Genomic DNA, 288,358 nt, shown 5'->3' with positions numbered 1-288,358 from the left:
AAAGTAAACCTCCCTCAAGCTCAAGACCTCCAGTTCTCCAAGCCCAGCATCCTTCTAAAGATATCCCGTGTTTATACAAGTAGATGCTTGTGTACCTGTATATTCCTCCCTTTGGTAAGCAAATGGAAGCATACTATGGACATGAAACTGGACATTGCTTTTTCCAACTTGAATTTTTTCCGCCAACTTTCCACAACTTTAAATATAAACTCGATGCAAGATGACTCAGATGTTGAAACTATCAGACAGGAAATGTAAGTAACCATGGTTAATATGTGAAAGGCTCTAAAGGAAAAGATAGATAACATGAGTGAACAGATGGGGAATTTCAACAGAGATGAGAACTATAAGGAGTCAAATGGAAATCCTAGAAAAGAAAAGTCATGGTAACAGATCAAAATCATTTTGATGGGTTGATAGGTATACTTGATATGGCTGAAAGAAGAGTCAGTGAACTTGAAGATAGGGCAACAGAAGTTCCCTCAACTGAAATACAAAGAAAAAAAGGAGTGAAATAAACAAAAAACCAGAAGAGAGATTCAAGAGCACTGCAGCAGGATTAGTCTAAACTCAATGACATTCCCATCAAAATCCCAACATAGATTTTATCTTTTTCCAGTTTTTTTTTCATTAAAATATTACTGATACACACTCTTATGAAGGTTTCATATGAAAAAACAATGTGGTTACTACATTTGCCCATATTATGAAGTCCCCACCCATACCTCAATGCAGTCACTGTCCCATCAGTGGAGCAAGATGCCACAGGTCCACTATGTGCCTTCTCTGTGCTACACTGGTTTCCCCTTGATCCCCCACACCATGTGTACTAAACATAATACCGCTCAATCCCCTTCACCCTCCCACACCCCTCCCCCTTGTAAACGCCAGTCCCTTCTTGGAGTCTGTGAGTCCGCTGCTGGTTTGTTCCTTCAGTTTTCTTTGTTATACTCTGCAAATGAAGGAAATCATTTGGCTCTTGTCTTTCTCTGCCTGACTTATTTCCCTGAGCATAATATCCCCCAGCTCCATCCATGTTGTTGCATGTGGTAGGATTTCTTACTTTCTTCTGGCTGATTAGTATTCCATTGTGTCTATGTGCCACATCTTCTTAATTTATTCATGTACTGAGGGACACTTTGGTTGCTTCACTATCTTAGCTGTTGTAAATAGTGCTGTGATAAAACATAGGGGTGCATATGTCTTTTTGAATCTGAGAACTTGTATTCTTTCAGTAAATTCCTAGGAGTCGGATTCCTGGGTCAGATGGTATTTCTATTTTTAGTTTTTTGAGGAACCTCCATATTGCTCTCCACAATGGTTGTACTAGCTTACATTGCCACCAGCAGTGTAGGAGGGTTCCCCTTTCTCCACATCCTCACCAGCATTTGTTTTCAGTCTTTTCGATGCTGTCTATCCTAACTGGTGTGAGGTGATATCTCACTGTGGTTTTAATTTGCTTTCCCCTGATGAGTAGTGATGTGGAGCATCTATTCGTGTGTCTGTTGGCCACCTGAATTTCTTCTTTGGAGAACTGTCTCTTCATATCCTCTGCCCATTTTTTAATTGGGTTATTTGCTTTTTGGGTGTTGAGGCGTGTGGAGTTCTTTATATATTTTGGATGTTAACTTCTTTTTGGGTATGTTGCTTACAAATATATACTCCCATACTGTTGGATGCCTTTTTGTTCTGTTGATGGTGTCCTTTGCCATACAGAAGATTTTTAGTTTGATGTAGTCCTACTTAGTTTGATGTAGTGTTCATTTTAGCTTTTGTTTACATTGCTGGAGGAGATGCATTCAGGAAGAAGTTGCTCATGTTTATATGCAGGAGATTTTTGCCTATGTTGTCTTCTAAGAGTTTTATAGTTTCATGACTTACATTCAGATCTTTGATCCATATTGAGTTTACTTTTGTGTATGGGATTAAACAATAATCCAGGTTCACTCTCTTGCATGTAGCTGTCCAGATTTGCCAACACCTGTTGTTGAAGAGGCTGTCATTTCCCTATTGCATGTCCATAGCTCCTTAATCATATATTAATTGACCGTGTATGGTTGGGTTTATATCTGGGCTCTCTAATCTGTTCCATTGGTCTATTCTGTTCTTGTGCCAGTACCAAATTGTCTTGATTACTGTGGCTTTGTAGTAGAGCTTGAAGTTGGGGAGTGTAATGACCCCAGCTTTATTCTTCCTTCTCAGGATTGCTTTGACTATTCGGGTTCTTTTGTGGTTCCATATGAATTTTAAAACCATTTGCTCCAGTTCATGAAGAATGCTATTCTTATTTTCATAGGAATTGCATTGAATCTGTAAATTGCTTTAGGCAGGATGGCCATTTTAACAATATTAATTCTTCCTATCCATGAACATGGGATGAGTTTCCATTTATTGGTATCTTCTTTAATTTCTCTCATAAGTGTTTTGTAGTTTCAGAGTATAGGTCTTTCACTTCCTTGGATAGGTTTATTCCTAGATATTTTATTCTTTTTGATTCAGTTGTGAATGGTATTATTTTCCTGATTTCTCTTTATGCTCATTCATCATTAGTGTATAGGAATGCAACAGATTTCTGTGTTTTAATATTGTATCCTGCAACAACTGAATTCATATATTAGATCTAGTAGTTTTGGAGTGGATTCTTTAGGGTTTTTATGTACAATATCCTGTCATCTGCAAAAGGTGACAGTTTAACTTCTTCCTTACCAATTTGGATGCCCTTTTTTTCTTTGTGTTGTCTAATTACTGTGGTGAGGACCTCCAGAACTACGTGGAATGGAAGTGGAGAGAGTGGGCATCCATGTCTTGTTCCCGATCTTAGAGGAAAAGCTTGCAGCTTCCCCCTGTTAAATATGATTTTGGCTGTGGGTTTGTCATATATGGCCTTTATTATGTTGAGGTACTTGCCATCTATATCCATTTTGTTGAGAGTTTTTATCGTGAATGGATGTTGAATTTTATAACGTGTATTTTCGGCATTAATGGGGATGATCATGTGGTTTTTGTCCTTTTTGTTGATGTGGTGAATGATTTTAATAGGTTTTCTAATATTGTACCATCCTTGCATCCCTGGGATGAAACCCGCTTCATCATGGTGTATGATCCTATTGATGTGTTTTTGAATTTGGTTAGCTAATGTTTTGTTGAGTATTTTTGCCTCTATGTTCATCAGGGATATTGGTCTGTAGTTTTCTTTTTTTGGTCTGTTTGCCTGGTTTTGGTATTAGAATGATGCTGGCTTGATAGAATGAGTTTGCAAGGATTCCCTCCTCTTGTGTATTTTGGAAAACTAGAGAATGGTTATTATGTTTTCTCTTAATGTCTGATTAATTGACCTGCAGAAAGAAGCCTTGGTTTCTTCCAAGTTTGGGCAGTTATGAATGAAGCTGCTATAAACATATGTGGGAAGGTTTTTATGTGGCTATAAGTTTTCAACACCTGCAGGTAAATATGGAGCACAGTTGCTGGATCATATGGTAAGACTATGTTTAATTTTGTAAGAAACTGCTAAACTTTTTCCAAAGTGATTTTTGTATTTATGTTTTCATATGCATTTTGGAATCACCTTCTGCAATTCCTTGAAAAATATTGTTGATATTAAAATTGCAATTGCATTGATTTTATAGGTTATTTGAGAGAGAATGGATAACTTTGCTGTAATCTTCTCTTCTCAAAAATGAGTTCTCGCTCCAGTTAGGTCACTTTTTATTATCTCCTAGTTAAGTCTTATAGTTGTACTATTTCTTGCACATTTCTTATCAGTTATATTCCAAGTACATAATGTACTGATACCTTTCTTTTCCTACTATGTATTATAATTTGTTTGTGCTAGCACATAGGAGCTATTGATTTTTTTGTCACAAAAGTCTGACTTGTAGTCTTAGTTTTTTCTTTGTTCCTGGATTTGAGTTGTATTAAGGAATGTTTTCCACACTTTTTTTCAGTCCTGCTGGATATTCACCAATTTCTTTCCCAATACTTACGTGGTTTTGCTTTTTAGTTGTAGACCTTTGACCAGGTTGGAATTTATTCTTGGCTTTGGTCTGAGGAACCAATCGAGTTTTGCCTTCTTTTCTATGACTGTATACTGTGCCATCACCATTCTTTCCTTTCCCTTGCCAATTTGAGCTACTGCCTTAATGTTGGCTACATTTCCATATTTCTGGCTCTTCTGTCCCACTGGCCCGTCCAGCTAGGCAGGCGTAGTACTATGCTGTTTTATCAGAGGGGCTTTACAGTGTGTATCTGGTAGGGCTGGTGTATGTGTGTGAGTGATTTATTCATTTTAGTGCTAGTGGGTCCTTTCATTTTGCAGACACATATCTATCTACAGCTGTGGAAGATGTTTAATGTTTATTTTGCATGAGTTTTCTTATGTAGTTTCTAGTATCTTTCTATTCCTTGGTGCCCTGTTTTGAAAGTGTTTCTGGCTTCTGGTTCATTGTTTAGGTGTGTCTATTCTGCAACTCAGCCCTTTTATTGAGTCTTTTTACCATCAACAGCTCAATTTTTATTTAGATTGGTGTGTTTTCATAACCTTCTTCTTAATTTGCTATCCTCCTATTTTTCAAAGTATGTAAAATATTCTTAGGATAAAAAATCCTGTCCGAATTATTCTACTAACTCTTATTCCCTTTGAGTTAGGTTTCCTATTTGCTAAGTTTGTCTCTCCCCCATGGTCATGCTGTTGGGTTGCCCGTCACTGTACACTTACCTTTAGTTGTATGTCCCGTAGTGTCTGTCTGCTGTCTGCACAGGGCGTTTGTCGGAATGTGTGGGAACCACCACTGCTGGTTGTATCAGAAAGGGTATTGTGCGGGCTGTGCTGATGGGCAGGGGGGAGCCTGGTTCTCTTTCCACTAGAGTCCTTTTAGGATACCACCTTGCCTTTATTACCCAAGCATCACATGCACTGCTCCTCCCTGGAGGCAGACTCCTTCTTGCTGACTCTTGGCTCACTGAGGATGGAGGTGGGGAGGTGCAGGGTTACGTCTGTGTTCTTGTTACAGCCTCCCTGTTAGTCAGTCACCACTGACCCAAGCGTTCTGTGGCTCGGTTTTCTACCATGAGCCTGAAGCATCCTCTGTTTTGCCACTATTTCCTTTTTTGGGGGCACCTGCATTGTTTTATATCTGAGCCAATGGCATTCCTCTTCATTCTCTCAATTCTCCTTATCTCCTTCTCTCTCTCTCTTCCCGTCTAACTACCTCTCTCAATCTCTCCCTTTTTTGTCTTTCAGAGATTTCTCACAAGTGTATAGGAAACACTGATGTACCCTGTTATCTACTACTCTGGCCTGTCAAATGTCCATATCTTGCCACATATCCTTTAGATTGAAAAATAATAGGTAGGATGTTACAGATGCAGTTGAAGTCGTTTACATGGACTTCCTTTATCCTGTGCTCTTCACTACCACTCCTAAGGAAACCACTGATGGGGGGGTATTTTGGTTATCTTCATTATGTTTTTATGCAGTCATTCCATATGAAACTATCACCAGACAATGTATTATATTTTCCATGTTTTAAAAACTATATTAATGACATCATATAGTGCATATCAATGTGTAATTTACTTTTCAACTCAACTTTGTTTTATTAATTAATTAATTAATTAAGGTATCATTGGTATACAATCTTATGCTCAGATTTCACATGAGCAACATTGTGGTGTTATTTTTCAGGAATTTTTCTCATTTCAGTCTAACTGCGCCCTCTTTCTGGTGTTTCAGGGATTTTGGATTGAAGAGGGTTCTTCTGCCTTTTCATAGTCCTGGAGCGATGGGAGTCATCGTATGTGAGGGGCGTTGGTTCAGCTTGGAGCACAAAGTCTCTCTTGCTTCCTGGTCCTGTCACAGTGCCTGTCTCTGCTGTCTGTGCCAGTAAGCTGTGTGCAGGCGGCAGCCCCTGCGTTGATCCCCGAAGCTGCCATGGGCAGGGAGGCCCTTGGGTTGGCCTAAGATGATGGCGGGGTTGTCAGGTGAACAGCGCGGGAATCTGCCATGAGTTCATAGCCCTTTTACGTCTCCCGGTCACCATGCCTGTCTCTGCTGTCTATGCCATTTAGCCACGTGCAGGGAGTGGCCTCTAATTTGATCCCCTAAGCTGCCTTTGGCTGGTGGCCCTTGGGATGGCCTAGGGAGATGGCAAAGGTTGCTGGCAAGCTATGCGGTTGTTTTCAGGACAGGCAAAGCCCTTTGGTGCTTCTCACTCACCGTGCCTTTCTCCATTGTCTGGGCCAGTTAGTCACGCGCAGGGAGAAGCCTTTGTGTTAAACTGTGTAGTTGCTGTAGGTGGGGCTGCTCTCCAGCTTGTCTGCAGCAATGGCATGGACAGCGGTTTTTTGTGCAGGTATTGGCGGGGAGGAAAGAGTGGCAGACTGCTTATTGCAGTGAGGTACCTGGGGCTGCATTCCTAATCTGGGGGATGAAGCCCCGGAATCTCCTGAAAGTTCCCAACCTGCTGGGCTGAGTGTGCCAGGCTGATTTTGTCCACCTGTTCCTTCTGCTAAACCCTTGTCCCTTTAGCAGCCTTCTGACTGTTGAGAAGTCTTTCAAAGCACCTTCTTTTCTTTTGTCCCAGGGCAGCCTGTTGTGGGAATCTGTTTGCAGTCTTAGTGTCTGACTTTGGTTTTCAGCACCTCTAATCTCCAGAGCACCCTGCAATGTGGGGTGTGTGACCCCAGGGTAGATTTCTAGGGCTGGGTATTTAGCAGCCCTGTGCTTCCTCTCCCTCCCCGATCTGATTCTCTTCTTCTCACTGGTGAGCTGGGGTCAGGGGAGTGCTCGGGTCCCGCTGGGTGTTGGCTTTTTACTTAACCCTTTTCTGTGAGATGTTTTCTTCTCCCAGATGTAGACTGGCTGGTGTACTGTTACTTCTGGTCACTGTTTTAGGAATAGTTGTACTTGCTGTATTTCAAAATATATGTGATTTGGGGAGAAGATTTCCACCAAACTTCTCATGCCACCATCTTTTTTCCCCTCCTCAACCTTGTTTTTTTAATTGAAATGTAGTTGATATACAACATTATATTGGTTTCAGATGCACAACACAGTGACTCAATAATTATGTACATTACTAAATGCTCACCATGATAAGTGCATTTACCATCTGTCAAAACACACAAAGAAATTGCAATATTATGGACTGTAATCTCTATGCTGTCCTTCCATCCCCATGACTATTTTCTGATTGGAAATGTGTACCTCTTTATCCCCTTCATGTATTCCACCCCGTTCTCTCCCCCCTCCTCTGTGGCAACCACCAATGTGTTCTCTGTGTTTATTAGTCTATTTCTGTTTTGTTTGTTCATTCATGTGTTTTGTTTTTTAGATTCTACGTAAAAGTGAAATCATAGGTGGTAGTTGTCTGACTTATTTCACTCAGCATAATACCTCTCAGTCCATCCGTGTTGTCATGAATAGCAAGAGCTCATTCGTTATTATGGCTGAATAATATTCCTTTGAATATATGTGCCAGTTCTTTATTCATCTACTGATGGACCCTTATATTGCTTCCATATCTTGCTTTTATTGTAGCAGTATTTACAATAGTCAAGATATAGAATCCACTTTGTTTTTGAGATTTATCCATGTCAATACATGTAGCTGTAATTTGTTCACATGACATTCCATGCTGTGAATATACCATAATTTAATCTTTTGCTGATGGTCATTTAGGTTGTTTCAAGTTTGTCTTTATTATAAACGGTAGTGTTATGAGCATTCTTTAAATGTTTCTTTGTGCATATGCATTTGAGTCTCTCTAGGGTATATGCTTACAATTGTAGTGCTCTATTACAGGATATACACATCTTTCACTTAATTAGTTTTTACTAAATTGCTCTCCAAAGTGGTAGTACCAATTTGCACTTCCACTAGAAGTGTATGAGTCCCTGTTCCTACAGCACTCATCAACAGTGGGTATTATTGGACTTAATTACTCCCGCACTTAGGAGGGTGAAATTGTATTGCTGTGTAAACTTAAATAGCATTTCCTGATTATTAATGGAATTGAGTAACCTTTCAGTTTTTTATTGGCCATCAGGTTTCACTTCTATGATTTGCATGTTCATTCCTTTGCCCAGTTTTTATTGGATTGTGTTTTCTTGTTAAGAATTTCTTTAGTAGTAGTCTGGATATGAATACTTCATTATATGGCTATAAACATCTTGGCTGTGGCTTGTCTTTTCACTTTGCTTATGGTATATTTTGGTATATAGATGTTAAAAAATGTACTTTTAAGTAGGTACTATACTCACATGGTTAACAGTACTCTTAAGTATAAAGGAAATGATTTCCTCTCTTGTCCCCCATCTGTCAACCCTCCAGCACTTGTATTCATTTCTTGTGCATCCTTCCAGACTTTCTTTGTGTGCCTACTATAACCAAGCAAGTACAAATATATATCCCTCTGTAGTTAGATATATTTGTGTTTCCTTAATGGTTTGTATTTTTATTTACTTGTTTAAGTTTTCTTACTCTGAATTTTCAAGATGTTTTATGTTTTCCTCTTAAGGTTTTATACTTTTACTCTAACTTTGTCATGTTTTAATATGGAAAGTTAATTGTCTTAGAACCATTGACTGAGTTGCATGTATTTTCTCCCCGATTTGTTTTAAGGGCTTCCTCTTGTGGTATGTATCTGGCTCCCTTTGTATGTAGGTCTGTTTTAACTTCGTTGCTACTCTGTTTCATTGGTGTATTTATTCATCCGTGTAGAAATACAACTGTTTTAATTACTATAGCTTTGTAAGAAATCTTAAGATCAATCCTACCATTTCCAACTCCCCAGATTGTCTTGGCTGTTCTTGGTCTCATTAGCACTTGATTAGATTTGATTGGAATGGCATGAAATTTATAGATTGATTTGGGGAAGAAGTTTAATCTTATGGATATTGAGCCTTCCTAGTCATGAACATAACATATCTAATTATTTATATAAGTATTTTAAGTGTCTTTGGTAAGCATAATATTTTCTCTATAAAACAATTGCATACCTTTTCGTTAGATTTATTCTTTAATGCCTTGTGTTTTTTGTGCTATTACAAATTATGCATTGTTTACAGATTACATTTTCTAATTGTTTGTTGCTATTATATAAGATCACAAGTGACGTTTCTGTATTGGTCATCAAAATCTCCGATCTCTTTTATTCTTTTTTTTATTTGAAGTATTGTTGATATACAATGTTATACTGGTTTCAAGTATACAACACAGTGGTTTAACAGTTGCCCATATTGTTAAATCCTTACCTCAAGTAGTGCTGTTACTATCTGTCAACATAGGAAGATGTTAAAGCATCATTCTTAATAGTGTGTCTTTAGAGACTCTTGGATTTTCTACATATTTATATACACAATAAATAATGACATTTTTGTTTTTCCTTTTCAATCGTATGCTGTCTGCCACCCACCCACCCACCCATCCATCCATATTCACCAGTCAGTCACATCCCCGTACTTGCCTCCAGCACCCACTGAAAGGGGAGGTCACTGAACTGTCTTCATTTGTTGCTGACTGTAAAAGGAACAAGTTTAACATTTCCCCGTAAGTCTGATGTAGGTTTTAATTACTTCTATTAGTTAAGATAATATTAGCTGCTACAATAGGCATCAACATCTCAATGTCGGTCTCCAAAAATAAGTTTCTTGCTTGCGTAAGTGTCGAATCCTGTATTTCTGACGAGTGGTCGGTTCTTTAAACCATCGCAGAAGAGACCCAAGTTTTTTTCCATCTAGTAGCTTCCTCGCATACGAAAGAATGTGGAGGGTCACATATAGGATTTTTTATGAGTCAGGGCAGAAGCAGTGCACACCAGGTATGCCTTCTTTCCAGTAGCCAGGACTCAGTCATCTAACCACATGTAACTGTGAAGAAGGCTGGATTCTCTAGTTCGCCCTTGTTCCCAGAAGGAAGAAGAAAGGTTTGTGAACAGCAAGGCAATTTTTGCCACAGTCTGCCCTCATGTTAGCCAAATGTCTATTTTATCTTCCTCACCCGCATGTAGAGACACACACTAGGTCACATCTAGTCACTATCTTCAGATCAAATTCCAGATGTGGTGATGTGCAGGCTCTCCTTCAGGTCCTGATGGAGGTCCGTGTCATCTCTGATTTATGAAATCAGGAGACAAACCCAGACCACCACACCCCCAGCACATGGCCAGTGGGGAGGCAGGTGTAGGATGAAGCCCAAGAAGTTTTGTTCAGAACAGGGAAGAAGAGGAGACACAGCAGCCTGTGGTCAGCAGCAGTGAGTGAATGCAGCCGGGCAGGCACTGGGCAGACTCTCTACCTGCTCAGTTTCACATGCCAGTAATGGCACCCAAGGGGCATTACTGGAGATAATTCTCAAAACTGATTTATGTCCTAGGGGGTTTCCTTCCATTCTAATTTGTTAAGAGATTAAATAAATATCATCAATTGGGTACAAAAAATTTTATCAATTGCCTTTTCCATATCTGCTGAGGTGATCACAGATTTTTCTTTTTTAATGTGTTAATGTGGTGATTTACATGAATAGATTAGATTAGAATTTATTTACACTTGTGTTACCGGGATATGCTCTTGAGGTCATGAGATACTGCCTTCTAAAGTCTGATTTGCTAACATTTTAGTTAGAATTTTTTTCTCTATTTTCATAAATTAGATTGGCACATAATTTTCATTACTTCAACTGTTCCTGTCTGTCATTTAAGAGTTTACTGGTATCCTAAAATCAATTGAAGAGCTTTCCCTTCTTTTCTATTTCCTGAAACATTTTATCTAAGACAGAACTGCCTCTTAAACTGTCTGGGCCTGGTGTTTCGGTATTGTCTTTTGTGAGTAGAGTAACTATTGATTTGCTTTCTTTTATAGGCTTATTCAGCTTTTCCATTTCTTCTCGAGTTTGTTTTGGCAAACCATTTTTCTAGGAAATGTTCCATTTCATTTAACTTTTCATATGGATTGTATTCAGTTGCTCAGAGTAATCTGTTTTGCTTAAAAAACTCTTAAGTCTGTGATAGCAATTCTTTTTCATTCCTAATGTTGTTTATACCCTTTCCTGATCATTCTTACTGTGGGTTTGCTATTTTATTAGTTTTTGCAAAGAACAAGCTTTTAGTTTTATTAATCCTTTTTATTGATATTCAGTCTTATTTTAGTTTCATGTGTACAGCACAGTGAGTGGTTCAACAGTTAACCCATATTATTAAATACTTACACCCCCTAGCACAGATACTATCAACTTACGTTGGTAAGAAGGTGTTACAGAATCATTGGCTTTATTCTCTGTGACCAGCCTACATTATGCTTGGAAATTTTTGTGCCCCTTTGATGCCAGGGTTCTTATTTGTGGAGTTGAAGAATGAACTTCACAAACACTCAAGGTAGGAGAGCAAGTGAGAGGCTTTTATTTAGAGATAAAGTGAGAGTACAGAGCTACTGGCTCACACCAGGTGGGGACAAAAGAGCCCTGGGTTGGTGCATTGTCTAGGGATGTACACCTGCTGAGCGGTCCAAAAATATTTATCTTTGAAGAGACACTAAGTTTCTTATTGGTCTTCTGGGTTATTTAGAAGAAATTTATTGCTCTGATTTCCTCCAAGGATAGCCGTTTCCTGGTCTGGAAGCATGTCACTCAAGACTGCCTGCTTTGCTCCCAAGGTGGGCTGAATTATTGTCTGTTAAGCAGTATGTTAAGAACCTTACTTTTTAACGAATAGGGTTTTTATTTTTTTATTTTGGTATAATTAATCTACAGTTACATGAAGAACATTATGTTTACTAGGCTCCTCCCTTCACCAAGCCCCCCCCACCCACATACCCCTTCACAGTCACTGTCCGTCTGCATAGTAAGATGCTGTAAAATCACTACTTCTCTTCTCTGTGTTGCACAGCCCCCCTCACACCGTACATGCTAATCGTAATGCCGTCTTTCTTTTTCCCCACCCTTATCCCTCCCTTCCCACCCGTCCTCCCTAGTTCCTTTCCCTTTGGTAACTATTAGTCCATTCTTGAGTTCTGTGATTCTGCTGCTGTTTTGTTCCTTCACTTTTCCTTTGTTCTTCTACCCCGCTTAAGAGTGAAATCATTTGGTACTTGTCTTTCTCCACCTGGCTTAATTCACTGAGCATAATACCCTCTAGCCTCATCCATGTTGTTGTGAATGGTAAGATCTGTTTTTCTCTTATGGCTGAGTAATATCCCATTGTGTATATGTACCACATCTTCTATATCTATTCATCTACTGGTGGACATTTAGGTTAGGTTGCTTCCATATCTTGGCTATTGTAATTAGTGCAGCGATAAACATAGGGGTGCATCTGTCTTTTTCAAACTGGAGTGCTGCATTCTTGGGGTAAATTCCTAGAAGTGGAATTCCTGGGTCAAATGGTATTTCTATTTTGAGTATTTTGAGGAACCTCCATACTGCTTTCCACAATGGTTGAACTAACTTACGTTCCCACAAGCAGTGTAGGAGGGTTCCCCTTTCTCCACAACCTCGCCAACATTTGTTGTTGTTTGTCTTTTGGATGGTAGCTATCCTTAACTGGTGTGAGATGATATCTCATTGTGGTTTTAATTTGCATTTCTCTGATGACAAGCGGTGTGGAGCATCTTTTCATGTGTCTGTTGGCCATCTGAATGTCTTCTTCAGAGAACTGTCTATTCAGCTCCTCTGCCCATTTTTAAATTGGATTATTTCCTTTTTGTTTGTTGAGGCGTGTGAGCTCTTTATATATTTTGGATGTCACCATTAAGGAACCATTTTAAATAAATTTCCTCTCACTGTTGTTGAATTGAATATTCTCAGTTACATTAGGTTGATATTTAAATTTCCTATCACACAGGGTTTATGTGTGTTGGGGAGCTTATCAACTGACATCTATTGATGTGATATCTCCCATGTAAATTCTCAATTTAGAATATATTAAATTTTCATCCCAGTTAAACAAATACTTTACACTCTTTGTTTTCTGTTTTATTTTATTGCTCTTTGTTGTTGCATCGCAGGTTTTTCTCCTTTATATTAGTTGGTGTCCTCCACTGTAGTTTCTTTAAAAACCAACACTTTTGGATGACATTATAGTCCACACGTTGCTGATTTTCCTTCTTAACTCTACAGTCTATTTGGAATTCATTCTGACTTGAGGAAGGAATTAAATGTGAAGTTAAAATAATATCTATATAGATATTCTTTCCCCATTTTTGTTATTTTTATTTTATCCTATACTATGCCTCTCTTTTGAGCCATTTAAATCTTATTTTTATATTATACCTTCTTAGTTATTATTTTATAATATAATATTTAATAGAGCTAATCCTCCTCATCCCTTCCATCATTGGTTCTCTTTTTCAAACTGTTGGTTGATGTCCTCAGCCATGCTTTTTCTAAGTAAAATTTATAATTCTTTAAAAATTCCAGTTGTGATTCCGATCTGGATTCCTTCCAGTCTGCAGGGCCGTCGCTGTTGCCTTCATCCCTGAAGTGGGTCCCACTCTAGACCCTCCACCACAGATCTGCAGCGCCGGGATCCCAGCGGGCGTGAAGACGCAATCCAGGCTGAGGGCGAGGCTGGTGCCGCCGGCAGACGCGCACCTGGAGGAAGGCGCAGCCGAGCACTTCGCAGGCCCAGGACTTCCCGGGTCCATCAACATCTGGTTTCCGCCGGTTCCGCTGCGCAGACGGGACGGCAGTCAGGGCCGGCAGTCCGAAGCATGCAGGGTGCCGCGGGAGCGCCCTCTCCTGCCGGCACTCGCAACGGTACTAACTGTTGAATATGGCAGCTGCAGGGCCTGCAGCTACTACGTATCCCCCGGTTTCGCAATGAGTTAATTTTTAAAAAGAGAATATATAGTAAAGTGCAGAGGATGGAATTCTTTCAAAATCCTTAGATTATTTACAGTCTGCATCTAATTTTAAAAATATGTTCATTGTATAGAAGAGAATAGAGACGTGTATAGCAAACACTGATGTACCCTGTTATCTACTACTCTGGCCTGTCAAATGTCCATATCTTGCCACATTTCCTTTAGATTGAAAAATAATAGGTAGGATGTTACAGATGCAGTTGAAGTCGTTTACACGGACTTCCTTTATCCTGTGCTCTTCACTACCACTCCTAAGGAAACCACTGATGGGGGTATTTTGGTTATCTTCATCATGTTTATATGCAATCATTCCATATGAAAGTATCGACAGACAATGTATTATATTTTCCATGTTTTAAAAACTATATTAATGACATCATATAGTGCATATCAATGTGTAATTTACTTTTCAACTCAACTTTGTTTTATTAATTAATTAATTAATTAAGGTATCATTGGTATACAATCTTATGCTCAGATTTCACATGAGCAACATTGTGGTGTTATTTTTCAGGAATTTTTCTCATTTCAGTCTAACTGCGCCCTCTTTCTGGTGTTTCAGGGATTTTGGATTGAAGAGGGTTCTTCTGCCTTTTCATAGTCCTGGAGCGATGGGAGTCATCGTATGTGAGGGGCGTTGGTTCAGCTTGGAGCACAAAGTCTCTCCTGCTTCCTGGTCCGGTCACAGTGCCTGTCTCTGCTGTCTGTGCCGGTAAGCTGTGTGCAGGCGGCAGCCCCTGCGTTGATCCCCGAAGCTGCCATGGGCAGGGAGGCCCTTGGGTTGGCCTAAGATGATGGCGGGGTATCTTTTTGCTTTTGGAAATAGAACTCTATAGATATCTTTTAGGTCCATCTGTTCTAGTGTGTTGTTCAGTGCTTCTGTGTCCTTATTTATTTTCTGTCTGGTGGATCTGTCATTTGGAGTGAGTGGTGTGTTAAAGTCTCCCAAAATGAATGCATTGCATTCTATTTCCTCCTATAATTCTGTAAGTATTTGTTTCACATACATTGGTGCTCCTCTATTGGGTGCAAATATGTTTATAATGGTTGTATCCTCTTGTTGCACTTAACCCTTTATCATTATATAATGTCCTTCTTTATCTCTTGTTACTTTCTTCATTTTGAAGTCTATTTTGTCTGGTACTAGTATTGCAACACCTGCTTTTTTCTCTCTGTTGTTTCCGTGAAATATCTTTCTCCATCCCTTGACTTTTAATCTGTGCATGTCTTTGGGTTTGACCTGAGTCTCTTGTAAGCAGCATATAGATGAGTCTTGCTTTTTTTATCCATTCTATTACTCTGTGTCTTTTGATTGGTGCATTCAGTCCATTTACATTTAGAGTGATTATTGAAAGATATGTACTTATTGCCATTGAAGGCTTTAGATTCGTGGTTACCAAAGGTTCAAGGTTAGCTTGTTTTCTACCTTACTGTCTGACTTAACTCACTTATTGAGCTGTTATAAACACAATCTGATGATTATTTCTTTCCCTTCTTTTTCCTCCTCCTCCATTCTTCATATTTTGGGTGTTTTGTTCTGTGCTTTTTTTAGGATTGCTCCCTTCTAGAGCAGTCCCTCTAAGATACCCTGTAGAGGTGGTTTGTGGGAGGCAAATTCCCTCAACTTTTGCTTGTCTGGGAATTGTTCAATCCCTCCTTCATATTTAAATGATAATCATCCTGGATAAAGTATCCTTGGTTCAAGGCCCTTGTGTTTCATTACATTAAATATATCATGGCATTCTCTTCTGGCCTGTAAGGTTTCTGGTGAGAAGTCTGATGATAGCCTGATGGGTGTTCCTTTGTAGGTGACCTTTTTTCTCTCTGGCTGCCTTTAATACTCTGCCCTTTTCCTTGATCTTTGCCATTTTTATTATTATGTGTCTTGGTGTTGTCCTCTTTGGGTCCCGTGTCTTGGGAGTTCTGTGTGCCTCCGTAGTCTGAGCAACTATTTCCTCCCAGTTTGGAGAAGTTCTCAGCAATTACTTCTTGAAAGACACTTTCTATCCCTTTTTCTCTCTCTTCTTCCTCTGGTACCCCTATAATGCGGATATTGTTCCTTTTGGATTGGTCACACAGTTCTCTTAATATTGTTTCATTCCTGGAGATCCTTTTATCTCTCCCTGCTTCAGCTTCTATGCGTTCCTGTTCTCTGGTTTCTATTCCATCAATGGCATCTTGCATCTTATCCATTCTGCTTATAAATCCTTCCAGAGTTTCTTTCCCGTCTGTAATCTCCCTCGGGAGGTCTGTACTCTCTCTCCGGACTTCATCGCTCAGCTCTTGCATATTTCTCTGCAGTTCTGTCAGCATGTTTATGATTTTTATTTTGAATTCTTTTTCAGGGAGAGTGGTTAGGTCTGTCTCTGCAGATCCTTTCTCAGGTGTTGTTTGAACTATCTTGGACTGGCTGCCATGCGCTGCCACTCTCCCGATACTGGGCCAGTGTGTCGGGGTCCGCGCCAGTTGGAGGAACGACTGGCAGGCTCCTTAGTGCTGTGAGGGGCTTCAGAGCTGCACTTCCTCCTCGGGGTTCAGGGCGCCTAAGTTTCCCCGGGATTCCCAGCTGCTGGCTAAGTTTGCCGGGACAGCTTCGTCCAGCTATGAGGTCCCTGTCTCTTTAAGACTTGCAGAAAGCACTCGCTTTTCTTTTGTCTCAGGGGCACTGGTTGCGGGGACCTGCCCACAGGTTTTGCTTTTCTGTTTTTGTGATATTCAGCACCCCGTGCACCTTGTGTCTGTGTTCCAGGTGTGGATTTCTAGAGCTGGTTGTTGAGCAGTCCTGGGCTTTCACTCCCTCCCCCTTCTGACTGCTGTCTTCCCGCCGGGTTTTGTGGTGGGTGAGCATTTGTGTCCCGCCTGGCCATGGCTTGTATCTTACCCCCTTCATGTGATGTTGAGTTCTCACAGATGTAGATGTATCCTGCCTGTTGTACTCCATTCCCTGTTGTCTCTTTTCGGAATAGTTGTATTTATTGTATTTTCATAAATATATATGTTTTGGGGAGGAGATTTCCTCTGAACTACTCGTGCTGTCATCTTCCCGTGATCCCTCTCTTTTCTTGTTATTTGATGGTTTTCTGTAGTGCTGTGGTTAGATTTTTCTTTTTTAATTTTTTGTATCTATTATTATTATAGGCTTTAGGTTTGTGGTTACCAAAGGCTCAAGGATAGCTTCCTTAGTGTATAACAGACTATATTAAGTTGCTGATTGCTCTATATCAAACACAGCCTAAAATTGCTTTTTTTTCTTCTTCTTCCTTCACCCTTTGTGTATTAGATGTCCTAATCAAAACTATTTAGCCTTAGGAACATTTTCATCTACAGCAATCCCTTTAATATCCTGTAATGCTGGTTTTGTTGTTATAAATTCTTTGAACCTTCCTTTACCTGGAGATTATTTAACCCCTGCTTCAAATTAAATTATAATCTTGCTCGGTTGAGGATTCTTGGTCTAAGGTCTTTCTGTTTCAATATGTTAAATATTTCATGCCTCTCCATTCTGGCCTGTAAAGTTTCCTCTGAGAAGTGTGCTCATATCCTGATGGGGTTTCCCTTGTAAGTAATCTTTACAATGATCTTGGCAATTTGTTTCTGGATATGATACCAAAGCATAACACAGATATGTATGTAGGGAAGGTGGTGGATACATTTAAAGAAAGTGGGTATCATGGCTGCTAAGAGATGAAGGCCCTCAGTAGAGTCTGGACTACTTCACTTCCACTTTCCTAGGGCCTGAAAAAGTCTACATACTCGCAGGCGGATGTCTTACTGTCAAAGTGTTCTTTGGTCTACCATCTAAATGATTGTGCATTGATTCTTCTCCTCCTCTTCTTTCTTATTCTTGTTATTTAGCCATGCCAAGATGCGATGGAAACCCTGGCAGCTGAAGCCCTCACGGATGGCATTGTCCACGTGGTCCTGCAGGACCTCCAAGCTGGGGAAAACCCGGCAGCAGCCCAGGCACCTGAAGCCGCTGTCAAGGGCCACCAGCCACTCAGGCGCCTTGACCCTGGGGCACTCCTCCTGGGTTGGAGGCTCCACCTTACTGCCAGCATGCTGCATCTCCTCTGAGGATTCTCTATAGTTCCTGACATCTACGAGTTCCCGTGTAGACAAGCGGCTCCATATGTCTGAGTCCTCTTCACCCTTTTTTTAAGCCTCTTCAAAAACATATTCTCTTTTGGTTTTCTTTGAGGCGGGCTCCAAGACTTCCACCTCATCCCATGACACAGCCACACCTGTTTCATCTGTACTGGCCTGTAGTAAATCTTGTTGATGGGTGCTGTTCCCAGGTTTGGTGGAAAGGGGTCTTGGGTAGAGACGGAGGAAGCTTCCCTTTCCTCCAAGACCTTGGGGAGAGTCATCTCAGGAGGCTCAGTTTGAAGAATATCCTGATGCCACTGAGGGATTCCTCCTCCTCCTCTGCCTGGGAAAGGAAGTTTCAGACATGAGAAAACTAGAATAAGTGTGTGAAGTCTGTAGGAGTTGAGATGGTCATGAGAATATTCCTATGTGGGCACATGGCCTGGAAGTACGTACATATGTGAAATCACAGAATGCTGTGTGACATACATTTTATCTGAGGTATGTGTGTGGTGTGATTATGTGGGATTGAGGGTGTGGAGGTCTGTGTATGTTCTGGAACATACGTGGTGAGTATTTCTGACATTGGTAAGGGGGTGGTTAAGGACGGTGAACAAGGGTGGTACATGTTTTTATTGTGAAACAGCTAAAGACAGAGCATATTGGAGGAAGTGTGCTTGAGCTTCCCAGAAGTGCAGCTCTCTGAGGGGCTGAAGGCTTTGGGCTGAAGGTTTTGTGGATGAAATGGTATGTGGAATAGAAAGCCTCTATATGAAAGTGCATTCATTTCAGGGCCTATGAGTTTTTGAGTGCTTAGGCCAGCTCTTATGGGGGAGCTAGAACAAGTTACCTGTGTGAAAGGTTGTACATTATTTACGGGTTAGTGTGTAGACAGAGGAGTCTGAGAATAATTGTGTGAGGAGGGAAGGTGGAAGTGTGTATCTGTGTAACGCTCGTAGAGAATGGGAAGGACGCATCTGGAAGGGATGTGTGTATGAGAGAAAAAGTGATAGGACGGAATAGTGGAGCCATATCTGGTATGAAGGAATATCGAGTGTGTGTGTGCATAAGTTTGTGCTGATCTGAGGGAAGAGGTAATTGAATTCCCACTCTGTTAACAGCACAGCCCACTATCTCACAGCTGTCCCAGTATTCATATGGGGAACTGCCCTATTCTTGAAAGCACACCCCCAATTTGTCCCTCTGCAGAGGCTTCAGTCTTAGTTCCTCTGCCCTGAAGCCCTTTCCTGTTTTTGAAGGGAAAGTGAAGTAAGTAGGGATTGGGCTGAGCCATTGCAGCTATTAATCCTGTCCAGCCTTTGTGATCTCCCTTACCGTCCTCAGCAGCAGCAGGAAGCTTTCCTGGGGCAGATGCACGGGAGAAACACTCTGAGACAGAGGACTCTTCTCCTGGTGTCTGACTGCGGTCTGGGACCACACGTGACTCCAGCTGAGGAGAATCCCATTGAGTCTTCTCGAATTCTGAGGAACGAATGCAAAAAAACAGATGGAGATTTTCTGGGATCTGTATTCATTCAGAAAAGACATGTTGAGTGGACAATCATGTTAGGCATTGCATCCCATCCCCCATGAAATCAAGCATTTGAAACTTCACTTGCTCCAAAATACAAGGGAACAACAATTATGAAAATTGTATGTAGATGTCAGTGATACTGGGTATCTTGTATGTGACATTTCTAAAGATGTATACAGAATATCACAAACTAGTGAGTAAAATTGGGTACTAGCTGCTTTTTAAGGACATGGGGTACAAGTTTTAAAAGACTTCTGCATGTCTTCCTGCCTGCCTGCCTGTCTTGATTGGTATCTACATTGATGTATGGAAAGATAGGGATGTCAATATAAATATAGTGAGGGCTAGAGATACAGCATTTTCGCAGGGAATTCCTGGGCAGCAGCCATGGTGCTGGAGATGCTCTAATGAAGACTTTACACACTTGCCCCAGACTCCTCTTCTGGGAATGTATTTCTGTATTTCTCCAAGACTCTCAGACTCCCTATTCAGATCTTTTGAAAACCTCTTTCAAAGGAGGCAGACACACCCACATGATACATTTCTGCCTGGGGATTGGAAACTTACACCCCGGGCAGTTCTTGGGCTAGGGGTCATTTATGGCCCCTGCTAAGGGAAGGGTCTCAGTTCTGAGCCCAGGCCATCGCGTTGCCCCGTCTCCCCACCTGGCTCCTCCTCAGCCCCTTCTCGCTCTCAGCCCACACTACAGTGACTCAGACTGTGTCCAGCAGAGGTGGGGCAGTGGAGTGTGTGCCAGGCTGGGGAGCATGAGCTGCCAGTGACTGCAAGGAAGAAAAGCCTTTCTCCCAACCTGCCCTCTTCCTGGACTTGTCTTGGTTTCACTGGTTCCAGAGGGGACCGAGGCCCTGGGCCTGGAACGCCTTTCCTCTGGAGCTACAGTATTTCTGACCATGTGAGTAAGTTTTCTGCAGTGGGAAATGAGTGGCAAGGACACGTGCCCCAAACAGGCATAGGCATGAAGTCCTCCTCTGTGCCCTGCCATGTTCTTCCCTTTTCTAGCTAACTGGCATGTTGATAACCTGGGGTCTATTTGAAAGGTGAGTTTTAATGATAAAAAGTTACTATCAGCTGGGAGACTTGCCCTAATCCCTCACATACACTAATTATTACATAAGAAGTAGGTAAGTTCCTTCATGTATTAGTTACTCAGTCGTAATCTAGTCCAACTAATGAATCGAGTTTTGAGAAGCAAATAATTGGACCTGGTACATATTAAGCAAGCCATTATATTAGAAACTACTCTGTGTCTTCCCATGGCTTATTTATGCTGTATAAGCCAAGGGAAGGCACAGAGTCACCTCACAGTCACTACAACTATTTCAGTTTACCGTTTTTCCAGAAAGAGCCAAACTTTCTTAATTCAACTATGGTGCTTAAACGGTGTGTGTGTGTGTGTGTGTGTGTGTGTGTGTGTATCGTGCTCGTGTTTTTCTTTCATAAATGAGTCATATTTACATGTCTATATTCTGAGATAAAGAAAGATAGGTCTCAATGTCTAAGACAATCTAAGAAATCAATTCATACTCTATGACTTTATACTCTTATCCCTGCACCTCCAATTTTAGGCACTCAAACTTTTTTTGCCAATTTTTCATTTACCTCTTTGAGCCACACTTTCTTCATTAACTGGAAAAAGTACTATTGGAAAACTTGTAACATTGTAAAAAATGAAATAAAGGAAAATACATTATAGAAGAAAAATTCTACTACGCGATCATTGCATCTGTGATACAGTAGCCCAGAGCGGCATGATGTAGGGAACACAGGTCCTACACCACAGACACAGGGACCTAGAGGAACCTCCTCTCGACCCTCAGATTATCTGATCCCTTAGAAAGACCTGCGCACCCACACCTTTTCCTCCCTCCCACCTTCCTGCCTTCTCTCTCTCCCATAAGTAGGAATCCTCGCTCCCTTTCTTTAGAAGACGGTTTCTAGATCTGCAATGCTCAGAGAATATCACTGACACACACCTCCTGACATCCTGACAACTTTGGGGGAATGTGTGGTTTCAAAATATTTCCTTTTTCGTTTGTGCTTCATGGCTGAACACTTCAGAGATTGACTTAAAGTCAGGTGCCTTCCTCCCTGGAACTCTGTTGCCAGAAGTTCAAGTGATGACAGCCAAGAATCAAGTCAGTATCTAATATTCAAGAACAAGCGACTGAAGAGGCTCTCTCCTCACCCATTCACTCACTCAGTGGCCCGGCCCGTGCTTAAATACACCAGTAGAGCCATTATGATGCAAGTCAGACAGGGTTCCTTAGCATTCTGACACGTGCATCAGGGCAGACCACTGATGGGGGGGGGGGATCCCTTTTACCCAACACAAACTCTACCATCAACTTGAATTTTTATCTTGGACATCATATCAAAACTTGACAACCAATGATATGGATTATGCAAAAGACAGTCACTTTATGTATCTAGGGTAACCACATTACATCTCCCCAAGGGTGAGGATAAGGCATTACCTGAGAGAAAAAAGCTTAGACCCATGCCTGCCCCATAGAACATGCTTAAGTGCCCTATATTCACAGTACCATATAACTTATGCACACATATAAGGCTCCCCAGAACCTTCAGGGAAAGAGGATGCCCCTGAAGAATAGAATGTTCAGAATATCACCTTTTAGAGTAGTCCCAGATTGAAAGTAACCCAAATGCTCGTACAAGTATAATCAATAATGACCCTATTTATATGCCAAGAATGAACGAACTATAGTCACATGTAACATGGAAGATTACAAACACAAGTACAGAGAGTGAAAAGGAGGTGATGCAAAGCAGGTATTGTGCACTCTGGTTTACATGACATTAACACAGGGACAACTAATGCAGCACTTTTGTATGGTTGGAACAAAGAATAGAGAACTCGGATGCATGTGGAAGATGACAAGGAAGTTAAAGATGAGGATTGCGGGTGCAGATGGGTCTGTATAGGGTTGAACTTGAGAACATCGGCTATGAAAAGATACTGCTGTGCTGGGGTCTCAGACCACGTATGTCTATACTCAGATCAGGACCTGAGGATCCTACCGTGTTGGGCCTGTTTTAGGCTATTAGCGCTGTCACACCTTCCTGGTAGTATAACCTGTCCTTGCCCAGTTCATACCAACATGTTCTTCCATGTTTCTCCTTCACCATTTCTTCAAATAACTCACTGCCCTCTGCTTGTCTCCTTGGGCTCGCTCCAATCCTAAGTATTTTCCCTTGGAATTTACTACTTCCACTGGGGATTATATTAACGAAGATGGAGAAGCATTTTGAGTTTCTGTACTGGGCAGCCTTGTGCTGACTGATGAGCACAATCACTCGGCTCATCTCTGGGCTCTGCCTAGATCCCCACTGTCCTTTGCATCCCATTCAATAGTCCCTTCTACCAGCACCAGCAAGCCTGTCCTCACAAGGGATGCAGGGGAGCCACTCTGAAGCAGAAGCAGCTTCCATTGCTTTCTGGCCTTAGGTTGGGGCCCCTGTCCTGTGTCCATGCTGTAGAGCTGCTTTTGTGGAAAAATTAAATTAAAATGATAGATGTGTTCTGTGCTTGGTGTTTGTGTATTTATCCATCCATTAAATAAACAAGAGTCTGCTATGTAATGTCTTTAGTGATTCCAGATAGCCTCATTAACGTGGGTAGCATAGCATGGTTTTCCTTTGAAAATTTTAAATGTGTGGTAATACTGGTTGTGCCACTATAGATCATAAGTGACTGGATTTTCACAAGGTGTGTCTTTATAAATGGAATAGAGATTCGTAGCTAGCTCTAATGAGGAAGGTGAAACAAGTTGTCTGTGTGAAAGGGTGTACGTTATTTATGGGTTAGTGTGTAGACACCAGAGTTTGAGAATGATTGTGTGAGTAGGGAAGGTGGAAGTGTGTATCTGTAATGCTCGTAGAGAATGGGAAGGATGCATCTGGAATGAAGTCATGTGCATGTGAGAGGAAAAGTGAAAGGAAGGAATAGGGGGGCTACAGCTGGAATGAAGGAATCTAGGGTGTGTGTTGGGAGGGGGGGTTGTGCTGATCTGACGGAAGAGGTTGGAATTGAATTCCCACACTGTTATCAGCACAGCCCACTATCTCACTCACAACTGTCCCAGTGTTCACATGGGGAACTGTCCTGTCCTTGAAAGCACACCCCAATTTGTCCCTGTGCAGAGGCTTCAGTCTCAGTTCCTCTGCCCTGAAGCCCTTTCCTGTTTTTGAAAGGAAAGTGAAATAAATAGGGATTGGGCTGAGCCACCCCAGCTATTCATCCCGCCCAGCCTTTGTGATCTCCCTTACCATCCTCAGCAGCAGCAGGAAGCTGTCCTGGACGCGACACACAGGAGAAATACTCAGAGTCAGAGGACTCTTCTCCCGGTGCCTGATTATTGTCTCTGACCTCCACACATGCCTCAGGCTCAGGAGAATCCCCTTGAGTCTTCTGGAATTCTGAGGAATGAACACAAAAGAGCAGATGTGTCATTCTCTGGGACCTGTGTCCATTCAAAAAAGCCATGTTGAGTGGACAGTTGAGTTAGGCATTGAAACCCGCACCTCACCCCCACCCTTGAAATTAAGCATTTGAAACTTCACTTGCTCTAAAATACAAGGAAACGACAATTATGAAATTTTGTGTAGTAGATGTCAGTGATACTGGGTGTCTTGTATGTGATATTTCTCAAGATGTATACAAAATATCAAAAACTGGTGACCAAAATTGAATACTAGCTCCTCCTTCCTCATGAGAAATTCTATAATTAGAGGACATGGGGGTACAAGTTTTAAAAGAATTCTGCATGTCTGCCTGCCTGCCTGTGTATCTAGATTGGTATCTGTATTGGTGTAGATACATAGACAGATAGGGGTGTCAATATAATTATGGAGAGGTGTGCAGATACAGCATTTTCGCAGGGAATTCCTGGGCAGCAGCCATGTTACTGGACATGTTCAAATGACGACTTTACACACTCGCCCCAGACTCCTCTTGTGGGAATGTATTTCTCTATTTCTCCAAGACTCTTCACCTCCCTGTTCAGATCTTTTTAAAACCTCTTTCAAAGGAGGCAGACACACCCACACTATACATTTCTGCCCGTGGATTGGAAATGGACACCCTGGGCACATGCATGAGCAACTGTAAAGAAGAAAACCCTTTCTCCCAACCTGCCCTCTTCTGGACCGATCTTTGTTTCACCGGTTCCAGAAGGGGACTCAGCCCTGGGCCTGGAACACCCTTCCTCCGGGAGCGACAGTAGTTCTGACCATGTGAGTAAGTTTTCTGCAGTGGGAAATGAGTGGCAAGGACACATGCCCCGACCAGGCATAGGCATGAAGTCCTTGTCTGTGCCCTGCCGTGTTCTTCCCTTTTCTAGCTAACTGGCATGTTGATAACCTCGGGTCTATTTGAAAGCTGAGTGCTAATGATAAAAAGTTTCTCTCAGCAGGGAGACTTGCCCTGATCCTTCACATACACTGATTGTTACATAGGAGATAGGTTCCCTTGTGTATTAGTTACTCAGGCCTAATCTACTTCAACTAATGACTCTACTCCATTAGTGATATGACTTTTGAGAAGCAAGTAATTGGACCTGGTACATATTAAGAAGTCATTATATTAGAAACTACTCTGTGTCTCCCCTTGGCTTATTTATGCTGTATATATGTGTATGTGTGAATTGGTATGAATGTGTTTGACATGTCTCATAGTTTACACAAAAAATCTCTGAACAGGCACTGTTTGAATTGAAGCTGATTTGCAGACAGACTCACTTCCCAAGCCTCTCCCCAAGGCCCCACTGGGGTGATCTGAAGTCCAAATGTCAGATTCTCTTCATGAGCCCTCACTGGGGCCCTTGGATCTGGTCCTAATCTGTCCCCTCCCATTACTGAGCATTGACTCTTCCTCATAGGACTTGTTTACTTTTAAACCTCTCAGTCACCAGAAATTTCAGTTTCCCATTTTTTCAGAAAGAGCCTAACTTTCTCAATTCAACCATTGTGGTTAAATGGTATTGTGTGTACATGTGCGTGCATGCATGCATGTGTATCTTGCTCATTTTTTCCTTATATTTCATAAAGGAGCCTCACATTTACATCTCTATGCTCTGAGACAATGAATGAAAGGCCTTTATGTTGGAGACAATCTAAGAAATCAATCCATTTTCTGTGTGACTTCACACTCTCATCCCTGCACCTCCAATTTTAGGCACTCAAACTTTTTCCCTAATTTTTCACTTACCTCTTTGAGCCACACTTTCTTCATTAACTGGAAAAAATATTACTGGTAAACTTATAACCATATCTATTTACTTAACAAATGGCCTCGATGTTGTAAAAAAGAGAAATAAAGGGAAACACATTATATAAGAAAAATTATACTACTCAATCACTGCATCTGTGATATAGTACAACAGAACGGCATGATGTAGGGAACACAGGTCCTACGCCACAGATACAAGGACCTAGTCACTGGAACCTCCTCTCGACCCTCAGATTATCTGATCCCTTAGAAAGACCAGTGCACCCACACCTTTTCCTCCCTCCCGCCTTCCTGCCCTTTCTCTCCCATAAGTAGGGATCCTCGCTCCCTTTTCTTTAGAAGACGGTTTCTAGATCTGCAATGCTCAGAGAGTATCACTGACACACACCTCCTGACATCCTGACAACTTTGGGGGAACATGTGGTTTCAAAATAGTTCCTTTTTCGTTTGTGCTTCATGGCTGAACACTTCAGAGAGTGACTTAAAATCAGGTGCCTTCCTCCCCAGAACTCTCTTGCCAGAAGTTCAAGTGATGACAGCCAAGAATCAAGTCAGTATGTAATATTCAAGAACAATAAGCGACTGAAGAGGCTCTCTCCTCACCCACTCACTCACTCAGTGGCCTGGCCGGTGCTTAAGTACAGCAGTAGGGCCATTATGATGTAAGTGAGACAGGGTTCCATAGCATTCTGACACATGCATCAGAGCAGACTACTGACACGGTGGGATCCCTTTTACCCAACACAAACTCTACCATCAACTTGAATTTTTATCTTGCACTTCATATCAAAACTTGACAACCAATGATATGGATTAAACAAAAGACACTTACTTTATGTATCTAGGGTAACCACATTACTACATCTCCCCAAGGGTGAGGATAAGGCATTACCTGAGAGAAAAAGGCTTAGACCCATGCCTGCCCCATAGAACATGCTTAAGTGTCCTTTCTTAGCAGTACCATATAACTTACCTACACATGTAAGTTATATGTGAGGTGTATGTGTATAGTGGGTTTGGGAACACCTCGTGATTCCACAGAGCCCCAATATTTTTTGAATTTTCCCCACTGTAGGGAACAGGCTCATGTATTTCAGCAACCCATTGTCTCTGTTGCAACTCTTTTCCCCATCACTTCCCCAGAGCCTTCAGGGAAAGAGAAAGCTCCTGGCTTTACATCCCATGGCCCTCATCATGAATCCTGTGCTTGTCAAGCATGAAGGCTTCATTCCCCGGGTTCTGTTCTAGGCTCCAGTCTCCTGGAAAGAAAAGGGCTCTGTACAGGGTTTGAACTCTAGTTAGCTCCATTCTACTTCCACCTTCCCACTGACTGTCTCCTACCTGAGGGACAATATGTATTTGCTGCTCTAGAGCCAGGCCATGATCCAGCCAGCTTCAGCCTTCTTTACCTCCAGTAGGAACTGCCTCACGCTGTTCCCCCCACATGGGCTCAGCCTCTTGGCAGCCACTGAACGGTAGGCACATTCCCCAAGATAGTCTCAGCCTTGTCAGTTTTTGGAAAAACCTAAACCAAAAATTAGATCGTTTTACACATACCAAGTTGTTAAAAAATTAGATCAACCTATACAGATGATAGTAAGGATATGGGTAAAAAACAGAACCTTTATGATATAAAATGAAGTATTGACCTATGTAGCTGTTTTGGAGAACAATAAGCCAACATTTTAGGAAATTAAAGAGCATATCACCTACGAGCCATGATCGGGAGTGGTATAAGAGGGCAGATGGTCCCTATCAGCACCTCGTGCTCTTCAGTTTCTTTGATTATTCTCTTTCCCAGAATGAGGTTCATTTGCTTTAGATGCGCGGAAGCATAAATGGTCAAAGAGCATAGATTTGTAGTCAGATAGCTTTGGGTACGATCCTGTCCGCGCCCCTTAGGATGTGTAAATTGAGTAAATTACTTAATTTCACTGAACTCTCATTTCCCTTATTTGGCAGTACTCTTTCAGGGCTGACGTGGAATAATCTAGGCTGTGTTTAAGACATTTTTAAGTGTCAGCACGACGATGTCGCACAAGCCCACTCCTCGTGCAGGTTAACACAACTGCATAAGATCACAACCTCCTTATTTCTCTTCTAACAACCTTGGGATATCAAAACCACCTCTTTGCTTCCAGCTCTGACACAGGCTCAATCCTCATCTTTGATAAATTCTGGCCTTTTTATTTTTCTATCTTTTCTCCTTTAGTAGGCTAAGTTCTCACTTACTTAAGCTACTTTCCTTGGCATTTTGCATCCTTGTGCTTTCTCCCAGCATTTCTTTCTCCCTTCTCTCTACACCAGAGGCCAGCAAACTCTTTTTCTGTAAAAGGACAAATAGCAAATAGGTTAGGCATTGTAGGTTGTATGGTCTCTGTTGCAACTCTTCAACTCTGCCATTATTATGGGAAAGCAGCCATAAATAATATCTAAATGAATGAGTGTGGCTCTGTTTCAAAGTTTATGTATAAAATGTTATACACAAAAATAGGCAACAGGACAGATTAATCCTGTAGGCTCTAGTTTGCTGTCCCTTGATCTATGCTATTAAATCCCAGCCAGTTTTAGTTCCTGTGTAGATCCTTAAGAGCAGCATTATTACCTATGACAGCTGACCTCTTAGAATATGGATGATTCCAGCCCCTCTGTCTCTGTAGAGAGCAATCCTAGATGTTAGACAAGAACTTTCGTTCCTCAAATTGTTTACTAAACTTAATAAAAATACAACCAAGCAGGTAACCCACGAGGCCTGCTCCCTTCTCTCTTTTCAGGACAATGTGCTGAGTATCGGGAAAAAATGCAAAATGGGAAAGTCAGCTGCACTCGGGAGAGAGATCCTGTACATGATGCTGATGGCAAAACATACAACAATAAGGGCCTCGTGTAAACAGATACTGTAAGTACCTCTTTTAACTGGCAAGTCTAAAAGATAGCTGCATAGTACTCCTGAATGAATGGCTATTTCTCATCTGCTTGTGGCTCCCTCCATGAATAGTCTTCTTTTTGTTAATTTTAAAATATTGTTTCTTTCTCTTACATCCCCTAAGGAAAAATGAGCCCTAGCAAGGACAGTTAATAAGTGGTTGATTCCTACTCTATTGTCTATCATATTGCTGTGACCTATAAGTGCTAGGTAGTAGATAATTGCTCTTCATGCCTTGAACAAATCCTAGGGAGAGTTGGAGATGATCACTTGGAATAGTTGACCAGAATAGTTTTAGAGGGTTGCTTTTGTCAAACGTTTTGTCAAACGTATGGGACACATTTACTCTATAATCTGGGGTGTGTTCCTTCTATTCATTTTCCCTTGGTGAATGGTGTTCCATTGGAGTGCTTTGTGATCCAACTCAGCCACTCTTGATTTGTGTTACTGGGACAAATAACAACCACTGTTGGTTTCATCTGTATATAGAGGTAGTTTCCTAGGTGACCTTGATGAGTACTCACAGTTCTAAAATTTGATGCATATATCACAGTGCTATTAATGGTGGCATTTAATTCATGTGCATTTAATAAGCATTTAATGCTGCTCCGCAAACATGCACACACTCATCACCTCTCTCCTTGTAAAAAACTACAATCTAGTAGTAGTATAGCTCATGTGAGAAAATCTAACCAATCCAAGCACTGCATTTTACACATATGAAAAACTGAATTTTTTTTTCATTTCAAGGTCTCATGAAGGAGTGAACTTCTGAGCGAACCTAGAATCCAGTTATGAATGCTAGCCTGGTATTCATTCAACCACAATAAAAAATTCTTTAATAGAAGTAAGGTAGCAAAGTAGGGCAGTGCTAGGGTTTTAACATCAGATGGGTATGTCAGCTCCATGTTCTTGGACAGGTTTTTTCACTTCCCTAGACTTGACTTCACTCTTCTCATTTTTATAATGAGGGTAGGGGCAACAATAATCGTATTAGCCACATTTTGTTTCTTTTGAAACAGAGCACGGAGCTGGTAGCTTCAGAGGAGGGGCTGGGCCCACTGCCTCCTTCCAGTGTGGAGCACATCAGTATCCACTCAGGAACCCCTCCAGTTGAGCCCTTCCAAATGTGCCCCCCTCCAGCCAAGCCATGAGGGCCCTGACACCAAGACTCCCGACTCACACACACTAGCCTTCAGTTCTGTTTTATAGCATTTAGAATTGCTATTTCAGTTGCCAAAATGCTGTTTTTATCCATTATGATACGTTCCAGGCTTTGAAGGTATATTAGTAGCGTGGGATTTATACCAAGATAACGTGTTGATGAGTGGTTGATAAATGTTGCAAAAAGTCATTGTTATTAACTGTTTTATTGGTGAATAGGAAAAGAATACTAGCACTCAGAAGTTCAGTAGCTGTGACTGAAACATGTTTCCTTTCATGACAAACACTGGAGTGAGACAGAGAGAGAGTGCCCAGAAATAGGTGGTGAAGAAAGCACAAAATGTTGGCTTTTATTGTTTACTTTTCAGAGGTTCTGCCTGAGGGACCCATGTTATGAAGTTTACTGATTTACCAATTTGGTATTGATCTTTTCATCCGAGCTCCACCCAGCACCTCCTTTAGAATCTATTCTAAGCTAATTTTTCCAAATAATGAATTTCCTGTACAAAGATATAAACTTGTATGTGGTCTTTCATAGGAGTTACCTTGAGCCTCCTTGCCTCCTTATTTTGCCCCCCAAAATCATTACCAAAATATAAACTATAAAATATAAATTAGGATAATTATAAATCAAAATGTAAATATAAATTAGAAATAAGTAAATATATATATATAAAATATAGATTACTGAAGTATAAAATAGGATCATCAAACATGATTTCAGCCTGTCTACAATCCATTGATCTGTAGATAGGAAAGCTTTTCTCAGAAGATGCCTATGTACATCTCAGGAGAATTGGTGAGAAGCTACCTTAATCATCATGATTAACCTTAGGGATAAAAATGATGGCAAAGGCCTTTTACCCCCCAACATTACAGATGAGAAAAGTGAAACCCACAGACACTAGAAGAATTACTCAAGAACGCAGTTGTATCAGTGGATGTAACAAAGTAACACAAACTGAGTGGCTTAAACAACAGAAGTTCATTGACTCCCAGTGCTGGAGGCTGGAAGTCCAAACCCAAGGTGTTGGCAGGGCTCCAGGCCTCTCTTTTTGGCTTGTCAATGAACTCCCTGTTTCTATTCCCATCATTTCCCCTCTGTGTGTATGTGTGTCCAGATTTCCTCTTATAATGACACCAGTTATATCAGATAGGAACCAGCTTACAGACCTCATTTCACTTGATTGCATCTATAAAGGTTTATATCTGAAATGCAGTTACATTCCAAGGTACCTAGGAGTTAGGACTCTGACATGTGAACTGGGGGTGGGGAGGCACAATTCAACTTAAAAGCACCTGTCTGAAGACTGATGAAAACCTTGTTCTTCTGATGCCCTTGGGCTTTTTTTTTTCCTATTATACCATGTGCCTTTTAATATTCTTGCCCCTGTGGCCACAGAGAAGACCATTTCCTTTTTCATAGAGGTAGGATACCAGAGTCTGGTTAGAACCTCCAATTTTCTTAGACATTCCAAATGATTCAGTTTAGGAAATAAAAAGTCAAAGTGAATTTAGGGGAGTAAGGATTCTTATTAATATAGCCTGAGTATGTTCATCTTAGGGATAAAGATAAACAACACCGTTTTATTATTACATGGCTGATAATGTTGAACTTTAGAGCTAGAGATATTCTCCTAGGCTTATTCCATAAACTGAAGTTTGTAATATTACCTGATGATAAACAAGTTTGTCCAGTCATTTCCTATTGGATGTGGATCTCTCTGTCCCTGGGAAAAGCACTTCCTGTGAAGCAAGCTTTCCTTCTAGGGGTCCTATGGATGACGCTTTGGCAGAACCATTGCCAATCTTGGCATTTAATTCTCCTAAAATAATTTTATCATTGTAGGGATGCATGAAGCATATAACGGTTATGAAGCAGCCAAATTGATACCAGATATCTTAGGGAAACATTTGCACATTAGCACACAGGATAAGTTTGTTATGTTATACCAAGTGGTCTTTTAAAGAAGGTAGATCTAAACAGGACAAATGCAAGTTTTCAGTTCATGTACCATGTCAGCAGGGTCAGTATGGCTTGCTCACCCTTGCATTAATGAAAATTGGTTTGATTAAAGGTTAGAACAGAAGAAAAATCATAGGGTGTTGGACTGTTTGTTAATGACTGCATTCTTCCTATTCTCATATGGCCTCACGCAGCGCAGTTTGAAGGAGAGAAACCTGATGATCAGTGAAATAATATGATCAGCTCAAGAACACAAGAGCACTCCTAGACCAATGTGCTTTTCACTCCGGATGGCATTTGTGTTGTAGAACTCAGGCACTGTGGACTAATGGGCAATACTAACTGTCTAGTGCCCCTTACCACATCAATTGGGGCATGGCCTGCATAGCCAAGTCACAGAATATGCCTCCTGATATTTAAAAGAGGCAGTATTTCATAGGATTTGCCCCCTGTGCCTGCTGCCATAGTGTTTCCGAAAGCATATCTCTTATATTACCAGCCTTGCCATATACACCAAGGAAAAAAATTTCAGTGGTTAAACATATTTGGAAGATGCCACAGACCACTTCCTTCCCTCACATATTGGAATGCTGAAGGCTTTGCAATGTCTTGCAGTGAAGAAGCCATGTAACTTTCTGTACTCAGGTATTTCCAAAGTCATCTGATCATAGAACCATGTGTTCTTGTAAAACCTGTAAGTTGCAAGCCACACGTTTGGAGAACTCCTATCTAAAATTTGCATAAGTTGAAGAGATAAAGAATTTAGATCAAGTTCCTAGATGATAAAGCAAGAAATCTGCAGATACCCCAATAGATACTTGAGTGACAGTGCTTATAATCTCCCACAAAATATTTCTTATGGCTATTTGCAGGAATAAAATAGTAGGCTGCGCTGGGCTGACTGGCTTTTCACTCAGTAGGATCTTTCTCAATTGTGGGGCTGTGGATGACTGTGTATATGCATGTGGGCCTGGATAATCAGACAGGTTAAAAAAAGAGCAATGTGTTAAGGTGGCAATCTGAAGGTATGATACGTGATGTGGCATTTCAGTGGTTCCATTCCTCCACTCCCAAGGTGGGTTTGATTCCACAACCTCCCACTCCCACAAAGTGGGCTCTTAGTGCTTCTCTGTGTGCTTGAGACCTTAGCAAATTCTGTCTAAAGGTGAAGAGAAGGAAGAGGAGGAGGAGGCGATCAGGCTGATGACATAACGTCTAAGTGTTTGGGTCACTCTTGCGGAGTACAGTGCTGGGTATAGAGGGCTGCATCATTCCCAAGGGAGATGTGGGCGGACTGTCTGATATCCGCAGCACAGCTAATTGACCATCTGCCATGTTGGTAGTTAGATGCTTCGTTGACAAAGACCCTTAGATAATGAAAACTATCTTGAGCTGGCTTAAGAAAAAGGGAAAATATATTGAGAAGGTATTTTAGCGTATGATGGACTATAAACAGTTGAACAGCCAAATCTTAAGTTCAGAAGCATGACAGCTCAAGGGATCTGCATTTAACTCTGTGTCTGTGAGTCTCAGCTCTGATTTTGGGTCAAATGTGCACTCTAGTCTATCTAGTTAGGACACACCCATTTGTTTAGGAGACAACAATACCTTGATCTCAAGGAAAATAGGTCCTTTCTCTAGCCCTAGGGGTGAATTGTCAGAGTCTTGACCAGTCATAGTAATCTCATTTCCCTTCGACAGTAATTGGTGCAGGCTGGCCGTGTGACCCAGTACTAGTGTCAGAGGTGGAAATAGAAGATGTCTGGATGTGGATTCTGTGAAAACTTGTTTTTACAGTATAAAGGAACAACAGGTCATGTGGCATGGTTCTTTCTCCCTTTGGTTTACCCCTTTTTCTCAGGAGTACAGACAAGATGTGTGGTGGTGCAACAGCGATCTTGTGACTGTGATGTGACAAGCCCAGATGGAAGTGCATGCTAGGAATAGGGAGCACAGAGGAGAAAGAGCCAAGGTCCTTCTCTGATTGAGCCGCCCTCTGATACTCACCCAACACCTCCTGATTTGTTCTTACTTCAGAAAAATGGTAACCTGTTTGTTGAAATCATAGTACACTCTAATAGGTTGTTGTTAACTTGCAACCAAAGTCATTCCTAAGTGAAAAGCTTATGTAGTATAAATATAGATGTCAGGAGCCAGTCCCTATGGTCTGGAGAGTAATTCTCAGATCTTTAATGCGGGAGAGGACAGGGGATGGCTCATGAAATGGTGAGATATCCAAAAGCCACCCTGGAGCCTTGAATTCTCACTACTGCCTCAGAGCACAAAGAGGGAAACCTTTATGCCAGTACATACCTATCCTAGATAGAATTTATCAACTTGTTACCTAATTAATTAATTGTACTAATCCTTAATGATCCCTCATGACCTGGGTATTTTTCTAGGTGCTGGGGATAGATAGGAGAAGACAGAGAAGATGTTGGCTCTCGTTAAGTTAACATTCTAAAGGGAAAAGAGACAATAAGGAAAAATAAATGAACAGAATCAGTTCAGATGATGAGACTTCAATATGAAATATGAAATGGAGTGTTGCACTAGAATGTTGTGGGCAGGTGTGTGCATGGAAGGCTGAAGGAAGGGAGATTGGAGTGAAACTCGAGTTGCAGAAAGGAGGCAGCTGTGTGAGACCTGAGCTTCCCAGCTCTTGGGGAGTGCAGGGCCAGTGCAGAGGCCCTGGGTTGGAGGGAGCAGGCCTGCTGGGGACAGAGGGAGCCGTCACTGGGTGTCTGCTGCATGTGGTCTGGGAGGCCTCTGTGCTCATCAAGCTGTCCCCATCCCAGCCCTCAGCTCCCAGGCGCTGTGATGGATCCAAGGCTGCTGACAGGGCTACGTGTTCATGGGTGACTTTTCCTATTGTCAGCTTCGGGCCATCGGAGCCCAGGGGACAAGATGGCTGGGAAAGGATTTATTAATACACTGTGATCAGAGTGGCTGAACTTCCTTGTTCTTGTTGAGAATGGACCCGTCTCTCTCAGCCACAGTGCCTAGGCTCCCCAGGGGCTGGCTTCACTCAGAATGGGGTCATCCCTGTTCTGCAGGGACTGGCAGAACATTCAGCTGGTGCACAGCTGCTTCAGAACCACAGTGCAGTCGCTGCATCAGATTACAGCTGCCACATTTGACATGTCTCACTGTTCAAAGACCCAGGAAGGCCCACAGCTCTGGCTTCCAGCCTGCCATGGCTGGTCGTACCCGACATCGTTTTCAAGTGCGACTTCTCAGTGAAGCAGTCACATGAGATCACAGGGCTAGAAGTCCCCTCAAAGATCATCCTGTTTGCATTCCCCATGTGTGTGGTATTGCCAAGAACAAAGTGTTGGAATGCTACCATTTCCACTTCTGGCAGGTTGCCTGCTGAATCAGATATCCACCTGTTCCAGTAGAGAAACTCATTGTCTTTTTTCTAACCCTTGAACTTGGGGGCATTGAAAACCAATGAAATTTTATCGTTGGACTGTTAAATTTCTTCTGGGGTCCTGTATAATTGGTGGGACCCTAGAAGCTGTGGTTGTTCACCTTAGAAGGGAAAGGTGGCATGGAGGTCCCCATTTAGGAACTCTGAGTTCAGTTCTTCTCGATCTGGGATAAAACAAATCATAAGTATCAAAGCTGGAAGAGGCCTTGGTGATTAATACCCCTCCTCTTACAGATGGAAAAATGACCTGAAAAATGTATGGATAAAATGAAGGATTCTCACCTGGCCCTGGTTGGCTAGCTTACTGCACACGTGTGGGCAATATGTTGCTATCGACTCCATATAAAGAGCTCTGCCCAGTGGTCTGGGTGACACGGTGGCAGGGCTGCAAGGCTGCAGGAGAGCAGAGCAGAGGCTGGAGTGGCGGCAGCATCGAGGACAGAGGCACAGAGGATGGCTGTACGTGACAACTATGCAAGCAGAGATGCCCAGAGGACGGCTTTGTGGACAGAGAGGCCTAGAGGAGAGCTGTGTGGGCAGAGGGACCCAAAGGCAGAGACTGGCTTTCTACATGCAGACTCGCTCTGAGTGAATGGGATTTTAGTGGTTGACCTGCCACTGAGGAAATAAAGTTGGGTATAACCCTTTCACCCCAAGAATGTTTTACTGTCATTTTTCTTTGGTCACACTGAATCTATAGCAAACTTGCTGGGGGCTGAAACCCACTGACAAGACAGTTGGTGACAGTCGGCAGGGTTCATTGTTGACCAAGGAAAAAGACAGGGTGCCCTTAAGGGAGGGATGCTTCAGCAGGCTGCCCCTGTGGTTGGGGAGACAGTGGACTGTTCCCCACTGGGTATGTGGTCTGAGGTGGCTTGCCTCCTAGAGGACTGGTTCCCACCCCAGGACTGGAGGCAAGTGGCGGTGATACCTGAGGCAGTAGGGGTGGCCCTTGGTATAGTAAGTAGGTCTTTTGAGAGAACGAGTGCCTGTGATGCAGCGGGACTGTGGGTTGGCTCCTTCTCACAGTATTAAAAAGGTCTACAGGAGAGAAGGACACGCTCCTGAAAAAGACCCAAGAAATGGCAGCACGAGAACAAGAGCTGCAAACTTCTGTGGATTCACTGAAGAAGGAAATGGCATTGATACAAGAGGAGGCAGAGGCAGCATGAGAATGCTGGCAGCAAGGTGCCGTTGAAGAGGTAAAAGATTCCTTACAGAACAAGACAGCAGTGCTGCCAGGTGCTCTGAAGGAGAAAAAGGCCATGAAGGAAAAAGACAGACTCCTGAGGGAAGCACAGGCGGAGGTGGCGTGAGAACGTCAGCTGCGAAGCATTGAGGTGAAGGTAAGAGAGCTGCTGAAGACACGGAGCTAGTGCTGCTGCGAGGCACAGTAGAAAAGGTAAAGGTTGTAGCAGAGGAGGCACTAGTGGAGTGGAGAGAAAGGTGCCATCAGCCCCGGAAATGGAGGAGCTGGGGAAGGATGAAGCGGTCGTGCCGGAGGCACTGGCACCTCCTGTGTTGAAAGCACACTCTGTGTTTGTAAAGAAAGTAAAGACCCAGCAGCCAAGAGTTCCCCAAGGAGAGGCTCAGCCCCCTCCCCAGGTCGTGGAGCACTCCATGGTCCGCCCCTATACTCGGGCTGAGCTGGTGGATTTGGGCTCTCGGTTTAGGCAGAAGCCCCCGGAGTCAATATCAGCTTGGCTCCTGTCTGTGGGACTTAGGGGTGGATGGAATTGTTCTGTCAGGATCAGAGATGGGAAAGCTGGCTTCCCTGACAGTGGCACACACACAGTACATAATATCAGGCATCAAATTGGCCTCTAAAATCTGACTTTACAAACATCATCAGTAGACCTGCTGGTAAGACAGAATCGAATCTATTGCCAAGAGCCACAGATCCCAGATTAAACCAATTGGCCAAATATCATCCCCAATCTGAACAGACCATCTAATCAGATATGTTGTTATTAGCCAAATTATGCAATTGTATGTTTTCTTGGACTATGTCCTAGATATTTTTGAAAAAACTGAAGAGAACTGATATAAGTATAACATTCTTTTCCTAAAATAACACATTTCCTCTCCAAGAGCCACTCACATCCAAAGGAGCTATCCCTGGACACAACTACCGAGTTCTATGATACTCTCAGGAAAGAAGGTCTTGGTCTTCATGACATTATCTAAATATACTTCTATTTCATCAACCATACTATGCAGGATTCATCCTATTTTATGGGCTTCTTTTAAAGTATGAAATTAACAGGTCAAAGAAGAAAGAATAAATACCAGAATTACACCAGCATAGTTAAAACTTCAGTCCTTGAATCAGGAAATGGTTTTTTCCCACTTTCAACATTGGATTGATCCTTTGGACAGAAAATCAGTAAGGAATCATTATACTCAAATTATAGTTTAGCCCAAACAGACCTAAGAGACATCATATAGAACATGCCATCCAACAGCCCGTTAATATACATTCTTCCTAAGCACACACAGAACACGCCCCAGCATAAAACTATCATACATGGGTAACAAAAATGAGTCTTAGCAAATTTAAGAATATTGAAATAAAACTAAACATCTGTTCTGACCACAATGATATGAAACTACAAATGAATAACTTGAGGAAAATTGGAAAGTTTGCACATACATGGAAATTTAAAAGCATTCTCCAAACAACCAATGAGTTGAAGAAGAAATCAAAAGGATTTTTTAAATCTTGAAATGAATACCAATGGTCAAGAACTTGTGGGATGCAACAAAAGCAATTCTTAAGACATAAATTTATAGGCAAGTTATAGGAAGAGAGCAAGATTTCAAATAAACCACCTGACTTGATACCTCAAGGAACTAGAGAAAAAACAAACTAAGCCCAAAGTCAGCCTACTTAGAGGGAAACAACAAAATCAGAGCAGAAATAAATGAAATGGAGACCAGAAACCAAGGGATGATTTTTCTCAAAAGAAAAAACGAAACTGAAAAAAACTTCAGCTAGGCTAAGGAATAAAGAGGAACCATCACTCATTCTTGAATTAAAACATCAATAGTTCTCTTTTTCCTTGAGAACAAAATGGAAGTCCAACATGGACACTGGATGATGTCAGAGACAATCTTTAAGGCAGGGTTTATTTTAGCAAATAACAAGTTGCTCTCCAGTTTGAGGATAACAGCCAGTTGGATTTACCAATGACAGTCATTGGTGAGCAATTCAGTGATGACTTTTAGCCACAATAATGCTATGGGATTGTTAAATACTATATGTTGTGGTAACCACTCTTCAAGAATAGTTTGGTACAAGATAATGAGTTTTATAGTATGAAGGTCTTTAGTTAATCTTAACAAATGAAAATTAATGCATCTTATAAAATCTACATTGCCTGATCCCTAGAACACTTCCAAATTCTCTTTCAGTGAACATTTGATCACAAATACTTGCTCCAACACAAGTTACCTGGATTTTGTCTTGGTAGAAGCAAGAAAATCCTTTTCTTGAAACAACATACAGACATGGGCTACCTCAGAAACATATCTATTAACTGTGATATTCTAACCATTTTACGTCTACTCATAAGCACAGTAAGTTGTTCCACTTGGGAATAACTGGCTGCTTTTAAGCTCTCATGTTCTAGAAGTGAAGTGACAGCTAGTACAGTATATCCTACCTTATATTTTACAATTCCAGTCTCAAAATTTGGCCCACCTGCAAATAAGATTGAGTCTGGATGTTAAGAGTTTCTAAAACATCTATTTGTTGTCTAAGTATTTCAAGAACAGAGGTTGGACAGTGATGAGTTTCCCTTCTTCATATTATGAATGAATAGCAGTATTCAAAACATTACAATGATGAATTTAGAAATATGTGAGAAAGAAAGTGATGAGAATGTTGCTGAGAAATGTGTGTCAACAGGGATGACTTTCTATCATGTGGTTGGGCTTCTTGTCTTTATTTTTTATGTATCTATTAGGTATTTTGGTTTTGGTTCAGGCAGTTTATATATGACATCTTACATATATAGCAGGAATCTGCTAAATTGATAATTGCTTAAGTTTGAATGCATTCTAATGGCACTATTTTTTAATTCCTCCTCTTCCATGTTTTATGTATGTCTTCATTAGTACCCTATATTTAGTGATTCCCTTAACTAATTTAAAATTTATTTTATAACTTTTGTCATTTGACCTTCATACTAGCTTTCAAGTGATATGTCCACTACTTAGGCTATTTACAGTTAATTCCTTTTTAAATTTTGGTAGAATTCATCAGTAAAGTCATCTGGTACAGGAATTTTCATTGATGGAATATTTTTGATAATTCATGCAAACTATTACTATAGGTGTGTTGAGATTTTCTGTTCCTTCTTGAGTAAGGCTAATGTTTGCCTTTCAAGGAATTTCTCCATTTTTTTCCTACACTAACTATATTGTTGAATTGCATTTGTTCATTTTGTTCTCTGGTAACCTATTTTATATCAGACATAAAAAGAAGGAAATCTGCCATTTACAACAACATGGATGGACTTTGAGGACATTATGCTAAATAAGTCAGGCAGAGAAAAAATACTGTATATTATGTGAGCATATTATATGGTAACTAAATTTATTGTGGTAATCATATATATGTGCATAAACTTGGTATACCTCAAACTAGTACAATGTTATAAGTCAATTATATCTCATCCTGATATTTGTGTACTGGTATTGAGATTCTTTTGTTCACATTATAATAAAATGCTATTTATGCAAAATAAGTACCAGATTTACTATGGTAGTGTTTGAAAGAAAGATCTGAGAACATGCTGAGGAAATGAAATAATAAATAACAAAGAGATTTATTAATCAGGTAATGAACACATAAAAGACAAGGTGCCCTGAATCAAGATGACTGAGGATGCCAGACTTCATTGGGATGTGAGGATTCAGATATGAGATGTAAGGGAAACAGTGATTGTGAACGCATTAGAGAACTCTGGGTTGGCTATCTGTGGTGCGGCCTTGGGATCCATTAGTGTTCATTCTACATTTAGCTGCAAGTCTAGGAGGAACTGAAGGAAGAAGAGGGAGTGAGCCGTTACACGAGGTCTAGGACAGTAGCAGCCTGAATGACAGGTGCGAGGGGTGTTACTCAGGTTGGTAGCACTGGAATTTGTGATCAGTGTTCATTCCCTAGACATGGTTTGAGAAGACAGAGAAAACTACTACTTAAATATTTAATGTGGTTGAAAGAGAGTAAATGAGTCTAAAAGAAGGATAAACTGACCATAAAGCGAAAATATGTCAAATCAACACCAGAGGAGCCTAGATTTATAAATTAAATTATAAAATACATAAGTAATGATCAAAAGAGTCAATTAAATCCAAAGTAAATATGAAATAACAATACTTTCAAGCCAATTCCACCCACAGGAGGAAGTTCCGATTTCCTGAGCCACACGTGTACCCACAGACTCAGCAGTGCTCATTTCTACACAATGTTATCACAGAAAGGTGGAAGTAATGTGTTTATTAAATAGGCACTGGGGTAATCTGAGTGGGAAGGGAGATAGAATGTCAAGTAGCCTTGGAGGAATTTACAGCTGAATTCACATGAATTTATTCTGGAAGGGAAGAACCAAAGACCAAAACGGAACAAAAATACAAAGAAATTAAGAAAAATACAAAATAAAAGGAAGACAATAAATGACAGTAAACAAACAAGGACTGAAGGAGGAGGAAAGAACAAAAGAAGTAAATGTAAATTTAAGACATGTTGAAGAATCATTTCAGTACTGTTGTTTTGTGTTTAGTGATAACAAGCATACAACTTAGGTTCTGTTCTAACCCAAGACTTTTTTATATGAATGCTGTTATCCTCATCATTATATATTCTGAATTCTTAATAACTAGTGACCACATCATTTTGACCTTGATGCCTCTACTCTAAACCTAAAAAATATATAAGCATGACCAAACACTCCCTAAATTCAAGTTATGAGATTTATTCAACCTCATTTTAACTACAAATACTTTAAAAATGAAGCATAACACTTGGAATAAATAGCAAAATGTGCTATGTTGTGAGACCACCTTGAAAATGTGAGATCATGGTGCATTTGTAAACACTGATGGTGAGTGTAAACCATTCAGAATTTTCATCCTAGTAGAATATTGTGATATGAAATCAAAACTGGGAGGAAAACCACTTAATTGAAAATTTTCAGTACAGGAGTCACTACACTGTACTGACTACAATAGATCATCAGAAAACAACCATAAGTCAGATAGTAAAATGTGGAGCTGGTACTCTGTTAGGCAAAACATGACTGAATTTTATAGATTAATCAAAGGGGAAGAGAAGTTATCCCTTTTGAAATAATTATCAAAAAAATCACTCATTTCAATGTATTTTTACATATATAAATCAAAACAAAATTCTGGACACTTCCCCAGCTGTCACTCCGGCCAATGCCATCTGCATGTGCTGGTTTCTCAGGCTATAGATGACAGGATTCATGGTTGGGGAGAACACAGTGTAAAGCACAGATATCAGCACTTTAATGGAAGATGAAGATTTAAAGTTTTTAACTAAATATGTAATAATCCCAGAAAAGAGGAACAATGTCACCACAGTGAGGTGGGGCAGGCAGTTTGAAAAAGCTTTCACACTGCCCTTTGCAGATGAGATTCTTAAAACAATAGAAAAAATGTGAACATAAGACACAATCATTACGATAGAACATAAAACCAAAACCACAACTACCAATTATAATGGCATATTCTAGGGCCTTGATGGCTCTACTCTAAACCTAAAAAATATATAATAAGCATGACCAAACACTCCTTAAATTCAACTTATGAGATTTATTCAACCTCATTTTAACTACAGATCCTTTAAAAATGAAGCATAACACTTGGAATAAATAGCAAGTTCTCTCCAGAACAAGCAAGTGTGAGCAGTGAGGGAACACCACAGAAGAACTGATGCACAATGTTAGGCCCACAGAAGCAGACAGAGAAGGTTCCTGCATCGTGAGCAGCGTGAAGGGATCCATAGCCGCACCCACTGACCCATGATGCTGTCACCATCTGCACACAGGCCCCTCTGCTCGTGACAGCCTCGTGGTGCAGAGGGCAGCAGATGGCAGTATGGCAGTCATAGGACGTTACCAGGAGGAGGGCAAACTCTGTGCCAGCAAAATACATAACGAGGAAAACCTGTGAGGCACATCCCACAAAGGAAATGGAGTGGCTGCCAGTTGGAGAATTCAGGAGGGATTTGGGTTCAGTGACAGAGATATAGCAGATGTCAATCAAGGACAGATTCTTCAGGAAGAAGTACATGGGGGATCAGAGATGCTGGTCCATGGTGGTGAGGCTGATAATGGGGAGGTTCCCCATCAGGGATGCCAGGTAAATGAGGAAGAAGAGTGTGGCACCACAGGCTCTGGAGCCCCTGGTCATCACGGAATCCCATGAGCAAGAATTCTGTTATGTTGTTCCTGGTGGCCGATGTCTCAGCCATGCTGATTCTTACCTGTAGAATGAAAGGCAACACTGATAAGAAGTCCATCTGGATACTGTCATAATCATCTTCCCTTAACCCTTCACATGTCTAATTCTGATCAAGGAGTAGATCATCAGAATACAACCACAGAAATACATCACATAGCTTCCCCCCTAGTATGATATTTACAGAGAGGCCAGTGAAATATGATTGCTATTAAGGAAAAAATAGAAGAAGCAGAAAGTGCAGTCAAATGCCTCCTTCCGGCTATTCCAGAACAGGGAGAAGGTTTATCATCTTTCTTGCTCTAGGGGTCTAGCAGATCGGAGTCCCAAGAGCCTCTGGGACAAATTGGTCTGGTAAGTGGTTAACATGTGTCACATGTGCAGCTGAAAATAACAACAACAAAATACTGCTGACAGCTTCCAGAGACCATTAGCCAAACACTGCTCGTGGTCTTGAAAGTAAATAAAAATACAAGAAATGCTTACATAAGAAAGAAAGCGATTTGCTACTTCCAGTGTGGCAGCAGAGGAACATTCCATGAAACGTTACTAAACTCATGGCGATAGAGTATCACAAAAAGAAAATGACAATTCTCCAGCAACAGAACTCAAAAGATATGGAATATTGCAAGCTAACAGGTAAAGAATTCAAAATAGCCACAGAATGGCTGTTGATATGTAAGGACCTCTGACATGTTATCTTTCACCTTCTGCTTTATCTCCATTGTGTCTGAGCAAGAAAACTGAGAAAGGCAGTTCAATGAACTCAAATAAAAATGGATGAACAGAAGTACTTTGCCAAAGATACTGAAATTCTAAAAAAGTATATGGGAATTCTGGAGCTCAAGGACTCAATAGATTAGCTGAAGGATATTAGAAAGCACTGGACATAGAGCAGATTGGATAGAAGAGAGAATAAATAATTTGGAAGTCAGGGACTTAGAAATGATACAGGTAGAAGAGAGAACAGATTTTTAGAAGGTGAAGAAACCCTACAAGAGTTATCAGACTTAATTATAAAGTCAACATGAAAATAACGAATGTCCAAAAGGAGGAGAGAGGGAGAAGGGGAAAGTTTATTTAAAGAAGTAAGAGCTCAGTATTTTCCAAACCACAAAAGGAAGTAGATATACAAGACCACAAAGCTAATACACCTTATTATTTCAATGAAAAAAGACTTTCTTTCCTCCAGGACACGAAGAAACTGTCGAAAGTCAATGAAAAATAATTTTAAAGGCAGGCAGGGAAAAAAGAAAGTAACCTACAAAACTCTTAAGTGATAATTAAGAGTCAGAATTGGAGAACTGCAGCTATTTTAGAATGCTATTTTAAACAATTATACACCAAAGAGCATTAAAAGTAACTATGGCTTCTACATTTTGGTAATTATTTCACACCACAGAATAGATCATTTGTAACATCAAAATATAAAAGGGGGGTAGAACTTTTACAGGTAAATGAAGATCATTCCTATCAGCAGAAAAAGGACTGTTCTACCTATGAGACGTTTTATGTAACCCTCATGGTAAGCACAAAGCAGAAATCTAGAGACAAGACAATCTACTCTTATAAAGAGTAGATTGAACAACATTGAGAACCATCAACTTACAAGAGCAGAAGGAAGAGACACAGTGGAGATAAGGCAGAAGGTAAAATGTCAGAGGTCCTTACACACCAACAACCACGGTGAACGTGTGCTGGACTCACCAGGCAAAAGGTACAGAGTACCTACATGTATAATAAAGAAGACCCGACTGGACACTGCCTACAGGAGACTCACTTCAGCCCTGAAGACACACACATGACCAAGGTGAAGGGATGGAAGGTGACATTCTAAGCAAGAAGCCATAAAGAAAGCAGGTGTAGCCATACAGTTTTCAGATGAAATACACTTCAAGCCAGAAGTGGTCACAAGAGACAGAAAAGGTTATTATACTGATGAAGGGGTCACACACAGCAAGGACGTCCTAACTGCACATATGTACACCCCCAAACCCAGGCACTGAAATATATTAAGCAAATATGAGCTGATCTTAAGGGAGAAATAGGCAGCAATACAAGGATATTTGGGAACTCTAATATCCCACTATCATCAGTGGATGGATCATCCAGAGAGAAAATCAAGGAAACATTGGAATTGGACCAAACTTCAGAACAAATATACTGAACGGGCATAGAGAGAACACTCCATCCAATGGCAGCAGAAAACACATTCTTCTCAGATGCACACAGAACGTTCTGCAGGATACATCATCTGGTAAGCACAAAGCAGAAAAATTCTTAGCAAATTCAAGAAACCTGAAAGTATGCCAACTATCTTTTCTCACCACAATGGTATGAAACTAGAAATCAACAAAGAGGAAACTGAGAAGATCTACAAATACATGGAAACTAATTCCAGACAACCAATGGGTCAAAGAAAAAAGTCAAAAGGAGAATAAATTACCTTGAAAAAATTAAACTGGGACTACAACATATCAAGTCTTGTGATATGCAGCAGTTCCAAGAGGAAAGTTTATTGCAGTAGATACTAATAACTGGACCTCCCTGCAATGACTCACCTGAAGGATGCATAAAGCACAGGGTCCTCTCAGTGAGAGTAACAGATACGATCCTCATACTTACACTACTGTGTTTAAGAGAATTTCCTAAAGGCTCTTTCTTCTTGACATTGGAGCTGCCTATCAAGGAGCTCTTTCACTGAGTTAAAGATCCTATCATTAGGGTTGAATCTAGTGGTATTTGGACCAAGCGAAAGAAAGTTGTAACAGCCACTGTTTATTCAGTGAGTGTAAGTGTTTGCTGATCTCTCATGCTCACACTGATGTGTTCAAAACAACTTTAAACATATTTCTCAGAACCCGTACACAGTCCTATTCACAGCAGTGTTATTTCACTGAGTTAAAGTGCATAAACATAGAATAGCCCAACAGTGCAAAGTTTATGAACACATCTAAGTATCTGTTTGCTACAACTTACTAGAAAGAAGCACAACCTAACTTTGCACCTGAAGGAACTGGGGGAAAAAAGAACATATTAAGCCCAATGTTAGCAGAAGGAAGGAAATAATGGATGATTAGAGTGTAAAGAAATAAAACAGAGGCCAGAGAAATAGCAGAAATAATCAACAGAAGTAGAGCTGTTTTTTCTTAAGAGCTAAACAAAATTGACAAAACTTCAGCTGAACTAAGACTAAAATAAAATTTGAAATGAAAAATACATTAGTACTGATAATATAGAAATGCATAGGATCATAAAAGGTTATTAGGAACAATTAATTGCCAACTTCTACCTCAAGAAATGGATGCATTTCTAGAAACACAACCCATCAAGACTGAATCATGAATCAGGAAGGTACTGAAAATCTGAACAGACTAATAATGAGCACAGAGATGGAAATTAGTAAGCAAAAAGCTCCCAACACAGAAAACTTAGTAGTAGCATGGGTTTTCTAAGTTAAATCAAAGTAAAATGTATGTTTAGTACAGCACAAAGTCCAGGGGAGGAGTTATTGGAAGTAAATTAGTGCATATTTTTTAAGTTTATCTGAACTACCACAATATTACTTGAAATCAGACTATAGTTGTTAAATGTTTATCCTCCAAATGTTTTGGAGGATACAGCAGGCAATAAAATTTAATTTAAAAAACTTGTCAGAAATGAGGCCAAAATAATAGGAAAAAGAAAGCAAAAAACAGATGGACCAAACATAAAATAAACAGAAATGTAGTAGATTTAAATGCACACATATCATCTGTGCATTAAATATAAATGGCCTAAATGACTCAATTAAAAGACAAAGATCATTAAATCCGATAAAAATAAATATGGCCCGATTATATTCTGTGCATAACAGTCTTGTAGAATAGAGCCCTTAACCTGGGAATCTCGTGCTGTCTCCGGGCAGATAGTGTGAGAATTGAATTCTGGGACACCCTGCTGGTGTTAGTATATGTGGGAAGACCCCCTCTCACACACTCTCACACACTGTAATCATCAGTCTGGTTACCCAAATGGAGTTACACTATTATTACTGGGCATAATTTTGTTACTGTTATATGTATATGCAGGGAAGAATGCACCAGTGCATCTGGTGTTGAATGGGGAGGGAATCGCAATACCGTAAAACAAGAAAGAAATGCTTCCAACTAAACCAACAGTGACTTACTGTCACTACAAAGGTGGACATCGTACACTTTTGACACCTACCATTCTGGTGATTGTGTGAAAAGTCACTAAAATAAAAATAAACTGGGTATTTCTACAACAATTACACCACTTAGGGACCTCTGCTTTCAGAAAAGTAAAAATGTGCAAATACCTGTAAACCCACTCTTTATGAAATAGAACAACTCCAAACACTAATGAATAGCTTCTATTTTCCATGTATCTTGTTTTCCGCACTAGAGAGACTTGCTTTTCTCAAGAGAATCATGTCTGGCTTGTTCTTAAAATGATTCTATAAATTGACCTGTATTTTCCCCCTGACCTGCTTCCTTTACTCAGCAGGCGAGTCACCCACACTAGTGTGCAGTCTCACCGTACACACCCCAAAACTCACCAGTTCTTCAGCTAATGCACACTGGAATTCCTTCCTGTGCTCTGCCCCCAAATTCTCATGGTTTCCTTCTGGAACTCATGGAGCTTCTTGAGGGTACTGACCTCAATGTGGAACTGCTCAGTCTGGGTGATGACAGCCTTTCCCTTCTCATCGCTGAGAAGTGCTGCCTTGCTCTTCCACTCCCTCCCCCGAAGGTCCTGCCTGGACACGAGTTCTGTTCTTCCTTCCTCTATGGACTGGACTTCACATCTGTGCTCAGGGACCTTCAGGAGAAGAGAGAAGAGTGGCAGGAGACAGAAGTGCTTCTAGTCCACAAAACATGCCTCTGACCCACAGCCTGGGGAACCAAAGCCAGCCAGTGGTCAAGGATAGGAGCAAAGCTGTGAGGGGGGCTGTGCGGCAGGAGCCTGGGGACCAGTCTGGTTGATGTCACAAAATATTTTTATCACTATACTGGGGACCATGTAAATTAAAAAAGACAACAGTGTTTCACTGTGCAAAGGAAAGCCTTACTCAGTGCGAGAGAGAAGATACCTGGACAGAGCTTGCTCCTTGAAGCCTGGTGCCTCTTACTAGGCTTCCAAGGTCACTGCTTCATGGGTCAGGGTGTCACAGTACCAGTGACCTCCAGCCACTCCCCACTCTGCTGGCTGCATGAAGGCCTCCGTGCTGTCCACGCTGCTTGCTGCCACACTGTCTCCATCTCACCTCCAGGGGCTTTATTACCCCTTAGTAAAGAGCCTACCCCACCAGATCTTTTACTTCCAGACACTTGCTCTACTGTCTATGCAGTAGGGAAGGTTCTGAAAGCCCAAAGAGCTGATTTTTCTGGGGTTTTCATTTGAACACCCTGGAAAAGAGAATGATAAACAATGAAGGCACCCCAGGGACAATGGGGGAAGGGAGAGATTCTTATTTTGACCCTCAATCACTTCATGGATTTTGATCCAAGCCCCACTACTACTAAATCATCACTCAGCTTAAAAAGCCCACAATCAAGATTAAACCTCTAAGCAGGCATTTGAGGCCTGGAGCAACCCAGACCCAGTCTTCTTCCACCACCTTATCTCCAGGGGCTCCTCCATGGCCACACTGTGCTTCAGCTAAACTGCCTAGTGACTGTCTCATTGGCATGTTTCCCCTTGTCCTCACATGGTGTCACTTCATTTGTGGCTCATGCTATGGTTTTGTATCTATATTACATCTCATTTCCCGAGGGGACTGTGAGATCCTGACGGTGTGCTTACCATGCTGCATGCCTCACCCTGCCTGGCCCGAAGCAGGGAATCAGGCACATACCAGGCAGAGTCCATGTCTACTTATAAAGTGTGGAGTCACCAGATCTTGCCTATTAAACTAGAGCATCTTCAAATACAAAAGTCAAGTCAGATCTGTCCCCACTGATTCCTCAGTGCTGTGTCTGCTCTTTTTCTAGTTCTAGGTCGGCTCCTCCTCAATATTTGAGATAACTTGAAAAACAAAACAAAATAGAACAAGTGCAGTTAAATACCACACAGTACCAAAAAATATATATATAAGCACCACTTTCAAATAAAAAGAGCATGACTCTTTGGAGAAGTGGCTGACTGCAAGGCTGGGGCAAGGAAAATATCTGGAATATTTTACAGTGCCAGAAAAAGTGCTAACTAAAAAAAGATTGGAGCTTGTGGAACAAAGACACAATGTGAAGGAGTTTCTTCCAATGGCCTTAGAATAATTTAAGCAAACATACAAAAACATGAAACAAAGAAACAGTGGTGGATTACGGCCCATAAATATCCAGTATAAACTACTGAACAAAACTGAATAAAAATGTATATGAGGGAGACAGTTCTCAAGGTGGAATTCCAACCAAACGTAGCAGATGTCAGGGAAACACAAATCCACACCATGCTGCAGACATCACCCACTCACAGAGGCTGAAGCAGTGAACACACACTTGGGGAAAAACAGGCTTTTCTCAAGAAAAAGCCAATATGTGCAGCGTGGGACCCTAGAGCCCAGCCACCAATGAACTTCCCGTGTCTAGCTGGGCCGGTTGCTGTGCCAACATCGGCCCCTGGCTCTAATCACTGAACTACAGTCCTGCTGGGTGTCAGTACAACAGGAGCTGGAGGAGGGGGCAGAGAAACTACACTGCTTCTGCAACTTTTCTGTGCAAGTCTGAACTTTTTTTGTCTTTTTACATGTACTCATTTTTCCCTTTTAAGTTAGCAATTAAAAGAAGTAATTCTCAAGTGCTGGCAAAGGGCAGCGAGTGGTTGCCAGACAGACACAGGCTGGAATCCAAGCTCCAGTGCCCACCAGTGTGTGTCTGTCCAGGTTATTCCACCTCTGAGCCTCCACTTCCTTCACCTGGGAAACTGAGATGGCAAGGACCTTCCACGAAGAGATGTGTGCACAGTATCGGGTACAGCAGGCACAGGGTGGGTGAGAAATGGCAGGGTTTCTCCCGAGGAGCCACCTGCCACCGCACCGGGGAGCCAGCCTCCCTGCGCCCCTCCCGAGGGTGCTCAGGCTCAGCAAGGGAACTGGCCAGCGCACACACCAAGCTCACACAGCTCCTCGCATTACAGCGCTTGGCTGCCTGTGCTCTCTGGGGCTCAGCTTTGTGATTCTCTGGCACAAGTGGAACCATGAGAGAGGTCTGCCGCCTCTTCTTCTGGCTGCAAGTTTACTTGAGGGTTAGGGTCTCACCCAATTCACCACCCAGGAGTTTCACAGTGAGATGAACAAGCCAACAGAAAGGAAACACAGAGGGGCACCTGGCCACGCACCTGGACTCCTCTGGGGTGGAGCTGAGGCTGGTGGACTCCTGGCAGGAGGAGCCACGTCTGAGGCCCCCGGGGCTTCTTGGCTCCCTCTCCTTTGCATCTCCCTTAGTGGAACCAAGGTGCTTCCGGATGTTTGGGACTATTCTACTAAGGGAGGGCCTCCAAATACCAGTTTTCTTTGTCTCTCTCTCCTCTCAGGGCTTCAGCCTGGAGTTGGGAGGTTTGCTGACCTCCATCCTGTGCACTGGTGTTGCCTTTACTCTTCAAGGCCAAGAGAAAGCGTCGTGCTCCTGGGCCTTCAGCAGCCTTTGTAATAGAAATGCTGGTCATCGCTGCTCCTGCAACACTCATGCTGCCCTTGGGGTTCGGTGGTTTTGCCTTTACTTGTCGTCGTGCTCCTGGACCTTCAGTGGTCTTTATAATAGAACTGCTGGTCATCGCCGCTCCTGCAACACTCATGCTGCCCTTGGGGGCTGACCTTGCTGCCCCTGTGTCAGACCCTGCGGGTGCCTTGGTTAAGGGAGAGGGTGTGTTCCCAAGCACGCCTGTGTGCAAAGCGCATTGTTGGATTCCTTCCCCACCAGCATAAGCAAGAGAGGTGGCCCCAGATACCTCAGGGGACACAGGAAGGCTTCTGGCGCTGACCTGACCTTCCTTGGTCCCCTTCAGGACCGACAGGAGGGGGAAGGAGAGAAGACAGTGAGCAAGATGAGAAATGGCTGTCACCTGCCCTGGAGCTGAACCTCTGAGGTCATCCGCATCTCCCAGCAGATGCAGGAACCCCCTCTCTGGCACGCCTCCACACTCTCCCCAGTCCTGGCCGTGACAGGACTGCTGCCATCCACAGGGAGCAAGCACCCTCACACTTCTACCCTGTGCACTGGCCAGCTTTTCTGCAAAACAGATTCCTACAACTGAGACTACTGTGCAAGGGTCACACCCATGTTATGTTCTGGTACCTATGGATACAAGGTGCATCTGTGTGCAAAGCATGCTGCAGAAGCACATGTACACAGAACTCAGTGCGGCTCAGAGAAGGACTCCCTCCCGGGGACCAGCCTGCCAGAGCTGGTCACAGTGCCTGGGTGGTGGGAACAAGTGTCCCAGCATGGACAGGGCAGGCAGGGTGCTGCTGAGGGTGTAACAATGCTGGGGATGAGGCCAGAGGAGCTGACCCCTAAGAAACCCTGGTTATTCAGAAGTGCTTGGAACCTCTCCCACGTGGCAGGGCCTATATATGGTGGCTATTGTGGCCTGAGCTCCTCCAAATTCATGCGTTTTTTTAGAAAACAACCTGGGAGAGCTCTCAGTTGTGCTCTGAAAGCCCCCTGCTGTACCTGTAGACAGTGTGCAAAGGTTTACTGCTGGGCTCTTCTTATCCTCTGCCTGCAGCACAGGCACGTCCACAGTGCCAGCTGGGCCCGCTGGGGTGTCACTGAAGGCCTCTGCCTGCAGCTGCAGGAGGTACACCAGGTCTTCCCAGTACCTGAACAGTCTTTCTGCACGTGAGGTGGGGCACAGCTGAAGGTAAAAGGAGCGGCCACTGGCAAGCTTCAAGTACAGCTGCTTTTTCTCATGACTGTAGATGGATAACTTTACCAACTGCAAGGGAAGCAGCCTGCCAGGAGCAAAGGAGCAGGAGATTAAGTCCAGGTAAATGGGGAGGAAGAGGCAGTGACTCCCTCGGCCCCACCAGTCTGCTCCCTCTGTTTAGGGATTTACCAAATCCTGCCTTCCTGACCCCAGCACTCACACCTGCCTCCTCATCACAGCTGCAGCCCTAATTCCAAGTACATCACTTAGCTCATCATGCCTCAGTGCAGTGCCTTTAGGGCTCCCAACTACCTACCCAAACTGACAGGTGTTAACCCCTCACTCTGCCACGCAGGGCCCTCTCACTGTGTCTCCCCACATATATCAATGGCTGCTTTCCCCACAAAGCCTTGATGCACCCGGGGCTGTGTCTGATCGTTCCTAATCTGAACCCCCCCAGAGCTGCGGCTCATGCTGTGGGGCCCCTCTGCCTTGGCTTCTGTTATGCAAATGACGTGCTTCATGGTCTTGTCCCTGCTAGCGAGGGACTAAAGTTTTGGGCTCACCTGGTCAGCTCCAGGCTGTCCGCTGCCTCGGAGCCCACTCCCTGGCTACGTCTGGCACATTTCACAGCCGGGCACGCCAGCAGCATGACATCAGGTATTAGTAACCTTGGGGTGCTGTATGTGACGCCCACAGTCATCATGTGCACATCATTATGCACATCAATCAGTTCTCCTCTTTTGTTGATCTGCAGTTCAGAGAAAGAGAAAAGCAACATTGTCTCACATCCCCTTCTATGTTTCCTCCTCTGCTCCAGGCCTAGGTAAAGTGTCTACCAGTTCCTGGTGTGCAGCAAAAACTCAAAGAGATGCTAGTTTTCCCACACAGGCAGCTCCAGCCACAGCAAAGGCCCTGACTCGCATCTCCCCCTCCAGTCCAACCTCTCCTACAAGCCCAACTCCCCTTCCTCAGCATGCCTGTGATCAGGTACTTCCCTACCGAGAAGTGCGTGTGATCACCATTAAAATAACAAAGGCATGTACAGCCTGAGACCCAGAAAACTTATTCTACATACACACACACACACAGAAATGATGCACAGTGTTGTTTCAGTACAATGTTGAGTTCCGTAGTAAGAGACTGGACATGTTCCAGGGTAAGCAAGTTTTAGAATTTTTGCAAAATGGACATTTTATTAAAAATAAGAGCAGGTTTTACTTCTATAGCTTTTCTTCTTCCTTCCTAATTACAAACCTTAAATAGAATTCGTGCCTCATATCAAATTTACCGAGTATCATAATTCTTCCAAGTGGTAAAGATACCTCAAGACAAATGCTGAGCATAGAAGCCACAGGGCATAAATATGCAAAGAAGTAAAAAGCTAACCTTTTCAAACAATAAGGCTTCTCTCTCACTTACCAACTTTCCATTCCCCTGTATGGCCCCGGAAGATGACTGGTTAGCCAGAGACGGGTAAGATTCCTCAAGGGAGGAACAACCTAAGACAGGCACAGTCGCAGGGGGGCCATCAGGTGAGAAATTGAGGATCAACAGAGGTGAGGCTTAGAACCTCACCCCCCCTGTTCTGAGAGAAATCTGCATCCGTGGATGTTTTATTGCCCTTGTCTAGCTTGGATTAACACATAGTCTACAGGCACACACCTGATCATCTACATTTGCTCTCTTACAACACTAAACTATGTTTTCTACCTTTATCTTGCATCTACCTACCACTTCAGCATTTTATTAAAAATAATAATAATAAAGAGAGAAATGTGGTATCCACATATAAATCAAGTATAAAAATCAAACGAATATTCATATTTGAACTGATTGTTTATAGTTCATAATGCATGAGCAAAACCGAAAGTTTCTGTGATGACTGCCCTAGTACTGTTCACCATGTAACTTATTCACTATGTAAGAATTTGTTCTCCATGTAAGAACTTGTTCGTTATGCTTCAGAAGATTGGGGACTGATGAAAATCAGGCTTGGGGTGGATTAATGATTGTGCATTGAGCATTGACTCCCCCATACAGAATTTTATTGTTGTTAACAACCATTTGGTCAATAAATATGAGAGATGCCCTCTCAAAAAAAAAAATAAAGTACAGACTTCCAATTGTAAAATAAATAAGTAACCGGGATGTAATGTATAGCATAAGGAATATAGTCAAAATATTGTAAGAACATTGTATGGTGATAGCTGGTAGCTAGAATTATCATGTATATAAATGTGGAATCACTGTGTTGTACACCTGAAACTAATGTAATACTGTGTGTCAACTACCCTTCAATAAAAAATAATTATCTACCAAGAAAAAAAAAATAAGAGCAGGTTTTTTGCCTCAAAGTTCTCAATGCAAAAGGCAATGAAGTGCGAAGGAATCATTTCACACTGAAGAAGTAAGGAGGTGTGACAATTAAATGTAGTGAGTGATCCTACAGTGTGAAAAACAGCTACAAAGAACACTTTTGGGACAACTCATAAAATATCATGTACTATACATGCATGACAACATTCTATCAATGTCATATTTCCTGAAATTTTGCCCTGGATTACATAAACCAATGTCGCAGTTCTAGAAGGTACATAAAGCATTTAAACACCTGCTCCTTATACCTAAATCTCAAATGTTCTGTCTTGTCTGTGTGCATCCTGACCCTCAGTCCTGCCTACGATACCATAAACAGAAAACTCTGAACCCTCCTCGCGCCCAAAGTGCCCCTCACCGTCACAGCAGAAACCTGGGAGGTGGGGCCCAGCACCAGTGTCTTCTAAACTTTCCAGGCAATTCTGAGGACAGCAAGGTTGAGAATCAGTGTCAAGGTCATGGAGCTCCCCAGCTGATTCTCAAGCATCTACCCTCCCCTCCTGCCCCTCCCCTCTCTTCTCTCTCACAGTGTAGGGGGTTGCTCCACCTAAAGTCTGGTTCCTACTCCTATGATGTCACTCAGGTCATCACCCAGAGAGCGGGGCAAAGGAGAAACTCCGTGAGCGCTGAATCAGAAAGCCTGGGCCTCACCACTCTGTCCATAGTCTGGGAAAGTCACTTTATTCTCTGGAACTCAGTTTGCTCCTGAGCAGAATGGGGATATTTGTTATGCCTACATGATTAGGTTCTCATGAGGCTCGCATGCAATGAACACTAACGTGCTTTGGATACCGGAGAGAATCAGCAATGTAAGGGGTATCCAGGGCCTCAAGTTCCTACAAAAGACATCAAGTGAGAAAAGGCAAGCTGCAAAGGGCACACTCAGTGTATCATCCATACGTATAAAAATGAATACCTAGAACTCCAAGACTCAGAGAACATTTCACAGATACATTTTATACAAAAGGACAAAACCTGCATGGGAATAACAGGCAAATTCAGGACAGTCGTGACTTGGAAGAATGGGCAAGGCAATCAGAAAGCGGTGCCCAGGGGGATGAAACCACTTTTAATTTCTTTAAAAACTTTACATCTTAAGGAAAGACAGCAGAGTAGCCACTTGATAGAACTGAGTATATAAATCAGTAAATGGGGGAAAAAAGAACAGTTTTGTCTTTCCCCTATCGCCCCCTTGAGCTGTTCCTGAAGACATCTTTGAGCACTCGGCATATAGTAAATTTTCAATACATTTAGGTGAAAGAAAAAGAATGCAAGGGAGGAAAGAAAGAGGGATCGCAAGAAAGAATCAGGCAGAATGGGAGGCACGGGGTGCTCATTCACCTGCAAAAATTCGCTCTCGAACACGGGCATGTGCCTGAACAGAGGGAACTCCCCGCTGCGCAGCAACTGTTCCAACTTCCCCCTGTAGTTGATGAACATGAACCTCAGCCGTCGGCACTGCAAGCTGTAATACCATGACAAAGGGATGCTGTCCATGGCCATCTTCTCCTGAGAGGTGAGGAGGCAGCACGTTAGCTCTTGTCCCTGTTAAGGAGGAACTTCCCTCCAGCACCAACGCACAGCCCGCGGCAGAGCATCACCCACACGTGTCGCCACACCGGGATGCAGATCGAGATGGCTGGCGCACGTGGTCCCAGCTGACAGCTCCCCGTGGGAGTGTAAAAAAGGCCCCCTGTCCTCCAGGTGGCAGCGGGCCAGCTCCAGGGTGCCCGCACAGCTGGCGGGATGGGGCACAGCCGGCCACAGACCCTTCCCTTTCCTAGCCCTCGTGCACCGCCCTGTGGACGGGCCTGCCTGCTCCTGCCTGCTGACCTCAGGTTTTACTTTCCCACTCTGTCTGGGCCCAGGCCACTTTCTGTGTGGGTGCGCTGCCCGCAGCAAGGGGCCACCACTCCCCTAGGAACCTGCTCCTGGCCTGGGCTCTCCCCTTACTGGAGCCTTTCCACAGCTTGGGGTGCCCCGCCTGCGCCCCCCTCCCCAGGTCAGGCCCCCTGCATCCTGCCGCCACCGCCCTCGGGGCCCTTCCCATGCTGGCCCAGGCCCAGCTGGCTTCCACTCCCACAGCCGCAGTCAGGGGGCGTTCCGTGGGCCAGGCCCTTCAGAGGGCTGAGCATGCCCCCGCTGCAGGCCCCAGGGCCCAGAGGGTGCAGGCTTCCCAACTGCCACGGAGTTCTGGGGGCACGCTCTCACCTTCACGTCCCCTCTGGACCTTCCGCCTCAGCGAGACTTCGCCGCTGGCCCCCTTTTAAGCACTTCCTGGGCATTGTGACGTGCAGCCCTCACACAGCGTTGTGCCCTCACGTCCACACCCATGCCCGCGGGGAGGGGCGCCTTCCTCCCGCCAGCACAGCCACCCAACAGGGTAACGGACTGCAGGAGCTGCGCGTGCACAGTCGTCACCATCAACAGCAATGTTACCCTGAGCGACGTGACGAGAACTCAGGTGCAGAAACAGGGCTGGGGATGACATGAAGGGCAGGAACTCGTGCGCAGTGCGGAACAGCGCATGCGCAAACAGCAAGGCGTGGCCCTTTCTGCAGTTGAGGCAAGACCACAGGCATAGGTACCTGAGTGCACCTCTCAGGGCAGTGGGAGAGGGGCGAGAGCATTTCCGCCCCAGAGCCTAGACGCTGGGTATCCGTGCCATGCTAAGTGGCCCTCCTTCCGAGGCGACAGCGAGGCCTGGGTGTTCACCCTCTCCGGCTTCCCCCACGTGGAGCAAGTTAGTATGATGGGGGCAAGGTGCTTCTGGCCGTTTTCGCCTCCTGCCCCTTCCGTCTGGTCCTGGGCTCTCACGACTCCACAGAGAGCCTGGAGTCAGGACAGCAGACCCGTGGAGACCCTGAGCACAAATCCTCGTCCAGGTAGGTAAGGGACTGTAGAACATGTGTCCTGGATGCCCAGGGGCCCTGGCTTTTCCTCCCACCTGGGAATGTGAATGTGGAAGTAGGACTTGCCCAGGCGCAGGCTTAGGTGAGTTATGGAGTCAAGGCCCCCTCACCCACTCTTCACAGGCCATTTAGGGCTAGGCTTCTGTGGGTAAAATTGCAGTATTTCCAGAATCCCACCTGGCCTGAGTGCATCTCATATCAAAAGGTGTTTCCAAGGGATGGAGAGAAGTAGTCCATCTCCATATCACTAGGTGATTACAAGGGGTAGCAAGGGCATGTGTGGATGGAAGAGGTTGGGTGGGGTCCCTTTTTGCAGCCAGGTCAAGGGAGACCACAGGCAAGCAGAAGTGGATGACTGCTTGTAAGCAATAAACGGGTTTCTCTCACTTTATTTCTCCCTTTGACTGATTTTGGTTTCAAAGGTAACTTGCCCCAGGCTGGGAGCCAGACTTTTCCCCCCTGAGTTGCAGCTACCTATTGGCCAGGATTGAAGGGGTCCCTGTTAGAACAGGCAGGGAGACAGGAGCAGGAGAGGAGAAAGGGGGAAGCAGGCCACCCGGTCTCTGCCCAGACACCACCCTCTGTTGCTTAGACCAACCCCTTTTGCAGTTCAGCACCAACCGATGAGCAAAGAGGTAGTGGTAACTGTGACCTTTCCGATTTTAGAGTGTATGCACTTAAGGTGGACCTTTCACAAATAACCCTGAAGCGATCATATCATTATTATGTAATTTACATTACAGTTTTGGCCCCACTGTGAGTTTCTCTTAGGCGCTTATGGGAAACTTGCGCAGAGGCTGAAGGAAAGGCAGCAGGAGGATCCAAGAGGTACTGTGAGAATGACAGTGGGAGGGAGGAAGCCACATAACCCCATGAGAGACACCGTGTAGAACCCAGCGGGTGGCCACCCACCCTCAGGACCAGCCTGTTCCTCTGCCTTTGGAGCATACAATCCTCTTGCTTTGTTGAATAAAAAACCCTTTGTGGCTTTAAGCTATTGGGCCTGCGCACCGAATTCTGTCCTTCAAGAAGACAAGAACTGAGGAATTCCATAGTCGCACAGTCCACCGCCCAGTAACATCCCCAGTGTGTATCCCATTGGGTCAGCCCTGCAGGCACAGCTGGGGGAAAGGAGGACAGCGTGACCCAGGGGCTGGACCTCAGGGCATCCTGTTCATTTGGGTTTCCTTGGTTTGTCTCTCTGCTCCAATCCCTACTTTATTCATCTTGATTCTAATGTTTATTATTCCCTTATTTCTGTTTTGGGTTTAATTCGTTTTCCCCCCAACTTCCTTAAGATGTGGAGAAATTTGTTTATTTGAGATCTTAATTCTTTTTTTCATTTAAGCTTTTACAGCCATACTTTTTCTTCTTAACATCACTGTTAAGGTTTGGTATGTTGTAACTTTATTTTTTCATTTGCCTCAAGATATTTTCTCATTTCCTCTGTAGTTTCTTCTTTGACCTGTTGGTAGTTGGTAAGTGTGTTGTCTGATTTCCATACATATATGCATTCTCTAAGTTTTTTTCTGCTATTAAATTTCAGTTTTATTTTACCATGGTGGGAAAAAGATGTGTGATTTTCAGTCTTTTTAAAAGGTGTTTTCTGCTTTGTTAGATAGAGTGTTCTGTAGTCACCTGTTAGGTTCAGTGGGATTATATTGGTGTTAAGGCCACCCCTTCCTCAGTGATCTGAGTTGTGTAACCATAACTGGAGTCTTCACATCTGCCTCTATTTGTGGGGCTGCTTTTACCTCCATTCACTTCTGTCACTGTTTCCTTCATAAATTTTGTACCTTCATAAATTTTGTTTGGTGCACACATGGTTATGATCATTATTACCTTCTCCTTGAAATGAACAGTTATCAAGGTATAATTGTTTTTTTAGTCTTTTCTAACAGTTTTTGACTTTAAGCTAGTTTTGTCTGATATCATATAGCCAACCTAGCTTACTTTTGTTAATATTTACACAAAATCTTGTTTCATCCTTTCACTTTCAACCTATGTGTGTCCTTCAACGTCAGCCAAATACCTTCTAGATAGTGTAGAATTCCATCATTTTTTAAATTTTGGTATCACTAATCTACAATTACATGAGAAACATTATGTTTACTGGACTCCCCCCATCACCAAGTCCCCCCCACATACCCCATCGCAGTCACTGTCCATCAGCGTAGTAGGAAGGGAGACGGCGATCGCCCAGATGCGGGCCAAGTGGAGCGGCGGTGAGAGGAAGCCCCAGATGTACCAGGGAAAGCGACCTTCATTTCATACAAATTTTAGTACTTTTTTTCCTTTGGGCTTTCAATAGGGATTGTATTGACTCTATAGGTGGTAGTGGGTAGTATGAACAACTTAGCAATATTAATCCTGACTCATTGACACAAAACACCTTTCATTTGCTGTGTTTTCAGTTACTTTTATCAAGGTCTTGTAGTATTCAGTGTTCAAATCTTTCACTATTTGGTCATGTTTGTTTCTAAGTATTTTATCATTGTGGATCTATTGTGAGTACCACAGCTTTATTTCATTTTCAGATTTTTCATGTTTAGCATACAGAAGCAGACTTGATTCTGGTATATTAACTTTATAGCCTGCAAATTTACATATTTGTTTTTAGTTGCTAAAGTTTTTTTTTTTTATTCTTTAGGGTCTCCTATATATAAGGTCATATGATCTGTAAATAAGGACAATTTTAATTCTTCCATTCCAGTTTGATGCCTTTTATTTTTTTATCTGTCCTAGTTCTAGCTGGGATGTCTAGCACTGTGCTAAGGGTGGTGAAAGTGGGCACCCTTGTTATGTTCCTAGTCTCAGAGGGAAAACTTTCATGTTTTTATCTTTCAATAATATGTTAGCTGTGTGTCAGATACGGTGTTCATTATGTTGAAGTATGTTCCTCCTGTGCCCAATTTGTTGAAGCTTTTTATCATTAAAGGATATTGCATTGTGTTAAAGGTCTTTTCTTTATATATTGAGATGATCACATGATTTTAACATTTCATTCTACTACTGTGGTATATCACATTCATTGATTTGGGTGTGTTGAACCATCCTTGTGTCCTAGGGATGAATCCCACTTGGTCATGGTGCAATTCCATTTAACGTGTTGTTGAATTCTGTTTGCTAATATTTTGTTGAGAACTTTTGCATCTGTATTCAAAAGAAATACTGGTTCTTATTTTTACAATTGGTTCTTGTAGTGTCTTTATGGGGCTCTGATATCGGAGTACTACCCCAGGGGCATGTATGAATCTCCCCTTGGCAAGCACAGATGGCTGCAAAGCTTCTGCCACCCACAGGTGTCTGCCCAAGTCATCACCCTCTGGGTTTTTCCCAACCAGAGCCAGGGGGGCTTCGGGCAGGCTCACCACTCCCCATGTTTCTGAAGACCGAACCTCAGTCTGCCTGGCTGTACCTGGGGGCACAGCTGGTAAGACTGCTGGGGTGCTCGATGTCTGGTGCTGGGTCCATCAACTCCCACAGTCACTTTTGTTCATAGACAACTGTCTAATTGGTTGTTAAAAAAGGCACACGTAAGGAGTGACATCTCATGCTACCACGATGCTGACTTCCCATTAACAGAGGTCTAAAATTATTTTAATGTGTTTGAATTTTAAATCATATAATAAGTACAAAATATAGTTATGGACCAAAATTAATAACATTGGGTTATATGTTTCTCTTTACTGCAGATAAGTGTATTTTCATAGGATTTGGAGATATTTCCATCCCATCAGTCCACCCAGAAGGACTCCGTTTAGCATTTCATTGTGGAACACATTTAGTGGTGATGTGCTCTCTCGGTTTTGCTTACCAGGAATATCTTAATTTCTCTGTGTTTTTGAAAAACAATTCTGCCACATGTAGAATTCTTTGTTGACATTTTTTTCCTTCTTTTAGCACTTCAGATATATCATGCCCCAGCCTTCTTCCCTTAAATGTTTACACTGAAGAGTTGGCCGATAATCTTGAGACTATCCTTGTATTTAACAAGTCACTTCTCTGTGGCTCTGGATTCTCTTAGTCTTTGAATTTCAACATTTCACAGTGTGTCTGTGTGGGGCTTTTTAGTTTTATCCTGTTGCAGTTCATGGAGCTTCTTGGATTTGTAGATTCATATATTTTTATTGAGCTTGGGAAATTTGGGACCATTATACTTTTTAAAGAATATATTTTCCCCTTTTACTAACTCCTCTCCTTCTGGGACTGTACTTATGTATATGTGAGTCAGGTGGGTGGTACTGCATAAGTCTCTTAGGCTTTGTTCACTTTTCTTCATTATATTTTTTTATTGTGGTATCATTGATACACCCTCTTAAGAAGGTATCACAAGAAAAACAATGTGGTTGCTACACTCACCTATATTATCGAGTGCCCCCCATAGTGTATTGCAGTCACTGTCCATCGGTGTAGTAAGATGCCACAGAGTCACTACTTGTCTTCTCTGTGCTACGCTGTCTTCCCCATTACCCACACACACACCTTGTGAATTAATCATAGTACCCCTCAATCCCCTTCACCCTCCCACCCACCCACCCTCCCCTTTGGTAACTGCTAGTCCCTTCTTGGAGTCTGTGAGTCTTCTGCCATTTTGTTCCTTCAGTTTTGCTTCATTGTTATACTCCACAAAAGAGGGAATCATCTGGTGTTTGTCTTTCTCTGCCTGACTTATTTCACTAAGCATAATATCCTCTAGCTCCATCCATATCATTGCAAATGGTAGGATTTGTTTCTTTTTCTTATGGCTGAATAGTATTCCATTGTGTATATGTACCAACCACATCTTCTCCATCCATTCATCTACTGATGGACACTTAGATTGCTTCCATATCTTGGCTATTGTAAATAGGGCTGCAATAAACATAGGAGTGCATATGTCTTTTTGAATCTGAGAACTTATTTTCTTCAGGTAAATTCCTAGGAGTGGAATTCCCAGGTCAAATGGTATTTCTATTTTTAGACAATTTGGTACTGGCACAAGAACAGACCCAGGCCCCTAGACCAGTGGAACAGAATAGAGAGTCCAGATATTAACCCAAGCATATATGGTCAATTAATATATGATAAAGGAGCCATGGACGTATAATGGGGAAATGACAGCCTTCAACAGTTGGTATAGGCAAAACTGGACAGCTGCATGTAAGAGAATGAAACTGGATTACTGTGTAACTCCATACACAAAAGTAAACTCGAAATGGATCAAAGACCTGAATGTAAGTCATGAAACCATAAAACTCTTAGAAGAAAACAAAAGCAAAACTCTCTTGAATATAAACATGAGCAACTTCTTCATGAACATATCTCCATGGGCAAGGGAAACAAAAGCAAAATGAACAAGTGGGACTATATCAAACTAGAATTCTTCTGTACTGAAAAGAACACCATCAGTAGGACGAAAAGGCATCCTACAGTATGGGAGAATATATTAACAAACGACATATCCGAGACAGGGTTGACATCCAAAATACACATAGAGCTCACGCACATCAACAAACAAAAAGCAAATAATCCAATTAAAAAATGGGCAGAGGATCTGAACACTTCTCCAAAGAAAAAAATTCAGATGGCCAACAGGCACATGAAAAAGATGCTCCACACTGCTAATCATCAGAGAAATGCAAATTAAACCACAGTGAGATATCACCTCACCCCGGTTAGGATGGCCACCATCCAAAAGACAAACAAAAAGAAATGTTGGCAAGGATGTGGAGTTAGGCAAACCCTCCTACACTGCTGGTGGGAGGGTAAATTAGCTCAACCATTGTGGAAAGCAGTAGGGAGGTTCCTCAGAAAACTCAAAATAGAAATACCATTTGACCTAGGAATTCCACTCCTAGGAATTTACCCTAAGAATGCAGCAGCCCAGTTTGCAAAAGACATATGCACCCCTGTGTTTATCACAGCACTATTTACAATAGGCAAGAAATGAAAGCAAACTAAGTGTCCATCAGTAGATGAATGGATAAAGGAGCTGTGGTATACAATGGAATATTATTTAGCCATAAGAAGAAAACAAATTGTACCACTTGCAACAACAGGGATGGAGCTGGAGGGTATTATGCTCAGTGAAATGAGTCAGGTGGAGAAAGACAAGTATCAAATTATTTCACTCATCTGTGGAGTATAAGAACAAAGAAAAAAACTGAAGGAACAAAACAGCAGCAGACTCACAGAACCCAAGAATGAACTAACAGTTACCAAAGGGAAAGGGACTGGAGAGGGTGGGTGGGAAGGGAGAGATAAGGGGAAAAGGGGGCATTAAGATTAGCACACATAATGTAGGTGGGGAGGCATGGGGAAGGCAGTATAGCACCGAGAGGACAAGTAGTGACTCTTTAGCATCTTACTGCACTGATGGACAGTGACTGTAATGGAGTATGTCGTGGGGACTTGATGATGGGGTGAGTCTAGTAACCACAGTGTTGCTCATGTAAGTGTATATTAATGATACCAAAATAAAAAAAAAAGAAAAGTTGGAGCAACAGTTAAAGCAACTTCCAGAAAGACTTAAAGTAGCAGAAAATTTGAAAGTTGAAGAGATAAGATTAAACAATAACAATAATTAAGGAAGCCAAACTAATGATTCCAGAAAGAGACTATTAAATAAAAAGATGCAAAATTATCCACTAACATGAATGAATGAATTAAAAGAAAAAAAGCATTTTATTCTCAAACAAAATATCATTAAAAATTCCCATCTTGGACATTCTTGTGAAATTTGTGAGTGCTGCAAAGGCGGAGACTCCTTTAAGATCATTCAAAGAAAGATAAGATGAAAATACAAATATAAAAATAACAGTGACAGTGAATTTTAGCACCTGAGCCAGCAGTATAAGTAGCAAGGATGGTAAAAAGTAGAAACACCTTCCATTCCCAAGAAAAGTAATTTTCCCAGTTAGATTTCCTCACAATAATCAAAGCAGCAATCTCTGTGATGGTGAAATTCTTGCAGACACAGCAAATGTGTTGGATTGTTGTTTGTTTTGCTCTTGAACTTGAACCATGATTTCAGTGTTTGTAGTACTGTGGATTTAATTTTAATATCTCTCAGTGAGTAGACCTAAATCACAACAAAGCGTTTACCTAAGAATATATGATTATATTAGGATTATCAGCCACAAAATAGATTTGAGGTATTTTGAAATCTATAGCCATTTTTAGGCTTCACAGCAAAAATGCAATCAGCGACCGAACAACTGCCCCACATTATCTACCTGTTTTATCCATGTCCCAATAAACTCTCACCAGGGGAAGGTATGTGGCTTCCTGCCTTGCTCCAAATCGCGGAGGTGAATATAGCACTATTTTCACTTTGGAATAGAGGAGCTTGATAAATGTAATCCTTGGACAAAGGTCAAGCCATCAGAAACCAGCATTAGTAGCAAAATTACCAAGAATCCTCCACCCTCTTGTCTCATCAGTGATCAAGCTCAAACATGAGGGGATCATGCCACTCCTCACTGGAAACCATCCATGGTTTTCCCTCCACTCGCTGTAACAGTTAATGATTTCCCATGACCTGCGCCGTGCCCCGATTCTTCCAGCCACTTTCTCTTTCCCTCAGCTCTTCATCGCTTTTACCTGCTCCCCTGGAGCTGCACTGGACTCTCGCCTGTAACACCCCGACCTCGTGCTCCTCACAGACCCACTGCCAGCCACTCTCCCTGTGAGGGGGCTCTCCTCTGCTCCTCACACACCAGCACTTCTCTCCAAGGGGGTTTATTACTTGTGTTCCTTTCTCACTGTCTTTCAGAGAGTGATGCCTATAAACTGAACAAATGTTTGTTGAACAAATAAATTGAAACCATGGAAGAAATTGCAGACGCACACACAAAACCCTTGAATTCTAGTTAATATTGTACTAGACAAATATCTTTGAATTTTTATTAGACCATTTTTAGCATTTTACATTGCTCAAATCCACAGATAAAAGGAATTCTTCCCAATTGTATTAATCCACTGTTATGTCATCAAAACCCACATAACTGCACCATGCAAAAGTAACAGAGTAGAATCATATCCACAAATGATACCACACCACTCTCACGTGCAAAGATGAAGGCAAAACTCATATAAACAGTAACAATTGAAATCCAGCTCCAGATTTATAGATGCTGAAAATGAACAGTGAAAAATAAATAATTTTTAGAAAGACCTTGAATAAATCCACATTTCAGATTAACTTTTCTTCCCCTGTGTAATTCTCCCTCTATTCTTCAATCTTCTTTCCTCCCTTCCTCCCACCCTCCTTATTTCTTCTTTTATGTTTGTCAGATAACTATGTTTTCATCCAACTTCATTCATGTATAACTGACAATTTGTAAATACTTAAGGTGTATAACATGGTAATTTTACAAATATATACATTCTGAAGTATCACCACGATCTAGATAATTAACATATCTATCACCTCTAATACTTGCCATTTTCTCTTCTTTTTTCCTCCTTTTATATTGACAATACTTGAAGTATATAATCTTAGCAAATATCTCCAGAACTTATTCATCTTCTGTAAGTAGAACTTTGTACCCTTGACCATTATTTCCCCATTTCCCCCTCCCCAAGTCCCTGGTGGCCAACATTGAACTCTCTGTTTCAATGAGTTTGACGATTTTATTCCACATATAAGTGAGATCACACATATTTGTCTTTCTGCATCTGGTTTACTTCATTTAGTGTGATATACTCCAGTTCTTTCATCTGGCCTTAAATGACAGGATCTTCTTTTTCTTTAAGGCTGAAAAATATTAAATTGTGTATATAAACTACATTTTCTTTATTTGTCAGTTGACAGACATCCAGTTGGCTTCCATATTTGGCTATTGTGAGTAATGCTGCATTGAATGGGGAAGTAGATCTCTATGAGATACTGATTCCATTTCATTTGGCTCTGTTAGGGGCTGAGTTCATTCTCCTCAGTCCTTGTCCCTGCCACACCAAAGAATTGAAAGGCAGACATACAATAGCGAAGCAGAGGGAAAGTCTTATTTGAATACACTCCATGGGAGGAATGGGCCAGAATTAAGGTAGACAAAGGCCTCGATCTGTTAGGCAGGCTTATGTATTGCATAAGCCTGGTTAGGAGGCACCTCTTTGACTGACCAGGTGGGGTCATTTGATTGACAGGTCTTTCTATACAGTCATCCCTCTCAGTGCATGTCCTTCCCCATGCTGAGGTGTGATCTGAGCAGTTCTTAGTTCTGTCTGTTGGCATCTGGTTGGGGAGGGACTTCTCTTCCTGCAAAGTCTTTGTGGTCCCCGACCTGAGCAGAGTTTGGGCGGGTTTTTCTTTGAACCTTATCTTTCCTTTTTTGGCTGCTCCTGTCTATCTTTCTACCTCACTTTCCTACCAGATGAATACCCTGAAGAGGGGTTGTTGCATCATAAATTAGTTCTATTTTTAATTTTGATATTTTGAAGAGCCTCTATTCTTTTTCCATAATGGATGCACCAATTTACCTTCCCACTAACAGGTGCAAGAGTTCCCTTTTCTTAACATCTTCAACAGCATGCAGGGTTATCTCTTGTCTTTTTGATAATAACCTTTCTAACAAATGGGAGGTGAGATGTCACTGTGGTTTTGATTTGAAATTGAGCATCTTTTTATATACCAGTTAGCAATGTGTATATGTTTTTTGAGAAATGTCTACTCAAGTCCTTTCATTCTTTTTAAAAAATTGGGCTGTCTGGATCAAACTATTGGTAAATCAAAGATCAACGCATGCTTTAAATATCCTTAATGTTGATCACTTAAAGGGTGTCAGATGATCAGCTATGGAGGTACTCTTTTCTGATAATATTCCTTTCTCTTAATTAAAAAAAAAAAAAAGCAGTTACTGTGTGCTGACCTCCAATGAGTTCTTAACAGTGGTATAGAGGGCATGTCAAAGTGTGGGCAAAGGGTCTGTTTGTTTCTATGCAGAAGATCAAGGCCTACTTGGATACCCAGAAAATGAACTAAGATACGATGTGAGGAGGAGCTTCCGGCATCAGCACTCTCTGGAGGACTTGTGCGGGGGGATGATCATCAAAAAGCCTCCACAGGTATCCAGACAATGCTGCGGTTGTGGCTGCATCCAGCCCACTGTCTCCTGGACTTGCCATAGGAATGAGGAGGGAGATGTCTAGGCTGGCATGTGCATACAGTGAGACAACGAATTTGACCGGATCTGTACTGTTGGAACTCAACCAGGAGTTGGGAGGGGTGCAAGTTGTAGCACTCCAAAATCTCATGACTATAGACTATCTATGGTTAAAAGAACATATGGGATGTGAACAGATCCCAGAAATGGGCTGCTTTAATTTGTCTGATGGTTCAAGTACAGTTGGACAATATCCATCATATCATAGATAAATTTTCACAAATGCATAGGGTGCCTAAATGGTTTTCTTGGCTTCACTGGAGATGGATGGTAATTATAGATTTGCTTTGTTTATGTCACCGTATTCCTATTATGTTAATATGTGTGTGCAAATTAGTTAGTAGTTTAAAACCTATACATACTTAAGGTACTATACAAGAAGATATGTCAAAGAAATAATCAATCCTCCCATGTTTCCTTCATATGCTACATCTATAGCTTTTCTTCTTCCTTCCTAATTACAACCCTTAAATAGAATTCGTGCCTCATATCGAATTTACCGAGTATCATAATTCCTCCAGGTGGTAAAGATACCTCAAGACAAGTGCTGGGCATAGAAGCCACAGGGCATAAATCTGCAAAGAAGTAAAAAAGCTTTTTTTTTTACTTTGCAAAAAAACTTGCAAAAAAACCTTTGCAAACAATATGGCTTCTCTCTCACTTACCAACTTTACATTTCCCTGTATGGCCCCGGAAGATGACTGGTTAGCCAGAGATGGGTAAGATTCCTCAAGGGAGGAACAACCTAAGACAGGCACAGTCGCAGGGGGGCCATCAGGTGAGAATTTGAGGATCAACAGAGGTGAGGCTCAGAACCTCACCCCCCCTGCTTTGAGAGAAATCTTCTGCATCCGTGGATGTCTTGCTGCCCTTGTCTAGCCTGGATTAATACTTAGTCCATAGGCACACACCTGATCATCTGATCATCTACATTTGCCCTCTTACAGCACTAAACTATGTTTTCTACCTTTATCTTGCATCTACCTACCACTTCAGCATTTTATTAAAAATAAAAATAATAATAATAATAGGAGAAATGTGGGATCAACATATAAATCAAGTACAAAAATCAAACAAATATTCATATTTGACCTGATTGTTTATAGGTCATAATGCATGATCAAAACCGAAAGTTTCTGTGATGAATGCCCTTGTACTGTTCACCATGTAAGAACTTATTCACTATGTAAGAATTCATTCACCATGTAAGAACTTGTTCGTTATGCTTCAGAAGATTGGAGACTGACGAGAATTAGGCTTGAGATGGATTAATGATTGTACATTGAGCGTTGACCCCCCTATACTGAATTTTATTGTTGTTAACAACCATTTGATCAATAAATATGAGAGATGCCCTCTCAAAAAAAAAAAAATTGGGCTGTCTTATGTTTTTGGTGTCATCCAATGAATCATTGTCCAAACAAATATTAAGAAAAAGAAATCCCTGTTTCTTATAGCAGTTTTACAGTTGCTGGCCTTGGCATAAGCTTTTAATCCATTTTGAGTTAATATATGTTGGTGTGATATAGGGTGTAATTTTATTCTTTTGCAGCCTTATATCCAGTTTTACCAACAGAATTTATTGAAGAGATTATTGTTTCTTCATTGTGTGTTCTTAACACATTCATAGAATATCAGTTTAACAGATATGTAGATTTATTTCTGGGCCCTCTATTTTGTTCCTTTGGCCTATATATCTGTTTTGATGCCTGGACCTTACTGTTTTGATTGCTATATTTTTATAATGTATTATAAAACAGGAGGTATGATACCTCAATTTAATTCTTTTTCAGAATTTCTTTGGTTATTTGGGGACTTCTGAGGTTCCATTTGAATTTAATTAACAAAGTTAAGGCAAATGTCATTAAGATACTGATAAGGAATGCATTCAATTCACAGGCCACTTTGGTAACATAAAAATCTTAGCAATATTAATATTTCCTATCCATGAGCACAGTATATCTTATCATTTATCTGCACCTTTAATTTTCTCTCAATTGTCCATAATTATTCTTGTGTATGTCTTTCACTTCTTTTGGTAAGTATCTTCCACAGTATTTCATTTTTTTGTTGTTGCATCGTGAATAGGATTGTTTTTCTAATTTTTGATATTTTATTGTTTGTTACAGAAACATGCCACATTTTGTATATTGATTTTGTATTCAGCAACATTAGTGAATTTATTAGTACTCTTTTTTAAAGTGAGTCTCTTGGTGCTACATATTTATTTATGATACATCATCTGCAAAAACAGACAGTTTATTTCCTTCTTTTTCCTATTTGAATGTCTGTTATTTATTTTTCTTGTCTAACTGCTCTGTGTTGGACTTTCACTATTATTCGGAAAAGAAGTGGTGAGAGTTGGTAAAGTTGCACCAGGTCTTAGAGGGGAAACTTTCTGTTGTCCCTCTTAATCATGGTTTGAGCTTAAGGTTCTCATAGGTGGCCTTAATAGCACAGAGATAAGATCCTTCTAATTTTTTGAGAATTCTTATGATAAATATATGTTGTCCTTTGTCTAATGCTGTTACTGTGTCTATTGAGAAGGCCGTATGTTTTTATTCCAGCTTTATTGGTATATAATTCACAAATATTATATATATTTAAGGTGCACAATTTGATAATTTGATATCATTATATTCTGTGAAATGACTGCCACAATCAAGATAATTATCACACCCATCATCTTACACAGTTACCACTTTTTTGTGCATTCTCTTAGCAAATTTCAGTATGCACCATAGTATAGTTAACTAAAATCACAAAGCTGTACATTGGATGCCCAAATTTTTTCGCCTTATAAATGAATGTTTTCACTCTTTGTCTATCATCTCCCCATTTTCCTGATACCCTAGGCCCTGGCAGTCACCATTCTAACTCTGCTTCCATTAGCTAGACATTTTGAGATTCTTCTTCTCAGTAAAATCATACAGTATTTGTCATACTGTGTCTGGCTTAACAGCCATAATGTCCTCCAGATTCATACATGTTGTCCAAATGGCAAAATTTATTTTAGTCCCTGAATAGTCCCTGTGTGTGTGTGTGTGTGTGTGTGTGTGTGTGTGTGTGTGTGTGTGTACATCTATATCCCATTTCCTTTTTCTCCTTATAGATTGTTGGACAAGTAGGTTGTTTTCATGTCTTGGATATTGTGAATGATGCTACAATAAACATGGGAGAGTGGATATATTATTTTTAGATATATACATAGAAGAGGAGTTGATGTATCATATGGTAGTTTTTATTTTTTGAGGAACTTATAGTTTTCAATAAATGCTGTACCAATTTACATTTTCGACAGCATACAAGAAACCCTTAATCTCCACATCCTTGCCAACTCTTATCTTTTGTTGTTTTGTTAATAACCATCCTATTATTTCATTGCTGTTCGATTTTTATTTCTATGATAATTACTGATATTGACCAATTTTTCATATACCTACTGGCCTTTTGTATGTCTTCATTGAAGAAATTTCTACTCAGGTTTACTGCCCATTTTTAAATCAAGTTTTATGAGGTATTTTTGCTCCTGAGTTATAGGACTTACTTCTATATTCTAGATTTAATACCTTACCAGATATATGATTTATATATATAATCTTCCCTTCCTTAATTTTCTACTATAGTTTTTATTATTCATTCCTTTTATGTGCAGAGTATTTTTAGTTTGCTTTAGTCTCAATATTTATTTTTGCTTTTTTTCTTCAGTACATTTGCTGTCATATTCAAAAATCATTGCCCATGTCGGTATAAGTTTTCCCAATATTTTACTCTAAGTGTTCTGTATTTTCAGGTCTTGTATTTAAGTCTTTCATTCCTTTTTAGTTACTTCTTATGTAGGAATAGATCATGTCAAATTTCATTCTTTTGCATTTGACTATCCAGTTTTCTTTCTACAATTTATTGAAGATATTTTCTCTATTGTTTTCTCTTTGAGTCCTTGTCAAAGATTAGTTGTTAACATATGCAACTCTTTATTCTTTTCCATTTGTCCATAACTCTTAATTCCATGACCATACCGTTTTGATTACAGTAGATTTATAACTTATATATTGGATTCTTTGGGAGAGGTGGCTCTTTTTTCTTATGTCCAATTTTCAACCAAAATCACAAGTTATGCAAGGAATCAAAATTATGTATTATGATAGGAATAAGAGCTGAACCTACCCATGAAGGAACGCAGGCAGTAGATGTAAGACAATGATTTTTTAAATTGCCTTACATACGTTAAAAAGCTAAAGGAAAGACATGGAAAAGCAACTGAAGGAAAATAATATGGACAAAGAACATTAACAAAGAGATAGTAACTGTACAAAAGAGCTAAACAGAATTTCTAATATTAAAAATTAACTGTTTTGAAACAGAACCAGTAAAGGTTTCCAACAGCGTACATTAACAGGCAGGAAAAATAATTGAATGCATTTGCGATAAGACATTTGAACTTTTGAGGCTGAGGAAAAAAGACACAAGAATGAAAAAGGTGAACAGAGCCTAAGGAAAATTTTGGAGTGGAATAATGCATGCAGTGTGGGAATCCCAGAAATAAAAAGAGAGAAAGAAAGGGCCACAGAGATTATTTGAAGAAATAATAACTGAAACCTTCTCAGAATCGAGGAAATACTTAAATCTGCAAATCCAGGAATGTCAGCGAACTTCACATAGGCACCCACTGAGATGCTTTATAATCAAACTGTTGAAAGACAAAAGAGACGGTCTTGCAAGCAGCAGGAGAAGAGTGACATTTGAAAGGAGCACACACTGAAAAGACTATGAAGGAATCTGCTGGCAGAAAACCTATAGGACAGTAGGCAGCCAAATTACATATTTAAGGTGCCCAAAGGAAAAAGAAAATAAAACTGCCAACTGAGAGCTATATCTGAAAACTGTCCTTCAAACATGAAGGAGAAATTAAAAGAGCCCCAGAAAATCAACACTGAGAGACTCATTACTTCAAAACCTCCCCTAAAGCAATGTTAAACTGAGTTTTTTGTTGTGAAATGAAAAGACACTAGAGAGTAATTATATGCTTTACAATGTTATTAAGATCCAGGAAATGGAAATAAGTAGGCAGATGCAAAAATGAGTCTTATGAACTTTATGGCACCCACAAACCTAAAGCCTATAACAGATACACAAAAAATTGAAAAAGAGAAATCCAAACACAACACTAAAGAAAACCATCAAAAAACAAAGGAAGAGTATAAGAGAGGAAGAAAGGAACAGAGAACTACAAAAATAACCTGAAAAGAATGAATAAAATGGCAATAACTACATGTGTATCAATAATGATCTTTAATGGAAATGGACTGAATGCATAAATCAAAAAACATAGGTGACAAAATGGATAAAGAAACAAGACTCATTTATATGGTGCTTACAAGAGACTCATTTCAGACCTTAAGACATACACAGACTGAAAGTGACGGGGTGGAAAAACATATTTCATGCAAATAACAGGGAGAAAAAAGTAGGAGTAGCAGTACCTATATCAGACAAAATAGTCTTCATAATAAATAAACAACAAAGATGGACATTCCATAATAATAAGGGGATACACCCAAGAGGATATAACAAATATAAACTTCTATGCATCCAACATAGGAGCACCTAATTATGTAAAACAAATACTAACAAAACTAAAGGGGGCATAGACTGCAACCTATTCATATTAGGGGACTTCAACAAGCTACTTACATGAACAAATCAACCAGACACAAAATAAATAACAAAACAGGAATGAAACAATACATTAGATCGGATGGACTTAACATATATCTACAGTACAGCCCAGCCAAAAGCAGCAGGATACACATAATCCTCTTGGTAATTACTAATCTATCACTTTCTTTGGAAGAGTGAATTTGTAAGGAAAAGTACAGTGTCACATAAATATGACAGGAAGTCATTTTACTCTGCATCTACCTGTACTACCATAAATACAGGTAAGAGAAGTAGAAACTAGAGGCTTATTGAAAAGATAATTACCACCTGGCAATAACTGAGATGCGCTATATTTTATTTGTTGATGCTGTACCTCAGATTACCTTGTGCAAAAATTTATTTTGGCAAGTCTTAATCAATTACTTAGCCAATTAACCAGTTCAGTACTCAGTTAATTAAATGAGATATTTAACTTGTCAATTAACAATTGAACAGTTTAATAAAGTATGTCTCCTACTTTTAAGGATGTGTGATTGTTGGTAACAAAATGTGAAACCTGTCAGTAAGATCAATTATTTTTATGTTCCTTAGAGTTATGTTCATTTAAGAAATTATAAACTTCTTGCTATATATATATATTTAAATTCAACCTCACTTTGCAAGTATATATTACGTATAAATATTGACTGTTGAGATGTCTCTAAATTGATACTAGGTCTCTATAATCAGGAATCCAGTTCATGAGAACGTGAGGAGTATAGTGGTAAGTGCTCTGAGCAGTATATGTGGTAGCTAGAAGCCTGGTGTACTGAGAACATGCCCTGCATATAGCTGTGGGGAACACTTAGCCATTTTGCTTCCCTCACCAGGAAACTAAGCTTTTTGTCTGCCTTTAGTTTTGTATATTTTTTAATTAAAAAATTAATTCATCATGATATTGAAAGAAATCTTGAGACACTATATTAAGAAAAAATGTGAGAAACATGAAGAATTTTAATTATGAAACATTCCACATCAATATTAAATGCATGACTTTGAATATCTTTAGCACTAAAGTACCTAAGCATTGGAAAACAGTTACCTCCTAACACCATGAGTAAACATGTGGCATACTGACAAAATACACAAAAATAATAAAATGTAATTTGTATTATTATATATACATGTTATCAAATTAATATGGATCAAATAATATCAAAATTCATCAACCTATACACTAAGATTTGATCATTTTACTGTATGTACCTCAGTAAATTTAAAAAATACAGTGTATACATAAAGAAACAAAAAATGGGAAAAACACCAGAGGCGGATGGAATGCTAAGGCAACTGTCTTGTTGGGAAGTGAAAGATTACATTTGTAACTGCCCCTGCAAATCTCATTTTTTGGCTCTGTCATTTGACCAGTTTCTCAGGGAAAGACTCTGGCTTTTCAGCAGCTCTCATTTCCTGATCATCCATCTTCCAGGCACGACTGGGGCCATGGAAAAAACAAACGGCACCCCAGGGGTGAACTTCATTCTTCTAGGGCTCTTCAGCCACACGCCCTCCTCCTCTCCCTGGCGCTCACGATCTTCCTCAGCTCCCTGCTGGGCAACGGCCTCATGATCCTGCTCACCCTCCGGGACCCCGGGCTGCACACCCCCATGCGCTTCCCGCTGAGCCAGCTCCCCCTCATGGACCTGATGCTGGCGGCCACCACTGTGCCCGATGGCAGCCAGCCACCTGCTGGGCACCAGGTCCATCTCTCCCGCTGGCTGTGGAGCCCAGATCTTCCTGTGTCTCACTCTGGGAGGGGGCGAGTGCTCCCTCCTAGCAGCCATGGCCTATGACCGCTACGTGGCCATCTGTCACCCCCTGCTACATGGTCCTCATGAATCAGAGGCTCTGCTTGCACATGAGCGCAGGCTCCTGGCTTCTGGGAGCCGCGGATGGGCTGATGCAGGCCGCGGCCACCCTGAGCTTCCCTTACTGCCGCCCCCGGGAAATCAACCACTTCTGTGAGGCACCATCTCTCGTGCGCCTTGCCTGCGCTGACACCGTGGTTTTTGAGTTCTTCATGTATGTGTGCTGCGTCCTGATGCTCTTGATCCCTCTGTCTCTCATTCTGGCCTCCTACAGTCTCATCCTGGCTGCTGTGTTGCTCATGAAGTCAAACAGCCCGGAGAAAGGCCTCCGCCACCTGCTCCTCCCACCTGGCCGTTGTGGGGCTCTTCTTCGGCACCATCATGTTCACCTACATGCCGCCCAAATCCCACCATTCAGTGGCCCACGACAAGGTGGTATCTGCTTTTTACACCGTCTTCACGTCTTTGCTGAACCCTCTTATTTACAGTGTGAGGAATAAGGATGTTAAGGGTGCTCTGAGAAAGTGGATGGGGAAATATTTTGTGTGATATAATATTAAGCATGATTTGACAAAATGGTGTCACCCAATAGGATTTAGGTTACAAAATTCATGTTGTATCGATTTGATTACTTTTGCTCTCCTAGTTTGCATTTCATTTTTTAAAAAATTAAGTATAACTCCATATGGTAAATCTATTATAAATTTCATGTTTTCTGTTGTCATACCTTGGGGTGGAGTTTTTGTTCTGAATTTTGTAGCTCAGTAAGAAGAGTATTTGAGGCACTAATTAACATGATATGCTCCACATGTTACAAAATTCAGAACAAAAACTCTACCCCAAGAGATGACCCACATAATTTGTGTTTTTATACATATAATGGAAATCATTAGTGATGATGAATTATTCAAAGTCCATAATTTTGAAAAAAGATGATACAGATCCTAACTTCATATAATGATGATAATTAAATTTCAAATGAAACACATAAGCAACATGAATAACAAGCACACATCATATAGAAATATTCATCAAAGTATTTGCTAGGGCAAAATTTTCTGTAACTGTGTGATTGAACAAAAATCCTTAAATAAAAGGCATATTTGATTAAATATATTTTTAAGTATTAAAATATGTAACATTTTTGAAGAGAACTAATCAACCTGTTTAACAACCAACACAAATTAAAAGGTAACTCGTAAGTGATGAAATGTACCACATAAATTAACAAAGATAATGTGTTTATTCACAACAAAAATTAAGAAGAAAAAATGCAGGTAATTTTTTCAGTATTTAAATGAATAAATATCTACTTGCTGTTCACTGTTATCCAGATGAAAATAACCATCATTGATCACCAGGAGAGCAAAAGGCTACAGGTTTCATCCTTTAATTTTTTTGATTACTGAAGGGCTTGCTTGGATCTGTAGCCTTGGAGAATTCTAATACTTGTAAATATCTGCAACTGTGTTTTAGTTAAACAGAAAAAGACCTACACCCTACACATTTTGATTTGAAGATCTCAGTTTAGATATGAAGGAAACCAAATAAAGTATTCTCTTGCCAAAAATTGTTAAATTCCCAAATTTAATGATGTTGGAGAGAACTGTCACATCTCATTCATCCAACTATTCCACATTATCTCAAAACACCATCTTTGCATCTCTGAAAGAAGAAACATGTTTCTCCATAGCACAAACCATTATAAGATTTTGTTCTTATTGAACATCAGAGCTTTGAAGATGAAATACTAGAATAAAAGTTTGCATTATATCATCTTTTTCTCTATTAATTTAAATGGATTATATGGGAATAAAACTAAATGTTATGTAAACATATGAGTTCACACATCACTCTCTAACATAATTCATTATAAGTACATGCAACATAAATTTTGGTAGTATATTCCAGGCTTTGGGATTTATGTTTTATGCTTCTACCAATTGAAAAGGACTCATGAAAGAATACTTGATCAATAGGCAGGTTGACATTTGTGTTTCCATGTAGTAATCTATGCTTTTAAATTCTAATATATCTTAATACATAATATGTATATGAGATGTGCTTATATATATGATACTTAATTTTGGCAACAATAAAAACTCTAAGGTCCCCAGTCACCTGAGCCCCCACCAATAGCTAGAAGCACCTCTCTGCAGTGTGTGTGAGCCATCTTGGGGGTGGACACCACCTTTCAGTTGAGCTGCTCCAACCATGCAGAACAAAAATGAGCCACACAGAAAACTCTGCTGTTGTTGTTTTAAGCCACTATGCTTTGGAATGACTTGTCATGGAACAATAGTAACTAGAACCTATTTGGTACCTTGATGAAAGGTATACTAAGAACCAAAACCAAAATTATGGGCTATTGATTAGGTAGGTGGTGAAGAGAATATAGAAGGACCTTAAGGGCACTGTTAGCAGAAACTGAAGTTTCTTGAGGATCCTACTGATGAGGATTTAGAGGGAAGTTTGAAAAACGTCATGGGTGGGTGGAGGAAAGGGGACACCTTTTATGTAAACTGTGATAATATGTAAAAGAATAAAAGATTCTAAGGAACTCTGATTTAGTTAAGGATATGGAGTATGTCAGAAAATGAAAGGATTGAGACAAGGTAAAGAAAGATACATGTTAATATAGGAAGTGAGGATATGCTGGCTCTGAAAGTAAAGTACTGTTCCCTAGGGAATAAAAATCAACTGAGAATGTGGAGAAAAGGCAATCTTGTACTCTGTTGGGAGGTAAACTGGTACACCCACTGTGGATATCAGTATGGAGATTCTCAAAACCGAAAATAGAAATACTATAGGACACAGTAATTCCATTTCTAGGAATTTACCCAAAGAAAACAAAATCACTAATTCAGAAAGATATATGCATCCCTATGTCTATTGCAACATTATTAAATATGGCCAACATATGGAATCAACTAGGTGTCCATTGATAGATGAATGAATAAAGCATATGTGGTGTATATATACACAATGGAATATTGTGCAGTCAGAAAAAGAATGAAGTCTTGTCATTGTCTACACAATGGAGAGACCTAAACAGTATTAAACTAAGTGAAATAAGACAAAGACAAATGCCATATGATTTCACTTACATATGGAATCTAAAAAACAAAAACAAAAATGTGGACAAGAGAAACATAGACTTCTAAGCACAGAGAACAGATTCGTGATTGCCATAACAGAGGGAGATGGTGAATGGATGAAAGAGGTGAAGGGCTAAAGTACAATTTTCCAATTATAAATTAGCCATGGTAATGAAAGTGCAACATATATGAAAGAGTCAATAATATATCTTTGTATGCTTACAGAGGGCAATGACACTTTCTGTGGTGAGCATTTAATAATGTAGATAGCTGTCTGATTAGCATGTTGTACACCTGACACTAATGTAATATTGTATATCAGCTCTATTTCAATAAAAAAATAAGAAAGGGACTCAGGCCAAAAGTCAAATACAGAATAGAGCTGTAAAATCACCAGTAAGAACTTCAGAAAGATTTAAAACCTCATGAAACAGTTTAGGCAGACAAACAGTTATGGCAGATTTTATGGTCATGTCTTTTTAAATTCAGTAAAAAAATAGTACTTCCAAAGGCTTTAGGGCATTTAGTGCAGCAGCTTTGTAGATATCCCACTATGGGAAGGGCTTGTATGACAGAGATTTGTAGTTGTGGATTTGTGTTAAAGAGTGAATCCAAATAGGGTACATAGAAAACCCACAGCACTTGTAAGCAGAAGCACCTCCAGTAAGGACAGTGTGATGAGCACTTAGACAGAAACAATGTGTTCCTATGAGAGAGCAAGTGTGCTTCAGATCTAAGCAGCAAGAGCCGTGGAAACAATTGCCAGAGAGACACGGAGTACTTGTAACTCCAAGGGGAAAATAAGTTCCCAGCCAGGGGCAAATAATCTTTGAAGCTGAAATCAGTCAAAGGGAGAAAAAAAACATGGGAAAAACCAGCTAATTGCCTACAAACAGTTGTCCACCTCTGCTCGCCCTTGTCTCTTGCGACTCATCTGCAGAAGGATCCCCACCACACCTCAATGGTCCCAGTGTGCACTCACACCCACCCACCTTGTAACCACCTATTGACATGGAGATGGACTACTTCTCTCCACCCCATGGAGACACTGATTGACATGGAGATGAACTAAGGCCAGGCAAGAGATTCTGGAAATATTGCAATTTTACCCACAGCCCACCCCTCGAGAAATCTCACCTCACAATCTACAAGTTTCCCATCTTCCACAATGGCTCCTGGGTGAGAAAACTGGAGCACTGTAACCAGACTAATAACATACCAAGGACCCCTTCCCAGTTTCCAAGAATTAGGAGTGCAACTCTGGGAAGAGGAAATCCTGGGGCAAAATACCTAGCTGAAACTGAAATCAGTCAAAGGGAGAAATAAAGGTTAAAACCCATTTATTGCTTACAAACAGCAGTCTGGGGGCCATCTCTCTCATCTCCAGCAGAAGCAAGTGAACCTTTCCCCCAATCTCTCAGGTTCAGATAAGGCCTCAGTTGCCCAGGAAATTGCCCATTGATGTAGGGATAACTACTTCTCTCCACCCCTTAGGAACACCTGTTCATATGGATATGCACGAAAACCAGGCGAGAGATTCTGGATTATTACAATTTTACCCACAGGCCACCTCTCCAGAAATTTTGCCTTACAATCTATTCACTCCCCATCTTCTGCAATGTCCCCTGAGCAAGAAAACTGGAGCATTGTGACCAGATTAATGACATACAATAGCAACAACAATAAAATAATGATAATCCTCAAGCAGGAAGATTCAGCTAGGTTCAAGCCCTATGCAGAGTTAGTCCATAGCTTGCCCATTGCAGAGGCAGTGAGTAGCTGAATGGGTAGGGTGTTCAGAACAATAATCATATGGCAGCTGAGGCCAGGGGACAGGTCTAGGCCACAGGGAATATAGAAGAAAATAAACTTAAGGGTGATAAGACACGTTTTAATGACATGAGCAAGGCAACTCTTATCCATCAAGTAGGATGCATGCAAGAGAGTGTCCCTATGACAGTGGCAGGAATGGGATCTCATCCTGGTCTAGTATATCAGACTTGCACTCACCTCCCTGTGGGAGTTATAGATGGGTCAATGTATAGGGCTACGGGAGGTACATGCACTGGCCATAAAGATAAAACAAAACTTCCTTGTAAGATGCTCTTACCTCCTGGATGTTTTGGGTACCCTACCATCATGTACTTTGGGGGCCATTTTGCTGTTACTCTAGGAACAAACAGGAGGCCAGCTTCCAGACTTTTACTCCAAAGTTCCAGAAGGGCCAGTCATCACTGGTCCATGTGTCAAAATGTCCAGGACCACACCCACTCAACAGAGTCTCCAGGGTTTAACGCAGCAGGGGCTGGCAGAAGGATGTTGCTCTGCTGGCCATATCCTGGCTTTAATAACTCCTCTTTGGTTTGCACACACAGTTGTATAGGAGGGGTAGCAAGAGGACATGTGTGAGCATGTCCACAGGGCTCAAGGATCTTTTTTGGCGCTTCTCATTCAATCTCTGTAGCACTGTCCATAAGCAAACTGAACAGCCCATAGCCTATTGGTGTCTAACTTCAGGCCAGATTTCAACAAACCGTTGTAGCTCTCTGTCGTGCCTTTCCCAGGAGGGTTATATGGTACATGAAACTTTCACTTTATTCTTAATTGCTACAGCTGTTCTTGTAACAGATGTCCAGTAAAGTGGGTGCCTTGATCACTCTCAGTCACCTGTGGCTGGTTATAGGCTGTAAGAGATACACTATGGTCATTTGCTGATCTGCATGATGTATAGGAAAAGCAACCAACAGGCCAGTAGCTGTGCCCACACAAGTCATGGCATAAGGAAATCCTTCTGATATGGGCAGAGGCCCAATATATCTATCTGCCACCTGACAAGGGGTATCGGCCCCTTTACTATTGTCCCATGTTGCTGTAGGATTTGTATGAGCATAGAAGGCAATCCTTCTGGGCTCTTCTGACTTCTTTAAAGGTCAAAGGCAAGCCCCACTGATGGGCTGCAGCCCACATGGATTTTGTTCCTCATGCAACAAATGCTGATGTAACCATTGAGCTACATCAGAGGCAGGCAATCCTCCTATCCAATGCACCTGGGCCAATGTGTCTGCTTCATCATTCTCTGGGGTTGCCAAAGGCAAATGGCCAGTCACATGATATATAGTAACTGTCATAGTCTGACCGAGGCCTATAGGTCTTGCCACAACTCTTGTCCCCAAAGGGGCCAGTGACCAACCATCCAGGGGCATGGTACCAGGTTGGTAACCACAGGGTCAAGCCCTGATAGATTTGTCAGTACAGACAGCTATAGGGGAGGGCTCCTGCCCACAACTCAGTCCATTGACTGCTCTTCCCCTCTCCATCCTCTGTCCATATTGTCTCAGTCTTAGGATGGAAAGCCACAGTCTTCCACATCAAGGGCTGCCCATGTTGGGGGCAAGGTTAGTAGAGACCCAAAGAGAGATGAAGAAGTGGTATGGAGCACCAGATTTCTCATTCCTACAGTGAGCAACTCATCAGGCACAGATATTATAGATATTTTTCATGCTCAACTCCCATAACCCCTGCTGGAGCTCTTCATACAATTTCCAGTTAGTGGGCTAGTATAGTAAATCACCCTGATTAAGCCAAATTGCTCTGATGGCTCCTTTCAAGCAAAAAGGAGAGCCTGATTGCCTGAGGTGTGATGGGCACTTTGCATTCTCTGCTGGAGGGAAGGGTGTGTCATCAGGGAAGCCAGTTTACCCATTTCTGAACCTGACATATCAATGTTTTTCACCCCTATATTCTGGAGATGCAAAAGCCATGTAGGCAGAAGTTCGAACAGATTCTGCCAAAACTGGATGGTTATATCCACCAGCTCATTCTGGATATAGGGGCAGAGCATGGAGTGCTCCACACCCTGGGGAGGCAGCTGTTCCTCCCGCCCAGGAGCCTGTGGTGGTGGTTGCATTTTTATTTTCTTAACTACAGCCAGGTGGGCCTTTATTATAAGAGGGACTGGGTCCTCAGGCAGTGGCCTCCGCAACAGTTCTGCCCTGGACCCCACCCCTCGTCCTCTCCCAACAGGTCCTCTACAATCCCCCAGGTTGAAGTCACTGCTCTTTCCTCCCCCTCCCCCACAGGAGGATTCTCCTGCAACATGGATTTTCCTGCTGCCTCCTCCCTGGCTGCTTATGCACCTTCCAAGGGCACGATCTGTGTTCTCAATAACTGTCTCCTTCTTAAGGGCATCATCCCATAGGTCACTGCCCAGCTCCTCCAAGCAACACCAAAGCCTGTCTTTCTCCTCGATAACCCTTTCCACTATTTCTGAGAAACAAGTATCCCACAATCCCAGCTACCACATAGCCAGTCAGGGCTTCTAAGCAGTCTTCTATCTCACGGAGGGCTAATTCCACAGCTTCCCGTGTCGCCAACATTCCCCAACTCTTCAGGATGGCCCACCCATCTAGGAGGTGCTTTACCATAGACCAATTTCCCACTAGGGGTGTCCCAAGGGGGCCTGAATGATAGGGGGCTCCCAGGTGAAGCCCCACCCTCCACCACTGCAGCCACTGGGGCCTCCCTACCATCCACAGGGGGTGTTCCAGACATCTCCCCACCATCTCTAGGGGCAGCCCGCCCAAGAGTCACACCCATGAATACAGATTTTGGATTGAGAGGTCCTGCCAACTACTGCCAGGTGTAACTCAAGGGGAAAATATGTTTCCAGCTAGGGGCAAATAACTTTGAAGCCAAAATCAGTCAAAGGGAGAAATAAAGTTGGAGAAACCGATTTGTGGCTTATAAGCACTCATCTACTTCTGCTCACCCACCTCTCATGACCTGGCTGTAAAAGGACCCCACTACACCTCTCTGGAACCAGTGCAGGCTTGCTTTCCACACCCTTTGTAATCACCTATTGATATAGAGATGGACTATTTCTCTCAGCACCTTGGAAACACCTCTTGATAGGGAGATGCACTAAGGCCAGGTGAAAGATTCTGGAAATATTGCAATTTTACCCACAGTTCTTTTCATGGATTGGCACCAAGTATCCAACATGATTACAAAATTTTATGAGCCAGTGGCTATTTTCCTCCTCTTCCTGGCTACAAAAATAGCATTGCTCCATCTTGAGCAAAATAAAACAAAACTGAATTTAAATTTATTTGGATGTAATGAATATATAATGACATAGGCTTCACTGTCTAGATATGGGGTATATTAGCTACATGACCAATCCACAAGAATTAGCTGGATAAACAAGGCTCTTTTGGCAATATATAAATATTATATATATTTTTTTGCCAACCAAAATAAATTATATATATATAATCTGAGGTGAAAATGTGTGAATACAGGAACCCAGACAAATGATACTCACATGAATCTTTTCATTGCCAAGAACATAAGTCCTAGGACATAAACAAAGTGCTATCAATTTTCATGAGCTCTTGTGGCATAGAGAAAAGGACAAAAATGATGAGGGCCACCAACATTGAGGATCAGATAAAATATTGAACAAAGCAGGGGCTGGACAGAGTGGACCCTCAGCACTAGCCTTGGCTAGAATTAATCTCCTTTCACCAGGAGGTGCAGGACCACACTGAGAATATTGTCTCTCTCACTGCCAGTAAGTTGAGTGCCTGAGGGTTCACTTAATGATTGTAGGTCATGTGAACTGCCAGCTCTTCTCTACCAGAGAGAGAGGCCATGCGGGTCAGCACAGAGCATCCATGCATGTGAGTGAAGGTCTCTTGGACACACAGCCAAGCAGACATCGCAGACTCCAGCCAAGACTAAGAGCAATCTCAAGGGACACCCACCCCCAAAGAGAAAATCTCATTGAGCCAAGTGATCTCACAGTACTTGGGAGGTAACAATAATATAATTGGATTAAACTTTGGTGAGTTTATTTATACATACTACGCATTAATACATACAAACATTGAGTGAAATTATACAATATCATTTGTTGTTTGAGAAGACTTAATGGTGCAACAAATTAGTATGGATTTATAAATTACATATAAATGTATCTTAGTCACTAAAAAAATGGAAACATAATACATATTTTCTTTATGGGTGGAAGCAAAGCATAACATGAGGAGAATAATCCATCCACAAGAGACAGGAATGAAACAAAGGGGAACCTGGAAGGGTAAATAATCAGAAAACACTAAGTAAAATGGTAGAAATGAATCTAAATAGATCAGTCTTTGAGAAAATATAAACATACCTAATCATCTAAGTAAAAAAAAAAAAAAAGAATGAAAACTAGTGAAATACTATGTTTTAAGTAGGTATATATAAAATGAATGAATGAAATGTTAAAAAAAGGTATATCAGGCAAATATTAACTCAACCCTAATTTTATTTAGCTACATTATTATTAAAGAAACTAAATTTTAAGGTAAAAACATTAGATCTAAAAACATTCACAAATAGCATATAAGACAGGCATTATTCCCAGCGTGCAGGTCATTATCTGGTTTTGGAGAGTCTCATTCCCTGCCTTCCTCTGCCCTGTTCTGTAGCTGAGGGTGCTGTATTTCCTATGACCCTGGGAAAGATGGCTGGCTTTCTACAAAATTCTGTTCTCGGTGGCAATGAGAATTTGGAAGATCAACCTAATTTTCTCTTTCTCTCTCTCTTTTTATTAGGATCTCTGGTAGTAGCTGAGACTCCCCATAGTCCCAGTTCCCCAAAGAGAGACATTCACATGTTCTCATGTATAAATTTCTTTCTCACACAGAAGTCACATTTCAAGAATATATGGGTGAGAAAGATGGTTCAACAAGGAGAGTTTCCCCTATCTCTCACAGCAACCAGAATGTGGCCACAATCTCAGGTGAAAGATGCCTTTGTGAGAGGTTTTGGACACAGAGAGCAGGCTGTGAAACCCCAAAATGAGAAGGTTTCTTTGAGAAAGTTTGTTATGGCCGCTGTGGGAAGCTCTCTAAAGGTGGTCTGGGCTACAGGTCCAGAAAACCCCATTCCTCTCAGGTCTTAGCATCAGCTCTCTCTGGATTTGGGCCCACCCGCAGAGCCATCTGCACAGAGCCCTGGGAAGTGCCCTCACCCTCCAGCCCCCAGAGGCCGTCCTGCTGATCTGTTCCAACTGTGGAGCCTTAAGCATCCCTAGGAACCTTGAACAGCTCCTCTCAGCCATAGTCCTGGGGAAGTCCCACCTGACAAGGAAAGCGGGAGGAAGCCCCCCATCCCCCTGGACCAGGCCTGCCGTCCTCCATTCCAGATGTGGTGTCAGAAGCAGCACTGAGATGCGTCCCCACCTCGCTGAGCTGGCGTTCATTGCCAGGCTTGGCTGCTGATGGACCTGCCCAGGGACCCAGCAGCACTCGTCCTGGGCATCTGGTGGGAGCCATCCCTACCCATAAACCTGACAGCAAGTTCATCCACTACAAATTCACCTGTGGACTCTGAAGAGGACCGTTTTTCCAGTGGTGAGCCTATTGAACAACATCCTGAAGGCAGTCCGTTTCATGAGATACACACAAACATGAGTGACTGGGCTGAAGAAATATTAAAACTAGCTACAACTAAAATTATTTGATAATGGAGACACAATATAAGAAGATGTGAAGTGTGATGTCAATAGGATAAAATGTGGGGGTGAGAAAAAGTAAAAGTATAAATTTGAATGCTACTGAAGTTAAGTTGTAATCAGTTTAAAATAGACTTTAATAATTAAACTATTTTGTTATTAATAAAATAAATAGACTGTTAAGATATTTTGTAAGCCTCATGAAAACAATAAAGCAAAAGTTTATAGTAGATACACAAAAGACTAAGATAATGAAATCAAAGCTTTACCCCCCAAAATCAGCAAATCAAAAAAGGAAGACAGTAAAGAAGGAATGGAGGCATTACAAAACATAGAACAATTATCAAAATGTCAATAGTAAGTCTTTACCTATCAGTAATTACTTTGACACTAAATGCATTAAATTGTATAATTAAAATGTATTAAATTCTAAAAGATTGTTCATAGAATGTATGAATGATTTAAAAAAAGTGTATGCTACATACAGGAGATGACTTTAGGCTGCATATCAGCTAAACATGTATGGTTGGAAAAAGTTATTCCATTCAAACATTAGCCAGGAAAAGAACAGGAATGGCTATACTTGTAATTAGACAAAAAAGATTTAAAGAAAATCTGTTAGAAGAGAAAAATAAGATCATTACATACTGATATGAGTCAGCTAATTAAGAGGATTAAACAATTTAAAATATGTATGTACTCACCACTATAATGCTTAAATATATAAAGGAAATATTAACCACATTTAAGGGAGAAATGGGCACAATACAATAACAATTGGGGCAATAATCCCCCCCCTTGAAGCGAGGACTACAGAATAAGGGCACACCTAATGGGCTGTCCTTTGCAGAAATGTCTTAATCACTTTTAGAAAACTGAAGTCATGTCAGCTATCTTTCCCAAATGCAGTGGTAAGAAAATAAAAATCAGTCCTAACAGGAAAACTGGAAATTTACAAATCTGTGGAGATTAAGCAATACATTTCTAAATAACCAACAAGTCAAAAAAGAAAATAAAAGGGAAATCAAACTGCCTTAAGACAATAGAAAATGGAAAAGAAAACATACAAATATACATGGTGTACAGCAAAGACAGGTCTGAAAAGTAGGTTTCTAAAGATAAACTACATATGGTAATGGATATTTACTAGGTTCAACTTCAGATAATTTCACAATACATACAAATATCGAATTATTTTGTTGCTCATCTGAAAAAATAAAATGTCTTCTGTAAATTATGTCAGTAAAAAAGTAACTTCAGTATTCTTATCTAACACATTGCAGGGAAACTGACAATATGGAATTGCCATGTTGTGACAAGAGTTATGATTAGTGATAAATGTATTTTAGACACAAAAGTAACAGTAAAATACAAAGCAAAAGTTATTACAAATTGGAAGTAATGTGGATAAGCCATAAAATCAGGCAGTTTCAGAAGTAAATACTAAACAGCTAAAGATAACAATTGTAATGAAGAGTAATGGGTATACAAAAATTCTATACAATAGAAATCAAACATCTTCACTAAAATTTATGTTTTATTTTGGAAATGACAAGTATTCAACCACATAACAAAGACAAAGGCAGATGAACCAATATTTTTAAAGTATCTTAAGAATAAATGAAAGAAATTATTTAACTTGTATTAAAACATATAGCGAATCACTAAATATTTCAATAATTCCATGACAGGCTTTGAGAAACAGAATTTTCTTAGGAAAATTATTTGGAAAAAAAATATATACTTTAAAATCTTTTTATTATAGCATTTACAATGGTAGTTTGGGAATATACATCTAAATTCTTTTAATAAAGGAATTAAATGATGTCATGCTTCTCTTAAAGATCTGGGTATTTTTTATAAAATGAACAAATACAATAAAATAGGAATAAAAAGTATTGTACACATATGAATAAAATCTCCATTTTTGTTGTCATTCACTGCTAAGGTATATATGATTAACTATCAGAGAACAACCATGTCAAATTGTATCATTACATATGGTATTATATGTTTTCCCCTATCTACTATTTCTCAAATACATGGTGTCACCTGTTAAATGTACATGGATATGTCTATATACATACATGTTCATTCCATTTCAAAGCAAAAGCTTTCACTGTAGTGGATTCACATTGCGAACAACAGCACCGCACAGCCCTCATTTCCTGAGAAGCCTCCTGAGGGCTCTGGCGATGTCCTTGTTCTGCAGGCTGTAGATGAGGGGGTTGCGCGTGGGCGTGAGGATGGTGTAGAAGATGGAGAGCACTTCATCCCACTCAGGGGAGTGGTAGGACTTGGGCAGAAAGTACTTGATGAATGCAGCTCCATAGAACAGAGACACCACAGCCAAGTGAGAAGAGCAAGTACCCAAGGTTTTCCTGAGCTCCAGGCTCGATCGCATGCCCAGGACAGTGAACAGTATGTGTCCATAGGAGGCCAGAATGGCTGAGAATGGAGAAAGGAAAAAAATCAAACCACTAACAAAAATGCCCTTTTCATATTGGGAAGTGTCAGTACAGACCAACTTTAATAGGGCTGGGATCTCACAAAAGAAATGATGGATTTGCCTAGAGGCACAGTAAGGGAGAGTTAGAGTGTAGACCACGTGGTTGGAGGCATTGAGCAGTGCGCCCAGCCAGGACGTGAGCACCAGGAGTGTGCAGACCTTGGGGCGCATGCGGATGGGGCAGTGCAGTGGGTGGCAGATGGCCACATAGCGGTCGTAAGCCATGACGGCCAGCAGCAGGCACTCTGACCCCATCAGGGTCGTGAAGAGGAACATCTGAATGCTACACCCAAAGAAGGAGATGCAACGGTCCCCAGAGAGAAAGTCCAGGGCCATTTTGGGGACAAACGTAGAGATGTACAGGAGGTCCATGAGGGAGAGCTGGCCGAGCAGGAAGTACGTGGGACTGTGGAGATGAGGGTGAGCCCTAATGAGGGTGATCATTGTGGTGCTGCCCAGCAGGGCCGCCAGGAGCTCCAGCAGGGAGAGGGCAAAGAAGGTCCGGGGGGCGGAGGGGCCTTGATACAGATCCGAGAGGAGGAAGCCACGCCCTGAGGTCTGGTTGTTCTGCCATGACATTCTTTTGTTCCTAATTTGCAAATATGAAGATAATTTTAAAATAATTGTAATTATGAGCATTATGTTTATAATGTGGAGAAAATTTTCAAATGAATTCCTGCACCCCTTCCCAGTATCTCAAGTCTGTTCCTTTCCTGGCCTTCATCTTTTACTGTTCATGAATAAGTATATTTTCAGTTCAGCAGAATTTGCTAAGAAATCTTTAGAGATCATATAAGATACGTCACTTTCCATACTAGGGATTATGGCATATTTGTTGTTTATGGTTTAATATAGAGTTTAAATGTATATTTGTTACTAACTTTTGTACAAATTTTAGCTTTTATGCAATTACATTAATCTTCCACTTTGGGCAACAGCTCTGACCCCAGAGACATGAATTTCTAACTGAATGCACTAATATCTGTTGTCAGTTGTTTACCTCATTTATCAATAATTGTATGGAGTAAATATGGAAAGTATGAAGAAAAATTCAGTCAGGAAAAAGACAAACCTATCATCAACTATGGCTTTTACATACAGTCCAATTAGTTCTAGAATTCTTAGATGTTGCAAAAAGGAAAAATGTATTATCCAAGTAGCTATCTTAAAACCAGTGCAGTAGTTATGTAGATGATAGTCTTTGAAGATTCATATTTAAATTCTTGATTTAGATAACCAATGAAATAAGTAAACTCAATGGACAAAGAAGAACGTGGATGCTGTGTTTCTTACATGTCTATTTTTTATATACCTACAAACTGAATCTCTAAACATGAGGACCTTAACACGTGGTATTAGACATAAAGAAGTCAAAGACGGCAGGATTTATTTCCTTTTTATGGCTGGGAAACAAAATACTGTATATCAACTGTACTTCAAGATAAAAAATTAAAAAGCATAAAGGAGTGCATGGTAGAAAGCACATTACACAATGGAAATGTATTTCTAAGTCAAAGAAATTGAATAATTGTCCTAGCAATGGTAACTCAGCAGCTATGTCATTGCTGGAACAAACACAAGGCTACCCTTTCCTTTTCTTTACTTCTTGGTCTTGTTCCAAAGTGAACTTAGTGTAATTACCGAAACAGTATAAGACACTAGAAAGCACCTTTTCATAAGATTATTTTGATTGTCAATTATATGCTGAAGGTAAAGTGTTGGTATTTTTATCTTAACCTGCAAACTAACTTTACTGTTGAAAGCAGGAAATAATATAAATCATGCATTTTAAATAATACTGTTTCCAAAAATTACTGTGTTACATAGTATTAAAATATATGACCTGCATTTAATAAAGGAAATCGGTAAAGCAGCCATTATAAATTTAGATAGGTAAGTTAAAGACACTTCAGAACACATTGTCATGCACCTTTGCACTGAATTCACACACTCTAGGGCACATGGTGACAGGGATGGCATCTGCTGTCCTCAGCCCTCTCCACCCAGCACTCCCAGAGAGGAGAAATGAAGTCAGTAGGTACCTGTTGTGCAATGACATATTGAACACTAGAGAAGGATCAATGGATGCACACCGCTCAGTCCCCTGGCTGAACAGGCTGGTTCTCAGAATCATTATGCATGAAACAAAACATTGAGATTAGAAAACTTACGTAAAATTTCTAATATCAGACATGCCAGACAGTGAGGTGTCTTCTAGGCTCACTACTCCACTGCCCCAATTCACATTAAAAATTCACCATATCTCACTTGATATTTAACTCTCAGGCAAAGATTTCCGAATTTCACATAGTACCCAACTCTAAGGCACAGATAACAAGTACATTGTTTATTATAATAAAATAATCTGCAGAATGAAGAAAAAATTTCACAGTGTGTTAAAATTAGCCCTTATGGACAGAACATACCAGGCATTCATATACTAGTTTACAGAATGATTTAATAAATTTCTTGATTAGATTCACTGATCTACTTGACATTTATTAAACTACATTTATATAAGTACTTTTATATGCTATTGATTTATTGTCTCCTCTACCGTATCCAACCTGCTTTTAATACCCTCCATCGTGCTCTTCAATGATTGGATCTCTGACCTGAATTCATTCCTGAGTTCTTGGATGTCTTTCCATACCTCCATTAGCGTGTTGATGATTTTTATTTTGAACTCCCTTTCAGGAAGAGTCATAAGGTCCATGTCATTTAAATCTTTCTCCGGAGTTATATTAATTTTACTCTGGACAAGGTTCCTTTGTTGTTTCATATTTGTATATGGCGCCCTCTAGTGTCCAGAAGCTCTACTCTGGAGCTGCTCAGCCCCTGAAACAATGTCGGGGGTCGCAGGGTGGCGGTATTGGGGCCTTGGGGGAGGAAAGAGCTGTTTCCTGCTACACAGCTGCCATGCCTGTCTCCACTGGTATAAGCTTTTGTCACAGAGCAGCCGGATATTGATCCCTGCTTTCCACAAGCGGCTAGAATCTCAGTCTCTCCAGGAATTCTGCCTCTGTTAGCTTTCCAACCCTGTAATCACACGAGTATCATGCAAGCACCATGAAATGTAGGTTTGTGCTCCCAGCGCAGATCTCCGGAGCTAGGTATTCAGCAGTTCCAGGCCTTCCAGTCCCTCCCTGCTCCGTTTCTCTTCCTACCGCTGGTGAGCTGGGGTGGGCGAAGGGCTCGGGTCCCCTGTAGCCACAGCTCTGGTACGTTACCCTGTTCGGTGAGGTCTGCTCTTTTCTCCAGGTGTGTGCAGTCTGGCGCCGTCCTCTTTCCTGCTGCTCTCTTCGGATTACTTGCACCAACTGTATTTTCTAACTGTATCCAGTTTTAGGAGGAAGCCTCTGTCTCTCCTCTCATGCTGCCACCTTTAATCCTCTCTCCAAGACTTGATCTTACATGCTATTGATATTTTTATTCCAAAATTACTTACTAATAAGAATATAAGAAATACCAATAAAAAATAAGATATTTTATTAAATATTTCCTATACAATGAAAGCTAAGTGATGGCTTCTGTTCCTAAATGGTTCAACCTAGCTTCAATAAAACCTGACTTTTATATTTTTAAAACCTATTTAGTGATGATTGTTATAAACAATTTAGAAAATATGAAGAAATACAGTCACCTAAATTAACAACCAATAAGGAACCATCAATCTGGAGAAAACTTTCTTCAGTTAGAACCTGAAAAATGTATTTATTCTATCAGGAACATGAAGAACAATAAAACCAACCAATGGAATTTGTTTAGCATATATGCTGGGAAAAATACAGTTAATTATAGTTAAGGGACTGTTCATGTATCATTAAGATGACTTCTATGCAGGTATTTACCAATCCTGATTTCCTTCTGTTGTCAAAGTCTTTGAGAAATATTTGCACCACTGTGGGTATATTTAATAGTAAACATATCATTCTTAAGATAAGGAGCTGTTGAGTGTGGCCTTGGAGTTGAAACATTGTACCACATTAAAAATTAAATGAAACCAGATTTTCCATCTAGACATGAAAAAATTGTCTTGCTATACATATTGAATAAAATAAACCTTAGCTCTCATTGGACTAAACTGTCCATTGAGACTTAAAAAGCATGTATATAATATTGTATAGACAGGAGATACCTTAAAAGAGAGGATGACCATTACTTTTAATCATATATTGGCTAGAGTTTCGTGTATTAGTACCTCAAGAAATCACAATTTTTTCAACATATTTCCTGAGAAAAATACTACTATTTACTCAGATAAACAAAATTGATGCTGCTTATACAGTTTTGCAGAAACATTTCTCCTTCTTTAAAATTAGAAACAAAGACACCTGAAGAAAGAAGGTTAAATACCTTGAAATTATAACTTCAATAGGCCAAGGCTAATTTACTGTTCTGCATACAGTCCACAGAGGGAAAGCAGGTTTGCAGGTCTGTCCCTTAGGTAAACACCGCATCAATTATTTCTTTGTCCTTGATTCGTAGATGTGGTCACAGCCTCCTCACATGTGTATGCAGTAATTACCTCTGGCAATGTTGCTTATCAAATGATCTGTGATCAAAACGTTAGGTGAACTGTAATTTCTAAAACTTGAAAATATTAACAGCAAGTTGTTAAAAATGAACTATGAAATCAACATTGTTGAGTATATAAACCTCTGTTTTCAGCTCCCACTATAAAGATATTAAAAGTAATTAATCATGTCTTCCCTAGAGGAAAAATGCCATATCAAGATGAAATCATTGACTTTTCTATTAACTATCAAAGAAATGAAGTCATAGGAGATCCCCTGCCCCATATGTGCAGAGACTGACAAGTCATTAACCTCATAGGTGAGATCCTTTCCCTGGGGGAGAAGCTGCTTGAGCTATAAGCTAGGATTTTTCACATAAATAATAATAATGGCAAGTTGATCAAGGCTGAGGTTGGATTACTTGAGGATGAGATAGGACCAGCTTAAAATAGAAAAAGCATAGTAGCTACAGTTGTGTAGCAGAACAAATTTTCACATGGACTAGGACCTTGGTTACACTGTGTCCTCATAGTAAACAACTGTAATGGATACACTCCTGGCTCTGTTAGGGACAAATACCAGTGCAAAATAAACTCATACCAATCTCCATAGAAAAGGTGAACTACATGGGATGAGTCTTAACAGATCCTTAACACAGTTGCAGGGAGGGCTCACCTCCAAGCACACATCTAAACTGCAACTGCCTATGGTCTTCGTCTCGCAGCTAATGGGAAGGGAAATGCTAAGAAACACTTGTGAAACTCAAATCTCAAGGACACAGGCCCAAGGAAAGACAGATTTAATCAGAAGATTATAGGGTACTTCTCCACCCATATACTTTACCAACTGATCAACACAACTCAAGTATAATAGCAGTGGATTATAGCTCATAAGTGCCATATATGAATTATGACTTTGGAAGCATTCTTAGGGAATTTCAAAGACAAAAGGGGAGAGAAAAATATGAACACTAGAGGAATTTGAATTTTCTGTCACTTACAGCTACAGCTAATATCAAACATGTTCCAATTAGCTGGATTACCATGACTCCTCCCACTAAAGCCTTTTTCTCAGTTCCCATTACCCAATACATCATATAAGGCATTCAATAGAAAATTACAAGGTATGCTTAAAGGAAAGAAATCTCATGGTCTAAAGAGAAAAAGCAAGCATTAGTACCAGGCTGAGATATGATACGTATTCGGGATTGTCAAATGGGGAATTAAAACAATCATGATTAATATGTTAAGGGCTCTAATGGATACACTAGAAAACATATACAGAAAAGAGGCATAATGTAAGCAAAGAGACAGAGACTACAAGAAATAATAAAACTGAAATATAAAATGTGAAAAAATTTTCAAATAATAATTTATAACATAATTGGAGAAATTCTTTCATGGACACCTCTGTAGACGGAACATAGCTGAACAGAGAATCAGTGAGCTTGGAGATATATCAATATAAATCTTCCAAAAACAACATACCAAAATAAGTAATAGTAATTATAATAATAATAGAAAAAGAACAAGAAAAAACTGTGGGATGATTTCTAAGGGTAGAGAATATGCAAATATCATAAGAAGAAGAAAGAGAGAATGAAGCAGAAAAAATAGGCCAAACATTCTCCAAAATTAATGACAGACACTAAACCACAGCTCTGGAAATCTCAGAAAATCAAAAGAGGAAGAATAACAAAAAATTTCCATATAGTCATATCATATGCAAATGACAAATAACCAAACACAAAAGGAAACTCTTGAGATAATACAAATTAAAAACAACTTGTCCTTAGACAAACCGTGATTAAGAAGTTATAGCTCTTGTATTGACAGAAGTCATACAATCAAGAAAAGAGGGAAGTGAAATACTTAAAGTGCTTGAAAAAAACCCAGGCAATCTAAGACTTGATATGTAGTGGATTATTTATGAATATTAAGGAGAATAAAAGAACATGAAGTGCTATAGTATTTTTTAAAAATGGATTCCATTAGTTGCAGACTATTTAATTTGCAACTTAGTGAACATAGATTAGTAATAAACATTAAGGAATGAAAAGGAAAAAAATAAGTATGAGTCATATCTTAAGAGGAGAGATAAAAGATTTCACTTTTTTATAGTTAAGTGATATTTCATAATCAGCAATCAGAGCACCTAATATAAAGCAAATATTTATAGATCTGAAAGGAGAATAATACACAGTAACTGTAGGAAATTTAATACCTCACTTTCAACAATGGCTACCTAATACAGAGAGTAAATCAATAATGAAACTTTGGATTTACATTACACATTGGACTAGATAGACTTAATGTACATATACAGAACATTTGATCTCACAACAGTAGAATAAACATTTTCACCTGCATCCATTAAATATTATTTAGATATTCAACAACAATGGTATGAAAGCAAAAATCAGTGATGAGAAATAACAGAAAATTTTAAGTATGTAAACATTAAATATGTTGTTAAACAACCAGCAGGTCACAGGGTAATTCAAAAGAGGAAACAAAATGTTTTGCTACAAATGAAAATGGAAACAAAAAATTCCCAAACTTATGAGATGCAGCTGATGAAGTACTATGAGAGATTTTATACCCATAAATATCTACCTTAAGGAATCATATCTCAAGTAAATTATGTAACTTTACATCCCAAGAAACTGGAAATAACAAACTAACCCAAAGTTAGAAGGAGTTAAATAAGTATGACTAAGGTGAAGATAAGTGAAATAGAGACTATAAGGATAACAGAAAAATATCAGTGAGATTACAGTTTTTTAAAGATAAAAACATGTAGACCAACCTTTTCCTAGACATAGTGTGAAGAAAAGAGAAGACTCAAATATATGATCAGAAAGAGGAGATTTTAGAAACGATGGCAGAAACACAAAGAATCGCTGGGTACAACTATGAATAATTATATGCCAACAAATTGGATAACTTAGAAGAAATGGATGAATTCTTAGAAATGTATGATACATAACAACTAAATCATAAAGAAATAAAAAAATGTAAAGACCATTAACTAATAAGGAGTCACTATTAAGGACATTAAATCCATAATCAATAATCTATCAACAATGTAAACTCTAGAACCAGATGGTTTCACTGGTGATTTCTGTCAAGCATTTAAAGAACGATTAATAAAAATCCTTCCAAAATTCCTCCAAAATACTGAAGAGGAGGGACCATACCCGAAATTACCTTATGAGGCCAGTATTATCCTGATGCCAAAGGTTGAAAAGAGCAATTCATACAATAATACTACCAACCAATATCCATAATAAATATAGATACAAAATTATCTTTGATGAACAGAAATGCAAAAATTATCATCAAAATACTAGCAACCTGAATTCAACAGAACATTGAAAGGATAATAGTCTGTAATCAAATGTGATTTACCCCTGGAAATCAGGGATGTTTCAACATATGCAAACCAATATATGAGATGTATACAACAGAATGAAAGATAAAAATCACATCATGTCAGTATATAGAAGAAAATCATTTGATGAAATACAACATACTTACATGTTAAGAACAGTCAATAAATTGGGTAAAGAAACATGTGAATATAATTGAGGTCATATATGAAAATCCCAGTAAATAATAAGACTTTGAAATACTTTATTCTAAGAGTGAACAATAGAAATGTGTCCACTCTTAAAACTTCAACTCAAAACAGTACTGGAATTCCTAATAAGAGTGAGCAATAAGGCTGGAAAATTGAATAAAAGGCACTACAATCAGAATTGTGAAGCAAATATGTTATTGCAGATGATATGATTGTATACATATATATTATATATATATGAACACATTAAATAAAAGCACATATATATTATTCATATATATAAATTCATATATACATATATGAATTTGGGGGGTATCCTCTCTGTATACTGCAACAGCTAAATTATTAACATCATTCATAATTTAAAAATTTTTTGGTAGAATATAGTTGATGTGCAATATTACATTGTTTCCAAATTGTAAAACACAGCAATTTTACAATCATACACATCACAAATGTTAATTATGGTAAGTGTAGTTACCATCTGTCACCATACCAAGATGTTAAAATATTAGAGGCTCCATTTCTTATGCTCTCCTTCCATCCCTGTGATTAATTTCTTTTATAAGTTGACATTTTTGCCTCTTTATTCCCTTCACCTATTTACCCATCCCCACAACCCCTCGGTATGGTAGCCAACAGTCTGTTATCCATGTTTATTAGTCTATTTCTTTCTTTTTTGTTCATTTTATTGTTTTTTAGATTCAATATCAAAGTCAAATCAAATGGTATGTGTCTTTCTTTGTCACACATATTTCATTAAGCATAATATCCACACGGCCCATCTGGGGTATGCAAATGAAAGATTTCACTCTTTTTTATAGTTAAGTAATATTTCATTGTATATATGTACTACATGTTTATCCACTCAAATATTGATGGACACTTAGGTTGCTTCTGTATCCTGGCTATTGTAAATAATACTGCCATAAATTTATGCACACAGGGGTGCATAAATCTTTCTGAATCAGTGATTTAGTTTTCTTTGGGTAAATTCCTGTAAGTGAAATTGCTGAGTCACTTTTAATTTCTATTTTTAGTTTTTGATGAACCCCCATTCTGCTTTGCATAATGGCTGCACCAGATTACATTTCCATTAACAATGTAGGAGGATTCCTTTTTCTCCATATCTTCAATAACACTTGTTAACTCTTGTTTTTGTGACATTAGCCATTCTTACTGGTGTGAAGTGTTATCTCATTGTGGTTTTGATTTGCTTTCCTCTGATGATTAGCGCTGTTGAGCATCTTTCCATGTGTCCCTTGGCCACCTGTATGTCTTATTTGGAAAAATGCCTCTGTATCTGCCCAATTTTAATTGGATTATTATTTTTGGTATTGAGTTGTATGAGTTCATTATATATTTTTGTTAGTAGTCCCTTAGTAAATGTATGATTTGCAAAGATATTCTCTCGTACAGGAGGTTTTCTTTTCAGTTTGTTGATAGTTTCCTTTGCAGTGCAGAAGCTTTTTAGTTAGCTGTAACTCCGCTTATATATTTTTGCTTTTGTTTCCCTTGCTTGTGGAGACATCAGAAAAATATTATTAAGACTCATGTCCAAAAATTTACTGGCTATGTTTACTTCTAGGAGATTTAGAGTTTCAGAACTTATACTTAGGTCTTTAATCCACTTTAGGTTTCATTCTTTTGCATGGAGCTGTCTAGTTTTCTCGACATTTGTTGAAGAGACTGTCATTTCCCTGTAGCAGTCTTGCTTTCTTTGGCATAGATCAATTGACTACATAAGTCTGGGTATACTTCTGGGCTGTGCAAAAAGTTCCATTGATGTAGTGTCTTTTTTGTGTGTCAGTGCCTTCTGTTTTAATTGCTATATACTTATAGTATAGGTTGAAATCGGGTATCATGATACCCACAGCATTGTTCTTTCTCAAGATTGCTTTAGATATTTGGGGTCTTTTTGGTTTCATATGGTTTCATACCTATTTTAGGATGATTTTCCCTGGCTCTCTGAAAGATGTCACTGGTATCTTGATAGGGATTATACTGAATCTCTAGATTGCTTTGGGTTGTATGGCCATTTTAACAATATTAATTCTTCCTATCCACAAGAATGGAATACCTTTCCATCAGTTTCCCCTTCAATTTATTTCATCAGTATCCTATAGTTTTCAGAGTAGATGTCTTTCATCTCCTTGGTTAAATTTATTCCTAGGTATTTTTTTTCTGTTTTTGATGCAATTATTAATGGGATTTAGTTCTTATTTTTCTTCTGTTATTTGATTATCAATATATAAGAACACAACAAATCTGTGTACTGATTTTGCATCCTGTGACTTTAATGAATTAATATATTCATTTGATGATTTTATGGAGTCTTTAGTGTTTTCCATATACTGTATCATATCATCTGTAAATAAAAACAGTTTTACTTCTTCCTTACAAATTTCATTTTCTTTTCTGATTTCTGTGCATGGGACTTCTGGTACTGTACTGAATAGAAGTAGTTAGAGTGAGCTTCCTTGTCTTATACTTTGTCTTAGATTAGATGCTGTCAGTTTTTTACAATACTTTTTAATTCAATAAAGAAAGAACTTCATTTTTAACATCATGCATGCCTTGCTGTTTTTACCAATGATCAAAAATGCTAAAACGATATAATTTCCAGTCATGAAAACATGCCAGAAGCAGTGAGTGTACCAAAGGGTGATTTATTAATTTCCAGATGCCTGATGTCCTCATGGAAAAGACATTGGAGTTATTATTTTCTGTCCCATTTGCATCAGTACATTCTGAGAGAATATTAAATACATATAATCTTAAAGAAGGCAGCAAAAATATTTAAAACTATTCAACAAATTCAGGAAGGTATCCAAACACAACTGAATATAGAGAAATCAGTTGCATTTGTGTACACTAATAACAAAAATTTGTAAAATAAATTTTTAAAAATTACATTCACAGTGGCATCCAAGACATAAATTATTAGGTATAAATTTAACCAAGAAAGTAAATTATGTGTATAACAAAAACTATAAGACCTTGATGATAGACATTGAAGAAGATACAAAAAAAATGCATGGATAAACTCTTCTCATGAATCCAAAAAAATAAACATTTGAAAACTGGACAGTTACATGCAAGAGAATGAAACTGAATTACTATCTAACTCCATACACAAAAGTAAATTAGACATGGATTAAAGTACTAATTGTAAGACATGAAACCATAAAATTCTTAGGAGAAAAAATAGGCAAAAATCTCTTGAACATAATCATGAGCAATTTTTTTCTCATCTCCTTGGGCAAGGGAAGCAAAATGAAAAATGAACAAGTGGGACTACACCAAACTAAAAAGGTTGTGTCCAGCAGAGGACACCATTAGCAGAAAAAAAAGGCAGCCTGAAGTATGGCAGAATATATTCATAAATGATTGATTTGATAAGGGATTAACAGCCAAAATATATAAAACACTCATACCCCTCGACATCAAAAAACATATAACCTTATTAAAAAATGGGTAGATCTCCTGAACAGACATTTCTCCAAAGAAAAATACAGATGTCCAACAGGCACATGGAAAGATGCTCCATATCGCTAAACATCAAGGAAATGCAAATCAAAACCACATGAGATATCACCTCACACCAGTTAGGATGGCCACTACCCAAAAGACAAAAATAAGTGTTCGTGAGGGTGTGCAGAAAACAGACCCTCCTACACTGTTGATAAGAATGTCAATTGATGCAGTCACTGTGAAAAGCAGTATGGACGTTCCTCAAAAAAACTAAAAATAGAAATTCCATATGCCCCCCAGTAATTCCAATTCTAGGAATTTACCTGAAGAAAACAAAATCCCTAATTTTAAAATATATATGCAGCTCTGTGTTTATCATCTCCTTATTTGCAATAGACAAGATGTGGAAGCAACCAAAGTTTCCCTCAATAGATGAATGGATAAAGAAGTTATGAACACATACACCCAATTATTATTATGCATCCACAAAAAGAAATAAATCCTGTGTTTTTGTAGACAAGGAGAGACCTCGAGGGTATTACAAAATCATGCAAAGTAATTATGCACTTATATTTTAAACGCAAAATTGTAAGAAATGTGCCTAACATCACAGAGCTTCCAGTTTCAATAGACCTAGAAGTGAGCTCTCTCTGACCCACACATTAGGCCCCCTTTATTCTCTCTGCTTGACTTGTAAATGATTTGGAATTTTCTGATGGGGTACATCATGTGATTCAAACTGCAGATGACAGAAGTTCCTTGCTCCTTTGGTAAATGAACACTCAAATGTTATATGTTTTTTTCTTAATGACTTGACAGTTATCTACATTATTAAAATCTAACCCCAATTGGTGTAGATAGTGTCAATATTGAAATATGCTACAGAATTTTTTATAATAATCTCTACAATGGACTTTCATTGCTGTTCTATTCATTTTTTGACATTATATTTACTTATTTATTGTTATTTTTATTGAAGTATAGTTAATATACAATATTATATTGGTTTCAAGTATGCAACATAGTAATTTAGAAGTTACATGTATACTATTACATCCTCACCCCAAAAAGTGTAGATACTGTGAACATAGAAAGATGTTATAGAACAATTGACTACACTCTCTGTGCTGAACTTTCATCCCCATGAATAATCTATATCATGATTAAGATTTTGTGCCTATTTATCGGCTTAATCTATCTCACCTACCTACCCCAACCCATCCCCATGGTGACCACCAGTCATTTCTCATTATGTGAGTCTTGCTACTGTTTTGTTCATTTTGTTTTGTTTTTACATTCCATATATAAATGAAATCACATGGTATTTATCTTTCTCTGCCTGGATTATTTCTTTTAGCATAATACCGTCTAAGTTCACCCATATTGCGCATGGTAGTATTTCTTTCTTTTTATGGCTAAATAATATTCCATTGTGTGTATATACCACCTCTTCTTTATCCATTCACCTACTGATGGACACTTTGGTTGCTTCAGTATCTTGGCCTTTGGGAATAATGTTGCAATAAACATAAGGGTGCTTATATCTTTTTGAATCAGGGATTTGTTTTTTTGTGTGTAAGTTCCAGATGTTGAGTAACTTGCTCATATGGTATTTATATTTTTAGTATTTTGAGGAACCGTGATATTGTTTTTCATTGTGGCTGCACCAATTTATATTCCCACAGTGTAGGAAGGTTCTCTTCCCTCTGAATCCTCACCAACACTTGTTATTTCTTGTCTTTGGATAGTGGTAATTTTGATATGTAAGGTTATATCTCATTGTGGTTTTGATTTGCATTTCCCTGATAATCAGAGATGTGGAGAATCTTCATGTACCTATAGGCGATCATATGTCTTCTTTGGAAAAATTTCTATTCACATCCTTTGCCCATTCTTTAATTGGGTTATTTGTGGGGTTATTTGTTTTTTTGTTTTTGTTTTTTGATGTTGAATCACATGAGTTCTTTATATATCTGGATATGAGCCCTGTTGGTTATATCCTCTGATGTAGGTGGGATGCTAATATCCAATGGTTTTATTGTGTCACTGCCCTTTTCTCCCTTTATGTCTCTCAGTATTTGGTTTATATATTGAAGTTCTCTTATATTGGTTTCATAGATGTTATGAATGATATATCCTCTTTTTGGACTGATATTTATCATTATATAATGTCATTCTCTGTCAGTTGTTACTTTGTTTTGAAGTTTGTTTTGTCTGTTGTAAGTATTGCAACTCCAGCTTTATTTTCTTCACTATTTGTGTGGCATCTCTTTTGCCATCCCCTCACTTTTAGTTTGTGGGTGACTTTAAGTCAGGGGTGAGTCTGTTGTAGTCAGCAAATAGGTGGGTCTTGTCTTTTATCCATTCAGTTACCCTATATCTTTATGATTGGAATATTTAGGCAATTTTCATTTAAAGTTACTATCAATATGTATATAATTATTGCCATTAAAAATAATGTTTCCTGGTTATTTTTGTCTTTCTTTTTTGATCTTTTCTTCCTCTCTTCTTCTTTCTACATATGTTTTATGACTTTCCTTAGTATTATTGTAGTATTCCCTTCTCTTTACTTTTTCTGTCTATTGTGTTTTTGGCTTTTGGTTAATGTGAGGTTCGTATATGACATGTTATGTTTATAAAAATCTATTAAGTTGATGGTCAATTGCATTTGAATGAATTCTAACAGCACTGCATTTCTTATTCCCCCTATGTTTTATGTATATAACATCTTTTTTTACACAATTTTGTGATTCCTTTAACTAATTTAGATATAATTGCTTTTGCCGCTTTTATCTTTTTTACCTTCATACTAGCTTTTAAGTATTTGATCTATTACTTTTATTATATGTTTTCTTTTCCAGTGGAAATTTTTCCATTCATTTCATTTCTTACTTTTATGTAGGGGCTCTTCTTTTCCTTTTAAAGAAGTCCCTTTAACTTTTCTTGTAAGCCTGGTTTAGTAGTAGTGAACTCTTTTAACTTATGTTTATCTGTGAGGATTTCATCTCTCCTTCAGTTCTGAATGATAACCTTACCTGGCAGAGTAGTCTTGATTGGAATTTGCTTATATACTTACTGTCAGCTGATTTCAGGCCTGTGTGTGCAGACACATTCCCCTGTGGCACCTGTGTGCTCTGGGGAATTCCCACATCAGTGCCTGCCTGGTCCTGCTGGTGACCAGGGGTCAGCCCCGCACATGCCTTCCCCTGATGTGCTCTGGAGAATTGCCCTGGTAGCACCAGCCTGCAGATATTTGCACCCTCCTTGTGAGCTGGGGAACTTTCTGGTCCTGCTGATTGGGGCTGGGCCGGCAGATTATGGCAGAGAGCAAGGTGGGATTCTTGGATCTGCTCAGCATGGGTTCCGGCAGCTGCCTAGACCAAGTCTGAGATTGGTGTGTGTTCCCAGATCCTGCTGCTGGTTGCACTAAGATGTGTGGAAGGAGTGCAAACAAGGCCACTGGCCAGCTCCTCAGATCCCAGCTAACTCTAATGGTTTCCTTTACAAATGGTGGATGTTAAGTTCTGAAACTTAGGTTCTTTCTTTTAAGGAGTAGTCGCAGTTTAAACCACAAGGATTCCTCCTGCACCTCAGGACAGGCAATGCATTCCTGCTCTCTCAGGATACCCCTTCCTCACCCTTCCCTCTACCAGTGGCTGTGGGGGTTATGGGGTTTCCATGGCTGCAGTGTCACTGTCTCTCTGGCTATTTCTTAAATGTGATCTTTCTGTCCCTCACTGTATAGAAGGTGCTCAGTTTGGTCTTCATTATTCAGGGTGAAATGCTCTGTGTCTAGGTATAGATTCAGTGTGTAAGTGGGAGAAGGGGGATTCAGGTTGGCTCCACTCTGCCATCTTCCCAGAATCATTTTTTTAAACATATTTAAAACATTTTTATTGAACTCATTTTAAGAACCCTGTTTTAGCTGGTGGCAGCTGCCCCAGCCAAAACAGAGCCATTATGTATGCTATTCAACAACTTCAAACCAATCAGTATGTTTTTGTACTTGGAATACAGTTAAACATTTTACAACACATAATCAAACAAATAGGGCATGCTGTATTACTCAAGAACACTCTATGTGTTTCATTAAAAATATCACTTTGCAAGTGGCTTCAACTTTATCAATAATCTCATTGACACAGTCCATGCTTCATGCTTTCAAGTACTCCAAAATTCACTTTTTCTTTAAACATATCATAGATTGGTGAGGCTCTCAGTGGGGCAAGTGCCATCAACTGCAAAACGATGTGCAGCATGATCAAAACCAGTTGTTGAAGCTAAGCCCTGAGACATTAAGTCACTATAGCACAGATCATTATAATGTATTTTTCACACACTAAAAAATAGTTTAATGCTTGCTTTCTCCTGATATGTTATTAACTTTACCTTAGTAAGACCTGTATCACTATGATGAGAAAGCCCAGGAATTTAACTAATACTGCAATGTGAATAATTGCAGTGTTCGTGGGGAATTAGATTCATGTATATTGTAAGTAATCATTCTAAAACTATTAACTAGTACTTTTTCAAAGGGAAACAGATACTGACATACTATTTTTAAACATAATGAACTGGGTTATGATAGAAAATAACACAGCACAATAGAAGAATATCTACATGCCTTTCTCATATGTTTTTGTTTTACTTAAAAGTACAGAGAAAATGAAAGGAATCTGAAAAATGGTATTTTTTCTTAAGTGCTTTGTCATGAGACCTTATTTTATTTTACTATTTTTTGGTATTAAAAATATTCCTTGAAAGATAAACAAATTTTATCGATCCAGATTTTTTTATTCAAGTCCAGTTAATATACAATATTACATTGGTGAAACAGACACTATGGCTGTAAATAAGCTGAGATCTTAATGTGTCTTATCTCTGCATGTCATAAATAAAATCCCCATGGGAGGGGCAGAAAATGATCAACTAATACAGCAAACTTCCTAATATTGTATGTGTACTTCAGCTTCCTTCAGAGTCACTACATGATTCCTCTCCTCTCCGATGTTGGCGTGTAAATTATTTTTCTCTCACAAAACTACATGTTTATCTTGTTATGAATACAGGGTTGACGAGTGGTTACCATGGAGAGGAGTTGGTGTGCATGGGAGTTGAGGGGGAGGGGGACGCAGGGCGCACAGATTCTCAGTCGTTAACATAGGTTGGTCACAGGGATGGTAGTACCGCAAGGGGAATATAGCCAACGGTTCTGTATCTTCCTATGTTGACAGTTGTAACAGTACCAGAGGGGGTGAGGATGTACTAATATGGGTAACTATTGAACCACTATGTTTTATATTTGAAACCAACATAAGATTGTATGTCAATAGTACTTCAGTAACAAAAGAATATATGGTTGAGTGAGACAGCAGAATAGGATGTTCCCGATTATATGACCCACAGCAACAGTAGTGCGGCACCCATCCAAGAACTAAAGTGTCCTTGTAAGAGCTTCACGATGCAGGTAAGAGATCTTAAAACCACAGCGGAGCACAAGGCTAAGAGAGGTGTTTCTCAGCACCCGCACGGAAAGGTCTCTGAAGCGGTTCTGGTTACAGAAGAGCCCCGTCATCCTGCGGACTCAGCTGCAGCCTGTCTTTGAGTCCTGCCATGCATGGTCCATAATTAGCCCTGGAAGCCACACCAGCTCATGTCCCGTAGGCATGTCCAATGGCCTTGTCCTGGCTCGTATCCTGAAACCGCCCTAAAACCCCGTGATGACCCCACTCAGCTATGCTCTGGTGACACGCCTGCATCATGAGGAATCTGGCAGGAGGCCTGCCAATCAATGTGCTCTGAGGTAGCCTGCAGACTTTGGTTGAATATGTGTATCCTGAAGTAGCCCTGCGACTTAGCTTCTGGCCTGCTCATCCATGGCACGGGGCATAACTGACCTGACATCTGTGCACGCACAGTGCAACTCTGAAGTCAATCTTTAACCCATAGATAGCCCCCTGAGCATGGTCCCAAAGGCAGTCTCATTTACCCAGGGATATGAGGGTGTCTACATGTGCCCAAGACCTTGGTAGCAGGACTGACATAAAGGTATCAAAAATAACTTAAGGAACAATAATTTGACAATGTATACACAATATAAGAAGTTGTAAATTATGTCATCCATACACTAAACACAGGTGTAGAACTTTTGTATGCTCCTAAAGTTAGTTATCAGTTTGAATGAAACTGCCTGTTTTATGGAAGCCTCATGGTAACAACAAAGTAAAATCTTGTAGTAGATACAGAAACGATAAAGATAAAAATATCAAAGTATAGCAGTACAAAATTTTTTTAAATCACAAAAGCAGACAGTAAAGAAGAAAGGAACAAAACCACTACAAAACAGTTAGAAAATAATTAGCAAAATGACAATTATAAGTTCTTATCAATCAATAATTACTTTAATTCTTAACATATTTAATTCTGCAATCAAGAGTTAGTGAGTGGACAAAAATCAAAATCCAACTATATGCTGCATCTTAGAGATACACTTTACCTTTAAGGACACACATATCCTAAAAGAGAAAAGATGAAATAATTACTTCTTGCAAATGTTAGCCAAAAGAAATCCAGAGTGGCTCTACTTAGATCACTCCAAATTGATTATAAAACAAAACTAAGTCCAAGAGGCAAATAAGTCCACTACATTTTGATGAAGCAGTCAATTAATCAAAAGTACAAACCAATTGTAAATATTCATACACCCATTGTTAGTACACTATTAAATACATGAATTATTAAGATAATTAAAGGTAGAAAGAAACACAATAATAGTGGAGGACTGCAATATCCCCACTTACAGCAATGGATAGATCACCCATTCAGAATCACAGTAAGGGGTTAGTTGACTTAAACTAGTCTTTAGACCAAATGGACCCAAAAGACATACACAGAATGTTCCAACCAATTGCAACTGAATAAAAATCATTCTTCTCAATTAAACATGGAACATTCTCCAGGATAGATTGTATTTAAAGTCTTAACCATTTTTAGAAGATTCATATCATATAAAGTTTCTGTTCTATTAACAATGGTACAAAACTATGCATAATAGAAAGATAACTGGAAAATTTACATGAATGTGGAAATTAAACACTGTACTGATGAACAACCAGAGAGTCAAAGAAGGAAACAAAAAAATACATCGAAAAGCATATTGAGAAAAATGAAAATGGAAAAATAAATACATCAATATATATGAGATGCAGCAAAAGCTTCTAAGAATCCAATTGGAAGCTCTAAAACCTACATTCCAAAGGCAAAAGATGTTAAATGAACTGTACACTTCAAGGGTCTAGGAAAAGAACAGTAAATACAAGTTACCAGAAGGAACATGCAAAAATTTTGCAACAGAAATAAAATAAAGAATAGGAAAGTGATAGAACTATCAATGAAGCTTGGTTTTTTTAAAAAATATAAACTTGACAAACCTTTAGGTAGACATCCATGAAAAAGAGGACTCAAATAAACAAGATTGTGAATAGAAGAGGAGACATTATAGTTTATTACACAAAAAAGGATCATTATAAAAATATGAAAAATCATTTGAAAACTTGATAACCTAGAAGAAAAGGATAAATTCATAGAAACATCCACTATTCCAGGACTAAATCATGAAGAAATAGAAAAGATCAAAAGCCAAAAACAAGTGAGGGAACTGAAGTAGTAATCAAAACTTCCCAGCAAATAAAACCAGGGATGAGATGTTCTTATTGGTGAATTCTACCAAAAGTTGAAAAAATTAATGCCAACTTTTCTCAAAATCATCCAAAGAATAGTATGGAGGGAACAGTATCAAACTTAATGTTCTAACCAATATCAGGTAATAACACTATAAGAATATAAAATTACAGATCAGTATCTTGAGGAAAATAGATATAAAAATTGTCAAAAAACACTAGAAAACTGAATTCAACAGCATATTAACATGATTATACATCATAATAAAATGAGATTTACCATTGGGATTCAAGAATGTGCAACATAAATTAGTGAATGTGATAAGCCATGTTATTAAAGTGGAAGATAAAAGTGAGATGAACATCTCAAAAGATGCAAAAGAGGCATTTGATGAAATCAACATCCCTCCCTGATAAATATTCTCAAGAAATGAGTGTAGGGTGGATGTACCTCCATGTAATAAAGGTCTCCTATGATGAGATCACAGCTACAGGGCATTCAACAAAGAGGAGCTGATAGCTCTTCCGCTAAGATCAGGAACAAGTCAGCAGAGTTCACATCATTTACATTAAATATACTATCAGAACTATTGACCACGGACTTAGCAATAAAGAAATGGAAAGTATCCAAATGAGAAAGAAGGAATTTAAATAATTTCAGTTTGCAGATGGCAATACCTTACATATAAAAAACTCTGATTCCACACAAAAGCTGTTAGAACTAATAAATTCAGCCATGTTGTAGAATACAAAAATAATATGTGAGATTCAGTTGCATTTCTCTTACCAGCATCAAACAATGTGGAAAAAGTCTAAAAAATGATTCCATTTACAACACTATAATAGAGAGTAAAGTCATCAGGAACAAACTGAACCACTGAGTAAAAGAACTGAGCACTGAAAATTAGGATGTATTGGTGAAAGGACTTGTTGAAGACAGAAATAAATGGAGGTATCCCAAGCTTATAGGCTGGAAGAATAAATTGTTATAGTGACTTAATTTAAAGACCTAATTTAGGAATGAATTTTTTAAATGCCCGTATGACCTAAAGTGATACACAAATTCAATGCAGTTTCTATGAAAATACCAATGACATTTTTATAGGAATTTTTTAAAAATCCTGAAATTAGTATACAACCTCAAAAGTCTGGGGACAGCTAAAGCAATTTACACAAGAATAACAAAGCTGAAGGCACTGTATTGCTGAATTCAAATAAATGGTGAGCTTAAATGAAAGTATGTGCCATGGGCTACTTCTGTGATCACTAGTCTGTTCCATTGTTTGTGTCTGTTTTTAAACTAGATTCAAGTGTTTTGATTTCAGTATAGTTTTGTAATACAATTTGAGTTCACTAACCAAGATACAGAAAGAACCTAAGTGTCTAACAATGGATAGCAGGATAAAGAAATTATACATACATACACACACACACGCACACACACACAGGAAATTTCATCTATAAAAAAGAAGGAAATTTTGATAGTTGCAAAACATTGGTTAACCTGGCGGATGTCAAGCTATGTGAAATAAGCCAGACACAGAAGTATAAATACTACATGATGTTGGTTACATGCAGAACCTAAGAATGTCTAACTTACAGAACCAGAGAACAGAATGGCATTTTCCAAGGGTGGGGGTTGGGTAGGGGACATGTTGGTCAAAGGGTAAAAAGTTTAAATATCAAGATGAGTAATTTCTGGGGCTAATATAGAGCAGGGGGACTATAATGAGTAATACTGCATGACATACTTGATATTTTTGATAGAGTGTCTCAGTGGTTTTCATCATAAAAACACAAAATAATCATAACTATGTAAGATGATGGAAGTGTTCCACTAGCTTGAATTTGATAATCATTTTATAATATATATGTAAATCAGTCGACATTGTGCACCATGAAAATGTACAATATTTTGTCAATTTTATCTCAATAAAAGCTGGGGAAAACAAAAAAATGCATATGGGCAGTAGATGATACTAGGGTAGAAGACCAACAAATTTAGACATCAAGAAATTAATTATATAGGATTGCACAGCAGGAGACTCTCAGACGCTGAGAAGTGACTGGTGGTGACCATGTGGGAAAGGTTCGGGTGTGTGGGTGAAACAGGTGAAGGGGATAAAGAGGTACAAAATCTCAATAATATAAATTAGTCAAGGGGATTAAAATACAGCATAGAGAACACAGTCAATAGTTATATAAAATCTTTCTATGTTGACAGTAACTACACTAGTTGGGGTGAGGATTTACTAATGTGTGTAACTGTTGAATGCCCATATTATATATTTGAACAAATATAATATTGTATGTCAACTATACTTCAATAAAAAAGAAGGAAATTAAATGAAATTAATCCTTAAATATATATTATCAGTCATTTTCCTTCTAGTGTTTGGACTACAAAAATAATTAGCATTTGCATCATGATCACCTGCAGGGACTAATAAGTGATAAGTGCATGAAAACAATCTGTAAATGGATTAAATAAATTTTTCATTAGCTGTCTCCTGAGTGTAAGCTATGGTGAAGTGTTAGCTGCAATATATCCAGATATGAACCATGTTCTGGAAATTATATTTACAGGTATGGAGTAGAAGAAAATCTGTCACTTGGATACAGAAATCAGGACATTCTGAGAAAATAACTCAAGTAATTAGATCTAATGCAATGCAGAGGAAACGATAATAAGGAATTGACACATTGTGATAATAGCTATAGTTGGTGATAAGTGTATTTTTGACAAAATAGTAAAGTACAAGCAAATTTTTATAAAATGGGTGAAATGAGGAAGCAATAATATATTGGATATTTCAAAAGCAAATATTAGACACAAGAAGAGATAGCAGTTCCAATGCAGTAAAATTAATGTTTATGTTGAAAAGCATTCATAGTGTGTAGAAACATCTTCACTAATAATATGTTTTATAATTAAAATGTAAAAGATAATATCAAAATAGATGAAGCAATTATTTTAAAATATGTTAAGCAAAAATCTTTCAGTCAATTTATATTTAAAACATATTAAGGATATCAACTCATTTTGATTAAATCATTCATTTCAGAAAATGAGAGCGAGGTCATCTTATGAAATTATTTTAATTTTGGAAAAACTGTATACATGAAAATATTCATTATTACATAATTTAAAATGGGGTTTTACAATACAATTAAATTCTTAATGAAAATTAATTAGGGACATCATGATTCCTCTCTTCGAATATCTTTATTTTGAAAAATCGAACAAATATAATTAATAAGAATAAAAATCCATTCTATGTAGTCCATGAATAAACATGATCACTATTACGTTATATTTGAGTACAAACAGATAAATGATGAAGAGGAGAAAAAAAAAAGACTATTATATTTTATCTTCAGGTAGAAAATATGATTTTTTCTGCTCTAGGTTTGAAAATATGCTTTACCTGTTGTGGATTTACACTGGAAACTTGATCACTTCATGTTCCACCTTTCCCCAGCACCCTCCGGAGGGCTCGGTGACATCGCTGTTCCGCAGGCTGTAGATGAGGGGGTTGAGCGTGGACGTGCTCCCCTCCCTCTTCAAAATCTACAAATGGACTCTGTCCCAGCCAACAGTTGCCTGTTCTGCACCCCATCTGCCCTTGACTTACAATGGCCGCAGATATATTCTACCTATATATCAAATGCCAACTCACCAAACTTACCTTCCATACAGATGAATTATTTATGGAAAGAAACACTGGTTCTTGACACTCCCCTGCTTAAAATCCTGGCATGGCTTTCCATGGCTTTCAGAATGAGACCTCACCAGCCCCAGAGAGCCCATGTCGCTGAACCACACCCTGCTGGCTGGCTCTCTCAGCCTTGGCCCGTGGATGCGGATGGCTCCCTAAAGGCACTGAGCTCTTTTCATCGCCAGGGCTTACCCACACCCAAGGCCGTTCACGTCTCAAGTCCCCTTCAACATGGCTTTCTCTGAGAAGTCTTCCCCACCTCCTATGCAATCCAAATTCACTCTTTTTCAAGAGGCAATCAAGCTTAGTGGTTAGCAGCAGGGGCTTGAGAGTCAGACTACTTGATTCAAATCCCCTGTCTGCTGCTTAGCTCTGTAACTGTGGGCAAGTTACTGATCCTCTCTGTGCCTCCATTCCCTCACCTGTGAAATTGAGCTGCTTCATAGACTCGTTAGGAGGAGAAAAGGACATAATCCACTCACAGTGTTCTGAACCATGTGGAGCACATAGTATAGTAAATAATCAATGCCCGCCGTTAGTATATCACCGTCATCTCCAAATCTCCCATCCCCTCTTCACTTTACTTCACGGCCCTTCTCACAGTTGGTAACTGCACATCTACTTGGTGGTTACTTGCTGACTGCTGAGATGCCTGCTCCATTACTGAGAGCAACTGCAATGCCTGGCATGCTGCCTGGCACGCAGAGGCACTCAATAATTAACACTTGTTGATTAAAACATAATAATCACTGGTTCTTTCAGCCTTCAGGTGGCAGGGGGCTGCAGAGGAGGGAGGTGGTCAGGATAGATGTGAAGTGATTAGCTGAGGCCCCTAGTGGGGCACAGGTGGACAGGGCAGTCTGGGGTCCCACCAGGGAGCAGCTGGTGAAGAGCCAGAGCTCGGGGTCAGGCTGTCCAGGCTCGAGGCCTAGCTTCCCCTCTGGCCTCCTTGTGGCCTGGACAGGCTCTTTAACTTTCCAAGGCTCTGTTTTCGCATCTGTAAAACTCCAGAGCGAAACCTGCAGGAAGCAGTTAAGGCAACATCCCCAGCAGGAAGAGCACAGCAAGCCCCAGCTCCCCTGTCCCGCTGGCCAGGTGCGGGGCCCCCGACTGGAACCGCATCTGCACTGCCATCTGCAGAGAGCGTGAGTCCAGACAGTTCATATTCTCTGCCGTCCTGCCACAACAATTCTTCCTCACGAGTGTGCTGGGTTTCAGGGAATGCAGGTGCTAGTGGCATGCTTACATTTCATTATGTCTAAAAGCTTAACTATCGTGACAAATCCTAGATCAGTAAGTAGCCCCAGCAAACAACTACTTTAAATACTACTGCTTACATAGTCTCACTGGTGGTGGAAGAGGTTGCTTTCAAGAGGAGCCTGTTCAAGAGAAGGGTTCAGTCAAGTTAAGCAGGTCTAATTTCTGTATCTCCCATGAGAGACAGCACATTGTTCCACCCAAGCAATTACATCTCAGCCAAAGCCATCCATTTCCCAGGCCTCTGTAAACCTGGGAATAGAAGACGGTGCCAGTTAAGGCCTCATTGGGCCATCTGGGGTGATACCAATCCCCACACCCACCAGGGCCCTATCTGGGCTCTGAGCCCGATGCCTAGCTAACAGACTGGGTAATATTCATTTGCTGTTGGAAGCCTCATGTACAGCCTTGAGGACAAAGAAAAACAGCCAGGTTCAGAGACATCAAAGCCAGACTCTGGCTGGAGGCCCTGGGACCACCTTCCAAAAACAGCACATGAGGCATGCCAACAAGGTAGCCACAGGTACCAGGCTCTCTCTGGGCCTTAACCAGCTCTCAGACCTCCGAGTGGTACATGCTTTGTAAATCCTAGGTGTTGCGCTTTTGAGAGGTGTTTATTATTACATTTTTGCAACATCAGTGAAAGCTCAATTTTCCAGTGAATGATCAATGCAGATGGAAGGGAGGTTCCAGAAATCACCTCCTCTAAACTGTCATGCCACCGGACTCCTTCCCCAGGCCCTCTAACATTTCAGCTCATTTCAGTGACTGGAGTTGGGCCATTAACGTATCTCTCTGATGTGCTGTTCAATGCTCATGGGAGGCCCTTCTCATACAGGGTCTTCTCTGCTCTGACAACTTGGCCACAGAGCGATGCAAGGGCCTCCAAGCAAGGGACTAGGCTGCCCCACGACTCTGCTTTCCTATCACCTCTACCCACTCTATGCTCCACCTCCTAGAGACCCCGCTTACCCTGCACAAGTGCTCGGGGCCTGCCCAGGGTCTTCAGCACAGCACACTGATGCCCAGTCTGAGGAATGAGCCAGCCCTCAGCTTCAGGTCTGGGAGGCAGGGTGAAGCCCTGCTCCAGTGAGGTTCCCTTTCCAAGAAACCAGCATCCAGGGTCCCCAAGGTTTTGACCTTCCGGCCATTGTCCATATCTGACCATGTAAGATGCCCAGAAGTGAAGTCACCCACCATCCACCAAATCTCCTCCCCAAGAGGATCCGGGCTCTGCTTGAGCCCCAGAGAGCAGTACGTGAGCCCAACCTGGGCAGGGGACAAATTGCTCAAAGGCACCTAGAGTGTGCAGGCTCCCACAGCATTTTCTGTCTCCCTGGAAAGTGAGGGAAAGCACAGCAGGCCACAGCACCTGTGGGATCCAGCCCAAGCTTCACGTGCTGGCAATTCTACCTCTGCATCAGAAACTGTCCCAAGGCCCCTGTGCACAGCTTAGGAATCAATCTTGACTCATCTGGGAAGCTCACACCCCTTGTCACTAATATCCTTCTTCCAGGTATCCCAGGAAGAGGCTGAGAGTCCTGGATACTTCACAGAAAGTGACAGTTCCCCATCATGCAAGGTGATTAAGTGACAGCCTCCTGCTGAAGGTCACATATGGACAGGGAGGGGTGCAACCAGAGAAAATGGAAGGTCTCACCTCTTCGCCACCACGGTGACCCTGTAAGAGCTCAGGAGGCCAGGAACCAGTCCTGCCAGCTAGATTCCCTCTGCAGCTCTTCAGCCAGAAACAGGGAGGTTAATAAAACACAGGACAAGGGTCCCCCGAGGGACAGCTCTTGGCTGGCTCTGAAGTTTACAAAAGCAGAGCTTCTGATGCCTCAAAGGCTGCCTGCCACTGCTCCCTGTGAATTTATTACACTGCAGGTTTTCAGGACATTCTGTCCGCAGTGCCTTGGGAATTAGAGTAATTGTATTTTATCTGTTTGCCAAGAGTTTTCAGTAAACCCCCTTAAAGTACTTTAAAACTCACAGCCCCAAATAGCAGTGCATGCCTTCTAGCTTATGCACCCGGCACTGAATAAACACAGGGTGATATATGGGGCTGGAGAGGACACTATTCATATATTTACAACCTTTACCAAAACACACCTTCATCTTAATGACGTTACTCACCACACAGCCCAACAAAAGGAGCCCTCTGAAGGTCACCGTCACAGCCTTCCTCCGAGATGGACCCCACAGCTCACAGAAGGTACCTAATGTAGCCTGTACCCCAGTGGCTCCCCAACACAGGCAGTCACGTCTCCTCGCCTTACCTCCAGGGGCCAAAAACCTAGGGCCGGAAGATCATCAGGCCCCTCCTTGTCCTGCGCAAGAGGGCCCAGGCAGTTTGTGGGCACTGAATGACACTCCCACACAGATGCCAGCAACGGGTTTCCCCCACAGCAGCGTTGGCAGGGGAAGAGACAGCGGAGGCTGATGCAGGAAGAAGGGCAAGCTGGCTGGAGTTGGAGGGTGCTGTGGTAGGGTGAGGGCTACAGGACAAAGGGCAAGGCGGAGCACACCTGACCTTCAAGCCACACATCCCAACCCTTCAAAGTGAGGGCCCACTGACGCCAGGGACAAACCATAGAGGAACAGCCCTGGGCAGCGCTGTCCAGGCGCCCAGCTGTGGGGACTCTTGACAAGGGTGTCCCTTCATGCCTCCTCAGTGTCCCTTTCTAGAACAGAGGACGTTGGACCAAGTGACCCCAACACCCTCCCAACTCTATCAGGGCCCCAGCCCCACCCATCTTTTTCACCAGCCTCCCGCTGGCCCCTTGCTTCCACCCCTGTCTTCCGGCAGCCCAGTGTCAACACAGACACCGAAGCTGTCCTATTAAAGAGTACATTGGGTCACGTCACCCCTCTGCTTAGACCTTCCGCTGGCCTTCCGCTCCACTAGAGCGGAGGCCCACATCTCCAACAGGACCCACACTGCCCTGCCTGACCCAACAGCTCATACCCTGCCACCCTCCCCTCAGTCCCGCCTCCCTGGCCACTCTGCCTCATCACGGTACCTGGAGCCCACCAAAGTCCTCAAGGTCTTTGCATCTGCTGATGCCCACCTGGGATGCTCCTCCCCAGATAGCTCAAGGCCGCCTCCTTCTCTTCCTGAAGCTTCAAGCCTTCCTCCAAAGTCCCCTCCCCAGTGGGGCCTCCACTGCCCCCCACGCATCATCTCCCCCTTCCTGCCTTACCTACCTCCCCTGGCACTTAGGACCGTCTATGGCACCACACTCTGAGCTCGTTGATCCTCTTGGTAGCTTCTTCCCATCGACCTCCTGAGAAGGCAGCTCCCTGAGAGCAGGGGGTGCGTCTGCCTTGTTGGCTACTGCACACCAGCACCTAGGAGCCATGCGTGTGGCACACGGATAAACATTTTGCAAATATTGAATGAATAAGTGCTCATCTAACCCATCCAGTAGCCTTCCTGGATTAAGAAAAAAAAAGCTACACAACGAAATTCTAATTTTACCTCCAAACATCAAACAGGAATCCCACACCAGTTAACTAGGATCTGATTCTTATGACAAGGGCATGGGTAGACTCTGCCCACCAGCCTGCCTCATTCTCCCTTCTGTGTAAGACAGTTTCCCTTGCCTGGGGGCAGCTTCTCCCTGAAAGCCACCTGGGCTCCAGCATTTTGCAAGAAAGCTTTATGTCACCTTGCGCACTACACAGAGAAACTGTGAAGCCTGGCTCCCTAATGCAAGACACCCCTCTTTCTTTTGGGTATAAGGAGATCCTGCAGAAACCCATGCTGGCCCCCAAATTATCCCCCTTCAACAAATGTACCCAGAATGAGGTCAACAGGCCAGGTGATGGTTGGTATGTTGGCTTCCCCGGTCTGTCTGGCTGCTTTGGGGGAAAATTCCAGACATGAGAGAAGGCAGATGGCAGATACAGGAGAATGTGGACACTGGAAAGAGGCAATTGTGGACAGCAACCTGAGAAACCCTGGACATTAGGCACGACGGATCACAGACAAGGACCCCGAACGTGGGAATCACAGGTGCCTGGGGTACCACAGCCATCAAAGATGGGAAAGCATAGCCACTGGCTAAGGGTTTGGGAAGGAGGTGCGGGCCCTTCCCAGGGAACCAGGACCCTCCTGACAGGTTTGTCTGGAAAGCAGCCTTCGTCTTCTCTCACCCACCGCTGTTGCCTGGCCCTGGAAGTTGGTGTTTCCGGCACCTGGTTCTGGTCTCCTCAGTGAGACCCAGAGCTCCCAGGGGCTGAGCCAGTGAGGCAGTACCGGGGAGCAGCTTCCACCTGCTGCCGGGAGCTCAGCGGATGTCACCAAGCACCTTTCACACTGCCTGGCACACGAAGGCCCTCATGAATGGGAACTGCTGTGACTATGCGCACACTGCATGGTGCTTGCTGACTGACTCCTTGACGATGTTCCCCATCTCTCTGCCTCCCTGAATTGATCAGGATTTTACAGAAACCAGGAATCCTTAGAAATCCTGAGTCCCATCCCACCCAAACACCAAAGCTCCCTCCCAGGCTTCCCCATTTCAGAAAATAACATCACCATCTGTCCAGCTGCTTAGGCCAACAGCCCAAATATCATATTTGACTCCTTCCTTCCTCTCTCTTGTGTACCACGTCCAGGCTGCCACAGATTCTGTCCATTCTGCCCGCAAATCACAGGCAGAATCTGGTCACTTTGCCCTGCCACCATCCTATAACTCTGGGCCAAGCTACACCCTCTCCTGGAATATTGTGTTGACCTCCTCCTGGTCTCCTGGCTACCACCCTTTGTCCCCCACGTGCCTCCATCTGTCTGTTCCTGTGGTAGGCAAACTGATGCCACCTCCAAAGATGCCCATGTGCTAATCCCTCAACCTGAGAATATGCTGCCTCACTTCTGTGACTAAGGTTAAGGATGGGGAGCTCACACTGGACTATCTGGGTGGGCCCAATCCAGTCACATCGGTCTTTAAAATCAAGAACCTTCCCAGCTCTGCTCAGAGAAAGACATGGGAATGGAAGGTCACCTCTGAGTGAGTGAGAGAGGAATTCAACAACGTTGCTCTCCCTGAGATGTAGACAGCTCCCTGCAGGATGGGCGAGTGGCCTGGAGGAGCCCAGTGCGGCCCCAGCTGAGCATCAACAGGAAAACAGGACCTCAGGCCTACCACTGCATGGACCCCATTCCACCAATGCTTACGTGAGAAAACTGAGCCTCCCCAAGGCTACAGATGGGCACTCAGCAATGTCAGCACCTTGACTGTAGCCCGGTGAGACCACATCCTACTTCTGACCAACAGAACTGGAAGACAATACGCTTGTGTTGCTTAAGCCACCAAATCTGTGTACAACAGTAACAGGAAATGAACCTAATTCCCCATCCAACAGTCTGGTAAAATGTAAATCATATTATGTCACTTCTCTGCTCAAAACCCTGCAGCGGCCTTTCATATGACCCAGGGTAAAAACCAACATCCTTACAAAGGCCTATCAGGCTCTTTTCTCTAACCTCAGCTCCTCCAACTCTTCTCCACACTCACCCAGCTCCACTCACTCCCCCCGCTGATCCTCAAACACACCAGGTGCACTTTTACCCCAGGACCTTTGCATGTACTCCTCCCTCTGCCTGGAATATTCTCACATCTCTGACGTCCCTCCCTTCCTTCAGGTCTCTGCCCATTATTAACATTGCAGAGAGACCTTCTCAGATTCCTCCAGATACAGATGTGAACATCTGTTCCCAGCACTCCCAGTCTCTTGTCCTACTTTATTTTACTTAACATTTGCTAAGGACTGAATGTCTGTCCCCCACCCCCAAATTCACATTCAATACCAAACCTAATGCCCAAGGCAATGGTATTGGGAGCTGGGGCCTTTGGGATGTAATTAGGTCATGAGCGCAGAGCCCTCATGAGTGGGACTGGTGTCCCCTGAAGAGGCCCCAGAGAGCTCCCTCGACCCTTCTGCCACGTGAGGTTAGCCTGAGAAGCTGGCCAACCTCCTGTGGGGGAAACGGGTCCTCGCCTGACACTGAATCATCTAGTGCCTTGATCTGGGACTTCCAGCCTCCAGAATTACAAGAAACAAATTTCTGTCATTTATTAAACCACTCAGTCTGTGGCATTTGTTACAGCAGCCCAAACAGACTAGGACAATGTTCATCACCACTGAAAAATAATTATTTGTTTATTGCCAACTTTCTGCATTCCCACTCCAACTAAAAACTAAGCTCCATGAAAGCAGGGAGTTCCGCCTATTTTTTGTTTTATTGCTCTATTTATTCATTTCCAGTTCCTAAAGCAGGGCCTCACACGCACTCGGTCCTTTGAAATACTTGCTGAAGAGTGAATGGCCTTGCGCCCTGCCTCACAGAGAAGTGTATTGGGGCACCAATGGGGAAGGCAAGAGAGGACACGGAGGCTGGCTGTTCACAGGGCCCACCCCCCAGGGAAGTTTCCCTCACCTCTTTCCAGCCTTTGTGATGAACCACTGTGAGTCCCAGCCCCTGGCTCCCTGACCACCCCCACTCTGAGCAATGGCCATCTGGGGAGGGAACAGCATAGGCCAAGGCCTGAGGACTCCGGCCCCATCATCCCCAGCTGCCCTGGGCCTCCGGGGAAAAGGCAACTCTGAATGATCAATCATCCGCTCATCCAGGTCCAGAGATTGTTCCCCTCCCTGCTGCTGGTCCTCCCAGACACCCTCCTACAACAGGCTCTCAACCTACACTGTCCAGTGTGTAGCCACTAGCTGCACGTGGCTACTGAGCACTTTAAATGTGACTCCTCCAAATGGATTTGTAAATACAAAATACATTCCAGATTTCAAAGGCTTTGTACAGAAAAGAAATGTGAATAATCCCCTTAACAGTTTTGTATATTAATTACATATAAAATGATAATATTGCAGATAGATTGGGTTAAATAAAATGTATTATTCATATTAATGTAACCTGTTCCACTTGATTAATGTGGCTACTAGAAATTTTAAATTACCTATGTGGCTCACATTAGATTTTTTACAGGACAATGCTGATCCAGAGGAAAAAGGCATCTGAGAAAGCAGTTCTGATCACATGTAGCAGGGCCTTTCCCCTACAACCCCCAAGCTCCTTCCTTTTTCCTGCACTTCAGAGCAAACAGCAGAGCTGGGTCCTCCACTGGAGCCAGGAAGGACTGGCATCTGTGGGTGCTAATGGAGCTCAGGTCCCTTGCAGCCTGGGCCTCAGACACTGACCAGGGGCTCAGCCTTGCTAGGTGTGACCTCCATGTGCAGAGGACCCCAAAGATCACCATTCCCTTGAGTGGGCCTCATGTGACATGTACCCGAGCTGGCAGCAGAAGTGGCTGAGATAAGAGCCCTGACTCTTCAGACTAGAAAACCTGTTCAAGTTGGAATAATGAAGACTTAGACCCTAACTAACATGGGCGTCCCACAGGAGGATTTCTGTGTCCCCAGCACTCTGCAGACTCCAGGGTGTGGCTGTTTGAGGATGTGGCCTGAGGTGTGGGCTGGAGCATCTGGAGATGTGGCACTTTAAGAAAAAAATAAGATGACACCTGCATTTCTAGCACTAATGACTCTCAGATCTCATCACCCTTAAAAATATCCCAAAAGAACATAAAAAAACCCTAAAGACTCCACTCCAAAACTACTAGAACTAATATCGGACTTCAGCAAAGTTGCAGGATACAAAATTAACACACAGAAATCTGTGGCTTTCCTATACACTAACAATAAACTAATAGAAAGAGAAATCAGGAAGACAATTCCATTCACAATAGCATCAAAAAGAATAAAATACCTAGGAATAAACCTAACCAAGGAAGTGAAAGGCCTATACCCTGAAAACTATAAGACACTCTTAAGAGAAATTAAAGAGGTCACTAACAAACAGAAACTCATCCCATCCTCCTGGCTAGGAAGAATTAACATTATCAAAATGGCCATCCTGCCCAAAACAATATACAGATTTGATGCAATCCCTATCAAATTACCAACAGCATTCTTCAATGAACTGGAACAAATAGTTCAAAAATTCATATGGAAACACCAAAGACCCCGAATAGCTAAAGCAATCCTGAGAAGGAAGAATAAAGTGGGGGGGGATCTCACTCCCCAACTTCAGGCTCTACTACAAAGCCACAGTAATCAAGACAATTTGGTACTGGCACAAGAACAGAGCCACAGACCAGTGGAACAGAATAGAGACTCCAAACATTAACCCAAACATATATGGTCAACTAATATTCAATAAAGGGGCCATGGACATACAATGGGGAAATGACAGTCTCTTCAACAGATGGTGCTGTCAAAACTGGACAGCTACATGTAAGAGAATGAAACTGCATCACTGTCTAACCCCATACACAAAAGTAAACTCCAAAAGGATCAAAGACTTGAATGTAAGTCATGAAACCATAAAACTCTTAGAAAAAAACAAAGGCAAAAATCTCTTAGACATAAATGTGAGTGACCTCTTCTTGAACATATCTCCCCGGGCAATGGAAACAAAAGCAAAGATGAACAAGAGCAACTATATCAAGCTGAAAAGCTTCTGTACAGCAAAGGACACCATCAATAGAACAAAAAGATATCCTACAGTATGGGAGAATATATTCATAAATGACAGATCTGATAAAGGGTTGACATCCAAAATATATAAAGAGCTCACACGCCTCAACAAACAAAAAGCAGATAATCCAATTAAAAAATGGGCAGAGGAGCTGAACAGACAGTTCTCTGAAGAAGACATTCAGATGGCCAACAGACACATGAAAAGATGCTCCACATCGCTTGTCATCAGAGAAATGCAAATTAAAACCACAATGAGATATCATCTCACACCAGTAAGGATGGCTACCATCCAAAAGACAGACAACAACAAATGTTGGTGAGGTTGTGGAGAAAGGGGAACCCTCCTACACTGCTGGTGGGAATGTAAATTAGTTCAACCATTGTGGAAAGCAGTATGGAGGTTCCTCAAAATACTCAAAATAGAAATACCATTTGACTCAGGAACTCCACTTCTAGAAATTTACCCTAAGAATGCAGCACTCCAGTTTGAAAAAGACAGATGCACCCCTATGTTTATCACTGCACTATTTACAATAGCTAAGATATGGAAGCAACCTAAATGTCCATCGGTAGGTGAATGGATAAAGATGTGGTACATATACACAATGGAATATTACTCAGCTATAAGAACAAAACAGATCCTACCATTTGCAACAACATGGATGGAGCTAGAGGGTATTATGCTCAGTGAAATGAGCCAGACAGAGAAAGACAAGTACCAAATCATTTCACTCATATGTGGAGTATAAGAACAAAGGAAAACTGAAGGAACAAAACAGCAACAGAATCTCAGAACTCAAGAATGGACTAACAGTTACCAAAGGGAAAGGGACTGGGGAGGATGGGTGGGAAGGGAGAGATAAGGGTGGGGAAAAAGAAAGAGGGCATTACAATTAGCATGTATAGTGCGTGGGGGGTAAGGGGTGGGCTGGGCAACACAGAGAAGACAAGTAGTGGTTTTACAGCATCTTACTACATTGATGGACAGTGACTGTGAAGGGGTATGTGGGGGGGGGTCTTGGTGAAGCGGGGAGCCTAGTAAACATAATGTCCTTCATGTAATTGTAGATTAATGATACCAAAATAAAAAAGAATGAATAAAAAAATATCCCAAAAGATGACTGGTGTCACTGCATTTTTAGCACATTCTGACTATTTCTAAGCTGCAAACATTCTGGGGTCCTGAAGGGGTAGAGGCTGCAGATGTGTGAGCCTGTGCAGGGAGCAGCAGATGCAGAGGTGGGACAGGTCCCCTCTGGGACAGGCAGGCTCAAGGGCTGCATTGCAGCAGCTGCTAGGGAGAGACAGGTAGCTAGGCAGGGTGCCCGGGTCAGAGATTTCTTCGGTGATCTTCCCTGGGTTGTTCAGGGACTGGCATCAGCCTTCCCCACACCTATTCTCACACAGATTAGAGGTCTCTTATGGACACACAGAAGCAGGTTCTCAGTGCACCTGAGAATCCAGATCCCTGAGTTTCCCAACCAGGATGAACAGTTTAATGAAGCCCAAAAACCAAAGTCCACATCTATCATGTTTTTGTTCTTTGGGAGATTCAGAAATGTAAATTGGAATAATGAAAACTTAGATACTGACATGGACACCCCAGATTAAATCACAGGAATTCCTTTTCATTCTCTATGACGTTTTAAACTTTCCAGAGTTTTCCCAAAGTTTCAGAGCTGTCACAGGCAGCTTCTCGCCAAGTGTAAACTATCTGAGAACATTTAACGTGCATTCTGGTTTCTGTGTCCCTCTGGCCCTGATCAGTGCCCAGCGATTCAGAGAACAAAAACTTACATGGGTGTTTACCAGCTGCACCAAATAGCAGTGGAGATCCTGGGCATATCCCAAAGCCACCCTTCAATGTCTGGAACGGCAGGGGACTGTCAGCCATTATTTTGGATGACCTTTGGCAAGAGTCCTAGGCTGCGGCCCAGTAGGCTGAACCAGAGGAGGCAGGCTTGCAGAGGAGCCAGGAGAGCTACAACTCCGCCCCCACCCACTGCGACAATCTGAAGACCAGGCTGGAGGGGAGCTGAACCCCCTCTGGCCTTTGGGAAACCTCTTTGGTCTCTGAGGATGGCAGGGACTAGGGTTCAAGTACCAATGGAATATGTGAGGCTGGCAGGGGAGCAGCCCTGAGGTGGTAGTATTGCTGAGCCAGCCGCCACTCTGGACTACTGGCCTGTGACTCTCTATTGGCCTCCAGAACTAGCATAGAGAGCTTTTTGCTTTTGCAGCACACCCAGGCACACCCAGGGCTGGACTGGAAATGCTGGCTGAGCTTGCTATACGCTGCCCAGAGGGTGGGCACACATGCCTGGTGCAAGACTGTGTCTCATGTGGTGGAGGCTGCTACTTTGCCCATATCTTCTTTGGGGTCCACTCACATAAGTGCTCCTTCTAGAACACATCTGGAGGGTGATCCACCCCCACTAGCCTCTATAGTGAGCTGGCCAGGTCAGGCTCCTAAGACTGGGCAAGGGGAGCCACCCCGAGTCCTTGGTCTTCAGAGTCATAGCACAGAGCCACCAGGGTTGGTGATGTATTTCCAAGCCGCTCACCCCTTTCCCATGTTGCTTGGTTTATGGAGTTTAAGGGCCACCCCCATGGCCAGTGAAAATGGTGATAAATACATTTCGCTAAGTTAGAAATTCCAGTCCAGAGAAGGTCAGGTAAGAACTTGGGCCCATGGCTTCTGTTAATAGAGCACATTTCAGCAAAGACCTCTTCAATTGTAACGGCTCCAGGGTAAAAGCTGTAGCAGTAATGGATGCACTCACCCTAAGGGCTAGACGGAGCTGGAAATCAAAGTGAGGAGTGAACGCGTGGTGCTTGGTGCTTGGGAAAGAGGGCCCTCCTGCCCTGGCTCCTGTGCCAGCTGCTAGACCAGCTCAGGCCAGGCCGGCAGACTGGCTGCTTTCAGGCCCAGATGTCTCATTTGGGAAGGAAAAATTGGGTGACAGTGAAAGCAGTACTGATTCCCACCCAGAGGACTGAGGGAGCACTGCCTGTGAGTCAGGCTACCTGCCACCAGCTCACTCTGGGCTGTCAGGCAGGTGTCTTTGCCATGCTGGGTCAGTTTCTTCATCTTCCCAGTGATTCATCTAAACTGGATGGTCAGTAAGGGTGAGATTTGGGGCCCTCTCTCTTATGTTCTTAAAGTCAGGGACGTGAGACATTATATCATGAGGCTCTGCCTCCAACAGTGGAAATCAGGTGCCTTGTTCCAGAGGAACCCAATTTTTGAGGGAATTCCCAGTCATGATGAGAGCAGAGGGTCTGGAGATCTGGCTCACTCAGGACTTTTGAACAAAGAACAATCTGAGCTGCTTTCAGGCTCCCTAAGGGCAGAGACAGCGGATCGGACAGACAGGAAGGGACTTGGAGCTTGAGGCTGGTATGAAGAGATGGGTAAGACTGCCACAGCATTAATCCCACTGTGATCCTAATTACTTTGTATCCATTGAACAGGACCAGGGACACCACCTGTTAAGCCTCTAGTTGCAAGAAAACAACACTTCTCTAAATATCCTTAAAGACTCTAATCCTTTTCCTCTTCTCTTCTCTTGCCTCCCTTCCTTTCTCTGGCCCTCTTCCTCTCCCCCTGCTTTTCTCCCCTGTTCACTCTCTCTCTACTGGCAGTGACAGAGTATTCCATCTCTGTATCAGTTCTAACATGAACTGCAGATGAGCTGAACTCCCTGCTAAAAGAAAAACTGCCACTCACATCCCACCATTCCCAATGGGCAGCCTCGACTGGGACTGACATGCCCCCAAACTGGTTCCCATGGTGAAGGAGGGAATCACTGCCCACAAACACCCACAGCAGGTTCGGCTCAGCCACAATACAACGGCACACACAGGGATATCCCTGGAGGACCTCATTCTGGTGACCAGGAAACAATACACTTCTGGACCCCAAAGGACACCTTCTACATGGGTCACTTTTCAGGAGACATGGCTGACCTGCCTGATACACAGAAACAAACACAGAGAGTCAGACAAAACGAGGAGCCAGAGGAATATGTTCCAAATGAGAAAACAAGACAAAACCTCAGAAAAAAGAACTAAATGAAACAGAAATAAGCAGTCAACCTGATTAAGATTCAAACTGGTCATCATAAAAATGCTCACTGAACTCAGAAGAATGGATGAGCACAGTGAGAACTTCAACAAAGAGACAGAAGATAGATAAAAGAATCAATCAGAGCTGAAAAATACAATAAATGAAATGACAAATACTAGAGGGAATCAAAAGTAGATTATATGATACAAAAGAACAGATCTTCAATTTGAAAGACAAGGCAGTGGAAATCACCCATGCTGAACAGCAAAAATAAAAAAGAATTTTAAAAAATGAAGACAGTTTAAGGGGCCTTTTGGACAGCATCAAGCATACTAATGTTCCTATTATAAGGGTCCCAGAAGAAGAGAGAAATCCTGAGTCCAGGAGTACAGAGAGTTCCAAACAAGATGAACCCAAAGAAGTCCACACCAAGACACATAAAAATCAAAATGTGAATATTAAAGAAAAAGAGAGGATCTTAAAAGCAGCAAGAGAAAAGCAACTAGTTATGTGCAAAGGAAACCCCCTAAGACTGTCAGCTGATTTTTCAGCAGAAACTTTGCAGTCCAGATAGGAGTGGCACAATATATTCAAAGTACTGAAATGAAAAGCCTACAACCAACAATGCTCTACCTGGCAATGCTATCATTCAGAAGTGAAGGAGAAATAAAGAGTTTCCAAGACAAACAAAAGTTGGAGTTCATCACCACTAAATCAGCCTTACAAGAAATATTAAATGGACTTTTTTTTTAATGGAAAGAAAAAAGCCATACTAGAAGTAAGAAAATTATGAAAGAAAAAAATCTCACTGGTAAAAGCAAACATACAGTAAACATACATACAACCTTGTAAAGCTAGTATGAAAGCTGAAACACAAAATAAGTAAAATCAATTATATCTGCATTAATTACTTAAGGGATACACAAAATAAAAAGATGTAAAATATGATGTCAAATTTTTTGGGGTGCGGATAAAAATGTAGTACTTTTAGAATGTGTTCAAATTTAAGTGATCACCGATTTAAAACAGAATGCTGTATATACAGGGTGTTATATATGAGCTTCATGATAATCACAAACCAAAAACCTACAATATATACACAAATAATAAAGAGAAAGGAATCCAAACATGGCACTAAATAAGTCATCAAATCATAAGAAAAGAGAGCAAGAAAAGAAGAAAGGAACAGAAGAACTACAAAAACTAGAAAACAATTTTTTTAGTGGCATTGAGTACATACCTGTCAGTAATTACTTTAAAGATAAATGGACTAAATGCTCCAATCAAAAGACACAGGGTGGCTGAATGGATTAAAAAAAAAAAGACCCATTTCGTTGTTACCTATAAAAGACTCACTTCAAACCTAAGGACACATACAGACTAAAAGTGAAGGGATGGAAGAAGATATTCCATGCAAATGCAAATGAAAAGAAAGCTGAGGAGCAGTACTTGTATCAGACAAAATGAACTTTAAAACAAAGACTGTAACAAGACAAAGAAGGGCATTACAGTCCAGATAAAGGGATCAATCCAACAAGAGGATTTAGCAATTGTAAGTATCTATGCACCCAACATGGAGCACATAAATCTATAGAGCAAATATTAACAGACTTAAAAGAAGAAATTGACAGTTTGATTAGATCCCCAAAAGCCCTGGTAGGAAGCAAACAGCCACAGTCAGTGTGCTCACGACCTGCAGAGGCTGGACTCAGCCCCGTGCCTGCTCTGGCTATCTCCCTTCTGCACCCAAGCTCCCAGACGCCAGCTGTCAGGACTGGAGGTGTACTAGGGCAGCCCAGGTGCCGTCTGCCACCAGACATACCCCACACAGGTGGAGAAGCCCCTAATCCATCCCATTCCCTCCCACATACACAGAGGTGCACAGTGCTTGGGCCCAGCCCCCACATGGCCAGGTCTGAGGGGTCCTGGGAGATGGCAGGCAGGCTCCTTGGCTCGGTCCACAGCAGGAACACATTCACAGCCTGCACAATGCATCCACTCTCTTGTTCAACCATTGCTTTCCCCAAACCATTTCTGTACCCAGGTCCTGACCACACGGAGCCCACAGCCTGCAGGAGTCGAGCAGGCCCAGGAAGACCCACTGGCACGGGATCATGCAGGGGCTGTGTGGCGGGCATGACTGGAAAAGCTTTGGGGCTGAAGTGATGAGGAAGTGAGCGCGAAGGCCTGAGTGAGGACCAGTTGCGGGGAGAGAGCCTGCTGAAGACAGGAACAGGAAGAGCAAAGGGCTGACCCGAGGGTGAGCAGCGGGAGTGAGGCCAGGGCAGGCAACCAGCCAGAGGAGGGGAGGCGACTGTGCCCAGCGAGGCCCGGGCAAAGACATGGAGCTATGTTTTGGAGATAGAGAGTGGCCTTTGGACTCTGGGGAGCCTCTTCCCAGCCAGGCCCTGGGGCCTCAGTGTGTCAAGGTTGAGCAGAAGAAGGAGAGAGATGCTGCCAAGAACAGCGACTTGGCATCCAGCACCTGGATTCCTCACAGCTTGGGCACCCAGCCACCCCGTAGCCTGGGATCACTGTGCTCAGGGAGAGGCTGCCTTCAGGGAGGCAGGAAGGGCTGTCAGAGAAGAGATAGAGAAAGTAGAAGCCCCCTGGGGGAGGCAGGCAGAGGCTGACAGATGGCCATGGCGTGGGTCCCTTCCTGTAGCACAGAGCCCTGGGACTCTGAGGACCAGAGAAGAGCTTCCGTGGTGGGGTCGGGGAAGCAGGAGCCAAAGAGGAGAGGGGTGTGCAAACAAGCTGCACAGGGGCATGGGACACACCCAGCCAAGGACGGAGACAGGGCGCCGAGACTCAGGGGGGTGTCCATACAGGAGCCACGGACCTGAGAGAAGGGCTACAGCCCAGAAGGTAAGAGAAGACTAAGACAGGCCTCTGACCTCAACACCCCAACATACAGGGGCCAGGTGGGCCACGGGAGGACTGGCAGGTGAAGAGCAGACAGTCCCAGAGCCACATCAGCCCTCTCAGCCAGAGATGGCTATGCCTGACTCTAAAATTAATATCAAATTTTTTAGTTAAATATTATTTATGTAATAAATAGTACATTATATTCAAGTCTAAATGGTATTGTCTTTGTGTGTACAAAGATTTTATCTTTATATGTCCAAAGAAAATTGGTTTGTTTCCTTAGCTCCCACTTCTCAGGGCTACTGGCCATCCAAGTTCATCACTTCAAGCCAGTTTCCTGCCAAAGTGAAATCCAGTTACCAGACAGGAGACTGGCGAGCGGTGACCCGCAGAACTGCCGGGCAGCGTCTTGAGCAGCCAGGAAGAAGGGATGGGAAGTGACCACCAACAGACCCACACTGTGTGCGATGGGCAGAATCGCCCCCAGACAGACCAACAACAGGGAGCCTTCCAACATCCCTGAGGCACAGGAAGGAGCTTGTGATTCACAGAGACCCCAGGGAGGCCCCCAGAGGAGCCACAGCCCTGGGTGCACAGCAGCCAGGCTTTCTGAAACCCCGGGGCCATCGCAGTCAGCACTTGCTGATGTACTAGCGTGTAGCCACAGTGACATTGCTTCCAGAGATAAGAAAACTCAGGCTGGAGAGTCTCATTTGTGTAAGATAACACAGGGGAGGCGGGGGGAGAAAGAGCCCTAGATGTTAACCAGGTGTTCTGGGATTCTAAGCAGATCTGCTTTTCTTCTACACATTTGTTTGTATTTTCTAAAATTTCTACGACGCACTGTGTGCATCACTTTGCACTAAGAAGGGAGCTCTGGCATGGACACCCACCCACGAGTTGCCCAGGTGCAAGGCAGAGAGTAGCAGCTTCCCAAGCACCTTTGCTTCCTTTGGGGCAGGCAAGGACGAGGGGGACTCGGGTCACCGAAGAGGGGCACTGAGGAAGACGCTGTCATTGCCCAGGTATAAACAATGATGACAGGGCTGAGCCGACCTAGGACAGACAGAACAGAGAGGCTGACAAAGAGACGATGGAGTCATTCTTACTGTCCAGCCAGGAGTTCTCCTGTGGGCCTTTCCCCTGCTCTCTGCAAACCTTTCCCCTATGCCAGCTGGCTCAATGTTATGCTTTGTCTCTAGAGGGTTCTGGGGGACACTGAGTCAATAGTGACAAGAAGACACCCTACTTTTGGAGTCCATTTCTCCTTTCTATTCATTAAGCTGGCGAGCCAGAGAACTGGTGTGTGGCAGGCCTGCTGGTGTTCACTTTGGAAATCCCCACCCCCGGCAGTGGTCTGCTCTGGTGCACGTGTCAGAATGCTATGGAACCCTGTCTCACTTACATCATAATGGCCCTCCTGCTGTACTTTAGCACCAACGGCTGGGCCAGGGAGTGAGGAGAGAGCCTCTTCAGTCGCTTGTTTTTCTTGAATTGGCTTGATTCTTCCTCTGGCCAGCAGAGTTCCAGGGAGGAAGGCACCTGATTTTTTTCTTTTTTGAGAGGGCATCTCTCATATTTATTGATCAAATGGTTAACAACAATAAAATTCTGTATAGGGGACTCAATGCCCAATCATTAATCAACCCCAAGCCTAATTCTCAACAGTCTCCAATCTTCTGAAGCATAACGAACAAGTTCTTACATGGTGAACAAATTCTTACATAGTGAATAAGTTCTTACATGGTGAACAGTGCAAGGGCAGTCATATCACAGAAACTTTCGGTTTTGATCACGCATCATGAACTATAAACAATCAAGTAAGATATGATTATTCGTTTGATTTTTATACTTGATTTATATGTGAATCCCACATTTCTCCTTATTATTATTATTAATAGAATGCTGAAGTGGTAGGTAGATGCAAGATAAAGGTATAAAACATAATTTAGTGCTGTAAGAGGGCAAATGTAGATGATGAGGTCAGTGCCTATAGACTAAGTATTAATCCAAGGTAGACAAGGGCAACAAAACATCCATGGATGCAGAAGATTTCTCTCAAAACAGGAGGGGTGAGGTTCTAAGCCTCACCTCTGTTGATCCCCAATTTCTCACCTGATGGCCCCCCTGCGACTGTGCCTGTCTTAGGTTTTTCCTCCCTTGGGGAATCTTACCGTCTCTGGCTAACCAGTCATCTTCCGGGGCCATACAGCGAAATGCAAAGTTGGTAAGTGAGAGAGAAGCAATATTCGTTGAAAAGGTTAGCTTTTTACATCTTTTCAGATGTATGCCCTGTGGTTTCCATTCCCAGCATTTGTCTTGAGATATCTTTACCACTTGGAAGAATTATGATACTCGGTAATTTTCGATATGAGGCACGAATTCTACTAAAGGGTTGTAATTAGGAAGGAAGAAGAAGAAAGGCTATAGAAGTAACAGACTGAAGAAAACATGGGAAGATTATTTCTTTGACATATCTTCTTGTAGAGTAACATAAGCATGTATAGGTTTTAAACTACTAATTAAATTGCATACACACATTAATGTAATAGGAACACAGCTACATAAAAAAAGACCTACAATTACCAGCCATATCCAGTGAAACCAAGAAAACCAGTGAGGAGGGCATCTCTCATATTTATTGATCAAATGGTTGTTAACAACAATGAAATTCTGTATAAGGGGTCAATGCTCAATGCACAATCATTAAACCATCTCAAGCCTAATTCTCATCAGTCTCCAATCTTCTGAAGCATAATGAACAAGTTCTTACATGGTGAACAAATTCTTACATAGTGAATAAGTTCTTACATGGTGAACAGTACAAGGGCAGTCATCACAGAAACTTTCAGTTTTGATCATGCATTATGAACTATAAACAATCAGGTCAAATATGAATATTCATTTCATTTTTTATACTTGATTTATATGTGGATCCCACATTTCTCCCTTTATTATTATTATTATTTTTATTTTTAATAAAATGCTGAAGTGGTAGGTAGATGCAAGATAAAGGTAGAAAACATAGTTTAGAGTTGTAAGAGAGCAATTGTAGATGATCAGGTGTGTGCCTGTAGACTATGTGCTAATCCGAGCTAGACAAGGGCAATAAAACATCCACAGATGCAGAAGCTTTCTCTCAAAACGGGCGGGGGGGGTGAGGTTCTAAGCTTCACCACTGTTGTTCCCCAATTTCTCACCTGATGGACCCATGCAACTGTGCCTGTCTTAGGTGGTTCCTCCCTTGAGGAATCTTAACCGTCTCTGGCTAAAAAGTCATCTTCCGGGGCCATACAGGGAAATGTAAAGTTGGTAAGTGAGAGAGAAGACATTTGTTTGAAAAGGTTAGCTTTTTACTTCTTTGCAGATTTATGCCCTGTGGCTTCTATGCCCAGCACTTGTCTCGAGGTATCTTTACCACCTGGAGGAATTATGATGCTCGGTAAATTCGATATGAGGCACGAATTCTATTTAAGGGTTGTAATTAGGAAGGAAGAAGAAAAGCTATAGAGGTAGCATATGGAAGAAAACATGGGAGGATTGATTATTTCTTTCACATATCTTCTTGTAGAGTACCTTAAGCATGTATAGGTTTTAAACTACTAACTTGCGCACACATATTAACATAATAGGAATACGGTGACATAAACTAAGCAAATCTATAATTAACAGCCGTCTCCAGTGAAGCCAAGAAAACCAGTTAGGCACCTTATGCATTTGTGAAAATTTGTCTATGATATGATGGATATTGTCCAACTGTACTTGAACAGTCTGAGAGAAATCAGACAAATTAAAGCAGCCCATTTCTGGGATCTGTTCACATCCCATATGTTCTTTTAACCGTAGATAGTCTATAGTCGTAAGATTTTGGAGCGCTACAACTTGCACCCCTCCCAACTCCTGGTTGAGTTCCAACAGTACAGATCCACTCAAATTCGTTGTCTCACTGGATGCACATGCCAGCCTAGACATCTCCCTCCTCATTCCAGTGGCAAGTCCAGGAAATGGTGGGGTGGACGCAGCCACAACCGCAGCATCACCCGGATACCTGTGGAGGCTTTTTGATGATCATCCCCCGGCACGAGTCCTCCAGAGAGTGCTGATGCCGGAAGCTCCTCCTCATGTCGTATCTTAGTTCATTTTCTGGGTAGCCAAGCTAGGCCTTGATCTTCTGCATAAAAACAAACAGACCCTTTGCCCACACTTTGACATGCCCTCTATACCACTGTGCAGAACTCATTGGAGGTCAGCACACAGGAACTGCTTTTTTTTAATTTTATTATTTTTTTATTTTTATTAACAGTAAGGAATATTATCAGAAAAGAGTACCTCCATAGCCGATCATGACACCCTTTAAGTGATCAAAATTAAGGATATTTAAATCATGCGTTAATCTTTCATTTACCAATAGTTTTACCCTATCAAGGAGTAATCCCCCTTTTCTTTCTTTCTTTCTTTTTTTCTCTTTTTTTTAATCTTTAATCTACACTTACATGAAGAATACTATGTTTGCTATGCTCTCCCCTATACCAAGTCCTCCCTAAAAACCACATTACAGTCTCTGTCCATCAGCATAGCAAAATGTAGAATCACTACTTGTCCTCTCTGTGTTGTACAGCCCTCCCTCTCCTTTCTCCCTCCCCCCCATGCATGCTACTCTTAATACCCCCTTTCTTCTTCCCACCCCCTTATCCCTCCCTGCCCACCCATCCTCCCCAGTCCCTTTCCCTTTGGTACCTGTTAGTCCATTTTTGGATTCTGTAATTCTGCTGCTGTTTTATTCCTTCAGTTTTTCCTTTGTTCTTATACTCCTCAGATGAGTGAAATCATTTGGTATTTCTCTTTCTCCGCTTGGCTTATTTCACTGAGCATAATACTCTCGAGCACCATCCATGTTGCTGCAAATGGTAGGATTTTCCCTCTTCTTATGGCTAAGTAGTATTCCACTGTGTATATGTAACACATCTTCTTTATCCATTCATCTACCGATGGACATTTAGGTTGCTTCCAATTTTTGGCTATTCTAAATAGTGCTGCGATAAACATAGGGGTGCATCTGTCTTTCTCAAACTTGATTGCTGCATTCTTAGGGTAAATTCCTAGGAGTGGAATTCCTGGGTCAAATGGTAGGTCTGTTTTGAGCATTTTGATGAAACTCCATACTGCTTACCACGATGGTTGGACTAATTCACATTCCCACCAGCAGTGTAGGAGGGTTCCCCTTTCTCCACAGCCTCATGAACATTTCTTGTTGTTTGTCTTTTGGATGGCAGCCATCCTTACTGGTGTGAGGTGATAACTCATTGTAGTTTTAATTTGCATTTCTCTGATAATTAGCGATGTGGAGCATCTTCTCCTGTGTCTGTTGGCCATCTGTATTTCTTTTTTAGAGAACTGTCTGTTCAGTTCTTCTGCCCATTTTTTAATTAGGTTATTTGTTTTTTGTTTGTTGAGGCGTGTGAGCTCTTTATATATTCTGGACGTCAAGTCCTTATCGGATCTGTCATTTTCAAGTATATTCATTCTCCCATACTGTAGGGTTCCTTTTTGTTCTATTGATGGTGTCTTTTGCTGTACAGAAGCTCTTCAGCTTAATGTAGTCCCACTTGCTCATTTTTTTCCTGTTGTTTTCCTTGCCCGGAGAGATATCTTCAAGAAGAGGTCACTCATGTTTATGTCTAAGAGGTTTTTGCCTATGTTTTTTTCCAAGAGTTTAATGGTTTCATGACTTACATTCAGGTCTTTGATCCATTTTGAGTTTACCTTTGTATATGGGGTTAGACAATGGTCCAGTTTCATTCTCCTACATGTAGCTGTCCAGTTTTGCCAGCACGATCTGTTGAAGAGACTGTCATTTCACCATTGTATGTCCATGGCTCCTTTATCAAATATTAATTGACCATATATGTTTGGGTTAATTACCAGAGTCTCTAATCTGTTCCACTGGTCTGTGGCTCTGTTCTTGTGCCATTACCAAATTGTCTTGATTACTATGGCTTTGTAGTAGAGCTTGAAGTTGGGGAGTGATATCCCCCATATTTATTCTTCTTTTTCAGGATTGCTTTGGCTATTCGGGGTCTTTGGTGTCTCCATATGAATTTTTGAATTATTTGTTCCAGTTCATTGAAGAATGTTGTTGGTAATTTGATAGGGATTGCATCAAATCTGTATATTGCTTTGGGCAGGATGGCCATTTTGACGATATTAATTCTTCCTAGCCATGAGCATGGGATGAGTTTCCATTTGTTAGTGTCCCCTTTAATTTCTCTTAAGAGTGACTTGTAGCTTTCAAGGTATAGGTCTTTCACTTCTTTGGTTAGGTTTATTCCTAGGTATTTTATTCTTTTTGATGCAATTGTGAATGGAATTGTTTTCCTGATTTCTCTTTCTATTGGTTCATTGTTAGTGTATAGGAAAGCTACAGATTTCTGTGTGTTAATTTTGTATCCTGCAACTTTGCTGTATTCCGATATCAGTTCTGGTAATTTTGGAGTGGAGTCTTTAGGGTTTTTTATGTACAGTATCATATCATCTGCAAATACTGACAGTTTAACTTATTCTTTACCAATCTGGATTCCTTGTATTTCTTTGTTTTGCCTGATTGCCATGGCTGGAACCGCCAGTACTATGTTAAATAACAGTGGGGAGAGTGGGCATCCCTGTCTAGTTCCCTATCTCAGAGGAAATGCTTTCAGCTTCTCGCTGTTCAGTATAATGCTGGCTGTGGGTTTATCATATATGGCCTTTATTATGTTGAGGTACTTGCCCTCTATTCCCATTTTGCTGAGAGTTTTTATCATGAATGGATATTGAATTTTGTCAAATGCTTTTTCAGCATCTATGGAGATGATCATGTGGTTTTTGTCTTTCTTTTTGTTAATGTGATGGATGATATTGGATTTTCGAATGTTGTACCATCCTTGCATCCCTGGGATGAATCCCACTTGGTCATGGTGTATGATCCTTTTGATATACTGTTGAATTCTGTTTGCTAATATTTTATTGAGTATTTTTGCATCTACATTCATCAGGGATATTGGTCTGTAATTTTCTTTTTTGGTGGGGTCTTTGCCTGGTTTTGGTATTAGGGTGATGTTGGCTTCATAGAATGAGTTTGGGAGTATTCCCTCCTCTTCTATTTTTTGGAACACTTTAAGGAGAATGGGTATTATGTCTTCTCTGTGTGTCTGATAAAATTCCAAGGTAAATCCGTCCGGCCCCAGGGTTTTGTTCTTGGGTAGTTTTTTGATTACCGTTTCAATTTCTTTGCTCGTAATTGGTTTGTTTAACTTTTGTGTTTCTTCGTTGGTCAGTCTTGGGAGGTTGTATTTTTCTAGGAAGTTGTCCATTTCTTTTAGGTTTTCCAGCTTGCTGGCATGTAGGTTTTCATAGTAGTCTTTAATAATTCTTTGTATTTCTGTGGAGTCTGTTGTGACTATTCCGATCTCATTTCTGATGCTGTTGATTTGTGTTGATTCTCTTTTTCTCTTAATAAGTTTGGCTAGAGGCCTATCTATTTTGTTTATTTTCTCAAAGAACCAGCTTTTGGTTTCGTTGATTTTTCCTATTGTTTTATTCTTCTCGATTTTGTTTATTTCTTCTCTGACCTTTATTATGTCCCTCCTTCTGCTGACTTTAGGCCTCATTTGTTCTTCTTTTTCCAGGTTAAATAATTGTGATGTTAGACTATTCATTTGGGATTGTTCTTCCTTCTTCAAGTGTGCCTGGATAGCTATATACTTTCCTCTTAAGACTGCTTTCGCTACGTCTCACAGAAGTTGGGGCTTTGTGTTGTTGTTGTCATTTGTTTCTATATATTCCTTGATCTCTATTTTGATTTGTTCATTGATCCATTGATTATTTAGAAGCATGTTGTTAAGCCTCCATGTGTTCGTGAGCCTTTTTCTTTTCTCTTTAGAATTTATATCTAGTTTATACCTTTGTGGTCTGAAAAATTTGTTGGTAGAATTTCAGTATTTTGGAATTTACTGAGGATCTTTTTGTGAGCTAGTATGTGGTCTATTCTGGACAATGTTCCATGTGCACTTGAGAAGAATGTATATCCTGTTGCTTTTGGATGTAGAGTTCTATAGATGTCTATTAGGTCCATCTGTTCTAGTGTGTTGTTCAGTGCCTGTGTGTCCTTACTTATTTTCTGCCCAGTGGATCTATCCTTTGGGGTGAGTGGTGTGTTGAAGTCTCCTAAAATGAATGCATTGCAGTCTATTTCCCCCTTTAATTCTGTTAGTATTTGTTTCACAAATGCTGGTGCTCCTGTGTTGGGTGCATATATATTTAGAATGGTTATATCCTCTTGGTGGACTGAGCCCTTTATCATTATGTAGTGTCCTTCTTTATCTCCTGTTACTTTCTTTGTTTTGAAGTGTATTTTGTCTGATATTAGTACTGCAACCCCTGCTTTCTTTTCACTGTTGTTTGCCTGAAATATGTTGTTCCATCCCTTGACTTTTAGTCTGTGCCAGTCTTTGGGCTTGAGGTGAGTTTTGTGTAAGCAGCATATAAATGGGTCATGCTTTTTTTATCCATTCTATTACTCTGTGTCTTTTGATTGGTGCATTAAGTCCATTTACATTTAGGGTGACTATTGAGAGTTATTTACTTATTGCCATTGCAGGCTTTAGATTCGTGGTTACCAAAGGTTCAAGGTTAGCTTCTTTAGTATCTTACTGCCTAACTTAGCTTGCTTATTGAGCTGTTATATACACGGTCTGGAGATTCTTTTCTTCTCTCCCTTCTTATTCCTCCTCCTCCATTCTTCATATGTTCTGTGATTTGTTCTGTGCTCTTTTTAGGAGTGCTCCCATCTAGAGCAGTACCTGTAAGATGCCCTGTGGAGGTGGTTTGTGGGAAGCAAATTCCCTCAGCTTTTGCATGTCTGGGAATTGTTTAATCCCGCCATCATATTTAAATGATAGCCGTGCTGGATACAGTATCCTTGGTTCAAGGCCCTTCTGTTTCATTGCATTAAGTATATCATGCCATTCTCTTCTGGCCTGTAGGGTTTCTGTCGAGAAGTCTGATGTTAGCCTGATGGGATTTCCTTTATAGGTGACCTTTCTCTCTAGCTGCCTTTAAAACTCTTTCCTTGTCCTTGATCCTTGCGATTTTAATTATTATGTGTCTTGGTGTTGTCCTCCTTGGATCCTTTCTGTTGGGGCTTCTGTGTATTTCCTTGGTCTGTTAGATTATTTCCTCCCCCAGTTTGGGGAAGTTTTCAGCAATTATTTCTTCAAATAGACTTTCTATCCCTTTTCCTCTTTCTTCTTCTTCTTCTTCTAGTACCCCTATAATACAAATATTATTCCTTTTGGATTGGTTACAGAGTTCTCTTAGTGTTGTTTCGTTCCTGGAGATCCTTTTATCTCTCTCTATGTCAGCTTCTATACGTTCCTGTTCTCTGGTTTCTATTCCTTCAATGGCCTCTTGAATCTTATCCATTCTGTTTATAAATCCTTCCAGGGTTTGTTTCACTTTTGTGATCTCCTTCCTGACATCTGTTATCTCCCTTCGGACTTCATCCCATTGCTCTTGCATTTTTCTCTGCATCTCTGTCAGCATGTTTATGATTTTTATTTTGAATTCTTTTTCAGGAAGACTGGTTAGGTCTGTCTCCTTCTCTGGTGTTGTCTCTGTGATCTTTGTCTGCCTGTAGTTTTGCTTTTTCATGGTGATAGAGATAGTTTGTAGAGCTGGTACGAGTGACAGCTGGAAGGGCTTTCCTTCTTGTTGATTTGTGGCCTTCCTCTGCTGGGAGAATAGTGACCACTAGTGGCTTATGCTTGGCAGCTGTGCGCAGACAGGGCTTCAGCTACCTGCTCGGTTGGTTTGGAGTTTATCTCCACTGTTGCTCTGGGCGTGGCCTGGCTGGGCCTGCTCCTACAAAATGGTGGAGCCCCGTTGGAGGGGGAGCGGCCGGAGGCTATTTATCTCCGTAAGGGGCCTCTGTGCTCCCTGTTGCCCAGGGCGTTAGAGTGTCCAGAGATCCCCAGATTCCAAGCCTCTGGGCTAAGTGTCCTGTCCTGCCCCTTTAAGACTTCCAAAAAGCACTCTCCAAACCAAAACAAAAAAAGCAACAATGAAAGAGAAAAAAATTTTTTTTTAAATAAATAATTTTTTTAAAAAAGGAAAAAACGCGTGATTTTCTTTGTCCTCAGGTGCCAGTCTCAGGCACCCACTCACCAGGCTTGCAGCCCTCTTTCCGTAGTATTGGGGTCCCTTTCCCTTTAAGGCTTCCAAAAAGCACTCACCAAAAAAAAAGGGAAAACGCGATTTTCTTTGTCCTCACATGCCGGTCTCAGGCACCCGCTCACCGGTCTTGCTGCCCTGTTTCCCTAGTTTTGGGGTCCCTGTCCCTTTAAGGCTTCCAAAAAGCACTTGCCAAAAAAAAAGGGGAAAACGCGTGATATTCTTTGTCCTCAGGCGCCGGTCTCAGGCACCCGCTAAACGGTCTTGATGGGAAGGTACCTGATTTTAAGTCACTCTCTGAAGTGGTGAGCCATGAAGCACAAATGAAAAAGGAAACATCTTGAAACCACATGTTCCCCCAAAGCTGCCAGGATGTCAGAAGGTGTGTGTCAGTGATATTCTCTGAGCATTGGGGATCTAGAAACCATCTTATACAGAAAAAAGGAATGAAGATTCCTGCCTATGGGAGAGAAAGGGCAGGAAGGCGGGAGGGAGGAAAAGGTGTGAGTGTGCCGGTCTTTCTCAGGGATCAGATAATCTGGGGATCAAGAGAAGGGTCCTTTGACTAGGTCCTTGTCTCTGTGGCTTAGGACCTGTGTTCCCTACATCATGCCACTCTGGGTTACTGTATCACAGATGTACTGATTGATGAGTATGATTTTTCTTATATAATGTATTTCCCTTAATTTCTCTTTTACAAAACCGAGGCCATTTGTTAAGCAAATAGATATTGTTATAAGTTTTCCAATAATTTTTTCCACTTAATGAAGAAAGTGTGGCTCCTAGAGGTAAGGGAAAATAGGAAGAGGTTTGAGTACCTAAAATTGGAGGTGCGCGGATGAGAGTGTGAAGTCACACAGAAAATGGATTGATTTTTTAGACTGTCTCGAACATAAAGACCTTTTGTTCATTGTCTCGGAGCATAGAGGTGTAAATGTGAGGCTCCTTTATGAAATGTAAGGAAAAACCCAGCAGGATACACACACACACACACGCACGCGCGCACATGTACACACAATACCATTTAACCGCAATGGCTGAATTGATAAAGTTTGGTTCTTTCTGTAAAAACGGGAAATTGAAATTTCTGGTGACTGTGACATTTAAAAAGTAAACAAGGGCTATGAGGAAGAGCCAATGCTCAGTAACGGGAGGGGACAGATCAGGACCAAAACCAAGGGTCCCAGTGGTGGCTCATGAAGAGAACATGACAGTTGGATTTCAGCACACCCCAGGGGGGCCTTGGGGAGAGGCTGGGGAAGTGAGTCTGTCTGCAATTCAGCTTCAATACAAACAGTGCCTGTTCAGAGATTTTTAGTGTAAACTATGAGACATGCCAAACACATTCATACCAATTCACACATACAGACATATACAGCATAAATAAGCCAAGAGGAAGACACAGAGTAATTCTAATATAATGGCTTCTTAATATGTACGAGGTCCAATTATTTGCTTCTAAAAACTCATTATATCACTAATGGAGTAGATTGATTAGTTGAAGTGTTTCTCTCACGTAATGCCTTCTCCTCACCCTTGGGGAGATTTAGTAATGTGGTTACCCTAGATACATACAGTAATTGTCTTTTGTTTAATGCATATTATTGTTCCTCAAGTATTGACATGAAGTGCAAGATAAAAATTCAAGTTGATGGTAGAATTTGTATTGGGTAAAAGGAAACCCCCAAAACCCCTGTCAGTGGTCTGCTCTGATGCATGTGTCAGAATGCTATGGAACCCTGTGTCTCTTACATCATAACTGCCCTACTGCTGTACTTAAGCACCGGCCAGGCCAGTGAGTGAGTGAGTGAGTGAGTGAGGAGAGAGCCTCCGCAGTCACTTGTTGTTCGGCAATTGACTTGATTCTTGGCTGTCATCACTTGAAGCTCTGGCAGCAGAGCTCCAGGGAGGAAGGCACCTGATTTTAAGTCACTCTCTGAAGTGCTGAGCCATGAAGCACAAATGAAAAAGGAAACATCTTGAAACCACACATTCCCCCAAAGCTGCCAGGATGTCAGGAGGTGTGTGTCAGTGATATTCTCTGAGCACTGGGGGTCTAGAAACCGTCTTATACAGAAAAAAGGAATGAAGATTCCTACCTATGGGAGAGAAAGGGCAGGAAGGCGGAAGGGAGAAAAAGGTGGAGGTGTGCCAGTCTTTCTCAGGGATCAGATAACCTGGGGGTCAAGAGAAGGTTTCTGTGACTAGGTCCTTGTCTCTGTGGCATAGGACCTGTGTTCCCTACATCATGCCACTCTGGGTTACTGTATCAGAGATGTAGTGATGGATTAGTATAATTTTTGTAATATAATGTATTTCCCTTTATTTCTCTTTTGTACAAAACCGAGGCCATTTGTTAAGTAAATGGATATTGTTATGAGTTTTCCAATAATATTTTTTCCAGTTAATGAAGAAAGTGTGGCTCAAAGAGGTAAGTGAAACAATAGGAAAACAGTTTGAGTACCTAAAATTGGAGGTGCAGGGATGAGAGTGTGAAGTCACACAGAAAATGGATTGATTTCTTAGACTGTCTCCGACATAAAGACCTTTCGTTCACTGTCTCTGAGCATAGAGGTGTAAATGTGAGGCTCCTTTATGAAATGTAAGGAAAAAACCAGCAGGATACACACACACACACGCATGCACGCACATGTACACACAATAACATTTACCCGCAATGGTTGAATTGAGAGAGTTTCGCTCCTTCTGGAAAAACGGGAACCTGGAATTTCCAGAGACTGTGATGTTTAAAAAGTAAACAGGTCCTATGAGGAAGAGCCAATGCTCAGTAATGGGAGGGGACAGATCAGGACCAGATCCGAGGGCCCCAGTGGGGGCTCATGAAGAGAATGTGACATTTGGATTTCAGATCAAGCCTAGGGGAGAGCCTTGGGAAGTGAGTCTGTCTGCAACTCAGCTTCAATACAAACAGTGCCTGTTAAGAGATTCTTTTGTGTAAACTACGAGACATGTCAAACACATTCATACCAATTCACACATACACACATATACAGAATAAATAAGCCATGGGGAAGACACAGAGTAATTCTAATATAATGACTTCTTAATATGTACCAGCTCCAATTATCTGCTTCTCAAAACTCATATCACTAATGGAGTAGCTTCATTACTTGAAGAGTTTCTCTCAGGTAATGCCTTCTCCTCACCCTTGGGGAGATTTAGTAATGTGGTTACCCTAGATACATATAGTACATATAGTGATTATCTTTTGTTCAATCCATATCATTGTTTCTCAAGTTTTGACATGAAGTTCAAGATAAAAATACAAGTTGATGGTAGAATTTCTATTCAGTAAAAGGGATCCCCCCTGCTCAGGGGTCTGTTGTAATGTATGTGTCAGAATACTATAGAACCCTGTCTCACTTACATCATAATGGCCCTCCTGCTGTACTTAAGCATCAGCCAGGCCAGTGAGTGAGTGAGTGAGTGAGTGAGTGAGTGAGTGAGTGAGTGAGGAGAGAGCCTCTCCAGTTGTTGGTTATTCTTGAATAAACTGACCTGCTTCTTGGCTGTCATCACTTGAACCTCTGGCAGCAGAGTTCCACGCAGGAAGGCACCTGATTTTAAGTCACTCTCTGAAGTGCTGAGCTATGAAGCACTAACGAAAAAGGAAACATGTTGAAACCACATGTTCCCCCAAAGTTGCCAGGATGTCAGGAGGTGTGTGTCAGTGATAACCTATGAGCATTGCAGTTCTAGAAACTGTCTTATAAAGAAAAAAGGAATGAAGATTCCTAACTATGGGAGAGAAAGGGCAGGAAGGCGGGAGGGAGGAAAAGGTGTGGGTGCGCAGGTCTTTCTAAGGGATCAGATTATCTGAGGGTCGAGAGGAGGTTCCTGTGACTAGGTCCTTGTCTCTGTGGCGTAGGACCTGTGTTCCCTACATCATGCCACTCTGGGTTACTGTATCACAGATGTAGTGATTGACCAGTACAATTTTTTTAAATAATGTTTTTCCCTTTATTTCATTTTTTACAATGTTACAAGTTTTCCAATAATATTTTTTCCAGTTAATGATGAAATTATCGATTGAAGAGGTAAATATAAAATTAGGAAAAAAGTTTGAGTGCCTAAAATTGGAGGTGCAGGGATGAGTGTAATGTCATACAGAAAATGAATTGATTTCTCAGATTGTCTCAGACATTGAGACCTTTCTTTCATTGTCTTAGAGTACAGACATGTAAATATGAGGCTCCTTAATGAAAGAGAAAAACCAGCAGGACACACACACACACACACACACACACAAATACCGTTTAAGCACTGTAGTTGAATTAAGAAAGTTTGGCTCTTTCTGGAAAAAATGGGAAACTGAAATAGTGGTAGTGACTGTGAGGTGACTCTGTGCCTTCCCTTGGCTTATACAGCATAAATAAGCCATGGGAACACACAGAGTAGTTTCTAATATAATGGCTTGCTTAATATGTACCAGGTCCAATTATTTGCTTCTCAAAACTCAAGATTCATTAGTTGGACTAGATTATGACTGAGTAACTAATACATGAAGGAATTTATCTATTTCTTATATAACAATTAGTGTATGTAAAGGATTAGGGCAAGTCTCCCTGCTGATAGAAACTTTTTATCATTAACACTCAGTTTTCAAATAGATTCCAGGTTATCAATATCCCAGTTAGCTAGAAAAGGAAAGAACAAAGCAGGGCACAGAGAAGGACTTCATGCCTACGCCTGGTTGGGGCACGTGTCCTTGCCACTCATTTCCCACTGCAGAAAACTTACTCACATGGTCAGAAATACTGTAGCTTCGGAGGAAGGGCATTCCAGGCCCAGGGCCTCGGCCTGCTCTGGAACCAGTGAAATCAAGACAAGTCCATGAAGAGGGCAGGTTGGGAGAAAGGCTTTTCTTCCTTGCAGTCACTGGCAGCTCATGCTCCCCAGCCTGGCACACACTCCACTGCCCCACCTCTGCTGGACATAGTCTTGAGTCACTGTAGTGTGGGCTGAGAGCGAGAAGGGGCTGAGGAGGAGCCAGGTGGGGAGACGGGGAAACACGATGGCCTAGGCTCAGAACTGAAACCCCTTAGCAGGGGCCATAAATGACCACTTGCCCAATAACTGCCTAGGGTGTCCGTTTCCAATCCCCAGGCAGAAATGTATCATGTGGGTGTGCCTGCCTCCTTTGAAAAAGGTTTTCAAAAGATCTGAATAGGGGGGCTGAGAGTCTTGGAGAAATACAGAAATACATTCCCAGAAGAGCAGTCTGGGGCAAGTGTGTAAAGTCTTCATTAGAGCATCTCCAGCACCATGGCTGCTGCCCAGGAATTCCCTGTGAAAATGCTGGATCTCTAGCTCTCTCTATATTTATATTGACATCTTTATCTTTCCATACATCAATGTAGATACCAATCGAGATAGGCAGGCAGGCAGGCGGACATGCAGAAGTCTTTTAAAACTTGTACCCCATGTCCTCTAATTATATAATTTCTCATGAGGAAAAAGGAGCTAGTATCCAATTATGTCATTAGTTTTTGATATTCTGTATACATCTTCAGAAATGTCACATACAAGATACACAGTATCACTGACATCTACTACACACAACTTTCATATTGTTGTTTCCTTGTATTTTGGAGCAAGTGAAGTTTCAAAGATGTCTTTTTTGAATGGATACAGATCCCAGAAAATGCTACATCTGATTTTTTTGTATTCATTCCTCAGAATTCGAGAAGACGCAATGGGATTCTCCTCGGCCTGAGTCACATGTGGTGGTCCCAGACCGCAGTCAGACACCAGGAGAAGAGTCCTCTGCTTTGGAGTATTTCTCCTGCGTGTCATCTCCACGAAAGCGTCGTGCTGCTGCTGAGGACGGTAAGGGAGATCACAAAGGCTGGACAGGATGAATAGCTGTGGTGGCTCAGTCCAATCCCTACTTACTTCACTTTCCCTTCAAAAACAGGAAAGGGCTTCAGGGCAGAGGAACTAAGACTGAAGCCTCTGAAGAAGGACAAATTGGGGGTGTGCTTTCAAGGACAGGACAGTTCCCCATGTGAACACTGGGACAGCTGTGAGTGAGATAGTGGGCTGTGCTGATAAGTGTGGGAATTCAATTACAACCTCTTCCCTCAGATCAGCACAAACTCACTCACACACACACACTATATTCCTTCATACCAGATATAGCCCCATTATCCTTTCCTGTCACGTTTTCTCATATGCACATGCCTTTCCAGATGCGTCCTTCCCATTCTCTACGAGCGTTACACAGATACACACTTCCACCTTCCCTACTCACACAATCACTCTCAGACTCTGCTGTCTACACATTAACCCATAAATAATGTATACCCTTTCACACAGGTAACTTGTTCACCTCCCTCATTAGAGCGAGCTACGTATCTCTGTTCCATTCATAAAGACACACTTTGTGAAATCCAGTCACTCATGATCTATAGATGGAACAACCAATATTACCACACATTTAAAAATTTCAAAGGAAAATGGTATTATGCTATCCACATAAATGGAGGCTCTCTGGGTTCACTGAAGACATTACATAGCAGACTCTTATTCTTTATTTAATGGATGGATAAATACACAAACACCAAGCACAGACCACATCTATCATTTTTATTTAATTTTTCTACAAAAGCAGCTCTACAGCATGGACACAGGACAGTGGCCCCAACCCAAGGCGAGAAAGCAATGGAAAAGCTTCCTGGCCCTGGTAAGAAGGGACTACTGAATGGGATGTAATAGACAGTACGGACGTAGGCAGAGCCCAGAGATGAGCTGAGTGATTCTGCTCATCAGTCAGTACAAGGATGCCCAGTACAGAAAGAAACTCAAAATGCTTCTCCATCTTCATTAATATATTCCCCAGCAGAAGTAGTAAATCCCAAGGAAAAATACTTCGAAGGATTGGAGCCAGCCCAAGGAGACAAGGCGAGGGCAGTGAGTTATTTGAAGAAATGGTGCAAGAGGGCCTAAGGGGATGAGTTCTATCAGAGGAACATGGAAGAACATGTCAGCATGAGCTGGGCAAGGACAGGTTATATTACCAGGAAGGTGTGACAGCACTAATAGCCTAAAGCAAGCCCAACACGGTAGGATCCTCACGTCTTGACCTGAGTAGAGACATACCTGGTCTGAGACCCCAGCACAGCAGTATCTTTTCATAGCCGATGTTCGCAAGTTCAACCCTATTCAGACCCATCTGCACCCCGCTATCCTCATTTACTTCCTTGTCATCTTCCACATGCATCTGAGTTCTCTACTCTGCTTTTGTCCCAACCATACAAAAGTGCTGCACTAGTTGTCCCTGTGTTTTAATGTTACGTGAACACAAGTGCACAGTACATGCTTTGCGTCAACTTTTCACTCTGCACTTGTTTGTAATAATCATCCATGATATATGTGACTGTAGTCCCTTCACTTTTGCATATAAATATCTTTATTAATTATACTTTATGAGCATTTTGGTTACTTTCAATCTGGGGCTACTCTAAAAGGTGATATTCTAAATGTATTTTGCTATATGGACATATTTCTAATTGGTGAATACCTCCAGAGGCAGAGGGCTAGGCTTTAGTGTTCATATTCCATCCCAATGCCTTAAACCTCAATCTTTCAAGATTTTACTTTGTAAAGCAATCAATCACATGCTACTCTACATTTATTCTTGCACTCTCTGTCCTGTGCCCTCATTTACTTTGGATCTTCAAACAGTTCTATATTGAAAACTCATATATTCTTTCCCTTACAGCACTGATTTTTCAGTTCCTTCTGCAGTTTCACTGTTACCTTAGAATTTCACAAATACATTAATTACACTAGTCTCAAAGAGAATACTCCCAATAATCCTGTTGCACAACTAAGCCACCTAACATATGAAACACGCACACAAATGCATAATCGTAGGACACACAGTCTGCACACATAGATACGTGCTGACCTAAAACACAGACACAAGGCACAAATACAACTCCCCCACACACAAAACTATCCCATATTGAAATGCACAAACAGATCAGTCACACATTAAAGAATTTATACAAAGCACATGACATTCCTGACACACTTCTGCCACAATGTGTGCATGATACACACACATGACACATTCATTAGAGATGAAGGTCATCTTAATTCACTGAAGAAACGTGAGCTTGGTCAGCAAAACAAAGACACTGACTAATAATACATAGTTAAATTCTGCAAAGATTAAAATTCATCAATTGTTTCATCTGAGTTTGAAGATCTAAGAGGGGGGAAAAAAAGGGCACACCCACAAAAAAATGGTGGAGGAAAGCCAATGGTACCAAAAATCTTAATCAAGGTGAGTGAGTGACTGTGAGGAGCCTGGACTACAGGGTCCAGAGAGTAACCCAGAAAGCTGAAATAGGCCAATTCTCTGTCCAAGCCAGATAGCCGTTTAGGACAAACTCAGTATTTCCGTGAGGGAAAGTGGGGAGAGTGCATCAGGGAGAAGAGTGTAGGATGGAAGAGAATGGAACCGGCCGCCTCCATTACTTTCACTCCATTTTCCAGGAGTCTCAAAGCTCCATGCATGGGGTGCACCGCCTAGGTACTCTTTGGAAGACAAAGCTGTGGGTCCTGAGGGAAATGACGGACCCTCTAAATGAGAATGCTACGCCTCTGGCCCCTCTCTTGACTCGGCCTCTTGTGCTGCTAAGTAGAGAGGAAGAGCTGCTGAAGCCTGGGCAGATCAGGGCAGTGGGAGTCCGCACAGACCTGTAGAGATCGAGCTCAGTGTCTCTGCTCAGCCAGAGAGAAAGGTCTGCTTTGGGCCCAGCCGCTGTCTCCTCCTCTCCAATTTCGGAGCCTAGGGCTCTGGTTCCATGCCATCAACAGGAACTCATTTCAAATACTCCCTTAACTTAATCACATCTGCAGAGTCCCATTGGCCTCCTAAGGTTAACATTCATAGATTCTGGGGAATAGGATACGGCATCTTATGCAGATTATGACAACTAAAACAAAGTGTGTTTAATCCAATGACATGTGTAGTCAGGTAAACAAATATTAAAGTATTTTATCTAAACGGTAGTCTGTGGCAGCACAGGTCCAAGACACAGGACAAGAATGTTCATAGAGACAACATGTGTGTTTTACACCCTCCTAGCCATTAACACTTGGGCAAAATCAGAAACTGGTGAATACTTGTATTTTGGAGCTCTGGCCAGAAAAGAGACTGCAGTCTCCATGCGTGTGTGACACAGAGCGAGCAATCAAAATGTATGGAATGGATGAAAGAGTGGCTGTACCTCGAGAGTGGATTCACGGTGGAGGCGTGACAGGGTGTATATCAGTGTCCTGGTTGACTGGAGATAGAAGCTGCTGCAAACTCCTGTCCAGACGTGAGAGAACACAGAAAGATAAGCTTTCTTTCTGCTCTCGGAGATATGCAGTGCACGTACATAAGGCACAACCTTGAGATTCAAGGGAAATCTCAACAAGAACAAGTGCCCAAAAGTGCAACGTATCAGATGGGGCCGTGTTTGATAAAGTAGGAAAACTGACAAAATGACAGAGAAATGGGCAGACTAACTCGGCCTGAACCTGGCAAGCTGTGCTCCCCTGCTCACCACATCACAAATCTTTCACAACGAGCTGGAAGGAAGCCAGAAAGGTCCAGAACAATTTTCCCATGAAGGAATCTGTAGGTTCCTCCTTGGCCTTACAGAGTAGAGCAAAGCTCCTCTGTACTAACAGAGGTTTGCTGATATAACCCCCTGTACAGATGTGACGTGTGTCTCCTCTCGTGCATGAAGAGTGGCCACAGATTTGAAAATGCCCCTCAGTTCTTGCGTCCAGCCACCTCCTGTCCTCATAAGCACACAGGCGTGACACACCATTACACCCACAGCTACTCACACTCACATACACACTCCGAAGCTAATATCCACATGTGTTAAACCATCACACCCTCACTTTTCTGCACACACATTCCTCTAATTTACTTTCTCTAACATCATTCCTTCAGTACGACGGTCTCTTACCCCGCAGATAATCCCACTCTTGTAGCACTCTGTATTTCACACCAATAGGGCATGAAACCATCACAATTGTATAACAATACCTAAAACTCCTCTTTGTTCCCAGGCTCTTAGTCCCTTCACATAATTGCCAAGTTCCACCATCCATCTAGTGACCTCTCTCCTATCTAGCCTTCACGTGGCCACTCTGTTACGCTTTTGTGGTCTCAACACACCTCACAAAGTTCTTCAAATCCTCACAGTCTTTGCTATAAAGCAAATACATATTATATAACTACTGAAACTTTCATAGCACATAAAACACAGGTTACTCATAAATACATGGAAGATACACTACCTCCACAAAGACAAAATTATGCTTCATGTCACCCAGCACATCACACCACTTTCACACATCCGGGCCATCTCATCTCTAGACTCACTACCTAAAATTGTTGAAGAAACATGACAGGCACATACACATCAGATTATACATGCCAAACTTCAACATGACACACACCAAATTGTCCCTTCCCCACACCACCATCAGACACTCTCTAGCCACCTAAAAGACAAAGTGGATGCAATTCTGAGAAGGAAACATTGGTTTTCAGTTTTTAAACAGAGGAAGGGTTATTCTGTCAGGAATAAGAATTTGCCTACTTATTTTCTGAAGTTTGTGAATTTAAAGGCATAGTCTTTTTATTGGAAATGTAGAGGAAGAAGAAGTAAACCTGTCTGCGGATTTTCAGGATATATTTAAATCCACAGTAGAGCTGACTTAAGAAATATATGTATTTAACTGGGAAAAAAGAGCAAGCTAGAAGTAAGCTGTAAATTGAGAAGGTGTAAAATTCAAGATAGGCAATGAGCATGGAAAGTATAGATGAACTATCGGGTCTGAGCCCTGGGTGGGCAGGGGACACGGAGGAGGAGGGCACACTGAGAAGGCCACTGAAGGGTATGTAAACTCTAGAGAGCAGGGCACGGGCCAACGTTGGGAGGAGTAGTCTGGAGCCAACAGTGGAGGCCCTCCTGGAGTCTCCTACTCCAGCTCAGAACTCAGCAGTTCCCCACAAGGCCTGGCCCTGCACAGCTCTGGCAACAGAGGCCCCTGTCAGGTTCCCCAAAGCAGACACACCTGCGAGAGGAGCCCGGGGACAGGAGGTGGGCATGAGGGCTCTCCTGTCCATTCCGACTCTCCCCGGGGAAAGGAGATGGACACTTTTCTTTGATGGTCCCCAACTAACAGATGTAAGCAGTGAACCCATGTGTAGATACTCCAAGTACATTCATCCAGTAAGTAGAGTAATATCAAATAATACAGGCAACTTACTATGTACTAGGCAAGAACCTAAGCCTCTGATATACTGCAGTATATATCTTTAGAAACATCACATACAAGATGCCCAATATCACTGACATCTACTATACACAATTTTCCTAATTGTTTCCTTATATTTTGGAGCAAGTGAAGTTTCAAATGCTTAATTTCATGGGGCGTGGAGGTGCAGGTTTCAAAGCCTAACCTGATAATCGACTTAGCATGTCTTTTTTGAATGGATAGAAATCCCAGAAAATGCCACATCTGTTTTTTGTATTCCATTCCTCAGAATTCCAGAATTCTCAAGAGGATTCTCCTCAGCCAGAGGCACATGTGGTGGTCCCAGACCACAGTCAGACACCAGGAGAAGAGTCCTCTGCCTTGGAGTATTTCTCCTGCGTGTCGTCTCCAGGAGAGCTTCGTACTGATGCTGAGGGCGGTAAGGGAGATCACAAAGGCTGGACAGGAGTAATAGCTGCAATGGCTCAGCCCAATCCCTACTTACTTCACTTTTCCTTCAAAAACAGGAAAGGGCTTCAGGGCAGAGGAACTAAGACTGAAGCCTCTGCAGAGGGACAAATTGGGGGTGTGCTTTCAAGAATAGGGCAGTTCCCCATATGAATACTGGGACAGCTGTGAGATAGTGGGCTGTGCTGTTAACAGAGTGGGAATTCAATTACCTCTTCCCTCAGAACAGCACAAACTCATGCACACACACACTCGATATTCCTTCATACCAGATATGGCTCCACTATTCCGTCCTATCACTTTTTCCCTCATACACACATCCCTTCCAGATGCGTCCTTCCCATTCTCTACGAGCGTTACACAGATACACACTTCCACCTTCCCTCCTCACACAATTATTCTCAGACTCCGCTGTCTACACACTAACCCATAAATAATGTACAACCTTTCACACAGGTAACTTGTTCTAGCTCCCCCATAAGAACTGGCCTAAGCACTCAAAAACTCATAGGCCCTGAAATGAATGCACTTTCATATAGAGGCTTTCTATTCCACATACCATTTCACCCACAAAACCTTCAGCCCAAAGCCTTCAGCCCCTCAGAGAGCTGCACTTCTGGGAAGCTCAAGCACACTTCCTCCAATATGCTCTGTCTTTAGCTGTTTCACAATAAAAACATGTACCACCCTTGTTCACCGTCCTTAACCACCCCCTTACCAATGTCAGAAATACTCACCACGTATGTTCCAGAACATACACAGACCTCCACACCCTCAATCCCACATAATCACACCACACACATACCTCAGATAAAATGTATGTCACACGGCATTCTGTGATTTCACATATGTACGTACTTCCAGGCCATGTGCCCACATAGGAATATTCTCATGACCATCTCAACTCCTACAGACTTCACACACTTATTCTAGTTTTCTCATGTCTGAAACTTCCTTTCCCAGGCAGAGGAGGAGGAGGAATCCCTCAGTGGCATCAGGATATTCTTCAAACTGAGCCTCCTGAGATGACTCTCCCCAAGGTCTTGGAGGAAAGGGAAGCTTCCTCCGTCTCTACCCAAGACCCCTTTCCACCAAACCTGGGAACAGCACCCATCAACAAGATTTACTACAGGCCAGTACAGATGAAAGAGGTGTGGCTGTGTTATGGGATGAGGTGGAAGTCTTGGAGCCCGCCTCAAAGAAAACCAAAAGAGAATATGTTTTTGAAGAGGCTTAAAAAAAGGGTGAAGAGGACTCAGACATCTGGAGCCGCTTGTCTACACGGGAACTCGTAGATGTCAGGAACTATAGCGAATCCTCAGAGGAGATGGAGCATGCTAGCAGTAAGGTGGAGCCTCCAACCCAGGAGGAGTGCCCCAGGGCCAAGGCGCCTGAGTGGCTGGTGGCCCTTGATAGCGGCTTCAGGTGCCTGGGCTGCTGCCGGGTTTTCCCCAGCTTGGAGGTCCTGCAGGACCACGTGGACAATGCCATCCGTGAGGGCTTCAGCTGCCAGGGTTTCCATCGCATCTTGGCATGGCTAAATAACAAGAATAAGAAAGAAGAGGAGGAGAAGAATCAATGCACAATCATTTAGATGGTAGACCAAAGAACACTTTGGCATTAAGACATCCTCCTGCGAGTATGTAGACTTTTCCAGGCCCTAGGAAAGTGGAAGTGAAGTAGTCCAGACTCTACTGAGGGCATTCATCTCTTAGCAGCCATGATACCCACTTTCTTTAAATGTATCCACCACCTTCCCTACATACATATCTGTGTTATGCTTTGGTATCATATCCAGAAACAAATTGCCAAGATCATTGTAAAGATTACTTACAAGGGAAACCCCATCAGGATATGAGCACACTTCTCAGAGGAAACTTTACAGGCCAGAATGGAGAGGCATGAAATATTTAACATATTGAAACAGAAAGACCTTAGACCAAGAATCCTCAACCGAGCAAGATTACAATTTAATTTGAAGCAGGGGTTAAATAATCTCCAGGTAAAGGAAGGTTCAAAGAATTTATAACAACAAAACCAGCATTACAGGATATTAAAGGGATTGCTGTAGATGAAAATGTTCCTAAGGCTAAATAGTTTTGATTAGGACATCTAATACACAAAGGGTGAAGGAAGAAGAAGAAAAAAAAGCACTTTTAGGCTGTGTTTGATATAGAGCAATCAGCAACTTAATATAGTCTGTTATACACTAAGGAAGCTATCCTTGAGCCTTTGGTAACCACAAACCTAAAGCCTATAATAATAATAGATACAAAAAATTAAAAAAGAAAAATCTAACCACAGCACTACAGAAAACCATCAAATAACAAGAAAAGAGAGGGATCACGGGAAGATGACAGCACGAGTAGTTCAGAGGAAATCTCCTCCCCAAAACATATATATTTATGAAAATACAATAAATACAACTATTCGAAAAGAGACAACAGGGAATGGAGTACAACAGGCAGGATACATCTACATCTGTGAGAACTCAACATCACATGAAGGGGGTAAGATACAAGCCATGGCCAGGCGGGACCCAAATGCTCCCCCACCACAAAACCCGGCGGGAAGACAGCAGTCAGAAGGGGGAGGGAGTGAAAGCCCAGGACTGCTCAACAACCAGCTCTAGAAATCTACACCTGGAACACAGACACAAGGTGCACGGGGTGCTGAATATCACAAAAACAGAAAAGCAAAACCTGTGGGCAGGTCCCCGCAACCAGCGCCCCTGAGACAAAAGAAAAGCGAGTGCTTTCTGCAAGTCTTAAAGAGACAGGGACCTCATAGCTGGACGAAGCTGTCCCGGCAAACTTAGCCAGCAGCTGGGAATCCCAGGGAAACTTAGGCGCCCTGAACCCCAAGGAGGCAGTGCAGCTCTGAAGCCCCTCACAGCACTAAGGAGCCTGCCAGTCGTTCCTCCAACTGGCGCGGACCCCGACACACTGGCCCAGTATCGGGAGAGTGGCAGCGCATGGCAGTCAGTCCAAGATAGTTCAAACAACACCTGAGAAAGGATCTGCAGAGACAGACCTAACCACGCTCCCTGAAAAAGAATTCAAAATAAAAATCATAAACATGCTGACAGAACTGCAGAGAAATATGGAAGAGCTGAGCGATGAAGTCCGGAGGGAGAGTACAGACGTCCCGAGGGAGATTACAGACGAGAAAGAAACTCTGGAAGGATTTATAAGCAGATTGGATAAGATGCAAGATGCCATTGATGGAATAGAAACCAGAGAACAGGAACGCATAGAACCTGAAGCAGGGAGAGATAAAAGGATTTCCAGGAATGAAACAAAATTAAGAGAACTGTGTGAACAATCCAAAAGGAACAATATCCGCATTATAGGGGTACCAGAGGAAGAAGAGAGAGAAAAAGGGATAGAAAGTGTCTTTGAAGAAGTAATTGCTGAGAACTTCTCCAAACTGGGAGGAAATAGTTGCTCAGACTACGGAGGCACACAGAACTCCCAAGAGACGGGACCCAAAGAGGACAACACCAAGATACATAATAATAAAAATGGCAAAGATCAAGGAAAAGGACAGAGTATTAAAGGCAGCCAGAGAGAAAAAAGGTCACCTACAAAGGAACACCCATCAGGCTATCATCAGACTTCTCACCAGAAACCTTACAGGCCAGAAGAGAATGCCATGATATATTTAATGTAATGAAACAGAAGGGCCTTGAACCAAGGATACTGTATCCAGGATGATTATCATTTAAATATGAAGGAGGGATTGAACAATTCCCAGACAAGCAAAAGTTGAGGGAATTTGCCTCCCACAAACCACCTCTACAGGGTATCTTAGAGGGACTGCTCTAGAAGGGAGCACTCCTAAAAAAAAGCACAGAACAAAACACCCAAAATATGAAGAATAGAGGAGGAGGAAAAAGAAGGGCAAGAAATAATCATCAGATTGTGTTTATAACAGCTCAATAAGCGAGTTAAGTCAGACAGTAAGGTAGAAAACAAGCTAACCTTGAACCTTTGGTAACCACGAATCTGAAGCCTTCAATGGCAATAAGTACATATCTTTCAAATAATCACTCTAAATTTAAATGGACTCAATGCACCAATCAAAAGACACAGAGTAATAGAATGGATAAAAAAAGCAAGACTCATCTATATGCTGCTTACAAGAGACTCAGCTCAAACCCAAAGACATGCACAGATTAAAAGTCAAGGGATGGAGAAAGATATTTCACGGAAACAACAGAGAGAAAAAAGCAGGTGTTGCAATACTAGTACCAGACAAAATAGACTTCAAAATGAAGAAAGTAACAAGAGATAAAGAAGGACATTATATAATGATAAAGGGCTCAGTGCAACAAGAGGATACAACCATTATAAACATATTTGCACCCAATACAGGAGCACCAATGTATGTGAAACAAATACTTACAGAATTATAGGAGGAAATAGAATGCAATGCATTCATTTTGGGAGACTTTAACACACCACTCACTCCAAACGACAGATCCACCAGACAGAAAATAAATAAGGACATAGAGGCACTGAACAACACAATAGAACAGATGGACCTAAAAGATATCTATAGAGCTCTATATCCAAAAGCAAAAAGATACCCCGCCATCATCTTAGGCCAACCCAAAGGCCTCCCTGCCCATGGCAGCTTCGGGGATCTACGCAGGGGCTGCCGCCTGCACACAGCTTACCGGCACAGACAGCAGAGACAGGCACTGTGACCGGACCAGGAAGCAGGAGAGACTTTGTGCTCCAAGCTGAACCAACGCCCCTCACATACGATGACTCCCATCGCTCCAGGACTATGAAAAGGCAGAAGAACCCTCTTCAATCCAAAATCCCTGAAACACCAGAAAGAGGGCGCAGTTAGACTGAAATGAGAAAAATTCCTGAAAAATAACACCACAATGTTGCTCATGTGAAATCTGAGCATAAGATTGTATACCAATGATACCTTAATTAATTAATTAATAAAACAAAGTTGAATTGAAAAGTAAATTACACATTGATATGCACTATATGATGTCATTAATATAGTTTTTAAAACATGGAAAATATAATACATTGTCTGTCGATACTTTCACATGGAATGATTGCATATAAACATGATGAAGATAACCAAAATACCCCCATCAGTGGTTTCCTTAGGAGTGGTAGTGAAGGGCACAGGATAAAGGAAGTCTGTGTAAACGACTTCAACTGCATCTGTAACATCCTACCTATTATTTTTCAATCTAAAGGAAATGTGGCAAGATATGGACATTTGACAGGCCAGAGTAGTAGATAACAGGGTACATCAGTGTTTGCTATACACGTCTCTATTCTCTTCTATACAATGAACATATTTTTAAAATTAGATGCAGACTGTAAATAATCTAAGGATTTTGAAAGAATTCCATCCTCTGCACTTTACTATATATTCTCTTTTTAAAAATTAACTCATTGCGAAACCGGGGGATACGTAGTAGCTGCAGGCCCTGCAGCTGCCATATTCAACAGTTAGTACCGTTGCGAGTGCCGGCAGGAGAGGGCGCTCCCGCGGCACCCTGCATGCTTCGGACTGCCGGCCCTGTCTGCCGTCCCGTCTGCGCAGCGGAACCTGCGGAAACCAGATGTTGACGGACCCGGGAAGTCCTGGGCCTGCGAAGTGCTCGGCTGCGCCTTCCTCCAGGTGCGCGTCCGCCGGCGGCACCAGCCTCGCCCTCAGCCTGGATTGCGTCTTCACGCCCGCTGGGATCCTGGCGCTGCAGATCTGTGGTGGAGGGTCTAGAGCGGGACCCACTTCAGGGATGAAGGCAACAGCGATGGCCCTGCAGACTGGAAGGAATCCAGATCGGAATCACAACTGGAATTTTTAAAGAATTATAAATTTTACTTAGAAAAAGCATGGCTAAGGACATCAACGAACAGTTTGAAAAAGAGAACCAATGATGGAAGGGATGAGGAGAATTAGCTCTATTAAATATTATAAAATAATAACTAAGAAGGTATAATATAAAAATAAGATTTAAATGGCTCAAAAGAGAGGCATAGTATAGGATAAAATAAAAATAACAAAAATGGGGAAAGAATATCTATATAGATATTATTTTAACTTCACATTTAATTCCTTCCTCAAGTCAGAATGAATTCCAAATAGACTGTAGAGTTAAGAAGGAAAATCAGCAACGTGTGGACTATAATGTCATCCAAAAGTGTTGGTTTTTAAAGAAACTACAGTGGAGGACACCAACTAATATAAAGGAGAAAAACCTGCGATGCAACAACAAAGAGCAATAAAATAAAACAGAAAACAAAGAGTGTAAAGTATTTGTTTAACTGGGATGAAAATTTAATATATTCTAAATTGAGAATTTACATGGGAGATATCACATCAATAGATGTCAGTTGATAAGCTCCCCAACACACATAAACCCTGTGTGATAGGAAATTTAAATATCAACCTAATGTAACTGAGAATATTCAATTCAACAACAGTGAGAGGAAATTTATTTAAAATGGTTCCTTAATGGTGACATCCAAAATATATAAAGAGCTCACACGCCTCAACAAACAAAAAGGAAATAATCCAATTTAAAAATGGGCAGAGGAGCTGAATAGACAGTTCTCTGAAGAAGACATTCAGATGGCCAACAGACACATGAAAATATACTCCACATCGCTTGTCATCTGAGAAATGCAAATTAAAACCACAATGAGATATCATCTCACACCAGTTAAGGATAGCTACCATCCAAAAGACAAACAACAACAAATGTTGGCGAGGTTGTGGAGAAAGGGGAACCCTCCTACACTGCTTGTGGGAACGTAAGTTAGTTCAACCATTGTGGAAAGCAGTATGGAGGTTCCTCAAAATACTCAAAATAGAAATACCATTTGACCCAGGAATTCCACTTCTAGGAATTTACCCCAAGAATGCAGCACTCCAGTTTGAAAAAGACAGATGCACCCCTGTGTTTATCACTGCACTAATTACAATAGCCAAGATATGGAAGCAACCTAACCTAAATGTCCACCAGTAGATGAATAGATATAGAAGATGTGGTACATATACACAATGGGATATTACTCAGCCATAAGAGAAAAACAGATCTTACCATTCACAACAACATGGATGAGGCTAGAGGGTATTATGCTCAGTGAATTAAGCCAGGTGGAGAAAGACAAGTACCAAATGATTTCACTCTTAAGCGGAGTAGAAGAACAAAGGAAAAGTGAAGGAACAAAACAGCAGCAGAATCACAGAACTCAAGAATGGACTAATAGTTACCAAAGGGAAAGGAACTAGGGAGGACGGGTGGGAAGGGAGGGATAAGGATGGGGAAAAAGAAAGACGGCATTACGATTAGCATGTATGGTGTGAGGGGGGCTGTGCAACACAGAGAAGAGAAGTAGTGATTTTACAGCATCTTACTATGCAGACGGACAGTGACTGTGAAGGGGTATGTGGGGGGGGGGGCTTGGTGAAGGGAGGAGCCTAGTAAACATAATGTTCTTCATGTAACTGTAGATTAATTATACCAAAATAAAAAAATAAAAACCCTATTCGTTAAAAAGTAAGGTTCTTAACATACTGCTTAACAGACAATAATTCAGCCCACCTTGGGAGCAAAGCAGGCAGTCTTGAGTGACATGCTTCCAGACCAGGAAACGGCTATCCTTGGAGGAAATCAGAGCAATAAATTTCTTCTAAATAACCCAGAAGACCAATAAGAAACTTAGTGTCTCTTCAAAGATAAATATTTTTGGACCGCTCAGCAGGTGTACATCCCTAGACAATGCACCAACCCAGGGCTCTTTTGTCCCCACCTGGTGTGAGCCAGTAGCTCTGTACTCTCACTTTATCTCTAAATAAAAGCCTCTCACTTGCTCTCCTACCTTGAGTGTTTGTGAAGTTCATTCTTCAACTCCACAAATAAGAACCCTGGCATCAAAGGGGCACAAAAATTTCCAAGCATAATGTAGGCTGGTCACAGAGAATAAAGCCAATGATTCTGTAACACCTTCTTATCAACGTAAGTTGATAGTATCTGTGCTAGGGGGTGTAAGTATTTAATAATATGGGTTAACTGTTGAACCACTCACTGTGCTGTACACATGAAACTAAAATAAGACTGAATATCAATAAAAAGGATTAATAAAACTAAAAGCTTGTTCTTTGCAAAAACTAATAAAATAGCAAACCCACAGTAAGAATGATCAGGAAAGGGTATAAACAACATTAGGAATGAAAAAGAATTGCTATCACAGACTTAAGAGTTTTTTAAGCAAAACAGATTACTCTGAGCAACTGAATACAATCCATATGAAAAGTTAAATGAAATGGAACATTTCCTAGAAAAATGGTTTGCCAAAACAAACTCGAGAAGAAATGGAAAAGCTGAATAAGCCTATAAAAGAAAGCAAATCAATAGTTACTCTACTCACAAAAGACAATACCGAAACACCAGGCCCAGACAGTTTAAGAGGCAGTTCTGTCTTAGATAAAATGTTTCAGGAAATAGAAAAGAAGGGAAAGCTCTTCAATTGATTTTAGGATACCAGTAAACTCTTAAATGACAGACAGGAACAGTTAAAGTAATGAAAATTATGTGCCAATCTAATTTATGAACACAGAGAAAAAAATTCTAACTAAAATGTAAGCAAATCAGACTTTAGAAGGCAGTATCTCATGACCTCAAGAGCATATCCTGGTAACACAAGTGTAAATAAATTCTAATCTAATCTATTCATGTAAATCACCACATTAACACATTAAAAAAGAAAAATCTGTGATCACCTCAGCAGATATGGAAAAGGCAATTGATAAAATTTTTTGTACCCAATTGATGATATTTATTTAATCTCTTAACAAATTAGAATGGAAGGAAACCCCCTAGGACATAAATCAGTTTTGAGAATTATCTCCAGTAATGCCCCTTGGATGCCATTACTGGCATGTGAAACTGAGCAGGTAGAGAGTCTGCCCACTGCCTGCCCGGCTGCACTCACTCACTGCTGCTGACCACAGGCTGCTGTGTCTCCTCTTCTTCCCTGTTCTGAACAAAACTTCTTGGGCTTTATCCTACACCTGCCTCCCCACTGGCCATGTGCTGGGGGTGTGGTGGTCTGGGTTTGTCTCCTGATTTCATAAATCAGAGATGACACGGACCTCCATCAGGACCTGAAGGAGAGCCTGCACATCACCACATCTGGAATTTGATCTGAAGATAGTGACTAGATGTGACCTAGTGTGTGTCCCTACATGTGGGTGAGGAAGATAAAATAGACATTTGGCTAAGATGAGGGCAGACTGTGGCAAAAATTGCCTCGCTGTTCACAAACCTTTCTTCTTCCTTCTGGGAACAAGGGCGAACTAGAGAATCCAGCCTTCTCCACAGTTACATGTGGTCAGATGACTGAGTCCTGGCTACTGGAAAGAAGGCATACCTGGTGTGCACTGCTTCTGCCCTGACTCATAAAAAATCCTATATGTGACCCTCCACATTCTTTCGTATGCGAGGAAGCTACTAGATGGAAAAAAACTTGGGTCTCTTCTGCGATGGTTTAAAGAACCGACCACTCGTCAGAAATACAGGATTCGACACTTACGCAAGCAAGAAACTTATTTTTGGAGACCGACATTGAGATGTTGATGCCTATTGTAGCAGCTAATATTATCTTAACTAATAGAAGTAATTAAAACCTACATCAGACTTACGGGGAAATGTTAAACTTGTTCCTTTTACAGTCAGCAACAAATGAAGACAGTTCAGTGACCTCCCCTTTCAGTGGGTGCTGGAGGCAAGTACGGGGATGTGACTGACTGGTGGATATGGATGGATGGGTGGGTGGGTGGGTGGCAGACAGCATACGACTGAAAAGGAAAAACAAAAATGTCATTATTTATTGTGTATATAAATATGTAGAAAATCCAAGAGTTTCTAAAGACACACTATTAAGAATGATGCTTTAACATCTTCCTATGTTGACAGATAGTAACAGCACTACTTGAGGTAAGGATTTAACAATATGGGCAACTGTTAAACCACTGTGTTGTATACTTGAAACCAGTATAACATTGTATATCAACAATACTTCAAATAAAAAAAAAGAATAAAAGAGACTGGAGATTTTGACGACCAATACAGAAACGTCACTTGTGATCTTATATAATAGCAACAAACAATTAGAAAATGTAATCTGTAAACAATGCATAATTTGTAATAGCACAAAAAACACAAGGCATTAAAGAATAAATCTAACGAAAAGGTATGCAATTGTTTTATAGAGAAAACATTATGCTTACCAAAGACACTTAAAATACATAAATAATTAGATATGTTATGTTCATGACTAGGAAGGCTCAATATCCATAAGATTAAACTTCTTCCCCAAATCAATCTATAAATTTCATGCCATTCCAATCAAATCTAATCAAGTGCTAATGAGACCAAGAACAGCCAAGACAATCTGGGGAGTTGGAAATGGTAGGATTGATCTTAAGATTTCTTACAAAGCTATAGTAATTAAAACAGTTGTATTTCTACACGGATGAATAAATACACCAATGAAACAGAGTAGCAACGAAGTTAAAACAGACCTACATACAAAGGGAGCCAGATACATACCACAAGAGGAAGCCCTCAAAACAAATCGGGGAGAAAATACATGCAACTCAGTCAATGGTTCTAAGACAATTAACTTTCCATATTAAAACATGACAAAGTTAGAGTAAAAGTATAAAACCTTAAGAGGAAAACATAAAACATCTTGAAAATTCAGAGTAAGAAAACTTAAACAAGTAAATAAAAATACAAACCATTAAGGAAAGACAAATATATCTGACTACAGAGGGATATATATTTGTACTTGCTTGCTTATAGTAGGCACACAAAGAAAGTCTGGAAGGATGCACAAGAAATGAATACAAGTGCTGGAGGGTTGACAGATGGGGGACAAGAGAGGAAATCATTTCCTTTATACTTAAGAGTACTGTTAACCATGTGAGTATAGTACCTACTTAAAAGTACATTTTTTAACATCTATATACCAAAATATACCATAAGCAAAGTGAAAAGACAAGCCACAGCCAAGATGTTTATAGCCATATAATGAAGTATTCATATCCAGACTACTACTAAAGAAATTCTTAACAAGAAAACACAATCCAATAAAAACTGGGCAAAGGAATGAACATGCAAATCATAGAAGTGAAACCTGATGGCCAATAAAAAACTGAAAGGTTACTCAATTCCATTAATAATCAGGAAATGCTATTTAAGTTTACACAGCAATACAATTTCACCCTCCTAAGTGCGGGAGTAATTAAGTCCAATAATACCCACTGTTGATGAGTGCTGTAGGAACAGGGACTCATACACTTCTAGTGGAAGTGCAAATTGGTACTACCACTTTGGAGAGCAATTTAGCAAAAACTAATTAAGTGAAAGATGTGTATATCCTGTAATAGAGCACTACAATTGTAAGTATATACCCTAGAGAGACTCAAATGCATATGCACAAAGAAACATTTAAAGAATGCTCATAACACTACTGTTTATAATAAAGACAAACTCGAAACAACCTAAATGACCATCAGCAAAAGATTAAATTATGGTATATTCACAGCATGGAATGTCATGTGAACAAATTACAGCTACATGTATTGACATGGATAAATCTCAAAAACAAAGTGGATTCTATATCTTGACTATTGTAAATACTGCTACAATAAAAGCAAGATATGGAAGCAATATAAGGGTCCATCAGTAGATGAATAAAGAACTGGCACATATATTCAAAGGAATATTATTCAGCCATAAAAACGAATGAGCTCTTGCTATTCATGACAACACGGATGGACTGAGAGGTATTATGCTGAGTGAAATAAGTCAGACAACTACCACCTATGATTTCACTTTTACGTAGAATCTAAAAAACAAAACACATGAATGAACAAACAAAACAGAAATAGACTAATAAACACAGAGAACACACTGGTGGTTGCCACAGAGGACGGGGGAGAGAACGGGGTGGAATACATGAAGGGGATAAAGAGGCACACGTTTCCAATCAGAAAATAGTCATGGGGATGGAAGGACAGCATAGAGATTACAGTCCATAATATTGTAATTTCTTTGTGTGTTTTGACAGATGGTAAATGCACTTATCACGGTGAGCATTTAGTAATGTACATAATTATTGAGTCACTGTGTTGTGCATCTGAAACCAATATAATGTTGTATATCAACTACATTTCAATTAAAAAAACAAGGTTGAGGAGGGGAAAAAAGATGGTGGCATGAGAAGTTTGGTGGAAATCTTCTCCCCAAATCACATATATTTTGAAATACAGCAAGTACAACTATTCCTAAAACAGTAACCAGAAGTAACAGTACACCAGCCAGTCTACATCTGGGAGAAGAAAACATCTCACAGAAAAGGGTTAAGTAAAAAGCCAACACCCAGCGGGACCCAAGCACTCCCCTGACCCCAGCTCACCAGTGAGAAGAAGAGAATCAGATCGGGGAGGGAGAGGAAGCACAGGGCTGCTAAATACCCAGCCCTAGAAATCTACCCTGGGGTCACACACCCCACATTGCAGGGTGCTCTGGAGATTAGAGGTGCTGAAAACCAAAGTCAGAGACTAAGACTGCAAACAGATTCCCACAACAGGCTGACCTGGGACAAAAGAAAAGCAGGTGCTTTGAAAGACTTCTCAACAGTCAGAAGGCTGCTAAAGGGACAAGGGTTTAGCAGAAGGAACAGGTGGACAAAATCAGCCTGGCACACTCAGCCCAGCAGGTTGGGAACTTTCAGGAGATTCCGGGGCTTCATCCCCCAGATTAGGAATGCAGCCCCAGGTACCTCACTGCAATAAGCAGTCTGCCACTCTTTCCTCCCCGCCAATACCTGCACACAAAACCGCTGTCCATGCCATTGCTGCAGACAAGCTGGAGAGCAGCCCCACCTACAGCAACTACACAGTTTAACACAAAGGCTTCTCCCTGCGCGTGACTAACTGGCCCAGACAATGGAGAAAGGCACGGCGAGTGGGAAGCACCAAAGGGCTTTGCCTGTCCTGAAAACAACCGCATAGCTTGCCAGCAACCTTTGCCATCTCCCTAGGCCATCCCAAGGGCCACCAGCCAAAGGCAGCTTAGGGGATCAAATTAGAGGCCACTCCCTGCACGTGGCTAAATGGCATAGACAGCAGAGACAGGCATGGTGACCGGGAGACGTAAAAGGGCTATGAACTCATGGCAGATTCCCGCGCTGTTCACCTGACAACCCCGCCATCATCTTAGGCCAACCCAAGGGCCTCCCTGCCCATGGCAGCTTCGGGGATCAACGCAGGGGCTGCCGCCTGCACACAGCTTACCAGTACAGACAGCAGAGACAGGCACTGTGACCGGACCAGGAAGCAGGAGAGACTTTGTGCTCCAAGCTGAACCAACGCCCCTCACATACGATGACTCCCATCGCTCCAGGACTATGAAAAGGCAGAAGAACCCTCTTCAATCCAAAATCCCTGAAACACCAGAAAGAGGGCGCAGTTAGACTGAAATGAGAAAAATTCCTGAAAAATAACACCACAATGTTGCTCATGTGAAATCTGAGCATAAGATTGTATACCAATGATACCTTAATTAATTAATTAATTAATAAAACAAAGTTGAGTTGTAAAGTAAATTACACATTGATATGCACTATATGATGTCATTGATATAGTTTTTAAAACATGGAAAATATAATACATTGTCTGGTGATAGTTTCATATGGAATGACTGCATAAAAACATAATGAAGATAACCAAAATACCCCCCCATCAGTGGTTTCCTTAGGAGTGGTAGTGAAGAGCACAGGATAAAGGAAGTCCGTGTAAACGACTTCAACTGCATCTGTAACATCCTACCTATTATTTTTCAATCTAAAGGATATGTGGCAAGATATGGACATTTGACAGGCCAGAGTAGTAGATAACAGGGTACATCAGTGTTTCCTATACACTTGTGAGAAATCTCTGAAAGACAAAAAAGGGAGAGATTGAGAGAGGGAGTTAGACGGGAAGAGAGAGAGAGAAGGAGATAAGGAGAATTGAGAGAATGAAGAGGAATGCCATTGGCTCAGATATAAAACAATGCAGGTGCCCCCAAAAAAGGAAATAGTGGCAAAACAGAGGATGCTTCAGGCTCATGGTAGAAAACCGAGCCACAGAACGCTTGGGTCAGTGGTGACTGACTAACAGGGAGGCTGTAACAAGAACACAGACGTAACCCTGCACCTCCCCACCTCCATCCTCAGTGAGCCAAGAGTCAGCAAGAAGGAGTCTGCCTCCAGGGAGGAGCAGTGCATGTGATGCTTGGGTAATAAAGGCAAGGTGGTATCCTAAAAGGACTCTAGTGGAAAGAGAACCAGGCTCCCCCCTGCCCATCAGCACAGCCCGCACAATACCCTTTCTGATACAACCAGCAGTGGCGGTTCCCACACATTCCGACAAACGCCCTGTGCAGACAGCAGACAGACACTACGGGACGTACAACTAAAGGTAAGTGTACAGTGACGGGCAACCCAACAGCATGACCATGGGGGAGAGACAAACTTAGCAAATAGGAAACCTAACTCAAAGGGAATAAGAGTTAGTAGAATAATTCGGACAGGATTTTTTATCCTAAGAATATTTTACATACTTTGAAAAATAGGAGGATAGCAAATTAAGAAGAAGGTTATGAAAACACACCAATCTAAATAAAAATTGAGCTGTTGATGGTAAAAAGACTCAATAAAAGGGCTGAGTTGCAGAATAGACACACCTAAACAATGAACGAAAAGCCAGAAACACTTTCAAAACAGGGCACCAAGGAATAGAAAGATACTAGAAACTACATAAGAAAACTCATGCAAAATAAACATTAAACATCTTCCACAGCTGAAGATAGATATGTGTCTGCAAAATGAAAGGACCCACTAGCACTAAAATGAATAAATCACTCACACACATACACCAGCCCTACCAGATACACACTGTAAAGCCCCTCTGATAAAACAGCATAGTACTACGCCTGCCTAGCTGGATGGGCCAGTGGGACAGAAGAGCCAGAAATATGGAAATGTAGCCAACATTAAGGCAGTAGCTCAAATTGGCGAGGAAAGGAAAGAATGGTGATGGCACACTATACAGTCATAGAAAAGAAGGCAAAACTCGATTGGTTCCTCACACCAAAGCCAAGAATAAATTCCAACCTGGTCAAAGGTCTAAAACTAAAAAGCAAAACCACATAAGTATTGGGAAAGAAATTGGTGAATATCCAGCAGGACTGAAAAAAAGTGTGGAAAACATTCCTTAATACAACTCAAATCCAGGAACAAAGAAAAAACTAAGACGACAAGTCAGACTTTTGTGACAAAAAAATCAACAGCTCCTATGTGCTAGCACAAACAAATTATAATACATAGTAGGAAAAGAAAGGTATCAGTACATTATGTACTTGGAATATAACTGATAAGAAATGTGCAAGAAATAGTACAACTATAAGACTTAACTAGGAGATAATAAAAAGTGACCTAACTGGAGCGAGAACTCATTTTTGAGAAGAGAAGATTACAGCAAAGTTATCCATTCTCTCTCAAATAACCTATAAAATCAATGCAATTGCAATTTTAATATCAACAATATTTTTCAAGGAATTGCAGAAGGTGATTCCAAAATGCATATGAAAACATAAATACAAAAATCACTTTGGAAAAAGTTTAGCAGTTTCTTACAAAATTAAACATAGTCTTACCATATGATCCAGCAACTGTGCTCCATATTTACCTGCAGGTGTTGAAAACTTATAGCCACATAAAAACCTTCCCACATATGTTTATAGCAGCTTCATTCATAACTGCCAAAACTTGGAAGAAACCAAGGCTTCTTTCTGCAGGTCAATTAATCAGACATTAAGAGAAAACATAATAACCATTCTCTAGTTTTCCAAAATACACAAGAGGAGGGAATCCTTGCAAACTCATTCTATCAAGCCAGCATCATTCTAATACCAAAACCAGGCAAACAGACCAAAAAAAGAAAACTACAGACCAATATCCCTGATGAACATAGAGGCAAAAATACTCAACAAAACATTAGCTAACCAAATTCAAAAATACATCAATAGGATCATACACCATGATGAAGCGGGTTTCATCCCAGGGATGCAAGGATGGTACAATATTAGAAAACCTATTAAAATCATTCACCACATCAACAAAAAGGACAAAAACCACATGATCATCCCCATTAATGCCGAAAATACACGTTATAAAATTCAACATCCATTCACGATAAAAACTCTCAACAAAATGGATATAGATGGCAAGTACCTCAACATAATAAAGGCCATATATGACAAACCCACAGCCAACATCATATTTAACAGGGGGAAGCTGCAAGCTTTTCCCCTAAGATCGGGAACAAGACATGGATGCCCACTCTCTCCACTTCCATTCCACGTAGTTCTGGAGGTCCTCACCACAGTAATTAGACAACACAAAGAAAAAAAGGGCATCCAAATTGGTAAGGAAGAAGTTAAACTGTCACCTTTTGCAGATGACAGGATATTGTACATAAAAACCCTAAAGAATCCACTCCAAAACTACTAGATCTAATATATGAATTCAGTTGTTGCAGGATACAATATTAAAACACAGAAATCTGTTGCATTCCTATACACTAATGATGAATGAGCATAAAGAGAAATCAGGAAAATAATACCATTCACAACTGAATCAAAAAGAATAAAATATCTAGGAATAAACCTATCCAAGGAAGTGAAAGACCTATACTCTGAAACTACAAAACACTTATGAGAGAAATTAAAGAAGATACCAATAAATGGAAACTCATCCCATGTTCATGGATAGGAAGAATTAATATTGTTAAAATGGCCATCCTGCCTAAAGCAATTTACAGATTCAATGCAATTCCTATGAAAATACCAATAGCATTCTTCATGAACTGGAGCAAATGGTTTTAAAATTCATATGGAACCACAAAAGAACCCGAATAGTCAAAGCAATCCTGAGAAGGAAGAATAAAGCTGGGGTCATTACATTCCCCAACTTCAAGCTCTACTACAAAGCCACAGTAATCAAGACAATTTGGTACTGGCACAAGAACAGAATAGACCAATGGAACAGATTAGAGAGCCCAGATATAAACCCAACCATACACGGTCAATTAATATATGATTAAGGAGCTATGGACATGCAATAGGGAAATGACAGCCTCTTCAACAACAGGTGTTGGCAAATCTGGACAGCTACATGCAAGAGAGTGAACCTGGATTATTGTTTAACCCCATACACAAAAGTAAACTCAATATGGATCAAAGACCTGAATGTAAGTCATGAAACTATAAAACTCTTAGAAGACAACATAGGCAAAAATCTCCTGCATATAAACATGAGCAACTTCTTCCTGAATGCATCTCCTCCAGCAATGTAAACAAAAGCTAAAATGAACACTACATCAAACTAAGTGGGACTACATCAAACTAAAAATCTTCTGTATGGCAAAGGACACCATCAACAGAACAAAAAGGCATCCAACAGTATGGGAGTATATATTTGTAAGCAACATACCCAAAAAGAAGTTAACATCCAAAATATATAAAGAACTCCACACGCCTCAACACCCAAAAAGCAAATAACCCAATTAAAAAATGGGCAGAGGATATGAAGAGACAGTTCTCCAAAGAAGAAATTCAGGTGGCCAACAGACACACGAATAGATGCTCCACATCACTACTCATCAGGGGAAAGCAAATTAAAACCACAGTGAGATATCACCTCACACCAGTTAGGATAGCCAGCATCGAAAAGACTGAAAACAAATGCTGGTGAGGATGTGGAGAAAGGGGAACCCTCCTACACTGCTGGTGGCAATGTAAGCTAGTACAACCATTGTGGAGAGCAATATGGAGGTTCCTCAAAAAACTAAAAATAGAAATACCATCTGACCCAGGAATCCGACTCCTAGGAATTTACTGAAAGAATACAAGTTCTCAGATTCAAAAAGACATATGCACCCCTATGTTTTATCACAGCACTATTTACAACAGCTAAGATAGTGAAGCAACCAAAGTGTCCCTCAGTACATGAATGAATTAAGAAGATGTGGCACATAGACACAATGGAATACTAATCAGCCAGAAGAAAGTAAGAAATCCTACCACATGCAACAACATGGATGGAGCTGGGGGATATTATGCTCAGGGAAATAAGTCAGGCAGAGAAAGACAAGAGCCAAATGATTTCCTTCATTTGCGGAGTATAACAAAGAAAACTGAAGGAACAAACCAGCAGCGGACTCACAGACTCCAAGAAGGGACTAGCGTTTACAAAGGGGAGGGGTGTGGGAGGGTGAAGGGGATTGAGGGGTATTATGTTTAGTACACATGGTGTGGGGGATCAAAGGGAAAACAGTGTAGCACAGAGAAGGCACATAGTGGACCTGTGGCATCTTGCTCCACTGATGGGACAGTGACTGCATTGAGGTATGGGTGGGGACTTCATAATATGGGCAAATGTAGTAACCACATTGTTTTTTCATATGAAACCTTCATAAGAGTGTGTATCAGTAATACCTTAATGAAAAAAACACTGGAAAAAGATAAAATCTATGTTGGGATTTTGATGGGAATGTCATTGAGTTTAGACTGATCCTGCTGCAGTGCTCTTGAATCTCTCTTCTGGTTTTTTGTTTATTTCACTCCTTTTTTTCTTTGTATTTCAGTTGAGGGAACTTCTGTTGCCCTATCTTCAAGTTCACTGACTCTTCTTTCAGCCATATCAAGTCTACCTATCAACCCATCAAAATGATTTTGATCTGTTACCATGACTTTTCTTTTCTAGGATTTCCATTTGACTCCTTATAGTTCTCATCTCTGTTGAAATTCCCCATCTGTTCACTCATGTTATCTATCTTTTCCTTTAGAGCCTTTCACATATTAACCATGGTTACTTACATTTCCTGTCTGATAGTTTCAACATCTGAGTCATCTTGCATCGAGTTTATATTTAAAGTTGTGGAAAGTTGGCGGAAAAAATTCAAGTTGGAAAAAGCAATGTCCAGTTTCATGTCCATAGTATGCTTCCATTTGCTTACCAAAGGGAGGAATATACAGGTACACAAGCATCTACTTGTATAAACACGGGATATCTTTAGAAGGATGCTGGGCTTGGAGAACTGGAGGTCTTGAGCTTGAGGGAGGTTTACTCATCAATGTAAACTCTTCTGTACCATTTGAATTCTTTAAATGTAAAAAGAAAATAAAACCAGTTAACTTGAAAAAAAAAGTAAAGGTAGAACTTTATTTTACTTCACAGTGAAGAAGAAACATTATTTTGAGAATATAGAATCAGGAAGTGTTCCATAATGTCTTGCTTTTATCCTTGGAAAGTTTTTTACAAGATAGAATTATTAAGGGTAGACATCACTGAACATACAATATATGAGGGTGTCTCTGCAGGTAAGCTTTTACTTTCACAAAAGACCTTTTGGGAAATTAAATATCCTATAATTAGATAGCCACATAACTTCTTAAAAGAAAATGCTACAATAATTTAACACAGATATGAGTTATCACCATCCCAAAGGTGTACACCAGAGATTTATAAATGTTTGTGAATCTTATGAAACCTATGGACTCTTTCCCCTCCAGAGACAGACACATAAACACCAATTTACACATAATTTCAGGCAGTTACAGGATCCCTGAAATACATTCCTGAATCCCAGTTAAGCAGAGCTAATTTAAGTTACTAAGGATATAAAAACAATGCCTCAAGTTTTCATTCAACAGATAGGCACTGAGAATATGATCGCTCAGCAAAAATTTACTGACGGGCAGAGGGGATAAATCTCTCTCTCTCTCTCTCTCTCTCTCTCTCTCTCTCTCTCTCTCTCTCTCTCTCTCTCTCTCTCTCACACTCACACACACAGAGACACAGCAATGGCTGGAAGTGCTAAATAAATGGTGCAACAAGAGCTTATAAAAGGGGTAAATGAAAGTCAAGAAAGGTTTCCCTGAAAAAGTGAAAAGTAAAGTAGAAGTATGAAATGTAATAATGAGAGGAAAAAGCTTCAGGTAAAAGGAACACCATGTGCAAAGGATCTATAGGGTGCTGTGCTAGACGGTGAAGGAAGGCCAGCGCAGCTGAAGCACAGAGACTGAGGAGGATGTGGTATAAGAGAAGGGGAGAGACTGGCCTTATTTACACTGCTCTTCACCAAAACCAACAGAGCTACCAACTAGGTTTCAAGAAAGGGGTGCAGGTCACATGATTAGATTTCTGTTGTGAAGACAGCACGCCAGCTGCACTACAGAGATCAGATTAGAGGTAGTGAAGAGTCAAGCAAAATAGCTGAGAGTCTAGTACAGCAGTTCTAGACTAGGATAAGGGTGGTGATTAACAGTAGCAGAGATCTGAAAGGTAATAGTGAACTTGAACTCTTTTTCACATATTTTTTCCCCTTGAAACTACTTCTTTTGCCAATTTTCTATGATACATTCTCTTAATTTTCAAGAGCTATTTTATAGTAATGTCATTAGCTGTTTATGTCATATTTGCTGTATTTCTTTTTTATAAGTGCTTGTTCTATTTTTTTCCTTTGGCATGGTCTTCAATTTTTCTGTAGATGTATCCATATTTTTTTCCGTTTCTAGTTTTTCTTTCATTCGTTTTTAATTTCAACACCTTCCCTCCTCTCCACTTTTTTCTGCCTTTTTCCCCCCACCTTCATACTAGAACATGTAAAATTTACTTCAGTGCAGGATGTGTATAGTTCCTAATAGGTAAGTTCATTCAGACATCCAGCAAACATTTACAGAGCACCCACGTTGTAGGGAAGAGACATATACACAAAACAGAGAAATAGGTACAAGTGTTTCCAAAGTAGAAAGCACTCTGGTTGCACACAGAACAGACACCTAGCCTGGACTGAGAAGAATTAGTCAGGACTCCCTGAAGGTCAAGATCAAATTTTAACTATTCTGAAGGAGGGGCCTGGAAACTAAGTGGAAGAAAAAAGAGCCCTAAATGAAGAGTAGTAAATGACTAACATTCCTACTCCCAGAGTAATTTCAGAATTGAACAGGAAGCTCACTAGTATTTTCCATGAATTCCCAAGGATATCATTCCAGGTAAGGTCTCAGACTACCTCAGAGGTAATCTAATGGTAAGAGGCCACCAAATGGTCTCTGGAACTAGCACAAGCTTTATGTATGCTTAGGAATATACACTAAATGCCCTCACAGTTTCCCTTTTCAATATATTTCAAATGAAATCTAGGCTTAAAACTTACCAGCAAAGCAATAACATATTTCATGTTTATCTCCTACTTCATCCAACAAGCTCCCATCAGTGGAGAGTTATCTATCCCTGTACCTTCCTAGAGGCTTCCTACTGCCACCTCTTCCCTGCTTATTCCAGTCCCACTGCCTGGAATGCCCTCTTCCCCTTCCCTAATCACCAACTGTGATTCCTGTGTAAGATCCTTCAAAACCAAAAACAAGTAACACTCACCTCATTTTGCTCTGGGCATTATTCTATATCATAGGTGGATGTTTCCTACCCTTTCCTATCCGAGTGTGGCTTGCCTGACTACTGAAACTGTGTCAAACACAACTACATAAAGTAAGAACAGTGGCTTACTCATGGGCAGACACTTTCAGACCCACTGAATAAAGATAACAAAAAACTTCCTTGGATGTAGCTGTGAGATTCTCATTTGATCCTTGCTTTCCCAGATTACTTTAGGTCTTCAGATAACATGACTTCCATGAATAGAAGCGGAAACTGGAAAGACGGACAGGCGCAGAAAGGGTAGCCTACTGATACTGACACGGTATGGTGGAGGTGATGAGAGCAAATGCCTGATTTAGGGCTCGATTCACGAATGAGGGAGAGAACTGGATATAGCATGTATAAACAGCTTTTTCTTAAAATTTCGCTGTAAATGGAAAGAAGACATGCGGTAATAAACACACATAGTTAAAAACGATACTGTCTCATTCAAGATCAGCCATGTATTAGGAATAACCTACAGGTCTCAATCCCGCCCTTCACTCCCGGCAGTCAATAAAAGGCAGGCAATGCGGAATGAGTGTTTATTCTTTGTTCAGCACTGTGCACTTTACATACTCCAGTTAACATACTTCTCACAACCTTAGGAGCAAACTATCACGAGTTTCGTTTACAAACAAGGGCACTGAATACAAAGACTAAATCATCTTCCTAGAGACGCACACATAAAAAGTCATGGGGCCTCAGGGCCAGAAACGCATCGCTTGCTTCAGTCGCCTACAGACCGAGAAGGGGAGATTCTGATGCCATCACGAGGGCTCCGGGAAACCCGCCCGAGCCCTTCGAAGGCTCCTGCAGCCGCGCTCCCAACCCTCGCTCCGTGCCAGACCAGGCGCCCGACGGAGGGACGCAGAGGAGCCATTCTGAGGCCCGAAAAAGGGCCCCACCGGCTCCCAGACCGCGGCACTTACCTCGTTACTGAGATTCGGAGTCGCGGCCGAGCCACAGTTGGTCTAGGAGAAGGAGCCGCCGCAACCGCCGTAAGCGCCGAAACCGCCGTAACCGCCGCAACCGCCGCGCCTCTACCCCCAGTGCGTGGACTGCGTCAACCAGACGGCGGCTGCGTGGCCACGCCCCCATACGGCAGGCCCTTCGGTCCTAAACTCATCTGCAGTCGGCTTCTGCGGACGACTGAAGAAAAGTAAGACCAGCTCTGACTGGAAGAACGGTACTGAGGGGAACAACTTCCGGAGCAGAGCGCTACGCGCCGGATCTGCACGCTCCTATGGATACTGGGCTCTGGCCGGCGCACCAAAGGGAGCTGTGCAAGCAGTTCCTGCATTGGTAACGTTTTCAACATGCTCATTTTATTATACTCGTTTGTAGACCTGGCCTGGTTTTGTAAGGACATTGTCTGTGTCCCAATATGGTTGAAAGAGTTTTGATAAAAGGATTGAGTGACCAATTTTTTTTATCATTAATCTACAATTACATGAAGAACATTATGTTTACTAGGCTCTCCCCTACCCCAAGTCCCCCACCACAAACCACATTACAGTCACTGTCCATCAGCATAGTAAGATGTAGAATCACTACTTGTCTGCTCTGTGTTGCACAGCCCTCCCCTTTCCCCCACCCCCCCACATTATACATGCTAATCATAATCGCCCGTTTCTTCTTCCCCGCCCTTATCCCTCCCTCCCATTCTCCCCAGTCTCTTTCCCTTTGGTAACTGTTAGTACCTTCTTGGGTTCTGTGATTCTGCTGCTGTTTTGTTCCTTCAGTTTTTCCTTTGTTCTTATACTCCACAGATGAGTGAAATCATTTGGTGTTATTGGTCTTTCTCCGCTTGGCTTATTTCACTGAGCATAACACCCTCTAGCTCCATCCATGTTGTTGCAAATTGTAGGATTTGTTTTCTTCTTGTGGCTGAGTAATATTCCATTGTGAATATGTACCACATCTTCTTTATCCACTCATCTACTGATGGACACTTAGGTTGCTTCCATTTCTTGGCTATTGTAAATAGTGCTGTGATAAACACAGGGGTGCATCGGTCTTTTTCAAACTGGAGTGCTGCATTCTTAGGGTAAATTCTTAGAAGTGGAATTCCTGGGTCAAATGGTATTTCTATTTTGAGCTTTTTGAGGAACCTCCATACTGCTTTCCACAATGGGTTGAACTAATTTACATTCCCACCAGCAGTGTAGGAGGGTTCCCCTTCCTCCACAAACTCGCCAACATTTGTTGTTGTTTGTCTTTTGGATGGTAGCCATCCTTACTGGTGTGAGGTGATATCTCATTGTGGTTTCAATTTGCATTTCTCTGATAACAAGCGATGTGTAGCATCTTTTCATGTGTGTTGGCCATCTGAATTTCTTTGGAGAACTGTCCTGTTCAGCTCCTCTGCCCATTTTTTAATTGGATTATTAGCTTTTCGTTTGTTGAGGTGTGTGGGCTCTTTATATATTTTCGATGTCAAGCCCTTATCGGATCTGTCATTTACGAATATATTCTCCCATACTGTAGGGTACCTTTTTGTTCTATTGATGGTGTCCTTTGCTGTACAGAAGCTTTTCAGCTTGACATAGGCCCACTTGTTCATTTTTGCTTTTGTCTTTCTTCCCCAGGGCGATATGTTCATGAAGAAGTCGCTAATGTTTATGTCCAAGAGATTTTTGCCTATTTTTTTTCTAAGAGTTTTATGGTTTCATGACTTACATTCAGGTCTTTGATCCATTTTGAATTTACTTTTGTGTATGGTGAGTGACCAATTTTTGTACAGAGTTTTTATCTAGTGTTTGTGATGATTCCTGCACTTCCAACAACCAGGCCTTATTGTCCAGGCTTACATTATAGTTCAGCCTCGGACATATTCTTCTGCACACTGCAAGATTTAAATTTAGATACTAAATGCTTAAAGCAAAACCAGGATGCACATTTACTGCTGCCTGCGGGAATGTGTGAAGTATCAGCCTGCGGGAGAGGGGGCATAAGGAAGTGAATCTGTATTAGAAAATGTATTAATAGTTACCATCTGGTTGAAGTGAGTGTTGAAATAGGTCGAGCACAGGGGCAATCACTTTGCATGAATTATCTCCAAAATATTCATGGAAATCCAATGAGATAGGAACTATGTTTATGATTTTACAGATGTGGAAACGGACTTTGCAGGAGCCAAGTATTTTATTTAGCCAGAGTTGCCCAGCTGGGGCCCATCACTGCTGCAGGAATCCAGGGCTGGTTATATAGTCCGTGAGGCCCAGTGCAAAATGAAAATACAGGAACCCTCATTCAAAAAGTAGGAAAAATCTCTTCATTTTTCCGTGGTGTCTTGTTGTGCCATGTGTTTTTATTTGGCATTTAATCTGGAGCTACTCAAGCACAGGAATACTAATGGGGCTCGTGTAGACCCTCACATGTGCCTGGGACTCCTGCCACAGGACTTAGAGAGGTGCGTTTCCCGGAACAAGAGGACAGTAGTTTTCTGGGCAGAGACCTGGAAGTGGGAAGCCCAAGAACCCAACTGGGAGGATGTGGGAGACAGGACACCGTATGACCTAAAACTAAGACCTTGACACATTTTCCAATTGCCCCCTGGATTTCACCGACAAAACTAAAAATTCAGATAAAATTATTAAAAGTTTCAAGACTGTGGTGAAAGAACATTTACTCCAGTCCCTCTTATGACACTCTAAAGAAGAGAGCCCTGTGTGGAGCCCATGTTCTTAATTTGTGATTCTGTTTTTAAATTATAGTAATTCAGACTTTTATTTGGATTGGTATTCTTTTAGTTTAATGTGTGATTTGGATACAAATAGCTTAATGACTTCTTCCTGTTTGACTAGTGTCACATAAAGGTAGTTTTTGCTATTAATAAATCATACACTGAATTATAATGGTCTTCTTACTCATCGACATCCCATCATTAAATCTGAGCTCTTGGAGTGTAGGGGGCTTTTAACCCAGGTCAGTCGTAGGCACAACATACAAAAATACACAGGAAAAGACATCTTCAAGACAAATGTAGATCTTTATGGAAAATGCTTCTATTTGAGATAAAAGATGTTAAAAAAATTGATTTCATATTGCTTCATGTACTCTTCATTTTTTGTCTACAGATGTCAAAGGCTCTGTAGTGTTTTCTCTTGACCACCCCTCTTGTTCTCCAACACCTCATTTCTCTAGCCACCACAGTCTCCTCGAGCTCAGGACATTTGTTTTCTACCTTTTCATAGCCCAAGCCCTCTCCTTGGCCTGTGATGTCCCCAAACAAATCTGGGTTCTCAGGGGCTACTTTTCAAGACCAGGTCAAATTCCATCCATCTGTTTTAAGAATCTTATTCGTAGTCCCAAAACAAGTTAATTTTTCTCATCAGCAGTTCATTCTTATATTATTTACAATAGTCTAATTTGAAATTTCTTTTGTACTATTTTTTTTTACATTATAAGCTCTCAATAACTTTAGATAGTCATTTTTAAAACAACTAATAGTTTTTCACTGTCTCTTGTGTATTATTTCCAGGCCAGTCTATTTCCTCCTTTTGGTGCTACAATCTCAAAAATTATTTTCATTCCTTACAGAGATGATTCTACTAGTCTGCTCTCAATAAGCAATGCACATTTCCTCTCTAGTAATAATAATATATTTATTAATCAGGTTAAGTTTCTCTAGAAAGCAACACATCAAAGCACACCTGTACATTTTATTCCTGATGGATCAGTTAAATTCTATCAGATATATGATACAATGAAACTATTGCCATTAAAAGCATCTAGTGTGAGACTGTTTCTCCTCTTTATCACAGTGCTCCAATAAGTGGAAGTAAAGATCCACCAGCATGTTCAGTTGGTTGGGGGGAGGGGGGTGCCCAAGTTTTTTAATTTCAGTTTTCTCAAGAGTTTTGCAAATCCCACTGTGTTTGTCTGCTTCGTTGCCATAACAAAATATCACAGATTGGGTAGCTTAAACAACAGAAATTTATTTTCTTACAGTTCTGGAAGCTAGAAGTCCAAGGTCAAGGTGCTGTCAGGGTTGATTCTGGTGAGAGCTCTCTTACAGGCTAACGGAGGCCACCTTCTTGCTTTATCCTCACGTGGCCTTTCCAACGTGAGGGTAGGGACTCTAAGATAGAGTCTGAGGTGCAGACTCCTCTGGGGACTCTTCCCCTTCCTATAAGGATACTCATCCCATTGGATTAGGGCTTCACCTTTGCGAATTCATCCCACTTTCCTACCTCTCTAAAGACTTTATCTCCAAAAACTATCACAAGAGTTAGAGCTTCAACTCTTGGGGGGGACACATTTCAGTCCATAGCACCCACTTTCTTTAGGAAAAGAGAATTACCTCAAAAGTAATCTTTTCCTGACAACTTTTTTTGCACTATCATTGTACTTTCAAAAATTAAAGCCATACATTTTTGGATTACAGTTAAATTTATGGGTGTTTAGCAATCAGAATGAAATTGAGGAGTAGACCCACACATATAGTGACAACTGATTTTCAACAAAGTTGCAAAGACATTTCGGTGGGTGAAGGTGGTTTTTCAAAAATTGTGCTAGAACAACTGGACATCCACATGAAAAAAATTTGACATTGACTCATATCTCACACCAATACAGAAACAACTTAAAAAGGATCATACCCCTAAATGTAAAAGTTAAAACTATAATACTTCTAGGGGACAAAATAGGACAAAAACATTGTGACCTAGAGCCAGGCAAAGATTTCTTGGATATCAGAACAAATTTTACAAAATACATGTAAAAATACACTAATAAATTAGACTGAATCAACATTAAACTTCTACTCTTCAAAATACACTCTAAAGAGAGTAAAAAGGCCACACATGGAGAGAAAAAATTTGCAAATAAATGTTTTATAAACGACTCTTATCTACAATATGTAAAGAACTCTCCAATCTCAATGAGTAAACAAACAACTCAATAAAAAAAATAGGCAAAATATCTGAACAGATGCCTCTCCAATAAAGATACGTAGATAGCAAACAAATTCATGGATATATATTCAACTTCATCCTTAGGGAAGTGCAAATTAAAATCACAATATGATATCATTAAACACCCATTAGAATAGTTTAAAAACCTATCATATCAAGTGCTGGTGAGGATCTGGAGCAACTGGAACTCTCAAGCATCATTTGTGCACATGGAAAATGGAACAATCACTTTAGAAAGAGTCCAGGAGTTTCTTACAGTATACATTCAACACCCATATGATCTAGGCTTTCTCCTCTGGGAGCAATAAAAAATGAAACCATAAGTCCATATAAAGACTTGTACATGAATGCTCAGAGGAGCTTCTTTTCTAATATCCAAAATATGGAAAAAACTCTTTTCCATTTAATAGAAAAAGGAATAATCTGTGGTGTACACACAGACAGACATACACAGAGCAAACCAACAATCAGAAATAAGAAAGCATGATATACAGTGCAATATGGATATATTTCAAAATAATTACACCAAGAGAATCCAGACAAAAGGAGTACATGCTGTATTATTTCATTTACGTACAATTCTAGAAAATGCAAACTAATGTAGAGTGACAACAAATAGATCGGTGGTTGCCTGAGGACATGGGGAGGAAGGATAGAATGACTGGAGAGAGAAATTACTAAAGATCATCAGGAATCTTTGGGGGTGATACATTATCTTGATTTCAAGGATGATAAAACATTATATACATGTATCAAAATATACCAAGCTGTGTACTTTAATTTTTGCAGTTTATTCTTTCAGTTATACCTCAATCAAGCTATTAACTAAATACATTTACCATTGACCTAGCAATTCTACTTCTAGAAAAATATGTAACAATTATATTGGTTCAAACTAGTGATTCATATATATAAGGATATTCATTACATAAGTATTTGTAATAACAGAAGATTGGAAACAACCTGTCCATCAAAACATCATTGATTAGTGGATACATCAAGAATAATAATCAGCTATTTATTCACTGGAATGGAAGGCTCTTCATAATAAATTGTTTAATGAATCCAAGTGGCATTACGCTATAATACACTATTTTTTTTAGTGTGTTTGGACACACAAATATCATATTTACTTGTTGGTATAGCATCTTATTCTCTGGAGGGCAAGTTAGTGGCTGGGAAACATGCATTAAATCTTTCCACTAATGTGCCCTTTTGTATCTTTGAAATTTTGTACCATGTAACAGTATAAACTTGGAAAATAGTTTTTGTTGCAGCTGTGAATGGTATATTTTCTCTCATTTCTGCCTATATTAGCTGGCCAGTGTAGATACAAGCTATGATTTTGGGGGCGTGGTATTTATTATGCCATTGCCTACACAAATTTTTTTTTTGGAGAGAGGATTATTTCCTATGTATACAATCAAATTATCAGAGAAGTACATCTATTTTTCCAGTTTTTATGCTAATTATTTCATTTCTTGTTTTAAATGTCCTAGAACTTTTAAAACAATGATAAGTAATAACACTAATAGCATTCATAGCTTGTTTCTGATTTTCTTCTAATTTTCTTAAGAAATAAATGACATACATCACTATATAAGTTTAAGGTATATGGCATGATGCTTTGCTTTACATATATTGTGAAATGATTACTACAATAGGCTCAGCTAACATCTATCTTCTCAGGTAGGTCAAATAAAAAGAAAAGAAAGAAAAGAAAAAGGAGGAAGGAATTTTCCTGGGATAAGAACTCTTAGAATTTACTCTATGATAACAACTTTCCTTTATATCATACAGCAGTACTAGCTATAGCCATCATCTTGTACATTACATCCCTAGTACATTTCTCAATTCCCCAAATACACTCTCAGGTAAGGAAGAGTCACAGCTACCTTCTGCCTTGTCTGTAATCTGATACCCCTTGTGTGCGTAACACAGGAACCCTCCACACCAGGTACTTGCTTTTCACTGGGGACATTCAGGTCTGCTCACCTGCCTTTCAGCTTAAGCTCCACTGAACTACAGTGTTTCAGGACTTTGTCAACAGCCCTTTCGGTCAGATGGGGCTGGAAGACACACTCCACTGTGGAAGGGACTGTGATTCAGTTACTTGCCTGGGTATGAGCAGGCCAGATATTAGGGCCAGCAACACTGCTTGAGGATCCACATCAGGCAGGTCTGTGCCCCACTGAGTTCCATGGTCAGAATACACCCACAACTTGATTCTGCTGATGAGCAAAGCTGCTGGTTGGAATTACTCCCTGAGCCTGCAGGTATCAACTTGGTCTGCCAGGATCCCTTTGCTGATTATTGCAAGTCCCTCCTCTCTTTCCCATTGTAGTCAGATTCCAGTAATTTGCCCCACAAAATCCTCTGTAACAAAAATGCCCCAAAAGGCTGGAAGCTTAACAACATGCTCCTAAATAACCAATGGATCAATGACCAAATAAAAACAGAGATCAAGCAATATATGGAGACAGATGAAAACAACAACACAACACATCAAAAGTGTGGGATGCAGCAGTGGCCACTCTAAGAGGAGAGTATATTGCACTACAGGCCTACCTCAAGAAAGAAGAACAATCCCACATGAACGGTCTAAACTCACAATTAATGAAACTAGAAAAAGAAGAAAAAATGAGGCCCAAAGTCAGTAGGAGGCACAGAATACAGATCAGAGCAGAAATAAATAAATTTGAGAACAAAACAATAGGAAGAATCGATGAAAGCAGGAGTTGGTTCTTCCAGAAAACAAACAAAATAGATAAACCCCTAGCCAGACTTACCAAGAAAAAAAGAGAGTCTACACACATAAACAGAATCCAAAATGACAAAGGAAAAATCACTATGGACACCACAGAAATATAAAGAATGAACAGAGAATACTATGAAAAATTATACGCTAACCAACTGGATAACCTAGAAGGAATGGACAACTTTCTAAAAAATACAACCTTCCAAGACTGACCGCAGAAGAAACAGAAACCAGAACAAACCAATTAGCAGGAGTGAAATTAATTGCTAATCAAAAAACTACCTAAGAACAAAATTCTGGACTAAATGGCTTCAAGGCTGAATTTTATCAAACTTTTAAGGAAGAGCTAATACCCAACCTCCTCAAGATTTTCCAAAAATTAGCAGAGGAGGGAACACTTCCAAACTCATTCTATGAGGTCAGCATTACTCTAATTCCAAAACCCGACAAACACCGCAAAAAAAGAAAATTACAGGCCAATATGCCCGATGAACACAGGTGCAAAAATCCTCAACAGAATATTATCAATCTGAATGCAAAAATACATCAAAAAGGTCATCCATCATGGCTATGTGGGATTTATTCCAGGGATGCAAGGATGGTACAATATTCAAAAAAAATCCATCAATGTCATATACCACATCAACAAAAAGGACAAAAATCACGTGGTCATCTCAACAGATGCTGAAAAAGCATTTGATAAAATTTCACATCCATTCATGATAAAAATTCTCAGCAAAATGGGGACAGAGGGCAATTACCTCAATGTAATAAAGGCCATATGCGACAAACACACAGACAACATCATACTTAACAGCAAAAATCTGAAATCTGTGTCTGTGTGTTCAGAAGAAGACAAGGATTCCCACTCTCCCCACTTTTTTTGAGCATAGTACTGGAGGTCTTAGCCACGGCAAGCAGACAACACTAAGAAGTAGAAGGCATTCTAACTGATAAGGAAGAAGTTAAACTGTCACTGTTTGCAGATGACATGATATTGTACACAGAAAACCCTGAAGAATCCACCCCAAAACTACTAGAACTAATAACTGACTTCAGCAAAGTTGCAGGATACAAAATTAATACACCAAAATCTGTTGCATTCCTATATACTAACAATGAATGAGCAGAAAGAGACGGGGTCATATTCTGACTACACCAATATTCTGTCCCTCACCGCACACCTAACCACCAGACTTTACATCAGTTGATGATTCTCATCTGCGTTGACTATCCTTGTGATGGTTTCCAAATGATGATGGTCTGTTGCATCATTTCTTCTATAGTTATGACTTGGTGTTCTACTCTGAGGAAGTGTTTTCCTTCCTTATCTTTTTATCTAAGTATGGAGTGGTGGATTTTTATTTTATTCATGGAGTTGTAATCTAATACCCTTATTTTTATTTTGATCCTCACGTTGTTACAGATGGTGAGTAGGAGCCCCTTCAAACTTGCTTCTATGACTTTTTAACATGTGTCCATTATCCCAGAAGCATTTACTTATTTTCTGGCACAATATACTACATACTAATCTTAAGGTTCATGTTATATGCTCAACTGCCCCAGATCTATAGTCCAAGGAGCTTTGGTTCCTCATAGTGGAAGGTTGTTTCTAGAAATTGAATCTGAGTGCTTGGTGTGCACATTACTACTGGCCTGTCATTGCACATAGTCCCTTTCAGAAAACAGGGCCAGGATATATATGCATATAGCTATATGTGCGTATGCTTACTTTATATATAATCCATTTTCCCTCACCTACTTGGTAATATCCTACATTTATTTAAGCCCCAAGTGCCACCTCATCTGAGCTCTGTCTTGGATGAGACAAGAACTCCTCCTACAGATTTTCACCATTCCCTATTCATACCTCCCCGTTTACTGTGTTGTTTTGTAATTGTTCCTTTGAGATTGCCATAGGAAGAGAACTAATCTTTTACTTCTGTATTCTTGGCTTTGTGCACTACACACAGCACATAGTATGTACACAGTACATTTTTCTTAAATGAATGAATTCATTAATGAAGTGGAACATGAACCTCGTCTGCTCTATTATGTGTGCTTTTTTCTCTTGTTGAGCTGTGCTAAACACACGGCATGGTTCTCATTTTTCCTTAGGCACATAGATATGATCTCCTAAATCTAATCAACTATAAATGTACAAAGGAGAGAATTAATTTTTCTACCTCATTGGAAACAAACTACTGGCAAACTGAGTATTATTGACTGCTTGGACCTACAGAATTCCACATGTGAAAAAAAGGCTTTGTGTAGGGATTCTTACATGAGAACTATGAATATGCACTGATTTAGGTATCTTCTAATTATTAAAATATCCTCTATAATAAAAATCCACTAATTAAGAGATTATTTTTAATTCCAAGAAGCAATGACATTGTGATTTCACAGGTGTCTTACTGCATCTTCTTTTCCCCACAATAAGCTGTGAACTTCATTATCAAATTTCCAAAGTTTATTTCCCCAGATTATTTTATATGCCCCTTTCCATTAATATATGACAAACTCAGTTTTTTTTATTCCTTAGAAGATACAAAAATATGTTTAAGTCCCTCATTCTCATTTTGAGTTGAAGCCAGAAGTACCTCAAACACATTGAGATCAAGAAGGAGATAGAATTGTCTGTGTTTATGGATATCAATGCCCTCAGGGTCATCGCTGTTTAGCTCCCCTTTGTGTCTCCAGGGAAACTAAATTTTTCCTCCATTTCTAGAAAATGCATCATGGGGGACACTTACTGTGTTCCCTTGGAGTTCTGGAAGCTCATATTAATCCTTTGAATAAAAGCCAAACATGTGAGTTCCCTCTCTTTTAAAAGGTAAGTGAGCATCTATGAATTTTACAAAAATATCAAATCATCGGGAGCCTAAAAATGAAAAATAATGAACAGATAAGACATTTTAAGATGGGATTGTATACTAGAAAGAGTTCACCTCAGTGCAATATTAACACACACATACATACAGCCAAAAATCAGAGTCTACCTAAAAGTCATCTGGTTTAAAAAAAAACACACACAGACCATCAAGTTGATAGGGCCTTGAAAAAATAGATCCAGTCACATCATTGATACCCTAGTGTGGGCTAAAATGACTGTGCTGTCCAGGGAAGGCAGACGAGGATCAGGCTCAATCAAGTCCTTCATGATTGAACAAAGTTAACTGTGTAAATGTTCTACAGGTGTGCCTGCACTACTGGCAGACTAGTGTCTGAGGGAATCAGATTGAAGGTAATAGGATTCCTCTGCTGCATGCATTCATTGCGTATGTGTTCCAAATTTCCCAGCACAAGTCCTGAGATTTTTGATTGGAAAAGCTCAGGACGTCGTTTAGAAGCATGGTGGAATTGGCCTCTCTAGAATCATATGGACACCTGGTGTAGTCAGGAATGCTGGAAGATAGGAAAGAGGCAGTGAGCGGATAATGGGAAAATAACTGACCGGAGTCCTCTCCACTCCCAAAGGTAAGCATTCTTCTCTCTGGCTTTCCAAAGCACCCTGTGCTGATGTCTATATTGCGGAAAACAGGTTGTATTGTAATGATTTGCTTACTTCTTCCTCCAGCAAACTGTGAATTCCTTGCTGGGAGTGACTTTTATCTTCGTGTCTGTGGCAAACACAGAGTAAAGGGGGCATAAATATGTATTGCTACTGAATCATACATTTTTAGAATTAGAAATATCTTTGGAATTTAGTTAGCTTTTACTTTTTGTAGGTGTGGGTATGGAGACATTAGAGTTAAAATTTTGAACCTGATGCCATAGTTGGTTGCAGAGGGGAATTTAGACACAAATTATATTATTCTTAATTTTGTATTCATTAAACATTACCCCTTAAATACTTACTAACATTTCTCATATTTTCAAGTGAATGAATTGTACAAAGTCTGGCCACTGGGATTCACATACGTTCCAGCATAATGGTAGCCTGCTGGTCTAGGCAATTTAAAAAATGCATTTACATGCAGAGACTTCTGGATGAGAACTCATCCTAAAGAGAGAGAGAATGTGGCCAACTGAACCCAGTAATAAAGTTGAATTACTGAGATGTCCATCACTTGGATTTGTTACTCTCCTGTCCTCTCATGTATGTATGCCTTAGTTCTAGATGAAGCATTGAGGAAAGCTGAGATAACTGTATTGTTTTTCACATTTTGAAGAATATTAACATAATAAATTGCATGTATTTACAGTGTACATTACAGAAGTTGTAACATATGAACAACCAGGAAACTGTCACTACAACCAAGATAACGAAACTATCCATCATCCCCCAAACTTCTTCCATGTCCTGTTATAATCATCCCTAGTGCCTCCTTCCCATTTGCCCTATGGTAACACTGATATGAACACTCTATCAACTAGTCAGCATTTTCTAGAATTTTCCTTGTTTGCAGGTTTAGAATTTCATACCAGTGGAGACAAACACTATTGATATTCTTTCCTGGCTCTTTCCTCTCAACTAAATTATGTTTAGACCATTCATGTTGTTTCCTGTTTCAATAGCTCACTCTTTAACTGCTCAGTCATACTCCACACAATGGTTTGTATCCATTCACAAACTGATGAACAGTTAGGTTATTTTCAAGTTTTGGCAATCCAAATAAAACTGCTATGGAAATTTGTGTGCAAGCCTTGGTAGAGACTTATGCTATCTATTCTCTTACTTTAATACCTAAATGTGAAATGACTGCATCATATTAGAACTGTATGGTCTTTCAAAGACACTGGAAAACTGTTTTCCAGAGTGATCGTAGTATTTTATATTCGCACCATCAATGTAAAAGAGTTCCAATTCCTCCACATTCTTGCTAACACTATGATCAGTCTTTTTTATTTTTAGGCCTTTTAGTAGATATGAAATGGTATCTCATTTTTTTTTTTTCTGGTCTGTCTTGAAGCTGATGTTTGGTGCACACGTATTTTGAATTGCTACACCTTCTTGGAAAATAGACCACTTTATCATAATATAATGCCCCTCATTATCTATGATAATGTTCCTCATTCTGAAGGTTGAATTGTCTGATATAAATACAGCTCTCCTGGCCTTTTCAGGTATGATTGCATGGTGTATCTTTTTTCATCCTTATACTTGTAAATTATATATCTCTGTATATTTACTATAAAGTAGGTTTCCTGGAGACAACATAGAATTGATCCGTACTTTTTAAAAATCCAATTTGACAATCTCTCTTTAAATTGATGTGTTTAGATCCTATGTATTTAATATGAATATTGATATGGTTAATTAAACTTTGCCATCTTCCCAGCTGTTAACTATATTTTCTCCTCTTTCTCTGCCTTTTTTTGAGTTAACTGAGCATTTTAAAGATTCGATTGTTTTCTCTATTGACTTTATTTATACCAAATTAAATTTTTTGTTTGCTCTTCATTGTAGGGTTTGCAATATACATCTTTGAGTCTCCTTTCAAATAATATTATTTTGCTTCATATATAGTGTAAAGACTCAACAAAACATATTGCCAATTTCTCCTCACACTTTGTGTTATTGTTATATATCTTATGTTTACATATGTAACAGAGAACACATTGCTAATATTTTTCTTCAAAGAGTCGGTAAACTTTTCGACCAGTCAATAGGAATGTCATCCCTTTCCACATCTAAAAAGAAACCAACATGGCTTTGGATTACTGAGTGTTCATCAGACTGTTAGAGGATTGATCTCCCAACACATAGTAGGGACATAGGTAAATACATGGTGAATAATTTAGTGTTCTCTTTCCTAAAAAATATTTTTATAGTTTGTACAGAACTAAGTAAATCCAGTCAATCATTGATAAGGCTATCTATCCATTACTTCAATGATACAAACATTCACTCTAAAAAGGAAGAATGCTTCCTCAAACTTCCAGGAGGGGTGAGGGAGAGAGATGAGATGGAGATGGGCTATTTCAACTAGTATCAATGATACAGTTTACATCTAAGTAGGAAGGAGCTCACTATTCAAATAAGCCTGATTAACAGAAAAGGCTTACTTTCAATTTTATGTGCTTACTGTTTTCCCTGAAAAACTTAATTTTTAATTCTTCTGGAAGAAGGCTAACTGAACAAGGAAAAGAAATACAGTAATCTTGTTCTCTAGGTCTTTTACTACTCAGGTTGGATTTTAAGATTAATACAACAATAATTATTATTGTATACTGTTACTTCTACCAAATGTATTTTAAGTGCTTATAAGGTTTCAGTTAGCACAAAATATTGCTAAATACTTTGTAAATATTATGTCATGTGTCTCTTAGTTGACAACACTGCTTCTCATATTGAAAAGCATTTCATATAATTGATAACACTTTTGACATTCATTGTTTTATTTGATCCTTTCAACAATCCTGTGAAAGAAGTATTATCATTTTCATTTTATGGATTTGTAAATCTGAGGCTCAGGGACAGATATTACTGGTAGGTGATACACTTCATCGATGAATGAGAACACCAAGTCCAATTCTGCTCCCTGCACCCTGCTGTATCTGGGATATATATTATCCAAACACTCCTGCTGTCTCATGCTCTATTGCATTTACCTCCTCCTACTCCAGCATCTCTCTTGTAGCCAACCAAATCAAACTAAGTTTTGACATAAAATGACAGCAGGCTGTCTCCATATATTCACAGATCTCATTTAGGTCTATCTGACTTACTTTATACTGTTACCCTCCTTCATCTTTTAATTCACGAGAATTAAAAATTTCCTAGAGAAGTTCATCTGTCATGTTCTGGGTACAATTGCATAGCTATGATTCATTAGTTTTTGGACCACATTATTACCTGCTTAGGGATTCTAAAGCAAACTGTGTGCAAATGCAATGAATGTTTCATTTAATGAAGTGATTGCAACATCAAACATTAAACTGAGGACTATTTTGTCACATGTTCACTGAGCTTCTGATCTAATCTAAAGCATGAAAATTATTACAGATAACCCATTTCAGTAGCTCAGTAACATTTCTAATGAAGATACTCTTTCTTTAGAAAATGAAGCTTGTGAATGACCTTGAATGACACCCATAGTAGATGATTCAAAAGCATTTGAGTAGCCAGAAATTTTATATTTTGATAGAGGAACGGAGACTCATAGTTCGAAATTTGTATAATACTGTCATTAACTACATTTGGTAGGTAATAAATCATGCCAATTTTAGAATTGTTTTTCGTGGTGCTGAACTCATTTAGGAGACAGACGAAACTGTCACTTCTAGGGCAGGATGAACTAGGTTTGCATGACTACATCTAGACTGTTTCTCAAAGAATCTCAAAAGCTTCTATTCTACTCCACATAAACTTCTATTCTACTGATGACCCTCACCAAATTATTTAGTATTTAAAAATAAATATTTGACTTTTCTTCATTTGCATGTTTATAAAGAAAAATGTAAACTAAGTCTCTGATAGGACATCTCAGATTATTAGAGTGCAAATACACTCTTTGTCAGTTCCCAAAAGCTCTCAGTGGCTTTAAAAATGGGACAATGAGAACTTCTACTTTAATGTCTAAACTATCCTGAAATTATTTTCAAAAATGCCAAAGTGAGTCGATATCATTCAGAAAGGAACAGCAACACTCATGCCCAATGAGCAAAATAGCTCATCCAACAACAGACTGGTCACAGAAAGCAACTCAGACAAAATGAGTCTTCAGTGGATGTAGGACACTTAAAAACTGGCCATGATATTTATTTTTTTGAAGCTCAAAAGTATTTGCAATGTTTTTATTTTTCATGAGTGACAAAGCCCTCACTACCCATTGTACAAGGCATGGGATTGCTTTGCCTGCAACCGGTTGCCTAAATGAGAATGGGGTGGATAAAACAGAAGAGTACAAAGGAAAGGATGTTGTACAATTCAGAAACAGAGGAAGGGAAGAGGGAGAAAGAAAGGTGGAGAGAAGCCAAATGAGAGAAAACCTGAAGAACTTCTTAGGCTCTGGAAGTTATTTGAGATGCCCTGCCCCCACCACAGTATCAAACCTCCAAATGGACTCTCATCCTTGCTACCTACTGCTTCTATATGGCCATCTTAAAGAGCAGTGTATTGCAGCCAACTAGATGACATTGCTATGTTTTGTGTGTATGTTTAAATGTACAATTTTCCTTCCATATTTTGAAGCTAATGTTCAACTGAATAGGAAGTTCTTCAGGCCTCCAACATTTTAATGAGATCTTGAAAAGCGACTAGGCCCAGGGAATTGTGTCTGTGTGGGCCAATGGATAAAGCAGCCCTGCTAGAGCATAATTTAGCTATCAGCCATGAAGCTACCTATCTTTACATTACTCATCTTGAGAAAATGTCCAATATTTTCTACTAGTTGTCTTTAAAAGTCTTCAGTGGCATGGAACGCAGATCTTGGACCATTGATAAGGTAGTATACATTTCTTAGTATCTGATTTAGGATACCATATGACTTTGACTTTAATTTTGATATTTTATTCAATTATTTATAAGAGGTCTGCATTAATCATAGCTGCCTAATAAGTCTACCTTGACTTCCAGAGCCATCCTTGTACAATTTGTTCATTTGCATATAATACCTTCCATCATCCAATGGAAATAAAAAACATTGCAGAGAGAAGGACTAAGTAAGAGAGAAAGAGAAAAAATGGGATGAATTTGGAAAATGATGCAGATGTCACTAATGTGACGATATCCAAATAATTTGGCAGGATCCGTGACCCTGCTCTCTGAGTAAATGACTACCTTTAAACACCAATAAGCAGTGCTTACTTTAAGTCTCCCTCCACCAAATAAATAAATGACAATTCCTTCATGCCTTTACCTAAGCTGCCAATACTTTACAAACACATATACCACTTAAATATCCAGGGTTGTTTTTATATTTGACCTTCCCTGATCCCACTACTGGCTTCCCGGGAAACCCACAGGATCATCTTTGCACCTAACGGTCCCAACAGCTAACACGCCTCCAGAAGCCCTAGTTTCACTTCCTGATAAAGACGGATCATATAAATTCTTAATCATAAAGTACTTTTTTACAGACAATAATAGCTAAGGTTCCCATAAACTTAATTGCCTTCAGAGGCCAGGCATGTATTAAAAACATATGAGCAGCCTGACATGAGATTAAAATCTGAAGAGCCCACATTCCAAAAATCTTTACATTTAAAAACATTCTTTTTTTCATTAAGGTATTATTTATATAAACTCTTATGAATTTTTCACATGAAAAACAATGTGGTTAGTACATTCACCAAATTATCAAGTGCCCACCCATACCCCATTGCAGTCACTGTCCATCAGTGTAGTAAGATGCCACAGGTTCACTATTTGCCTTCTCTGTGCTACACTGTCTTCCCTGTGACATGCGACACCATGTGTACTAAACATAATGCCCCTCAATCCCCATCTCCCTCCCTCCCCACCCACCCTCCCCCATCCCTCCACTTTGGTAACCGCTAGTCCCTTCCTGGAGTCTGTGAGTCTGCTGTTGTTTCGTTCCTTCAGGTTTGCTTCGTTGTTATACTCCACAAATGAGGGAAATCATTTGGTATTTGTCTTTCTCTGCCTGGCTTATTTCACTGAGCATAATATCCTCCAGCTCCATCCATATTGTTGCAAGTGGTAGGATTTGTTTCTTTCTTATGGTTGAATAGTATTCCATTGTGTATATGTATCACCTCTTCTTTATCCATTCATCTACTGATGAACACTTAGGTTGCCTCCATATCTTGGCTATTGTAAATAGTCCTGCGATAAACACAGGGGTGCATATAAGTGTTTTTGAATCTGAGATCTTGTATTCTTTGCGTAAATTCCTAGGAGAGGGATTCCTGGGTTAAATGGTATTTCTATTTTTAATTTTTGAAGAACCTCCATATTGTTTTCCACAATGGTTGTACTAGCTTACATTGCCACCAGCAGTGTAGCAGGGTTCCCCTTTCTCCACATCCTCTACAGCATTGTTCCTAGTCTTTTCGATGCTGGCCATCCTAAGTGGTGTGAGGTGATATCTCATTGTGTTTTTAATTTGCATTTCCCTGATGATTAGTGATGTGGAGCATCTTTTCATGTGTCTGTTGGCCATCTGAATTTCTTCTTTGGAGAATTGTCTCTTCATATCCTCCACTCATTTTTAATCAGCTTATTGGCTTTTTGGGTGTTGAGGCATGTGAGTTCTTCATATATTTTGGATGTTAACCCCTTGTTGGATATGTTGTTTATAAACATATTCTCCCATACTGTAGGATGCCTTTCTGTTCTGTTGATGGTGTTCTCTGCTGTACAGAAGCTTTTTAGTTTGATGTAGTCCCATGTGTTCATTTTTGCTTTTGTTTCCCTTGCTGGAGGAGATGTGTTCAGGAAGAAGTTGCTCATGTCTATATTCAGGAGATTTTTGCCTATGTTATCTTCTAAGTGTTTTATGGTTTCATGACTTACATTCACATCCTTGATCCATACTGAGTTTACTTTTATGAATGGCGTTAAGCAATAATCCAGTATCATTCTCTTGCATATAGCTGTCAAGTTTTGCCAACTGCAGTTGTTGAAGAGGCTGTCATTTCCCTATTGTATGTCCATAGCTTCTTTATCATATAATAATTGACCATATATGGTTGGGTTTATATATGGGCTTTCTAGTCTGTTTCATTGCTCTACTGTTCTGTTCTTGTGCCAACACCAAATTTTCTTGATTACTGTGGCTTTGCAGTAAAGTTTGAAGTTGGGAAATGTAATCCACCCAGCTTTATTCTTCCCTTTCAGGACTGTTTTGCCTTTTCAGGGTCTTTTGTGGTTCAATATGAATTTTAGAATGATTTGCTCCAGTTCATTGAACAATGCTATTGGTATTTTCATAGGAATTGCATTGAATCTGTAGATTGCTTTAGGCAGGATGGCCATTTTACCAATATTATTCTTCCTATCCATGAGCACGGAATGTGTTTCCATTTATTGGTATCTTCCTTAATTTCCCTCATGAGTGACTTGTAGTTTTCAGAGTTTAGGTCTTTCACTTCCTTGATTAGGTTTATTCCTAGGTATTTTATTCTTTTTGATGCAATTGTGAATGGAATTGTTTTCCTGGTTTCTCTTTCTCCTAGGTCATCTTTAGTGTATAGGAATGCAAAAGATTTCTGTGAATTAATTTCATATCCTGCAACTTTGCTGAATTCAGATATTAGATCTGGTAGTTTTAGAGTGGATTCTTTAGGGTTTTTTATGTACAATATCATGTCAGCTGCAAACAGTGACAGTTTAACTTCTTCTTTACCAATCTGGATACCCTTTATTTCTTTGTGTTGTCTAATTGCTGTGGCTAGGACCTCCAGAACCATGTTGAATAAAAGTGGAGAGAGTGGGCAACCTTGTCTTCTTCCCAGTCTTTAAGGAAAGGCTTTCAGCTTCTCGCTGTTCAGTATGATATTGGCTGTGGGTTTGTCATATATGGACAATATTATGTTGAAGTACTTGCCCTCTATACACATTTTGTTGAGAGTTTTATCATGAATGGATGTCAAATTTTGTCAAATGCTTTTTTGGCATTTATGGAGATGATCATGTGGTTTTTGTCCTTCTTTTTGTTGATGTGGTGGATGATGTTGATTGGTTTTCTAATATTGTATCATCTTTGCATCCTTGGAATAAATCCTACTTGATCATGGTGGATCATCTTTTTAGTATATTTTTGAATTTGGTTTGCTAATATTTTGTTGAGTATTTTTTCATCTATGTTCATCAGGGATATAGGTCTGTAATTTTCTTTTTTTGTGGTGTTTTTTTCTGGTTTTGGTTTTAGACTGATGATGGCCTCATAGAATGAGTTTGGGAGTCTTCCCTCTTCTACTTTCTGGAAAACTTTAAGGAGGATGGGTATTAGGTCTTCATTAAATGTTTGATAAAATTCAGCGGTAAAGCCATCTGGTGCAGGGGTTTTTTTCTTGGGTACTTTTTTGACTACTAATTCAATTTTGTTGCTGATAATTAGTCTGCTCAGATTTTCTGTTTCTTTCTGGGTCACCCTTTTTCTAGAAAGTTTTCCATTTCTTCAAGGTTATCCAATTTGTTGGCATATAATTTTTCACAGTATTCTCTACAAATTCTTGGTATTTTGGTGATACCCATAGTGATTTTTCCTTTCTCATTTCTGATTCTGTTTATGTGTGTAGAGTTTTTTTTTTTTTCTTGATAAGTCTGGGTAGGGGTTTATCTGTTTTGTTTATTTTCCTGAAGAACTAGCTCTTCCTTTCATTGATTCTACTTTATTCTTCTTCATTTTATTTATTCCTGCTCTAATCTTTATTATGTCCCTCCTGCTACTAACTTTGGGCCTCATTTGTTCTTCTTTTTCTAGTTTCGTTACTTGTGAGTTTAGACTGTTCATATGGGTTTATTCTTCTTTCCTGAGGTAGGTCTGTATTGTAATATACTTCCCTCTTAGCACGGACTTTGCAGCATCCCACAGATTTTGCGGTGTTGAATTATTGTTGTCATTTGTCTCCATATATTGTTTGATCTCTGTGTTTATCTGGTGATTGATCCATTGGTTATTTAGGAGCATGTTGGGAAGCGTCCATATGTTTGTGGGATTTTTCATTTTCTTTGTGTAATTTATATCTAATTTCATACCTTTGTGGTCTGAGATGTTCGTTGGTACAATTTCAATCTTTTTGAATTTACCGAGGCTCTCTTTGTGGCCTAGTATATGATCTATTCTTGAAAATATTCCATGTGCACTTGAGAAGAATGTGTATTCTCCTACTTTTGGATGTAGAGTTCTGTAGCTCTGTTAGGTCCATCTGTTCTAGAGTGCTGTTCTGTGCCCTTACTTATTTTCTGTCTGGTTGATCTGTGTTTGGAGTGAGTGGAGTGTTGAATTCTCCTAGAATGAATGCATTGCATTCTATTTCCCCTTTTACTTCTGTTAGTATTTGTTTCACATATGTAGGTACTTTTGTGTTGGGTGTATGCATATTTATGATGGTTATATCTCCTTGTTGGATAGACCCTTTTATCATTATGTAATGTCCTTCTTTGTCTCTTGTGACTTTCCTTGTTTTGAAGTCTATTTTGTCTGATACAAGTACTGCAACTCCTGCTTTTTTTAACCTATTAGTTGGATGTATATGTTTTTCCATCCCTTCACTTTTTGTCTCTGTGTGCTTTGGGGTTAAAGTGACTCTCTTGTAGGCAGCATATAGATGGGTCCTGTTTTTTTTTATCCATTCAGTAACTCTATGTATTCTGATTGGTGCATTCAGTCCATTTACATTTAGGATGATTATCAATAAGTTATGTACTTATTGCCATTGCAGGCTTTAGATTCGTGGTTACCAAAGGTTCAAGATTAACTTCCTTATTATCTAAGAGGTTTAACTTAACTCACTTAGCATGCTATTAAAACACAATCTAAAGGTTCTTTTTTCTCCTCCTTTTTCTTCTTCCTCCATTCTTTATATATTGGATACTGTATTCGGTACTCTTTGTCTATCCCTTGACTGGCTTTGGGGGTAGTTGATTTAGTTTTGCATTTGCTTAGTAATGAACCCTTCTACTTTCTTTTCTGTGGCTTTATTACCTCTGGTGATAGCTATTAAACCTTAGGAACACTTCCATCTACAGAAGTCCCTACAAAATACACTGTAGAGATGATCTGTGGGAGGTAAATTCTCTCAACTTTTGCTTATGTGGAAATTGTTTAATCCCTCCTTCAAACCGAAAAGATAATCTTGCTGGATAAAGTATTCTTGGTTTGAGGCCCTTCTGCTTCATTGCCCTAAATATATCATGCCACTCCCTTCTGGCCTGTAAGGTTTCTGCTGAAGAGACTGATGATAGCCTGATGGGCTTTCCTTTGTATGTTATCGTATTTCTCTCTCTGGCTGCTTTTACTAGTCTGTCTTTATGCTTGATCTTTGCCATTTTAATTATGATATGTCTTGTTGTTGTCTTCCTTGGGTCCCTTGTGCTGGGAGATCTATGGACTTCCATGGCCTGAGAGACTATTTCCTTCCCCAGATTAGGGAAGTTTTCAGCAATTACCTCCTCAAAGACACTTTCTATCCCTTTTTCTCTCTCTTCTTCTGGTACCCCTATAATATGAATATTGTTTCATTTGGATTGGTCACACATTTCTCTCAATATTCTTTCATTCTTAGAAATCATTTTTATTCTCTTAGACTCAGCTTCTTTGTATTCCTCTTTTCTAATTTCTATTTGATTTATCGTCTCCTCCACCATATCTAATCTGCTTTTAAAACCTTCCATTGTATGTTTCATATCTGATACTGTGTTCTATAATGACTGGATCTCTGACCTGAATTCATTCCTGAGTTCTTGAATACTTTTCTGTACCTCCATGAGCATGTTTATGATTTTTATTTTTAAATTCTCTTTCAGGAGGATTCATGACTTCAACTTAATTTGAATTTTTGGTGTATTCATGATTTTTCTTTGAAACTGGTTCCTTTGACGTTTCATATTTGTATGTGGCACCCTCTGGTGCCCAGAAGCTCTACTCTCTGGAGATACTTAGCCCCTGGAGCAATGTCAGTGATGGCAGGGGAACAGCGTTGGTGCCTGGGGGGAGGAAAGAGCTGTTTCCTGCTTCCTGATTGCTATGGCTGTCTCCACTGCCAGAACCAGTGGGCCAAGCACATAGGTATAAGCCTCTATGCTTTGCGTTTGTAGCTGCTGAATGCAGGGCTTCCCTGTGGCTGACCTGAAGCTAGGGCAGGATTTGTTGGTTTGTGAGCCAGGTGCAGGCTCACTGGAAGAAAGGCACAGCAGGCTGCGTATCACAGTGGGGGCCCTTGGAGCTGTGTAACCCGTCAGGGGGCTGGACACCTGAAGATCGTGAAAGTTCCCAACCTGCTGGACAGAGTGCACCTGGATAATTTTGTGTACCTGTCCTTTCTCCTGAGCAGTAAGCTCTGTGCAATCCTTGCCCCTTTAGCAGCCTTCTCACTGTTAGGAAGTCTCTCAGAATGCCCTCCTTTCTTTTGTCCCAGAGCAGCTGGGTATGGATCCCTGTTTTCCACAAGCAGCTGGAGTCTCAGTCTCTCCAGGTATTCTGCCTGTCTTAGCTTTCCAACCACCCTAATCACCAGAGCACCATGCAATGTAGATCCGTGCACCCAGAGCAGATCTCCAGAGCTAGGTGTTCAGCAGTCCCAAGCCTCCATTCTCTCCCCACTCTGTTTCTCTTCCTTCCGCCAGTGAGCTGGGCTGGAGTAAGGCTTGGGTCCTACCAGGTAATAGCTTTGGTTGTTACCCTGTTCTGTGAGGTCTGTTCTTTTCTCCAAGGTGTATGCAGTCTTGTGCAGTCACACATAATTATAAATAATAGTTGTATTAATTATATTTTCATGTTATATGCAGTTGTAGGAGCAGGCTCTGTCTCACCACTCACACTGCCATCTTTAATCCTATTTCTTCAAAAATATTTTTATAGACATACAAAAGTGCTTCAGTCACCAATCTTCAGAGCCTGCAGTAACCCTTAATAGACATTCACTATGGAATCTTCTTACTTTTAGTAATTATTCAGTAAGTATATGGGTAGAAAGATTGATGGACCTCTAGAGGTATGGCAGAGTGATTGGGTAAATGCCTTTCAATTAGAATAGTTGTTTTTCTTAAAATTAGATAGGTAAACAACATTTGTTTTGTCTTTGAATGAGACCAACTCTTATTAGATGCTTATTTCATGTGAAGGTTGTTGACAGCAAAATAAGCATTTCACAGAAAAGCAGAAGGAAATCAGAAAGTACTCTTTTCCAAAACCACTGCCTGAGGAAGACTGTAAAACTTTTCAACACACCTAAGGAATTTCCACTCAGATAAGGAATGCATGAAAATATGGAGACAGAAGGATTCACTGTGATCAAAAGTGCAAACGTCTAATTTTGTTAAAAAAGAGAACTGAGGCCCAGAAAATTAATATTTTTCCAAAAACCATATAAACTTAATAGGACCAATACTAGAATTCTCTAAGATTCCTTCTAGAGCATCTCACTCTTTAAGGAGGGAGAAAAATAGATTCCTATTAATTGTGATTCATTGTTTCCTAGAAGAAATGTATTTCCCCAAAAGTTATAACGATCTATCATGTTCTAATTAGTACAATGAATTATATCAATGTTTCATAAGCTGCTGCCATTGGACCTTCAGATGTCTTTGACATTAATCTCAGTAATTTGAGAGTTACTGAATTACATTACAAGATGCAAATATGAAAACTATCAATTTTCACACTGTTTAATTCGAAGGACAGTCACTCTGCGAACTATTTCATTAGTGGGCCCCAATGAACCATTTCTCCTGGTATTCATGCCCTCAGTAAGCCACTTCAGACATTGACTCTGAGCCTTACCACAGGACTTGTGTTGGCTAGTGGTAGAGCAGTCAGCCTGATACACAGGACTTATAATCACTTTCTCACTGAGACAGATTCTCTAGGAACTTTCAGAGCCTAGCAATGCTCATAGAAACTCAAGGCTAGACCACACTAGAAGAGAGAGTGGCCATATGGCTGAGAACTGAGACACAAGACAGGTAAATGATTCCAGCTCTCCAATTCCCCAGCTGAGCCCAATTCAAATACTGGATGTACAATATTGTTGCAATTTGAGCCACTAAATTCTGAAGTGATTTGATAAATGCATACTTTACCAAAAACAGTGTGGAAGTTATTAGATAAGAGGTCTAAGGAATGAAGGGTGGGGTGGGTAAAAGGACAATGTAAATATGTGCCAAAAGACTATGGGTAGACACATATCAACATCTTTAAAAGAACCTGCATCACTCAGATACCAGGAATATAACACAAGGGGCATAAGATTGTCAGACAGAATAGGGAAGAACAGGAATTGTAACAACCTTAAAATCACATGAGGTTAAATGAGTTTTCACATTCAATAAAGATTAAATATCACAAAATCTTCCAATCACCTTACACTATAGTACCCTATGCTGTTATCTCATTGTACAGATAAGGAAATGGAAATCTGGAGGGATTAGGCAATTTGCTACAGGTCTCTTGGGTGTTACGAGGATCAGACTCTAAGACTTTAGTTGACTGTATAAAGATGAGACAGATTTCTTACCATCTAGTGGGTCAAAGAATGAACCCACATTCTCCAACCTAGCATTTCTTTTAAGTAAATAGCATTCAATTTTTGTAAAGGTAAAAATATCATCCAAAAGAAATATTAGGTTTGGGAGGTCAGATTAATTCTGGTGATGCTATTATATTACTTTCATATTGGAACATTAGTATCTTTCACTCATTTTCTCTTTTTACAGTATTTCTTAAGGGTTTTTTTCCTTTGAGTTTTTCTTTTTTTTATGAAGAGTTTATTTTTTTGAACAGTTTAAGTCTCACAGCAAAGTTGAGGGGGAGGTACATAGATTTCCCATATCTCCCCCTGCCTCCACATGTGTACAGCCTCCCCCATTATCAACATCCCCAACATTTGTTGCAATGATGAACCTACAGTGACACATCAAAATCACCCACAACCCATAGTTTACATGACAATTCACTCTTGGTGGTGCACATTCTATGAGTTTGGGACAAATGCATAATGACTTAGATCCATTATTATCATATCACAGTTTTTTCACTGCCCTAAAAATCTTCTGGGCTCTAGCTAGTCATCTCATACCCACCAAACTATGGCAGCAACTGATCTTTTTACTGTCTCCATAGTTTTTCCTTCCCCAGAATGTCATATAGTTGGAATCATATAGTATGTAGCCTTTGCAGATTGCCTTCTTTCACCTAGTAATATGCATTACAGTTTCTCCATGTCTTTTGATGGGTACATAGCTTATTTCCTTTTAGTGCTCAATCCTACTCCATTGTCAGGATGTATCAGGGTTTATTTATCCATTTGCTACTCCTGAAATACATCTTACCAAGTTTTGGCAATTATGAATAAAAGTGCTATTAACATCTGTGTGCAAGTTTGTGGGTGCATGTGAGTTTTCAACTCCTTTCAGTAAATACCAAGGAACAAGATTACTGGATCTCATGATGAGTAGTATATTTGGTTTTATAAGAACCTGCCAACTGCCTTCTGAACTGGCTAGGCCATTATGCATTCCTCCCAGCCATGTATGAGAGTTCCTGATTCTCCATGCCCTCACCAGCATTTGGTGGTGTCTGTTCCAGATTTTAGCCAGTCTAAAAGATACCTAATGGTATCTCATTATCATTTAATTTACATTTCCCTGGTGCTATGGAATGTGGAACATCTTTTGCTTGTCATCCGTATATCTTCTTTGGTGAGATGTCTGTTAAAGTATTTGGCTTATTTTTTAATTGGATTGTTGGTTTTCTTCTTGTTGAATTTTAAGAATTCTTTATATATTTTGATTAACAGTCCTTCATGTGTCTTTTGCAAACCATTTCTAGCAGTCTTTATCTTGTCTTCTTGTTCTCTTAAGATTTCTTTACAGAGCATAAGATTTTCATTTTAATTAAGTTCAGCTTATAAATTATTTCATGGATCATATCTTTCGTGATAAATCTAAAAAGGCATCACTACAACTGTGGTCCGCTAGGTTTTCTCCTATGTTATCTTCTAGGAGTTAATAGTTTTGCATAAGTTTGTGATATGTTTCATTTTTGCAAAAGATGTAAGGTCTGTGTCCAGATCCATTTCTTTACATTATAGATTTCTAGTTGTTCCATCAACATCTGTTGAAAAGACCATCTTTGCTCCACTATATTGCCTTTCCTTTGTCAAAGATGAGTTGACCATATATTATGTGGGTCTATTACTGGGCTCTCTGTTTTGCTCTATTGATCTTTTTGTCTGTTCTTTTACCCATACCACACTGTTTTTATTACTGTAGCGTTGCAATAAGTCTTTAAGTAAGGTAGTGTGTCTTCCAATTTTGTTTTTCTTTAATATTGTGTTGACAATTCTAGGTCTTTTGTTTCTCCATATAAACTTTATAACCAGTTTGTTGATATCCATAAACAACTTTCAGGGATATCAACTGGGATTGCATTAAATCTCTACATCAAGATGGAAAGAAATGACATCTTGACAATATTGAGTCTTCCTGCCCAAAAGCATGGAATATTGTTCCATTAATTTAGTTCTTCCTTCACTCCAAATTTCACTCATCAGGGTTTTGTAGTTTCCCCACATATGGATCTTACCCTAATTTTGTTAGATTTATACATATTTCATTTTGGAGGATGCTAATGTAAACGACATTGAATTTTTAATTTCAAGTTTCACTTGTTCATTGCTGGTATACAGGAAAGGAATTGACTTTTGTATATTAACTTTGTATCCTACAACTTGGCTATCATCACTTATTAGTTCCTGAATTTTTTTCTGTTGATTCTTTTGGATCTTCTATATAGATGATCATCTCATCTGTGAACAAACATAATTTATTCTGTCTTGCTAATATGTACACCTTTAATTTCCTTTTCATGTCTTACTGAATTAGAACTTCCATTATGATATTGAAAAGCAGAGGTAAGAGAGGACATCCTTGCCTTGTACATATCTTAGTGGGAAAGCTTCAAGTTGCTCACCATTTAGTATAATTTTTTAATGTTTTAAATTAAATATCTTTAATTTTTATATTCATTTATATTCTTTCAGAAAGTCCCAATTCCGGTTTGTAAACTAAAGAAAAAGATGGAGGGGATCAAAAAAATTATTTCAGGCATAAATGATTTTATTATGTGACAGCAAAAAATTCCCTTGGATAATGGAAACCAAGGAAAACACAACTTAGTTCAAAGCTTCTGTTGCACTTACTGCTTTTTATATGTAAGTAGAGCATGGTAAAAATCTTAATAATGAAGATTCAGGACCACAATATCATAATGACCAAGGGAAACAAACTTTCCAACAGTTTTTACTTGCCTGGACTGTTGGTCTAACTATTCACACAAAAGGGTCCGGTGGTCTGATGACTACCCAGAAAGCTGAAAGTAAGGAGCTCAAAGCAGAGAGTGAGGCTTTCTACTCCCTCAACAGAGATTATGCCCCAATAGGCTGAGATACATTTAAAACTCTCAATGTTGTCATTTCATCTCTTAAACACACACACACACACACACACACACACACACACAAGCATCAGTTGTAATATCAAAAGGAAGATGAACTATGAGTTATTAGAACTAAAACTGAATGCCTCCTGCAAGCTTTTAAATTACATTATTATTTTCATCCAAATCAGTTACATTTAAGGAACAACAGTACATAGGAGTATATCATCAAAGGAAAATGAACAGGAGATAAATATTAAAACACTAATAATATATACTTCCACTTATGACCATAATTGGGTAACTGGTGTTGAAAAATTTCTCCTGCCATAAATAACTAAAACCGGGAAAAATATGTGATAACTTGCTTCAAAGTCTGTGTTACAGGCAGCACAGAACTAAGATTCTCAAGAGACCCTTGAGCTCCATGACTGCTCTGGCTTTCAGCCTAGGGAACCTTTCTGGATGTGGCACAGGAAGAAAAAGCCTAAGCAGAACACAGCAGTCTCACCACACTGAGGAGACAGAGCTTGGGGCTTGAGGCTAATGAGATGGCTGACATGAGTGAGGCAGGTTGCCTGAAAAAAGGGAATTAGGCAGTGTAAGATCTCCATAAATCTGCAGAGAGAATCTGCTTGATATTTTGGTTGAATATAAAGCTGCACTTCTGCAGGGCAAGAGTCTAAATGGCAAAGCAAAGAACAAATGCTGAAGAACGAATTATTACCAGAGCATGCAAAGGACTCTGAATAACTACTAGGCATGAATGCAGAGGGCGAGGAAAGACCCTGGTTTTAAGAGGACCCTGTAAGCAGCTCACCTTATATAAATCTATTACAGCCCCTAATTTAAGGCTACCTTAGATCCTCCATACAGAAACTTTAAAGCAACCCTTAAAAGGAACAACTGACATGCAGCAAATAATTAAGTGCTAGCAGAAACAACCCCCAAAATACCTTAATAAGAGAAAATTACAAAACCTAGATGCTCAACAACATTGAGAAAAATGATGTCTTTAATAGAAGATAAATTCATCAACAGAAATAGACCTAGGAATCACAGGCTCATGAAATCTACTGTTAGCACTTCCTTTGAATTAATTTACTTTTTATCTATAGTTTTAGCTGTTATTTGTATTTTTAATTCTAAGATTTACTGTATATCTTTTTGGTTCTCTGGAAAAGTTGCTAACTTGTCTTGAGTTCCTTATATATTTTAATCATTAATTTTAACATTTCATCTGATGATTATCTAGAATTCCTATGGATCTATTTCTATTGTCACTTTTTCCTCTTGATTTTTGATTATCTCAATTTCTCAGTACCTAATTATTTTTGAAATTAGTTTCTGCTAGCTTTCAGCTATCAAAAAGGATAGTGCCTATAAATTTTTTATGGTCATTTCTGAGGTATTGGAAGATGTCCTTGCCTCCAGAAATTTACATTGTTTTCTGCTTTGCAATATACAGACAGGTAACATTACACCAATCAAGAATTATATTTGCAGTGGAGCTTCAGTTTTGGGCTCCATTGGTATAATTTCTGATTGTGCTTAATTCTCAGGGATAGCCTTATAGAATTTCCCTCAGGAAGCTGTGGTACAGACGAGCAGAAATTTTCCTTGGATCTGTCTAAATTCAAATATTTGTCTTCTAACCTTCCTGGGGCTGCTAAAGCTCTGATCATCTGGGCTTCTCATCTAGTGATAATTATAGAACACGTCATTTATTGCCTTAAAGCAGGAATCAGCAAACTTTGTCCGTAAAGAGCCAGACAGTAAACATTTTAGACTTTGCAGACCAGGAGAAATCCCTAACCTGTCCTGATCTGTGCTCAAGGGAAGGTCAGCACACTTGCACCCAGTTGCCGTATGGAAGAGACATTCTCCAGATGAAGAGTGACCAGCTCTAGCAGAGAAGCCTGGTGGATCCGGCAGGCAGGAAGAACAGGGAGAAGGGGCACTACAGTCCATTATATACTCTGTGTCATTGAAAGTATGATCCCTGTGTACCCTTTTTTCCCCTTTGAGAGCCCAGCCATCTCCACCTGAGTAGCTGGCCAGAGTGGAGCCAACTTATTGAGCTACCGATTCCCAGACTGAGATTCTAGGTGACCGGCGGTGGCCAAGAACTGAGTCCTTAACTGCTGGGTGCAGATCCACGTGAGCCATGGGCAGCTGGAACCAACCCCCATCTTTTGGGGTGGCAGGGCTGAGAGTGGAGGGTAAAAGAGGTGGCAGTGGTTGTCCCAGCTTGGACTCCACAGCTCACAATGCCAGTCTGCGCGAGGGTGCATGTGGGCCATAAAATCCCGGCAGCAGCTGCATCTGGCCTATGGGCTATAGTCGGCTAATCCTAGCTTTAAAGTTAACGATGACTCCTGATGCTAGACTATCCACTTTATTTCCCTTTTCAAGAGACTGATCTGGCAAACTCTTACTGACTAGATAACTTTTTGTTTTTTCAAACTCAGTTTTAAAATGTTTGTGCAGTTTTTTCTCACTGGGAGGTCTAGTCTAAGACAGGTTCTCAACGTCATCACTGTTGACATTTTGGGCCAAATAATTCTTTTTGGGGGGACTGTCTTATGCATTGTAGGATGTGTGGCACCTTGGCTGATCTTTATCCATTGATGCCAGTATCACTTCCCCAGTGTGACAACCAAAAAGGTCCCCAGATATTGCCAAATATTCCGTGGGGGGCAAAATGGCCCCAGCTGTGAAGTACTGGTAGAAAGTACTATTTCATCATTACCAGAAGAAACTGAACACATATTAAAATTAAAAACTACTTAGAAGAGCTAGATATGTGCCTAAGACTATCTGAAGGTATAAAAACCCCTAATAATATACTTAGGGTATGTCCATAAATGATAACATTATTAAAGATGGCACATAAATTTTCCATGCTTGCCAATAATTTTAAAATATTATGTTTGTGAGTTGCAGGCATTTTTCTAAACCTGTTACTTTTATCACCATATTTCATTCTCAGAATATTCTGAGGAGATAGGTGAATGATTGTTCTCATCTTAAGTATACAGAAAGTGAGGTGCAGAGAGGTTAAGTGGTTTGACTAGTAGGGACAGCAGTTAAGTCATGGAGCCAGGATTCAAAAGGAAGCAGTCCATCTGTGGAATCTGAGCTTCCTGGTTGCAAGGATTTCCAGATGTGATAGATTGTACTGAATTAGTCACAATGTGTCTCTTCAGAGTTCTTTTAATGCTTGTTAATATCTCTTTTAGAAAGGATGAAGACAGTGTTCAGTTTAAGATCATTTTGTTCAGTACTTAAATAAGCTGAATAACAGTCATAAGAATGAGATTTGGGATTATATGGGCATCTACTTAAAATGTATCAGGAGGAATTTAGCACAGAATTCATAAAATATTTCCTCACAGTAATGGTTCTGAACTACCATTGTTGCCAAAAAGTAGAATTTTCAAAACTGGGAAAATAATAAAAAGAAAAACAATATGCTACAATTTAGCACCATAACTTCCTAATGGGATTTAGGTCATAAACATAATTTCCAAGTGAAAAGTAACTATTAAAAGTGGTTGAAAAAGGAGGAAAAATTACTACATGTTATAGAGTACATCCAAATAAAGGAGAAGAGCAGGCCTTTTAAAGTAATAGCATCTGCCCTAAATATCAACTGTGTTATTAGTTATAAATTAATATACATAGCAGTATAAGGTATATGTTTCTGCAACAAAATTCAGAGTTCAAAATTTCAAATAAGTAATTGTGTACTTGAGTTGTGGCACGAAGTTATAATGCAAAAATTAAAAATACTTCCCTGGGGAGTGGTCAAGGACATGGGCATAGTTAAATTTGATAAGCAGAGTCAGAAATCTATATTAGTGTTTATACAATTGGAAATATTGAAACACTCAACACTCCTCAGGTGCATATGCACACATATTTACATATGTATTCATATCTTTTCTGTCTGCCCTACTTTATCACCTTTGTTATAAACTAAAGATCTATCGATCAGGCTCAGAAAAATTAGTCCTTCTAAATATAGTCAGATAGTTATGCTCTTAACATAATTTAATATACCAAATTACATACTGACACATTTAGTTTAATAGAGAGAGAATTTATCCAGAGCCCAAATGTAGGTCATTCATGCTCAACATGGAAAGGCCTTAATGTCTTATGCAAATAGCACATGAAATGCTGTTAGATGCTTTTCTCATTATCAAATTATTGTTTTGTTTCCTATCTGTAGAACATAGAGAGGAAGTTAAGGGGAGGAGCCTGGATTACAAGAGACAGTTACTTAGTGTTTTCCCAAAGCTTTGTAGTCTATGTGGGATTACTAAAAATATACTGAAAATATAATTTTACATTGGTCCTACACATGGAGATGTGACTAGAATCAGCCTAACCCATCAAAAGTAAAATACTAAACTGCCGTTTTATAGTTTCATTTTTTGAGGCTACTATTTGTACACACTGGACCAAGGGGACACAAGAGAGCAATCCTTGAAAGTCTGGGAATACACAAAGTCCCACAAGAGCCCTGGCTTTCTTCCTGGAGGCACTTTCCTTAACACAGGAAAGCAATGGACAAGCAGAGCACAGCAGTCTTGCTAAATTGGGGAAATAGAGTTTGGAGATAAGGGCTACTAAACCGGCTGGAGGTTGTGCATTAGGATACCAGTCAGGAGGGAGCTGAATAGAAAAGAGCCCCAGAAATCTACATGGAGATACGCTTACTCTGTTGATCAAATACTAAGTTGTATGTATTGTGATTAAGACTCTGAGGCATGGAAGAGAACAGCTAGTGGGAGTTGTAGGCTAAGTGGAGATTTCAACATCTGTGCAATGCTAAGAGACATGGAAATCCAGCAAGAATGAAATGTCTTTGCTGAACACTCTTGATACTCAGCTAACACCCAGAAAGTTCCTTACTAGTCCTAGAATGGCAAATAAAGACTCACCCTAACAAAGTTTTTAAAGAGCCTCAAAAAGATCAAAGTTATTCACCAGTAAATCAATGCCTGCAAACCTAAAACTCAGCACTCCTCAAAGAAAGGCAACAAAAAGTGACCACAAGGAGGCCTAGATGTTGGAATAAGTAGGTAACATGAATATGTAGTCATACATACCCAGAAACTTAACTAAATATATGGTCATAAAAAATGAACAGATGGACATAAAAAGGTCAATGAATTCATTAAACATAGCATGAAAACAAAAGAAGACAAAGGATTATCCAGTCTACAAGAACAGAAAAGAAAAATCATACATAGACAGAGGCTCAAACTTCTGAGACAAAATTTAGTGATAAAATGCAACATAAATATAAATGGTATTTCAGACATAGAGAAAGAGAGATCTTGGAACAGAAAAGGTATTTGAAGAAATGTTGGCTCAAAATTGCCAAAATTTGGATTCTGGGAAGATGGCGGCATGAGTAGGGCAGCAGAACTCTCCTCCCAAAACAATATCTATTTTTTAAAATACAACAATAGAACTACACCGAACAGAGAGACCAGAGGATACAGTATAACAGCCAGGCTACAACTACACCTGCGAGAACCCAGCGCCTCATGAAAGGGGTAGATACAAGCTGCAGCCCAGTGGGCCCTGAGCACTTCCCCCATCCCAGCCGCCCAGTGGGAGGAGAGGAGTCAGAGTGGGGAGGGAGTGGGAGCCCAGGACTGCTAAATACCCAGCCCTAGTGATCCACAACAGGAGTGCAGGCACACAGTGCGTGGTGTGCTGGATATTAGGGGAACGGAACAGTAAAACCTGCGAGCAGGTTCCCACAGCTGGCTCCCCTGGGAAAAAAGAAAAGTGAGGACTTTTGGAAAGTCTTAAAGGGACAGGGGCCTCACAGCTGGATGGAATCATCCCGGCACACTCAGCACAGCAGCTGGGAATCCCAGGGAACCTCAGGCACCCCAAGTCCCTGGGTGGCAATGCAGCTCTGAAGCCCCTCACGGCGATAAACAGCCTGCCGTTAATTCCCCCTCCAGCACAGCACCACCACAGCAGCCGCCCGGAGTCTCCTCCTGGCGCACAGAGGAAGCCGGGACAGGGCGCAGAGGGGCGCAGTTCTTGCAGGAGAGCACACCAGGTGTGCCTGCCTCCCCCTGCAGGACTCTGGGCTGCCCCGAGGGCTGCCCCCGGTGTGCGGGAATCGACATAGGCAGTGGAGAGGGGCAGCATGACCAGCAAGCAGGAAGAGAGTTTGTTCTCCCAGCTGACACACATGCTACCTGCCTATGACTACCTCTATTGCCATAAAAAGGCAGAAGAATTTGGTCTAGTCCAGAATCACCCAGACAACCCCTGAGAGGGGGCCTGGGGAGACAGATTTAACCAATCTTACTGAAAAAGAATTCAAAAAAGAGGACAGAACCATGCTGATGGACCTGAAGAGAAATATGGAAGAGCTAAAGGATCAAGTTGGGAGGGAGAATACAGAAATAAAACAATCTCTGGAAGGATGTAAGAGCAGACTGGATGAGTTGCAAGAGGCCGTTAATGGAAGAGAAATCAGAGAACAGGAACACAGAGAAGCTGAGGCAGAGAGAGAAAAAAGGATCTCCAGTAATGAAAGAATATTAAGAGAACTGTGTGACCAATCAAAAAAGAACAATATTTGCATTATAGGGGTACCAGAAGAAGAACCGAGAGAAAGGGATAGAAAGGGCATTTGAAGAAATAATTGCTGAAAACTTCCCCAACTGGGGAAGGAAACAGTCTCTCAGACAATGGAAGCCCACAGATCACCCAACACAAGGGACCTAAGGAGGACAACACCAATACATATAATAATTAAAATGGCAAAGGCCAAAGACAAAGACAGAGTATTAAAGGAAGTCAGAGAGAGAAAAAAGGTCACCTACGAAGGAAAAACCATCAGGCTATCATCAGACTTCTCAACAGAAAAGTTATGGCCAGAAGAGAATGGCATGATATATTTAATGCAATGAAACAGAAGGGCTTTGAACCAAGAATACTGTATCCAGCACGATTATCATTTAAATATGAAAGAGGGATTAAACGCTTTCCAGACAAGTAAAAGTTGAGGGAATTTGGCTCCCACAAACCACCTCCAGAGGATATTTTAAAGGGAATGCTCTAGATGGAAGCACTCCTAAGGCTAAACAGATGTCACCACAGAAAATAAAATCACACCAAAGAAAGCAGACCAACCAAATACTAACTAAAGGCAAAAAAATAAAATCAACTATTCACAAAAGTAGTCAAAGGAAACACAAAAGAGTACAGAAAAAACACCTAACATATAAAGAATGGAGGAGGAGGAATAAGAAGGAAGAGAAATAAAGAATCGTCAGACTGTGCATAATAGCTTAATAAGTGAGTTAAGTTAGACGGTTAGATAATAAAGAAGCTACCCTTGAACCTTTGGTAACCATGAATCTAAAGCCTGCAATGGCAATAAGTACATATCTTTCAATACTCACCCTAAACGTAAATGGACTGAATGCACCAATCAAAAGACACAGAGTAACAGAATGGATAAAAAAGCAAGACCCATCTCCATGCTGCTTACAGGAGACTCACCTCAAACCCAAAGACATGCACAGGCTAAAAGTCAAGGGATGGAAAAAGATATTTCCTGCAAACACTAGGGATAAAAAAGCAGGTGTTGCAGTACTTGTATCAGACAAAATAGACCTCAAAACAAAGAAAGTAACAAGAGATAAAGAAGGACATTACATAATGATAAGGGGTTCAGTCCAACAAGAGGATATAACCATTATAAATATATATGCACCAAATACAGGGGCACTGACATATGTGACAGAAATACTAACAGAATTAAAGGAGGAAATAGAATGCAATGCATTCATTTTAGGAGACTTCAACACACCACTCACTCCAAAGGACAGATCCACCAGACAGAAAATAAGTAAGGACACAGAAAATAAATAAGTGAACAACACTCTAGGACAGATGGACCTAACAGACATCTATAGAATGCTACACCCAAAAGTAGCAGAATACATATTCTTCTCACGTGCACATGGTACATTCTCCAGAATGGACCACATACTAAGCCACAAAAAGAGACTCAGTAAATTCCAAAAGACTGAAATCCTACCAACCAACTTTTCAGACCACAAAGGTATAACTAGAAATAAATTGTACAAAGAAAGCAAAAAGGCTCACAAACACATGAAGGCATAACAACATGCTCCTAAATAATCAATGGATCAATGAACAAATTAAAATGGAGATCCAGCAATATATGGAAACAAATGACAACAACACAAAGCCCCAACATCTGTGGGACGCAGCAAAAGTAGTCTTAAGAGGAAAGTATATAGCGATCCAGGCATATTTAAAGAAGGAAGAACAATCCCAAATGAATAGTCTAATGTCACAATTATTGAAATTGGAAAAAGAAGAACAAATGAGGCCTAAGGTCAGCAGAAGGATGGACATAATAAAGATCAGAGAAGAAATAAATAAAATTGAGAAGAATAAAACAATGGGAAAAATCAATAAAACCAAGAGCTGGTTCTTCGAGAAAATAAACAAAATAGATAGGCCTCTAGCCAGACTTACTAAGAGAAAAAGAGAGCCAACACGCATCAACAGAATAGGAAACGAGAAAGGAAAAATCATAACAGACCCCACAGAAATACAAAGAATTATTAGAGAATACTATGAAAACCTATATTCTACCAAGCTGGAAAACCTAGGAGAAATGGACAACTTCCTAGAAAAATATAACCTTTCTGAGACTGACCCAGAAAGAAACAGAAATCTAAACAAACCATTTACCACCAACAAAATTGAAGTGGTAATCGAAAAACTACCCAAGAACAAAACCCCCGGGCAAGATGGATTTACCTCAGAATTTTATCAGACATAGAGAGAAAACATAATACCCATTCTCCTTAAAGTTTTCCAAAAAATAGAAGAGGAGGGAATACTCCCAAACTCATTCTATGAAGCCAACATTACCCTAATACCAAAACCAGGCAAAGACCCCACCAAAAAAGAAAACTACAGACCAATATCCCTGATGAACATAGATGCAAAAATACTCCACAAAATATTAGCAAACCGAATTCAAAAATACATCAAGAGGATCATAAACCATGACCAAGTGGGATTCATCCTGGGGATGCAAGGATGGTACAACATTCAAAAATCCATCAACATCATCAAAAATGTCTTAGACATAAACATGAGTGACCTCTTCTTGAACATATCTCCCCAGGCAAGGGAAACAAAAGCAAAAATGAACAGGTGGTACTATATCAAGCTGAAAAGCTTCTGTACAGCAAAGGACACCATCAATAGAACAAAAAGGTATCCTACAGTATGGGAGAACATATTCATAAATGACAGATCCGAGAAAGGGTTGACATCCAAAATATATATAAAGAGCTCACACACCTCAACAAACAAAAAGCAAATAATCCAATTAAAAAATGGGCAGAGGAGCTGAATAGACAGTTCTCTAAAGAAGAAATTCAGATGGCCAACAGATACATGAAAAGATGCTCCACATCACTTGTCATCACAGAAATGCAAATTAAAACCACAATGAGATATCACCTCACACCAGTAAGGATGGCTACCATCCAAAACACAAACAACAAATGTTGGTGAGGCTGTGGAGAAAGGGGAACCCTCCTACACTGCTGGTGGGAATGTATATTAGTTCAACCATTGTGGAAAGCAATATGGAGGTTCCTCAAAATGCTCAAAATAGAAATACCATTTGACCCAGGAATTCCACTTCTAGGAATTTACCGTAAGAATGCAGCACTCCAGTCTGAAAAAGACCGATGCACCCTGTTTATCACTGCACTGTTTACAATAGCCAAGATATGAAAGCAACCTAAATGTCCATCAGTAGATGAATGGATAAAGAAGATGTGGTACATATACACAGTGGAATATTACTCAGCCATAAGAAAAAAGCATATCCTACCATTTGCAACAACATGGATGGAGCTAGAGGGTACTATGCTCAGTGAAATAAGCCAGGCAGAGAAAGACAAGTACCAAATGATTTCACTCATATGTGGAGTATAAGAACAAAGGAAAACTGAAGGAACAAAACAGCAGCAGAATCACAGAACCCAAGAATGGACAAACAGTTACCAAAGGGAAAGGGACTGGGGAGGATGGGTGGGAAGGGAGGGATAAGGGCGGGAAGAAAAGAAAGGGGGCATTACGATTAGCATGTATAGTGTGGTGGGGGAGTATGGGGAGGGTTGTGCAACACAGAGAAGACAAGTGGTGATTTTACAGCATCTTACTACGCTGATGGACAGTGACTGTGAAGGGCTATGTGGGGGGGACTGGGGAAGGGGGAAGCCTAGTAAACATAATGTCCTTCATGTAATTGTCGATTAATGATACCAAAATAAAAAATAATGAATAAATAAAATAAAAAATAAATAATAAATAAATAAATAATAAATAAATAATAAATAAAATAATAATATAATAAAATAAAAAATAAATAAAAAGAAAAACAGGGATTCTTAATTTACCTTTCATTTTTCCCCCTATTTTTTGATTTTTGACTGTGAATTGATATTCCCTGGAGAGTAGCCTGTCAAAACTGTTTCAGGACCATGCGGAAGAAAGGGTCTTCTAGACAGGATATGTATTTGCTCTATCAAGTGCCCAGGAGCACTGCCAACCAGGACAGCTTTAAACTAAGTTCATGCCTTGAGGCTTTCTCAGACCAGTCAGTTTATGAATACAGCTGAAACCCAGCTGTGGTTCTGATTCTCAGAGGAGCTATTTTGACCTTCTACCCAGTGCCAAGGTTGGAAGAAGGCGATTTTCTTCACTCACCCCTGAGACGAGACAGGGCACATTTATTTCTATTGCACCCTTTTCTCACTAGTACTAGAGAGAGAGCCTTTTGGGATCTCAGCTTTAGGGATCTTAGCCCAAGTCCTACACTGGTCTCCTGACCCCCATAACTCTACAGGTAATAAAAATCAAAGCTCAAAGCCACCAGCATTTGGAAAATACCCTCAAAGCAACAGGCAGCTTCAGAGAGCCCTGATTTCCCACTTTCACTGAGCTTTTGGTCTCTTAGGAAATCTTCACTGCCCTGACTCCTCACTGATGTCACAACGTTCTATCCATCACTTTAAATTGTTTTAAGTGAGAGAGTCAGCTAAGGTATCTAGTCTCCTATTGAGCCAGAAACAAATGTCTGCACAAATAGTTCTAAAGTTTTCACCTTATTATTGCCCACTCTTCCTAAAAGAGTAGGTCAATGGGATTACTTAGTTGTGATGAAAGAAAACAAGTTAGCCCACTAAATCCAAGGCTTTCTAACCCAATTCATTTCAGCAAGTGTTCACTGAAGATATCCTAGTTCTCAGTACTACAGACCCTCCTAGAATTAGAAGACACAATGCTTGCCAACCCCAGCCCCAAAGTGGGTGAGTAAGAGCTAACAGTGCTGGCTGGCACAGGGTCTGCTCAGAAGGTGGGGCAGCGCTGAGCATTTTTATATGTATCTAATCCACATAAGCGCCCATGACAGAGAACCACTGCCACCGTTTTTGAGGCCAGGAAGCCAAGACACAGAAGAGTGAGGGACTTGCCCGAAGTTACACAGCTGGTAAGTTAGGTCATACTCAGAAGGTCTGGCTACATAAATTTGAAAACCACGAAGAAAAATTAGAGAAGATGGCAGTGGATGATGTGAGATAATCTGAGGAGTAAGAGTAGGAGAAAGTCCCGGGGCGATGGTGGCTGGCCCTGTGGCGGGAGAGCCACCTGCAGGCAGAAGGGACTCCAGCTCCTCTGCACTGTGATGATGATTTTCTTGCCCCTGGTGAAGTGTTCCCCGTTACTGGGAATTGCACACTTGCGGGGCCTGTCCCTGGTTGCGTGGGCATACCGTGCTCCTCCCCTACCTGGAGGAGCTCACAGTCCCCGTGCAGACCCTGTTAGTCCTGTTTTCTCACTGGCACTCATGATGTTTTACTAATAAATCTCCTGGACTTCATGCAACTCCTTTCTCAGCAGAGCAGCCAATGAATTAGGGTTCTTTGTTCCTAAAGACAAGGGGAAAGCCCTGAGAAGCTGCCTGTAGCTCCAACTCCTCTAGAGGCAAGTGGTGTTTGCCTGCACCTTGCCTCTGCTAATGACACCCAGGGGAAAGCAAGTGTGGGAGGGAGGATGAATCACACGATAGTTTTTACAAAAGGACTGAGAAAGAAATAATGAGAACCTAATAACTACCAATTACAGAAGCAAGAGAAATAATAAAAATAATAAAGCAGAAAATGTACAAAGCAAACAATTAAGATTACTTTTAAAATAATACATGCTACTTGGCAAGCACTAATTCTCACCATATAGGACAGTAACAGTAGTTTATCATCTAAATTTTGCACATTAAGAACATGACACAGAGGTGTCAGCTGGCCCCTCCAAGCCCTAGGACACTTTGGAACACAGATGAAAAGTTAGCGATGATCTCTCTCACACTGACATGTCCTCACTCATTAAATTCTATATCAGTTCAGAGAACACATTCTGTGTATTATTTTCCTAATACCATGTGACTGATTCTGGATGAGTCAAGAGAATCTTTGGGATAAATACACTGATTAAAAAGATACTTTAAAAAAATTTTTTAAACCCAGTGGACCAATATATATATAAATCAGAACTATTCTGGTCTACTGAGTACTGTAAATGTATATTTAAATGCAACAAAATATCAGTGGGAAATATCTTTGGAAAGTAATTACCTGGGTGGTTCCCTGGGTGGGTGTGCTGCGGCTCGGCACAAGTTCTGCGACTCCTTCAGGGCCCAATATGTGGAATGTCTTTTGAATGCTTGAAGCAACTGATCCATTTTAAAGACATAACTTACATAAAAGGCACAAATATTAATTACCAAGCTAGAAACTCACTTACAAGCTTATAGCTTAGAGTGATGTTTACAGAACAAGGCATAAATATCAGAAAATTTGATAGCTTAATGGAAGACCTACCTGCCTAAACCAAGGATCCACTTCGAGACACCAGCTTCACAAGAGATTTGCAAGGAAGGCTGAACACATAAGGGTAACTTCAAACTTTATACGAAATTCCTACCTGCTTCTGCCCCCTGTCCCCACATCTTCCTGACAACCTGGCTCCACTCTGCTGTGATTAATAGGTTGGATATCCGAGTACAAAACAGGGGCTGCAAATACAAATACCTACAGAGTCCACTCAGGTAATTTAATGAGTGTGGTTCTTCTGGGATTTCAACTTGCTCACATTTATTTTTCCAAACTGCCCCTGACATTCAGTATCAAGGAGGCACTAGGGAATGGTGTGGACTGTGGCAAACAGGAGAGCATGTGTACTCACCAAGAACACGGCTGCTCATGCCAGCCTGCTGCTGCCATGAGGTCATGTGGGCTGAGAGTTAACAAAGTGTTTCACTTTCCAGGATAATGGAACACTTTCCAACACTATGTACGTCAAACAAAATATGGCCACAGACTCAATCTGGCCCACAAGGCCAGCAGGTTGAGACCTACCATACAAAACAAACAGGAAACAGACACTGGGTTCAGGAGTCTTAGGAGAGGCTGTGTTTGGTTTTCTCCCAGAGAGGAAGACAGACTTGGCGAGTTCCCTGGGTGGGTGTGCTGCGGCTCGGCACAGGTTCTACGACTCCTTCAGGGCCCATGACTCAGAGGGAAGGAAGATGAAGCTGAAATGGTGGCATTAGGCATTAGCCAGAGGCAAGAGAGGCACATATGGGCAAGAGTCCTTTCCAGCCCCTGGAACACAGGAGCAGAGCCACAGCCTCCCCAGCCCTGCCAGTGCAGGCTGAGGCAGCCCATGGACAAGGTCTCCTGCTCCTGTCATTCTCTGGGCTCCAACCACGGTGGCCTTTAGAGTCTGCCACTGGGTTTCCGAGCCCACAACACAGAACTCTCCTTCTGTCCTCCAAGGGTCATGGGAGACAGAAAGCCTGGTGGTGCCTATAACTCACTGTATCAGGAGGGTGGGAGCTCAGGTTTGCCCAAGACCCACAGCCTGGATCCGCATCCACACCTCTGTTCTGATGCATGGCAGTGGCTTCAGTGTCTGGCCCCGGCGTTCCCATGCCCCATTCGCTTTGATCCTCCACACTGCTGCCATCAGGCACAGCCTTCAGGGCCCCTGCACTCAAACTTTTCAGGGCTGACCAATTAGAAATAGCCTTGGAGATTTGCCTTGGAGCTGAGAGTACTTGGGATAAGGGCCCTAGGGAGGTCCAACAAAGAGACGCAGGAGCAGGGACACCCTATCACAAAGGACTCTGAATATTCTGTGGCAGTGAGGGTGCCAACCAAATGAAGCCCAATGCCAGCCAGACTGTAATCCTCTCGAGGCTGTGAAACAGGAGACGGCACTAGCTGGCCACACTGCACTGCTCATTGTCGCAACACATCACTCAGCAAATCTTACAACGAGGGCTGTAATAATGACAGTTGTCACCATGTGCCCCCTCCTGTGTGGGCCCCTAGCCCCCAACAGGAAAATGAAATATTTAGAAATACTTTAAAAAGTCAAAGCAGCGAATTTAACTGGAAAACTCGGCCAGAATGCCCATTACTAGGAAATGGTAGCTGAGCACCTAGAGTATGTTGGACATGGTGCCACCCCTGAGAGGGAGAGGAAAGCTGGCCCAAGGGTGGGAAGAAAGGGAAGAGAGACAGTCACAAGGGCCCTGCGGTCTACGACTGTTGGCTTGGGTCCTCACGTCTTGCCTCCACCACTCGCTGGCCATGGGACCTCTGCCCAGTCACCTCACCTGCTCAAGACTGTGTCTTTGCGGGTGAAAATAAGGGGAGACCCCGCAGGGATCTCCTGCATCTGGAGTTGGATCTCTGGGATGACCCCATGAATGGCAGCACCAAGAAGCGAGCCAGACTCCCCAAGGAGGGCGTGAACTCAGCAATGCACAGCATTCAGGCTGGCTGCTGGGGAGCTGGGCGCAGACGAGAGGCTGGCTGTGGGACTCGCCAGAGTGAGCAGGGGCCTTGGGGGATGCCTGGACCGGAGCACTAGGCGCATCCAACATGCTCTCAGGTCATTGAAATGGGGCCCAGCCAGCAGTGATATGTATCCCACTATAAACCAAGTGACTGATCCATGACACCAGCATCCCAACAGATCCTGCTGTCAGTGATGGACAAGCATTAGCTAACAGGCGTCAAGCAGCATTTCCGTTTCTGAGATGACTTCATCTCCTCCCTCTCCCAGGACTCTCCAAACTGAAACTTGAAATTTGGACAGATGGGTTTACCCTGCACAGCTCCTTTTCCAGAAAACTCATGGGAAAAGAATAATTCTTTCTTTCCTAAACAGGCGGTGTTGCCCTTTTTAAATAACCACAACCACAACAAGAAGCTGCTTCTCCACCTTTTCATCTTGGAAAGGCATGCAATTTCCTAAGAAACACATGGAGATGTTTGTCAGCCTTGTAGTTAAAATAGCTTTCATTCATTCATTCAAAGCACACTTCACCATGAATTATCTTGCTCATTAGCAATTCTGCAGAAGGCCATTGAGAGGTTTGCATTCAGGAGGGCACCGGGGAGGTTAGGATCTGGAATATGGTGTGAGAATCGAATCATGCTGCTAGATTTCACTCACGCTCCCTCTGCACGACAGCAGGGTCGCGATGGAGTTCTTGGGTTGGGTTTCAGATCTGGGGACATCTGCAGCTATCAGAAAATGCTGCAGAATTGCCTGCCTGGGGAACATCTGTATTTGGGGGTTACTCTAATGCAGCACTCGACACACGATAATGAATGTATTTTCCAGCTTTCTCTGGCTCTATTTTAAACTGTCATCATTTAAACCATGAAATATGTCAAGTGTTAATTAAACCTCACCACAGACAGGTAGTGTGAAAATGATTAACTTTTACCATTTGCCTTGCACACATTCTGAATATTCTGAGTCCCCAAGGTATGGGATTGTTATGTTGACAGATAAGAAAAGTTGTCTTTATAATAACTGATTTTTAAAAGAACAAAAACAAGACAAAAGTTCTGTGCTTTCCCACTGGGTTCTAATTTGAAAACTTCTGCCATGAACTCCCTGAGAAAAGAGGCCTGGCGGCAGGAAGCACAGAGCTGTCAGGTCTCCAGCCCTAAGGCCACTGGCTGTGTGACCCGGGCGAGTCCCTCCACCTCTAAGCATATTTCCTCAGCTGTCAGATGCCAGTGATAATATCTTCACTCTACCAATTTAATATTAAATGAGGTGACCAGTGAGAACACTCTGTGAGTACAAAAAGCAGCCGGGTAATGCCATCCACGTAGGAGATGTTATCATTTTAAACTCCATGTAAAGGGGGAAAGCGATAATGCTAGCACAACTTTATAGGCCTGCTGTCTCTAAAAAAAACAAAAACAAAACAAAACTCATTTTATTTTCAGCTGAAGTTTCTAAGCATGACATTAGATCTGATCCTATCGGATAAATGTCTCCGCTGAGCCACAGGACTCCCATTTTGTGTCCAAATATGCAGTGACTCACACAAATGATAAAAATTGAAATGCAGCAGCCAAGGAGCTGGATATTCCTGGGCTGCTTCTGGCAAAGAGAAAGCAAATAACTGCTAAACTCAGTAAAACAAACCAATTGAAATGTATTTTGTTCCCACAACTCATCTTCCAGACCTGTGATATTTTTAAGGCCAATTTCTTCTGACCGTGGAGGTCCCTGTTCCCTTCTGCAGCAAACCTGCCAGGCCCTGTGACCCTAACCTGCGGGCACTTGAGCTGCAGAGTGGTAAGTCCTCGTATGTGGATGTGAACGTTTCAATCAGAATGGCACAAACATTGCTGAATATCCATCACGAATGTGCTTTCCTGGATGGCCCCAGTTGAGCCCATTTTAATTCTTTGATCAATTTCCTATAGAGTTCAAAGGGTTCCCCTTTTTTTCTGTTTATAAAATAAAATTGCAGAGGCGGAGCCAAGATGCCGGCATGAGTAGAGCAGTGGAAATCTCCTCCCAAAAACACATAGAGCTGTGAAAATATAACAAAGAAAAATCTTCCTAAAATAGAGGCCACAGGACACAGGACAACATCCAGACCACATCCACACCTGCAAGAACCCAGTGCCTTGCGAAGGGGGTAAGATACAAGCCCGGCCCGGCGGGACCCGAGCGCCCCTCCCCCCGGCTCCCAGTGGGTGGAAAGAAACCAGAGCAGTTTTTTTTTTTTTTTTTTTTTGGCGAGTGCTTTTTGGAAGCCTTAAAGGGACAGGGACCCCGGTGCTAGGGAGTCAGGGCGGTGGGACTGGTGAGAGGGTGCCTGGGACAGGCACCTGAGGACAAAGAATATCCCGTGTTTTTCCCTGCGGGACCGGTGGGCGGGTGCCTGAGACCGGCACCTGAGGACGGAGGAAATCACGCGTTTTTCCCCTTTTTTTCCCTCTTTTTGGCAAGTGCTTTTTGGAAGCCTTAAAGGGACAGGAACCCTGGTGCTAGGGAGGCAGGGCGGCGGGACCGGTGAGCGGGTGCCTGGGACCGGCGCCTGAGGACAAAGAATATTGCGTGTTTTTCCCTGCGGGACCAGTGGGTGGGTGCTTTTTGGAAGCCTTGAAGGGACAGGGACCCTGGTGCTAGGGAGGCAGGGCAGCAGGACCAGTGAGCGGGTGCCTGGGACCGAGGCCTGAGGACAAAAAAAAAATCAAGTGTTTTTTCCTTATTTTTTTTTTTATTTTTCTTCTGTTCCCTCTCTCATTGTTGCTGTTGTTGTTTTGCTTTGCAGAGTGCTTTTTGGAAGTCTTAAAGGGGCAGGACAGGTCACTTAGACCAGAGGCAGGGAATCTAGGGATCTCTGGGCACTCTAACCCCCTGGGTAGCAGGGAGCACAGAGGCCCCTTACGGAGATAAATAGCCTCCCAGCCACTCCCCCTCCAACGGGGCTCCACCATTTTGGAGGAGCAGCCACAGCCAGGCCACGCCCACAGCAACAGTGGAGATAAACCCCATAGCAACCGGGCAGGAAGCAGAAGCCCTGTCTGCACACAGCTGCCCAGCACAAGCCACTAGAGATCGCTATTCTCCCAGGTGAGGAAGGCCACAAACCAACAAGAAGGGAAGCTCTTCCAGCGGTCACTTGTACCAGCTCTGCAAACTATCTCTATCACCATGAAAAGACAAAACTACAGGCAGACAAAGATCACAGAGACAACACCTGAGAAGGAGACAGACCTAACCAGTCCTCCTGAAAAACAATTCAAAATAAAAATCATGAACATGCTGACAGAGATGCAGAGAAAAATGCAAGAGCAATGGGATGAGATGCAGAGAAAAATGCAAGAGCAGTGGGATGAAGTCCGGAGGGAGATCACAGATGTCAGGAAGGAGATCACAGAAGTGAAACAAACCCTGGAAGGATTTATAAGCAGAATGGATAAGATGCAAGAGGCCACTGAAGGAATAGAAGCCAGAGAACAGGAACGTATAGAAGCTGACATAGAGAGAGATAAAAGGATCTCCGGGAATGAAACAACACTAAGAGAACTATGTGACCAAGCCAAAAGGAATAATATTCGTATTATAGGGATACCAGAAGAAGAAGAAAGAGGAAAAGGGATAGAAAGTCTCTTTGAAGAAACAATTGCTGAAAACTTCCCCAAACTGGGGGAGGAAATAATCGAACAGACCATGGAATTACACAGAACCCCCAACAGAAAGGATCCAAGGAGAACAACACCAAGACACATAGTAATTAAAATGGCAAGGATCAAGGAAAAGGAACGAGTTTTAAAGGCAGCTAGAGAGAAAAAGGTCACCTATAAAGGAAAACCCATCAGGCTAACATCAGACTTCTCGACAGAAACCCTACAGGCCAGAAGAGAATGGCATGATATACTTAATGCAATGAAACAGAAGGGCCTTGAACCAAGGATACTGTATCCAGCACGACTATCATTTAAATATGATGGCGGGATTAAACAATTCCCAGACAAGCAAAAGCTGAGGGAATTTGCTTCCCACAAACCACCTCTACAGGGCATCCTACAGGGACTGCTCTAAATGGGAGCACCCCTAAAAAGAGCACAGAACAAAACACACAACATATGAAGAATGGAGGAGGAGGAATAAGAAGGGAGAGAAGAAAAGAATCTCCAGACCGTGTATATAACAGCTCAATAAGCAAGTTAAGTTAGGGAGTAAGATACTAAAGAAGCTAACCTTGAACCTTTGGTAACCACGAATCCAAAGCCTGCAATGGCAATAAGTACATATCTCTCAATAGTCACCCTAAATGTAAATGGACTTAATGCACCAATCAAAAGACACAGAGTAATAGAATGGATAAAAAAGCAAGACTCATCTATATGCTGCTTACAAGAAACTCACCTTAAACCCAAAGATAAGCATAGACTAAAAGTCTAGGGATGGAAAAACATACTTCAGGCAAACAACAGTGAGAAGAAAGCAGGGGTTGCAGTACTAATACCAGACAAAATAGACTTCAAAACAAAGAAAGTAACAAGAGATAAAGAAGGACACTACATAATGATAAAGGGCTCAGTCTAACAAGAGGATATAACCATTCTAAATATATATGCACCCAATACAGGAGCACCAGCATATGTGAAGCAAATACTAACAGAACTAAAGAGGGAAATAGACTGCAATGCATTCATTTTAGGAGACTTCAACACACCACTCACCCTGAAGAATAGATCCACCGGGCAGAAAATAAGTAAGGACACAGAGGCACTGAACAAGACACTAGAACAGATGGACCTAATAGACATCGATAGAACTCTGCATCCAAAAGCAACAGGATATACATTCTTCTCAAGTGCACATGGAACATTCTCCAGAATAGATCACATACTAGCTCACAAAAGGAGCCTCAGTAAACTCCAAAATATTGAAATTCTAGCAACCAATTTTTCAGACCACAAAGGTATGAAAGTAGAAATAAATTCTACAAAGAAAACAAAAAGGCTCACAAACACATGGAGGCTTAACAACATGCTACTAAATAATCAATGGATCAATGAACAAATCAAAATAGAGATCAAGGAATATATAGAAACAAATGACAACAACAACACTAAGCCCCAACTTCTGTGAGAAGCAGCGAAAGCAGTCTTAAGAGGAAAGTATATAGCAATCCAGGCACACTTGAAGAAGGAAGAACAATCCCAAATGAATAGTCTGACATCACAATTATCAAAACTGGAAAAAGAAGAACAAATGAGGAATAAAGTCAGCAGAAAGAGGGACATAATTAAGATCAGAGAAGAAATAAACAAAATTGAGAAGAATAAAACAGTAGCAAAAATCAATGAAACCAAGAGCTGGTTCTTTGAGAAAATAAACAAAATAGATAAGCCTCTAGCCCAACTTATTAAGAGAAAAAGAGAATCAACACAAATCAACATAATCAGAAATGAGAATGGAAAACTCACGACAGACTCCACAGAAATACAAAGAATTATTAAAGACTACTATGAAAACCTATATGCCAACAAGCTGGAAAACCTAGAAGAAATGGACAACTTCCTAGAAAAATACAACCTTCCAAGACTGACCAAGGAAGAAACACAAAAGTTAAACAAACCAATTACGAGCAAAGAAATTGAAACGGTAATCAAAAAACTACCCAAGAACAAAACCCCGGGGCCGGACGGATTTACCTCGGAATTTTATCAGACACACAGAGAAGACATAATACCCATTCTCCTTAAAGTGTTCCAAAAAATAGAAGAAGAGGGAATACTCCCAAACTCATTCTATGAAGCCAACATCACCCTAATACCAAAACCAGGCAAAGACCCCACCAAAAAAGAAAATTACAGACCAATATCCCTGATGAATGTAGATGCAAAAATACTCAATAAAGTATTAGCAAACAGAATTCAACAGTATATCAAAAGGATCATACACCATGACCAAGTGGGATTCATCCCAGGGACGCAAGGATGGTACAACATTCGAAAATCCGTTAACATCATCCACCACATCAACAAAAAGAAAGACAAAATCCACATGATCATCTCCATAGATGCTGAAAAAGCATTTGACAAAATTCAACATCCATTCATGATAAAAACTCTCAGCAAAATGGGAATAGAGGGCAAGCACCTCAACATAATAAAGGCCATATATGATAAACCCACAGCCAGCATTATACTGAACAGCGAGAAGCTGAAAGCATTTCCACTGAGATCGGGAACCAGACAGGGATGCCCACTGTCCCCACTGTTATTTAACATAGTACTGGAGGTCCTAGCCATGGCAATCAGACAAAACAAAGAAATACAAGGAATCCAGATTGGTAAAGAAGAAGTTAAACTGTCACTATTTCCAGATGATATGATACTGTACATAAAAAACCCTAAAGACTCCACTCCAAAACTACTAGAACTGATATTGGAATACAGCAAAATTGCAGGATACAAAATTAACACACAGAAATCTGTAGCTTTCCTATACACTAACAATGAATCAATAGAAAGAGAAATCAGGAAAACAATTCCATTCACCATTGCATCAAAAAGAATAAAATACCTAGGAATAAACCTAACCAAAGAAGTGAAAGACTTATACTCTGAAAACTACAAGTCACTCTTAAGAGAAATTAAAGGGGACACTAATAAATGGAAACTCATCCCATGCTCATGGCTAGGAAGAATTAATATCGTCAAAATGGCCATCCGGCCCAAAGCAATATACAGATTTGATGCAATCCCTCTCAAATTACCAGCAACATTCTACAATGAATTGGAACAAATGATTCAAAAATTCATATGGAAACACCAAAGAGCCCGAACAGCCAAAGCAATCCTGAAAAAGAAGAATAAAGTAGGGGGGATCTCACTCCCCAACTTCAAGCTCTACTACAAAGCCATAGTAATCAAGACAATATGGTACTGGCACAAGAACAGAGCCACAGACCAGTGGAACAGATTGGAGACTCCAGACATTAACCCAAACATATATGGTCAAGTAATATTTGATAATGGAGCCATGGACATACAATGGCAAAATGACAGTCTCTTCAACAGATGGTGCCTGCAAAACTGGACAGCTACATGTAGGAGAATGAAACTGGACCATTGTCTAACCCCATATACAAAGGTAAACTCAAAATGGATCAAAGACCTGAATGTAAGTCATGAAACCATTAAACTCTTGGAAAAATACATAGGCAAAAACCTCTTAGACATAAACATGAGTGACCTCTTCTTGAACATATCTCCCCGGGCAAGGAAAACAACAGCAAAAATGAGCAAGTGGGACTACATTAAGCTGAAAAGCTTCTGTACAGCGAAAGACACCATCAATAGAACAAAAAGGAACCCTACAGTATGGGAGAATATATTTGAAAATGACAGATCTGATAAAGGCTTGACGTCCAGAATATATAAAGAGCTCACACGCCTCAACAAACAAAAAACAAATAACCCAATTAAGAAATGGGCAGAGGAACTAAACAGACAGTTCTCTAAAAAAGAAATACAGATGGCCAACAGACACAGGAAAAGATGCTCCACATCGCTAATTATCAGAGAAATGCAAATTAAAACTACAATGAGGTATCACCTCACACCAGTAAGGATAGCTGCCATCCAAAAGACAAACAACAACAAATGTTGGCGAGGCTGTGGAGAAAGGGGAACCCTCCTACACTGCTGGTGGGAATGTAAATTAGTTCAACCATTGTGGAAAGCAGTATGGAGGTTCATCAAAATGCTCAAAACAGACCTACCATTTGACCCAGGAATTCCACTCCTAGGAATTTACCCTAAGAACGCAGCAATCAAGTTTGAGAAAGACAGATGCACCCCTATGTTTATCGCAGCACTATTTACAATAGCCAAGAATTGGAAGCAACCTAAATGTCCATTGGTAGATGAATGGATAAAGAAAATGTGGTACATATACACAATGGAATACTACTCAGCCATAAGAAGTGGAAAAATCCAACCATTTGCAGCAACATGGATGGAGCTGGAGAGTATTATGCTCAGTGAAATAAGCCAAGCGGAGAAAGAGAAATACCAAATGATTTCACTCATCTGAGGAGTATAGGAACAAAGGAAAAACTGAAGGAACAATGGAAAAACTGAAGGAACAAAACAGCAGCGGAATTACGGAACCCAAAAATGGACTAACAGGTACCAAAGGGAAAGGAACTGGGGAGGATGGGTGGGCAGGGAGGGATAAGGTGGGGAAAGAAGAAGGGGGGTATTAAGATTAGCATGCATGGGGGGAGGGAGAAAGGGGAGGGTGGGCTGCACAACACAGAGAGGACAAGTAGTGACTCTACAACATTTTGCTAAGCTGATGGACAGTAACCGTAATGTGGTTGTTTGGGGGGACCTGATATAGGGGAGAGCATAGTAAACATAGTATAGTTCATGAAAGCATAGATTAAAAATTAAAAAAAAAAAAAAGAAAGAAACAAAGAAAGAAAAGGGGGACTACTCCTTGATAGGATAAAACTATTGGTAAATCAAAGATCAACGCATGCTTTAAATATCCTTAATGTTGATCACTTAAAGGGTGTCAGATGATCAGCTATGGAGGTACTCTTTTCTGATAATATTCCTTTCTCTAAATAAAAAAAAAAAAAAAGCAGTTACTGTGTGCTGACCTCAAATGAGTTCTGCACAGTGGTATAGAGGGCATGTCAAAGTGTGGGCAAAGGGTCTGTTTGTTTCTATGCAGAAGATCAAGGCCTAGCTTGGATACCCAGAAAATGAACTAAGATACGATATGAGGAGGAGCTTCCGGCATCAGCACTCTCTGGAGGACTTGTGCTGGGGGATGATCATCAAAAAGCCTCCACAGGTATCCGGGCGATGCTGCGGTTGTGGCTGCATCCAGCCCACCGTCTCCTGGACTTGCCATGAGAAGGAGGAGGGAGATGTCTAGGCTTGCATGTGCATACAGTGAGACAACGAATTTGACCAGATCTGTACTGTTGGAACTCAACCAAGAGTTGGGAGGGGTGCAAGGTGTAGCACTCCAAAATCTTATGACTATAGACTATCTACGGTTAAAAGAACATATGGGATGTGAACAAATCCCAGAAATGGGCTGCTTTAATTTGTCTGATTTCTCTCAGACTGTTCAAGTACAGTTGGACAATATCCATCATATCATAGACAAATTTTCACAAATGCCTAGGGTGCCTAAATGGTTTTCTTGGCTTCACTGGAGATGGATGGTAATTATAGATTTGCTTTGTTTATGTCACCGTATTCCTATTATGTTACTATGTGTGTGCAAATTAGTAGTTTAAAACCTATACATACTTAAGGTACTCTACAAGAAGATATGTCAAAGAAATAATCAATCCTCCCATGTTTCCTTCCATATGCTACATCTGTAGCTTTTCTTCTTTCTTCCTAATTACAACCCTTAAATAGAATTCGTGCCTCATATCGAATTTACCGAGTATCATAATTCCTCCAGGTGGTAAAGATACCTCGAGACAAGTGCTGGGCATAGAAGCCACAGGGCATAAATCTGCAAAGAAGTAAAAAGCTAACCTTTTCAAACAATATGGCTTCTCTCTCACTTACCAACTTTACATTTCCCTGTATGGCCCCGGAAGATGACTGGTTAGCCAGAGACGGGTAAGATTCCTCAAGGGAGGAACAACCTAAGACAGGCACAGTCGCAGGGGGGCCATCAGGTGAGAATTTGGGGATCAACAGAGGTGAGGCTCAGAACCTCACCCCCCCCTGCTTTGAGAGAAATCTTCTGCATCCGTGGATGTCTTGCTGCCCTTGTCTAGCCTGGATTAATACTGAGTCCATAGGCACACACCTGATCATCTGATCATCTACATTTGCCCTCTTACAGCACTAAACTATGTTTTCTACCTTTATCTTGCATCTACCTACCACTTCAGCATTTTATTAAAAATAAAAATAATAATAATAGAGGGAGAAATGTGGGATCAACATATAAATCAAGTACAAAAATCAAATGAATATTCATATTTGACCTGATTGTTTATAGGTCATAATGCGTTATCAAAACCGAAAGTTTCTGTGATGAATGCCCTTGTACTTTTCACCATGTAAGAATTTATTCACTATGTAAGAATTCGTTCACCATGTAAGAACTTGTTCGTTATGCTTCAGAAGATTGGAGACTGACGAGAATTAGGCTTGAGATGGATTAATGATTGTACATTGAGCACTGACCCCCGTATACTGAATTTTATTGTTGTTAACAACCATTTGAGCAATAAATATGAGAGATGCCCTTTCAAAAAATAAAAATAAAAAATAAAAAATGAAAAATAAAATTGCAATGCTTATGTCAGAGGGTGTTTATGAGGATTAAATAAAAGACTGAATGTGAAGATGTTGCCATGAGGAACTCTTCTCATCTAGGGAATTTATAGTAAAGCAGTGAAGTAAGCTTTTGCCCCTAAATTAATATATGGACAATCAGGAAACTGTCCAGTAAAAAGGGGTCCTGATCAACAGCTCTGGTTAGATGTGTGGCCCAAATGCCCAGCCTCATCTGTGCACCTGCCTGCTGTAAAATGCCACTGCCAACAGCCAGCCCAGTGAGCCCCACCACCCACTTCCCAAGAAAGGGGATCTCCTGTGAAAGTGGAAAAGAAAGCTTGTGAGAAGCCTTATTGAGGTAAGTACTGCAGTTGCAACCAGGGTGGAATTTGCATATTCATTTGTGATCCTTATGCCCTTTGGCTGAAGGAGTAAAGAAATGAGAGGGTGTATGGGTCCAAGTGGACAGGAACACCTCCCACAGTCTGGGCCAGTGGATACCTGATCCCCCCACCAGGTCCCTGCACCTAACAAAGTGGCAAGGGGCGATAGAGCAGGGGACCCAGTCGCTGGAGACAGTTATGATGAAAAGCAAACAGAAGTGCCCTGTACTTGTCATCAGCGATCTGTGTTCCAATCACACTCCCTTACAAGCTCCTGTGACTTTGAGACACAATGTCATCTCTCAGCCTTGGTTTCCATCTTGGAAGATGAGAGATGCATTCTCCCAGGAATGCTGAATGAGTACTTGTTAGGCTTGGCTTGCCTTTGAGACACCCCAAAGTCTTTGGGGATGGAGATAAGCCCAGATGTGAAATAATTAGGTACATGGTAATATGCATAGTAGATTGTGACCTTCCTGTATCCATGTGCAGAGCCCCAGTTGCCGTTTGGGGGCCCACTTTCCTCCCACTCTCAGCTCACAACATCCAGATGACAGGGGCACAGCTGGGACTCTTGCTAAACCCAGCAGTTCACAAGCATCCTGGTCTCCTTACTGCAGGCCATCCAATCCGAGTGGATCTTAGCACTATTTCAGGAAGTGTCAGACCAGAGGCTCTGTATCATGGGGCTTGGAGTTGTGACGGGGAGGTTGGCACCTACCATGAAAGACAGTCAATTGTGGGGGAGAAATGAAGAGAAACCAGGCCCTTGTGCCCTGCATCAAGTATGCCTGAAGCCAGCCCCTCTGACCCCCTCTACCTGCTGCCCAGCTGTCCAGTTACATAAGCCAATAAGGTCCTCTACTTGTTTGAACTAGTTTGGGTGGGTTTTGCTCTTTGCAAGAAAATGCCCCCATGGATAGAGTGTGCCATTAAGAGTCAAAAGGAGACCGTCTGCCAACTTAATCACCCTTAGGAGAAAAGATCCCAAGACCTTTCCTCCGCCAGAACATTCAGAGAGTTGTTCACCCAGGCCTCTGTGCTGGTCTACACTGGGCAAATACTCGCCCACCAGCGAGGAGCCTGGCCATGGGGCAGGCCCAGCCAGGTGGCTTTTCTTTCTTTAGGACACTCATACATATCTTCCACTGACACATTCGTTGACACATGTGCTCTGTAACGTCAAGGACCACATCCAGCCATCACTGCACACCAAGCAAACTCCAATGTACCCAAGCATCCTCCAGTAGCACCCAATAAACCTCCAGGAACCCCTAAGAATGGTAATTACCTTTCCATGGGAGCTATTTCTCCTTTAGAAGTAATAATCATCAAACTAGGTTTCCAGACATTGCTTTAGAAGCAGTACAGGGGTGAGAGGGTAGTTGAGGTGCCAAAACACCCCACCGTGGCCTCCAGAGAATGGGACAGGTGGGCAGTGGGTGTAGAAGCACCATGTACCATATTCAATTTTATGCTGGCTTCACACAGACTCGGGCCCAGACCTCCCCCTGTTGCCTGTACCCATGTCCCATAAGGTTGCAAGTCACTATCAACATTCTACAGAGCCAGTGGCCAGTCAGAACCTGCTCATTTCTGCGGCCAACGTTCTCTTACTTCTTGGAGAGCATAAGGTAAGCTAATCTCACTTCATGCAAAATTCAACATTTCGCAAAAAGTTTTTCACACATATAGCCTGAAGCATTTCTTGGAACCCAATTGCAGCCCTGGCCAAGAAGGGTCGCCGAAATAGGACTGTGCAGAAAATCACCGCCAAGGTTGTAATGCACAGGCTCCCCCCGCCCCAGCTGCCTGATCTGCAAGGGCCCTCCAGGGGCACTGTGGCCGGTTCACCAAGCCCAGCGTGGGCACCAGAGGAGACACCGTGCAGCCCTCACACAGCCCCGGGGGACAAACAGGCCAGAAGCTCACCAGCGGTGAGTGGGGTCCATTAGGAGAGGAAGCACCGGCAGGCGTCACTCAGATGAGACATTGCACCTCGCAGATTATTTCCAGTTTGGGCTCTGTTCCCAACAGAAGCTGAGAGATGAAAGATTTGTTAACAGAAACACAATCCGAAAATAAGGCAGGTTTGTTTTATTTTAAAAGAGCTTTTAAAAGATGAACTAATTCTGATGACAAGAAAAGAATTAGAACACAATGGTCAGTTGGATTCTGTACCTCGTTTCATAATAAAGAAAGACTGCTGAGCATCAAGGAGACAAAGAGGCAGAAACAAATGATTTTTAAGTCACAGATGATAATTAACCCCGCAGGCTTGCCACCAGGTTCGTTAGTATTGCTGGGGCAAATGGCTTAACATGCTTGAAAAGGGCTTCAGTGTCCTTATGGAGAAGATAACTTCAAGGGTTCCTAAAAAGCAGAGAAACTTCTGGCTTGCAGGCAAGGCAAGGGGTAGAGATGCCACATGTCACCTTTCACTGCTGGGACCTCAGAGGAGGGTGGCAAGCCTCTTGGCAGGGATGAAGCCTCAGCAGGACTGGCGGGAGGGAGTGTCATCACCTCCCTCTCCAGGCCTTGGCCAGCAAGCTCAGCGCGTTCCAGGGCAGTGCAGTCTTAGGAAAGGCTAGCCTCACCATCTCTGGGAGTCTCTGCCAGCTCACATCTTTTGTGGGTTATGACTCTTTCCCCACAAATTACAGATCAGGACTTGTGCCCCAAATTTGCAATGGAAAGCCCACTGGGGACTCCTTGATAAGCAGGACTCATGGCACAGGGGTTCATTATCCTCCCCAGACCTACCAAGGCCCCACCGCTTGCTGGTTACAACCACAGAGATTTAGTTCATTTGCACAAGCACCTTTTAAGTAGTAGGCCACAGAGCTATGGGGTCCACAGCTAAGCAACCTGGAAGCCCCTATACCTGTGCTATTACCTTGTGAGAGGTGGAGCAGTGGCACAGAGCTGGGTCAGCCCTGGGCTGTGCCAGGCATATAATGCTTTCTCAGTGCTTGCTGTGTGTACGGGGCCAGAGAGCTGGCGTGGAGTCTCCTTCTCTTCTCTCCCAGGCCTCATGCCACACAGCAGCATGACAGCTGCTCTGGGGCACAGGCCACAACCACCAGAGTTGGGTTCTGTGGTGCTGAAGTCCTGGGTGAGGGGTTGCATGTGTGCAATTCAAATAGCAGCACAAGTGGCTCCCACCATCAGACCTGAGCTGTACGTGACAAAGCCCCGCTTCTTCCAAATCACTGGAGTGAGCTGAAATCAGCAAGAGGACAGGAACTCACCCAGAGCCTGGGCAACCTTTGATCATGGGAGATTGTGTGCAGGGGCAGGAGCGAGAACTCAGGCTCGCCGAGGCTGGTGTTTCCATGCCCGGGCACAGAGTTATCCTGGGGGAGAGGTGGGCAGTTACCCGGGGCCCAGAGTCCTTTGGCCAATGCTCTGCTTGGCCTCTGGGAAGGGCCCTTTTGTCTTCACCCCCTGGGCTTTATTACAAAGTAGTAACTGAAGGGAAATATGAAGGGTCAGCAGCTGTGAGGCTCAAGGGCAATTTCTGACCCTAGTGCCAGAAAGCTCAGGAGAGAAAGTCATTGTTTGTCCTTCGGTTCTTAAAGACATCATCAAAAAGAGAGTTATTTGGTTCTTCTGATTGTGGGAAGAGAGAATTCTTGCAGAAAGTTAAAAAAATTAAGGACTCTAACAGAGGGGAGGGATAGGAATGGGTGAAGCTTCAGATTATGCCTCACGGGGAAACTCAACAGGTTGCAACATGCAAGGTCACATGTAAGCCTGCCTGGAGACAGGGAATGGACTTGGGAACTGAGATATTCCTTCTTCTATGTCTAAGGCTAGATCTATGGGAACAGCCATAATGACACGACCAACCTCACAGGACACTGATGCCGCTGCTCACACTGTCCAAGGGCTCCCTGTGCCCGTCCCTCCCCGACATCACCATGTGGCCATGAGGGGCATGGGTTGCATGCTGCCCAGCATCCTTCCTCTGAGGACCAAACCTGTCTGTCCTACTGAGTGAGGGTGATTTTGCAAACCTCAAAGGGAGAATGTGTGATCTCGCTGGTCAATCACTGTATTCCATCCCCTTTGTGCCACAGTGACCAGTTTAGGGCTTGAGTCATGATGCAAGCCCAGAAATAGAGTCCTTGCTGGGACTTTTCTGGTGACATTCCGGGGGAAAGCAGTTTCACCCTCTGGGATGGTGAGCAGTCAGGACTCAGAGCTGCTGCTGCTGGCAGCCATCCTGCCAGGCTGTGCGCATGAGGCCAATGAGCCACGAGAAGGCAGGAGAGGGGAAGCCTGAGAGCCTTTGCATGAGCTGTTGCTGAAGCAGCTGGATCCCCCCTTGGCTTCTACCGCTTCATGACACCTTCAGGCTTCACTCAGCGCAGGCTGGGCTTCTACGGTCCAGAACTGGGACCATGGTCTATGCTATTACTTTCCCTTTTGTTTTCACCTAAGATTGAGAAAATTACCTATAGTCACACTGTGAGTAAGTAGGAAGATGGGATCCTACTGTTAGCCAATTGGTCATGAACAAAACTGGGTATCACATCACTGTATCCAACCAGAACACACCAGCCAGCTGTGCCATGCACTTCCCACTGAACCTGGGGTGACCAGGGGCAGGGTGGTCCTCCAGCAGACAGAAAAAGGGCAGGGCTTCCCAGAAAGTCAATTTCTGTGGGGTCAGAAGTGGAAGGAGATAGATGTCACTCCCAACTTTTTGGAGCCCGGTGGCAGCAGGAGTGCATCGGCAGCTCCGCTGACGTGAGTGAAGGGAGGATGGGGACAGAGACTCAGCTCTTTCCCCGGATGGCAGTCTTCACTTGAAAAGGACCCGCTGCCAGGCCCTGTCAGATCTGGATGGCCCCCTTTTAAGTGCCCTACATCTGTAGACATTAAGACGTTACCCCAAAAGGAGCTAGGAGTTTATTAATCTGTTTCAACGAAGAGTCAGCCACTCACATTATACTAAGCAGATTATGTAGGCAACTGATAGATCCAGAAAACACCTGCTAAACAAAATCAAAATGAATGGTAAACAGAATGCAATTCTTCATAGCTTTAGTTCACCCAGATGCAGAGAAGTATAAAGGGGCTACTAGAGGTGTTGCCAATTAGGAGCTAATTCCAAGGGTTTTCAGAAAGGGAGGCTCCAGTTACACACTCAAGACTGGCAGTTCATGTTTATTTAGGAGATTTGCATTGCTAAGGAGTCAGAGCCCCCAGGGCTGTGTGTGTGGCTGTCACTTCTCTCTCTTTTTCCCTGATGACAGCAGCATCCTCTTCTCAGGTCTCTCTCACAGCCCTGCCAAAAGCCAGGCCAGAGGCCTGGCACATGTGAGTGAGCCACCTTGGGAGGGTGGGCAATGCAATGTGACATTCTTGCCCACCCCTAAACTCACAGCTTCTAATCACCGCACAATCATAGACATCTGGAATAGTTTATAGCTCGCCCCATGTTCCTAAGAGACGCCTGACAAAGGCTGAATTATCTCCGCCACTTGCTGAGCTCACTCAAGTGTTCTCTCGTGGCTGTAATTCAAAGTGATGGGATCACTTAGAGAAAAGCACTGGTTTGAGTAGATGAATTGTGGCAGTCACAATCAGTGCCAGCCCTAGGAGTGGACATGGGAGTGTCTTGGAGAGGTAAGGTTGGCACCTTTTGCGGAAGCATCAGAAAAAGTTGAAATTGAATTGCAGCTGTCTAGAGGGGGGTGCAAAAACACCTGCAGTGGAAAGCAGGTGAAGATGTAGCCATCTCTCCTTCTCCATGCAGCTAGCACAGGTGGGTCCCAGGGCTGGAGGCGATTGCAGGACTGCCCTGAAGGAGGAAGGCCTTCATCCAGTCAGGGCAGCCATGTGTCCTTCTCAAAAGACACCCTACCAGTCTTGCAGTCCTGCCACAATCATGGATACTACGTGTCTTCCTCCAGGTTCCCCTGAGAGTCCTTCCCACAAATCTAACTTTGAAGCAAAGATCCTCTAGGAATTTTTCTTTCAATTTTACGTCTTCTCAGCTCTCCAGCCTTGGGAGTAGGCATGAAGGCACAGAAGCCTTTGGATGGTGAAGCAGGGTGAAATCATTTAAGCCTCCCATTAGTGAGAGGGTTGGTGCATGAGGGGGACACTAATGCAGAGGGATGCCCTGTCCCACTAAAATCAGCCTGGAAAGGAAGGGATAAGTCTTGTGTGCAGGGTCTATCTGCTCTGCTCGTGTCATGGGTTGCTGGAGGTCACGGAAGGTAAAGAATGTGTAAGCTCTCTGAAAACTTCAGAACAACTGGGCCATTTTTATCATCATCATCTCCCCATTCTGTCGCTGCACTGCCCTTGAAGTCACGAGTACCAGGGCTTGTCCTCACCCTGGGCACTGGGAAGCACCCCCTTCCTGAAACTCTCTGGAGCAGAACTTGCATAGGGCATTGTGCCAGCCTTGAGATTAACAAAAACAACAAAATTAGGCCTGGGAAACTAAGTTCAGGAAATGCTGCATATTACACCCCCTTTTGAGAGTCATATTTAGTATCGTAAAGATATGAGAAACTCTTTAGTAAAAATATCAGTAACCAGCTTGGTATTGAGTCTAGCATTTGCTACATGTGTTATTTCCCTAAGGCTACTATAACAAAGTTCCACAAATTGGGTGGCCTTAACACAAGAGAAATTAATTTTCTCACAGTTCTGGTGACAGAAAGTCAGAAATCAAGGTGTTGGTAGAGCCATGCTCCCGCTGAAGACTCTCCAGAAGATCCCGCCTTGCTCTTTTCTAGCTTCTGGTGGTTGCCAGCAATCTTTGGCCTTCCTTATCTTATAGGCTCTTCGCTCTGATCTCTGCCTCCATCTTCACACGGCATTCTGCTTATACGTGTGTCCGAATTTCCCTCTTCTGATAAGGATATCACTCACTGGATTAGGGCCCATCCTAATCTAGCATGATTTCATTTTAACTTGATTACACATTTTCCAAGATACCATTTCCAAATAAGGTCACATCCATAGGTTCTGGGTTGAGACTTCAATATATCTTTTGGGGGAACACAAGTCAACCCGTAACACCAAGCTGATTTGAACACAGAGCACTTTCATCAATTGCTCAACTAGGAATACCCAATGGACATCCTTAGAATACTCCTCACATAACACCTTCCTGGAACCAAAACCCTCAGTGCCTCACATGTATAACACTAGGACAAGATCTCCTTGAAAAGAAAAAACACACAAAGCAATTGCTAGCTTGCACTTAATTAAAAAAACAATTGTTGAGCAACTTCAGGCCCTGGACTAGGGCTGTGAGGGATTTGGGGATGAATGAGGGAAGGGTCTCTACTCTTGTGAATGGGTGACCCAAAAGGAGACCTTACCTCTCGGACAAGGTAGAGTAATCTACATGCTTCACGAAAAAGTTGGAACAGATGAGGGAGAGGTGGCATTTGACAAAGATGAACGACAGAGAGCATTCAGGCTGCAGAAGCAATGTGAGTAAGGCCAGAGGCAAGAAAGGTGGGTTATATTCATAGTCTTGGACCCTAGGAGGGGAACAGGGGAAATAAGGCAAAAAGCAGGTCTAAGGCACAGAGTGCACTCATGTTACTGAAACAATCTCCAATCCCACTGTGATTTAGCATGGACTCCATTCCCTCTGCTAATAGCCTTTCCCACATCTCACTTTACAGATATAATCAAGAGTCTCCAAAAGTCACATAGTGTGAAGTTGCAACTGGTCATCCATTTGGAGCACTGAGCCCTGGATGGAGATGCTACCTCTGAGTTAGGTGCAATATTAAAACAAAACAAAAACAGGAAAATATCTTAGATTTTGTGGTCCAGAGGCTACCTCTCCAGAACTCTCCAGAATCTCCTACGCCTGTCAACTGAGCAGAAAAATTCAGAGTGTTGTTTATTTGCTCTTCTTTCAGTTCCTAGTCAAGTCAGAGCTCAGGAACCAATCTGAAGTGTTTGTTGCTGGACGATGGTGTCTTCCTCTTATTTGTAGGAATAATAATTTATTGAAATAGTCACACTGCCTTTATTGTTTTTATACTCACACAGTATTCTCAAGAAGACTAACAACCTTCTCAAACCTAAAAATACTTGGAACCAACCTGAAGATCCTACTCTTCCATCCTTCCTGCTAGGTTATAAGGATTGACATTAAGGCACTGGGAAATTTCAGAAACTTGAAAACACTCAACTTTTCACGGTAACATGCAAGAAAGACGTCATTCACAATAGGAAGAAAAAAGTTTATGTGATGTTAGGACAAATTTGCCAGTACCAACCCAAAACACATGCTCCCAGTCAGCCAGTTGTTAAGGCTGCTGCTTCCAGAGACAAAGAGGCTAAGGAAGAGCAGAGCGGAGCCCAAACACACCGTTGCTCATCCTTGGACATTCAGTATTCTATGAATTTGGAGTGTGGACCGATCAAACCTTTTCATGACTTTGGACAAAAGCACACAAGGTTCTCTCATACCCCAGTTTTAGTATTTAGAGACATTTCTAACATAAGGACAGTCAGAGTCCAAAACAGGTTTATATGAGATTCTGTAATGCAAATTGATTCCAAACATTCACGCTCAGGGGTACTAACATGAATACAATAGTATTCAAAACCAAAGTTCACTCCAACTTCTCTCCTAATGGCCATTTCTCTCCAGTTTACATTCTCATCACGCTCATTGTGAAAACAATAAGAACATGCCTTCCTTCCATGCCTGCCCAACTTCCTCCAATTTCTTTTGGTTTTGATACACAAACAATGCAGTTCACCCTGTAAGTGCAGTTCACCCTATAAATACAGTTCACAGGACACTGAATACAAAACCAAATGGGAAGAGAAACCAGAATGTTCATCCTAGGGCCACAGCACATGGGTCCTTTGAAGCCAGCAGTTCAGCACCATGGACAGCGGAAAGCAACTATTTCAATGCCTATACCAATATAAGATCATGTGGGAAGTTTAGGTTTCTGAGCTCTAGAAGCACGCTTTGATACCATGGCCATTCTGTCTTCCATTCCGATGCATAAAATAAGAACTAATCATGAGTCAAGGATATGTTAGATTTATGAATCAATATGGAATTTGCTCACTTTTGTAGACTGCCACTCTTTCTAGAGACAGTGCCACAGAGGATGTGGCTAAAGCTAAAACCAAAAGCTAGAGCCTAGACCAAGAACTCACTTTGGTTTCTGACTGCATCTTCCTATCTCTGCAATTAAGGGGTGATTGGTGATGATTCTATAAATCATACAAAAAACATTCTCTTATCAGAGACTAGATATTGCTGAAAGTGAATAAAGGAGACTTCAATTTCCACTAAAAGATTTCAGAAATTACCACCCATATGTACACACCTCAGAGATCAGACAATAATGTGCTAGAGGAATGGTGGTAGGGAAAATAGAAAAACATGGAATTGTTTTCAAAAGGGAAATGAATTGGTTATTTCTATTTCAGCTTAGCTAAAGCTAAGAATCTAATCAGAAATATTTTTCACAGTGGCATCTTTCCCCACTTTGAAATACCTCAAACCATAAACCGTTTTTTATTGTTGATGTTGTTTTTGCTGGGTGAACTAAATATTTACTCCAAACTACACTAAAAAATGAAGCTTCTCTCAAGACTGTAAACAGGATCATGAATCAGTCAGTACCCCAGACCCCATCTTGGATACTTGAAGGTAGAAGACATAGTTCCCACAAAAAAAGCAAATCTGGCTCCAGCTCTTAGTGTCCCTAGAGGCAAGTGCCAAATAGTCAGCACCCAGAAAAGGCCACATGAAATTTCAAAGAACTGGCTTCTCACTGTCTGACGTTCATCTTAGCTTCAACAAACGGCTTGCAAAATGTCAACACTGAGAATAAAATAGGTACAGATGCATTTCCCTTACCTCCTCTTCTTGTGACTTCAAAGTTTCTGGATTCCTGCAAAAAGAAAGACTTTGTTTTTGAAGAATAATTCATATGTAGAGATACTTGTAGATATCTCACCTTTGTTAGCCATTTATTCATAGAAAGGTGAATAATCTCATAAAAACATGACATTTAGCAATGTTGGGTCTGCTAAGCTCTCAGTACACATACACATCCATAAAGGCAAACAACTTCTTACTTTGGGGGCTTAGCCAAAATAATATCTTGCTAAGCATTCCGTTTTTAACGAACAGAGCCAACTCTCATGGTCTTCCTTGCATGGAATCTGGGCTACTACCAAGTGTTAAGGAAGACCTTGTTCTATGTCAAGGCCTCCTGTTTCCAACCTAGACTGCAGGTGCTTGTAGGGCCTGGGGAAAATGAATTACCTGACCAGCAACAGGTTCTGGTCTGTAGTGCCATGGTGGATACCACCACTGCTCCTATGTGGGTGATTCGCATGGTCTGCTGATTGTTTAGGCTCAACTCAGTAGTTTCAAAAGGGTAGGATCTTATGGACAGTTTGGATAGCCAGTCCACACCACTAGACTAAATGGAACCCTTGATCTTTCTTAATTCAATCCCATCTTCTGCTATGTGCAGGGCAATAAGCAAAGTGTTTCAGAAGGTACATGGGTAAATCATGCAGAGTTCCTGCACTGATGATATTCACAGTTGAACAGGAGGCTACAGAACACAAATTACTGAGAAATAAAGGGGTGCTTTTGCCTTCGTAAATACCAGTATACCCATATTCAGCTGCAAGCATAAGGAAAAGAGTTTTTAAAAGAACCTTTGAAAATAGCACTGAAGAATAGCAGGCCTGCAGACAGGAGTAAGGGAGGGAGGGTACACCAGGAAGAAAGAATGGCCTAAAACAAGGTAGAGTGATGGGAAGTACAGGGAATACTCAGGACACAGGAAAAGGCCCAGTAGGAGAAAAAAATAAGGAAGAAAGGGTGGAAAGATATATTATGGTTCTTAACTAATAAGTATCTACTATTCACCATAAATAATCAGTTTAGGATAAAAAGCCTAATATTGAGAGTAAGCTGAAAATCCATGCTAGCAACTGAGGAAGAGAAGAGAAAACACCAATCTTGCGCCAGCTTCTCACCATTACAACCAAGAAGGCCATGTGGCACCCAGCATGTTTTTAACAAATGACGCTGTCTTTCACACCTTCGCGTTCTGTCTAGCATCCTTTTGGGGTCAAGAAGAGAAGACAATATCAGAGATGACACTGGGAAAAATTTTCAGATGAAAGCATGGGTATGAAAAAAGAATAAAGAACACCAGAAGAGGCTAAAACATGGAGAAACCTAATTTTGGCTGCTTAGCACAACAGCAATAATGCTTCCAAGGTCATGATATTTGGAAAAATAAAATACATGACAGTATGATTGCAGAAGATCAGGAGGTCAAATGGAATTAAAGTATTACAATGTCACATCACTGTCCAAGAAATGGTAAAGTTAGTGCTATGAGGCCAAAGGAGTAGAATAACAAAAAACTGAATAGTCCAAAAAAAGACAAGAAAGGAGGGGGGGAGAAAAGGAATAGAAAAGCAGAGTAGTAGGTTAGATTTAAGCCCATTTAAGTAAAATAAAAATGGACTAAATACTCTAATTAAAATGCAAAGACTGACATAATAGAGAAAATATCCAATTACATGCCACTTACAAGAGAAATATAAAAGAATACAAAGTCTGAATGTAAAGAGATAGAAAAGATAAACTGTATTAATTCAAACTGAGGGAAAGTTGGTATAGATAAAATAGACACTAAAGCAAAAATTGTTAGTGACAAAGAAGAATGGTTCATAATGATAAAAATTTAACAGCAACATACAGCAATTTCAAATTTGCACACCTAATAGCATAGCCTAAATATACATAAAGTTAAGGCTAAAAGAAGTAAAAGAAGAAATTGATATACCCACAATAATGTTCAGAGAGTTTAAGAAACTTCTGTCACTAATTGCTAGACTAAGTAGAGGGAAAAATCAGTAAGGATACAAAAGATTAAATCTCATGATTAATCAACCTGATCTAGATGATGTAGATCAAACACTGTATCCAATAACTGTATCCAACACATTCATTTCAAGTGTCCATTCAACATTTATAAAAATTGGCCATATGCTGAGCCATCAGGAAGTTTCAGTAAGTTTCAAATTATTGAAATCATATACGGAATATACATAGATTTCTGACTGTAGTGAAATTAAATTAGAAATTAATAACAGAAGGATATAGAAAAAAATCAAATATTTGACAAATGGATTTAGAAGTATATTATGTAATTTCCAAAAGAAAATAACAAGGTGTTTTGAACTGAATTGCAATGGAATTACAGCGTATTTTAAAATGAGGGATGTGGTTAAAGCAGTACTTAGAGGGAAATTATAGTTTTAAATGCATATATTAGAAAAAAATAAAGGCTAGAAATTGATGATCTAGGCATCGAGCTATAAAACCTAGAAAAAGGACAATTTAAGCCCACAAAAAGTAGAACAGAAGAAATATGATAGAAGCAGACATCAAGGAGAAAGGGGAAAAAATTATATCACAAAAATTTAAAACTGAAGGTGGTTCTTTGAAAAAATTAATGTATCTGGTAGATCCTTAAGGTGGCATATCAATTAATAAAAAGAGAAAACGTATACAGAATTCAAAATTGAGCAGGAAAAACACACATATCCAGTTTGTGGGTTTATGACGAAGGAGTCAATGCAAAGCAATGGGAGAAGGACAGCTTTCTGGACAGATAATGGGCTGGACTAAGTGGATATCCATGTTGAAAGAAAACAAACCTCAATCTCATACCTTACAACATACACAGAAATCACCTCTGGATGGCCTGTAGATCTAAATGTGAAAAGCAAAACAAGGTTTCTAGACGATATCACCTTTAAGTAAATGAAAATTTCTTAAACAGGATGTGAAAGGCAGCACCATAAAGGAAAAGGATGATACACCAGACTTTATTAAAATGAAGACTTCTGTTCATTAAGAGATATGATTAAGACAATGAAAATCGAACCATTATGGGAATATATTTGCAATGCATATATCTGAAAAAGCACTCATTCAGAATACAGAAAAATACTTTTGCAAACAAACAAGACAAATATAAATAACCTAACTGAAAAATGAGCAGAAGACTTAAATAGGAACTTCACAAGTTAAAACCTCTGTGGGATACTGTTATACATGACAGAAAAGATAACATTCATAAAAACTGATAACGCCAAATGTATACATGGATTTGGAGGAACCAGCACTAGGACGGACTCCCTTCACTGGGCTGCGCCTCAGTCCTAAGGGGCTCCTCCCCTGAAGACATGATCTGCTTCCTACAGTCAAGTCTGAGTTATCACAGCGGTTCCTTTGTTGTCTTTTCAATCCTTTAATATCTGTTGAACCATTTCCTATGCTTCTATTAAAAACCAGTGTGATTTCTGTTCTCCTGACCCAACAATTCCTCTCCTGGGTAAATGTCCAACGTAAACACATTCATGTAAGCACCAAAACACAGGTACAAGAATGCTGGTAGCAGCATGACGTGTGAAAGACAAGAACAGGAACAGCCCAAATGTTCAGCAGCTGTAGAACGGATACATTCTGGCATATTCATGCAATGGAAAACTTCACAGCAATGCAAAAGAACAGACCCTGCAATATGCAATGCCATGAATCTCACAATACTGACTGAAGGCAGACAGAACACAAATGAGTACCATTTACAGGATTTCATTTTCATATATTTCAGAAACAAAAGGTATCTTTGGTGATATATTAGTGGTCATCTTTGGGAGTGTAATGACTGAGGGGACACAAATGTGGTTTCCAGGTGCTGGGACTGTTCTAAATGATGATATTGACGGTAGTTACATGGGTATGTTCATTCTGAAAAATATTTGAGCTTTACACTGAACATATGTACCCTCACCTATATGTTTGATATGCTTCAATCAAACATCTAAAAATAAAATAGGACAGAGTACCCAATAGTACAAATCAGAAGTCTGTGGAATAGAGGGAGTAAATTGTACTCCTTACATCATAGATGAGGAAGATTCTGTGTATGAAGAAGGAAGTCTGCAGCTTGCTGAACACCACACATGTAGGAAGTGGCTGAGTCAGGGCTCAAAGCAAATGCTCAGTAAAGAGTCATGAGGCATGGGACAGGGATTAAAAGCTGGGTCTCTGAAGCCATGTGGATCTGAGCTGGGCCCCTGCCACTTTTGGTGAACATTTCACTCTCCTGAGCCTCAGTGTGTCATCTGCAAAGTAAAGGCAGGAATGGTCCCTTCATCATAGAGTAGTATGATGATTAGGTGAAATAACAATCAGCCTGCCATGCTTTCTGTGCTGGCTGGCATACAGCAGCCTCCAAATGGTGGCCAACATCATCATCGTCATTCATGAAGATAACTAATGAAGGTAAATGAGTTCAGTGCTCCATCGACTATGGAGACTCAATAAGAATCTATCTTTCCAGTACTTGAAAAAGCCACCCCCCCAAAAGCTGTAGCACAATAGTACAGAACAAAATTCATTGACATGAATGACACCAAGGCCCTGGATATATTGCTTAAGGAAGAAATTATTTGTTGCAGAAGCTTTAAACCAGATGGTTATAAATGAGAGTTAGCGATGGGCATTACTTAATGACAAAATTTCTTTAACTAAAAATCTAATTTTATTATGGTATAAATCACACTTTCTTGAAGTAGGGAATTAATTTTAGATTTTTCATTCACTGTTCATAACCTTTCCATGAATTTGAGAGCCAAATCATTTTAAACATCATTTAACGAATACAATACAACAGCTTTATTCCTCATTGTACCCTTCCTGAATCCATTATCTACCACTATAATGTAGAAGAACTTAAGTAAAAAATTACCATCATATAAAGCTGTATTTTACTCTGCTGTTGAACTGCATAATCTTTATTTTTGAATCAGTATAATGTGAGTACTGAGTAATATTTTTCATAATCCAAGAATCTATTATAGATTCTCTGCTACCAAAAAGTTTGAGAGCTGTGAAAAGAGTGTAAGTGAGGCTTCTGGGATTTCATCTTTGGGTCTTCCTCACATCCATTAGAAGCTGTGCTCAGGGTCTTAGCTGTGCGTGAGGCTCAGCGAAAGAGGGTGGAGCCTGGCCGAGGCTCAAGTCACACCTCCCCATCCATGCAGCCAGCTGTGCTTGGTTAGAGCATAAGTCTCAGGCTGTCACTTTAAATATTATAGGATTCAGTGACTTCTGGGAAAAGGCTGACTCTGTGGACTGGGAAAATGGGGATCAAAAGCACCCACCGCAAGAGAAGAATGGTATGAAAACAGCAAGCTGGGTGGAGCTCAACTCGGACAGGTCTCCACGGACAAAGCAGATGTGAGTGATGCTGACGCGGCCAGCTGCCAGCCCTCCGCACAGGCCCGTGTCCTGCTGGTGAATCCCTGGCCGGCATTGCCTCTGTCCAGCGTTGAGGAGCTGAGGCAGCCCTGCTGCAGAGCTCCTCAGACTCCATCAAGCTGGCTGCAGAAGCAACAAAGGGAGCCCATGTGTGAAATTCATCAACCATTTGGTATGGCACAGATAGAAGCTTTGCTAACAGCACTGTTACTGAAATTCTGACATCTAAATTCTACGTTTTCCATACCTGAAATGCTCTTAAAACTAATGCTTCTTTAACAACCTTTCTGACAATTTTTCATGTATTCATTTGAATTTTTAAAACCTCAACCACTTTCATTTCTGCTAGCAAGATGCCATTCTGCAATGAAAGTCTTCACTGGACTGATAGAGAGCAGCTAAATAAAGTAATACCTTATGCAGCATGTATTCCATGACTGGCTCCCACTCACTGGGCGCACACCAACCATTCCGCACACTTTATCTCATTTCTATGGTTCAGTGAAAGGCAAAAGGAAAGCCATCATGTTAGATTTCCTAGCACATGTCTGGGTGTTCAACATCAGAGGGCGAGACGATTAGGGAATTAACCCTAAATAAGGGATAACTTGAGAGTCAAGCCGAATAATCCAGGAAACAACAGGGTGTTCTGGAAAGAGAGCCTGACATCCGCTGCCTCCTTCGGTCACGCAGAGCCCTGCGGTAAGTGCTCAAGGCGTACGTCAAACACAGAGGTGGGGGGTCTCTTGAGAAATGCCACCTCGTCGCAGGTGAGAGCTCACCTTATGCCTCACAGAGAGCAGCATACATGTGGGGAGCCCCCGGAACACGAGGTGTGGCTCTCACTGGCAGCCGTGATGTTTAAAAGGCAAGTTAAAGGTGGGAGAACAACAGCAGGCAGAACGAAACCAAGGTGCACAGGTGGCTAGGGAATCTGGGCACAGGGCAAGGGTCTTGTGTTTTCCCTGCACCACTGCCCCCAAGTTGCCCCATCAGGTGAGGCCTCTCTCGCCTTTCTCAGGAGACAAAGGACAGAAGGGATGCAGCTGGGCATGGCCACACAGGCAAAGGAAGCGGCCTTCTCCAGCAATCTGGGGCAGAAACACGAGGATGTCAGCAAGCTCTGTGCCCCTGCTCTTTCTTGTCTAACAATACATGGATCAGTGCAAGGAGACCTCTGTTTACACAGGACCCAAAGCATGTAAACAGATGTTTATCAAGACAAAAGGAGGAGACAATGCATGGATGACTTTGAAAAAATATCAAAGAAATCTCTTCACAATTAAGGTGTGAGTCATCTGTTTAACAAAAAAAAAATCACCATTAGGAACCTGCTAATAGTCTCCCTGCAGCATACTTGCGGGGGACATCAGTTTTATCATGTCCATAAGGGAGACTGTAATGCAAGATCCTCTCAGTCTCCAGAGGGTTTGAATGACTTGATTTTATTGGTGCCTCCCCCAGCTGCAGCCCTGAGAGGGTCCCCAGGTACCTCCTGCTCCAGTTTATCCATCTGTAAAGTGGGCACACCGCACAGCTCCACCGGGACCAATCAGATGATGTCTCAGATACAGGGTCCCACAGTCAATTCTGCCCATTGCTTCTGATGGAGAGCAGAGGGGGACTAGCCCGCAGAAAAGCTGTAATACTGCAAAGAGAAAAGTGTCAATGGTGTTTACAAGGCAGCAGATAGAAAAGAAAGGATGAAATTTACCAGGCCTTCAGAAATCAAGATTATTTGGATGCTAACTTTCTTGTTTTTAAAAGTAAGGAATGAATAGAATATTATATGAACATTTAAGGATTTTAAATTCCAGGTATTATTTAAAGTTAAATGTTAAAGGTCATTTACTTACAATTAAAAAAGAAAACTTGGCTCTGAAGTCGAGGCAGTCTTCTGTGGCCAATCTACCAAAGTGATGATACAAGTAAACAGAAAATGACATTTGATGGACTGAATGTCAACGCCTCATTGATCACTCCACTGTGTTAAACATAATTGCCCGCACGCAGCCCGATTTAGGAGATGAAGAAGGAAAGAGGGGCACTTTCCACTTTTCTTGCTATCAACTCAACAAATTAAAAACTAATTAACTTTTTGATTTGGAAAGTAATCAATCGACATCCTCAGAAAAAGCAATCACTGAGTGCAGGACTGTCCTAACAGTTAGCAGCATGGGGTTCTAACTCGGCACTGGAGGGACCATTTCATTAACAGACGTTATCGGCAGAACCCAGCCCGTTAGGTGCAGAGCTACTTAACCACAGCAAGCGACAGTCACACTGAATTGTCATTACTCGAGCAGCATCTGTCTGACCCACAGTCCACATCTCATTCAACTCTTACCCCAGCATAGGGCCTAGCATATCATAGGCCCTCAACAAATTTATTACAGGAATGAGATGAGATTATTTCAAGATCTCCTGGCAAGAATGCAGGAGGCCAGTGCGGTTCTGCAGAGGGTCATAGAGCACACCAACTATCATTGAAGCCCGATTTCAGGTAAATTTCTGCAGCAACAGGGTTACCCTGTGTTGCCTTCTCATTCTGGGAAGCTGCATGGCCGCCAAACAACCATCTCCCCTGTGCTGGCTCTATGCCAGCAATCCTCACACCTTAAGCAAACCAAGACCACCTTGTGAGTGCGGGGGGGATACCAGATGGGAGCAAGGACAGATGGCCCCGGGAGGAAGGGGACAGCTAACATTTGTACTATCCATTATGCCTTCCAGGTACCATCCAGTAGATGATGCAGCTTAGCATCAACCTGGTTAACATGATAGTCAAATCTGTCACAGTTTTTTCTGCCAGCTGCAAGCCCAAGATGAGGTTTAGAATAACCTATGTTTAGAAAGTAAAAAGACAAAAATGGAAGAAAGGCTGCCCTCCAGCACAGCCTCACATCTGAGTCTCTATTTCATTCGTGGGTTTGTATGTAGAGTTGGGGGAGGGGGTCACAGATGTAGGTGATCTGACATAAAGATGCCCAGTCCCAGAGCCATGGGAGGCTGGGGGTGGGTGAAAAAGCAGACTGCCCGCCCAGCTGGGAGGGGTGGGCTCTGACAGCAATAAGGCTGAGAACACCTCAAGTGGCAGATGTCTAAGGACAGGCACACTCTCTTCCCCAACGCGGGGCAGTGAAAAGCCCTTAATCTCAGCTTCCCAACCAGAATCTCTCCCCTTGCCCTCTGAACCTCTTGCAGGGCCAGCAGCCCCTCTGGCCTCCCGGGCCCCTTCTCCACCTCCTCTTTCACCACTTCCAGCCTCCGTGGGCTTGGTTTTGCTTTCTTCCTACATTCATTCATGCAGTAAACACTCACTGCCCTGGGGACACAGCAGTGCCAGGACAACCACAGCCTCTGGCGCCATGAAGCTTATGATCTCGCAGGAAGAGAGGGTTCCACAACAAACAAGACAGTGGAATTTATAGAACATGTCCTGCTAAGATGTGCATGGTCAGAAATGAAACAAGGTGGGGGGAGGGGTGCAGACAGAATGACAGGGGCAAGGTCCTCCTTAAATAAGGTGGTCAGGCAGGGTCCTCCCGGGGCTCTTCCTGGAGTAGATACCTGTCCCCTGGGTGCAAGTCTGGCTCAGGACTGCTCAGTTACCCCTTCTGCCCAATAAACAAGCCCCCTCCATCGTCACCTCCCCTCCTTGGCTGTGGCACCAGCAGGAGAACTGGCAATATAAGAACCTGTGGCCCAGAAACAGCTGTGAGCTTCACAATTCCAGCAGCTGCTGTTCGCTGAGCTCTTGCCACACCCAACTGCTTACAGCCACCCCCCACGGAGCCTCCGCCACCAAGCCTTCCACTCAGTTCTTGGCGATTTTTGATTGTCGTCTGAGTAAGTAATTGGCAGGGGCTCCCATGGGTACTTGCTTTTTGTACAGGGAGATAAATCCCCAAATACAGTTTAATTAGAAGGTACTTTCATTGTAACACTATAAAACTTATATTAAAAATGGAATTTAAAGTAGCTGATATTAAATGAGTTATAGATAATTAAAAAGGCTTTAAGGCACAATAAGGCTCTTTTTCAATTTTCTTTTATAACAGTCAAGGAAGAAAGGCACCCAAGGTCAACGTAGCTGGACTGCTGTTCGCTTCGTAGCCGGCCCTCCAAGCGTGTCAGGTAAACCTGACAGGTCCTTCCCGGGGCATCCCGGCTCCTCCGGTGGAAGCTCCCAGGTTGCTGGGGTGTAAAATGAGAGTCAGGGTTGTGCGAAGTGAGAGGGAGGAGCCAAGAGCACTAGAGGTCAGGAGGCTGCCAGCTTCCACTCAAAGACAGCATCTCAGGCATGCTGGGCATCACTTTGTCCCCAGCGCAGAGCCCAGAGTAGAAGAGGTGCCCAGCCACGTCTCAGGGCTTCCGGAGCGGGGAGTTCTGCTGCAGCCGGCAGACCATGACGGCAGAGCCAGGGTGCGGGGAGGCTCCAGCGGCTGGGACAGTGGTGACTGTGAACCACCGATACCTGGCCAGACAGTCCCCTCCCACCCCTTCTTCCACCCACCCCTGGTTTCTCTCACCCTTTAGCACTGCCCGTTAGCTCACTGGCTCCAGCGCCCTTAAATGCCAGTCTTCCTTCCCCTTAGTGTTCTATTGAGTGGGCACCTTGTGGAGCCTGCCCTGCACACAAGCTGCCCTTCCCTCCTCACTTACGAGCAGTCTGGACCCCTACCAGCCACAGCCATCCCACAGGCTCAGGGCTGCAACTTCTTGATACGCTCAGCCCCCAGTGGGGAAGGCATACCTCTGAAGGAGCTACCGCCTGCCACACCGCTTGACCATTTGCCTGGGCCACCCAACCACTCCCACCTCTGGGGAGGTGAGAGCCCCCTTTCATGAAGCCCCTGCAGAGAAGCAGCCCACGAGTTCACCTCCGGCCCTAACCCCACACTGACTGTGCTGTTTCTCCCATCAGCTGGTGGAAGTGTCAGCAAACACCAACATTTTGCCAATGGGCATCCTATCCCACCAAAAAACCTTTATCTGACAGTAACAACCTTACTCACCAATGCTGGGAATCTTGCCTCACCCTATCGTCAAGGTCCCAGAGCCTAGCTTTTGAAATGAAGACTGTTTTTATCAACCCTTAGGAGCTTCTCAAGACTAATTCTTAAAAACAGAAACAGAGAGCACCACACATTATCACACTTCGCTCTCCATCCACAGCCCAGACACTCACGCTTCCATGTGCACAGGCACAGCAGCAGGCCTGGCCAGGACCTGCCCTGAGTGGAGGCAGATGCTCAGGGACCCACAAGGCAGTGGCTGCAAAGTCCCCACCAGACCCCACTGAGTAACTGGAGAGAAATGGCCAAAGGGATGTTCATTCTCTTGGGAGCAATGGATGCCGTGTTGGCCCTTCCCCATGGCGGGAGAAGAGAGGAGACAGGCTTGTGCATGGGAGCCAGGGCCTCATGAGGAGCAGGGTGCTCTGCCGTTTCCCACGGGGAAGGGCTGGAGGCTGCCCGCAGCCCAGCCCAAGGAGGTTCCCTCTAGCTCTGCTGCCCTCTGGGAGCCGTGGACACCTTATCTGATGTGAGTCTGCTTTGGCCTTCAAAGCTCACGGTCATCAAACGTCCTTTTCTTAGCCTCAAGACTACACAGGTGGTGGGTGAAAGCAGAGCACACGGGTGGAGTACAGGCAGGACTGTCAGAAGATGGGGAGCAAAACCCCAGCCCCACCACATAACATACAGGAGACCTCAAAGAGCTCACCCATCTCAAGGCCTCGGGTTCCACATGTATAAAATAAGCAAGTTAATAGGAGCTTTTTAAGGAGTCAGGGAGGTAATCCACTTAAGATTTGACAAAATGGTAGCTGTTTATTAATGTTATCACCATCAACAGCTATGGAATTCAAAGACTTCCATGTCAGAATCAGAATACCCATCAGGAGTGTCCCCCTCATTCCCGAGGGAAGGGTGGGAAGTGCCATTTGGACCCCAAGCCCTGGTCTCCAGTGGCCCCTTCCTCTGTATCCCCACCCTTGAGATGTCCTCAGCTCCCTAACACTCCCTAATTCTTGGTTACACTAAAATAGACATCACATCAAAACTCGAGCTCCTAATGCAACAAGACCTTACACCTGGCTGGGAGCAAAGCTCAGCCTCAGAACTGGGAAGCACCTGCCGCGGCTGTCTTCCATGATGACCTGCCTCGTTATCACTCAACAGCGCAATCGTGATGTCACTCACTGTGTTCCAGGGGTGGCAGACCCTCCAAGAAGAGACACCTGGTAAAGTATGACCCTTCTCCCACGAAGCCCTACTTTCTTCCCAAGAACAATCCCAGCTAAACCTCAAAGCAGCCACACTAAGGAGCTCCCTGCTGCCACAAGAGACATGACTGGGAGTCACGGGGCCACATCTAAGCCCCAAAGCCTGCTCCCCTGTACTCAGTTCGGTGGCCAGGGCCTGTACACAAGCATCAGGAGGCAGGGGAGGGTCAGGGGGTAAGTGGCCAGCCCTTGGAGGCCAGGTGGACTTTATGGCCTATCTGCTGGGGTAACCTAGGGTGGGTAAGTTCCACACTGCCCAGCTGCAGGCAGGCCAGGTTAGTGTGGTGAAGGCACCAATGGTAGGGGAAGGTGTGCAAACAAAGCAGAAGAGCAAAGCGTTAAGACCACGTAGAATGCCCTCCTCTTCCCCCTCTAGATCTGAAGATCAGAAAGCTTGACTCCATAAGATGCCCGCACTTCTAAGAACTCTACTTGTATTGCTGAGTACTGAGGCTGCAGAGACTGGCTCCTGAGCCTCGTCCCCGCCCTCCTCCAGGTAGGCCTGTACCTACCTCTGCTCAGAGCCCTTGAATGTCACCTCACATGTGGGGACCTGTTCCCTGGACACAGGTGGGAGGACTAGGGCAGATGCTTCTCCACGTCAAGCCAACCAGGTCCTCAGGGACTAAGCCTCGGCCCAGCAGTGCATGGCCCTGGGGTTACAGTGTGTGTGGTGGCAGGGCCGTGGGGCTTCCGTTACCCAGTGAAGGATGAGGGATGGTATCTGCAGCTCTGGGGAAAGGCCAGTCTCCAGAGAGAGAAACGGATGTGGGAGATGGTGTGGCTGGGAAGTGGGGAGACGAGGGGCAGGCTGCCTGACGACTTTATGCTGGGCCCACCAGGCAGCCTGTGGCAGGCTCCCAGACATCTCTGGGTCTCAGGATGACCCTTCTTTATACAGGAGCATATTGGAATGTGAATCTGCTCCTGGCCCCCAGAGGGGCCGCGGTGGGCCACTTTGATGGCAGGCCTGGATATCCACCTCACCTGTCTTGTCTTTGCTCCCTTCCCACCAGACACGGTCCTACTCCACGCCACACCTGTACTTGCAGTCTTCCTCCTCCTCAAATACTCTGCCCACCCAGATCTCTGCCTTCCTCTCCAAGGCCCTTCACCTCTAAGTGGTCCTTCCCAAGTCCACCCACCCAGCACCCCTCCGCTCTGAACTCTCATGTCGCCTACTGTTTGGCCCACACTGCTAGCTGAATCCAATTTGTGCTGTATTCACTGCTCTCCGTGGGTGAGTATACAGGTGATTTCTTAAAGCTGTTTGTGATTATTCCTTCTTCTTTCTCATAATCCCAAGTTGAGACCATGTACAGGAATTTCCTGGAGAAGGCAGCTCATGGCCTTCTTTTCTTAACACAAGAACAGTCATTGTGAATGGGATTGTTTACATTTCATTATGTGTTTTCATCTAGAATGTATAATGAATCACAAGCAATTTAGTTCTAGTCAGCTTGGCCATAGAAGCATTTTCATTCTTAAAAAGTCAAATCACAACCAGTTGGACAAGGATGGACACCTTGCTCGAGATGAGACTCGAATGCAAGAGCTAAGACTTCCAGCATGACAGTGCAGCACTGTCACAGGAGGAAGCAACCTAAGCAAAATGAGACAGAGCAATAATGAGCAGCCTTCGCCCTGACCATCAGCCCACATCCTCTGAGTGGGACCTGCGCCAACAAGGACGGGGCCATTGCAGGGAGAACCACCCTAGGAGAGGGCCCGGAGGGGTAAAGACTCTGCTCTGGGACAAGTGCTGGAAATACAAGAAGGGCCCTGAAATTATGGGCCCCGGGCACCATGGGGCTACCGTAGTCAGCAGAGTCCAGCCTGTGTGCGTGACATTGTGACGCTCCAGCTTCTACCTTCAGAGCGGCTGAGGCATGGGCACTGGATTTCCCATCAGCCACACCTCTCAGGGGAGGGTTACCATTTGATGACTAAGACTTAAAACTGCCAGGTGTCCCATTTGGCTCAGACCACACAGGGTGCACAGACCCATACTAGGTGGGGACACAGCACCCGGAGGAGCACCAGTGGGAGGCTCTGCTTTGTCATGCCAAGACACTCTCCCAAGCTACACTGCCAGGGGATGAGCACCCCAGCAAGAGGCAGAGAATCCCATTCTTCATAGCCAGATCCTAAGTGAAAACAATAACATAAGTAGCAACCAAGCAGAAGACAGTAAAGGAGGAAGAAGAGGATCAGTGGGGCATATTTTAGAAACATCAGTTATCGAGTATTTTCCCGGCAGGCCTTCCTCATTTGACATCTCCCCACATGCCTGCATGAAAGTCTATTTCTCTGGAATAAACACACAAAATGTGGCATCAGAACCATAGAAGCTTGAGGTCTTTGCTACAGAAAAAGGTTTTGAATATGTTTTAAATACAAAGCTGGAAAGGGAAATAAATGGAAAAAGAGTTCTGTTTTCTTTCAAGAGCAAGCTTTAAATGATGTAACAGCTTCAAGAAGCTTTTAACAGAACTGTTGTAAGACTAGCATCAAGAAAAGCCATCAGGAGTCTTACAGGTATTTTTAATGACATCTCCTAAGACAGCTTCTGGTCCCACCACCCTCAAGCCCTCCCTCCCTTTTGTAGGGACAGCTGGAGCAGCCACACTTCCGGAACCACAGACTATTTCTGCTGACCATGAAAAGTCTACCCACAAGCAGAACATCCTAATTTGTTTGCATTTACATTTCACTCTCTGGGTTCTCATTTAGGGTGAGGCTCTGGTGTGCCTGCCATAGTGATGCTGGCCTCTTCACAGATAGGACAGCCAGGGCCAGGCAGGCCCCAAAGACCCCTCTAGGGAGGGGACACCTACTGAATCAAGGATTCTGTCCCCCCCACATGCACACACACAAAGCCCATAAGACTCTCTTAAACTTCTACTGATTCAGTGAGGATTTTGGAAAGATTTCAAACTGTGATGGGATTCTACTCAAAGTGGAACTAAAGCCAGGTCTCTCCTGGGATTTCTTCTGTAAGGAGTTCTAGAAACTCAAGCCACACATCCCTTGTCCAAATCCTTCCTTGATGCCAAAATGAATAAAATATCACTGACTCATTCACTTATTCCCTTGACAACATCTGAATATCCTCCTGTGTAGCACAGTCTCCTAGAGCCTGGGGATCCGGGGGCCCAGAGCCCTGGATATTCACCATCCCACCAGAAAGAAGACCCTCCCACCCCAAGGGCCACCCTGCTAATCACAGAGTGGCCAGGCCACAGCGGGACAGGCTTCTTTCTTCCTGATGGGTACTGAGTGGGATTCTGACATTATGGACACAAGACTGCAGCTCCGACTGCCATGTTCTGAGCAGTACCCTGTGCCAGGTATCATATGCACCATCTTAGTCCTCATGACAACCCTAACTCAGGGCTATTACCACCTGCGTTTTACTCATCGCTAACCTGAAGGTTAGAAAGAGTGAGTTCCCTCAGCTGTACAGCTGGCAAGAGAAGCAGATTGAAGCCACTGGGCTCTCTGACTGGAGGGTCTCCTGAGGCACAGGTGGGCTACAGATTCCTCAGGAAGCCACGCAGAGAGGCTGCATGGCAAGTAAGGGATTTGGCCCCAGCAGGAAAAACCAACTATGGAGTTTCAAAACGACAAATATCCTGGAGGGGAAAGAGGGAATGCAGAACATACGAGCTTGGCATGGGGAGGCCGCAGTCCAGAGAACCACCTGCCCCAGATTGCCTAGGCCAGGAGCTTGTCCCACCACCAGTCAGCCAAGCCCCCAGATCACAGAGGACCTACCAGACAAGCAGGTAGTGCTTCTGAGGCCGAGACCCCTCGCTGGGTCTGCGACCCAAGTCATGTCGCTCTCCTGCCCCTCCCATTCCCCTCACAGATGGGCAGGGGGCCAGCAGAAGCAGCTCTTCTAGCTACTCATTCGCCTTCAGAGGCTCACTGGTGATCAGTGGTGTGGTCTAGACAGGACTTCTGTGAGAAATAGTGCAATGACTTCTCAACTCTCAAAAAACTATACACACACTCTCTCAATGCAGACCTGGAATAAATTAAAACCCCAAGCTTTGAAGTAGTTTAACAAAAGTGACGGTGGCACTTCTTTCCAGCTAAGACCTCCAGAAGGACTTCAGTCGAACCCAAGGCCCTTTGGAACCCTGGGGAAACCCAAGAGCTCAGTCTCAGCAGAAGCATCAAGCAATCACTCCAGTGCCGTGTCACAGCTCCTACAGACGGACAGGCTGACAGACACCAGCGGGCTCTAAGGTGGTCCCTGCAGGCCAAGGTCCACCACCCAGCAGCACCGCCTCCCCTGTGCACAGTCAGCCTGGAATGTGCCCTCTGATTCAGGGAGGCCCAGCCAAGCCCCCCAGGCTACTCCTCCATTCTCCACTCCGGCCAAGAGCAAACTCTAGTTTTCTTATTTTCTAGAAGGAACAAAACAAGACTGCCTTTTGTTAGGAGGAAGAAATCATCAACTGAATACCAGTGGTGTGTCATTTTCCATGAGCAGATCAAGCAAATGTCAGAGAAATTTTAAAAACCATGAACAAGAAATCCTGTATCCCACTTTCCCTTTAAAACCCACCCGCACCTTTCGGTTTGACCTAGAGAAGTACCTGGGCCTGACCGTGGAGACCTCTTTACAGGCTGACTGCCCCACGTGTGCAGAGCTCATGGCGCCTCTTTCTGGGAGGAGTGGCCATCCTACCCAACTTGGAGCTGGGTCTTTCAGGCATGAAATAAGGACGGACACCACAGACAACGCCACTGGGCCCAGCTCTGGGGCCTGGTAGCTCAGCATGGCTTTGTCTCCAGCTCACCAGGAAATATGAGGCCACACTACCACATGCTTCCAGGCACCTTGGCCCCAATGACCTGCACCTGTGTCTGACTCTTTCTCGGGCACAGCACACCAATGTGGGCAACGTAGAATGTGCCAGAGAAATGCACAGCGGGACACACTGCCCCTTCTTCTGTAAGTACAGCCTTTGATCCTTTTTATAAATAAGAAAGTTTAATCAAAGTGTCAACAAAGCAGTGATAGAGACTCTAGGGAGTAGCTGAGTTTTGCCTTAAGAACTTTTCATTTTTTTGTTCTGCAAGATCAAAGGGTCTAGAATCCACCTCTCTGAGCACAGTTCCCAGCTTACGGCAGATATTTAGCCCCTGAAAGCCAATGAATAAGAGGCTCAATTCAAGTTCCTTTCCAGCTCAGGCTACCAAGGACACCACCCCCCACCGCACCCGTCTTCCTGACACCAGCAAGTTGCTGGAGTTGGTGACATCAGTACATAAGGCAACAGCCTTCTCTGAACCCAGGTCTGCATTGAGGGACAGAAGAGTGTTTCTGCCCGAACAGACCCCACATGGTTCCACCCCGAGTTCAGTGACCCCGAGGGAGAGTTGCTCATCTGCTGTCCCTTCCCAGAGGGGAACACGAAGGTGACAGTAGACAAGGATGTGCCATACCTGTTACTTGGCCATATAGGAATAAGAGGCAAATTACACCTGAAATAACAGGGGGAGCATTCTGCACACGGCTTAAAGGGGCCCAGTCAGCAGCAATAGACTTTAGATATGAACACAACCCAAAAAGTACCTGAGCTGGCCTCCTGACCACCCCTTCACTTTGCAGTTGAGGAAACTGAGGCCTGGGGAAGAGAAAGGAGTGGCTCAGTTTCACAGAGGTAGTTTGTGCCAGGCTGGACCTGGAAGGCAAAGCCTAAATGAGGATCCTGTGTTGTCATCCTGAAATAACCAAGCTTTTGGCAAAAAGCTCTTCTGAGTCAGAAGGTTCTATAGGGCTTAAGGGGCTCTGCTGGGCTCTCTCTGACTGGCTTATCTTTCAAGTCTTGGGAGTGGGCAAAAGGGCTAACGGGCTTTACCTTGGACTGCAGAGAAGCCCGAGCCATAAACACAGGTGCATGGCTAGCACTGGCCTCAGTGGTGTCACCCAGCTCACCTGCCACAGCGGGCAGTCCTGCTCACTCACTGCCCAGTAGCCACACTGCACAGCTCCGTCGCTCCGCCCTCCTGCTCCCATCTCCATCCCTCCATGGCTATCTGGCCTCACTACAGCTGGGATCCTTGCCTCAGGGACTGTTTCCTCCAGAGCAGCTTGTGTGACAGCATCCCTTGTCCAGAAGGAGGAAGCTGCCCCTACCCCTCAGCCCCTGCCAGAATTCTGTTCCTTCTTCACCCCTCAGGGGTCTATTTATAGCTGGATTCTGTGTCACCACTACCTTCTAAGTCCAGAAGTACTGTCAGAGAGACAGATACTGAAATTAAATGAACTGAAGTGAATTTTATTTTCTGAATTTCACTAGTCCTTGAACTATCTGAGCACAGCATGGGGCTAGGAACTGCTGGTCGCCAGGGTCAGCTGGTGGCCCCAACAACATGGAGTGTTAAATGAGAATATGCAGGTTTTTAAAAAACACAAACAAACAAACCTCTCCACATTAGAACCAGGATTCCATGAGGAAGGACAGTGGGTTTCTCTTGGTCCAGGCCGTGCAGACTCAAGGGAATACCTGAAGGCCAAAATGCAAATGCGGGAGGCCACCCATCTAGAGACATGAAAGGCTGCAGAGGCAGCTTCCTGGCCAGAGGCACACTTCCTCCCCTCAAAGCCAGGGCGCCTGACTCCCCCTGCACTTGCTCAGGTGCTCTGGTTTCAGAGTCCAGGGCCCATCTCATCCTCCACCCTCCACTCCTGGAACCAGGGCCCTCCACCCCCGAGGTGGCTGGAGACAAGACAAGGCCCAGAAGCCCTGTAGCAGAAACCACAGCAATGGAGGCAGAAGGACAATGGCCCTGGCTTGGCAGGACAGACAAGCAGAGCCCACTCACATGGGGCCTGTTAGCATCTGTTTGACACCAACATGGCATTTACTTGTCTCTAAATGGGAAACGAGAGCTAACCCATAAGTCATGGGAAACGAGAGCTAACCCAGAAGTCATAGAGAATTAATCAAGCAGATGATTGGGGCCTGACAGATCTGATGCTGCCAACTCCCCGAAAAATGGAAATCAGAGCCCCATTTACAATGCATGGCCTCATGTCCTGATTACAGGGTGGAAAGTTTCCTAGACAAGCATAGATTATTTAGCAGCAGAGGAATAAAGAAAGTTAAATGAGTAAATGCTAAATTAAGAGAAAGAAGAATAATGGTTTTCCATGAACTCATAAATGTTCATTTTCCTGGGTCACACAACTTTTCAGAGTCAATTAAAACTCTCAACTACATTCTCCAAATACTAAGGGGGCATGCAGTGCACCAAGTGGTACAGAGCAGAGGGCTTGCTGTCAGCAGTGAGAGAGGAGAAACATCCAAACAAAGAATGAAGACGGTCACTCTGATGAAAGACGAAAATAAAAAGCAGACTCCGAAGCACAGCACCAGCCTGGCAGTTGTGGTCCCCAGAACAACCTGGCTGGGCCCTGGGGACAGAACCTGGGCAGGACACCAGTGTAGGTGGCATGGGGGTGGCGATGGGTGACAGCATGGGAGTGTGGGCTGATGCTCAGGATTAAATCACTGCAGAGAAGCCAGAGAGGAACACTGGGTTCAGAGATCCAAGAGTCCCTATCGACCTGCTGTCTTGCAAATAGGTGACAATGAGTCTGGAACCCAGGCTGCTTCAGCTCACCGCTCCCTACGCCTCCCTGCTCCTGCCCTGGAAGCCAGCGTCCCATCCAGCTACCTCTGGTATGACTGCAGCTTCCACACTTCTCTCCTTGTCTCAACTGCAGGGAGGTGAAAAAGGCCAGGGTCAGCCAGCACGCAGATTCTCCTTCACAGGTGTGTGCAGGGGGCCTCCTCTTGGGCTTTCCTGCCTGGTGCTCTCTGGGGCTGGAAGAACCAGCATCACCGGGAGCCCATGAGAACCTCCGTTTCAGAGCCACCCTGAGCCCAGAGCTACTGCAACAGCACCCGTATCGCCCCAGGACCCTCTGGCTATCTGCCAGTGCCTTGACGCTCAGGAGACACTTGTCCCTCCTGACTCTGGGGTTGGGAACTGGCTCACCCAGTGGCCAGGGACCTCGGAGTATTTGTCACCATCTTTCACCTGGAAAATTATGGATTTACTCACATATCTACAGCTGGGGGCTGTGTTCTCCCAATTGTACCTGAGAAACTAAATTCCACACCTTGTGACATAGAAGAATCAGCAGAGAGCCATGGCTGAGGGTTCAAGGACCAGAGAAGAGGCTCCCACCCCACAGGCTGCCACAACACCTGCAGCAGAAATCCTGGATCCTCATGAAAGGAGTGCAGTCGGGAACCCTACTGCTCCTCGCCTGGAGAAAGGGCTGCCGTGCCTCTTGCTGCGACACCTCACTCCAAGGCTCTTCTTCGAAAGCCAAATGCTGGAGCTGGCAGCAGCGAGCGTTTAGGAAGCGTGAGTCCAAACATACATGGGAGATGCATGCAGGCCTGCACTTCAGAGGAGGCTTGGGAAGTGCTGAGTACCCAGCCTGGAGCCCTGCCTGTCCCCAGGGAGGAAGGAGTTTGTTTTCTCCATGCCCACAAGCAGAGTGATGGGCAAAATCTTCTGTGGAGTCTGAGGTGCTGATGGGCAGACCTCAGACCCCACCGATGAGCTCTTCTCCCTTTAGCCAGCAATCAAAAGGAGGAATGGGGACACGGGGTGGGGGTTGGAGGGGTAGTACTAGAAGCGGCAGGGCACATTGTCCTAAGTTCAGTCAAGTCTGTCAGCACAATGACACTATGAAAAAGAGATCTTTTCAAAAAAATTAATGCCCTGTCTTAGCAGTCCAAGTCTTCCTGAATGTCCAACCAATGCAGAAAGAAGCCAGGGCAGTTAAGGCCTCTGCAATTAGAAGCTGCCCTCGCTGGGACAGAAGAGCCCCTGAGCGCAGGTCGCATCTAGGGCCAACACGAGCAGAAAGGGGAAACAGCCAGTCAGCCAGGGTCGGATTCCTGCTTCCCAGGGCTTAGGGAGGAGGGCGAACATCCTTATTACTGATGGTACCCTACATATTGTTCTTCCAGGACTCTCCTATGAGAGTTTGCACACAGATGTCAGACCTCAAAAGACATCTCTGGTCTGTAAGCACTAAGGCAAAGGAAATTGACAACTAAAGGGACCAACATCAATGATTATCGTTACTTAGTGCCTGACAAGAAACTATGGCTAAAAGCAATTTAGAAAAAGTTCAGCAAAATGCACAAAGGATGCATAAGGCCACCATCTCATCTAGAGCCAAATGAGGGGTGGGGACAGAGCTTCCAGAGCCCAAAGTGGGGGGACCCTCCCTCAAATCCCTGCCACTCAAGAGGCAAGGGTCCTGGGGGCTGCCACCACATCAGTTCTCACTTTCTTCATCCCTGCAAATATAAAATGCTACCAGTACTGATTTTGCTACTACATCTATCTTGGCCAGCGCATGGGGGAAGGGGGGAAATATAACTAGTTCAGAATTTCAATAGGTTTTTCTCTCAGAATTGTTTCATGTGAATTCAGAATTTCATTAGTATTCGAGGCCATGTTCTGCCACTCAACTCTTATTAAAGAGGCACTCCAACCAGTTATATTTCTTTTTACCCATGTTTGTAAAATGGTAAACTCCCTGAAGCTATTTGAACTGCAGTCTTTGTACAGACAGCAATAATTTAACAAAATTCACATTTGCTTTCATTGCTTTAAAAATGTGCACCCATTGATGAGGGGAACTGGAAAATATGGGTGAATGTAGTAACCACAATGTTGCTCAAGTGAAACCTTCATAAGATTGTATATCCATGATATCTCAATAAAAAAAAGAAAAAGAAAAAATGTGCACACACACAAACACACACACACACTGGTCATTCAATCCTTATTTAACCTTAGGGCACTCAAATAACTTAACAGGCAATAGAATAACTTAACAGGCAAATCAAGTCTTGCTCATGCTTTCCAAGTACTTTAAAAATCTTAAGTCAATGAATGTTTTCTAAAGTATCACTACCAGGAAAAAACATACACACACACAGAAACATTTTATCATGTAGTTCCTGAAAAGATTTTTTAATTTTTTAGAGTCTCAGGAAACTTTGCTAGTTTTGAGTCTTCTAGAAAGTAAGACTGTCTGAAGAAACTGCTGGAGGAGTTTAATATGGTTTGGGCAGTCGGTATGGACATATTAAAAGGCTACTATTCAAAGAAGAAACTACCCAGATCCTGTAACACACAAGGACTGCCTGGGATGTTGATACAAGCCTGGCTTGGCCAGCAAGCTGCCTGCAAATTTGCTAAAGAGGCCACTCGTGTCCCCACTGGAAATGAACCTGCTGTGCAGAGAGATATGTCACACACCTAAGTATTCCAGGGTCTAGGCTGAATTTGGGAAACACCAAGGTGACTTCATGGTTAGTACCAAATGTTGAATAAATAACAATTGGCTCAAAAACACACTGAGCCTCTATTCTGCTCTTAAAATTATTAGACACTGTGGAGGAGAAATATAAATAAGATAGGCTTCATCCATATGTTAAATAAGAAATATAAGAATTAAGAACAACCACAAAAAGGAAAGACTAGGACCTCAGAAGGCAAGAACCAGAACTGAGCCTTGGTGAAGGGGATGATCCAGACATATGCGAAGGGACGGCATCCCAGGCAAGAGAACGCTGGAGAGTAACGGCTTGGCGGGGTCATGCATACAATGCAATCAAGGTCACCAAACAAATCAGTTACAAATAAATGCTCAGCTCTCTCCAAATATTTACTGAGGCTGTCCTACGTCCTAGGGCCATTCACATTCTCATCATCCTGGTAATCATTCATATAAGCAAACTCGATGAGTGGACGTCATAACACTTCGCAACACTTGCTCTCTCGCAAAGAGAACGGGATCGATAGGGCAGTTGTTCCTGTGGCTCCAAGTCTACAGAGGCAGCACTTCCTTTGCCTGAAGCAGCAAAATTCCTGGACCTGGGACATGACAGCATCTCTGGGCTCTATCCCAATAAGGGAAATGGGAGGAGGCACCCAAACAACACCCCAAAACAAAAAAGCCTTACTTCCTCAGAATGAGCAGCATCTGCTTTTCCTTGATGGCACCCAAAGTATTAGGGGGTTCAGAGCTAAGGTAAAGATGCCCTAGGTTGACACTGACTTACCCGCAGTTTCCCTTCAGCTAAATCCCACCTTAGTAGTGGTTTGACTCTTTTAATTGAAATAAGTGATTTAAAACAGTGGGCCAGTGTAACCCAATAGTAAAGAGATGACACAAGCCTATCTGTGGGTTTGTCTGTTTGCTTTACTGTTCAATATTCACCACTGCATTTGCAGGATTTAAGTGACCACTTCCCTCTGGACAGGTATAATGAGTAAGCCATTCCCAAACGGAAAAGCTGTCCTGGTCAGCAAGTCAGCCGCAAGACTCTTTGAAAAGAGCATTAAGTTGTGTCCTTCATGGATTTAAATGGGAGAGATAGTGTTTCTATTCAACCAACTGCCCTCCACAAAAGGAAGCCATACCTAACTTCAGCAGGAAAAGTGCACATTAAATTACTTCTGAAGCTCCCTGAAGATTGAGGCTTCTAGGCTTGGGATTGCATTACAATTAAGTAATAATGAAAGAGAAATTGTGTCTTTTGATCAAATAACGCATTGATCCTGCCATACACTGTGCATCATTATTCGCTCTCTGGTCATGTTGACTTTCTGAGGGAATTTTTCTCTCTCAGTCCACACAGCGAATAGGAAAAGAGCGTGCACCCAGGATGCCAATGGAAGGAAAATGCTTGGATGAGAATCAGTATTCACCACATCGTGAAGAATATCCAAGGTGGTTTTAATGAAAGGGCATAGCTATTTCATAAAGTTCAGCAGATACAAAACATTTTCTATGGAAAAACCACATCCCTCCTGAGGCCCAAATTCAGGAGGTCTACTACTACCTGAGCAGCACTAGGCTGCAGTTTATGAATCCTCTTTAGTACCTAAGACCAAGTTCACTAAGCAATTAGCAGTATATCGAGACTCTCCATGGTGGAATTTGAGAACCAGTTTTTCAAGCACTTTAGGAGCATTTATATATACCTAATATGCCATTAATCATTCTTACCTGTTCATTAAGGCAGACTCCCTCAGGACCCCTACCTGCCAGCTCTTTCTCAGCCTGGTTCTTTGTATCTGCATACCTGAAAAGGAGCCCATCTCTTTTAAAACATTTTGTAATTAAAAGATTTCATTAATTCACAGGGGTGTGCTCCACCAATGAGTCTGCGTTTTCAGTTTTATTATATACACAAAAGACTATTCTCTTGAGGGTCTTCGTGTAAGACCAACCATGCAAGTGAAGCTTGCTTTTGGAATACACTTTCAGCACTGGAGAGATTTAAGACCATTATTTACAGTATAATATAAATCTGTCCATATCCATACATGTTGCTTCTTTCTGTCCCCACCAGAAAGGGGGAGTGGCTTTAGTTCACAATGCACTCTAACTGGTCTAAAGTTGGGGGAGAGAACCGAAAAGCAATCAGTTTTGAATGACACATTGGCAGTTACGTGACTTTACCTCTGCCTGCGACTCCCCCACACCCATGTTCAGGCCTCTGCTGGTTCCTGGGTCCATCCATCCCAGCACAGCTGGCAGCGAGGCCCCAAGCAGTGCAAGATGCAGCCAAAAGTATCCCAACTTCACTTTGTTGAGTCTGTTGAGAAAACAACAAATGCTCAGAATTAAGTGTTGTAAAATGTAAGAAAGTCAGACTGGCTGGTTGGTACCTGTACTCCAGAAGCAGACAAACCTTAATTTAAGTCCTGGCACCAACCCTTCTGTTCTACTAGAGAGATGTTATATTACTTCTGAGGTTTAATTTACTCACCTCTAAAATGGGATCAGTTTTGTGTACTTCACAGGGTTGCTTTGAGGACTGAAGAAGTCAGTGTTAGCACATAGTAAGAACTTTTGTCAATGCCAGCTGTAAGGTACAGACTGACTTGAAATGCCACTTACCACTACATATCTACAGGAACAAACTAGGGTCAGGAAACTGGGTCACCCCCATTAGGTTACTATATATCTATGCTTCAGTTTCTTCAGAGAGTATTTGGGGCTGGGCACACAACTGGTACCCATAAGTGCTAATGAGGAATATGTTAAGTGTGTGGCACCCCTATTATAGCTGAGGTCTCAGGTTATAAGATAGTGAGGCTCAAAGCGGCATGTAAGGCCTGATATTTTCATTTCAAGAGTAGTCATTCTTATAGCAGAATCCAAGCATCCAGTGGAAAACGGGATTTCAATAACCTTTAAGGTGTTTCCTGAGGCTCACTTGATAAATTATCTCAAGTCCTAGAAGACAAGGAATGGGCCATTCAAAGTAATCAAAGAATTACATGCATGAAGAAGTTAAGGATCAGCTACAACTAACAGTCAACTTCTTATCATGTTCTGGGCATTGTGTTAAGGGGACAAGGACACAGGCAAGCCTGCTTTCCAATTAGCTACACTATTCCTTCTTTAACGTTTCCACTATGAACATATTCCAACCTTGAATTCAGTATCTCCGTGTAGGAAACATAGCCAGATAGAACTCATCATGCAATATTTACAACTCTTACTCAAGGAAACTTTAGGGGTTATTGATTTCTGTGAGCACCAGACAACTGAGTGCCTAATTGCATGTGCTGCACATTGCATCCTGATCATGATGGGAGATGAAAACACACAGAGCTCCTTGGAGGCTAGCACCCCAGGGGATCTGACCCAGGGCAGGCACAGAGCAGGTGTCCCAGTCAGAATTGATGAGCTGCCTGGGGGACATAACTGGTTTTTTGAGGAGTCCAGCCCTGCTCACTCCAGTACCAACAGCTTTGGATGCCCCCTCAACAAGAGATGCTGGGCATGTCACATGATCACTAGTGCTGCTGGCAGGACTGCCGAACAAATAACGCTCATGCCACATTCCAGGGTTTTCTTTGACTGCCTTCCATGCCTAAATAGAGCTGCCTCTCCAGATGTCCTTTATGGCCCCAGTGTAAGACAGAAATGCCCACAGGAAGGAGTCAGACTAAAAGCTGTGGCATCTAACACTGGCCTTTGAAAAGGCAAGGTTATAAGCTATGACTATCTTTTAAGAAAAGATATCTCATCTTAAAAAGAGGTCACAGGCTCCCACTCCTACATTTGTTTCTTTAGCCATTCTTCTTTGACATCTGCTGTCAAAGCCAGAGTTCCCAGGGAAACAGTCTGTGTCCAGTGAGAGTCTCTCTGCTGCCCCTGCTCCACACTCCACAGGAGGACGAGGAGAGAGGGATGGCGCGGCTTTGGCTGCTGCCCTGGGCAAGGCTGAGCCTTCCTGGCAGCCACCTGCTATACACCCCTGCCGTGCCGCTCTAGCTCCTGCGTGCGAATTCTTACAGGAGCAGTGAAAAATCACGCTTAGGACTAAAAGAACAGAAATATGTCTTTTAACTGCAACCAGTTTTTCTAAAAATATATAGGGCAACTCCCTACTCACCCAAATTATCATCTTCTGAATGCAGAGCCATGTTCCAGAGACTGCAGAAAGCAGTTACTGGACTTCTGGAATTTTTCAAAAACTCAGCACTAGTAACACAAGTTAGTGTCACTACCCTGCCCTTCTTTTATGATTCTTCCCAGCTTATCCACTCTCCATCACTGCTCCTGGGGTAAGCACACATATAAAAGTTCCTCTTCTTTCCTTGTTTATGTCTTTGAGCCTGAATAAACTACAAACAGAGGGATAATAAAATCTTATTCTAGTTAATGTACAGATGTCAATTCTTGGAGTCATGAAATATTCAGGCCACGAATAGTTTAGTTTTTAATTTAACTCGTAATCCCAGACCAATTACATCTGATGTTTTATTATTAATGGAGAGCATCAAAATAAAATCCACTCATTTCAGTTGTTATTTTGCCAAGCTCCAAAACACTTCATTTAAGGAGGTGCATCCAGGCTTCTCCACTTTAATCAGCTGTTTTGAGATTCCAGAAGCCTGGGCTCGAGTCCTGCTTCACTCGGAGCGTCTCTGGGTTTACCTCATTCCTGGTGAGGTCCCTGTAAGCTTTTATTAAAGACAGGGAAACACATGAGCCAGGCCAACTACTCAAATATTCCTAGGCAGCTTCTTTGTAAAATTAGCTCAGCTTGGCCGCCACCGGGTCAGGCTTGATTTGCAAGGTAGATGCGTCTTACATGTCATTTTATACTCGTGATGATTGACAATTCATTACACCTATGGCCGCAACAGCCTAAAAATTTACAACTCAAGTTTTATGACAGTTTGGTTCATGGAAAAAGAATTAATACTGGGCTAAATCAATTTTGATGATCTATCTAATAACCAAATAGAGACTATTGATTTGGTTAACACTTACATAGCAATTACTTTGGGTCGGCACTGTTCTAAACACTTCACAGGTGTGAACTCATATTCCTCATTTCTGCCCCATGAGGAGGGCAGTGATTATCCCCTAGTCAAATGACAGAGGGTCACAGAGAGGGTAAGTATCCTGCCAAGGACATGGGGCAAACAAGTGGGAGAGCCAGGGCTCCAAGCCAGGCAGGTGGACCTGGGGTCTGTGCTCTTAACCTCTATCCTCTCCCGCCTCTCTAGGTAGCAGTGTTTTATTTCAATGAACAGTTGCTATTAGTAAGATGGGAAAAATCTATGAGAGCAAGATAGGCAGTCCTGAGCCACAAATCTCTCCTTTCCTCTGAAAGCGGCCAAGAGCTGAGCTGCTCCAGCTTTCATGGCTCTGACTAAGGCCTGGGAAGCGGAGCAAGAGGAAAGAGACAAGCTGCCCCCGCCTCTGCCCCTGAACCCAGAATCGAGCTGCTGTGCACACTGTCCTCAGCCCTCCCTACTGCTGTCTTTATTGATGGAATGTGGTTGAAAAAAGAAACCATGAGGAAAAACACAGAATGCCAGCAGCCAAGGATGCCCTCAGCTCACAGGCAGTCCCAGCTTGGTAAAGTGGGGGAAGTAGATCTGGTGACTAATTACTCCTCAACTAGCCCTACTGGTGTTCAGTCAGAAGGAAATATAAGAATCTCCCCATTATAGAAATGAGAAAATAACCATCAATAGGTCACAAATGCTCTTTTTCAACTTAGAGTTCCTTTTGAGATCAGTTTAGGTTTATAAGCTTCATTCAGTCCATGCTAGGGTCCTAAAATTGGTTATAAATCTACCTGAGATTGTTCTCACCAAAGAGCTGAGGCTACCTTTTCTTTCAAACAACTCATAAAACACAATCACTTGCTAGATAAGACATCCTGTTCCCAAGACAAGTACTTCACTGCTTCCTCCCAGGTTTCCCCCTGAGCCCCACCTTCCCCCACTTTTCCATGCTCAGGAGAATCAGGCACCAGCCTGGCTACTGCACACACAGGACACCAGAAGCCTGGAAGGTTGGCGAATGTGTGGGGCTACATCAGACGCCACGCTTAGACTAAAACCCAAGCAACCCGATCTCCAGGCAACTGTTTTGTTCCTTACACTATCACAAACTTACACGTGGAAAATGTCTGCATTCTCTGTTTAGACTGATTTTGCTTTCTTAGTGCTGGTTGGGCTCCACTAGATCATCTACCCTCTCCTTGCAGAAACTAGAGGATTTCTGGTTTTATAATATAAGCTGATATCTGAGCTATTATTTATTTGCCTTTAAAATTAGAGAGGTCCTACAAATTTGTGTAATGTAACATTCCAAATAGTGACCTGCTTTTTGAAGAAAGTTGGAAAAATGTGACATGAGCATGCAAATGACATAGGTGTGCATATGTAAATTCCAAGCCTGCTGCCCCAGAGAACACTCACAGCTTGGAAGTCTTTTCTGAACAGGGTCAGAGGCCAGAGAGAAGCACTGACATCAGACTGACAGTGGGTTTAATACAAACTTCTCTTTTCTCTTTTGAGAACAATGCCTGTTTGGCAAGAGTCAGATTTCTGACCCTCAGCACTTTTGGAGAGATTGTTCGCAGGTTCTCTCTCTCTCAGCCTCTCACTCAGAAATACAGTAACATTATCGAACCAGAGGTTATGGATTAGCCACATGGAAATGGCTTCCCATTGTTACCCACAGGACCAGAAATTATGAAGCGATTTGGCAGAACCAAGCGACATCCTCTAGACTTGAAGAGAACAGTCGGGTTTGTGACCCCAGGGCACCTGCATTTCCAACAATGCAGGTTGGCATTCAACAAACAGAACCAACTGGAAACCATCCTCTTCTGTGCCTGCCTGATGTTAAAAGGGAAAAAAAGACCATATAAACCTTAACCTAAAACCATGACGCTATATATTAATTTCTTCTGAAAGATTTAGGATCCTAGTTTTGATTTGTGAAGGTTTTTGGAAGAAAGGGGTTTAAACTAAGATAGTCCCTGTAATACCAACCCAGGGAAATCAGGCACAGAAATATATCAGGCTAACCCTGCGGAAAGCCTTAATGAAGTTATATTGCATTTCCCATTAATTATCTATTCTATAGTTAATTGTTCCAACATTTGATAAATTATATGCCTAATTTAGTCTATGTGTAATGTATAAATCTACAACACTCTCATTTACCATGATGTGTATCACACATGCGAATGGCTTGCAGGAACCCTCACACTTCCAACATTTACATTATACCTCTTAAGTACCACATTCTCTCAACTGCAATTCTATTTTACCTGAAGTTCCATGCCATGTGTTAGGCATTGATAGAAAAATGTAAGGACAGATGTGCTCTTGAAATAACTACTTAATTTCATTAAGTGAGTAAGCACACAATTGACCACATATAAGCAACACAAGAAGGTTGAGTTTGCAGAGAAATATCAAGAAAGGCAAAATAGAAATTAAAACAGATTTTATGAAATCCTGACTATTCAATGTCAGTCTCTAGAATATAGTGTTAAGTCAAAAGATCACAACATGAAGATCCCTTCAACAACAATGAAAAATCCTGCATTTCCTAGAAGGAGAAGGGAAGAATCCTGAGTAACCTACAGGTCAAACAGGAAAAATCCCCACCCTCCCCCACCCCCAGGACACAAAGGGATAAAAGTTCTCCCAGTGCCCAGAAGAACAAGCTAGCCCCACTCTGGAAGAAAAAGAGCCTTTCTAGAATTAACAAAAATTGACGGCAATCAAAAATTTTTGAGAGAAAAAGCCTCTGGAATGACTTCAATGAACAATTTCAATACATTAACAATATATAGAAATTATCTTCCTGCAGGACCTTTGGCTCAGTCTGAAGTCTTGGGAGAGGGAGAGGTCTTTTCTTCCTAGCATGGTAAAAAGCTAGCATTCAAAGGAGTATGTCTGAACAGAAATGGTCTAGTGATGCGGCAGTGTCTTCTCACAAAACCAAGACGGTAAGCAGACGTGGGCTCTGTGGGGCATCAGCTCACATCTCCCATTTGAGCTACTGCCTGAGGGCTGCTGGCGCTCTGGCATCCTATCACCCCCATCATTCACTCCCCTGACCAGCTGCCTCTAGGGTGAGCGCCACCTGACCACTGCCCAGACGAGAGCCTGTCCTGCAAGCCAGAAAGGGTAAGCACCGAAACCAGCACACTCCAGGATGAGGAGAGCACTGTGAAAACTCATCTCCGACTTTCCCCTAAATTTAGTGGTAGGAAAATAACTTGGGACTTTTAAGAAGAGTCGGGATTTCTTCCCGATCCCTCACAGATGGTGATACAAGCTCACTCCCGGTGCACATTTCGGTTAAGTTACCGTGCCGTCTGCTACTCAGATTCTGTTTATGTTCAGCCCAGAGAACGTGGACAAATGTTCGTATCTCGGGGGCCTATCTAGTACAATTTCTGGTGCACAGGCTTGCTGCAAATTACGAAGCTACTGGCGCTGTTTTTCGCTCGCCGGAAACCTCGGCGGAAGCAACACCTAGAAGGGAGCGGTGGAGACGCTGCGGAAGCGCTATTCATCGATGTCGGCGAGTTATCTTGAGCTGGGTCTGCGGGATCGCGCACTGGGGACCGACTCTGCGCCACACACAAACCTAGCGGGGTCCAACTCCGCCGGCGCCAAAGAACTTTAGTGCGAGGCGCTGCACGGATGCTGCCCACATACGGCGTATTATGAGAAACGCTACACCGGCGGGAGGGTTTCTGTCCCTGCAAGAGTGGCAGGCGCTAAAGTCCTCAGGTGGCACGCCGCGGGCGACTGCGCTGGGGGCTCCGCTTTGTCAGCTGGAGGAAGCCCCGAAGGGTGCTCTGCGCTCGCCCCTAAACTCAAGGAGACACGCACCCAAAGCTCAGTGCTCTGCCTGCATCGCCTAGGTCCCCCCAAAACTTGAAGCAGGTTTCCTTTGCAGGCGCGAAGAGGGATGGAGATCATCCACAGTACAAGCTCTCTAAGGACCACGCTCCCCGGCAGGACCAAGCCTGACTTGGTAGCGACTCCCCGGCAGGTTACACCGCCCGCCCGCTCGCTCGCTCAGAACAGCGACCAGCTAGCTAGCTGGGTCGAACGAGAGCCGCGGGCTACCGGGAGCCGGGGTGTGTGCGGGGTTCCTCCTCCCCAGCCTGCTCGGCCCCAGACTCCGTGGACCTCGGGGTAGGGAGTGCCAGGCGAGCCGCAGCGGGCGCTTCGGGCTGCGACGCAAGTTTCCCTGCAAAGCTGCAGAAGGAGGTAGGGAGAACGCTTGCCCCGCACGCAGCCCGGGGCCAAGGACACGGGACCGAGCCGAGGGGCCGCCGCTCACCTAGTTGGCCGAGGCCTCTCCGGGTCCGGAGCCCAAAAGCAGCGCCTGCAGGCAGGGTCTCGGAGGCCGGCTCCGGCTGCTGGCTCGGCCCGAGCGGTTCTGCTCCGCTCGTCAGCCCGGTCACTCCGGTCCCTACTGCAGACCCGGGCCACAAGCCTCGGCTCCCCAGCCTAACTTACCCAACATCCTGGCCGAGCCCTGGTCCCGTGGCCCCGTGCCTGCCGCCCGCAAGGCGGGCAAACTTGTTCTCCCGGCGCGGGCGGGGAGGACGAACAGGCACCCGCGCCGGGCCCTGCAGGGAGACGCGGGGCCGCGGGCGCTGGGACACCGGCGGAGCGCAGCGGGACGGGTTGGTGGAGGCAGCGGCGGCCGCTTGGCACCCTCCCCGCGCCCGCTCTGGAGCTGCGCCCGCGTACCTGCTGCGGCCTGGGCCGAGGGAAAGACCGGGTAGCTGGACTTGGGCGGGCGGGCGGGCGAGCCCGTGGAAGCGGCGGCGACCCGGCCCGGCGTCCTCCGGCCGTTCTCCTCGGCGGTCGGCGACTCCCGGGCGCGCTGGAGGCTGCCTCGGCTCAGGCCCTCTGAGCCGCCGCGGCCCGCTGCTGAGCCACAGCCGCCGCGGCCGCCCTATTTCTGCCCCGGGGCCCGAGCCCGTGACGTCACCCTCCGCCTGCCCAACCAGCCTACTGAAATTAACTGCAGCTCCTCCCATCCTGGCAGGACTGGCCCTTCCCCTGATGAATTTTTCTCCCAGAGCACTTATTTTCTTTCAACATATTCTGCATTTTGATTTTGTCTCCCTCTTCTCACTGAAATATAAGCCCCATGAAGACTGGACTTTCACCTAGTTGGTGCATTACTAAGTCCTCAATGCCGTTACTGGTGTGGCAATAGATCTATAAATGTGTATTGATTGTTTGATTTAATACACAAATGGGGCCACAGATTTAGAGAGGGGAGGGTCCCCAGCCCAAGTTAAAAGATAAAATTTGTGAAGCTCATAGGGTTAAGGAGCGTGGCCAGGCTGGTTTATACAATGATCCTAGAATATTTTATTGAATTGTGCCCTCGTTGCCTTAGTAAAATGAATAAGAAGAGAAATTAAAAGAAGTCTGAGATACGAAGCAAGTCACCGGGGCACTACAAGGAGAAAGTCTTTAGCCCTGATTTGCTCTGCATTGGACCAGCTTGTGGACTTTGTGTTCAACTGCAAAGTAGAAGAACAAATTGCATGACTGTGAATGAGACACCAGAATAATTTTGCTCTCTTAGATTGCAATCACCTTAGAAAATGTATGTCAATTATTCACTTGTGCATATTTAGCCTCTGAAGATCTTTTCAGAAATGTATGACATTTGAAAGAAAGAGGGTACCCATAAATTCTAAAGTAAAGTAAGTGGGATTTAGGAAGGTAAGCATAGGTTTGGCCCAAGCTGTAAAACATATATATGTGTGTGTGTGTATGATGTAGACACTGAGAAATCAGTAAGTACACCCTGCCAGATCTGGAAAGGTGTTAACTGTGGATTTTGATGGCAAAGGAACTTCACTGGCTATTTCACACAGCCTTGAATTGTTTGAAATTTTGCAATGAGGAAGTTTCACCTACTACTATAATCATCAAAAACCTTAAAGCTACATCCATTGTGAGGAAAAAATGTGATGTCTCATCACAGCTTTCTGAGACCCAGGGCCATCCCGCAGGGCCAAGCTCTCTGTCCTCTCTGGGATGCTACTTCAGGCCAATGCGTGGCCTTGTGCCTGCCATACCACACCTCTGGGCCTTATGTATCGATCCCTAAAATTAGGGGTTTGGCACATGCCATTCCGGCGAGCTCTGAAGTTCTCCACAGTGGACAGAGGGCTCAACCCACAATCCAGGGCAAAGCAAGTCCCCTACCAGGCGGGAGCCCTTCCCAAGGAGCTATCAACAGACAAGCGAAGTCCTGTCTTAAGAGAGACTGCCCGGTGACACACAGCAGCATGAACAAGACTAATTGATCATCCTGATTAATAAAGTGAGACCCTGCCCCAAAGGCAGCCTAAGCCTCAGAGCTCAAAGGTTCAGAGAGAAACAGAGTGGCTCTGACATTACCCTGTGCTCACAAGGATGGAGGTGAGAGCCTGGCAGCAACTCAGAAAGGAACAAAATTGCATGCAAAGAAGACCCAAGGACACAGTGAAGCTATTCTTATTTGGTGCTTCTCAGAGAGGCAACTTATCCTTCTAACATTCCTAACACTTATTTTATTCTTCTAGTAAATAAAAAAATATATACACTTCCTCAACTCAACTGGTTATCGAAATAAAACAATCATGGAAAAAAAGTAAAGGTGTTGTTCTTTGTGAAATGGGCCCTTCCCAGGGCCACAGCGATGTGCTTTGCTAGGAGACAAGAGCCATGTCTTACCAATGGGTTTCAGCCCCAGGCAAGTTAGCTATGGATTCAGTGTGACCAAAAACGTAAGAGTAGAATGTTCTTGGGGTGAAAGGGTTTATTACCTGGCTTGTTCTCCTAGTGGTAGGATGAGCATTGGTGTCTCTGACCTGGCCCAGAGCACTGGGCCAAGCTCTCTATATAGTGCAATAAGAGCTTATTGCCTAAAGGGGTGGAAGCGGTAGCCTAGCAACAGGCCAGTTACATCATCAAGTGGTTTAAGTTCATTGAGGATCCTGGCCATAGGAACCCCAACTTCCCTACACTCCACCCCTCCAGGATTCTCACCTTATAATCTACATGCTCTGAATCTTCCACAATGGTCCCTGTGCAAGACAGCTGGAGCACTGTAACCAGATTCCACAACAGCAACAGAGGCTAACAACAACTTAGAGATAATAATAAAAATTAAGATACAATAAGATTTTGATACAGGTAAAAAAAATTATAATAATCCTCAAACCAGAGGAGGTTCCCAATCCACAAAGACTTTAGGGGCGATAAGACACATGTTTTAATAACACCAACATAGGCAAACCAATATCCTTCTGACACAGGTAGAGGCCCAATATACTCTAGGTAGGATGCATGCAAGAGAGTGGTCCTCTGATAGGACTGTAACAGGAAGGGGGTCCTGTCCAGCTCTAGTATACCATACTTTTACTCCTCTCCCTGTGGGGGTTACTGAAGGGTCTATATATAGTGCTACTGGAGGTACATGCACTGGCCATAATGATAAAAGAAAACTCCCCAGTAAAACGTTCCTACTTTCTGGCAGTTCAGGATATACTGTGACCTTTGGTGGCCACTCTGCTGTTAGTCCAGGAATAAACAGGAGGCCAGCTACCAGGCCTTGTCCCCAAGGTGCCAGGAGAGCCAGCCATCATTGGTTCATGTGTCAAAAGGTCCAAGGCCATGTTGACTCAATGGAGTCTCCAGGGTTCAGTGCAGTTGATGATAGCAGCAAGATATTATTCAGGTGGCCAAACCTCAGCTTCAGTGATTTTGCCTTGGTTTGTACTTGCAGTTGTATGGGGGAGGCAGCCATATGTGTTAACACATCTGTGGGGCTCAGGGCTCCCTTTTGGGGGTCTCTCATTCAAACGCCGTAGCATGGTCCATAAGCGGACTGACCATCCCCACAGACTATTGGTATCTAACTTTAGCCTGGATTTTAGCAAGCCATTGTGCCTCTCTATCATGCCTGCTGGGGTAGGATTGTATGGCACATGAAACTTCCAGTTGATTCCCAGATGTTGTTCCCATTCTTGCAGTGTATGTCCAGTAAAATGGGTGCCCTGATCACTCTCAATTACCTGTGGGTGGCCGTAGGCTGACAAGAGACGCTCCAGACCTCTTTTGGTTGTCTGCTGGTCTGCACAACAGGTAGGAAAAGCAACCGGAAGTCCAGTAGCTGTGTCCATACAAGTCATGGCATACCGATATCCCTCTAACACAGGTAGAGGCCCAATACAGTCTCTCTGCCACCTGACGAGGGGTATTGGCCTCTTAGCTATTGTCCCATATTGCTGTGGAACTTGGTGTAAGTCCCTTTTAGAGCATACGACACACTTCTGCTGGACTCTACTAACTTTTTCAAAGGTCGAAGGCAAGCCCCACCTCTGGACTGAACACAAGATTCCCTTCCTGCCTGCCTCCCCTTATTCTATGACTCCAGGCCCCTAATCCAGACAGAAGGCTCACAAGAACATGACCAGGAAAAAAAATCAGCTGTATTTGTGAGACTGGTCAAAAGAAAGCCCAGAAGGCATTTTGGGGAACCCAGGAAGTCTCTAGAGCATCAGGCCCGGCAGAGACCTCCCTTCAACAGACACTGAATTTTCAGAGAAAATACCAAGACTTTATTTGAGGGTGAGCGGGGATCAGAGTGTGGCCAGGATATCAGGGTGAAGAGAAGGGAATGCACACATACAGGCCATCAGTGGGGACTCTAGCAGGCAGTCAGCTGAGAGAAACAGCACAGAGAGAGGATGAGAGGGGGCAGGTGGCCAGATGGGAGGGGGCTCTGCAGGGGCGCTGGGTTTAACAGTCACCTTCATGGCAACTAGAAATGAGTCTGGAGCTCAAGGCAGAACACCAGATTGAAAACTCACTGAGAGATCATGGCAAGAAGGTCAAGGGACGGCCAGACCACTCAGGGAGAGGATTCAGAGAGAAGAGACAGAGGCTAAGACCAGAACTTTGAACAATACTTGTGTTGATGAAGAGGAGGAAAACTGTCTAAAAGATCAGTAAAGCAGGAGAAAAAGTTGGGAACCTAGGAAAGAAACACCAAGTAGAGGATTTTTCACAGCTCAGTCTTCCTCTACATGGGGTCCATGTCTGGGCCCAGTACCCATATCTCCACAGGCAGCTGGTAGGGATCCCACCACCCATGATGGGCCTGACTCTGAGCTGCCAGGACCATGGATATTGTCAACTTTAACATCCTGAAATTCAAGTGTACAGGTTGCTGGATAGGCTGGGAACAACCACCGCCCCTGCCCCAGCGCCAAAGTGCTCACAGAACGCAGTGAGCATCTTGTGGGGGAGGTGCCCCACCACTTTCAGTGATTCCCAAAGGGCTCTGTGAACTCACAAAGGGTAAGAAGCACTGCTCTAAATAACCAGTGAGGCAGCAGGCACTCTGAACTCGAGCTCAGCCTCAGCCTGACGTGGGAGCAAGGAGACCAGACTCCGCTGAATGAATGGGAATGGAATTTTGCCTACACTTTGCAGAAGAAAACCACTGGAACCACACACTTGGCCTGCCATTGATGCAGGCACACCTCTGGAGAGAGTTTCGTTCTTGCGTGAACGTTTGCTCCTGTGTCTGCCCCAAGACCACTGCCAGCCTGGCTTATCTGCTATGTGGAGCTGCAGACAGAGCCACCAGCCAGCAAAAAGATTACCATGAATTCTCCCTCAGAGCACAGAGAGCCTTCTGATATGGGAGAGGGGAAAAAAAGGAAAAATAAAGCTCCAATTTAAAAGCCTTTGAAAAGCCTTTTAATACAAGGAAGTTAGTGTGACTGCTGGGACAGCTTGATGCTCGAGGAGACAGCCATTTTTGCATACATTTTATATCAGGTGTTCAAGGCTCTCTGGGTCTGTCCTGTGGCTCACAAAGACTGTTGTGTGGAAAACCACATTGCTTCTCCAAATAGGGCACAGAGTCTGAGCATCTCAATTTTGGCCTGCTGGTCTTACCAGCAGCTCCTGGTTTCAAAGTGGTTCTCCAGGTGTTGCTTTCTAAATCCACAAGAGAACCACATGTGCCTAAATCTACTCAATAGCCCAGGTACACATCAGAGGTGTCAGGATCTGAAATCATTCTTGGACTCCAGAGAAAAGTACCCAACTTTGCCGTTCACCCTGCCTCAGAAAGCACTTACCACACCTGATCCAGAAAGCCATCATGCCTGCCACTGGAAATGAGGATCTGTGATCCCCAGCGGGGCTGGGAATCATGCTAAACAGCAAACATGTGCTGGGGACATTTATAAGGAGTGAAGAAATAGTGCTTGCTCTCATCACAGCTCTGACACTGGTTAAATCTCTGGGACTGTTTCCTCCTCAACAGAGAATATTAAGAGATCCAGACAATATGGCCTCCATGTGTCTTCCATCATTGACATGCTGGACAATTGGCCTCCTGGGAACTGATTTGTGCCACTCTCTGGGGCCTGGTCATCCCTGCCCAGCTCGCTAAAAAGCTAATGCAGCTGACAGCACCATCAGAAGGTAAACCAGAGTGGGACCAATGGCACCTCTTGCTCTGCCTGACACAAAAGCCATCTGCTAACCTTTTGGGGGTTACAGATGGTCACAAGAGTTCGTGTCCATAAGCAAGGATTCCCATTTCCATTTTTTTTGAAAAACTAAATAAAATAATTTCTTTTTAATTAAAGAACTACTTAATATGCATTAAGAGTAAGAATGGCAGTTAGTAGAGATCAGATGAAGCTGCTAACAAATCAGTTCCTTAATCAATTTTTGACTCAGCTGATCAATGGTAACTGCCATAGTGGGTTTGATCATTATACTCTTTTGAAATGTCCTATTCTTAGACATAGGTTATTTAATTTATACTCATAATGGGACTTGGTTAAAGTTAGGAAGCGTAAGAAACACTGATGTTAAAATACAAAAAATTAATGAAGACTACAAAAAATGATAATAGTTCTGCAAAATCACCCTAGGATGATTTTTGTGAAGTAAGTACAACGCAGCCATCTGATCAGAAATCACATATAGTACATCTAGCCATCTTCAGTATTTCAAAATTTGAATGTTTAAAAAGAAAATACAGGGACAATTATATCCAATTTGGCTTTTCATTTGTTGAGAATGAAGACGTTCACACATGCAATACATTATTGGTGGCAAAGTGCTTACAAATAACAGCATGAGGCCATCTCTCTTGTCATTTAAAACATAATGTAAACATTGTCAAAATAAAACATTTATGTTTTTTAGTGCAAAATGCAAGAACCCAAAACACCAAGTCATGAAAGCAGCTTTTGTCTTTTGGATATTGAACCACATAGCTAAATTCATGCATTTTAATATATATTCAGTCCCCAACAAACACGACAGATGTCATAATTCATTTGGCAAAGCATGCTTCTTCTTGCATAACTAATCAAAAAGAAATTAACTAATGCCTGCAAAGCACTTACTTTGGGCAACTAATATATACCAAACACAAAATAAATGTTAGCATTATTTTTACTATTAAGATATTATCAGTCTTTAAGTGGGAAAAAGGTTAATTTTCTAATACATAGTGAATATTATTAAATGCTATTAGGAACAAATATGACAAACTTTAATGTTGATCTCATTTTTTAATTATGTCTTTTTTACATACTACTCAAAAATGATTAAGTAATTTTTAAAATTCTTTGGGGTCTTAGAGATTAAATTACTGCCAGGAAAAGAGAGAAAGCCAACCTCACTGAGCCACAGTCCTGGTGGGTCCTCCACGCTCTCCTCCAGTTCCCACTCCTGCTGTGCGCCCTGGGAGGCTGACCCACCGACACTGCAGAGAGGATTTCCTCTCCCACTGGCGTCAGGGCAGCCAGCAGAAGGCATCAGCGGATGTGACGGTTAAGAAGGAGACAGATGAGAGTATCTGCTCCCCCATCTCCTCTCCTTCAGGCAGCAATTTTACAATAGCGGCATTTCTACCTACAAGTACAATCAAACAGTTTTCCTGTGCAGAGCTTTCACTGGTTCCAGGAACAGCTCCTTCCGTCTCCCCTTCCAGGCCAGGGAGGTGCTGGTTCACAACTTACTGAGCATTTCCCAGTCCTTCTGTCGGTCCCTGCATCCTGCTCCTGTCTCTACAAACAGCCCTTTCATTAACCTCTCTCTAGTTGCTCTTCTGAGTGTGCCATATTTCTCTTGACTTTTATATTTGGTTCAGGAAGTGGCCTCAGGAAATAGACCCTAAAAATGAGATTTGGGTATTGGGTTACTCACCTACTAATGAGAGCATGGGCAAGCTTCTTTCTAAGGGTGGATGGGATAGAGACAATCTGTGGTAAGCAGTGGCCCTGCGGTTCTTCCAATCACTGGTGAAGGCACATGACGGTGGGAGAAGAAGGAAGGAGACCAAGTGTTAGGAGCTGAAGAGGCTCCGGCACTCTGTCACTATAGTGATGATAGTATTTGAAAGGAAAGGAGCGACACATAGCAGCAATTCACCGGAGAGTTCCGCTTTATTAGGGAAAGGTGCTGGGTTATATAGGAAGGGGCATGAATTGACTGAGGTGTCACTTCTACGGGGCTGGTGGCTGTTGGCTAGGTGCTGGGATTGGGAGGGGGGCGAGAGGTGATTGGGCTTCAGGTGGCGCCGGCGGGAACCGAGGACCCCGAAAAGAAGCCGGAAGTTTGCCATCTTACTGGTGGGGGCCCTTCATTCCCCCCTTTCTCCTCTATGGGGTTGTGGACGTTGCTTTCTCTCTGGCTGCTTCCTGCTGAACAGGGGCAGAGAAGGGAGTGAGGGCTTGAGGATTGGGAGGAAAGGGTTGATAGGACTCCCCACAGTAAGGATGAGTAGATGTGGACTTCTTCAGGTTTGGAAATCAATGAAGGTTCCCTGTAACCATAGGTTGGCCAAGAGGATATGGGTGTCAGGAGCCAGGCATCTGCGGCCATTGTTTCCAGGAACAGTTTCCAGTGGAGAGAGGGGTCCATCTCAGCGTGTGGTGAGGAGGTCACGTGAGGGTGAGGGATCTTCTGTGGCCAGAAGCTGGTAGTTCCTGAGTAAAAGCTGGTTGAAAGCTTGATTAGAGATTTTTCTGACTTGGGATTTGATGAACTTTATTATACAGGGTAAGAAGAGACAGGCGAGAAGAATGATTATTATGGGGCCTGCAATGGGCCAGAGCTAGGTGAGGAGGGGGTTTGTTAGTATTGAAGAGAATGGGTTGGAATTGGAAGCAGAGTGGAGACTGGAGGCAAGGTCAGTGAGTTTGGTGATGTCAGTTTCTACAATGCCGGATTCGCTGATGTAATAGCAGCACTCTTCCCAGAGGAAGACGCAGGTGCCGCCCTTCTCGGCTGTAAGCAGATCTAGGGCCCACCGGTTTTGAAGGGTGACTTTAGCTAGCGAAGTGACCTGTCTTTGGAGAGAGGCTAGGGAATAGGCAGTGGATGTCAGGGCTCCCTCAAGTTTGGCGTTGAGATCTCTAACTGCCTATAGAGAGTGACCCAAGGCTTCTCCCGAAAACCCTGCCCCAATGCCTGAGGTGATCAAAGAGCTACTGACCATGATGGGAAGGAAAGCAGCTCTTTTTGTGCACGAGGGCAAGGAAGGTTGGAGCTCAAGAAATTCTGCCATGCTGTAAAGTGTTAACTGTGGGATTAGGGTGACGAGAATGCAGGGTGTATCGGAGTTGAGAGGCAGTGAGTTGAAAAGACTGCCATTACACCAAAAGAAGTGTCCCGGTTGCATAAAAGTCTTAGAGCCGGAGGTAGGGGTGTAGATAAGAGAGGCAGTGAAGTGCACTGGAGGGGGGTGGAGTTGGGCCTACACAGTGGTGGATGGTGAGATTATCTGCGTATTCTGGTTCCCATAGGGGCATGTCTGCCAGGGGGCAGAGGGGTTGTCTTTCTGCATGGAAGGAATAGTTGGAAATATTAAGGGGCAAGGCGGCCAGCAGTGGGCTGTAGTGATGCACACAAGAAACAATTGGCGGTGTTAAGAGTGTGGTTGAGAAAGATGGTGGTGTCCTGAATGAGCTGTAATGAAGAGTAGGAGAAATGGGAAGAGGGGTGGGGATAAGAAGATGAAGAGGCACCGTCAAGAGTTTGGATAATGACTTTTTCGGAATGTCTGCTATCTGATGCAACTTGAGAGATCTGGGAATGAGAGGGAACATACTTTTGAGAAATATGAAGGGTAAATATCCGTTGGTTTTTTTAACAGCTAATATGGGTGTATTAAATGGGGAGTGAGTGGGTCTGCTTGAATGATGGGTTGGAGGCCTATGAGGGCTGAAGTGGTTAGGGGGTATTGGGCCTGACAGATATACTGAGAGGGGTCACGTAATTTGATAGAGGCAGGGGGACATAGGGCCACGGAGGGGCTTGTAATGTCCCAAACTCTGGGATTTACAGGGTGTATGAGGGCAGAACTGGAGCTTTCATTGGGTAGAGGGGGGTCGTCAGCTATGAGGGCCATCAGAAAGGGAGTACTGGGGGCTGTGTGAGTGGATATAGTTATGGAAACGTGGAGGAGGGAAAGGTTGTCTCGTCCTAGTAAAGGGATGGGATACTGGGGCATAACTAGGAAGGAGTGGGAGAAAGGTATGGGACTGTCTAGGATTGTGCATAAAAGCGGGGGGGTTTTAATGGGAAAATCTGTTTACCTCCTACCCTGGCTATAGGAGTAATGGCTGGCGTGGTAGGGCCCCGGTATTCTCGCAAGACTGAGAAGGTGGCTCTTGTATCTAGGAGGAAGGAGATGGGGCGACCGTCTACGGTTAAAGTAACCCTGGGCTTCTGTTTGGTGATGGAAATGGTCGGGCGAGAAGCCCCCAGGCCCCGTCAATCTTCTTCTGCCAGCCCCACTATGGCGGGCTTAGGATGGGGGTTGTTCGTCCAGCATCCCCTTCGGGTGGTTGGGCAATTAGACCCCCAGTGGCCCTTTTTGTGGCATCTGGGGCATGGGGTGGTAGGAGATCTGGGGGAGGGGCACGCCCTTGACCAATGTCCCTCTTTTCCGCACTTGAAACAAGCTCCTGGGGGGGGGGGCTTGCCCAGGTTGTGGTTTTATCAGCTGGGCCAACATCTGGAAATTGGCCTGATCAGCCTTTTGTTTACCGCATTCTTTCTCCTCCTCCTAGTTATGGAAGACTTTAAAGGCCACTGTTAGGATCTCAGTCTGTGGGGTAGCGGGGCCCTGTTCTAACTTTTTGAATTTAGCTTTAATGTCGGGGTAGCTTTGAGCTAGGAAGTATGTCATAAGGACCTGTCTTCCTTCAGGTGTTTCTGGGTCCAGGCTGGTATACTGTAATAGGGCTTGAGTGAGTCTGTCTAAGAACTCGGAGGGGGTTTCGTCTCTCTTTTGAATTATGTCTTGGAGCTTTTGAAAATTGACTACTTTACGAGCTGCCTTTTTTAGACCTGCTATTAAGCAGGAGGCAAAAATATCTCGAGAGTGGAGACCCACGGCATTGTTATAATCCCAGTGTGGGTCTTGTTCGGGGACAGCAGTGGGGCCAGGGGGACAGGTGTGGTCAGTCCTGTAGGTTTCGGTAGCATGTGTTTGGGCGAAGTCCCAAGCTCGTCTACGCTCTTCAGGGAGGAGGGTATTGGCCAGGAGCATGAAAATGTCATGATGCGTGAGGCTGTAAGACTGGAGGGTCCATTGAAACTCTCTGATGTATGTCATGGGATCAGTGGAAAAGGAACCTAGGCGTTTCTCTAGTTGGGCTAAATCTCCTAAGGAGAAAGGGACGTGAACGTGCATGATGCCTTCGGATCCTGCTACTTCCCGGAGCGGGGCGATAATTTTGGGAGGCCCTCGGGACCGAGTCTGAGGGGGACTGAAGGGTTCTGGCTCAGTCTGTGCGGGGGAAACAGGTGATGGGGGCAAAGCCGCGATAATTTTGGGAGGCCCTCGGGACTGAATCTGAGGGGGCGAAGACAGACGAGGCTCTTGGAACTTAGAGGGGGGCTGAAAGGCTCAGGCTCGATTTGCGGGAGGGGGGAAGGTGAGGGGGACGGAGGAAGAGGGGGGGAGGTGCAGGAGGAGATGGTGGAGGAGGGAGAAGGGAGAGGATGGGAGGCTTCTGTGGGGGTGGAGGTGGCGGTGGTGGCGGTAGAGGAAGGGTGAGGGGCTGTTGTAGGAGAAGAAGGGGAAGGGAGAGGACGGGAGGCTTCTGCCGTGGGGAAAGAGGTGGCAGCTGCGGTGGAGGGTGGAGGGGTTGTAGGAGGGGGAGGGGCCGAAGGGGGAAGTCTGTATGGCGGATGCTTGTGGGCCAGGTCAAAGGTAATTGAAGAGGGACTGGGAGTGTGTGGAGGGGAGGGAGATGGCTTGCAGGCTAGGAGAACTTGGGGCGGGGAGCAGGTTGTGCAGAGGCTGGAATTTTGAGCTAGGAGGCGAAAAGCTTCGATATAGGGAATCTCCTTCCATTTTTTCAGGCGCTGGGAGTAGTTAAAGAGATTGCGAGTGATGTTAGGATCAAGAGTTCCCCCTGCGGGCCATTGGTTGTTATTGTCTAGGGGGTATGTCGGCCAATCTTGGGAGCAATATTTACGGAGAAGTTTTGTTTTTATATCAGGCGTCAGGGAGAGGGTAGCCAGATGCTTAAGCAGGCATTCAAGAGGTGAACTTTTAGGGAGGGATGAGGAGGCTCCCATGGCTCAAGGACAGAGAAGGAGACAAACAGGGGAAGACAAACGGAGATCCTCGGACTGGAAGCAGACCACAAGGAGACAAAGGGCATCCCCGATGATCCTTGGTGGTCTGTGGAAACTCGTATACAAGTCGGAATTTCTTGGAAAGTGTGGGTCGTCACCCAGACTTCCCTAAGAAGGCAGAGTGCTGGAGTCACGAGGTACCTAGCCCTAGGCGTTTTTGGCAGACAGTTCTGCGGACGGAACAGAAGGAGGAGGTGGCGGGGAAAGGGAGCGTTCTCATCCGCAAAGGAGTCACCTCGTTTATGGCTGTTGGAGGGGGGGCCTGAGAGTCTGCTGCAGCTGTGAAGGCCTGAGGCGGGGATTTATGGCTTTTGGAGGAGGGGCCTGAGGGTCCGCCGCAGCCGTGAAGGCCTGAGGCGGGGAGCGTTCCCTCCTCGTCCCCGAGCGTCAGGGCCTTGCCGGACGATCACGGTCAATGGCACTGCGATAGCTTGGGGAAGAGTGGCCCACCCCGGGGAAATTTTGCTTAAAAAGTTTCAGGCCTGAGGCGGGGGTTTATGGCTTTTGGAGGAGAGGCCTGAGGGTCCGCCGCAGCCATTAAGGCCTGAGGCCGGGAGCGTTCCCTCCTCATCCCCGAGCGTCAGTGCCTTGCTGGACGATCACGGTCAATGGCACTACGATAGCTCGGGGAAGAGTGGCCCACTCCGGGGGGGGAAACTTACCTAAAGGTCAGAGAGGAGTGGTGAGTGTGATGAGCCAGCACCGGAAAAAGAGGACGAGGGTAAGCTGCTGCTGGTGTCGGGGGGAAGACGGGGCCCAGTTGGGGTGTCCCGTCTCCCAGGTTTCGGCACCAATGAAAGGAAAGGAGCGACACACACCAGCAATTCACCGGAGAGTTCCGTTTTATTAGGGAAAGGTGCTGGGTTATATAGGAAGGGGCATAGGGTGATTGTGGTGTTACTTCTACAGGGCTGTTGGCTGTTGGCTAGGTGCTGGGATTGGGAGGGGGCGAGAGGTGATTGGGCTTCAGGTGGCGCCGGCGGGAACTGAGGACCCCCGAAAAGAAGCTGGAAGTTTGCCATCTTACTGGTGGGGACCCTTCAGGGGCAGTGGCAGGGGACAATGACAAGGGAAACCAGAACAGCCTTAGAAAAATCTCAGTTGTTATCAAAAAAACAAAAGAATAAAATATGAGCTTTACACACATTTTCTACAGAGAAATGAGAATCACAAAAAAAAAATCTTTGCATTGGAAAAGTAGTCATGTAATAGAACACTTAACGTATAAGCTGAAATTTAAAGGTCAGATTTTTGCTGAGGAGTCTCTACAGTTTGTACAAGCACATTTGATTCAGCAAATTCTACACATTAAACAGAAACTGAAGCTGATTTTTTTTCTTAATAGAAAATTAAGCTCTGCACAGAAGAGTCCAGCTGAATTATCTACTTGCTGCTAGATCAACAGACTTTAACAACCTGACAATCTCAATTTCTAGGCCATAAAAAAAATTAAAAATTGCTTGTTACTGAAACCAAACAGTATCTCCATCTATCTATTTTAGGCATGCAATGAACAAAAGATGGATTGATTTAGTTTTTTTCTTAATAAGTCATCTCCAGTTTATTAACTCACTCTTTGCTGAAGGTGTCACAATGTTACCCTGGCTACAGTGTGACTTTCTCCCAAATGTATCTTATTTTTTTTTTGGCACAGTGTAGATTCCTTCCTGTCTTTTTAAAAATCAGCTCAGTGGTATTTGGAGGAGGGGGAGTACATCCTGTATACCAGGAAATTCAATATCTAGCTCCAGAAATTTTATTTAAAAAAGAGAGAGAGAAACAAAGACAAAGAAAAGATCCAAAGAAAAAATGGAAGTGGCTGATAAACACTGTTTGCGCTTGTGGCCTCAAATGAGCTGCTCCTTCCTTCCCTTATGCCTGCCTTTGAGAAAATAAAAATAGAAACAAGAAAAATAACGTGAGCATACAAAAAAAAAAAAGAATGGAAGTTCCTTAATGTATTATAGCATGTAAAGAAAACCTAGAGCAAACATCATACCTAATAAACTACTGGAGATGTTCTCCTTAGACTGGGAACAACGATACTCAATATCACCTTCTATTTCAATATTGTGTGGAGTGTCCTACCCTCCAGTGCAGTAAGAACCACAATAAAAAAAGTAAGAACAGGAAAAGAAAAAACAAAAGTGTCATTATTTAGAGATACAGAGAAAATGCAAAAAGAATATACATTAAACAAAAGAATACATTAAAAACCTTGGAATCAATGCTTGAAATTCAATACACAGCAACCAAGTGAATTTCTATATGCCATCATTTTTAAAATGGTACTCCCTACAGTAACGTCAAAAACATTAAATTAATAGGGAAAAAATGTCAAATGAAAAGTGCAACATCTCTACACTGAAAACTTCTGAAGTATGAGAGAAATTAAATAAATAAATGGAATATACCATGTTTATGGTTATTAAGACTTAACACTGTTGATAAATTCACTTCTCAAATAAATATACATTCCATAAAATAGCAATCAAAATCCAAACCAACTTGTTTTGTGGAAATTGAAAAGCTGAGTCTATAATTTATACAACTTAAAAAGCCAATAGTCAAGGGAATCTTATTGAAGAACAAAGCTGGAATCTTAACCAAGGACTGTAATAGCTCAACTATAATGGATAAGACTTATAGCAAAGCTTTGGTGTAATTAAGACAGTGTAGTACTGGTGCAGTAATAGACAAAGCAGACCAAGGAACAGAAGAATTCATAAACAGACCCACACATGGTGCCACCTGATTTATGGCAAAGGTGATCAACTGATAGCCATATGGAAAAAATATATATCAGTCATGACTCCCTTTCCCACCTTATACATAAACAATTCCAGCTCAAAATGTAAAATATCAAAACACTGAAGTTTCTAGAAAACACAGAGGAATAAAACACAAAGGAACATCTTCATGACCTTGGTTCAGGAATAGATCTCAAGACACAAAACATGGTACGCATAAGGGGAAAAAAATGAAAAACTGGCCTTACAACTATTCACCAAAAGGCACTATTAAGAGAGAATATGCAAGCCACAAACTGGCAGAAAATATCTGTAATAAGTATTTCTTTAAAAAGGACTCAATTCTAGAATACATAAAGAATACCTAAAAATCATTAAGAAAAAAATAATCCATTAGATAAATGAGCAGAAGACTTAGGCACCTCAAAATAGAAGACATCCAAATACCAACACACACAGAAGAGAGACGGACTAGTTGCCAGAAGAATGCAAATTAAAACATTAAGAAGATACCCCTCATGTCTGCTAAAAATGAAGACATAATACCAATTGTGGGTAGACACAGAACAACTGAAATTCTCATATACTGCCATTAGGGGTATAAACTGGCACAGCCACATTGGAAGTACCTAGTAAAGCTGAAAATACGTACACCAAGTAACCCAGCAAGTCTACTTCTAAGCATTCACCTAACAGCAATGGAAATTTATGTTCACCAAAAGATATATACAAGTATGTTCACGGCAGCATAAGTTGTAATGGCCAAAAAGCTGAAAACAACACAAGTGTCCTTCAATAGTAGAAGAGAAATTGAGGTATATTCTTACAATGGAGTAAGTCAGCCATGAGAAAGAACTATATGTACATGTATGAATTTCTCAAAATTCACACATAAAGCTAGACCAAAAACATATGTATGTATATGCTATATGAATCTTCTTTTAAAAAATTCCTAAAAAGGCAAAACTATGATGTAAGAATCAGGACAGGAGTGACTTTTGGTTGAGGAGAGAGATGATGGGTAATGACTGCAAGGAAGCACAAGAGAGGATTCCGGGGTTCTTATTTTCCCAAATCTGCTTCCTGACCTGAATACTTATGCCATGGGCATGGTCACTTGGTAGGAAAATTCATCAAGGTCTACATTTATACTTGTGCACTGTTTATTATATATATATATATATATATCACATCAACAACAAATTTACTTTTATTAGGAGTGAATATTCAGATCAGGAAGAATGTACTTCCATGTAAATCTTTCCATTACCTTCAACTCATAGTAACCCTAGTGAAAATTTCCTAAAGCTCTAAGATTTTCAAAGCTGAAAAGAAATACATAGGTACTTTGGCACTTTGGCCTTAATTCCTACTTTACTATTTTTAAGAGGAGACATAGATATAAATACAGATGCACAGATGGTCCCTGACCTATAATGGTTTGGCTTACAAATTTTCTAATTTATGATGGTGTAAAGGCAATACACCTTCAGTAGAAATCCTACTTCAATTTTTTTTACCTTTTCCAGGCCAGTGATGTGACATACTCTCCTGTGACACTAGGTATTGAGAGTGAACCACAGCTCCCAGTCAGGCACACAATTACCACAGTAAACAATGCACTTACAACCATTCTGTTTTTCACTTTCAGTACAGTATTCAATAAATTACATGGGATAGTCAACACTTTTTTATAAAACAGGCTTTGGTTAGAAGATTTTGCCCAATGGTAGGCTAATGTAGGTGTTCTGAGTACATTTAAGGGAGGCTAGGCTAAGCTATGATGTTTGGGAGGTTAGGTGTATTAAATACATTTTCAACTTAGACATTTTCATTTTGCAATGGGTTTATTGGGATGTTACCCCATTGTAAGCAGAGGAAGATTTGTACTCATTCTAGCCTGTATCTGCCTCTCTCACCCTTGGGCACTGCTGTTTCTCCAGTTTTTGTCTGATACCCTCTTTTTATAATTGGTTCTGTTAGTTTGTCTGTAATTCAGGCTCTGCATATGCAGGGATGGAGGAAACCCACTGTTGTGCTTGAGTTTGGGCACCACACACAGTTCTCAGTTTGAGGACCACCCTCTCACCTCTCACTTCTACTTCCAGGCTCCTGTTACGTAAACCTCTGATGCATGTTCACTAACTTTGATCATTTATTTTTTTCTTTGATTATAATAATCACCCATTTAACAGCCCTCTCTCCTTTTAGGAAAGAATGTAGGAAAGGAACAATTCAATTCAAACCTCAACTTTTCTGCTAAACAATTCAGAAGCCAGAGACCTGAGGGCTCCAGGACAGGTCTCAAACTAACTTAAAACATACTATTCTTCTTCTCCATTGCTTGAAATGTCCATAAGGTCTGAATATGATACCAAATTGTTTACAGTATTTTCAATTTACAATCAGTGTATCAGGACATAACTCATCATACATCAAGGAAGATACATATACATATAGAGAATGCAAGCAAGCACATGCAAGAAAGAGATATGAAGATATATAAGGAAGTAAAATTTCTTAGTCTATTACATGCATTCTCAACAGAGATGATACCACCGAAGGGGCAAAAAGTGGTTCCTAAAGGACAAAAAAAGTTTTAGATATTACAATGGTGTGTGGTTCTCCAAAGTTAAACCCTACCTGATAAAATCCTGTTCTGCAGTATTTTAATTTCTCCTTAGGTAAAAATTAACATAATTTCAACTGTCTTTAACTTTCTAAGAGAGTAAATACAAGAAAGGTTGAGTAACAACGGCCTAGAACATAGACATTACTCAATAAATGTCTGCTTATGTATAGACTAATTGTAAAGTACTTTGGAAACGATCAATTCGTAGAGTGAGAAACTGTAAACTTTATTTATCCTTATGTATCAAACAGTGGGCAAAACAGGTTAAAAACCTTGTGTCATGAGTCTTAATCTGTTTCTGGGATACCAGGATCACTCTCAAGTTTCGGGGTTTGCTAGCATGACCTTGGATTCATTGTAATCTTGCTAAAGCATTTTTTGGGATAAAGAATAAGGAAGGGGGCAGAGGATGATAAATCCCTGATGTCTGGGTGTTTGCCAAATCACCCATAGTATGAAATAGCAGACATATTGCCATGTTACAGGAGATAATAGAAAATGAAACCTAGAAATGACAGATCCACCCCAGATGAGTCTAATCACTAATCCATAATGACATGCGAAATAATAAGGAATTGGCAAAATGCAGGATTCTCTGGCTCTTGTTAGCCATACGATATAGAACAGAAAGGTAAAGATAGTTTGAGGGTGGACCCTGATACTGCACCAACCCAGATTTCAGCTGATCCAATCTAGTATCAGGCTGCTAACCTTGAACTGTCACAGAAGAGAGAAATCGTGCTGAACAACAGATGATCTCCTCTGTGACCTCCATTTACCAAGATGATTCAGGTGACAGGGGGACAAAATCCTTGGTAGGAAACTACCAAAACCAGAGGATACGGTATAAAGTTGGTATCTAATTTTGTGGATCAATATAGCTAGCTCCCTAAAGAACATATATTAATATGGCTGCTAAGAATAGTTAAGTTAGAAACAGTATATGGTTTGAAGACAGTGGCATATTTGGGCCAATGCATGACCCACAGCTGACTAACAACAATTCTGAATGGCTGTGACTAACCCAAAAACAGAGCAACTTAATCCAACAAGACTGAGCCTGGCAGACTGGATAAACTGGCTATAAAGCTTGCTTATCCAGAAAAAGGGAATTACGCTGTCTCTCCTTTGCATGCAAAGTGAAATGCTACAGTCATGTGGTTGAAAGGCTACATATGCAAGTCGTACAAGACTGGCTTTACAGTGACCCGATATTCAGCCCCTTAATATGCCGAGCCCCCAGGTCATGGTGAATACTGTCATAGAGGTGGCTCCTTCTACATGGTCCCGCATGAAACTTTACTGTTACCAACACAAAAAACTCTTCAGGATGTTATATCAGATCTGCTGTTTCAAGTTTCCTTTATCAATTTGAGAGATGATACTAAGAAAATTAGAATGGTTAAAGCAAAAGGGGAAAAGATAAGGCAAGAGGGCAAATCTACTTGTCCTAACAGCCTAACAGCAGAAGTTTTCAGTGAGTAAGGGTTGATGAAGACACCAGAAGACTAAAGTAGACATTGATGGAGTTGAAGTGAAAGTTTTTCATGAAGCATTTTAAGAGACTGAGTGGACTGAGAGGAGCTTCTATTGGTTTCCCAGCATTGAAGGTACACAAACAAATCCACTCTATTCCAGATTCAGAGATTTATAAATGCAGAGATGATGCAAAGATAATATTTAGAGTCTGCCACCAGTTCAGGGGTGGACAACAGATCAATCAAGATGAAAACTGACTGCAAGGCCAAGATCTCAGCCCAACCCTCAGTAGCTAGAGACCCAAGGCCAAATGTACCTAATGTGGGTAAAATGACCTACAGTTGGAGAAGTAACCTTTGTGAGATCCCTTGACATGGGGCCCAATGCGCTGAACCCAAAACCAATGTGACAGACTGAAAAGGAGCAACCGTTACATATGAAGATATGGAAATGCTACTCCTGATGTGGAAAATCTGGATGCAAATTAGGAGTGTTGGGAACAGATATTACATTAGGTACTTTTGTCTCCCTTACCAGAATGTACTACTGAGATAGATGTGTTTTTATACCTGGGAATACTTCCCCTATTTAGTACTGTAAACCAGAAGGCACATAAATTCACCCTTTAGCCAGAGTAACTGATACCAACTAGAATTGCCCAAAGCTGCACAGGTTGCTATCAGAGGCAATACAGAGCGCTTGAACTGTCACAGAAGAGAGAAATCCTTCTTTATCAAAAAAGAGGCTACAGCTTTAATGTCACCTTAAAAGCTAAAGTGAGTTCAATGAATTTGAAGGTCATCTTGGGACCCCCAAAACATTATCCAGCACCTTCTTTGAGTATGTGACACTGTCCTCCAACTACAAATCCTGAGCTGATAAAAATAATAAACTCGACTTAGCTACTATGAAATTTCTTTAGTCCTTATGGATAATTAAGATACCAAGCAGAGAAGCAAGGTATTGATATGTATTTATGGCCTAGAATGACCGAATAACTACTGAATTCAAATGAATGAGCTTCTTCAAAGGAATAAAACAGTAAAGAAAAGTTTCAATTATTCTTTAAGCTAATGATCACTAGACAGGCATAGGAAGCAGAGAAAGGAAGAAATACATACACATCAGTAAGTGTTTTGTGGAAGAAACTATTGTATTCTACCATCTTCCACTGTAACAGAATTAAAAGTAATGTAATAATAAACAAATTAGAATTTTCATGTATCCAACTGACAAAAATTTCTTAATTTATCAGGGATTAGACAATGTATCGGGAAAAAGACATTCTCCAACATTGTGTTGAGGGCTATCAATCAAAATAACTTTCATGACAATCCCTTTAAGTAAAGGAGATTATTCTCTAGCATGTAAACAGGCCTCATCCAAACAGTTAAAGGGGTATTAAGGCAAAACAGGTTTTCCTGGAGAATTTCTGCTTCAAGACAATAGCATCAACTCCTGCCTGAGTTTCCAATTTACCAGCCTACTCTACAAATTTCTTCCTTGAAATCTCTTATGTAAGATTCTGTTTATTTAGACAACCCAGATTGACACACAGTATTAACTTCATTGTAAGAATTTACTGCGTGGATATACTTAGAAAAGTTATCCAAAATACATGTATAAAAGTGGTTAACTGCAATACTATTTTTAACATGAAAAAATAGAAATTCAATGTTTAAAAAATGAGGTAGATTACATATACTGATACATAACATACAGTATTTTAAAAAGCAAATATAGAGTAACTTGGTTATATATACAAAAGGAATATAGTTTGATTACTGATATTTATAAACATAGGTAGGTATGGGAAATCCATAATTTGCTAGTTTTTTAGAAGCTCAAAAGAAATTGTTCGTAGAATTACCAGTGGGAAGAATGACTTGGAATTGAGAGTTAAGACTTTTTACTGTTTATTTTAAAGCCTCATATGTGTTTTAAATATTTTATTAAGAGCACAAATTTATGTTTTTTAAAAAATCAACAGGTTTAGATAAAATGAATCTTACTAATATTATTTTATACTCTTCAGAATTTTTTAAACACTTCATTTAAAAAATTAACTCACATGATGTTTAACATGACCAAATACTATGTTTGTAGATATCAAAAATTATAGTTGATACTATACAAACATGGGAAACTGACAGGCTACATGAAAAAAAGGAATTCAAAATTGTACATAGGTAACAAGTTTCAACAGTAATCCCATCATGATATTATTAAGAGTAGTCACATGAGAGTTCAGATACGTCAGTTCTCAACGAGAAAGAAGAGACCAAGGTGAGAAAGGAGATTATGTTTTCCTTCTATGTTCAGGGACATAAATTTTAGAGAAAGTTTCACTTTTCTACCCCACAGTTCTTATTTCTAAATTTTCAGTTTCACATGTTAACGTCTACATTTAAATATATTTATCAATACAATGTGTACTTTAATTTTCTTTAAAAATGTGTTCTTTTACATTTATTTCTAAATTTAATTTCTTTTGTTTAAATTTAATTTAAAATATTAAATTTGCAGTG

General features: G+C 41.9%; 2 protein-coding genes, 2 long non-coding RNA genes and 2 pseudogenes across 9 annotated transcripts; 2 read left to right on the top strand and 4 right to left on the bottom strand.

Annotated features, from left to right (window-relative positions):
- Positions 1-41,631: 41,631 nt before the first annotated feature.
- LOC108383860 (olfactory receptor 14A16-like) lies at positions 41,632-42,814 on the bottom strand (annotated as a pseudogene).
- Positions 42,815-74,166: 31,352 nt separating this feature from the next.
- Positions 74,167-75,229, top strand: LOC118971964 (olfactory receptor 2T33-like; annotated as a pseudogene).
- Positions 75,230-87,247: 12,018 nt separating this feature from the next.
- Positions 87,248-88,312, bottom strand: LOC108385881 (olfactory receptor 2AG2-like). The gene has a single exon (XM_037016044.2). The coding sequence runs from the start codon at positions 88,279-88,281 to the stop codon at positions 87,295-87,297; it is 987 nt and encodes a 328-aa protein (XP_036871939.2). The 5' UTR covers positions 88,282-88,312; the 3' UTR covers positions 87,248-87,294.
- Positions 88,313-144,160: 55,848 nt separating this feature from the next.
- Positions 144,161-235,192, bottom strand: LOC140846290 (uncharacterized). Of its 4 annotated transcripts, XR_012125305.1 has the most exons (6): positions 171,849-171,949; positions 168,458-168,602; positions 162,692-162,841; positions 154,835-155,145; positions 154,020-154,169; positions 144,161-150,875 (listed from the first exon to the last, which is right to left on the bottom strand). It is a non-coding gene; the product is annotated as an uncharacterized lncRNA (long non-coding RNA). The 4 variants fall into 4 exon arrangements; XR_012125307.1 differs by lacking the exons at positions 168,458-168,602; positions 171,849-171,949 and adding an exon at positions 235,157-235,192; XR_012125304.1 differs by lacking the exon at positions 168,458-168,602 and having other exon boundaries at positions 171,849-171,965.
- Positions 172,110-185,018, top strand: LOC140846291 (uncharacterized). Of its 2 annotated transcripts, XR_012125309.1 has the most exons (4): positions 172,110-172,221; positions 182,327-182,431; positions 182,899-183,075; positions 183,804-185,018. It is a non-coding gene; the product is annotated as an uncharacterized lncRNA (long non-coding RNA). The 2 variants fall into 2 exon arrangements; XR_012125308.1 differs by having other exon boundaries at positions 182,327-183,075.
- Positions 235,193-240,311: 5,119 nt separating the features above from the next.
- Positions 240,312-267,827, bottom strand: LOC118971965 (uncharacterized). 2 transcript variants are annotated; one of them, XM_073221570.1, is made up of 5 exons: positions 267,015-267,827; positions 259,423-259,558; positions 242,461-242,512; positions 242,097-242,252; positions 240,312-240,727 (listed from the first exon to the last, which is right to left on the bottom strand). In XM_073221570.1, exons 1-4 carry the CDS (start codon positions 267,305-267,307, stop codon positions 242,110-242,112), a joined length of 624 nt encoding a protein of 207 aa, XP_073077671.1. In that variant the 5' UTR covers positions 267,308-267,827; the 3' UTR covers positions 240,312-240,727; positions 242,097-242,109. The 2 variants fall into 2 exon arrangements, 1 of the variants encoding a protein (XP_073077671.1); XR_012125014.1 differs by lacking the exon at positions 242,461-242,512 and having other exon boundaries at positions 267,015-267,822.
- Between the last annotated feature and the right edge of the window lie 20,531 nt (positions 267,828-288,358).

Source organism: Manis javanica, chromosome 14 (genome assembly GCF_040802235.1).
Source record: "Manis javanica isolate MJ-LG chromosome 14, MJ_LKY, whole genome shotgun sequence".
Taxonomy (NCBI): Eukaryota; Metazoa; Chordata; class Mammalia; order Pholidota; family Manidae; genus Manis; species Manis javanica.
This window is presented reverse-complemented; position numbering and strand designations above follow the sequence as displayed.

Coding starts and splice junctions, on each gene's coding strand:
- LOC108385881 (XM_037016044.2), bottom strand. CDS start 88,281: ATGCTCATAATTACAATTATTTTAAAATTATCTTCATATTTGCAAATT.
- LOC118971965 (XM_073221570.1), bottom strand. CDS start 267,307: ATGGGAGGAGCTGCAGTTAATTTCAGTAGGCTGGTTGGGCAGGCGGAG. Junction 259,559..267,014: donor CTCGGCCCAGGCCGCAGCAG/GTACGCGGGCGC, acceptor TTTTCTCAACAG/ACTCAACAAAGTGAAGTTGG. Junction 242,513..259,422: donor TGGGGGAGTCGCAGGCAGAG/GTAAAGTCACGT, acceptor TCACTTTGGTAG/ATTGGCCACAGAAGACTGCC.